The sequence below is a fragment of the Achroia grisella genome, unplaced genomic scaffold (genome assembly GCF_030625045.1).
Source record: "Achroia grisella isolate CSIRO2021 unplaced genomic scaffold, CSIRO_AGI_Agris_v1 utg114, whole genome shotgun sequence".
Taxonomy (NCBI): Eukaryota; Metazoa; Arthropoda; class Insecta; order Lepidoptera; family Pyralidae; genus Achroia; species Achroia grisella.
The window spans coordinates 683,486-971,843 of NW_026712585.1; the positions used below are offsets into that span (position 1 = coordinate 683,486).

Consider the following 288,358-nt stretch of genomic DNA (forward strand, 5'->3'; position numbering starts at 1 on the left):
AAACAAGAAATTTTATCCACTACGGTATTATACGCTATTATGAGGTCAGTAATGTTCTATATTACGTATTTAATTTTATAAATACCTTATTTGATTTTTTATATAAATTCTTAAATAACCAATAATTCATAGATTTTATTTTGTATAAAAAAGTTCATCGTTGCGGAAACTAAACTATAATCCTCCTATTCAGTATTACATTAGAAAATATATACAAAAATATTATAAATACACACACACACACATATTATAAATATACACAAAAATATTATAAAAAATCTAAATGAATATTAACAAAAATATTTTTATTAGTTATTAACTATAATGTGTATATTCGAACGAGCGTTACATTGAAAATGTCTAAATAACTTTTGATACATGCTCAAATACTGTCGTATTTGTAACAGGTAACTGAGATAAAAACAGAGAATGTTACAAATGAAACAGATGTCCTATTGTGTCCTTCTATCATATGTACCTGCGGAAATCTACCTTAATATATAATACCTATTTGTTAAATATAAAAGGTAATATATGTATATAAATATACAAAATATATTTTATTCTTCATATTATAATGATCCTTGTGAAATATTTTTCTTTGAAATGACTTCTCGCTGTCTAACAAAAAAATATTGTAATATTTTATCTTCCTCACACTAAAACTAGCTATCGTAGTTGAAATGCACGATATATATACTTATTAAAGAATAGATTTAATTTTTATATAATTTCCAATGTGTTCTGTCTAGCTAGAATATTATAAGATCGTATGGTATACTTATCTATACCGAACTATTGATTTTGATGCAATAATATTTATTGTATCTGCAAATATATTGATAATGTCAAATAAAAGGATCGTTCTTAAGTTGTAATTAAAATTACGAATGTATAAGACCTATTTTGATCAAAAGAATGTATTTGGAAGCTTCAAAAGAAGAAATTCAAATAAATGTTTGTTCCTAGTGAAGGAAATGTATGCAATCAAAAGAATTTTCTAAGCATAATCTACTATGTATATCTATAGGTACCTATTAATAGGTCGCTACCAGGACACTTTGTAACTACAGATAAGATAATACCTATTACATATTTATAAGTTACCATTCATATTTTACCGTGTGATTAGTCTACGCTAATACACCGGAAGATCTCCTAAATCTATATAAAAACCTATAATTGTGGAGTTTAAATTGATAAATCATTTTAAAAAGATATTGAACGATCTATCAGTGTAAAGTTTGTTCAATTTTATAAGCCATTATTTAATAATTTTATAAGCCATAAATAAGCCATTTTATTTAAAAAATCTGCCACTCTACGCAACATGTATGAATATTCAATATTCTTATTGGGTCTATAATATAACTATCCCCAGGATCGAGAACCGCATCAGCTCTTGGATCCGTCCATTTCTTCAGAAGTAATCATAATTAAAATGTGCCTATTTTGGCCGACGTTACCTATTATTACATAAATAAACCTAACCTTTTTATTCAGTAATTTATTTAAGGCAGTATATAAATAATTTCTACGCTTTTTAATATAAGTATTTTATTTTAAACAATTTCAATGCTAACAATGGTAATTTAAAACATTATTAAACGACCTTTTATTTGACAAATAAACGTAATTCTATAATAATATGTATATGAGTGTAATTTTAAAACACGCCAGAATATTCCCATGTGATTCTGAACAAATTAATGAAATATATTATTGTTACTAAAAATTAACATGTAGTTGTGAAATTGGCGTTGTGTTAATCAGTCATTATAGATAAAGTTGAAATATGATTGTTCGTTATATTTTAAAATTTTAATTGAAATATATTGGTTTGAAAATTCTTTGTTTTATTCATTGTATTCATTAATTCATCATTTTTAGGTAGTAGAGCTCGCTGTGTATGGTACTGTATGGTTACTAGTGGTTGTACATGTACAGCTCGAATGAGCTCTCTCGAGAAATACAAGCCATTCTTTAGAATACCACTGTTAAGTATTATCGCGTTTCGAATGGTATTTACTATCAGGAGTGACTGCGTATTATACTCCAATTGCGAATAAAAAGAACATCTGGAGGTCCGCAAGTTTCTTTGCACCCTACGCTATAAAAAAATGCAATATCTAAAGTAGGTACCCATGTACTACTACTACTACTCCTTCATTTCAACGTCGAACTTAACTCTTAATTATATACAAACTACTATATAAAAAGCATGGACAGGGAATGATTTGAACAAATATCAATTGTTCCGATAATTTTAAAAAGACCGCCTCGGTCCGTGTAGTTACCTGCGGGAGGGGTTGAATGAAAACGTTCCGTTACGCATTATTGAGTATTTTCTCTGACGACCGTTGGAAAAAGAGAGAATAATACGTAGTAATTAGTAGTTAGTGAAAAGTAATCACAGATATGAAATGATTTTTGTACAGTAATGATTGAATTCTATTTTAAGACATTAAATTTTCTAATTACATTTACACCTGACAGATATGGCTGTTTGGTTTGTTGTCTATGCCGGACTTACTAATAACAAAAAGTTGTTTATAAAAAAACTTGATTTGTATTGATTTCTATCGCTGTCTCCCAGATTTCCTTGAAAAAAAATCCCAGTATTTTGACTAACTCCAGAATTTTCGCGTGAACACACTCAAGGTATAAAAAAACATTCTACAGTACTGCGTCTTTTTCGTCCGTATATATTTTCCTACTCTGTTTACCGACCCGTAACGTGCTCATTGAATAAAATTTAAATATCTTGGTGTTTTCAATGATATTATATTGTTTTAGCTCACAATGAGTGCGATAGCAGAGCAAGAGTCCTTGGTTAAGGAAAGTTTATTTCAATTCATCACTGAAAGCATACCTTCGGCAGATTTAAATGTGATTGATGATATAGTCCTGTCTTACGTTATATCTATTTTGGAAGAGGCTTCTCAAGATCCCTGCTTCGATGTAGAAGGTAAGAAACTATATTTGTAATATTATAATTTTGCGTAATATCATAAGTCATGATATATTACGAAGTCAAAGCACTAAAATCATACTAGGGAGTCCATTTTCAAAGTGAGAATGACGTCGCCTTTTTCATAGTATACAATAGCATTTCATAAATTATAGGCTAAGTAATCCTGTTTTGCTCCTATTTATTAAAACACAATTATTGTAATCATAAAAACTAAGAACTACAAACCTACCTATTCTCTTTACAATTCAAAAAGAACACAAAATAAAATAAATAAAGAATATGAAGAATTAGTGTCTTTATTAAACATTTATATTGTTTAAATATACTGCTTAATTTTATTGAAATTGTAATTCAAGTAAATTGTTTTGTCTTCTCTTCTAAGTTGTAATGAAAATTATTACTTACTGTTTTTCCTTTCTATCTGAAGTTTTAAATGAGTTTAAAAAAAAATAAGAATATATAAAATTATGAAAAGGCAGTAAAATCTGAATAAGAAAATGACAATTAGAAAAAATATTGGTTGTCCCAACAATGTACATATATTTGCTTTTTTTCCCTCAATTTGATTTGTTACTTTAGTTTTTTCTACAGTTAAATAATTTAGTAATATTCTAAATCAATAATAATCTTAAAGTACACTAATTACTACTGGTAATCAATTACTTTTGGTATAAAATAGAATAAATATTAGTAACTTATTCTGGGGTATATTATTATTAACTGGTAACTTAATTGATTGATTAGTAACCCGTCCAGCATTTAGCTCTGCACTAGTATATTTACACTTCTGGCTTTTACAGTATGTTTTCAAAATTAGTAGTTATTATTTTTTCTTTATGTTAGCTTTATTAAATGACATTTAAGAATGGGCAAATTGAATACATGCTTTAAGCTCACATGCTACATTTGTTTGGTAGAGCATATAATACTTAAACATTCAAGGGATCAAAACTATATTTAATATTGGACTGATATAAACAATTGTATTTGAAAATTAATCCAATATTGAGAAACTTCATCAATAATTACTTGCTAGTTATTTTATCTTCCTATGCTTCCCATATGATCATTTTTGACAACATAAAAGCAGTATGTTGTTAAATTATATATTTCTTTTTCACAGGTTTCATAGAAATGATGGCAGCATACATCCCCGAGTTTGCCAGCATTGATCCTGGACAAGTATGTTCATGGGTACTAGAACTTGAGGCGAAGTTGTCGTGTAGGCCAGATTCGGACTCTATGTCCAACCATGGTATGTTTAGAATTTTTTTTAATCTTACCATTTTTAATTTAAATAAATATAATAATATCTCAGAACAATTTACACAGCGCCTCTAGTCTATCTAGTTCCAAACTAATCATAGCTTGTGTTATGGGCACTAGACAACTGATGTAAATACATAAATATATTTTTTTTTATATACTTACATAATATACATAGAAACCCCCAGAATGATATATACAATTATATTCTTAAATACAGATGTTTGTGCCATGAAAGGGATCAAACCTGCCACCAAATAAAGTTTTGTGCTAAACCCCTAGACCACTGAGGCTGTTCATCCATGTTATTAAATTTTATCACAGCACTTGCTGTTAAATTAAATTTCACAAATAAAATAAATAACATGAACACATCTGTAATTTTTAATATAATAAGTTATGTGTATTGGATATTTTTTTAATAGAATTCTTACTTATAATTACTCTTATACTAATCTTTATTTATAATAAGATATTGCTTTTGAAAGATGAATCTGCAGGCAGTGACAAGATAAGCATCACCCTGCAGACCTTGAGTGAGATGCTGCCATCTATTGCCAAAAGTAACAGGTAACTACATTATACAATTATTTATATTTTTATTATATACAATATATGATTGGAGAGATTTGCTTGTATTATTGTGTAATAATTGTTTTACACCGCAGTTGTGGCAAACCAGCTACTAAGTGCACACTAGTGAGTTTTTCAAATTGTCTTAATTTTCGAACATCATCATAGAATATAATGATGCTATAGAATATATAGGTTATAAACTGTCAACAGTGTGCTATAGTAAAGTTTTATTTCGTTATGATATAACTTGTTGCATTGTAAGGTCATCAACAAATGCTAAAATTATGCTAGAAGTTATTTTTGTATATCTGTATATTAGTTTTTAAGCGTCTTATGGCTTATAATGTATGATAACTATCAATTATTTCACCTAAAACCATAATAGCTTTAGATTTTTTACTTTATTAGAACAAGTTCTTGCATTAGTTCTTCACTTCACTTCAGTTAGCAACAAGAATGGCTAAAATTAAAATAGGTAGTCTGGCAGACGGCAGACCCCGTCTCACTTGGATGTCTGTTATTAATAGACACTTAAAAACGCCGAATCGACACCCCAGACGACCTAAGACAGACCGTACGTGCGAAGATTGTCCTGATGAGCTGACCCCAAATAAATGGGACTAAAACTAAGCAAAAGAAAGAAGTTATTATTTATTGGGACATTTAGAAAAACTTGTAACGTGTACTCAGGTCCCACTCGAACTCGGAGAGCTCGGAGTCGACTGACGGCGGGCGGCGCCTTCTGGACGGCGACGAGCATGCCGAGCAGTGCCGCGCCCTTCACGAGATGTTTCCAAACACCTGCGCTATGGAGGTACACTAATTCAACACACTAAAGTATCTGATAAAGGTCTTAGGAAATTCATTGAGTGACTCCCACAATATCAATTATAAAAGACATTCTGATGTCATATGTTTTTCATACAGGTTGATTTTTCTTTATGGATTAATATGGAATGGTGCATTTGCTTGATCTTACGGTATATGCTGGTAATACTAGGTACTATAGGAGGTATTTGAGAAGGGGATAGATACAGATCAATTAGCCTATCGTACGAAATTCACCAGGAGATTACCACAATGATTCCCAAAGAGGAAATTAACATTGCTAGCAAAGGTACTACTTGTCTCTATGGTTTACTAGCCCTTTCTGCCCCTCATCAAACGGAAATGATATTTATAACCACGATTTCTGGATTTCCACATAGGGAAACAAGTATGTTGGACTCAGTTTTCCGCATTTATCCACTATGAATTTGTGGTATTGTGTGTGTAGAGCCAGAACAACTAGAGTAGTGAGTCAAGCTTCTATCAGAAGCTGATGTCTTCATTCACTGAGCGCCGTCACTGCTCCGTGGATTCCTGTGCTTTGGGTGGCCACACTGTTACACACTCCAAAATTACGTAAACGGCCAATTACTTGGGCTTATATGGCAAAGCAGCCTTTATAAAGAAGACCACTTTTTTTTAGGAATCCCGCGTTTGATGAAAAAAGTGAATACACGTGATATCCTACAAAACCCTTGTGATATTTTTGTCTAACCTTTCGAATCTCCGTTCCCTCCCGAATTAACGGATGGCCCCTTAACATGTTACGTAATTTATGCCGCTAATGCTGCAGAATACAGTCAGATGTTCTGTATGAACAGATCAAGCACTGTGTGTCCATTGCTCGTGGGGACGTGGAGCGCGCGGCCGCCACACTGCTACACCGCCGCGAGCAGGGGCAGGCGCTGTCGGCCGGCGGGCTGCACTCGGCCGCCCGCCAGCAGCCGGTCTGCGACGACCACGAGCTGAAGAACCGGATCATCGCACGGTCAGTCACTAGCTCCTCCGCCGCGAGCAGGGCAGGACTGTCGGCCGGCGGGCTACTCGGCCGCCCGCCAGCAGCCGGTCTGCGACGACCACGAGCTGAAGAACGGGAACATCGCACGGGCAGTCACTAGCTCCTCCGCCGCGAGCAGGGCAGGCACTGTCGGCCGGCGCTTCGGCCGCCCGCCAGCAGCCGGTCTGCGACGACCACGAGCTGAAGAACCGGATCATCGCACGGTCAGTCACTAGCTCCTCCGCCGCGAGCAGGGCAGGCACTGTCGGCCGGCGGGCTGCACTCGGCCGCCCGCCAGCAGCCGGTCTGCGACGACCACGAGCTGAAGAACCGGATCATCGCACGGTCAGTCACTAGCTCCTCCGCCGCGAGCAGGGCAGGCACTGTCGGCCGGCGGGCTGCACTCGGCCGCCCGCCAGCAGCCGGTCTGCGACGACCACGAGCTGAAGAACCGGATCATCGCACGGTCAGTCACGCTCCCCGCCGCGAGCAGGGCACACTGTCGGCCGGCGGGCTGACTCGGCCGCCCGCCAGCAGCCGGTCTGCGACGACCACGAGCTGAAGAACCGGATCATCGCACGGTCAGTCAGCTCCTCCGCCGCGAGCAAATCTGTTCATCGGCCGCCCGCCAAGCCGGTCTGCGACGACCACGATGAAGAACCGGATCATCGCACGGTCAGTCACTAGCTCCTCCGCCGCGAGCAGGGCAGGCATGTCGGCCGGCGGGCTTCGGCCGCCCGCCAGCAGCCGGTCTGCGACGACCACGAGCTGAAGAACCGGATCATCGCACGGTCAGTGACTAGCTCCTCCGCCGCGAGCAGGGCAGGCGCTGTCGGCCGGCGGGCTGCACTCGGCCGCCCGCCAGCAGCCGGTCTGCGACGACCACGAGCTGAAGAACCGGATCATCGCACGGTCAGTGACTAGCTCCTCCTCCGCGAGTACGGGCAGTCGCCGTCAGCTACCTTCTACTCCGGACCCGTCGTAAATCTACACTAATATTTTGAGATGAAAAAGGCCGAGAAGTAAAATAAAACGGAATGAACGTGATACGACCACAAACATGATCGGAGGAAATTTTGACTCAGTGAAACGGCACTCGGCTAGATCAGTATAAAAATCTTCATGAATGTCAAATAATAAATTAAATTAGGATTTTAATGTTTTTACAGTTATTCGTACGTTGACAAGAATTCGGACACTAAGGAACACAAACCGCTGGCCCCCAAGATCGAGCCTAAGAAGATGGTGCGTTACCGGGACAATAAGATAGTATCGCTCAAGGGCGAGAGGTACACTGAGGTGGGTGAAATAAAACTTTTTTCTCTATTATTTCTATGCATTATTCTTGGAGTTACATAATACTAAAGTGTCTTAGGGTTGGCAATACACACGTGACACCCCTGGTGTTTCTGGCGTCCAAAGTCTACGGTAACTGTTGACCATCAACCGTATGCTTGATTGCCATTTTCGTGTTAATAAAAAATCGTACTACTATGTATAGAAGTAATAGACTTTGAGGATAGAAGAATAGGCTCATGTAGAAGAAGTAAGACACGTCTCGCACAACGCTATTTGCAAACGACTAAAATATTGTTCAAGTATGCTGCGCGTCGGTCGGAAGTAGATTCCGTATATTTTTACCAAGTTCCTTACACGACGCATATCTTATCGTCGCACGCTACAAAAATTGCAAAGGCGTAATTACTTCTGAGCAAGTTTTTAGATGTAAATGCAAGAAGTAGAATAATAATTAAATTCACATTTTAGTAGGCTTAGTACCTGTGGATCATGTCGGGAGTCTCGTAGCTTATGAATAGCGTCGTGTGAGACGCACCAAAGATATTTTGTTTTCATTCATTTATTCCTGATTACTTACCGTACAGATAATAATGTATGCATTAACATATTGGTATGTATACAATTTGTATCATAGTAGAGTTTTAACAAAATAAACGATATATCGCTAATTTATTATGTATTTATAAAGTTCTTAGAATTGTATTTTGTTACAATATTTTCCTTAACATACATACACCTTACACCTTACTTAACAAAAAAAACATGATGTAGCCCGTATATTGTTATAGCTTGAATTTATCCATCGATCCATCCCTCTTCCCATTCAAAACAGATTTAAATTGTTGGCTATATTATACGGCTCGGGCAGAGGTTCGAACCTCTAGACTTTCAACCTTCAGACTAGTCTTATCCATCAGGCAGGATTTGTTAGTCTTCAGCTGCTCCTTGAGTCCTTCTAGGGTTTAGAGTGCCCTCTGCACTCGTCCCCATTTCGTTAACAACAATATGACAAAAAAGTGCGATGTTGATACGTACACTGTGTAAAACACATGACATTACACTGTTAGAGGTAATTCAATTCGAAATACTAAGCGTATTAATTGTACCTAATTGTATTTTGACTACGTACAGTAGGTATTAAAATTAGGGCATACAGTGTGTATGCCCTTATTTTACATTTTTGAAATCATTCGGTATATTAGCCAGTGACTAACACTACTGCTGAAGCGATTAATTATTGCGATTTTGTATTTTACAAATAAATATTTATGCAAACTCAACACCCTGTGCATTTCCGTAAACTGTAATCAATTGATGATCATGTCCACTCACTCGACTCTTGTTGATGTAATCATAACGTTTTGAATTTTATTTTCTAATATATAGGTGCCAAAATCCGGTATCGACGAGGAACATTTGAAGAAACCCAAGAAACAGCACTGCCCTTAACCATTAAACCCACGTCAGTACGGTGTAAAAGCGGAGTTTACCGCTATATCGGTGTCCTTTATAACTTTAGTATTCCTGATATATGTCGGTGTTAGCCCCGCACGCCCCAAAGGCGCTTATAAGCGCGTACTTTCTAAGCAACCTTCTATTGGTAAGTATAATATGCTCTTGTGTAAGCGAAATAACTTTACTTGTAAGCGCGTACTTTCTTCTAAAACTTATTGTAAGCGCGAACTTTTCAATTTCAAATCAATGATTACCATCTATAGGCGCGTCGTAATGAGTTTATTATACACTCATTATGAGCCAGCATTGTCCAGGCGCTCACAAATTTATACGCGCTCATGTGTAATTCATAAGTGCATACTTTTATTTGTTTGTATGTGTCTCAAGTATCTGAATGTGGTTATGGATCTACTGTTAAAGGTACATATAAATCATAGCCGTGTAATATATATATTGCAGGCTAAAAACATCGTGAAACAATCTTCTAGTCAAACATATAGATATATTATTTTGAATCTCTCTATTTCAATTCTATCCTATGTCATATTGACACTTCTTTTTTATGTCATATTGACAGCTAACGTCATTCTGACATTGGCTAAAGTCACGAATTACAACGGTTTGGCTACAAGCCTCACTTTGAATTCTGTGACTTCTACTATTAGCCCCACATTGATACTATTTCTGCGTTCGAAGCCCTTGCGGCGTGCGTTAGTGATTCGTGTATGTAGTGTCTTAGATTTAGAAGCGCGTGATTCGTATAACGTTTATTTTTATCCGCTTTTTACCGTTACTGATTTATTTTGGGTTAAGTTGTCTCGGCGACAGCAACTTAATAACATGGACTGTAGTTATGTTAAGTTTAAATTAATTCGCACCGTATTTATTATTGTTAATAAGTTCACGAGGCAGCTGTGTTCCAGTATTATTTTGTCTGTGGCAACGATTGTGTCGAATGACGTCGTAGGGTCGGAATGTGTTCAATTTAGGGGAATTGTAACAAATTGTGCATGCGTGAGTGGGTGTCAAGCCACAGACAAATGTTTATCTATGACGGATGTCGGGCCGATAAAACGGCGCTCATTGCATCGTCAATCGGACGTTGCGCGTTGTCTTATCACCCCGAATAGTAACCTCGAATTCACTCTAGTTTTAAGTGACAAGATCTGTATAATACCTGTGATTTTTAATTGTTATTATTTTATTATTAATAATGTAATTCCTATTGTAGTTTTATTGTTTTTATACACATCTGTGATTATGATGCCATTGAATTATACGATAGATTATACCCTAAGTGGTTTTTATAATTTTAGTTTAGGATTTTTATTGCCGTTTTTCGTCCGGGTCTTTTTTAATTCCGTTATGTTGGTATTGTGATGTAAATTTCGTTTAGAATTTGATGTGAGTGATTCATATATTTTAATGTAGGTAGTAATTTGAATTGAGCGCTGTCTTTAAGATGGCAGTGAAATTATAGCTCTTTAGAGCGAAATTATACGTTTATTATAAGTAATTTTGTTAATATTTGAGTGAAAGGCGAATTCGGCAATTTTTTAATACTAACATTTCCAATATGGAAATCAAGTCTTGGTTGTGAAAAAAAAAGTTCTAAGTTGAAAATAAAGTATTGGTGGGAAACGATTTCCTGCGATTTGGGGTTTTATACAGTCTGTAATTACTTACAACATAACATAATGTACCTACTCGGTACTTACTCAAATGATTATGTAGCTATGTGGTTGTAGCAGAAACGAAATATCTCCTTTAGAAAGTACGTATACTCTATCCCGAAAAGATAAAAACCATTGCTCCTAAGAATATTCTTCAATTCTTATTCCTCACGGGTCTAGGCAGTAAACTTTGAAAAAGGACGAGCACAATCTTAGCACCTGACAATAGCCCAAAACCTAGCCCATCCCAATAAAAAAACTATGTAGCTACATGTGAATTAATTAAAAACCATACTTTGAAAACCGGCAGCGTACAAACAAAACCGGTTGTATACTTCCAACGCAATGAAATCTAAACTAGATTAGATTTTATTTCATTATCATTTATAGTGTATGAAAATTGTTTTTGTATGTATGAAAACAAGAACTTTATTTCTTGCCCAATTGTGATAGTACGGTTTACGGTTGAAACTTTAATAATTTATGAATTGCGACACGATGTTATAGTAAAACATAGTGTTTCGCAATAATTATAAGGTTTAGGTAAATTGGATGTAAGGTTATGGAGAGAACTGATTGACAAGTGATATATGAACCAATTAGAATATAAATTATATGAATCACTCACATCATATTGTTTATATGAAAATCACATTTTATATGGAATTACATATGGAGTTAAGCATAGTGAAGATTTCTTTCTACGAATGTAGTGGTCTAGTGGCTTACTAGGTTACCACGGCCTGTTATATTCCTATACTCGTGCAAACAAGGTTGTCAACTTAACTAAACAGTATTCATAAAAAAACTAAAGTTGACCCTAATTTTGGTTGTACTTAATAGTTTGGAATATTAATAAAATAATGTTTATTTAATTTGAAACGGATAATTTCTGCTACATTCCAATTTATTAACTAAATAATAAGTCATATAATATTTTAGACTAAGATTAATTATTTTTGCATTACTATAACACATATACATATATGTAGGTTAATATTAATACCATATTTCAATAATACATGTACACGCACGCGAAACAGTTCTGTATAAAATATTATAATGATAAATGTGATTTTCATATAAATACTTATACTCATTTTTTGATAGACTGAATCATGACGATCTCATATGATGAGGAATAGTAATCTTCGTTATTATTTCTACAGCCGACAAGAAATCTAGTTGACCTGAAGCAAAAATCAGTATTATAATTAGGTAACCATAGTATTATATTTTCTTTATAGTTTAAACCAGTGTTTCCCACCCCTTTTTGTGCCATACACATGTAACATACAATAATTGTTCACGTAACGAACTTAAATCGATAAGGACAAAATCGCTAAGAATTGATTTCCCTGTGGAGCGTGGCCAGCACGGGAAAACTGGTTGGGAAACACTGGTTTATACAATATATATATTTACAAAAAATATTTATGTATGTGTTTATATCAGTTGTCTAGTGCTCATAAAACAAGCTGTGCTTACCTTGGGACTAGATGGCACTGTGTGGATTATTATTATTATATACATAAACAGCACTACGGACATCGGAAATGTGTCATTTCCAAGCAAAAAGTAATTATTAATAAATATATTTTATTGTTACATATTTAGCAACTTAAATGGTTATATTTTTATATTTGAAAATCAAATACCATTTATTGAACATATTCAGGACAACAATTTTTGTTGCCGGCTGTATTTTTATCGGCTGGTCCGAATTTTCCAATCTATCTATTTATTTTATCAATCTGTCAACTCGTGTTGTAAATTTGAAATTAACTGAAAAGATGCAGCTTTGCTGCAGTTGGGTAACGTTGGATTTGAAATGTAATCTACATAAAAATAAAGCTCAAAATTCAAAAACAATTCCAACAAAGCAGCTTCTTAACAGGTTAATAATGTATATATCTGTTTTGCTACTTTTGTCGCGTTAGTCTTTTCAGATTTGTTAGCAATATTGCATATATTAGATACTTAAATTACATTGATAACTTTATTACTTTCAAATATTAAATTATTTTAAAATTATCAATAAACCCAGTAGAGTAAATTAAAACACGCCCGAAATCGTTGCTGCGTTCCAAACGAACCCCAATTCAATCCATTTACAACAAATTTTATAACTATTTACAATATATTTTATAAATATATACAAATTATATAACATTTTCTAAAGAATTTATTAAAAATTTACTTGCGCAGAACTGGAATACAAATTAGTTAAGCCTGACGTAAGTACTATCTAAAAAATAAGAAATAAATATATACCTAAATTAACTATAACCTTCAATTTGGTAAGCTAGGTGGTGGTCGCGGGTTCGATTCTCACATGATACAAACATATTTATTGTTTTATACTACCAGTTCTTTAGTACCTATCGTAGAAAGCTTTACTTAATTTGGTACTGGATGTTACATTGTGAAGTGTCCTTAAGATATAATATTTTAATTTAATTTCGATATGTGCTCAAGAAGAATACTAGAGATACATAAAATTTTATTTAATAAATGATGATAAATTGGAAACCGCATGACAAAGGTAGCAAAATAGTGCATTAAATATAAAACAACACGATTATTTATTTGTCATTTAGACTAATTGTTAACTTGTTAATTAGTGTCAAAGTGAATCAAATGATAATGAAATCTAGACTAAATTGTTGGTATCCTCTGTCTACTGAATATTTTTTTCGTTGTTTGAACTAAGGACGTTTTAATTAATTAATTATTATTATTATTATTAAATAGATAGAAAATATTATTATTATATATCCTACTCTTAGTAGTAACTTTATACAAATATAACTTTATACGAGTTAAAGTACTTTGTACAGATTTATTATAAACTTGCAATATTAATTGATATTACTTTTCATGATTATGGTTTAATCAAACAAACCCTCATAATAGTCGCAGGTAATTTTACTGTATCAAATTATTAAAATTGGACTGTATCCTAACACTCGCTATTATTTAAACTTTTGTTGGGTATATGAATGGCAGTTACCAGCTAATTCTTTCGTGTTTTTTTGTAAAATTGTTGTAAAACAAGAATACAACAACAATTGTAATACAATTATTAGTATAGTTCTATAATATATATTAATATTGGGGAATTCTTCAAAACCTCAGAGGGATTTCGTGCAAAATTTATAGAAAATGCAGAACAGTCTTCTGATAACTACGCCACACACAACTACAATGGAAATGATGATGAGTGCAATATTTTTATGCCTTTTATGGCACTATAGAACGTTTATTATACACATACATAGTTTATTTACATGAGTATTTTTAATTTACTTTTTTATTGCATTTGAGTTTGACGGTGTTTAAAAATACCATCAGAATTCTTTTCGATTTTATTTCAATCACTGCTAGTACCATGAAACTGATTTCACTAATATTTGATTCGTTTGGCACTAAATAATTTAGCCAAAATTTTGGTGCTAAATTAGTATTGAAAATGCCAAAAGTGTTAGATAATTGAATGTTGTAACGAATTGACGGTTTACATGCATTTATTGACATTTTTGTTGTATTTAAAATTCTGATATTTTAATGTGGTCTATTGAATAATTATGGCGCTTTTTATTTTAAATAAGTCGAAATTTAATATTATATATTTATTACGTTTGTTATACACTATCCGTGAACAAGGTTTCTTTCTAATTATAAAATGTTCTCTGTATAATACCAGTCTCAGTTATTTCTGACGTGATTTGTAAGTTGTATTATTTATACAAGTATTAATTTATATTAATTGTACTTTAAAGCTGTGTTAATAAGATGCATGATATATTGATTTTCGGAACTCATGACAGGTATCACAGGTGTTTCATGGTAACGTTTGTGGTGCTGTTGTGAGCGACGGTTATCTCTTGTTATCAGTTGGACCATCAGCTTGTTTGCTATTCCAATTGTGTAAAAAAACTGAGATATTCTCAATATTTCTGCAGTCGATTCATTTAACAAATTCAAGTTGATATAATATACAGGGTTTAGGGTATTTTCAAGTTGATATAATAATCAATCGTAAAGGGTATAAGTATAAGAAATTACAGATAATTAAAAAAGATAAGAAATACTTACGTATATTAAGTACACTCCATATAAAAAATTAGTGTGATTGCAGATTAAATATTGAATATCTTAGTTTTGTAAATATAATATTGTCTTATAGGCGAATAATTAATGAAAAATTACAAAATTTGACAATATGAATACTATATACATGTATTATGTAAAATACATTTTATTTTTGACTAAATAAAATCAAAACTATACTTAATCACAATTGTAGTAGAGCTAAAGATACGTAAATACAAGAACTATGATGTTATTTTATTGGATGTACGGAATAGTAAATAAAAGGGTTATAGCAAATATGAAAATTAGATATAAATATACAATTATTTATTCTTAGTAATTAGAAATAAAGAAAAACTTAAAAAGCGCCATAATTATTATTATGTATTTATTTATTGAAATTGTTGAAAACCGCTGTATAGTACATGATCTAAAATAATTAAAGTAAATCATTATGAAAAGGTTTGATTACTGTAATGGGGCGATTAAAAATATACTTGTCATATCGCCAAATATGGCGTATTGAATTTATATGCCTGTTACTATATCACAAATGCTACATCACAAAAATAATTAAATTTTTATTTTAAGTATTGTCAAAAATAATTCATAGCGCTGCCGAATTAAAGAGATAGGTTTGTGTGGCATTATTAAAAAAAATCTGGTGTTGCCAATTAAAAAAAAAGTATTGGTGTTGCAAGTATTATGTAATATCACTGTCTTCGCTGATACGTGCAAATCGAGTGTTTTATTTATAAGCTGAAAAGTATTCTAGTTGCTGATTTGTTTAATGGAACAAAGAATATAGTCACAAATTATTTCAATAAGAAATGTACATTTTACAAAACAAATGTTCAAAAGAATGATATATTTATTGGATTAAGCAAAAGAAATCGCTTTATGCTATTAGTGAATGGAAACAGTTATATAAATAAGAGGTAAAAATTATAAATAACATTATAACAATATGATATAAAAGTAAATAGGTACAACTATTAGAACGTATGTACAAAATGAACCATATCCTGGTATATTTTAAGCACTACATATGACAATCAACGAAACATACTCGCCTATTTATTGTAATCAAATCAATAGCCGTAATTTCATAGCGCATAAAGATACAATTTACAACAGAACCAGTACAAAATGATCTGGCATCAAAATCACAGATTATAAAAACGTTAAAACAAAAAATCGCCGCATTTATTTTCTGACTATTATTATTGTATTAAGAAGTTTTTATTATTATTATTATTAAGTGTAAAATGCGATGAGCGCGCACTTTGATGTCATATCTTCGAGTCTGAACTTGAATAAACATAAGTATTCAATATAATGTTAAATATCCCTTGAATATTGACTTTTATTTCGACCTGTTATGACCTGACCTGACCACTCCTACTACTACTATATATGTAGATATATAGTAGTAGTAGGATATAGACCAAATATCAATTCAAAAAACATATGACGCCAATGTATATTTTTATATAATCATCATCATCATTATTATTATTACATAGTATAAAACAAAGTCGCTGTCGCTGTCTATCCCTATGTATGCATAAATCTTTAAATCTACGCAACGGATTTTGAAGCGGTTTTTTTAAGATAACAGTGATTCTAGAGGAAGATTTATATATATAATATAATACATGTACACCCGTATGGGGCGAGTAGCTAGTTAATTAAACTTACACTTCAATTGTTATTACTTTGGATGAAATGAAGATAATCCATTGAGAGTAACGTACGTCAAATCAGACAGTTCGATCCTAAAAAAAGTGGCGACCATAGGAAAGTAAGGCCGTGTGCTAAACCGCTAGACCATCGAGACCGACATATATTATAGATTTCTATTAAAACATCAATTCGTTTACAAATCGTAATACAAAATGTAAGTAATTAACGAATGTTAACAGTAGAGCACGGTGTTATTAAAGTGTGAATTTGACTCTAAAAATCACTCAATGCACTTACATTATTAGATATTACGCTAACCTTAGTTAAAATAAATTTCTATACCTACGTACTACAATATTACTAGTACTTATTCGGCTCACATAAGGCGTTATATGAGACATTCATCCACGTCCACTCGTGCGACAATTTCCTTGATATTGCCTGAAAATTATGAATATTTAGTTACAATATAAAATTTGTCACTATCTGATACTGATTAATCTATACTGTTTTTTTAATGAGTATAGCGGAATAAAACAGAAAATTAACTAACGGGGTAACGGGGTAATTTGATGAAAATGAAGACAGGTTCGGTAATACACTGGCGAACACATGAATTTAGGGGGAAGGGGATTGTTAGTAATGTGGACTGTTGACCCTATTGCAAGCAATGTACCATGTCGGATTGACCGCCACACGGAGAACCATTGTGATAAATTGTTGGTGAATATGTCATGATAGGCTAACTGACCTGACCTCATGCTCATCTTATCCTCCACTGATGCCCCGCCAATGGATACCGTTAGCGCAGGTGGCTACACCATTCCATTATTATCCATAAAAAACAGATGAATTTACTAAAAATCTACACGGTTTTCAGTGAGGACCACGTGGAGGTCGACCTTAGGGCCACTAGCACTCATTTCTAATAATCAAACAACCAACCTTGTTACTTTGTAATTCGGCTTTAGGCTAAATTTGGATTTAGGTTAACATGGCCTGTTCTAAGAGAACAAAATAAAAGCATACAAAATGAAACATAATATTATTTGATCCTAGTTTTATTTAATAAGGTGATCTCATTCCACTACTGATTTCTTAAAATGTGCAATATCAACGTCATCTTATAGTAATTCGTCAAATAATGTAATAAAAGTCTAAATAAAACTACAATTATTGAATACTAAATTTATTTATAATTTACATATTACATAGAAATAAATAAGTGATCCCAAATAAAAAGTAACTACGTGGGAAAAAATAATAAAACGTCTTGCACACACAAAGTACTTAAACAATTGGATGTAACAGTCACACAAGTTGCATACCTCTGTTATTTTTTTATATAAAAGTCGTAATAATTTTCAGTGTGTACGTTTAATGTGCGTTATACTCCTTTGGCCTATTGAGGAGAAATTACCACTTTTTTAAAATTAAAGAAACCGTTTGTTGTAATGCATGGACTTATCACAAAAACCATTATCATTATTGCCAATTAAGATTATTTTATAGTCAAGAGGCAAACGCACTACATTATATTAATTATTCATATATTTCCTATGTGAATATAGTCTAGTCATAAATTATAAATTCACATTAATCTTTGGTAATAAAATATCTACCACTTTAATGTATTCGTGTGTGCATGACCTAATTATTTACTACTGATTAATATCAACAAAAACAATATTAAATTCGACAAAATGCTTTTGAAGCTAATGTTTGTACAAATTTTACAAGATCTATTAAATATTACTACACTAAGTAATTCATTAATTCTACAAATAATATGGCCAGTATTAAAAATCACTGATATTTTTATAGAAAATAATAGTATATATACATAATATACTAATATAATTATAAAAAAAAGAAAAAAGGTGTGACATTATTGTCTTATAGCAATTTTTTTCAGCTACATTATATTAAAAAATTTATTACTTGGTTTCTTCAATGGTGCTAAATACACTTTCATGTTGGCCCATACAAAATAAATACTGACAACAAAGTTTTTATAACAATGTTTCATTAACTAATTTGGCTTCATGACAATTTGACTGCTTCTAAATAGAAAAACTAGAACAATGACCATTTCTGAGGATATTGTATTAATCTATTGATATAATACAATGTTAATTTTAAATACAATACCATAGCCATCTTAATACAGATGTCAACTATGTTTTTACTTTATAGTGGATTAAAAAAACACCTCATTCAAATGGTTCATAAAAGTGTCATTCACTATACCTATATGTAATACACTCGGCCGCGTGTTTAGCGGCATAACCTAAATATAGATCTACAAACTTTTTTGTAAGAAGTCTCTTTAAGGCGAGTTTAGTACATACAGAATGATCATTACAATTGGTTTTGTGAATAGACAAAATCAGTTTTTTACTTTAATATACAATTGATGTTAAGTTCTCAATTATGTACTCTAGGTATACTGTATAAGATACAAAATCTATTGGCCAATGTTACCGATGATGGCGTTGACAACTTCCGTAGAGGATGCAGAGCCACCAACATCCGGAGTCATGATGCGGTCCTCATTGATGGTCTTGTACACCGCTCGCTTTAGTAGATCAGCATGGAAGAAATGGCCAAGATGGTCCAGCATATCTATAGAGGCGTTAATCATAGCCACTGGGTTAGCGATGTTCTTCCCGGCGATCGCAGTGCCTAAAACCAGTTGATAAATCAATCAATTTAATTTTAGCAGTTTAGTTCGGTAAATTAACAAACATTACTTTTTATTGTATTACTGAGGTAACCAACGTAACTTTATCTGGTTACAAAAGGAATAAATTTTCTGTAAGGTTTTAGTTAATCCTGTTGGTCGTAGCATGATATAATTAATATCATTGCTCAATACATATGTTATCTTTTCAATATAAACTAGTACTTCCTGAGATAAAAGCATGTTTAACAAAACTTTGTACTTTTGGTAAAGATACTTTATATTATATATACATTTGTTCAGTAGATTTAAACCAAGCATTATATGTGATGACCTACAATTATTATATAATAAAGGTGAGAAAAATCAGTATTAGAAATTATATTCTATTACTGCAAAAATATGGTGCTGTTTCGTTTAACAGAGTTCTAAGACAACTGGATATTATATTAAGCCAGGCCTTGACCTTGAATATAGGTGTCACCACATACCTGTGTTTCTGGTGCCGGGTTCGAAGACTGCATAGTGGTCGCCATAGTTCCTGCCGGAGAGGAGGCCAGCGCCGCCCAGCAGTCCACACACCACATTGGATACGATAGACCCATATAAATTTGTCATCAACATCACGTCAAATTGGTGTGGCCTATAAGTAAACTAGTCTTTTATATACATAATTGAAAAATAGCAATAACGTTTTCACCCATTAAGCACGTTTCAATTTTATATAACTAGTCAGAATTTGCAGATACATACTAATTCAGAAAAAATGTAAATATCAAAATTCTTCATTTCTTCTATAAGTATCACAAATAACTTTATCTGTTTAAAAAATATAGTAAATAGTACTAATATATTGAGTAAACCTTTTGTATAATACAAACAGAGAATGACAATTGCTATAATATTCAATACAAAATGTAAAAGAACCAGAAACGCAATGATAACTCCTATTTGATGCAAACTATACTAAATGCATTAATGATATAGCAAGACCGTAATACTGTACATACTTAGCGACCAGCTGCATACAACAGTTGTCGATGATCATATCATTATGTTCGATATCTGGATATTCCTTAGCCATCCGCCGGGACGTCTCTAGGAAAAGACCATCTGAAAGCTTCATTATGTTTGCCTTGTGGACCGTTGTCACCTGTAAGTCAACATCTTAAATTTATTGTTTGATGCAATGTAACCTTTATTTACTTTGAATAGGTTACATTGTTCTTAGGAATAAATATATAAATCCCTATTCAGCTACATTTTGAGCATACAAATTTAGATCAATATTAATATTTTGATAAAATTTATGAAAAAATATATTCATGAATGAATGAATGAATTTCCTACTATCAAGTAAATTATAAGCTTGTTAGCCATTCCAATAAATTAATGTATTGCTGTCCAATTATGTTTGGTATACCAGGCCTGAACAATAAAACTAAAATTTACGCCCAGTATTTTAGACTGAGGCCACATAATTTGCAGAATTACTAACAAACGTCGCCATTATTTGAATCTGTACCATTCCTTTAATTTGACAATAGAATTACTTTTTCTAGATTTGATAATATTGTGCTTAAATATGATAATAATAAGACTTAAATTTATAAAATAGTTATAGGAGACCCTTGGGGTGCACATATATAGCTCACAGGGACAGGCTTCAACTATTCATTTATGAGTACAGTGTGTGATTCATTTATATACTATTATTATATATATAGATTGTATATTACCTTCTTCCTACCATTTCTCTTGGCAAATTCAAACGCGAACCTTGCGACGCGTTCCGAGTTACTCGCCGTCACAACTTTCATGGATTCAATTACTCCATAGACCGATTCGTGTTCCAACATGGCATACTCGCCTTCAGTGTTTTGTCTGTGAAGAAAAAAGTACTAAGTTTTATTTTTTAAATACACTTTGTTAAAAAACTTCCAAAAATTTTAATTTTCCTAAATTATTGTAATGATTTAGGATTCAATTATAACAAAAAGTTTTCACAAGCTGTTTATTATTAACCATCTTAAGGTAATATATCATGTATACATGACTTCATTGAACATCTGATCTCAGTTAACATACATATATTATATATTCTATCTACAAGTCCTGATAAATTTAAATTTATTGTGAGTCAATTGGATGCCTTTTTCTGTAACAAATTTGGAACTGTACACAACATACATTCAGTTCTGATTTATATCCATACCTTAAGGACATACTGTATAATAAAAATAAAATATAATAAATATGATATTATACAAATTTAAAGGAGGCAACAGATTTCATTCAGCCATCAACTTGTTCACTACAATACTGTCATATTTTTATATTATAGATAATGATATTTAAATTAGTTTGTGTTAAGAAAGAATGTAAAGAAAATGTATGTATAATCCTTGTGTCTATATTTACAGAATATAAACAAGATAAAAGTATCTTGTTACTCTTTTCTTTGTTACAAGAGCTATATTTTTTTATCAAATTTGAATATGGAATGGTGCACCCACCTGCAACAGTATAAGTGGGCAGGGCACCAGTGGAAGATGATAAGAAGAACATGACATCAGGTCAGTTAATTTTGACAAATTCATAGAATTGATCATGATGGTTTCCAGGAGAAAATGTGCAAAGGTCAATCTATTATGGTACATTGCTAGCAATGGGTTCAACAGTCCATCATAACAATCCCCCTCCTCCCTTTCAAGATCTACATTGACAGGTAACAAAAAAAATATTTACAGGGTTTTTTCATGGTTGTATATGTCAGGTCAGTTAACCCATCCTAGCAAATTCACCAGGAATTAATAACAGTGGTTTTTGAGAGATATTGTGTGTAGGTCAACACTGACATACACTATTCCTTATTGCTTACAATCCTCTCCACCTGATTTACAGGGCCAATACCATCAGATCCTATTTTTTCAATCAGCTCACCTGATAATTACAACATCAATATCCTTATGTCTAGTTGGAACACCAGGGAAAGACTTGCAATTCAGTACATATGCATACATGTCAAGCTCATTACGAAGAGCTACATTACGTGAAGTCACATATGCTGCCTCACTTTTGGTCTCAATGTTGCCCTGAAAAATATATTAAACAAAGTCATGCCTGCAGCATTAATAAGACTTAAACAAGACTTGCCAGAATAAGATCATTTACGAGTTATGAGTGTTGAATATATTGTTGTTTTTAATATTTATTACATAATACTTTAACACTAATTTCCTTTGATATACATTTTTTATATTCCACATCATCTGTCTATTTTTTGTCAAATACTACTATTTGGAATAAATTTCTAACATTATACAGAAACAAACAATATTTTCCAACATCTGTAAGACTTATATCTTAAGTAAATAAAATAGGGAATTGGTACGTTCAGGTTGACTACCTTTGTTTTCATAGTTGTGATATACATTAATTTGTATCCTCAGACAAGATGAAGTTATTGTGCCTACTGCTTAATACTAACCTAAGAATACTTTTCAAATCATAGTTATAATAAGGTTTAATATGTTTAATTAATTACTAATATTAAGAAAACTTATATTTTTACAGTTCTGTATAAGATGCCTACCTTGAGACCAACACCATTTCTTTTAATTGTCGTAATAGCATATTGGACATCGTCATCATTGTCCATTGTTGGATCAATATCCACTACCTCAAAGTCAACAGGTGCTCCAATGTACCTGTAACCCAAAAGTTCATCTATATACTACACATGCATTGTCATTCTGGAGGACTCGTTGTTATGCCGCTTACTACTATAGTTTCTCTGCCATATTTCACCATTCTACAGAAAAATAGAATACAGAGCAAGCTGCTGTGTGATTAAAATAAAATGAGACAGAGGTATTCAGAAACAACTTTGTATAAAGTTACTCTGCACGGTTCTCATAAACTTCTATTTCTGTGTCATGTAGCATCCGGTAAATCAAAGAGACACATGCAGAAGACTTTAATGTAATTTTTCAGTTGTATGTATATAACAGGTGAACCTTACTTGAAAATGTCTCTGACGTAACCCATACATTCGGGGCCAATGCCTCCACCGGGCAGCATGGTAACAGCGTGACGGCCACCATAGTGAGCCTTTGGGATTAACTTCTGTTTCCTGATCACTGGAGTTTTATGCTGGAGATCAAAGTCTGATAGAGTAGCAGGTGCCGCGGCCGAACTAGCAAATGACGTGCTTCGGAGCTCAGGGAGAACCTTCAATTTAGAGAATAATCTAACAGCCATTATTTATTTTTAATCCGCGACGATTATGGAAATTCTTAAGTTCAGCTGACAGTTGTTAAATAATCACAGGAAGAGGAAAGAAAATTATTTTTAGACTTTCAAAATTTTCTCAGCAGATGGCGTTTGACTGTTTTTATTTTTGGCAACAGTTTTATAGAGATGTTGTTGGTGTATTAGTTGTAAAATAATATTTCCTGTACTATTCAAATAATGAACTATCATGTAATATATATGTTAATTACTCTATTACAAAATTAAAAGGTCTGAAACTCTTAGAAAATTTAAAAATTAGATATGGATATTAATTTTTCTTTTAATAATAAACAATTCAATATTTTGGAATATATTTGTTTCTGGCAACATTTAATTTACAAAAATTGACATTACGCGCTGTTAATGTCAAACTGACAAACTCTGCCGGCCCTGGAGTTTCTTGCACTCGACGAGCGATTGAGAAACGGGCGTCCATTTTGCTTCGCCATATTGAATTTGGTCGGACATCTTTGGACGCCATGTTTAGTCGGACATATTTTATAAACATTTTCGCGTAATATTCAAATATTTTTCAGCCTAAATAACAAACTTTTTTTCACTGAAAACTGTGACATTGATCGTAGTGAATATTGAACAAGAAAATTCTGTGTCTACGTAGCAGTCCATATCAGTCTCCAAAGGGCCGTCCAGCTTTTGTTACAAGATAAATAGAGGTAAATTTATTTCTACCAAAAACATCGTACTTTTTGACACATCGTAACAAGTGTTTTGATTTTTCTATGTAATTACACTTTTTATGTTTTAAATAAAGGCCGATAATTGAAGGTCATGATAAGAGACTTTTGTCTTTGTAATCATTGGCGTGGTCATGTTATATTTATCAAGAAAATCATTAGGGGCAGTGGCTCCGGCCGGTTGCGCCAGTTCGGTCACACCTGCTGCGAACGATAACTGTTTTTAAATACTTCTATGCAGGCCTTCTTGCAGTAAAATGTATTTGATCTCTGCGGGTGGTAACAAAGAATCTGTGCATATCAATTAGCTAGTCCGCAGCAGACGTAATATTACAGCATTGCATAGTATTCAACTATCACCCAATACTCTTCATTTTTATAAACACTTTATTTCTCTTATTATGATTTAATCTTATTATTGTTGTGATTTAAGCAAAATATAACACCTATTAGTTTTTAAAATATCTTGTTAATATGCGGTTTTAGCGGATTATTCTACGTCGTTAATTTATTGATAACAAAATAAAAACTGTTTACGTGCAAGTACCCGTAGGTATTCTATGTTTCTTTTTTATATATAGCACAAGCAAAGAAATTTCGTACGATACAGCCATAATTTTTTTAAGAACCTTCAAACTTTCTGGATGACAGTTCTTGATTTACGTGCATATTTCTCTGTAGATGAATTGACTGCCTACTTATTATTTATTATACTTTATTATAATTGTAGGTAACTTATCCTAACCTAACCGATTTTATCTATCTGAATTATGCCTACTTATTTTAGTAAATTTTATTAGTGTCTAAACCTAAATATTTAAGGGTATTTTAACCTCCTCATCAATATGTCAATTGTTGCTAATGAAGTATCTATATAGCTACTTGTCATACATTATTACTTTTGTAGTGAATTTAAAATATGATACATTGACAGTGTAACACTATATCATCATCAATCAATCAACACTATATTATTCTTAAAACATCCTTATGCTAATTGTTGAAATAAACATTACATTGGAATGAGTACCAATTGATTTCATGTGACCAAAGGTGTGGGGTATTATAAGAGTCTATAACACAAGATAAATCTCATATCATAATAGTTACTAGTTAATAATAAAAATACCTTACTTATAGAAATAATAAACATATTTCATTATACTATATTACTATACTAATATTGGCATATGGATTTATTATTATTTATAAAGTTATCATTATTACGATATAATTGATATTTAAACACTGTTTTATGTTTTTGTTTTCTATAAACAATATTTGCAATGTATATATTATTCCTAGCTATATTATTATTTAAAAAGTTTTATCTCAGTGCATCTAAACGGAGGCCCAATTTGTAAATTAATTTTGCTGGATCCATAATTAGGCATTAATAGCAACTAATTATTTCTAAATTCAATCCTATACCATTATAATATATATTATTGTATATCAATTCTGTTACCAGGTAGGAGGTGGTGTGGTTCAAAATGATGAACCAGGAGATCATGTGCGAGGTGGAGATTGGTACGCACGGCTCCATGGTTGAAATTGATGGCGAGGACCAAGTCGGAGTTAAGGTGAGTTTGCAACTTCAAATTCCATAAATTCCATAATGTTGCAAAATATTTCTTATGAATAAAAAAGTTACAGTAAGTTTTTATTTATAATTGGAATTGCAAACAAGCTAACTGCCTACCTGATAGGATAGTATGTGATAACCATAATCTATTTACATGTACAGCATTATGGATATCACATTATCAGAAGACACACATCATGGCTCACCATTCCTTAGGACTAAGATGTCCTACCTCTTAACCTGTAGTTTTCACTGCCTAATTTTACCCCACAATTCAAATGGAGTTTATAAAACAAGCTGCTTGGCTGCAAAGCTATAATATTTGAGACTGAGATATTATTTTGATTTGATTCAAAATTCAATCCAATTGTTCAGTGTCTGTTCACCACCATATTGTTAGGTACTGACAAAAGAGTATGTACATTTGAGACAAATCACTATCAAGTTTAATCCTATCTATCTTATTATTAATATTATAAATGCAAGAGTTTGTAAGTATGGATGTTACTCTTTCACGCAAAAACTTCTGGATGGATTTTGATGAAACTTTACAGTAATATAGCTTATGCTTCAGAATAATACATAGGCTATATTTTTTATTGAAATTTAACATGGGTGAAACTGCAGGCACATCTAGTAACATTAAAAATAGGATATATATGATTAAAGGATAAACTTAAGAAATATTTAACTAATTTTAACTACTACACTGTTATCTTTTTTTTAATTTGAATAGCTTCCACCAAATAAGGTCGGTGGTTTTGCCACGGTTTTTCTAAAAGTTAAGTTTCATTTGGCTGAGGATGCTTCTACACTGTTTGTAAGACACATTATTCTAGATTTTATATTAATAGGTATCTATAAATCATTATATATATATATACTATATATACTGAATTATATAGCGACTTTTTAGTGAACATATTTTAGGTCATCTACTTTCATAATCTGTTTCCTGTTTGCAAGAAATGTATCTAGAAGTGTCATAATATGATATGGTCTCATTATATCTGTATCTCTTAAATTAGCGGTCAACCAAGGAAAGTGCAAGTCAATTCGCATCTAATTAATTTAATACTGATATTTTTTTAATTATATAAATTTATCAAATTTCTAGATGACCTGGTGAACTTCGTATCACTCATCTTCTTATCAGCAATATATTTTAGTCTTACAAATGCTTTCTATTAAAAGTAATCCAAAGTAGCGATTCCCATACAATATTACTAGTCCATAACCAATTTATCTTAAGGGGGCGGTGCAAGGTTGTATGAAAATATAGCCAATTTTAAAGCTAAGAGCTTGAAACTTATTTGGCTGTTGATTAGATATAAATAAATATGACATTGAAAGTTGCTGCTAACAATTAGTTTTTATCATATTGAACAAAATAAAATATATAATAATAAAATATACTGATATTAATTTTCTAGTACGAAGAGATAGAAGCGGCGCAATACGAGGAGTACATAACTGACGACCAATATGAGGAAGTGGAGGAACAAGTCATCGGTATGCAGCACCTGGAGGAAGGTAAAACACTAGAAATACACAGATGCTCAGATAAATTGTATGAAAATAATATAAACACCGATACTATTATTTGGACTCTATGAGTGGTTTAGCTGTTTCTGAGATTAACGTGTACTGACACTTAGACAAATATCTTAGCCATTACTGTTTTGGGGTCTGCTATCTTGATATAACAATAATAAATATATATATTTAATGAAAACGATTTATGCTGGTGGTGTTCTAGTGGAGGATGATAAGATGACCATGAGGTCAGGTCAGTTAGCCCATTGTGACAAGTTCACCAAGAATTTACCATGATTATTTCCAGCGGGAACCACGTGAAGGTCTACCTGACTTGGTTACACTGCCAACAATGGGCCTATTAGTCCACATTACCAAGTCAGTACATTGTTAGCAATGGGATTGTAAGTCCACATTACTAAGAATACCCTGCCCCCAACATTCTTATATTACTGAGATAGTATTTGCACAAACAAGCTTGCTTTATGAGATGTTTTGGTTGATATCTCATCATTTATGGCAATAAAATTACATGATAGTCTTCCGGAATGACAATGTATGAGTGTTATTAGGGGTGTCACATGATGACGTAATATTGACAGTTATACTTAAGATGAGGTGGGTCGGCCACGTGTTTGCTATTGCAAAGACATAATAACCTTATCTAATTTTAATGACTGCCATCCTGACCATGGACAATACAAGGTAATAGAAAAGTATAACCATTTAAAAATTATGAGCTTATTTATACACGTTTCTTAAAAGCATTCATTTCTATCATAATTCCAATTTGTTTCAGCAAAATAAACATGATTTTCAATTAATAATATTGAATTGATACTATTGTTTGTAATTTTTACTATATGTCAATGTATCAAATTGAACCGATAGAGATGACGAGTGCTCTTGATCAGGAATAAATTAATTAAAATGTTAAAAATTCATGTCACAACATAATTTCATCCACTTTCAAAATGTCGGCGCCTCGCTGACAGATTATAAAATTGCAGTTGGCAGCGAGGAGGTGATACTGCCCTGTATTTCTGGTGAAGAGGTGCTAAACGCCAATGAGAGCCCCTACGATCCTTTATACCAGACCACACCATCTAGCAGCAGGTATGTGTATGTTTGTTTTATAATTAACTAGGAGTGCCCGCGGTTACACCCGCGTTAAATTTCAATAAAAATATATGAGTTACTCTGATGCAGAAGCTATATTAGTATAAAGTTTCATCAAAATCCGTTCAGTAGTTTCTGCGTGAAAGAGTAACAGAAATCTATACTTACAACCTTTCGCGTTTATAACTATTAAGATTTCGAAAGGAGAAAGTTGTGATGTATTTGTTGATAGTATGTTTTTATACATAATTTTTTTTTAAGAAAAATGTAGACCAATACAAGACTAGTCTATATAGATCTGCGTATCATTAGCTTATTGACGCATATACAAAGCTTATATAGTATTTTTTTAATGGATGAATCTGGAATGGTGCTGGTCCCTGCGCTGACGGCCAATTATACCTAAGAGTAATAATATAGAGTGTGAAATACTTTATTTCGTTTAACAATATACCATTTGTTCTAGAAGAGGTCGAGGCAGACCCCGTGCCAACGCTAATATAGCAAATAATATCCACCATCTAATGCCTATTGGTAAGCAGAATTTAAATTGTATTTAGACTGGGAACTTTAGTATTTTTGTAGGGCCGTAAATCATACCAAAGTCAATATCAGTTATTGCACAATAAATTATAAAAATAGATAAAATATAATAATATTAACCCTGGACAATTCACACACCGCTATCTACTCTAAAGCTAAGCAGAGCTTGTGTTATGGGTTACAACTGATATAATCGCGAGCAAAGTCAATGGAATCAGTTATTGCAATTAAATTATGAAAATAGATAAAATATAATAATATTAACCCTTTGAAAGTTCACACACCGCTAACTACTATAAAGCTAAAAATCAGAGCTTGTGTATATTTATTTGCTGATATACGATCTCGAGCAAATATGGAATATAAAACGTGGTAAGATCCGCGTGATTTTGAGTACTTAAGTATAATAAAAATTGTATCTTTTGAAAGTTTAAACTGTTAATTTTAAATTGATACCAAATTCATTAAAATCACACTTTTCTACCTTTAAGTATATGTTGTGCATACAACTTTCCAGGTGAGGTCCCTATGGGTCTAATGGAGGGTGTGAACACGGCGGCACGGGGTACAGCACGCCGGTGGGAACAGAAACAGGTGCAAATAAAAACTATGGAGGGAGAGTTCTCAGTCACCATGTGGGCTACTGGCGAAGATGATGGTATTTATTTCTTTTGTTTCCATTTCCTTTTCTCTTCCTATTATATATGTACTTAAAAAAATATAAGAGCATCATTGCATAGTTATGTTAGTGTAGATATAGATCGGCGTATCATTTGCGTATTGACGCATATACCAAGCTTATGTAGTGTGTTTTTAATGGATGAATATGGAACGGTGCTCGCGCCTGCGCTAACGGCAAGTAAGCCGGCGGGGCACTATTGGAGATAAGCATAACATCAGGTTAGCCCATCGGGCTACCCTAACTACCTTACCCCCACTCGTAACTTAAATCAAAAGGCTAACTCACTGAGTTCAGATCCGGTTGAAAAATCTTTGTAGGTATAAATTTATATATTTGCCTTTCTATGAAGGAAACAGATGTAAATTAATCTAAAGACGACTATTGGCTCGTCCTATAGAATGTGGGCGTGTCAAGTGTTACGTTTACCAATCAACGTCAATTGCTATAGGCTCTGACTACCTATTCCGAGATAATAGACGTGAAGATGTATATACATGTGTTATTCTCAGATGATGCTTCAAATCCTGAGCCTGATCCAGATTACACGGAGTACATGACGGGAAAGAAAAATATATTAGGAAGCGAGACTATGCCAGGTAAACTAACTTTAACTATTAAATTTTTTAGTAATAATAACTACATACATGAAACACAGAAAAATACGGTTCTGAAACATATGAAACATGTCCATACTAATATAATTTGAGTCTACTTGTTAATATAATGATCTCTTGGCATTTTTTTTTTGTATAGTATGATGATGGAAAAATGAAATACACTAACGGGGCACCAGTGGAGACTGATAGAATGAGTATGAAGTTGATCAGCATGGTTAAGTTACCAGAAAAACCAGGTTACAATGATTTCTAGGCTATCTACCTGTCGTGAAATAATTCCCATCTCTCCTCAATCACTGAGCTACTAGACCAATCCTTAAGATTGTTTCACACATGTTCCTGTCCAATTTCAGGTCTAGACTTATCAGATCCCAAGCAGCTGGCGGAGTTTGCCAGACCCGGTCATAAGATACGGTTAAAGAAGCCCTCACCAGAATCATCTGATAGAACTATAGGTATATAACTTTCATTACCACCCTAATGTCGTCATTTCTGTAAACTGGAGTAAATACAATTAGTATACAAATTATTATCTGAAATTGTAAAATTATAATTAAAACACAACTAACTGAAGAACTCATGGAAGAAATAAATTATAAACTAAGAATACTAAATTGAATAGAGTTTCAAGGTTAATTTTTTTTTTAATATTCTAATTAATTTCTAAAAAATTGATTATATTAATTTATCATTTTAATTAATTATTAATAAATAACATCCTAATCCGAAGGTTGAATGGTAGAGATTGCTATGAGTGTTACATTTAGCTTATGTACAATAATACTTTATTTGAATAAAATTATATCTACAATTTCATCATATACGGCCGTGGTTTGAGTCGCAACTGTCAGGAATTATAACCATTTCTTATCTGAAAAGTGCACGTTAAATAAATAATTTTTACATTACTTTTTCGACAGCATGTCCACACAAAGGCTGCTCAAAGATGTTCCGCGACAATTCCGCCATGCGCAAACACTTGCACACACACGGTCCGCGCGTACATGTGTGCGCCGAGTGTGGTCAGTATTCATACCTATATATCTACTAAATGCATTCCATTTTAGTTACTTTGGACAACTCACACTGCGCTGTCTTATTCTGAAACTAAATAAAACTATTATTGTGAGAAATCAGGTAATATAATTTTAAGAAGACCAGCCAGGATGGTATTCCTAGTAGCCACCTCAAGTTCAAGGTGGCTGCCTCTAGAGTTCTGCTAACAAGGTGTTCACAAACAAAAAAGTTATTTTAACTTATTGATTTTCGAATACTAAACATATGAAACCGAGGGCACAGCTAGGTCTAAAAAAATTGAAGTTTTGTTCCGTTTTATTATCTTAAATTTTATTGAAAAATTAATATATATGTGACTTTAAATTTCCAGGTAAAGCATTTGTTGAGAGTTCAAAATTAAAACGGCACCAATTAGTCCACACAGGCGAGAAACCATTCCAGTGTACGTTTGAAGGATGCGGCAAAAGGTTCTCATTAGATTTCAATCTCAGGTAAGACTCATCACTAATATACTTTCATCGATATATTTACTCCCTCTCCTTCCGAATACAAAAAAAAATACAGTAAGTAATTCCTGTTGAGAGTGTGACCTCATATATAGTCTATTTTTCGGCGGGGTAGTGCAGTACTTACTGGATTACCGATTCGTTTAATCGTAAATTTTTATTTTAGAATGTTAGTTTTAAAGCTTAATATGCAATTTATCAAAATTTACAATAAAGTTATTAAAAATTTACGACGCTATTGACTTTGTTTCCATTACTCAAATTTATTAATTATTGTTTTTGCATTATGTAACACAAAAATATATTTAATAATAATAATAATATATTCTTTCTTAAAAAATTTGTTAAACATTTTGTTTTTAAGTTTTTTAAACATTTTATAAGATATACACCACACGAATATCATTTGTTAATATGTCAATATGGTTTTTATTCCAGGACCCATGTGCGTATTCACACTGGGGACCGTCCATATGTCTGTCCGTTCGACGGATGCAACAAGAAATTTGCACAGTCCACTAACCTCAAGTCTCACATACTCACACATGCCAAAGCCAAGTAAGTCTAATATAGTGAGTTCAACCTCTGACTACTTCTGAACTAATAGAGAAAAGAAGGTACTTTTATCCTTCATAAATAAAAAGACATTTTTTTTTACAGTCGAAAATCTTGGAATTCGTATCTGCCAAACAAGTATTTTCCAGACTGTCTAATGTCCTTTTTCTATATTATAATATCTCAATATTTATAATTTTGTAACCACTGTGATGATGTAACACATGTAAATTTATATAACTTTGGTACCATCTAATTTTGTTGCCATATCACCTAATGTCACCGGAATATATTGGATGTGAAAGTAAAATAAATAAATTACATTACGATTAAATTTATTTGGATAGACATTGTTTTTATTGTAATCTATTAGTAAATAAAAAATATATAAGTTTTAAATTTGGGAAATTGTCTATTACAGATCTAGAAGTTCCCTGTCACGCAATAGCGGTAACAATTACGAATCGGCGCGGACGACGCCGCAGTTTGTCCAGCTGGAAATGTCGCCCGACGATTCGAACCCCCAACTCATCTTCTACGCACACGACTGAAGCTCCTAGCGACTCGCCACTCGCCTTACGCCCGTCATATTCGCCATCCGCCTTCTCAAAAACACACTGCGACTGGCGCTGAGGTTGTGACATATTCTGCTGACGTATTGTGTGGTGACGCTCTAATGAAAGTTGTGAATAGTGAAGTGGGACTCGAATAGCAAGACTGTGGAACAGATTTGTAAGACTGGTGATTGTCGGTAACATAGTGGTATACATTGTAGTTTTAGAGTAAAGTGGATGTGACCAAAGTTGGAGTAATTTGGGTGAAATAACTAACGCCATTTTCTTTATTTAGGTTCTTGATTTAAACACAGTTTTTGTATGTTTACAATTCTTTTGCATTCGGCCGATTGGACTGACGTTTGATACGCGCCAGGGGTTACTCAAAACGTATTTTTTATTTTGCTTTTCGTTCCTGTGTTAATAATGTATTTTACATGAATAATATGAAATAATTATAATGTCGCCATCATAGTTATTTTAAGAACTGGTTCTTTTTTTAAAACAAATGTTAATTATTTTTATTGATCTATTCACGATACAGATAATCTTAAATTAGAAATATTACTTCACATTAATAGGGATGCGACAATATTCTTTTTATGATTAGAAATGCCCTAAGAATAAGTAGTTTATTTTTTAATTACTTGTGCTGATGTATTTTATATTTTTTTTTAGAATCGTTAAGTAAATAATATTTATTTACTTGTACGCATATAATAAATGGTCCAGAAGTTGTATATCTATGTAACCAGATTGCATGAATAGAAACGAGTACATATGACCATTACAGGGCGAAGTAATTTTTATATTGAGTCCAGTCGCAAATACCTCATTTTTATACATTATACACATAGTGCTGTAGGTTATAAATATTGGTAGATTCAAAATATCAGTCGGTATATATTTTATGTTGTTATCCATAATAATAGTAATTCAGGTACATACATGCTAGTTCAGATACTGTTAGTTACATGTAGTGTTCCTATGATGTATAGTGCCTATAGTAAAGCCACATAATGATTATTATTCATGATATGGCACCATACCTTCCTAAACAAATTAGGAAATTACTAAATAGGATTGGTGGAAGCCATTAAAATAAAAAAATGGAACTTTAAGGTCTATGGCCGAAATTACATTAAATAGTTTGTGGTCAGACAGACTTCAAATCTTGAAACTAAAAAAGAAATGGTTAATATTCCTAAATACAAGGTTTCAGAACCTGAGATTGTACGCTTGAATAACATGTAAATTTTGTACTATATTTTATAGATATGCCAAAAAATAACAATTGTAATATATAAGTTGATATAATTTTAATCGAGGAGAATGCATACCTATTGTGTAACTAGATGGAAAACTAGTTATGTTGCTCGTGCGGAATTTGAATAAATCAAAACTTTATTAAAAAAAATTAAATACGTTTCAATGTTTTCGCCCATTTATTATGTATCTAATACATAAATATGTTATAATAGATATTGTTTTTTTAACAAAATTGAGCAGTGTGCACTATGTTACACCCATATTTTTATATTGAAAGTGTTAAGCACTCACATAAAATAATAGTTTTAGTTTTCTTGCGCGGCACTCTATATATCTATCAAGGTAATGTACTTGCCCGGAACGGTGCTGTGGCAAAGTACTATGTGTGTGGAGACGTGAATGGTACACTATTCAAGTCTCCACACACGTGAGAAATGGGAGAACTTGGGCCCACAAGATACGCACATGGGTATCCGTATGTTACGTAATATGTAATAATAAAAGTACGCAATGTAAAAAGTTACTTATATATGTATAATAGTGGTACATATTTTGTCAAGATCACACTTGTATACTCGGATTCCGCTACATATGATGAACTTAAAATATTTTAATACGGAAAAGAATAGACACCTATTCTACAAATAATTAACTTTTTTATACTACGATATAAAAATAAATCAAATTTATACGTATCGTGCTATAGAATTTAGTGATATTTACTAAGGGCGAATGAGGCATGGCTCCCCACGGTTGATTACCGATATATTCATTCTATTTCGTATTTTTTAAAACTAAATATACATTCATTATGTATAAACTATATCATTGACATGAAATATATTTTCCGTTCATTATAATGCATTCTCCTTAAGTGCAGACATGGAAAAATTGACCACTAAGTATTTCTAAGTCCTAAGTCATAATATAATTCTATAACAAAAGAACAGCTAAAAGTAAGAATGTAAAAGGAAATGTAAATAAAGTTTCAAAACAGAACTACACATTACTACAGTTACAGCCTAAGAGCTCGTCGACATTTGAGATATTGGTCTTTCTGTTAAACTAGACATATTTTTGTGATGAATAAGCATGCTAAGTATGATTGCCACCATATGTTAATTTATTTTATGTACAATAATATTAAAATTTTATCGACGTAGGTTTGACATTTTAATAAAACTTAGTACATTAATTACTAAGTAGGCATAGGTGGTTAATTTACAAGCCAAGTTACCTGCCAGACAAGTCAATAGACAGAGCTTGTGTACCCTCAATAACTTGCTAATCTTATTCAGCATGCATCATTACTAAAATAATTTGTTTAAAGATCATTATCGCAAGAGGCTCACGATCTTTTAGGTTTTACAGATATGTAAAAGCTGTTCTACAAATAATTTAACTTGGAACAGTCTGCAACACCTGACATGGGTGTTACAGATTGTTTCAGATCTATTTTTAAGATTGTTTAATACCACAAAATGCACTTGTGCATATAAACTTAGTCATTTATCAATAGTTCTCATTTTATTCAATGTTTTCCATGTATGCATTACTAATTTCATTATAAGGCATACTAAGAGATGATTTGGCGATATTGTCGTCGCTGGCATAAAGTTTTGTAATGACTGATGTATATATTATGTTTGTTTATTATTGGAAATTTAGTTGTATTGCATTACTTTATTGAGATCAAATTAGGTGGCCTTTAAATGTGTATTTAAATATATTCTTTATTTAGAAAAAGGTAGTAAATAAGACCACAGCTTATTTATATAATACATCTTTTTAGCAAGAATATATAATGTAATTTAAATTTCAGTCAAATACTTTTTTTAATAATTTAATACTTTATAATTATTACTCTATCAATATGTTTCAATGTTATTTTTAATTCAGTAAGGTATACACGAGCGAGCCATTCCGTCGCAGCATCCGAAAGCATCTGCCCTAATCTGTAATAGCATGACTGTTTCGAAATAGTTTATATATTTATAGTGGAAGATCACAAATTTTGACAGTTACAATATTTTCTTTTTTACCACCGTGCTGGTATTCCAACATTAAATTGGATTATTTTTCAATTATTATTAAAATATTATAAAGTACGTATTTTTTCCCATAGTTGTGAGTAATTATTGATTGGAACATGATCTTTATTTAAAGTTGAATTATTTACTGTGTACATTATATAGTGGTGCAATACATCTGAATAGATTTCTCAATCGAAGTGAAGAGGGACAAATAATAAATTGTAAATATTTATAATAATTGTGTTTAATTTTTTTAACATTTCTAGCCTTCCCTACCTAGAAAACATTCAAGTTACCTAAGTTCCGGAATATTGCTAGTAAACATAGGGCATTATTAGATATTAGAATATATTGCATAATGCAGTATGTGATGCAGACTTTTAAAACAGATTTTTCGATAGTTGCGTACGAGATGGATCTTCGCAGATTACAAACATTAGTAGGTACCTACGTCTGTTATATTATGTATATATTTGAAGGAAACTGTCAGTGTTCTGTTACTCAACTCATATACAAGCTATGCATAGTACTAAATGACTATAGTAAATATTGATGTATAGTCGTATTTTTAATTAGACCAAGGTAACTGACAGTAGCTAATGTCACTTTGTAAAATAATGTTGCCATATTTAAAGTAATAGTGATGCGTTTAGTTCTCGGTCAGATGAATGAACAATGAGTGTGAATAGTTAATCATTTTAAACTACAAAAGAATATTATTTCTATTTTACAATAAAATTTTATAAATGTGCACTGATATAAGTTACTAGTGGTATGTAACTACAATCAGTTTTTTTGACGGCTTATTACGAAGCGCGCGCCTACTAGTGCCAACACCGATCAACGTCGCGAGCGATTTTGTTCGTAATTCGGCTTCTAATCTCTGGTCTGAGAGCACGAATGTTTTTATTTTTGCGCTCACGCTGTTTAGTTATTGTTTTTGTTAAGTTTTTCTTTATGTTGTATTTGTGGTAATTGTTGGGTATATTGTATATTTGTTATATTGTTTCATACAAACAAAATGAATCCTCAACCAAACACGTCGAGCCAAAGCTTGTCTCCAAGAAAGAAAAGACCACGGATTGCTTTAAGCGTTACTGAAAAACTTATGTGACAAAACGTCTACAAACACGTATTTGAGGAGAAAGCTGCTTCACTATTACCTATTGAGGCTCTCGAAAAAAAAGAATGTATTTCGAAAACAGCTGACGTTTTGGGAATTGGTGTGACCTCAGTCTACAATGTATTAAAAGGATACAAAGAAAATGAACAGTTTAAGTCTCCGGAGAAACGTGGACCGAAACACTGTTTCAAAGATAAATTATTGTCAATTTTTCAGACAGATTTATAATTAATGTCACTGAAAGCGACAATGATTTTTTTATCTGATGATGAATAAAAACAAATTTTGTAATAAGCGAAGTTTTTTATTTTTATTACCTACCTATATTATGTTATATTTTATACATCTATAGTTTCAACTACATGATGTATTGTAAATAGGACAGTTTTAAAAGTTTCCTCGCAATTTTTTTCTTTATATTTAAAATACTCGGTATTCAGTAGAGGTAGATACTGTAGGAACATAGTCGTTGAAAACTCGTTAGTATGTATAAAGCACGGCTAAAATTCGAACCCCGTACCCGATATATGCAGTTCGGCACACTAACTATTCACTAGACTAGACAATCGAGGCAATTCCATTAACTCAGGAGTTTTTTCAATTATTCACTTTGTCACAACACTATTTTTATTTCATCAAGTACTGACAACACAGTAAATGTCAGTTGACTTCGTCTAATTAAAAATACGACTATAGTATGATCCTATCCTATTCTCTATAATATACTAAATAAGAATGGACAGATTCATCCACGTCTCCCTAAGAGGATGCAGGTATGGGACCTCGGGGCGAACCCCTTAGCCCCGACATCAACTCCGAGTAAAAAGTTTAATTAAAATAGACTTAACTAAAATATTTAAAGCGTAACAACTTTGACTTCAATAGTGCTATATGTGGGGTTTTTTTACACCAAATATAATGTCTAAGGTACACGCATATTATATATTGACATTGACAACTTTCAGATAGTTGTCAATTTTGACAGTATAGAATAATGCCATATTGATTGTGATATTGATTAAGTGACGTGTAAGGTGTATTCGTCGGCACCCCATAATTTTCTTATTTTCCAAAAGAAAAAGCTCAAAATGAGCTCTTTCAAGCGTGATAAAAAAGAGGAGGAAGATAGCGGTGGCAATCCATACCAAAATCTTGATAAAACGATTGTGTTACAAGAGGCCAGATATTTCAATCAGACTCCAGTAAATCCTCGAAAATGTTGCCTGATCTTGTCGAAAATCCTCTACTTGTTGAATCAAGGAGAGAAATTCACTACACAGGAGGCAACCGAAGGGTTTTTCGCTACAACAAAGCTGTTTCAGTCGAAGGATGTAATGTTGCGCCGTATGGTATATTTATGCATAAAAGAATTAAGTACGTTGGCCCAAGATGTAATCATTGTTACATCTTCTTTAACTAAAGATATGACTGGTAAGGAGGATTTATATAGAGCGGCTGCCATAAGGGCTCTGTGTAGTATAACTGATAGCACTATGTTGCAAGCAATAGAAAGGTATATGAAACAAGCCATTGTTGATAAGAATCCTGCAGTAAGCTCAGCAGCACTTGTGTCGGCTTTGCATTTGTCGTCCACCGCGCCTGATTTAGTTCGTCGATGGGCGAATGAAGCACAGGTTTGTAATTTTTTTGTAATAATACAACAACAAATACACTAGTGACTTTATGTCAGGTCACTTGGCCCAGTTCAGAGTATCTTCCATAAGCTGCGTACTGATTTGTAAAATGTATTATGGCATTGATTATTATGGGGAACAGAGATGTGACTCCTTAGTCCTGAAGAATGTTTACCACTTACCTGAAGTTTGTTTACCATGTTCTGTCAGATTGACAGCCGACTTGTTTGCCTTTCTAGTTTCATAAACAAAATCCAATTGTTTGGCTCAGCTTTAAATTATCAAAGGTATCAAATATTGTATTATAATTGTACAACTTGATAAAACATAAGCTTGATATGTCAATGGCCATAATAAAAAAATATTGTACTCCTGATTTTAAGATCTGCTTTCTAAATCCATAAACAATTTGTCTACAAAAACAAACACAGAATCAGTTTGATTTTTACTATTTCAAAGTATATAATACCATGAATACTTTTGTTTACATAAAGTTACTTAACTCGCCATTGATTCTCACCAACCAGTATCAGCCCAAGGGTATTTCTGTTGTTATTTTTCTTCCCTTTGATTAATACAGAATCCTGTATACTGTAGTATATATCGTTATGATGCTGTAGGAAGTTGATTGGTGATAAAATTTTATGAAATTTATTTTGCCTTATATAATATATTTTTTGTTTGACATTTCTCATTACTATTAGTGCTCCTCCAACCCAACAATCCTTCACTACACCACACATGGTTGACTGGTAGATAATGGCGCAATGTGTTAAGTCTGCCATATGTATACTTTATTTTTGTGCATTGAAGTTAAATAAATAAATAAAATAAAATTAGATGGAACTGAAACACCCACATAATGTCTTTTAACAACATCTATTGTGGTCTAACCTCTTCTATAGATAAACACAACTAATGTGTAAGTATCATACATTATTTGGCAGATGCTATTTAAAATCAGGCTTACAGTTTCAAGTCTTGAATTAATTTTAATATAACTAGTTGATTTGTAATTGACTACAGTAATCATGACTACTTTTTAATCATAAATCAAATTAATAAAGTGATCCAGAAATTAATCAATTAATTAATCTACCAACTCTAGAACTAACTCTTTTCAGATGATACAAAAATAATTTTATTAATCTATAATATATCTGTATTACAAAGATTTTTTTAAATCATAATTACATTACAAAATTTGAAATGTCATTAAAACCAATAAGAAAAATGAACAATGTTTAATATTATACTATTACAATTTTATTATGTACATATAAAAAAATTGTAATAGTATAATATTAAACATTGTTCATTGTTAAAGATCTGTACATATAATAAAATTGAAAAATCATGAGGAATAGAAAACTGTCTTGTTGTTTATCATTCTGTTTGTGAAATTTTCTCAGTTTAAACAAAGGTGGCAAAAATAACCTCCATAAATTAAATTATGGAGCCTTGTATATGTAGATGCTTTACTTATTGTTTGTCTTTTGATCAGCATCACTAGATGGCAATCTAGGATATACATGCATATGAAGTCATATTTCTCTTCCATTCATCCCTGTTCACAGTTGTCTCTTATGTTATGTACTCAAATACATATTTATTTAAATTAGAATCTAGTAATATGGATTTTAAAATGGTTACTTATTGTATTTACATTTATTTACAGGAAGCCATCAGTTCTGACAATCCAATGGTGTCTTACCATGCACTGGGAGTTGTAGCTGGTTCCAGAAAGAATGATAAGTTATCAACTGTGAAACTTGTTACCCGTCTTGCTCGTTCTCCTTTAAAATCTCCATATGCTCTATGCCTACTCATTCGTTTGGCTGCGCAACTTGTAGAAGATGATGATTCAGATGCTTCTCAACCCTACATAGAATTTATTGAATGTTGCCTCCGCCACAAATCTGAAATGGTCATTTATGAAGCAGCTCATGCCATTGTAAACCTTCGCAAGACTGCAAGGGACCTTGCCCCGGCTGTTTCTGTATTACAGCTATTTTGTGGGTCCTCTAAAGCATCTTTAAGACTCGCTGGTGCCAGAACTCTTGCAAGATTGACAGCAAAACATCCTACTGCAGTAGCTGCATGTGCTGTTGACCTGGAAAATTTAATATCAGATCCAAATCGTTCTGTAGCCACTTTAGCAGTTACAACTTTACTAGCAACAGGGGCAGAAAGCTCTGTTGACAGACTTATGAAGCAAATATCGAGTTTTGTGTCTGAGATTTCAGATGAATTCAAGATAGTAGTTGTGAGAGCTATAAGACGTCTTTGCACAAAGTTCCCAAGAAAACATCAATCATTAGCGTCATTTTTAGCCGGCATGCTTCGAGATGAGGGCGGTCTCGAGTATAAAGCAGCTATTGCCGATGCTATAATTGCGTTGGTAGAAGAAAATCCAGATGCTAAGGAGACAGGCTTAGCTCATCTCTGCGAGTTTATTGAAGATTGTGAACACACAGCTTTAGCTGTACGTATTCTGCACTTATTAGGTCGTGAAGGTCCAAAATCTCGTCAACCATCACGGTACATACGTTTTATATACAACAGAGTTATCTTGGAGTCTGGACCAGTTCGTGCTGCCGCGGTTTCCGCCGTTGCCCAGTTTGGTGCTCAGAGACCTGAGTTATTGCCTAACATAAGCGTACTCCTCGCGAGGTGCCAGTTAGACGATGAAGATGAAGTTAGAGACAGGGCTATTTATTTCAGTGCCATCCTAGAAACTGGAGATGAACAATTAATCAATGATTATATTATAAATGTTCCGAAACCAAATCCAGTTTTGCTTGAAAAGGCTCTGAGAGACCACATCGCCACACGGCCTGATGAACCGTTTGATTTAAGTACAGTGCCTACAGAAGAAGAACCAAAAGAAAGTAAGGAACCTATTGCAGAGATTGAAGTGAGGAAACCAGTTCAGGTATCAATGGAAGAGTTGTATTCAGAACAATTGTCAAAGATACCAGGAGTAGAGAGATTGGGACCATTATTCAAAACAAATCAACCAGTTGATTTGACAGAGGCTGAGACAGAATACAGGGTTCGTCTGATTAAGCATGTGTACAGTAGGCACGTTATACTGCAATTTGAATGTGTTAACACACTTAGCGATCAAATACTCGAAGCTGTACATGTAAGGCTGGAATGCCCACCTGATTACGATGTAAAGGCGATTACACCATGTCAAAAGTTGGTATACGACAAACCGGATAGCGTGTTTGTCGTAGTGGAATATCCACCTGGAATTTTTGATACTTTAGCAACATTTGGTGCTAGTTTGGAGTTCACTGTCCATGACTGCGATCCCACAACTGGAATACCCGACCCTGGAGAAGGCTATGCTGATAATTACCCATTAGAAGAGTTCGAAATGGGTTTTGCTGATCAAATCCGTGCTAGAGCTGCTGCAGATGATTGGGACCAAACTTGGGAGCGTGCAGCAAACGCTCATGAGGCTACCGACACCTTTGTATTATCACAACACGATATAAACGAAGCCGCTTTAGCAGTTTGTGAACATCTAAGTCTACCTAAGAATGCTATTATAGGGGAAGCTGTTAAGGAAATCCGTGGTGGCGGTATATTTAGAGGAGGCGCACCGGTATTAGTAAGAGCTCGATTAGCAGGAGGCAGTGCTGGTATTACTATGCAGTTGGCATCCAGGTCCCCTAGAGAGGACGTCGCACAATTGCTTCTTGCGGCAGTAGGTTAAATAAGATTCTGTATGATTTTTATGTCAGTGAAGTCGCTGTTTATAATAAATGCCGAATTGGATTAGCCCTGTTTTTATGGATGTAACATGCAGGGCAACCCGTTATTACTTACTTTATTTTAGATGTGTCACTTAATATTTCATATAATACTTTCAATTGTTTAGACATGGCCTACTGTGGCTAAAGTAGTGATTAATACAAATAATAATATATGTTACTCCACATAAATAAATAAAATAAAAATGGCTTTTATTTCTTGCCCATTTAAGAAAAAATAGTTTTTAATATTATGAAGTAATGTTAGTGTTTAAAATATTCTTTTACTTTATTTTATTGTTTTAATAAATTTGAGTTTTATAAATGATTATATGAATTGAAATTTTTATATATTGAGCATAGTAGTTAATTTACTTTTTATTGTAATATTATTAAACTATGATTAAAGTATAAATATTTTTTATTAATGAATAAATAAGTTTGGAATATATCAATACTATATTAAAAAGTTATGTTTGTAAGGCTGTAGGAGATAATATGGAACTTCTGTACTTATTTTGAAAATTCTTTTAGCTACGTTATTTGTTAGGCTAAATAACATCACGCTACGATTAAAAGGAGCTGACCTATAATAAAGTATGTCGCGAAACATTTTTTCCGTTACATATTAGTAACGGAAAAAAGTTGCACAGATCACAACGACAAACAAAACAACTGTTTCATTTTTTTTTTGTGTTTGTTAGAAGCAGGCTTTTGGTCGATATCTTCAGAGGGAACCAACCGTAGTAGTAGATCTAGGAACGGATGCCCTTTTGTAAATCATTCTCGATTGATTTGCGTGTCATTTTCGCAAATATTAGCGGCAGTGATTAAAATACTTCTCAGCAATTACAAACCATTCCAACAATAAAAATAAATCCGCAAATACGTGAATAATAATATTCAGAAATGTTCTTGACGGGACTTATGTTACGGCGGGCGATATTTGCCTTTTAAAAATATATTTTATTTAATTAAAACAAATGAAATTATTAAAGTACAAAAAGTGTAATTATGTCTAAAGATCGAACAAGACTACTGTAAAAATATAACAATTAATAATTGGTGTTAGGTGCCGATTCGTGGTAATTTGCTGTTCCTGGTAGCGGTGTCAGCTTATTGTGCCACACACAGCAATTTACCAGGCGTTACGCCATGGTAACTCCTCCCTCCTTTAGATAGAACCGCGTCTCGCTGTTCTTCTGCGGGGATGGTCTAGCAATCTGGTCTGCGGCCATCTTCTTCCTTCGGGTAGTTATATATGTAATTAATTTCCAGCTCAAATAGCCTAACCCAAGGAGGTATAGGGCGATGGTAGTCCAACTTGGTTTTAGTGATATGAAAGTCTCATTATTACCCACATCATCTTGTATATAATGCGCTGTTTTTATGAGTTCATGTATATTGTCTAAGGAGATGTCTTCTAGTTGTATTTTTTGAATTTCATTTGTTCTTATTGCCTCCTGCTTTGGTAATGGAATAATGTCTTCAATGGTTACAGTATTGCTATGAGTTTGTAGAGTTTTATTTAAAACTTGCACGTAACACTCGTTGGGGATTGCGATGAGATGTACTCCGTTGAGGGTGTGATACGTTATTTCAGTACCACATGTTGCTTTCAGGACCTCTTGAGTGTTGGTGATAAGAAGCCAGCTACTAGGACTAATATTTTGTAACTTTCCCTTCTTTATCATCATTTTTGCGTATGGACAAGATTCGTGGTTGATTTTATGTTCTATTGTTGCTGTGATACAATCTCCAGCGTCTTGTAAGGATTTCAGTAACAACTGCTTGCAGATGTGTACGTCTTCGGTGATGCTGCGACAATCTTCATCTATGTACGTGTACTCTCCCTTTCCAAGTACTAGGTATTTGGATTTATAATGGTAAGGTTGTCTTTGTTAGGAATAGAATACATATGGATAAGGTCATAGGTAGCTGTTTCTACTGAGGGTATTTCTAAAATGAAATTTAATGATTGTTCTGTACTATAAGCTTTAACCTCTATAGACTTTTCTATTTCGTGGATATTTTCTAGATAGATCGGTGCCACGGGATTGAAGCTATATTTACGTTTCATATCTAACATTTCAATAATTAAGTTTTTAGTATTTATTACACTGGGGTGCATGATACCTATTTGTGCGACTGCCATAGCGTCTTCTAAGATCATTAGCTTATCTAATATTAACTGTAAACTAAAATCTATTTGTATATGAACTTGTAATAAACTAAACTGCCTAAATACTATATTAGAATGCTGCGTTATATTTTGTATAATTAAACTTAACCTATTTTGATTTTTATTTATCTTATCTAATTGATTCGCAAATTCTGCAATATTTGAGCTATTACAATAGATTTTTCTTGTATAGAATGTATTTTATTATTGAGATTAGAAATTTGTTGCTCTATTTTTACTGCATCATCGTAATCTAGATTGCCTGTAACTGTTTTTACTAAAGAACCTAATCCGTTAAAAATTCCGCGTCGTACTCTACTATGGGGTATAATAGCTATTATTTTGCTTTGTATCATTTGTATTTTATACTCTATTTGATCTGTATATGATTTATGCAACTCTCCTGGAATTATCTTATCATCATAAAACTTGGTACTTGCATATAGAGAACTCAGCTTTAATGTAGTTGTATATAAATAACTAATGTTGTAGGCACATACTAAGTTAAAAGTATCTATTTGTCTAAGGACTGACCCCTGCTTTAGCAAAAGTATACCATTAGAGTTATCAATGGGAGTGATTTTCACGGTGGTTGCTGATGTGAGCATGAGGGCTCCGGAGATGATCGTCCTGGAACAAGGTGGGGTCTTCGTAATAACTTAAAATGTACTCTTATAGATTTGGAATTAGGGTGGTTACCTATTATTTCAGCCACATTGTTAGGGTGTAAATGAATAATTTTATATGGGCCTTTAAAAACTGGTTTTGTTTTGTCGTTTCTCGCTGTTTTTGCCACCTGCTTATAAACGGTTTCACCTACCTTCAGACGTATTTCCTCTGCTTCCTGGTTTCGCTTGTTTATTACCTGTTCTTTATTTTTAGACAGATTGGCTGCCACAGACTGCTGCACTGCTTCTGCGTTTGTCCTATGTGTAAGTACAAAGTCTTGGTAAAACTCTTTGTTATAGTAGAGTTCTAATGGGTTTCTAGCCGCTGTATGTCCATAAAGTAATTCGTGTGGAGTATAACCTGTTGTGGAATGAATGGAATTGTTATATGCGATAACTGCATATCTCATAAGTGTTTGTATAGTGTCATCTTTGTTAGTCATGCGTTGAATGCGTATAATTTCGCCGATTGTTGAATGGAATCTTTCTATAGGGGAATTTGAGTTGGGGTTATATGGGGTAGTGAAGTGTATGTCTATATTATGTGATGCACAGATTTCTTTTAATATGTCGTTGTCGAATTTAGTGTCTGAGTCTGTCGTTATCTTTAGGGGCAAACCTAGTATAGCAAATATCTGTAGTAGGCCATCTGCAACGTGTACGCTGCTGGAGGCTTGTAAGGGCACAGCTTGCGCAAACTTCGAGAAATTATCAATGATAGTGAGAAATGTTCCTCCGCCAGTAGAATATAGATCCATAAATAAGTGTTGCATAGGTTTAGTAGGTGTTTCCGTTTTCATCAATGTTGGTCTTAAAGGATTGCGTTCGTATTTACCTTTTAAACAAATGTCACATTTATTTACAAAAGCCTGAATTGATAGGAGCATGTTCGGCCAGTGATAATTTCTACGTAGATGTTTATACGTTTCCTGAATACCGCGATGTATATTTTTACCTTCGTGATATTTTTTTATAAGATTTTGTTGTTCTGTCTTATTTTCTACTAATGTGACACGGGTTGTACACCTAAATAACTTTGGGCCTCTTTCATTAAAGACTGTGGTGTATATTTTTGAAAATTCTAAATAAAGGTTTTCGTCGAGAAAGTAACAGTGAAAAACTCTATCTGCTACAGTATGCTCTTTTAGAAATTTTATTATTTCGCGTTCAGTATTGTTAATTGGTATAAATACATCTTTAATTGTTGTTTTAGAATTTGTGGACCTATCCTCTACTCTATATACAGATCCTGGAGTGGACCTTATGTAGAATTGTTTTTGCTGTCTTTCTATAGCGTCTTCTATAATTGGAATTCCTATATTGTCGTTATCTGGTTGGGTGTGTTTGGTAGATATGAGGTGACCTGGCTCAAATGAAGTTGTACTCATACTATCGGTTGATGTATGTGTTTGTACTGTAGGTGGGTTTATTGTAGGCTGTACATTTAAAGGGTTTACTTGGTTTTCAGGGGGATCAGCTTCAGCAGCTTCAGATTCAAGTTCCCTACGTGCGTTTTCAAATATACGTGGGATAATTTCGTCGTCATCGTTGTCATCGAAATTTACTAACAGGGATTCAATGCTATTATGAAATATTTTTGCTCTGGATAAAGCATCCGCATTAGTGTTCTGTTTACCCTTTTTGTATATAACTTTATAATCATACTCAGCTAATTTTAACCTCCATCTTGTTAATTTTGAATTTGGGTCTTTGAGGGACATCAGCCATGTTAATGGTCGATGATCTGTATAGATAGTAAATTTACGGCCGTATAAATATGGTCGGAAGTATTTTACCGCCCATACTATAGCTAGCAACTCTTTTTCAATAGTTGAATAGCGGGTTTCTGTTTCAGAAAGTGTCCTAGATGCATATGCAATAGGTTTGTCTGAACCTAACGGGCCTTGAGAGAGGACTGCTCCGAGAGCAAAGTCTGATGCGTCTGTGGTAAGTATAAAGTCCTTGTCAAAGTCTGGGAATTGCAAGAGTGGGTCGTTGGTTAGAATTTGTTTACATTTATTAAAAGCATCTATGAACTCAGGTGTATGTGTAACTTTGTGATTTTTTTTTAAACAAATAGTCATAGGCTTTGTTAATTTAGCAAAATCTTTAATGAACTTTCTATAATAACCAACTAAACCGAGGAAAGACTTAATGTCCTTCTGTGTTTTTGGGATAGGGAAATTTAAAACAGCTTTTATTTTATCTTTATTAGGTTTAAGTCCGTCGGCTGTTAGTTCATGTCCTAAGAATTGTACATGTTTCTGTAAAAATTCTGATTTATCGAGTTGAATTTTGAGATTATGAGTTTTTAAACGATCAAATACTTGTTTTAATTTATTCATGTGCTCTTGTAGTGACGTAGAAGCTATTATGACGTCATCTAAATATGTAAAGACGTTATCGAGTCCACGTAAAATATGATCCATTAGTCTCTGGAATGTACTTGGAGCATTTTTGAGACCAAACGGCATTCTTAAAAATTCGAAATGTCCCCTTTCTGTTGAGAATGCTGTTTTCTCAATATCACGAGGGTGCATTTCTACCTGGTGGTACCCACTTGCTAAATCTATTGTACTGAAGTACTGTGCACGTCCTAGTCTATCGAGTATATCGCTAATGTTCGGCAAAGGATATTTGTCTTCAATAATCCTATCATTAAGTCGCCTATAGTCAATGACTAATCGCCACTTGACTTTGCCAGAAGCGTCAGGCTTCTTAGGGACTATGTGAACAGGGCATGACCATGGTGATATACTTTCGCGGATAATGCCTTGTTTCATAAGGTTATCGATTTGGGATTTAATTTCTAATCTTTGTTGTGGGGCTTGTCTATAACTACGTACAAAAATCGGGGTGTCGTCAGTTAATCTTAGTTCGTGTTTAACAACGTGAGTGAAGGTTAAAGGGATGTTTTCGGAATAAAATATATCTCTATACTGATAGCACAATTTAGTTATCTCGCGTTCCTCTTCTTCGTTCATATGGCTAGATCGAATTTTCTTTAAATTTTCACATAGTTCTTTATCAATATTTATATTACTTTGCATTGAATATGAATAATGAATCGGTTTTTCATTTTGCTTATATGGTTGTAATTCGATTGGGGATTTGTTTGTAATAATTTTCTTTTCTGTATTTGAATTAATGATTGATGTTAGGAATGTCCCATTATGAACCTTAACTATCGCCGCGGGAGATACTAAACCGGGTGTCCAACTGTACTCGTCATGGATATACTGTCCGTCTGTGTAGTTACATTTAATTTTAATTATTTTTTGGCACATCGGTTCTAATCGAATATTCTTTTTGGGGTAATCGAAATAAATTGGTATGTCAGTAGTATGGGTGCGAAGTATTTTATTTTTTAAATCGATATTACTCGAGAGTGATTTTAATAGGTCTAATCCAATTAATCCTTTATATTTATTGTCAAACTCGAAAATGAGAAATTTGTGAGTGATGTTCGAGTTAAAGACTGATGGTAGGGGCAAATGAGCGACATATGCATGTTGCGTCACCGCGTGAGCTGTCTTTACCTCGAATGGTTCGTAATCGATGCATTGTTCGAGTTTCGCGTATTGAATGACATCGGGCGATATCATAGAACGTGAGGCGCCAGTATCAATGAGAAACTTTCCATTAAACTCGGGGATTATTATGTACGGGAGATGATCTTTATCTTGGTGGTTTAGTTTTATCAACTCTGGTCGTCTTCGTCCTGAGTTTCGGAAAAATCCTGAGATGTTTCAATTTGTTCTTCTATTAAGTTAGTGTTAGGGTAGTAATTGTTATGCTGTTCGTCATGAGGGGAATAATAATCTAACGGGTTGCAATAATACTGAGGTGTGTCGGACTTACCTTCGTACGGAGTGTAGAATAATTCCTCATATGCATATTGTGGAGGTGTCGGTTTGTTAACCGATCGCATAGTGACGTCAGATGTAAGTTGATTCGGACTTACCTGTTGCTGTGGAACGTTCGGCTGTCTTTGCTGGTTATTGTTACTCCTAAAGTTGCCTGAGTTTTGCTTAAAATTACCGGGGATTGGTCTATTCTTCCAGGGTAATAATGAATTAACTAACTGTTGCCGTTGTTCCGGGCTGAGATTATTTTGTTGAGGTACATATTGATTAAATGGCATTTGTCGTGAAAAATGTGGCTGCGTTGAAAAATTGAATGGTGTACCTACTTGACCATGAAATTGACGTGGAAAATTATTAGGTTTATAATTATCTATTTTTGTAGCTTTTTGCTGTTGGTTTTGGGAATTAAAACTAGAATTATTCTTATAAGTAACTGATTTCGTCTCCTCCTGTCGTGCGGTTACTATTGCAAGTTCCAATGTACCTGGCATCATAATTCTTACGCCTATTGATATATGGAAGTCCAATTGACTGATATATTGCTCAATAGCCATTTTCTCATAGTACGATTTGTCGGTGTGTTGCCCAACCATATACAGAGTATCTAAAAGGTCCCTAATCCTTTTACCGAAGGATTCCGCATCCTCGTTTTTATTCCGACGGATACGTGTGAGCTCTTGCATAACTTGAATCTCGTTCCTAGGTTCTCCTAGACGTGTTAGTAGAACGCGTTTTATATCGGGCCAACTGTTTAATGACTCCTCATAAGCTATCGCGTCAATCGCCGCACCACTAAGGCGACTTTTTATAAGACAAACTATAGCTAGAGAGCCTGCATCCGCTGTTGGGTGGATAAGTCCCATTAAATTATCAACTTCTCTTAAATAAAAGTTTAATCTTTTAGGGTTCCCATCGTATTTGGGCATGAGGTCAGTAATCATCTTATAGTCGGCTGCGAACTCCATTTTAATAATATTTTATATTTATGATAATAACTATACTACTATTAATACGTGTATACACACAGAATTCAATTGATTTTAAATTGACTTGTGAAATCTATAGCGATACGAGCCTATAGACAGATACACATTAAAGTTCACTTATAATTAAATACGAAAGGAAATAGAGCATAGGATGTACTTGGAAAGTAATAGAGTACTCACCAACACAGCATCTTCTGCATCTCCGTTTCGGGTCTCGTCGATCACAGGTCTCCAATTTTCCGGATTCCCGCAAGTCTTCAATATGCCGCCGTTATAGTTCTTATTATGAGATCGCGGATAGTTACGATTAGCACCGTTCACTCTAGTTCTCAACACACGAAGAGTCTATTCGCGCGAGGACTTCTATTTACAAAGTCCTAGAGTGCCGCGATCCTACCGACTGCGCCACTTATGTTACGGCGGGCGATATTTGCCTTTTAAAAATATATTTTATTTAATTAAAACAAATGAAATTATTAAAGTACAAAAAGTGTAATTATGTCTAAAGATCGAACAAGACTACTGTAAAAATATAACAATTAATAATTGGTGTTAGGTGCCGATTCGTGGTAATTTGCTGTTCCTGGTAGCGGTGTCAGCTTATTGTGCCACACACAGCAATTTACCAGGCGTTACGCCATGGTAACTCGGGAAAGGGATGAAAAAATTAGAAAAGGTTGAAAAACACCTTTATTCAAAATAACTTTATAACGGTAAGAAATATGAAAATGTTTTAAAAGTTGTAGAGAAAAAATTGTGTACAAAACAGATCATTTTCATTTTTTCATTATCTTGTGTTGTTTAGCCATAAAAATAAAAAAAACTAGCGGCTGAACGATCTGTAAAAGGGGAAACATGTGATATAGTATAAGTATATGCTTGATGCTGGGATGCGCGTGCTGCATTATATAGGGTTTTTAGTTACTTATTATTATTTTTTTGTTTGTTTTGCGCTGATTTTTATTTTCTACAACTTCTATTTAAAACATTTTTCAAATTTCTTACCGTTATCGAGTTATTTTGAACAAAAGCGTCAACTTAAATCAAAATTTCTTTCTGACTATATTATTCACGTATTTGCTCACTTATTTTTATATATTGCGCCAAAACTGGCCACATCATGGTTTAATTTAAAATTTTACTGGACTACCAACCAACAACTCTCATTTGAAATAGATAAAATCAACAAATAACCATTTAATGTCGGAATTGCGAACCGTCCTACTTAGCTTGTACCTACAACTAGAAAGTAGTTCCTACAAACATTAAACTTATCAATAGTAATCTATTCAAATTGAGGATTGTTAATAACTACGATACGTAATTAAGGACCTGAAACTCGGGAAAGAGAGTAGCTATCTCAATGCCGTGGCATTTGCTTGTATTCTATATTAACGAATAAAACAAACCTTATGTATGATCTTTTAATATCAATGTTATTTGTAACAAACTCAATCAACTTTATAACAAACATAAAGATTTGAAAACGAAAATATAACAAAATAAATGCTTTCATAGCAACTGAAACATAAAGAAATCTTACAGATAATCAACAATATATTAAAAATAAATCTTATATAATACTATAGGAATGTCAAAGAATTTTGTTTGATATAAATTTACTTTTTACTTATCATTAATAAAATATAAAGTTTTTATTATCATTTCGTTGCGTTACGAGATCTGTACCTGTATACATATGTATACAAAAACCTCGACTAATTAACGGAAACGAAAAAATGAAATACCTTAAGTCTTAATAGAAATAACCAGCCTTATAATAAATCCTAATACTGTTTTAAAAAAAATCCACAGATGTTTACAATTATACACATTATATAAATGAGATATTCTAGTACTAATCCTGACATAATGTTACAATGAAAACACATATTTTTTTAAGCATACTCAAACAAATTGTAGTATCTGGTAGTGCGCCGTGATGACGTACTTATTGATAAGTCATCGTCGTCAGTCAACGCAAGCATCATCCTTAAGGCATGCTCCAACATTTGTGCCTGCTCCAAACATTTTACTACGACTTGCCTGAAAAGAACATATATATAAAATTCTCGTGTCACAATATTAGTTACTCCTCCGAAACGGTTTGACCGATTTTTATTAAATTTTACCTAAATATTTAGTAAGTCTGAGAATCGGCTACTATTTATTTTTCATACAAGTGATAAGGGTTGCTTATTTTTTTTAATAAATGTTATGGTTTATATTTTAGAATGTGGCATTAAAAAATACAACCCTAAATTTTCACCCTTTTACCATCAACCCATATTTTTTAATAGCAATTTTAATGTATATTGCAAAACAACGTTTGCGTATTCAGTTAGTTGTATTATACAATATTTAACATATAGTTACAATAGGGAGTCCCAACTCTAAAGTAACGGCCGCAATGTGGGCTAACATTGCTTATTCGTTTTCAATTTCAACTCCACCATGTAATAATCCGGTTGAAATAACGACTTTATGTCAGTTGCTTATGGTATTATATCAATGTGGTTACTCATAGTAGGAGATCTTTATATGTAGTTTATTAGCTGTTAGCGACGGCTTAGTCTGCCTTTATTTTAGTAAAATAGCCTGAGTTCCTCTTTCTGATAAAATCTATATTGAAATTAAATTCATTAAGATCCGTTCATCCGTTCAGACGCGAAAAGGAAACAAATAAATATAAAGATTTATTCATATAAATAATAATAGTATCCTTACACAGCGCCATTTAATCCCAAGCTAAGCAGAGCTTGTGTTATGGGTAATGATGTAAATACAGACACTATACACATAGAAAACACCCAGGCAGATATAAAAAACCATACTCATGAATGAACGCGAGGAAACGAACCCGGGACCATCAGAAGTAAAGCGCTGTGTTAAACCGCCAGTCCACCGAGGACGTCAAATAAATAACTTACTTATATCTCGTCATTCGTTTGTCTGTAGAAGCGTGTGTTCCCGCCTTGATGAGTAGTTCTTTTAGTTCGCTGTCCTCCTTAGATTCTCTTTGAATGATGCTGGAAATAAAACATACTTACAGGTTATCATCCTATTTTTAACTCAGTTTTGGAAATTCAGTACTGTGTACTGTACAGTATTTGTAATGTATGTGTGTGTGTGTGTGTGTCCTACTCTCATCTATTTCAGTCTCCAGGCAGCTTGCTTTAGAAGCTGTTTGGAGGTGTGTTTCAAAGTGGAGATAATGCAGTAAGATTCCTGGATATGAAGATATCGTAGACCTTCAGAATGCCAAATAATGAGTCGTATACAAGCGTCACATGATAACGTGACGTGCATGTATATAGACGACGCCATTTTACCACCAAGTGACCTGTCAGCTTGTTTAACAATTAAATTACATAAAATATCAGCAGCAGATTTTTTTGCCTTATGAAACCTACACAGCAGCCTTAACAGCCTTAAAAAACATTGATCGTATGAAACAGATATCATTGGCTTACCTTTTCAATTTTTCAATGATATTAGCCAACTGACAATGTGTGTGGGAGACCTTGCTGTGGAGTCGCCGCTTCTTTTCGTCTTCTATGATATCATCAAATCTAAATTCATTTATATTGTCATCTCTGTAATGAGTAACTATTATTGTAAAGGAAGCAAGAAATATTATCTTTGAAATGGAAGGATAATCAGAGGGATTGTCATCTGAAAATTATGTAATGTACACAACATATTACATACTAATTTTCCCTACATACGAGGCTTATAACCCAGCTGTCAACTGTCGCTTTGCGCCATATTATTTTTATTAAATAACAGGAGACAACATAGATTAAAAATACTTACATAAACTTATAAATTGACTTCAAAGAACCACTCAGTTCGGTTAGAAATATTTTCAATAATGAATAAGCTTGTATGCTCTCACTCTCAAAACCACTATCATTTGTACCACTATCATCTCTGTTTGTATCAGAATTTCTTAATGGAGATGAACTGTCAATGGTAATATAATTTTCATTTAACAGAATAATAGTATCAGTGTCATTTATTGAATTAATATGATTAAATTCATTATCATTAGTACTATTTATATTAATATCCAAATTTTCATTGCTGAAGTTTCCATCTGTTATGCTAGACAGCGACATAGCTGTAAAATCGGAGGCTTCCAACAAGGATTGTTTCTTCAATTTCTCCTCGTAGACATCTAGTAATCTTATATTTCTTATTACTGTAGGTCCATCATTTTTAGTTGCATTAAAAGTGTTACCGTGTATTGTAAAATTTAAATCATTATCATCATTTCTATTATCACCATTTTTTAAATTTACATTTGAATAATGTAATTTTCTTACTATTTTTGATTCATCAAGTTTAATATAGTCAGCACCAGCTGTATTGTCAATATTTTGTGGAGTTCTAGTTTCCCTGTTGATTACTATTACATCACCCAATTGTCTCGTTTCTTTTGATTCATTTTCGTTTATATGTACTTCGTCTACGTCTGGTTGTATAAGTGATAAAGATTTCATTTTGTCTATTGTCAAATTTTTTAAGTTCCGTCCAAACGTACGCACTATTTTTGTATCAGTATTAACTTTGCAATTATCTTCTACTGGTTTATTGTTTACTTCACTATATTTCCTCCACTGCGGGAAATGCTTCTGTACGTACTCCATTACTTGAGATGGTTTTTTGATAACTGTTATATTGTGAGAGTCAATAAAGTCATAAATTAGAAGGATGAAACAAAGTTACTAACTAGGTCAAAATTGCTTGTAGTTTTTTGTGTGTATATAGTAATTCGGTGAAATTGTATTCTAAGCTACATAATGTTGTTATTTTATAGTCATAAAAATAAGAGAAATAAATTGGGTCTATTTAGATACATGTAGTTACATGAATAGATATTTTTTTACATCTCAGAATATTTCACACAGCGCCATCTAGTTCCAAGAGCAGAGCTTGTGTTATGGGTACCAGATAACTTATATACTTCTTTTCGTAAATATGTATCAAGAAAACACCCAGACCGATACAAACTATCATACTTAAAATGATGATGATACTTATAAATACAAATATAAAAAATAATTGTAATAATAATATTATATTTGCTTAATTTGTTAACTCACAGCCATGTCTAGGTGTTTCAATCTCATCATCCACACTATGGCTGGGTATAGAATACCGTACTAGGTCTTTCTCGTCTACCAGTGGTACTGGATTTTTAATGCTTCGAATCATATTTATAAGCTGTTGTTCTGCTTCTATAAGCGCTTCGCAATCTGGTCGGAACACCTGAAATACATTAACAAACAAAAAGTGCATAAAAAATTATATTTCACTTACTGGATTGGACTAATATGGAAGTAAACTTAATTGAGGATGAAATATATAACTAAAAATTGGTTAAGATATTCTTTTACATGTAATTGGAAGCTAAATAAACATGGTACGTGGTAACCATCCCCTATATACATGAACTATGGATACAGGTCATCATCTGACGTCCGTAGTACACCGTTGATATTCTAGAGGACTATGACGTCATGGCACCGTATTCTGCAATTACATTGCTTTATCTCATGTTTCAACCGAAACACATTACACGGAAGGTCTTTTATTTCGGAGTACCCTAATGCTGTTGGCCGCAGCTGGCCTTTACAGCCCCAACTCGCGGAAGGACTTTGGACCGGCTGAGGCCAACACGCGCCTGACCGTTACCACTTTAGTCTGAGGGCATCGCTAGGGGTTCGAACCTCGGCTCAGGCCATCGTAATTTCGATCCCCGTTTGAATTGGACGAGGGATCGATCAGAGGGGGCGGACGGACTCAGTGGTCTAGCGATTTAGCACACCGCTCACCGCTTTTCGGATGTTCATTGGCACTGCTGTTGCGTTGATACTATACATACCTGTAAGTTCCGTAGCAATATCACAGAACATCCTACAATTCTCATGAAATAATTGGGTTTCTTATGAGATTCCAATTTACCTGAAATATTTAATAAAAAAATCATACACACGAATGGTATTTTAACCTAATTGTTTTGGTCTACTATCAATACAGCGCTTGCGTTAACGGCATACGCTCGCTAGTACAAAAAGCTTATGACTTTTAATTAGCGCGTTTTTACAAATTCGGTCTACAAATTTGTAAGTGATAAATTTACCTTTCTCACAAGAATTATGTAACAATATTAATAATTTGTCCACAATCTCTGTAATCTCACTGTTCTTGTATATTTCTTTGAGAGAAACAGTTGCTTCTTGTACAGTCCATGGGGGCCTTAGTGGTAGTGTATTTGACTCCTGGAAATTATGTAAATAATACTAATAAAATAAATACTAGTCTATTAAATACTAATATTTCAAAACAAGATAAACCGCAGAAAAGAAAATAAGAAGAGTGATTTTTCTTTCTACTGTTACACTGTAGCGCAGTCAAGGAGAAAAAGACGTGTGCAAACACAATAATCCACGCATTATCTTTATATTACTTAATACGTGAAACAAAAACTTTGTATCCTTTGTTACGAAAATTGTGAAGGGGTATAAAATTTCGCACACTTATAATTATAGAGGAGTGCAAAAAGCTAATATAAAATTATGAATAAAAATATGTACATTAAACACTCTACCATATTTGACCCACACACACATAGAAGTCTTTGACAATAGACCTTAATAATGTTAAAATATAATAAATTAACTATGGTCCAATTTGACCATTGGGAGAGACTACTAGTTCTTATTATTATTACATTTATCAGAATTAGCTTCCCTTTAGGTACAACGTTTAGAAAATATTTATTTATCACCTTTCTGATTAACTAATTTTGCATATTTAAGAAAAAAATTTATATGCATTATATAAATATTTTTCAATTATAATTTATTTATTCATTTGGCACAACATCTTAAAATAACCTGTAATGATTTTGACGTAATATGTTTTTTACCTGCAATATAATAGCTAATGCATCTTCCATGACTTGTGAATATGAGCAAAACCATTCTTCAATTTTGGACTTGATTGTATGTTTAATTACTTTATTTATCACATCAAATCTCTTCAATTTGTCGTCTAAAGAAATTGTAGTGTCAGTCAGTTGACTTTCGTCTAATACTGGCAGGGTTTGATATTCATTTTCTGTTTTAATATGTAACATATTTTGCCTTTCATCCATATGTGGATGTTGAAATTCGGAATTATTTGTTTTTATTTCATAAGATTGTTCATTCATTTCAACATCCCCATTCAATAAGTGCGGTACATTATTAAGTATTTGTTTAGTGTCTTGATCGTTATTGGATATATTTTGATTTAGAATATTGGACTTTAATTGATCTGGCATGTGTTGTTTATCTATACTTTCACTACGAGGGATCAACAAATTTATACTATCTTGAGGTTCATTTTCGATCTTTTTATCCACACTGTAAGGAAAATTATTATCGTGTTCATCAGTTTCTATATTTTTTCTAATTATTTTTTGTAAGTCCGTGTCAACATTAGCAACAGTAATGGACAAGGTACCTTCATGATCGACTGAGAGATTTTTGTTTTGTACGGATACATTTGTAAAATGTGTATTTGTTAATTGGTCAACATTTATTAGGGACGTATTAGTATTAGTATCCGCCATATTTTCCATTGTTTGCACTCGAGCCTTTTCAAATAACGGGTTTCTTGCAACGTCAACAGTGAAATCGATTTCCTTGCTCAATAGAAAGGGGTCCAGTTGATCTGCTCTTTGCAGGAATAGATTTTCATTACTATTACTTACAGTAACTACAATTTTTTGATCTTTAAACGCCACTTCCGGTTTAAGGCCACTTTTGATTTCATATAATTTATAGCAATGTATCAATACAGATTTTGCTTTATTATATAATTTTGCATCATTAGTTATTAATATCTGAAAATATGAAAAATAACATATGAGAGGGTCAACCTATATCTAGAGCAAACAATTGAGAAGGCTCTTTTTATTAACAGATGTATACATGTAATAATAAAACTTTATTTATTTCTCCTCACAAACATGGATGGATACATGAACAAATACATATCGCGTTTTTGGATAATATCATGCAAAATAACTACGATTAATTGATATAAGTACATGATTTATTTCTATGTAGCTAATGTAGTAATGAAACAGTTGTTACTCGAGTTGTACGGAATGCACTAATGGTAGCCCGGTGCAAATAGACAAAGATACGATGAGAATGAAGTCAGTTCATCTCATCATGGCGAATTCACGAAACGTGAGAATATAAATGTGTTATCCGACTACAAAAAGGAAGAGGTTCTTGTTTCTCATTATTTACACGAAAACAAATGGTAAGTCTACATACCACATGATAATTTCGTTCAGACGTCTTGAGGCAACAATACACAATGCGGTCTAATGCAGACATGTTTCTAGCTGCATCCGTGTTTTCTACATCCTGAACTGTGGAGGAAAAAGACAAAGAAAAGGTAGAATAGAAATAATCTTTATTCAAGCACGTTTGAACAGTCATGTTATTGTTGGAAAGCAGCGTCTCACAGTACAATTTAGTAATATGGACATTTTATTTTTAGTGGATCCCCACAAGTTGCATCTTTATACAAACGGAACTTACTAGCTGCTAGGTTGCTGTTTTGTTAGCGTCCAGAGTACATAGTTATGATTTTTAAGTGGGTAAGAGTCCCAAATACCCCCTCATCACAGCTGGCGACGCCAGAGTGGTGACGAAGGGGAGGGTGCACGGTGTTTCGAAGATTTTTCCATACGATTAAAGTAAAGAAAAAATGTGGTTGCTGGTTTGAAAAACTTGATATGGCACGACGAATTTATGAAAATTATTATTGAGGGAAAAATATAAAAAAGGGGGAGGGGATAACCAAGGCGCAGTACACCAAATTAAAGATAAGTAGAGTTGTATCAGCATTTAAAGAGCATGATGGAAGATCGTGTAAAGAGCTCCATAGACAAGAGTGGGGCTCTTTAATTAGGAATAAATAGTTTTAAAAAACTTACCGACGAGATATGCGGGCGGCCTGTCCAGCCTGCGGACGAGGTGGCGCGCTAGCATCATTCTTCGCTCATTCTCATTAACATGATTGCGACTTGCTGACAACACTGCCTCCATCACGCTCCGAGGGACCAGCAGACGACAGCTCGAATCTACAAAGATAGTTAAAAATAATAATAAATATATAAACAAAATTCAGACAGCGCCATTTAGCGCCTCAAAATTAAGCAGAGCCTGTGCTAAACTGCTAACACAGTTAACATTTTGTATATATAAAACAACACCGTGACCAAAAAAAAACACATTGTGCAGGCATTAAACCCGCGACTAGCATAGGACAAATAAGCTTGCGGTTCACCTGATGGTAAGTGATACCCACCCATGAGCACTCGCAACACCAGGGAAATTGTAAGAGTGTTGCCGGCCAAGGAGAACAGAGAAGGAACAAGCCCATTTCTTGAAGGTTTTAATATCTTATTTGTTGAGAAATTTCACATTGCTGGAAGGAACTTTTATTATTTAATAGGCAATTACTGGCACCTATATTTTTATTAAGTACATAAATTTGACGTAGCAAAGTGTACGAAACGCTGCAACAACGTTGTATTTAAATGAGTTTATAAAACCTGATATCTACCAGTCGGCACCCCCTACGAACACGCGCCCGGATGCGGCTACACCCTTAGAACCCCCGGCTAGAGACGGCCCTGATACAGGCATTCAAGACAAATAAGAATCTAAGTTGATGTACTAATTACCCAATTTAACAAAACTCTCCATAAACGCTAATTCTTCCAACAATATTTCCGTGTCAACTACGATGTACCAAATGTCCGTTCTTAGAGATGATGACGCTAGATCTCTTAAGATATTGAGAGTATTCTGCTCTTCTTTGTAAGTCTGAAAAAAATATTTTTGTAGAAATATTACAAATGAAATAGGATATATTTTTGGGTACCACAATTAAAAACAGGTAATTTTATGCTCATATACATCGACTGTACATCAATAAAATATAACATTTTTACGAGAATTGCGCGAACGGTGAAGTACAGAATTTCGTATTCCTATATTATATAAAGAAGCATATCAATAGCATTCTCTACTAATAATACTTTTTTATATATATAATGAAAAATGCTAATATTTTATTAAAAATATACATAAAAAAGACATTAAATCAATAGATAAAAAACATTACACACGATATCACGTATCTGACACACACACACGCATACTCTTTTGTTTTATTGCCTACGAGACAACCACAGCCTGTGATTATAGATGTATACTTCTAAGTCTATAGTCTTTGACAATAGAACCTTAATAATGTTCACATTTGTAATTTAAATTAATTATGGTAGAATTTTGATCACTAGTATTGAGGCTACCAATAGTACCTATACATTAATATATGAATTACAACGCATCACTACTTCATACTTACATCGTCGACATCACCCGCACAGTCAACATAATAAAGTTCTTCTAAATTGATGACTTCATTCCGACTCCCCAAGTCGAAACTTACTTTTTTCTTTCCAATTCCTTTTGACTTTTCCTCTAAAACAAAACCTTTAGTATTGTTATATATACAAATATATTTTTTTTAATGGTCGATTATTGAATGGTGCTCATGCATTCGCTAACGATTTACGCTGGCGAAGCACCAGTGGAGGATGATGGCCTAACTGACCTGACCTCATACTCATGAGGTCAGATCAATTAGCCCATCATGGTAAATTCACTACAAATTTATCATGATGATTTCCAGGGGGTACCGCGTGGAGGTCAACCTGACACATACCTGACACAACGGTACATTGCTAGCAATAAGATTCATTAGTTCACTTAACCTCCCTCTCCCATACTCACATTATAAATCGCGAAAGTGCTACTATCTGTCTGTTTTTTACCATTTGATGACTAAGTGTAGTAAGTAGTAACTTATCTTAACCAAAAATGGCGTGAAGATAGATAAACAAAGTAAACTAGTATAAAATGACATATATTTATTAATGAGATTATGGTTATAAAATTTTCATTATAATTAAGACTATTGTGGTTTAGTGTTTTAATACACCAACTGCCACAAAGAGGTGTGAGTTTGATTTAGACCTATATTTACAGAAAAATAAAATTGTACTTCAAGAAAGGCTCTAAAATGAAACAATCTTTCGAATTTGTAATGAAATACATACATACCATCTACATTATTGGGCAAATTGTCCACATTAACAGTTTTATTTTTTTTTGCCACAAGCAGAAATCGCAGATCAGCATTTTCTAAACCATTCACCTTAAAATCTTTGTTCTCAATATCATTCTCAACTTTATCACTTTGTCTTAAATTTAACATTTTCGTATCTGATTTTGATGTATCTTTGTTCCTACACAATTGATATTCACCATCCCCTGTTTCTAAATCAGATTGACTGCTGCTTTTAGGATTAACTTCAAACTGTGACACTAATGCTGATTTATAATTAGTTGTTTGGACTGGCAATTCACTTAAGTTTTTATTATCTATTATTATTTTATTTTTATAATTAAAAATTATATGGGGCGGTTTAAAGTTATTGAACCTCTTACACAGGGGAATGTCACAAGCATCTACATGGAGTTGTGAAAAGTTTTCTGTTATAAATGTTTGAGTATTTTTATCTGTTGTTTGTTTTTTTGGTGTATTGGCCGCAAGCATTGAAGTAGAAATTGGGATTGGAGTCCATAGAATATTTTGTATATGTGGACCAGCATCTGTAATATACTTGGGGAATACAACTTGGGCAAACACAGGGGATGGTTGTGTTATGGTTTCTGGATTTTGAGGGGGATATTGGTAGTTTATGTAATTTACATGAGAATTGGAGGGTATTTGGTTATCTACTACTGGAGTCTTTGGGTCTGGATAACTGTGGGAATTATCTGGCATATTTTCTGTACTGTACTCTCTTCTTTCATTTGTGACAGTTTTTTTCTGAAAAGAAATATTTAACATAAAGTATCATGATGTCATTTTGATTATAAATTTCTAATAGATTTTCTTAGGGATATCATTTAACTGCCAAACTGCCATGCTCAAAAACATTGTATTTGACTCTTGAAAAAATAAATTCAAATAATTAATATCTCAAAATTAAAAATTATATCTTTTTTATGACCAGCAAATAAACAATTCCTTTTTCACAGCAACAGTTGCCCATCAGATGGTATACAGGTACCATAGCTTATAAATATATGAAACACAAAGAGTATCACATGCATCTTACTGTCTCTTAAGAAACCTCATACATAGTCTCTAGGGAAAACCTCAGCATTTAGTTAATTTCACAACCTGAGACTATATGGAAGGAAGATATTCTCAAACCAGCATGTTACCACTAAGATTCCAGAATATGAGAGTGAAATCCCTGTCCATGGTGAGTGGTGCGATTGTAGGAGGAAGCCATTACAACAGTCTAGACCATCCTGTATTTTTATATGAGACCAAAGAATCTCTTACCATAAGGTAAATGTATAAATATCAGTCATTAGAGTACAGTCAGTAAGAGCAAAATTAACATAAAATTTTATTTTATGCAATAGAATTACTATCCTTGGATATTAATTAATTCACAAACAGGGCTGGACGCCTGAAAAATCATTCTATTTTAACAGAATAAAATATATCTCTCAAATCAAATAGAAAGACCGTAAAACGTTAATTCAAACGTTTTAAACAAACTTCTATTTAAAGTTTATAGATTCGTAGATAAATATAATCGTACTGTTTATATACAGTGAAATTTTTTTTAATCACAATATATATACATACTTACATCAGCATCGTTTAAACTCCATGCGGTGTCCCCATTAGTTACATTAAAATAATAAAATTTGCCTGGAAAACTTTTCGAGGGACACAGAATCCAACCATTATTATCTTTTTTATTGGTATTCATTGTGTTATATTACAACGACTATAAGTTATTTATGCTACATGTTTTCTTAGAAACTGTGCTCCCACTGTATCACAGTCAACAAAAAGAAACTTGATAACTTTTGTAAACAAGTCTAAACATTTTGCTGACACCCGCGAAAACACAAATATAATTTTTTATTAAGCTTTTTTTTCTTATCGTACCTGAGTTGCCAACTTTAGTATTTTTTGACTCATCTCATAGTCGTCGTAGTAATATTATTGGTACATAAGAAAACATTTAATGAAAAGCAAACAAAGTTGCCGGTAACAGCTAGTTGTGTGTGTTTTATATGTTAAAAATGGTAAATATAAAAAAAATATTAATGGAAATACATCACCAAAACCTTCGTCAATAAATTGTTTTTTTTATTTTTTTATGACTTTCGATTCGGTAGATGTTAATTCCTAAAAGTGAATAAATATCATATTGCGATGTTACAGATAGATGGACAAACGATTAGACAAACTGAATGGTCGCTGAACAAGAATTTTAAGATATTTCCTTTTTTCTGTTTAATTAAGAATTCAGAAAAGAATAATTTTTGTTCATGCGATTTTCTTAAACTAAGTAAGATCTAGGATTGTGATGTTAAGATAATTTTGAAATGTTATTAGGAATGTAACACCTATTAGGAATAAAGGGCAATGAAACAATAGTATATTTACAAAACATTTTTTTTTATAAAATATTAAAAGATAGTATCTTAAAGCTAAAAATGAGCAAGTTAGATATTATAGGAACGATCACAGCTACGTACTACCACCCACATTATCTCATAATTATTACATCATAATAATACCATGCCGTACCAAAACTGTTATTAAACCATTGTACCTAGAAATGAGGTAAGTATTATACTTTATATCAAATAAAAACTTAATTATAAAATATTTATACATTATTATAAGAATATTTTGAATATTTCAGTCAATATTTGAATAAGAATGGGTAATTTAATAAAATACCTATTTACAGGGAAGCCATTCGTATAGATACTAGATTAAAATAAAATTATGCCAATACAATTATAAGATTTTTCACTTCTTGGTACGGGATAGAAACTTTCAGGGCTGGCAACCCTGCCTACCTGTATACGTAACGTACTCCACTCAGTATATGACCCGCGAGCCAGGAACGTATAGAGGTGGTCAATTTCATCATAGTTTGGGTTATGAAGCCTAGTTAATTGAGGATGGCTTCAGGAAAAGCATCCTTGCAAGTATGTAAATTTTTACATAAGACAATAATTGTGGTTCAAAAATCAATTCAGTTGATATATATATAGTTGAAACTATTAATTAAAGATGAAAAATAATCAGTTGGCTGTAACGTGGTGTACTATACTTTAGTATATACTATACCTTAGCTTTATATACCTACAAGATCCGACTTTCACTAGGCTTCAAAATACAACACCCATAATAACTATCTTAGAAGTTATCGACCGCGAGGAAAGAATTGACGATAAAGCCTCTGGCTCGGGGACTAGCAGCATGATACAAATGACAGACAGTTTATTTACACTAAAAATAAAATGTTAGCGTATTACTTAGTAGGTGTAGGTACATTGTTTTTGGTTTGAGCATATCGTCACAAAGGTATGAACTTATTTTTAGAGAGAACTGATATTTCTGGCAAAATAATATTAATATGAAAGTAATATAATTGAATAAATACAGACCTCCATAAGTTCATACACCACATCTAAGACTGTTAATATACCTTAAGTTAGTTAGGCTGGTAACATACACTAGATTAGTTGTCAAGTTGCTGAAGCCGTATAGTTGGATGCAACCGAATGCAACGTACTGCTATTTAGGATGGGCGGTGTGGCAACCAAATGTGCCTATTTGTCGTATTGCATTTGGGCAACATGACTACTAGCTGAATATATGTTACCAGCTCGAAATATATTTTAGCCCTTGTACTGTTTCAACAAAATAGCTAATAATATCGTGCACAAATTAGATAAAAACATCTAATAAATAAATTGCATTTGATTAAAATTTAATTTAATGTAAATACTATTAGCTAAATATACGTATGGAACACTATATTTCGAATCTTGAGTTCTGAATATATGTTAAAAGTTTGTCTCAAAAAAAATATCAATCTACTATAGAAACAAAGAATAGGCGTGTTAGGTATTTATGTTCACGCCATAATTTCTTGAGGGCTCAATTATTTAACACTATTACAAACAATTAATAATGGTAGTTAACTTTTGAATTTTGTTGATGCAAACTTAAATGAAGGGATCACAGTTGCAACTGCCAGAATTACTTTATTCTTCTTTCTTTCTTCAATATGTATTAATTCGTATAAGGGTATGAAGCCTCAAGTATTATTAATTATTAAGTAGCAATCTTTGATGTAGGTTTTAAGTCACTTTTTTTGTTATTTTTTTACCCGTTCAGGAAGTAATTGTAGCCAAGAAGAATTGGCAAGAAATATTAAGCATTAATTTGTAATTTCACAAATACATTTTAACTAATAATTTGACACTCACATATGCACACCTACCTTACTTTGCATCAATGATGGCAAACAACCAATTTTAATTTAAATCACAATTGGCAGAAAAGATTGTTTAAGGACGATATGTACCAAATAACTTAGTTTACCATGTGGAAATGAAAGTGACAAAATAGGTAAATACACGAAGGCGATTGGATTGTTATTAATATATTAAATTTTTTGTTGCTTTATTTAGGGCAATTCTGACTCATTATTCAAGATAAATAATCTTTTTAATATTGATTATAGACTATGAAATAGATAATAGTAGTTTTAGACTTCGTACAGCTTACATAAGCTATAGGCTGCGTTAAGGGTGGAATTTTTTATTATATTTTTACAATAATTAAAAATAGATTAGAATTGAGTGTAATTCTAGTTTGACTACCTAAAGTGAAAAAATAGTAGTATTTTATATAATAACTACTAGTTAACTTTCTCAGAACCAAACACAATGTCATTATTTTTAATAGACAATATATTTATTTTTTAAATTTAATCTATAATAATAATGGGCCCCATACTTTTAATTTTTAATTAATATTCAGTCTTTACTTTTTTAGGTAATGTACAATAAAATATAACTTATAAATCGAAGTGATTTAACTAAAGTTTTTTTATAAAGGCCTCTTTCTCATAAGCGAACACTTTGTTGTTTGTAAGTGTTTCTGTGTTTTTGCTCTTAAAATGTAACAGGGAATTCAACATTTCGCTTTGTACTTGATAGTTATAAATATTTTTGGTTATAAAGTAACAGCCCAGAAGTAATAATAATGTTAGGAGTACATAAGATAAAGGAGGTAGGATAACAACTATGAAGTAAATTGTCCATTGTATATTTGACGGCAATCCTTCTTGATTCTGAAACAGAAATAATAAAATCTTTTAATAAAAAAAAGCTCTTAATACAACTGTATTCGAAAAATGAATATTTTTATGTTTTGTGTGTGATTTTGATAAATTAATTTATTAATAATATTGAAGCTACCTTGCTTGTTAAAATTAATTGTAATAATAATGATCGTGAGTTGCATTTTAATATGGGGCTGTAGTATCCGGGGATAATTTATAAACTATTACCGCTCCATTGAATTAGAATCGCAGGACCATTTCACTATCGAGAAAATAACTGTTCCTGCAATGTCATTCCAACGTTAAAGGCACCTAACGTAGGTAGTCAAGGGATGCATTCACCATAGCCATTTGGCAATGCCTCCGACTGGGGAGATGGAAGGAATTATTTGTAATGAGGACTAGTGTACCTCCAAGCGATGACAACAATAGACTGGTTAACCTGACTTCATCCTCATTCTACTACATCCTCCACTGATGCTCCGCCAGAGTTAATTGTTAGCGCAGACGACGGGCGTACCTACATTCTATATAGATTAATAATTAACTACTCCTAATTAGGCGAAGGTAGGAAGATCGCTAGTAATATGGATTAATAACCGGGTGCACCACTCCATTACCATTCATTCATTCATTATAGAAAAAAACTATTCCGTTTTACCCCGTCCAGAACCATCCTACACAAGTCAACTAAAATTATTAGGTATACAATAATTAAACTTACATATTCCGCCCAAAACAATGGCAGTACCAGATTAGAAAACTTAGAGTAGGGAGAGTTGAAACGGGATATATCGTGGACTCGCAGGTTGCTCTGCATCCTCGCTACAGACCGGAAAGGGGTGCCAGTTAACTGGAAATGGATAATTAAATAATATTAACGCTTTATGAAACAAAAATTAAAATTGCATTCGTAAACATTTTAACGCTAAAAATAAGAGAAGTAAGAGGTAAGTATGGCTAATAAGTATTGTAAATTCCAGATATAAGACTGGTAAATAGATGTATTAATTAAAGAGGGACAGTACATGATAAATAGATGTATTAATTAAAGAGAGACAGTACAATATCTCTATCTCACGCTAAGCAGCTTGCTTTGCAATTTATGCTGTTTTGCGATGTGACGTATAAGATACAAACAATATTAAAATACAGTAGACAGGTATAACAACTTAGTCATTAGGAATGGCAACGCATGAGAGGTATCACTAGTCTTTCAATAAGTTTTCTGAAGTTTGTAGTGATGTTTACTTAATAAAGGTAACGGTTACCGTTTTTTAATAGATAACTTTTATTGTTAGCTTGAAAAATTTTAAGTTTATCTTGTTGGCTACAGCTGGCCTTTACAGCTTCACCGAACGATAGGGAGTGAGAGATGAGTGCAGATGGATACGACTTTAGTCTGAGGGCATTGTTAGGGTTTCTCGAATCTCGGCTTAGGGCGTCGTGATTTCGATCTATGTTTGAATTGGACGGGGGATCAATCGAAGGGGTTGTAGTAGCATGTATAATAATGTATATTATAAGAAGATTTAATAAATGGTCGATATTATATAAATTTCACTCACAGGTTCCACGACTATATAAGAGTTGTGCTTATATCTATTTGGTTGAAGTCCTGTCACGTATTGGTCTCTCGGTGGTCTCCCTGTGTAGAAGTGTGGGTACGAGACTACCATTGGAAAATCTAAAAATAAATAAATGAACATTTAAAAAAGTTCTGTGTCTGTTTTTTTTTTATGGATGATTATTATTATTATTATTGGGTCGTCCGCTGGTCCTAACTGGACCGCTGGGTACGGGCCCCGAGCTTGCGCTCCTTGCCCGGGCATTCTGCTGGGGTGAACCACCCCAGCGTCGTTCTTTTACCAGCCGACCTGCCGGCCGGCCGGAGGGCGGCTGCTTCTCAGCAGCCGCCTGTGGGCGTTGTGTGGCAGGAATCATTATGTCGCTCGCCGAGCCGGCTTAACGCCGCCACGTCACGTAAATGACGTGATCACTCGGTGGAGAGTAGGTCGCGCGGGAGCGCGCGAGTGGCGTCCGGTGGGCGCGCGTGGAGGGGGGCGAGGTCGCGCAGGTGCGCTTCGCGCCCGCTGTCCGCGCAGGTGCGCTTCGCGCCCGCTGTCCGCGCGCGAGAACATCGCGCGCGTCAACCGGACGACGAACTGCTCCACCGATGGGACCTTGAGGTCGCGGGCGATCACGTCATTACGGACGTACCGTCCGGCATTTGTGCACAGACGGAGGGCGGCGTTCTGTTGGACCTGCAGTCTCCGCCGCTGTGAGGCCGAGCACAGTGCGTACCATGCGGGGGCGGCATATGTGAGCCGCGAACGAATGTAGGTCTTATAAATGCCTACTTTCGTCCGCAGCTGCAGCCTGGATTGTAAGACCGGTCGCAGCATAGCGCGCGCGGCCTTGGCTTGGGTGACAGCCCGGTCCACCTGCGGCGTCATACGCAGCGACCGGTCGATTTCTACCCCTAGGTAACGCACTGTGCGTTCCCACTGTATGGGCTGGCCTCTCAGTAAGAGGGGCGGCGGGCATTTGCACCCGGGGCGGGTAAGCAGCGCCACCGTTTTACCCACGTTAACGGTGGTACGCCACTTGTCCAGCCACTCGGGGAGCAGGTCCAACAGCCGCTGCATTTTGCGAGCGGCTGCGTAGGCTCGGCGAGACGACGTAAGGAAGGCACTGTCGTCGGCGAAAAGAGCGAGGACGACATCCCTCTCTCCCTCTCGGAGCTCATCCCTCAAGGTGGGGATGTCGTCTGTGTACGTCGTGTAGAGCGCTGGCGAAATGCAGCTGCCCTGCGGGACTCCGGCGGCGATTGGGCGTGTGGTAGAGTCACAGTTCTCGACCGAAACGTAGAAGCTCCGGCCCGAGAGGAACGAGTCCACTACTCGCACGTATGCTGACGGCGTGTTGGTGTCGAGCAGCTTTGACACCAAACCGTCGTGCCACACACGGTCGAACGCCTTCTCTATGTCGAGAAATACGCCGACCGTGTAGTGGCCGCGGTTGTGCTCGACAGCCATGTGGTGGAGCACGCGCGTCAGCTGCAAAGTCGTCGAGTGTCCGCCTCTGAAACCGAACTGCTCGTCGCGAGGCGACAGAGTCGGTCTCAGGCGGCGGAGCAGGAGGCGCTCGAACGACTTTGCTACGTGCGAGAGCAGAGTGATGGGCCGGTAGCTTGCCGGCAGGCGCTTGTCCTTACCGGGTTTCGGGAGGACTATGACTCTACCCAACTTCCAGTTGGTAGGGAAGTGGCCGGTCCGGAGTATGCCGTTGTAGAGCCTCGCTAGACACGCTAGGGCTCTACGGGGCAGCTGTGCGAGCGCTGCGGTGCTGATCCCGTCCGCTCCGGGCGCTTTGCGCTTCGGTAGGCGGCTGACGAGCCGCCTTACCTCGCCGGGCGAGACGAAGCTCACCTCGGTAACGTCCGGCGACGGAGCGGTACGGAATTCACATACGCGACGTACGACTCGCTCGTGGTGCTCGACGACAGTGCTGGGTGCGTCGGCGGCGATTGGATTGGCCGTGAATTGCCCCTCCAAGTGCTGTGCCAGGATTTCTGCCCGGTCTTGGGCTGCGTAACGACGTCTGCCCGTCTCGTCAAGCAACGGGCAGACGGGGGTTCGTGCATTGGTGAGCTGTCGATTGAGTTTGTGCAGGTCGGTATCGTGTTCGCCGGCCCGGGATATGACACCCTCCCAGGCGGCTCCACGCCAATCCCGCACTCCCTCCGACAGCTCTGCAGCCAGGCAGTTGAGCTCACGCTTGACCCGCGGGCAGCGGGTTCGGGCCCATAGGCGACGGAGGTTCTTTTTCCGGGCGAGTTTTTCGCGCAGATGGTGTGGCAATTCCTCTCGACGGCGAGAAGCCACGTTTATTGTGGTAGTTGCCGCCTCCACTGCGGTGCGAATTCGCTCCGTTATGAGTGTGGAGGCGGCTTCGACACCCGCTGACGATGATAGTTCGCCGTCGAGGTGTAGATGCTCCAATTCTGCGCGAAAAACACGCCAATCCATCCGCCGCCTCGACGGTCTCGTCGGTGTGGTGGTGATGGAGAGGTCAAGCGTGGCTAGAACTGGGAGGTGCTGTGTGTCTAGATCATACAGCACCTCCAGTAAGACCGGGCAAGGCACAGCCTGCACTAGGGCAATGTCCAGAACGTCTGGGCTATGTGTGGGATTTGAGGGTACGTGTGTTGGGTGCGCTGGGCCCAACACCTCGTACCCGTGGATCTGCGAATCCTGGAGGAGTCTTCGACCTATCGGCGAGCACAGACGGGAACCCCAAGCCGTGTGCTTCGCGTTTAGGTCGCCCATAAGCAGGGTGGGACTCCTCCCATCCAGAACGTTCCGGACATCGGAGGGGCTGAATTCCAGTCCCGGGGGACGGTAAGCTGCCAGGACCTTCAGTTCCGCGCCGTTGACGTTGATGTTGACTCCTATGGAGCGCATGACGCGGAACTCGGGGCGCTCTAACTCCACGTGGACTACGTCTCGACGGACAAGTACCGCCGTACCGCGGTACGCAATGCCCGCCGGTGACGTTTCGTCGCGTCTATACACGTGGTAGTTAGGCACCCTCAACGTCTCCTTTTCTGTGAGCTTCGTTTCACCCAGGAGTATGATGTGCACATCCTGGGTGCGAGCTAGGAGACGGAGGTCCTGGACTTTATCCTTTATTCCCCCGGGGTTCCAGTACACAATGCGCAGGCTAGTACCCGCCATTTGTGTACTGTTGGATTTTGGCCAATCCATTTAATGCCGCCGACTTTGTGTCCGCGCCAGCCGCGAGCGTAGTTAGCAGCTCCGTCAACAGGCTAATAAGCATGTTCAGTGCTCTGTCGACGGGCGCTTGTGTGAAGGGCGCGGGCGCGGCGTGTGCCGAACGCGGCGCGGGGTATGAGGGAGGCGCGGGAGGTGCGTGTCTTACGTCCGCCAAAAGCGGCTTGAAAGCCACTCTCGGCACATTGTGTGCCGGTGGCGCCGCCTGGCGGCTACGTGGCGCTGCACGCGGGCCCTGATTTTGGACGGCATGCATGGGAAGGGAGGGGGGTGCGGTGTACGCAAATATTGGGGTGGGATCAGGTAGGAAGGGGATTGGGGTTGATGCCGTCACGGGCTCATCTCCGCGCCTCTTCTTGCCGCGTCTTCGGCGGCGGCGCTTTTTAGTTGCACCGGCGTCGGCGCCTCGTTGCGTCGGTTCGTTAGCCGGCGCCATTAGGTTGGCGCCAGCGGTTTCCTCGACCGTTATTACGGGAGGGGGAGCCTGGGCGACGTATGTACGAGGCGCCGCGGTGGGATTGTTGCGCCGCCGTTGCTGCGCCGTGGGCGCCGTCGACGTCGCAGTGGGGACGGGGGGACGGGGTTTGATTCCCCTCTGCCGGGCCTCTCTTTTATAAACCGGGCACTTCCGGTCGTTGGCGGTGTGTGACTTTGCGCAGTTGGCACAGGTCGGCTTTTGGTCACGCGGCCTGTCGCAGTTCGCCGCCGGGTGCTCCCCACCGCAGCGAACGCATTTTACAGGCCGGTGACAATTGGCCGATGCATGGCCGAATGCCTGGCATCTGTGGCATTGTGGCAGCACCGATGCCGGCTTCCACGCCTCAACCACGACGCCCCGCATGTACAGGAGCTCATCAGTCGCGTACAAGCGTGTGAGCTCGTCCCTGTCCATGGGGTCGAGTTGGGCATGGAAAATGCAGCCGGGGCGGCCGCGACGCGCGGGTATGCCCCGCACTAGCCGCACTCCGAACCCCTTCTCCTGCAGTGCCTCCGCAATCTTTTCATTGGGCGTGTCGGCTGGGAGTCCCCTTATCGCCACCTTGGTGGGCAGTTCGGAGGCCAGACTATAAAAGTACCAACTTATTGTTGGGTCCTTTTCGCTGGCCTCTATCAAATACCTTTGGACGGCACGGAATTCTTCGTCCGTCCTAGGCAGGAATCTGACCCCCGTGCCATAGGGTCTTGCGTTGGGTGCCTCCCCCAGTACGCGCCTGAGCTGGTCGAAGTGGCGCGTCCAGATAGGGAGGCGTTCTACCACTATGGGGGGGTATTTGCCTCGCCCTGTGGCGGGTTCTACGCCCGTATCGGCGACCTTACCCTGTGAGGGCATTTGCGGGGCTGGAGCCGTGGTGGCGGGGGTTGGGGTGGCGGGGCCTGCCACTACTGCCGCAAAGGACGGCGGGGTTCGTCGTCGCGGCGAGGGGACGGGGGGGAGCATCGGCTCGGGCGATTGTGGCACCGATTCGAGTGCCGCATATGACGTGGCATCATACTCGCCCCTATCTAGCGTATAGGAGCGAGGTAGCGGCGAGGGCACACGCGAGGGTGCTGGCGAAGGCTCAGGCGAGGTCGCAGGCGACGCATGTACGTCGCCGTAAAAACGCCTGTCTTCCCCTTCCTCCTCGCTCCCGCTATCCGGCGGGGGGGAGGGTGAGCGCGGAGGGGGTGAGGGCTTTCGCCGCACGGTACCCGACTGGGACGGTAGGGGTTGGTAGCCCTTGTCCACAAGCCGGATTCTCGGCGTCGGCGGCACCTTCACTAGGTCAAGGTCGCGGGGGGGGACTCCTCTACGTCCCTCCGTTTGTCGCCTCTAGCGGGCGAGGTCGGCGACGGCGGTGCGCGTCTTTTAGATGGGCCAGGTTGCGCGCATCTTTCCCCTCTGCCTGGTTCCCGGTCGGCGGCATCATTGCCGCTTCCCGCGAGGGCAGAGGGGGTGCCCTTGGATGCCGGGCGAGCGTGGAAGGTCCCCAGCTCAGTGGCGGGGACCAGCTTGGTCGGGTTCCTCAGATCCCGACGCACAACAGTTCGGGGAGCTCCCCTGTCAGGAGGTTTCCTGGGGGCTTTGCCCCTTTGCGACATCACGACACGAACGGGTGATGTACTAGGAAAGGGGACTGGAGGGGTGGAAGAGGGTGGTGTGGGGGCTGGAACCCCACGACGAACCTACCGAAAGGTAGGGAATTCCGCCCTGAAAGGGCAGGTGGTCACACTGTAAGACAGTCGCAAGTGGATTGCAGCAACGAATTTGCGTCAACAAATTCGGTCTACAATCCTAGCGCGTTCTCTCGCTAGACAAAGTACACTTTGTGTAGCTGGATTACGCACTGTATCGCTCTCAACAATTTGCGCAAGTGGGCACCAGTTGCGGGGCTCACTCTGGAGACTCGACGGCGAACCGGAGTCTCACAGAGGATCACACGACCAACGGTAAACTCAGCAAGCAACAAATTGGAAAGCTTATGGATGATATTAGAATGGTGCACCTGCCTACGCTAACGGTTTACGCTGGCGAGGCACCAGTGCAGGATGATAAGATGGATATGAGGTTAGGTCGTCGTTAACCCATTGTAGCATATTCACCAAGAATTTACCACGATGGTTTCCAAGGGGAACCGCGTGGAGGTCAACCTGACATAGTTGCTAGCATTGGGTTTATTAGTTCAGATTACTAACAATCTCCGTCCCCCGAGCTGAATCTGATTAGTATTTCGTATTTTATAATAATCAGAACAGATTTTTCAATAATTACCTGATTCAAGAACTTTTGTTTTCGTTCCCATTAGGTTCATTATTCAACGAGTTGGTTCTGTATTTATTCTTTTAACTCTAATGAATTACTTGATAGTTTGTATTTACACATTTCAACTTAAAAATATGAACTTACAACTAAGTTACAACAAGAACAACACGCAAGTTTATTGTTTTTCTTGTGATGAGACAGCTTTCCGAATAAGCGGTAGATTAAAAAAATAAGTAAGGACTACTTAAAAGTACTAAAATGTAAGTTTATTTGAATAAAGTTTCTAATAAAAATACAGGTTGTGTATATTTTCACAAGAAACAAAAAGATATAATTTTTCTTGCTAATATATTAATACTGAGCTATAATATCAACTTACTGAAATAACACTTGGAGCCGTCGCTCAGTCCTGGTGGTAGCGATGGCTCAGTGTCGTAACAATCAGTTCCGTTGGTGATTCTCTCGAACACAATCTCGGACAGATTGTATCTATACACGGGTACGTTATCTACCAGCATTTCACCTGAAAGATATATTTTTGTATATAATTAATATATATTAAAATATAATTAAAAATGTATCCCCTGAATAAAGAAATGTTTAACGGCGTCAGTGGTCTAGCAGTTTACACGACCTTACTTCCGATGAACGCGAGATCGATTCCAAATATTTGTATTCATGAGTATAAGTGTTGGTATCGGTCTGGGTGTTTTCTGTGTATAATTAGTAGGTATGTATTTGCAAAAAAATATGTATTTGTATCAATTGTATACTTATACAAACTCTGCGTGAATTGTCTTGAGATATCAACTTTCAAATAAAAAAAATCGTATCCATATCATAATTGATTAATTGGTTTAAGAGCTACGATGCTACAGCAAATACACAGACAATTCACACACGGTTAACACAGAATTAACATTTGCTTAGAATCAGCTTATGTACTCGAAGCTTAGCTTCAGTTTAAAAAAATCCACAAGGAACAAACATTCTCATATGTCTTTAATCTTATTATGTACTTTGAGTATATGTTATTGTAATTATTCATCAATTAAAGATTGCTATTGTATTGCTATGATCATAATATCATAAGACAAAATTACTATAATTATATCGATCATTTAAAAAAAAAATATTATGCTAAGTTCTTTATAAAAGCTATTCAAGCAGAGTTGTCGGTCCTAAGCGGTTATCCTATCATAAACTATTATCCTAAGCATAAAAAATATTTCAAAGCATTAATAGAACTAGAACAGAACCAAATAAAAATAATAACTAAATCAGTGAGGTAACGCAATCTTCTTGTAAAAACTTCTATACATATTATAAACCATAAATTAGCGCTTAATATAACAAGTAGTAGATGCTGCATAAAGTAAAACAAAACCAGTTCGTTAAACTTATTGATGGTTTATGGACATATTAATATAATGGTGACATCACTTAGTATGTTATCCAATGATTAAGATGAGTCTAATGAAGTTTACTTATCACTACGTTTTTAAAGTAGGTAGTACGCGTTACGCTAAAAATCGGGATCATTGATTAAAAAACAATAACCTCTTTCTTTGACAGTCACTGGAATTTTTTATAATATTTTTTGCATTAATATTAATATGAGATACAATGAAAAATAAAACAAAAGATTGAAGAATAAAGCAGGTATAAAAGGCGTCGCTAACGCAATCTCTTCCAGACAACCTTAGGAAAGAGAGTAAGATAGCATATGAGTGGAAGTGGAGTATAAGTTGACAACAAAAAAAAAACGGCAAACAAAATGGTCATCGCTTTCACTCATGTGCTGATGGTAAGGGAGAACATCCTCTTTAGACGTTTGTGGCGCTGGCGCCGGCATGATACCGACTTCCGTGTTTCATGCGTTGTCATTTCGGAGGACTAAGATATTATGGCTCCGTATCCTGTAATTTACTGCCGACAGAAACTCTACTTACAAAATAAGCTGCTTGGCAGCTAAATAGATGAGCTACAAAATTGAAAATATTTAAAAGTCTATATCTAATAAAATCTTGTATGCTCTTGTAGTGGGGTACACCATGGGTCCGGCCCAAAGCCATATAAAAGTTTGCTTGTGTGTGAAATATACAAAAATACCTACATGTTTTTGTACTTAGTAGATACGGTTTAAGATACTATTACTTACCTAATATTCTCTCCTTTTCCCTTTAATTTCGCAATGTAATAGAATATTGTATTATTATTATGTTGAGTATTTTATATTATTTTCCAATCATCTAATATTAGATATACTCACGATCAAAATAAAGAGGCATTAATTTGCACACGGTTTTTCTCCAATAAAGCACGACGTCTTTCTTTGTAAGATGTTGCCTATACATAACACCTTCGGATGAACCAAAAATTCTATCTGGACACTCCTAGGAACAGAAAAAAATTGATTTAACAGTATAACTTCCCGTCTGTTTTCTAGATAGAGTAGTCAGAAATAATATCTATTGTCGACATCTTGTTTTTTTATGGATGATAATGATGCGCCTGCCTGCGCTAAGGGTTTACGTTGGCGGGACATAAGTGGTGGATGATTGGCAAATGGCAATTTACCACGATAGTTTCCAGGGGAAATGTCGTGGAAGTCAACCTGACATAGCAATGATTATTATGGAGGTAGGGAATTCTTAGTAAGGTAATTCCATAATTAACTAACTAACTAATTCCATAATTTCCAAAATATCTCAGTCCATATAGTCAATTTTAGATAATACTAATGACATTTTTAATTGTCAATAATTCTTTTATAGAAATAGAAATTTGTTTTGTTTTATATAATATTCAAAAATGTATATTATTTTTGTCTTTAAAGCATTGTCTAAGAATTACAATGACATTACCAGCAAGAATTGACTTTAAGTCTTACTTGTATTTTTTTTAAATAAACCAAGAATGCACAGTTATACATGGCCACGTGTTCTCTTATCCTTCCAGCTCCCATTTCCGGGTGCTGCTAGGGTATATAGGAACACACAATACGGAAAACTAACGGCCACCTTGGTGTAAAATATGAATTTACTTACGTTAGGATCATAACTGGGTAACTGTGGTTCTCCTCGAAATCTGTCTATTTGGAAAAACTCCTCGTGGCTCCATTGCTGACCAATTTTGACTGTAACCTCGTCTGTGAAGTCAGCGTAAATCTAAAAAAATATAGTATTATTATATAATATTATATTATCTGTGACATTATAAAACTTTTATGCCATTAGCGCTTGAACTAATAGTGTTATTATTAGTAACTCATTACAATCAGTTGGTTTAGATGGATAAATTAAAGTTATCTATAGACGACCTTCGTGAATTGACACCCCCGCTATTTTCATTTTCATTGAGAGTAAATTGTACATCGTTACTTGAATTCGCGACATTTTCTAAACCAACAATCAAGTCACGACACTCCTAATTGGAACAAATTACAATACTTACTCTAGCTAGCATTCCCATGTTATTAACAGGAACTAAGCCCGGAGCCATATTCTTAGAGGTGTCCAAAATAGGCTCTCTGTAATCCCATAAATATTCATAGACAGTCTTCTTCAAAAAGAACTTGCTACCATGCGTGGTGACCATCAAACGGAAGGCGGTCAGTACAAAGTAATTCGCGCTGTGCAGATACGAAGACATGCCCTGTAATTAAAAACTATTATTTTATGCTATCACGCGAATTTTATACAATTACATAGCATTTTAGTGCTGGTAATTACAAACATCTAAGTTGCAGTTATTTAGATAGGAACATTTTATGTTTATTTTTGTGCAATTCGAATATACATATATGTACATGATCAGCTCTACGGACATCCCATTTCATGTGACATCCGAGATAACACTCATGCGTTGTTATTCTAGAGGGCTAAGATGATATATCTACTATCCTGTAATTTCACTGTCTAATCTGCGTGCACCCTGCAATCGAATAACAGCTTACTTTACAAGCTGCTTGACTGCTCAAATAAATGAGACTTATTTTGAGGCACCTATGAAGATTAGGGACTTTTTACAGACCACCTCTGTTAAGTTATTAGATTATTCTATGAAATAACTGCAACATTGTATTGCCAGAGTTTCTCACAGAAACTTTAGAATTACAGGTTAGAATAGAAATATGCAGGCCAGCTAGCCCAATTCACACATTATATTTTTTTCCTATGGCGTCAAAATCTTAGTATGAATTAATTAGTTTGTTTTATTTATTATTAGGTACCTGGATATAAACATATAAAGAAAACCATATTCTATTCCACAGACTAACTGAGAACAATGTAATAATAATGTATAAATATTTATATATAATATAATACTTATTCAATGATAAATAAACAAGTGGTTCTACCTAACAATTCAATGCAAGTTCACAACGACCTCATTATCGGCGGACCAAGACCAAACACTTTTGCACCTCAAATAATTTTCATCGTTTGCATAATGGACGCTAATCGTCACTTCACTCAACATAGGGTTAACATCTATTGCATTTTACCATCCTTTTCAGAGCTTAACACTATATTGACATTGAATTTGGTAACATTTAAAGAGAATGACGGAAGATTGTAATAAATATGCAAGAGTTAGCATATTAGGCATGACCTCCACCAACGAGAAAACAGCTCTAGATTTTTTTAAATTTCTCAGTTTGTACTATACTATACTATACGCACTAAGTATAAGTATATACCTTTTGTATGTATTAAAGCATGTTGCGTAATTTAAAAGATATAGGCGAACAGATCGGCGGCGACTATGTATTATCTAAAGACAAAAATGGGACTTTACAATGTCGTCTGTAAAACGTGGTCATTTCTGTCATACATAAATCCACAGATAAGCAGTTTGCTTTGTAAGATAAATTTGCTCTTGAATTGCATATGGATATGGCAGTGGAATTACAGGATACGGAGATATGGCTCCCTAATCGTGGAATGAGAGGTACACCGAACGTCACATGATGATGAGATATCTCATGTGGTGTTGTTCAAGTATATACGAGACGAATGTCACTTTCCATAAAGTGGGCCGTCACCTTCCTGTTTTACTCTTTAAGTTACCAATACTCAATAAATATGGAAATGTAAAAGTACAAGTGGATTTTTGCTATTGTGTTAATGAAGGTTTCGAAGGATGGCAATAGAGTTCATTTTCCATTTTGTGTAATAAATTAATGTGTAGAGTTATAGGTATATTGCAAAAACAAATTTGTGTAAGACCTTGTCATGCAGATGGTGAAAACCGTAATATTTGACAATATAACAGTAAATGAATGAATAAATATAAATAGTAATTATTAGAATACAATACGTTATTTAAGAAACATTATTACTAGTTATTATTTTAAAAAAATTTAAATAAGATACCAACATTAGTATTTATCTGTAAGACTTTTGTCACTTTTGTGATTTTAGCAATAAAGATTTTAAGAAAGAATTTTTAGTCTGTAGTCTGTATATTACGTAAATTTAATTTATTTTTAAGTGAGAGATCTTTAACTTTCACGTTCACAAAGGGTGGTTTTTTTCCTCAAAAATTAATGACCACTGGAATAACTATATATAAAAAACCAGCCGCTCTTTCCGAGTTTTCATTTCGGTGTTTTCAGCGGCATATTACAACGGAGTTTTCCTTGAAAGAAATTTTAGGGGCACGCTGAAATGTTTCCTTTTTTGGAATACCATACGCGTAAAATTAGTATTTTGTACATGGTAGAAACTTAAAGAAATTGACAGCTATATATTAGAAAGTGGTAAACGTAAGCTATACCTAATCAATAAAAGGATCATAAGTAATACAAGTGTATTTAGTATTATTTAGGTAGTAGTAGTAATATTTACTACCGCGCATAGAACCTTGGTTCTATGGGCGGTAGTATTCCTTCCTATGCTATGGTTCTTGCGTTGCTATATAGGTAGGTACTTCGTAATACAAAATGATTCTACAAAAAATGGCAACCCTACCTTTAAGCTGTTACTTACATACTAAGTATTTTATAGCAATTACTTAAATTGTCAATCCTTGACACGGTCTTGTAAATAATTATGTGGGCCTATGTTATTATTTTAATATGTAATTGTGGGTGTGTTCCGGTTATTGTGAAGAGACATTAAAAAGAGATGTTTCTTGTTTTTTTTTATTAGGATTTTGTACGTTTGGTATTGCGACCACAGACCATTGAAGATTTCCTATGTAGGTTTATTAGGCGGTTTTAGTATAGTTTTATCATTGGTACGGCCACTTGGACGGTCAACAGTCCGTGTCGCTAGTTGTCTAGTCTCTGTACAATTATTATTTTAAACTGAATGACTTTTATGCCGTTTAGATAAAATTTAAGATTCCATAAAGAATAAGAAAATAATTTAATAATAAATTAATTCATGCATATAATTTGTATGTAGTTAAATTACACTTATAATAGATAATTAATGATTTAAATTTCTCTAAAAAAATAATAGTAAGAAGCTTCATCGTCGAATATGCAGTAAATACGAGAAAATAATGAGGGTAAAGGATTGCTAGTAATGAACCCCAAAGCTAACAATGTATGTAATGTCAGGTTGACCTCCACGATTTACCCTAGAAACTATCATGTTAAATTCGTAGTGAATTTCCTACGATGGACTAACTGACCTGACCTTATATATACTCATCTTATATATATATACTCATCTTATCATCCTCAACTGGCGCCTTGCCAGCGTGTACAGGTGCACTTTTCCAAAACCAAAGAATAATAGATATCTTTTTTTAATTCCTAAATACTAAAAAAATTAAAATACCTTCTGTTTTGTTTTACTTTCTTCCTTCTTTAATCTAATATCTTTCTATAATATTTTTCAATGTACATATATTGCTTTTAATTTGGGTACAATATTATAAAAAAATACCCTAAAGCGACAGGTACACTTACCAATAATGCCAAGTTTGGTACATATAAAGTTGCATTGAGGTCAACTGTGTTTTCGTTGGGTAGATAGATGGGGTACCGCTTTGCCGTATACGTCATTGTACTATTTTCATTAAACACTATATTTGAATGTAACAGCTTCTCTCTGAAAATAACAATAACAATTTAAAATTGTGTTCCACAATAACGATAACTCACGCAGAGCCATCTAGTCCCAATCTAAGTTAAGCTTAAACTATGAGGACTAAACAATTGATAGTTGATATTATATAACAGAATAATTAAAGACATTTTTTGTAAATGTATAATAAAGTAATTACAATCAATCCTCATCATACTCATAATTAGTTTTTATAACAACTTGCAAACAGTTTAGTACAACCTATTTGTAAATGAACATACAGTTTGTGGTAAAACCTATACTAAAACGCTATGTATACATAAATTTTATTTAAAGGTAGGTAAAGTATATCTATTAGTACGTAACCTGTTTGTTTAATAATCATTATAAAAGATTGTATAGGCGTGAAAAATCATACATGTAAATATAAAAAATTATAATGACTGCAAAAACAAGGAAGTGAACCGAAAACTATTGAATGTACCTTAAACCATAAGTATTAATTTAGTATTAACATATCTATCTACAACCGAACGAACTCTATTCTTATGAAAAAGTGTTTTTTACGTAATTGAAATGACAAATAAGCTGACGGCTTACATGATCGTAAGTTGTAACCGTATTCTATCACCTAATGATAAGTGGCAACCGTCTCCTAAATCTACAAATACACGAATAGTACTTCGCTATCACGTTATCACGTAACACCAACTATTGGAACTTACGAGTGATATAACTCATACGTTGTCATTCCGGAGGTTTTTTTTATTATCCAAATTGATTTGGGGGTTTTTCTTACTAAAGATGTCAACACCATTATATCGAACCTGATTATCACAACTCTTGAGGTTTAAAATATAATTCTGTAATTTCACTGCTTTATATTAACGATCAATCAATAAAACTTAGAAATCAAGCTGCTTGGAGGCTGAAATAGGTAAACATACCTAGGTACGCAAACGTAATTTTATAGTCTACATCGATGAACGATTGTAGCTATTGTTATAACATCTAATATATAAAATTCTCGTGTCAGTGTGTTTAACAAAATTCCTTTGAAACAGCTTGACAGACTCTTATGTAATTTTATGTGATAAAGGTCAGTACATAAACTATTTTTTTCATTTTTTAGACAATTATTTTTTATTCTACATTTTCATCCTACCACATCAGTCCTATAATTGATATGGCGAAATAACGTAGACAACAACTAGAACTCATTTTTGGGTAAGGTCCAAGATGCTAACACCTACACAGAAGTCTTTTCTTCTCTAGTTTTAAGATATAAACGTGTTGGCAATTAGCTGTAAGTTTATATTGTATAAATATGTAAATAAACGTTTGCCGTGTCAACTAGTATAGATATGATGATAAATAAGTCAAGCGGGGTAGAGTAAAATGAAGATAGGCAGAACGTAATCCGGAAGACACGAGTATGTTCAGATACAGCTGACCTTAAACGTGCACGATTTACTTTTAATCTCTTTACAATGTGAAACATAGATGACGTAACACATTTTTTTTAATATGGACACGTAAATTTAATTGAGACGGGGAGGCCTATGTCCGACGATGAAGATGATGATGCTTAATAGCCGATTACTCACAATTACTTGTCATGATTAGTTACGGGATAAATAGTGATAGATTTTTTTAGATACCTTAGATTTTTTATGTGTAAAATATTTTTTTACCAATTCACACAACGCTATATAGTCCCAAGGTAAGTGGAGCTAGACAACTGATAGAAATACTTAGAATGTTTTTTAATGCATACATTATATATAATGAAAACATCTAGACCGATACAAACAATCATAGTCAAATGTTTATACCGTGCGAGGAATCGCACCTGCGACCATCGGAAGTAAAGCCGCGCGGCGTATCGTTAGACCACCGAGGCCATCAAATTAGCTGATAAGCCTTGTGCTCACCGCCTCTTGAACAGGCTCTATCTGGCCGAGGGTTTGACAACCCTATTGTAATAAGAAATTAATACAACAGAAGAAAAATAAATAAAAAAAGCAGAGCTTGTACTATATGTATAGATTTTTTTTTATAAAGACATAGAAAACAGCCAAATACAAACAATCATACTCAGGAATGCAAATGTTACCGTGCGAGGAATCGAAGCGGCGGTGTGCTAAAACGCTAGACCATCTAGTCCGTCAAACAAATATACAGTTTGTTGTCTGTGGTTGCATGATCTTTTTGTTCTTAACCGACGTCATAAAATTGTATGGTCGTATAATAACGTATTTCCATACCAATTTGCGTATGACGATAGAGCATAAAATCTGCAGGGTATATCCCCATTGACCTAGAATTCTTTAAAATTCAAATCAAGAGTAGGGAAAACTGATGAGTATGCATGTACTTATAGAGGTAAAAAGTAAAGTCATATATGTAACGTGACGTATTTTGGTATTTTACCGAGATAGACATAATACAATATCTTATGTGTTTGTTATGTATATATATATACATATATGATGATATAAATGAAATATAGTTTTATTATGAATAAGCCAGGCCAAGTCCAAAAATGACAAGTATCTAATATTTCACTGAGTAATTTGCTCCCTACAACCGACACTCAGCTTACAGTCTACCTGTCACTTTTTTTTATTCTACAATGGAGGCAAACAAGTATGCGACCTATCTGATGGTAAGCGGGTACCATATTCTATGGATACCTATGATCCTATGATACCATAGCCTATGGATACCTACCTGTAACACCGAGGTTTCACGTGCGCGCTGCCGACGTTTAAGAAACCTTACATAGGCTGTTCTACTGATAAATTTCGTGCAGAGTATAAAGAACAGTATGTACAATCTTCTGTCTCGCTCTATACTTTGAAACAGAATTCTGTAGTTCCAGTCACACCATAGTTACTAAACCTAATGTACTTACAAATATACTATGGGTCCGATTTCTTCCATGTTTATTTTTTCATCTAAGCCTGACATGAATCGATCGTGGTTGGTCACATTGAATACATAAACGCGGAGCTTCACTTCATCCGGAGGGTCTGCCCACCACTCGAATGGGGGGAAGCCTGCAACAATTTATTTATTTGAATAGTATGCATTTTCGATTATAATGCCTTATTCAGTGATAACATAGTTTCTAGAAGGACGCTTTATATAAAGTTATAGTTATAAAGCACTATGAGATTTCCGTTCATCTCTATAGGCGACGGTTACTATTTTGTATTAGATGGACTGGAGTTTCTTTGGCATTCTAGATACGTTAGAAAAAAATAATATAATAAGGTAGGTATATGAAGTCTAATTATGACTACACATAACTGTATTTTGTTGTGAACTTGAAGTTGTATTTTGTATAAGTGAGATCCTGAGTATGACGGAACATATTTTGTAATATCTACACTTAGAGATAGGATACATATACTCGTATTTGGAGATACTTGCCTGGTCTCATATTTAATTTTTCTTTCAGTACGAAATCCAATGGCTTAAATATAAATCCACCAATGGAGATGAAGAGTAGTAACACACCCCATACGCACTGCGCCACAGTATCTGCAACAAAACTAACTATTACCACAAATTGGGCTGTGAAGGGAATTATTAGTAATGAGGATTGATGACTCTATTGCTAGCAATGTACAATGTCAGCTTGACCTCCTCGCGGTTCCGTTTGGAAACCATCGTGATAAATTCCTGCTGAATTTACCACGATAGGCTAACAGACCTGACCTCATGCTCATCCTAACATCCTCCACTGGAGTTAGTGAAGGCGGGTGAACCATACCATTATCATCTATTAAAAGAAAACACTTTTTTTTTTTTGTAGTTGCTAATCAATGTCAAGGAGATGGCTTGTGGGATGATAAATCAATGTAGTCGAAATATGAGAATCACTGTACTCATTATTTATGCCAGCAGACTATGCAGTATCAGACTAGCACGCATTGCGATTAATGTGGTCTTTGTCAAAAATGATAGTAACTGGCAACAAAATAAAAAAATCTATAGGTGAGATTGTTTTAGACCACGCGTGTATATTTTTATAATAAGAATATCTGCAGTCATTACCGTTTTAATTAATAAAAAACAATAACAAAGTTATTTTATCAAGATTTCACAGCGTTCTTTACCAAAGGCCGCATGATGTCATCGTATTCTGAGAAAGCCCTCAACATCTTTCCATTGTTGCATCTCGTATACAACAAGTTTATCTATAATTATTTATAATTACACTAAAATGTTGTTTTTCTATAAAATTCTATTTACTAATATTGTATGATTGTATGATAATTTTCAAACACCGCTAATTGCCGACCTATTTGTCTCTACCATTGTGAAAACAGCAAGATCAAAGGCGGAGTCTATGACAACTGTCATGAACTACAGGTCAAAGAAACCACATGTGATTTATCCGTGATTACATATTGTAAAATCAGTAATTAAACGCTATAAAATATACATACACCTATATAAAACGGATGTTATTGTTGTATCATTGTACTTATTTTGTATCAGTATAACTATGTATTTTATCATTCTGATTATTAGTATAATAAACAAACTAAATAACCCCTAATAAAAACTAGTGAGCATCAAACAGGTCTTCTAGTCAGAGTATAACTAATTAATAATTACTCTATAAAAATCTTTATTTATTCAGAACTAGCTACCCACATAAACCTTCCTCTTGAATCATTCTATCTATTGCTAAAGACGCATTAAAATCCGTTGCGTAGATCAAAGCGAACAGACGGCGGAAGCGACTTTATTCTATACTATGTAAAGATTAATAGTTTTGTATTTTTATTTAGGTACTATTTTAGGTAGGTAGTGTAGACTTAAGAATTCCTTGTATTTGTAGACACGGACAAATTCATTAGAACAATCAGCTACAGTTTCAATGGATAATAATCAATAATTAACACCTGACTTCGAACCTTGGTTATTATAGATAATCCAGAACCTTCTAATAATATTTCACAACAAACAAAACTGTTATTGATTTTGTTGACATTGTCTAAAAATTAACATACTATTTATCTATATGTCTAGATATTATAAATGAGTCTGTCTGTCTGTTGTTACCTTTACCACAGATAACATTATTACATACCTTTACAAACGTAAACGGCTGCACAGGTCCTAATTAAATTTGACATGAAAATAGATTGTACCAGGAAGAAGAACATAGACTATTCTTTATCTACATAAAGCAGACTAAGTGCCGGGAAACAGTATAAAATATATGTCCTTGTATATGGGGCTACCTAATTTTCATCTAAGTCTGGACATCTTGAAATAAAATCGTAAATCATGCACTATAATAATATTGTAAACGAGCTGTCTGTACATTTTTTTATTTTATTTAAACATGCATGCTGATGCTCAGAAGTATTTGAAAACAAGAAAAAGTAGAGGAGTTTTATTACTATTAAAATTCGAGATTCCATATTTTATTTATATTATTATGTATACGAAAATGCTGGGTATTCATATTTGTCATAAAATAATTTCTAATTACAATTTTAAAATGTACAAAACTTTTTATTTATCACAAACAATTATATACTATTACTTACAATATAAAAACTATTTTTCAAACATATGTAATTTAGTTTAAGTTTTGTCTGCATTGATAGATTAGGTACATACTCGTACATTACTCCTACCACTAATCTGTTTACACTTGAAAACTCCATGGATTTAACGGGACTGATAAATTCTACACTTTAAATAGTCTATCATTTCCAGAAAATTAAATAATTCACATACTCTTACTTAATTATTAATTTCATAATATGTATTTAAACAAATACTAATAATGGCACCTATCATTTATTTCTTTAAATAATTCTATTCACCAAATAAAAGTTGTTTTAAAATATGGCAAAAAAGACAATGCTATTGTTCTAACAAAAAAGAATGCTTTTATTCTCAAACAGTCAATATACTACTTATCTCTATGTAAACCTTAACAATTATCGAGTCATACTCTAAAATAGATGAAAACTAAATTATAAATATACTAACTACCCGCCCCGGCTTGGCACGGGTGTACATGTATTACTTGTGTTATTATAGTTAAATTATCGTCCGGCAAATTTGTATAGATACAAATTTATATATCTATACATATATGTACATATATGAATTTTTAGATTTAATTAAATAATATAATTTGGAAATGTCTCGCTTTCTTCTTTATTTTAGTATTTAATGTATTATATTTTTTTTTGCAAAAAATACAAGTGTACAGACTTTATGACCTTTATATTACACATGGACTCATCTACATTACAATCAGGGGAGACTTTTGACTTATTAATTCTTCATTTTATCGTATAATCAATATTCATCTAACGATCTATATAACGTTGCGTAGACGCAAACGATATCTCAATAGCGAGGTATGTACTTGTAATTCACGGTGCATGTATTGTGACCTCCAATATGTTGAACGCGGACGTGTGGACGTATGTTTATTTATCATAGATGCGGCATGATGTAATTGTGCGTAATTGTTATTTATTCAAAAACTATAAGGGTTTGTCGCCTATATAAATACCTCATATTCGGTATACAGTCGGTTTTTTGTCCTTAGCTATGAGAAGTGACAAAAAAAAGTGTATTATTTAACATCTGCGACCGAAGTGTCAAAGCCGAAAATTTATAATCTGTGGTGATTATCAAGAACCTATTATTGCGTCAATAGAATCAATATATTTTTTGTATGAATTTGTGTAATAATTTTTATTTCAGCGCGGCATATTTCCAGGCACAATGCATTGCATAGATTCATGTTGAGTAGTTTGTTCGCGTATGCAAGCCCGTCTTAATTGCAATAAAATAATTAATGTGTGAAACTGATAATTTTGCATTAAGCACAGTTTGTTAAATATTAGTTAAATATAAGTTTTATTCAATTCTTGAAAAACGTAGTATGAACTATTTTCTCAACCAAATATATATCGTCTTTTTTTTAAATATATTTAATGTGTTATATACTAAATGTAAATAATATATACAACTATTGTTACATTAACATATTAGAGTAACATTGGAGTAATCTTGTATTTCTGAACTAATGATAAAAAAAATATGAAAACTCTACATCATCATCATCATCATCATGTTACATGTTATATTTTAAATGTAATAAAATTATCGGAGTTTGTTGAAGATCTTCTATGTGGGTTCCTCGTCTTATCTATTTCAGCTATCAAGCTGCTTATTTAGAAGAGTTAGTAGCATATTACACCTAGTACAATACTGGATTATTCCAAAATCACAAACTTTGTAAAATCTATTGAAATGTATTAGACGTAAAGTCTAAAAGAAAGTAGAAAAGAAATGTACCTATCTAAGTATTTATATCGGTTATCACACAAGCTCTGCTTACGCTGTGACTAGATGGCGCTGTGTGAATTGTTCACGAATATTATTATTATTATAATCGGATGGTTCATCGGCTTGCTTGATATTTCAGTTATATAAAAAAGCACTATCAATGAATTTTTATCATATGTCTTATCAATATTTTAAACGTAAAAGTTTGTGAGCATGAATGGATAGATTTTTCTTACTTTATAGTAGTATAGCTTGTACGTCAGAATAACATAGAGGCTATAAATTTCGTGCGGTTGAAACCGCGAGCACAGCTGTTATTCATGATAGCGAAAATAATTATTATATTAAACTTTGACCTTTCATTTCTACAGCAGCCTACTTCGGACGGTAATGGAAGATCTGCCACAGAAATACCCACACCATCCGAAGCGGCGAAGGGCGTAAACACCAACGCCAAACCCGCCAGAGGCAGCTTTCCCCAGCCAAAGGGGACCTCGCAGACGAGGATCCCCAGTTTAGAGGACGGAAAGATCGCGGCAGTATATTATTATTCCAATCGCAACCCAAAGGGACGCCCACGTCCCACAGGGAAGGCGAAAGGTTTGCTAACACGCCCACACGCAAGAAATGTATCAGAGCCAACATTGTCCAGGTCAACTTACATCATGCTATGGCGGTAATTAGCGGTCATAGAAAACCTCTTCCGCAAAAACGACTTGGACCTTACTCTGATACAAGAGCCATGGCTCAACAAAGCCACGCCTTTAGGCCTCAATGCCTCAGGTAATATTCTTTTTAATACCACTGGCACTAAACCTAGAGCATGCATTCTTTTTAATAAGAAACTAGATTTTCTGACTGTTCCAGAACTATGTACAGATGACCTAGTGACATTCGTCAATTTGGATGCACAGAATAAAAGTATGGTCTGCTCTGCATACCTATTTTTGATGAAAACAACAATATATCAAAACCCGACAACCGGCCTACAGCCTGTGGTGGAATACGCCCGTAAGCACGACGAACTCCTCGTGGGCTGCGATGCAAACGCCCATCACACAAACTGGGGAAGCTCTGACATCAACACCAGAGGTAAGTCACTTGATGATTTTATACTAACCAACTGTCTTATTATACAGTGTTCGTCACTGCCACAAGACAAGAGGTACTAGATATAATACTCGCGACCGACAAACTGGCCGAATATATCACTCATTGGCATGTCAGCAATGAGAACTCCATGTCTGATCACAAGCACATCAGATTCACAATTGAGGCTGCAACAGACTCAAACCCCATACTCTAAGAAACCCAAAGGCTACAGATTGGCCTAAATACAGAGACAGTCTTACAAGCCTAATTGCGGACCTTCCGAAGAGTATCAAATCTCCTCTAGAACTAGAACTCGCTGTGGACATACTTCTAAATGGCATAATAAGTGCCTACCAGAACAACTGTCCCATCAAAACCAAAACCGCCAAATGTAAAACACCCTGGTGGAATAAGAGTCTAGAAAAGCTGAGGAAGAAAACTCGCAAATTATCCAACAGGACCTTTCGAATGGGCCCAATATAGTAAAGCCCAAACGGAATACTACTGCGAAATTAGGATAGCCAAAAGAGCATCATGGCGTGCTTTCTGCGAGGAGATAACTCAGACTCCCCAAGGATCCAGATTACACAAAAGCTTGGCCAAATAATATATTTTGAAAAGGTCCAATGGTACCTACGACATCAGAGGAAGAAACTCTACAGCTGCTATCTACAACCCACTTCCCTGGTTCGGTTCATATCTTAGATAGGAGAACCCTAATAGCTCATATCTACAAAAGCCCAATAATTAATTAGGATTTTTACCAAAACAAATTATATGGGCTATAAAATCTTTCAAATATAAATCATCGGGAGAAGATGGAATTTTAATTTATTTATATAAGGGCTTGACATCCTATCTCCCTATCTGGTAAGAATATATAGAGAGCTTTGCCTATTATAGAACCATTAACGAAGGTCAAAGTTACCTACGTACCGAAAATCGAAGAGACTATCGCAGCCAAAGTCTCACAGACCTATAAGCCTAAACCTTTCATAATAAAAACCATGGAAAAGGTTCTGGACCAACACATTAGAGCTACAATCCTCGAAAATGCTCCCCTGCACAGGAATCAACATGCCTACCGCAAGGGACATTCCACAGAGACCGCCTTGCTCGAACTCACCGACAAGGTCGAGAAGGCCTTTGAGGACAAACAAATAGCTCTATGTGCATTTCTCGATATTGAGGGTGCTTTTGATAACACGCCCATAGAGACCATCTCACAGGGACTCATCCGCAAGAAAGTGGATGAAACCACCACTCAATGGAACAAAGCAATGCTCTCAAATCGAACCATTAAAACTACTCTTCACAACAGTACGTTAGAAATCCGACCTACCAAAGGATGCCCTCAAGGAGGCGTTTTATCGCCACTGCTGTGGCTACTAACGGTAGACCAGCTCTTAGATGTTATGACCAAAAACCAATTTGAGGTACAAGGCTACGCAGACGATTTAGTAGTCATGGTCAGAGGGTTCTGTGCAACAACAATATCAGACCGCATCCAAAGAGCACTAAACATCATAGTTAAATGGTGTAAGGAAAATGAATTATCAGTAAATCCTGATAAAACAGTAATTGTTCCGTTTACAAAAAGGAAGAAACTTGACAAACTTGTCATGCCTGAAGTAAATGGAAGAATATTAGAGTTAAAGAAGTCAAGTACCTGGGCGTAACCTTCGACCAAAAACTGACATGGAACACACACATAGACAACATAACTCAAAAGGCGAAAACATCCCTAGGAATAAGCCGACGGGTAGCGGGGCCCAGATGGGGAATCAACCCCAAAATTTTGGCTTTACACAGCAGTGGTGAGACCGCTTACCACCTATGCCTGCGCAATCTGGTGGAGGAAAACCCTCCAATCCACAGCTGCCACCAAGCTAAACAGCCTACAGAGAATTGCTTGTCTGATTACGCATTATTGGACTTGACGCCCCTTCCTTTATTTATACAGGAAAAGGCGAAAGCCAATATACTCAGAATAAGTTCCCAAAGGAGGATATCTTGGCATTCCCTGGCCATAAAAACTATACAAGACTCGATTATGAGTGATCCTATTCTGGGAATGCCTGAAGACAACATGGCACCAGAGTGTAACTTTGTACAATATTATCGAAATATCTGGAAGAGACGAATGGCAAAATAACCATACACCGACTCACTCAGAGCATGACCTAGTCTGGTTTACAGACGGGTCCAAAATAGGAGATGATGTAGGATGTGGAATATGTGGTGTAAAACCCAAAATCTGCAACTATATAGGCTTAGGAAAATACGCCTCAATCTTTCAGGCAGAGACTTACGCCTTAATTAGATGTCTGGAAGTAATCCTAAGCCTCAACTACATCAATCAGAACATATACATTTATTCGGACAGTCAAGCTGCTCTACTAGCACTTAACTCGTAAGAAATCCGTTCTAAACTTATTAGAAACTGTATCCTGCTACTAAATGAAGTAGGAAGCAGAAATAATATTATACTGAGATGGGTCCCCGGGCATTCAAATATTGAAGGCAATGAGAATGCCGACCATCTGGCAAAGTTAGGGGCAAAAACCGTCCAACTGGGCCCCGAACCTTTCTGTGGTGTGCCTCGATGCCTAAAACTGGGACATCTCAAATTAATAACCAAACGAGAAGCACTGAATCACTGGCAAGAAATGCCAGGATTAATACATTCAAAAGACCTAATATCGGGCTTCTCGACCAAATACTCCAATAGATTACTGCTATTGAGTAAAAACAACATATGCATGATGACTAGGGCCCTCACAGGACACTGCAAATTGAACAAGCATATGGCTAAGCTAGGCCTATGCACGTCAAGTATCTGCAGATTCTGCCAAACTGAAGAGGAAACGCCGCTTCACATCCTATGTGGTTGTAGCCCACTCATGCATAAACGAAATATCTCCTTTGGAAAGTTTACACTCTTTCCCGAGGAGATAAAAACGATCGCTCCTAAGAATATCCTTCAATTCTTGTCCCTGACGGGTCTAGGTAGCGAACTCTGAAAAGGGCGAGCACAATAGATCTATGTAGGTCGCAGTGCTACAGGTGCTACACATCTGACAATAGCCCAAACAACCCAATAAAAAAAATAAAAAAATTATTTCTATAAATAGGAAAATTGTATAAATATTATTAATTACATATTAGTTCAAGTGCGGATCAATAACTTATATCATTATTTCCTGTGTCGTTAACTTACTATTGATAACAGGGGTAGAATTTCTCATAAAATGTATACAATTTTCATGACTTATCTAATTTATGATAATTAATAATACAAATAAACAATGTATCATATCCGGCTTCATCCTCATGACTTTGTAACTATGGATCATGGATTATAACCTCACTTTATAGGTACATACAAGTACCTGATTGCACTAAGAATGAGTGCATAGCGGTTTCTATGTTGATTATCGCATGCCTCTTACTTCTTATTGTGTAATTATTTATAAAAAAACATCTATTCATAAGAGCAACACACATGTTTCTTGCTCATTCTTCTTGTGATGAATCTGCGTTCCGAATGAGTATGGTAGAATAAAAAATATGACTATTCAAAACTGCTTGTATTCAATTTATTTGCAATTTTAAAGATTATTTTTATTTCTATTAATTTAATATAACCCATCAATGAAACGACTGTCTTAGGGTGTAAAGTCGATTATGCAGTATAAATACTATTATAGTGTTTGTTCCAACCCCATAGGGGAGGGGGGGGGAAGAATTGTAATGGGTCCGTTGGTAAAGTAGCGTCAGATCTGACTTCACGAACTACACGAACTTTTTAATTATGACAATTAGAAATATTAAAAAATCCTAAGTACTATAATCATAAGTAAATAACTCTTCTCCTTTTTCTCTCGCTTCAATCTGCTTTCAGTTTCATTTTTAATTATTTTTTTACCTTCAGTAGAAGTATCTACTAATAGGTACAGTTAAAATTTCCAACTTGCCAAAATATATTTTGCAGGATACCCCGGTATTCGTTTCGCTCTTTTTATTAATATTATATAACATTAATGAATATATAAAAATGTAATATATTGATAAAAGTGCATTAAATTATTATTATAATTTTTATAAATAATATCTTCTCTAAATGTACAATGTAGCTTGGAAATCTAGAAAACTAAACTTTTTATTTTCTAGTAATATTGTTAAAGTAGGTCACATTTATTTTTACAATTACTGTGAAATATAGCACACAGAATAGCATGTAAATATTATTCAATAAAGAGCCGAATTTTAAGTTGGCAAAAGATAAGGTTACGGTAAAGCATTTTGTTTTGTCCACTGAAGGTAGCACTGATCTGATATGATGACTGTCCGTTCCCCTGTCAGGGAAATAGGAACATGGTAAGTGTTGTATTCAGCCAGAGGTTTTATCAAATAGGTATTTATGTTGTGAATTGTGAGTTGTGAATTGATAGTTGACAATGCCTCTGACTACCCCATTTGAATTAAAGGTCATGATGGTATATCATATCATGACTAGATACCAACAAATCGAGAACCTCGTTTTTTTAATTTTGGGAGTACAATGAAAATAACATATTGAAATTTCAACAGTTTTCATTATTCGTTTTTAATTGTACCTGCACATTATACAAAAGGAACCGGTAATCTGTCATCAAATTGTTCATCATACGGTAACAAAATCGAAATATCGGAAACTCATAAATATTATTATGGTAAATATCCCTTCTATATAATCTGTAGAAAATACTGCATTTTTTTCGTGATATAGGCAATTACAAACAATTAAGTCAATATGCCATATCCAAATCAATATATTGAAACATTATCATGTTTTAATATATTACTACATTAATGTGTGTCCACGTTAAAATACATACATATTTAATTTAAGCGACCTTCCGTAAAGAATATGCCGCTGTAATAAATATTCTTATGTTATTTAATAACAGGTTTTTTGAATGTGTCCAAGGAGCATGATGACCTCAACCTATATTCGTAGAAGATTCTATACTTTGCCTTTTTTAAACATTTTATTTTACAAATAGTCATAGTTACACATATTTGTTCATAACTAGCTGTCCTGGCTTCGCATGGGTGTACATGTATAATACATATAAACATTCCTCTTTAATCACTTTATCTATTGCTAAAAACTGCATAGTTTAAAAGATCTAAGCGAACAGACAGCGGAAGCGACTTCATTTTATACTATGTAAAGATACTTAAGTATAATAGTGTTTGAACAAATTAAAAAAAATATTGGTCTAAACTGTATTATTTTTAATTAAGAAACCATAACATTAATTTCTTTTTATATATAGAAACGACGCTAATGTCTTTTAAATCTACCTGCAAATTATTATATGGTCTCTTCTTCTTTTTCTCTCGCATTAATCAAGTTTTAGTCCATAGGTAGAGTTAAAATTAAATGCTAACTAAAATATATTCTACATTATTCCTAGAGCGGTATTCGAATCGCTCTTTTTATTAATGTTATAATTAATATTATAAACGCGAGTGTGTGAGTATGGATGGATGATGTTACTCTTACACGAAAAAACTACTGCACGGATTTTCTGAAATTTTACTGTAATAGCATCATATCAGGATAACATATAGGGTATAAATTTCATGCGGGTGAAACCGCGTTCACAGCTAAATTAATTAATGTATTTTTTTGATAAAAAATTTCGTGAAATTATCTTTATAATCTATATATTATATATATTTATAGCTTTTTTACGTTTAAAATTAAATTATTACTAATTCGTATTACAAATATATTTTTATTTACTAAAAATATGCCCGTTTTGTAAAATGTTTCCAATATTTTGTTCGTATTTCAAAATAGTATTCTTTTTAATAAGGTTAGTCATTATTGTAATACTACGCGTTGATTGTAATATATAGGTACGAGTAAATATAATTATTGTTATGTCATACTCTAATAATAACAGTTAAAATATGTTAATTAATGCAAGCAAAACCCGTTATTTAGTTTTATTTTCGTAACGAAGTTGTTTTGCACGTTTTTGTCGATATTTTTTTCAAATAATATTTCCTAGTTTTTTTCTTTAATTGCACTAACGCAATATTAATAGCAAATAACGGGTTTTATATATTTAGGGTTTCGAAAACATATAACGGACCCTTTATTTTAATTTTATTCATCTGTTACAAATTAAACCTTCAACTTATCAATTTCTTATATGTATTACAAATTTATACTTCAACATAGTTTTAAACTGTGCTAGTTTGAGTTATTTGGTTTACTTTCTTAGCACTAGGAATGCTAAATAGAAGCATGAAATACAAAGCGTAGATTTCTACTCTTGACGTAAAGTTGGCATGACTCCTCCGATGGATTCACCCCCATTCAAATGGGGGAAATTACGACTACCTGAGTCGAGGTTGGAACCCCTAGCGGTGCTCTCAGACTAAAATCGCATTCGTTGGGCGGGAGTTGACCTTCAGCCACTCTACAAGTCCTTCCGCGGGTTTAGCCTGCCAGCTGTACTATCGTCCAGTGAAGTTGTAATTGCCAGCTGCGGTCAACAACATTAGAGTAGTCCGAAAAAAAGTAGGCATGAAAAAATTATTCTCTTTTTATTTCCAAAGTTTGTGATTTGAAAAACCTTAAATAATTGCATTCGATAAACTTATGTGTAAATATTACAAATTGACAAAAATATTTAATTTTCAAAATCAGTCTTAAAAAATTCCACAATCAATTTTGCCCTTGCTGTTGTAGTGTTACTGTCACTATTAGTCTAAACAAAGAAAAAAAAAGGTATCAATCACATCTAGTACCTGTTTCTAAGTGTAGTGCCTGGTGTAGCATTCAAATAAAATCTGTTTATACTATTTGTCCGGAGGCCTCGGTGTATGAGTCCGGTTCGTACTTTCCAGTTTTATTTATATCTTTTTTCAATTCAGATTTGTTGTCTAATGGGAGTGTGCCACTTATGTCAATTATAATTATCATATCCTGAACTTCATTGCTTATTTTGGTAGAGGGCATTCCATTTATTACGTCATACGAATTTCATTATTACCCTCCCCACATCCTTATAATGATTTTTTTAAAGTTTTTTGTTAACAGATGAAATTTCTTATTTTAATAGTTATATATATTCGATCTAAGTTAAAATTTGTGTCGTCACGAAATTTAAAACCTCACACACTCTTGTCACTCAAAGTCACACTTTGTTGACCCCCTCCCCATCCCTTAACATGTGACGTAATTTATGATACATTTAGCCTAGGTTTATAATATTGTAATTTCGTGTAAAAACGCGGTCACGTTTGATATCGTTAGTTTGTGACGTCATTGTCTAGATATTTTGTCAGCAACAAGATGTGATAAGTCAGTTCGGTGGTTGACACTAGTTGGCTGAATGATAGAGGTGAACCCGTTAGGTCATATGGTCCTCAAATTGACACACATATAGGCAGGTGATGATGTTTTTGTTTAAAAGGGCGGATTACTGAAATATATCATTTTAGTTTTTTCAAAATATCATTTTCAAATAATCTCAAATCAAATATGACGATACTTTCATACAACATTTCATCTCCCTTTTTTCGCATTAAAAAGTAATGTCTATTGTCATGATTTAGATTATCTGTATACCAAATTTAATTTTTTAAAACGATTCTGTAGTTTTGTCGTGAAACCGCGACGGACTGACAGACAGAAAGACAGTTACTTTTATTTTTAATTTATAATATTAGTAAAGATTTGTAATTCATGACTTGTTTTTGATATCTCTCAGAGTCGTCAAAGTGCACTATTGTTGCAGGCGTGTTAGTTGCTCATTTACCACCTTTAATGTTTATTGAGACTACTTAAATATGTAAATAGGCAATTTAAAATGTCCTCAGCAATACGAAAGGAACCATAAAACATTGTTTCCCCCAATAAGGAAACATTAGTAAATGACTAGTATATAAACAATGACGTACTCCATCGTCAGTTTATGACGTGTCATGTGTGGTATAAAGTAGCCATTTTTTTTCTGGACCTAAAGGACTAGGTATCTAAAATCTTAAATAATACGATATTTCTGTATATCACGAGGGATCGAATAAACTTTACTGAATTTTTGTTATAATCCGTTTTATTTTGAATTAAATTTGGTGCTATTTATTAGCACTTTCCAAAGCCTTAGCGTTTTTCGCATCGTTTCTCATAGGTTTTCAATAAATACGGGACTAGCCCTGTCATGTTTGCCATCACTGCCCTGACATTGAAAATTATGTAAGAATTATTGGATGTTCTACGAAATAGGAGTTGGTTAGCAATGTAATCGGTTACCGAACCACAGATTATAAATTATAACGGGACTTGACCTGTCTTGCCTTAACATTGAAAATTATGTAAGAAATAATGGGCGTTCTATGAAATACGAGATGGTTAGCAACGGTAGTCGGTTACTGAACCACAGATTGTTTTTATATATGTTTTTAATTCCCACCAAAAATGTTGCTAAGCGTTCATTGTAGAATAAGATGCAAATTAGACTATCAATCTAGTCAGATGCTACGTAATGATTTTGTATGCATGCAGCGTACGCATTACCTATTGTAGGGTTGGCTAGGTCATACATTGTCAGCTGGCTGTTATTATTGACTGATCTAGGTAGATTCCTTTGTTGAACAACAGATAAAAAATATTTAAACTCTTATACACAATGCAACACTGACTATTCTCGAGGAGCTTAAATTCTTATCCGTAAAACTTATATGGTCATCAATAGAGTTGTTTTAAACAAAAAAACTCGCTTGCAATACAGCAAATAAGAAATTGCAAATTTTACGCGCGATTTTTTTTACATGCACGTATTTCATTCTGCGACTTACCCCTAATCTTTACATAGTATAAAATGATCGATTCACTTAGATGGTTTGAACTACGCAACGTATTTTATTACAGTTTATAACAAGATATAGAGTGATTCAAGATGAAGGTTTATATGTGTATGGTAGCTAGTATATTACGTATTTTATAAAGAAAACTGCATGAAACTACGCATTACTTAAAAGAAAGTAATATATGAGGAGGCACTGATACTAACAAATAACTGGTATTGCATATCAGTCCCATTGGAATTTTTCATTTTGCGATACAAAACGCAAATAAGAGCGTGTTCTCATCATAGTGTTTAATTAATTGTCGAATAATTATTATTATAAAGAGAAGTGACAATCAAGCTGGCTTCTCACCAAAAGTGGCAATCATCTCCTTTATACATAAACAGCACCACGAGTATCATACTATGATGTCAGGTATTTTTATCAGGAGTTTAGGATTCAGATATCATGCCGTCTGCAATCCTGTAATTTACCTGTCATATCTCACCTTGGAACCGAAATATAACTTATAAAATAAGCTCCTTGACGCTTACAATATATATATTAGCACTTTATATAGATAGTAGCACATTATATAGATAGTAGCACCAACGCAGACAAGTTTGACAAGGTCGGTAATAACAAAAAGCACTTACTGCAACAAATAGATTTCCTATTTCCTTTCAAAGATTTCGGATTATCTTCACAAGTCACAGGGCAATGGTCAGCCAGGGAGCATTTGACTTCTAAACAGGGCTCTTCAATCTTTCCTTCGATCAAGCTGTTTAGTGAATCAGACGCGCTCTGACGTTCGTCAGCACCTCTTGTCGATGATGTTGACGACATAGATTCATCTGTGTCTATTGTAGGCGAGGTTCGTTCAGCAAACATGATTTCTTTGGTATAATCTATGGATAAAAAAATAATTATTAGTGTAAAGAAAAGAGGTATATGAACTTTTATTATTTGTATACAACAGATAATGTTAGTTATCTGATATGAATAATAAACAAAATTAGGGTTGCTATACATTTTTAACTAAATTCAACATGTCCTGTATACACTGAATTTCGTGGTTTACACATATCATATGACTGTTACTCTAAGAGAGGATGAGCTTAGAGTAACAAATCAAAATAAAAAAGTGGCTTACTACATCTCTGTGTTTTTTCGTTTATAGTAAACTTTAGTCACTTTACACTGCCGAAATACATGACATTCAGAGACAGCGTATATAATAAGAATATAATTATGCCAAGGCCTGTTTGATGCGTATCTATTAATTTCTGAATATTGAAGCGTCAATACAATAGTTTATTGTTATATGTATTCAAAGTGGGTCACAAATTTATTTCCTGTCTGCAGCGCCCACTGATTCACTATCCCGAAACAATTTTCTGGTCGATACAGTAATATATCATGATTATATAAATTGAATTCTCTGTGCTCTTACAGGGAATTCTTATATATAATCACTGGACTTCTCTCTAGAAGTCTAGTCAAGAAAACAGCTATGCGTGAGATAAAGTAATAAAAGAAAAGAATTAGTATAAAAATAAAGGTCTAGTGATTCTCCTTACTCTATACCTGAGCGTAAAAATAAAGTAATATTTATACATTAAATAATCATAATTTTTTATCTACTTAAATGAAATTGCAACATTCAACCGTGGCCTATATACATGAACAGCACTGCAGACATCACGGTATCATGTGACATCTGTGATACCATTCATGCATTGCTATTTCAGAGGACTAAGATGTAACGCATAACCATATCCTGTAATTTCACTGCCTTACTTTTCAACCAACATACAGCTGCAAAACAAGCTGCTTGGCGGCTAAAATAGTAACAAATAAGACTTGGAGACTGAGGTACGAACTCAGACGACTTTCCATAAAGCAACCTCGCTCAGTCATTCGCTGTGAGTCGCACATGATCATCATCTGCTTTTTATTTTACAGACTTAGGTGGTATGGACATATTCTGCGTAAACCTGAAAACCACATTGTGAGAAAGTGCCTTTCCATGACTACATCAAAAAGGGGACGAGGCAGGCCACCAACTACCTGGTTGACAAATGTCCATAGGGACATGAAGGAGTTGGGCCTGTCAAATGACGATGCTTACCAGCGAAATGTATGGCGCCCCAGGATTAGAAAAGCCGACCCCGAGTAACGGGAAGAGGCGAGGATAAAGAAGAAGATTAACAACATATTACACCTACCCCAAATCCCTTCATTTGGGGTAGGTGTAATATGTTTTTCTCTTCTGCTACTAAAATATCAATATCACATAATATTTAGATATTTATTAATTGTTTGTCCTAAATAACTGATTGACCTGGGTTCGTTAGCAATTGTTCTTGCTTATCGTTCATTTGTTTAAATTGAACGGGGTGATAGTGGCCTAAATTAGCTTAGAATGTCGCGACTCGAGATAGAAACGCGCGCACCTAGAAACTAGGGCTACCAGTGAATTGTCATTGCATCATAGGACAATTCGTTATGAGATTAAATCTGGATATCATTGTAAATTGAAACTTTTTAAATATTAATTTGTATGATGCAGGACAAATTACGTGCTAGAAACTAGAATTGCCAGTATCTGTAAGCTTATAAACTAAAGCTAACTAAAAAAATAGTTTTTATCGTAAATTAAAACAATTTTTAAAATTTTAACGTAACTTTTATATTAAAAAAGATGAAATTACATACATTTTTCTTGTATTAATAGAATATTCACATTGTTATTTGAACACAGTATTATTCCAAAGAGTTATTGATTTATACTATACTTGCTATATCCCAAATGCCACTTTGGAGATTTCTATATTTTAATCAATTTTTGAAATCGTTCAATATTTTGTATCTAACAAATGAGTATACAAACAAAAAATCAAGTTGTTCTTCTTTTTAAAGATAACCGTTTGATTTAGTGAGCAATGGTTCTTACTCATCGTTCATTTGTTTATATTAAACAAGGTGGTGACAGGCCTAAATTAGTTTAGAATGTCGAGGTCGAAGTAATATCGTCCGTTGTTGAATTATTTAAAAAAAAACTCAGATTTTTTTTTATTTATCTTAATTAATTAATTAATCTTAGCAACAAATCTTTACAAATATGTGTTTCGATATATAAATTTAAGGACTGTGAGTTATTTAAACAAGTAGGGAAATGTGATATTTGAAAAAAATAACGCGTACTTAACTATAGCAGAATGGAACCCAACACCCTTACCAATTTGTTATAACACTAAAGTTATTTTTCATTCATTTAAACTTGAAACTATTAGTCATTGGCTTAAATCTAAACATAATTTATCTCCATGTTAGTTTTTTTACTAACTTGACTTGTATGCCAAGCTGTCCATTTATTTCAAATGGATGAACTGTAACCGTCGCTTATATTAAGCAGCAGCACGGTCGCAGTAAAAAATTACATATTTATGAATCTTCACAAACATTATATCTATAATAACGAGAACGAAACCATATGACGAAGCTTGTCTTATACATCTAGGCACTTGTGTCAGAATAATATGCGTACCTTTATGCTACAGATTAAAAATGTAAAACAGCTAGGTCAAGAAACTTGAACGGTTAGTACTCAATCTAGTTACGTAAGGCCCCGTCGCTAGTGTAAATAGTACGAACAGTGCTGCTATGTATACTGTAGTATTGTTTGGTTTCTTCCAGCCGGTAAATGTACTCAAGAAAGCAAATTCGATCCATAGACAATAGAGTAGTCATCTTGCTATTTTTCGTATTTTTGAATTGTGCACAAATTAGTTATTATTTTTACCGCCAAGTTCTTATCTAAAAAATAAAAACTAGAAAATGACTAATGGCAACACAAATCGCCGGAGCCAAAAGAGGAGAAAAAAAAGTTATTATCTATGTTTTGGTTGAAGGGTGAGATATGGCAGTGAAATAGCAGAATAATGTAGGGTTCGCCATCCCTAATTTAAAAAAAATCAGTCCTAAAAGTTCAAAAAATAAGGACTATCCAGTTTAAAAACAGAACGCAGTAATAGTGTTGTAATAGTTATATTAATATGTAGTCAATTTTAAGTAATTAATATAATCAGGTTTATAGTAAAAAAATATTAAAATCGCGCATATTTTAAAATCCCGGACCCAGCCCAATAATTATTTAGGGCTTCCCAAAACACTTCAAAAACTAGGAGAAGTCCTGGGAAAACAGGACGGTTGGCACCTCTCGGGCAAATGTATCATGACATATTAGTCCTCTTGAATGGCAATATATGCAAAATACAAAGGACATAATGTGATATCTGTAGTGTTGTTCATATATATTTGCGACCTTTGCCATATGCCATCAGGTGGGCAGTCAACCTAAATAAAATGAACTTACTGACATTGTAAATGTATTATTCAGTTTACCCTTGACAGTGTTTTAAAAGAACGGCACAAAAGTTGATTGAATTGAATTTGATATTGAGAGAAAAGTGTTCTGACCTAATAGTACTTTATTACTTAAACACTAAAAGTCGTGAGGTCGAATATATTCAACTTTAAATATATATTCTGTAACAATTTATATTTATGGAAAGGTCAATAACAAACTAAATTAATTCTATAGAAAATAGCAGACTCACGCTCTGTCACAATTTCTTTTATATAGGCTATAATTAAATAATATGTGAGTGTCTTTACAAAAATATACTTATTATTTTGTTTAAATGTATCCTTGTTTCGGAGATGGAAGCAAAAATATGCAACACAGTTTTTTATAAACTAATGTAGTTGTTTACGATCCAAGCATGTCATTATTATATTTTTTATGAGTATAAATAAATGTTTTCATTCTTTAATTATAATTCTATAATGGAATGGTGCATCTGCCTGCGTTAACGTTATAAGATGGCCAGTGGATAGGATGCACATATAATCGTCGTGGATTTAACCATGATGGTTACCAGGAGGGACAGCGTAGTAGACAACCTGACATGGTACATTGTCAGCAATAGGACCAGTGATTCCTAATAATAATTAATGTGAAAAATGTTTTATTAATGTCTTCTACTTGGCAATTACAATATTCCTTGTCTGTTAGATTCAAATAGTCAAACAGAATTGACTAGATAAGTTTGAAACATCTAGTTTTGCATATATATAAACAAAAAATTAAATGTCTAACAGAAAAGTTTATGTTACATTAGGCTCGTTTACAAAAATAAATAATTCTTAGAGCATTGTATGTATAGGTATCCGATCTATTAGACTTCGCTACGTAGACTATTTATTAGATAAACGTCTTCGCTACCGCCGCCATCTGAATTAGTTACGTTTAACTTTACTAGCAATTATATACCTTCATCATTATCCCACATTATCCAATATAGACGGCGACCACAACACACTGGATACTTATTTGGAATTTAGGTGGCATGGAGCGACTCTACCGCGCTCTTTTGGAGTAAAAAAAGTAAAAGTTTGAGACTAGATGGGCTGTGCACCTAGTTTCTTTTTCATGAATGATAATGGAAATAGTGCACCGGCCTGTGTCAACCGTTACGCTGACAGAGTACTAGTGGAGGATAATAAGATGAACATGAGGTCAGGTCAGTTAGATCATTAAAATAATTTCACCAGAAATTTATCACGATGGTTTTCAACCGCGTGGAGGCTAACCTGGCTTAGAACACTGCTATCAACGGGGTTATTTGTGCACATTACTGACAATCCCTACCCCCACTGTATACCTAATTATAAACAGGAATTGCGGGCGCGGTGAGTGTGATGACTATTCTTTAACGTTTTGGGGTAAAATTAAAAACAGTCATTCTTTCAGTTGTGTGGAGTTCTAGGTCCCAATATATATGTAGCCACCACAACTACTGGCTGTGCCGCACCACAAATAACGTAATATTAGCCGCACGGAGCCACCAACTTACGCGGCCAAGCACCACTCACAAAAGCATTGTGAACGTTAAATAATACAGCGCAGCTATATTTTCTTGTTCTCTGAATACTGGTAGAATAAAATAACTATTTCTAATAAGGTATAAGTAATTACAAAAATATATTTAAGTTACTACTACTAGCTATTGTATTAGGTTATAATATGTATAACAGTTGTAATAGTATGGTTAACTTTTTCTTTAAGCAATATTTTAGAAAAGAAAGTATTAGTTTCACTTAAAGAATTAATTGGGACAAAACCTCTTTCTGCAAGCAATATGCATCATAAGAATAAGCAATAGTTAGGAAAAACAGAAAAAATGCAACAATTTGAGGTAGGATTGCGTTTTCCATTGATATTGTATGTAAATAATGATCGTGTAAATTTTTAAAAAGTTAGGTGTCAACACTTTCGAAATTTTTAGTAATCATTTGCATTTTAAATTTGGTTTGGGTGATAATGAGCTGAAATCTATTTTTTTATGTAACTGGAATAACAATGAAGCTGGTCACCTGATGAAAGTCACAACCATCACCAATATATACATGAACAACGTCATTTGCGATCGATGAATTAGATCAAATCAGACCAAAAATTATTTATTGAAGTCGAACATTTTAGGCGCTTATAAACGTCAAGCTTTTTTTTTGCTTCGCTTTTGAAAGGCAAAGGGAACCGCGCCCATACAGCCATGTCTTCATATTATTGACTTTTTTAATAGTCTTATATATTTTTTTAAATGTCTCTTGTTGAGATGCGAAAAATGTTCTTGAATTTGTATTAATACTAGCTGACGGGTAAACGTCATTTTGCCATATAAATTAATATCACTACATTAAAAAGTAGGGGTTGATGGTAGGCGAAAATTATTGATTGTATGTATATTTTAATGCCGAGTTAGAAAAAAAAATAAAACAAAAAAGTTTTGGGTGGACCATCCTTGTCACTTAGGAGTAAGAAAAATAGTTTACGTCCTATTATATCAAACCTATCAATCTAATCCGCAAATACACACAAAATTTTATAAGAATCGGTAAAGCCATTTCATAGGAGTTTTATTACAAATTCTGTGACACAAGAAATTTTCTCCATCGTCCAATTCTTAGATTCAATTGTTGCTAAGAGAAGAACTGACAAAAAACTTGATTGAGTTTATTTTTTTTAAAAGCCAGTTTGTTAACGTTGTTTACTTATTCGGATGTGTATGTCTAACAATAAATTAAAAACCCGTGCATGAACTACTATTGCCATGCGCGTTTCTCATGTACCTAAGTAATCAAAGGTTGTATCATATATGTAAATAATTAAATAGCTCTAAATGTGAGCCATACAATGGAGTTTGTAACTGCAACTCTCAATTAGTTGGTATAAAACTGCAAATATATCGATTTTAATATGTTACAATTAAGTTATTTTAACGATCTACGTTACGTAATTAAACCCAGATAGCCCATATTTTTTTACAGAGTACATTATTATGAAATCTGGCTTTCTTTATCACCTTCAGTCAGATATCCCGAGGTCGGTTTGTTCAGATCACACAGGCGAAGTCGGCGCTAAAAACTTGTTATTTGTATAAAATAATATGCGACCACGCGCGCATGACCGTGCTAAGACCCCAAACGTACCGAATACAGTGTGTATGTTCTGTGGTTTTTCTCAAGGTTCCCTCTCACTTGACGATTCAAAACAAGATGCCATTTAATATTATACATTGATCCTGACTGTTATATAATATGCTATTCTACTCTTATATAATTTACTCGATGACTTCAGTTTAATGATATTTTAGCAATTGTACAAGTAGCTATTTACGCCTAATTATAAAATTTATGTGGATACTTTAACAGTATAACTTCCATACACATAAATACATGCTCAATTAAATGAAGAATGGTGGATGAAGACATCTTACTGCTTGATTTCTCATGTACCTAATAGCTTATAAACAGCTTGCGTATTCGGAATTTTTCCTTTTCAATAAGAAGAAATCTTCGAAATTTCCATAAAATAAGCCATGGTTTGGGCGTGCAGAAATACTTAATTATCGGATGACAGGTTGAAGCAAATATACTAAGCGAAAATTAATTAATGGTCCAGGCTAACGCACTATGAACACGGTCATGTCTTGTCTGATTTAATCTTATGGTGTGTTTATCCCAATCCTAATATTTGATCCTAATAAATTAGTGCTAGTTGGTGTTCATACGTTTCGACTTAGCGTCGTGGTGGGCCGGGTCATTCGGCTCCCTAAAATATGGTCAAGCGCAGTGATGGCTGGCTCATCCGTCATACTCGTGAACGAGTGCTGCTTGTAGGGACTGGTCTGCTCTTATCACTAGACTGATTTAATCTTATTGTGTTTTTATATTTGAGCCTAAATAAATTAGTGCTGGTTGGTAGTTTGTATTCATACGTTTCGACTTGTAAAATGTGAACTCACAAGGATTGTTTAAAAGAGCAACACACAAGTTTCTTGCTTATTCTTCTTGTGATGAGACAGCTTTCCGAATAAGCGGTAGATTTAAAAAAATGTTGACTATTAAAAAGTGCTTAAATTAAGTTTATTTGAATAAATGATTTTCCATTCTATTCTATTCTATTCTACTTAAAAATGTAAAGTAACAACGAATATTATTTGAAAGAGTAACACCCACACGATCGTTCTTCTTGTGATGAGGCTGCTTTCCGAATGAGCAATAGATTAAAGAACGATAACTGTGACTATTCAAAAGCGCTTAAATGAAATTTATTTGTATAAAGGATTTCTATTCTATTTTATTCTTGTTCGATGAAAGAGTTATCTCCGAAAAATCCGACATGAAGCGAATTATGAATTTGAATGAAGGTAGAGAAGAAACTGGCTTTAGTTAGATAGATAGATTTTAACCATCGTTTGTCGCAAATTCACAATTCATTTCTTAAATCGTAATTAGTTTTTAACATGAGAATAAGTTTTCAGCACTTTCTGTATTAGATGCTTGCGCGTGAAACGATATTATCAAAATAATATTTTATTATGATTTCGCGTCGTCATCTAACAATTTTTTTACCGTTTCATCTATTTAGAGTATTTCTGAACTGATACGTAAACACCTACTAACCCACCAGCATATTTAAAATTGACACCAGGGTATGTCGTTAACCCTAAATTGAGTAATTGTATTGTTATCTTCAATGATCTTGAATAAGTAATGAGTTAGTTTCTAAAGCCACCTTATGACCTCTGAATTTCTGAAATTATTTAAAAAATATTATTAAATTACTACACTACATATATTTCATTGTAATAAGTACAATTAGAGGAAACTAGGTACTTGATTTTTTCAATAGGTACCCAAACCATTGTAATATGGACAAAGGTATGAGAATATTGAAATCTTCATAAAATATGGATATTTATTTCGTTTTGTCTATTTACTTATTTCCATTGTGTTCGAATGGATTTGATTACAATTATTGAATATAAAGTTTAGAAGCTCTGAGAAATTATTTATAAGTATACAAACTTTAGCTCTATTTTTCTTTTGTGTATTAATTATAAAAGTCGTAGTCTTAGTCGAGATTCTACTACTACTAAATGGAACTATTTTGATATAAATTGATTTTTTAATGTTTCAGTTTTATTACTGGTAAGAGAGTAGCCATAACAGAGATAGCTCAATACATCTTAACTGGAAATTATTGTGCTTAATTCCTGGATAATGTCATGATGGACGGCATTGTGTGGCCAGGGTTATTATTATTATATTTATAAAATTTAGGTTTAAATTATTGCTGTTATCTATTAAAATGTTAAGTCTGTGGCTAATTTTATAACATAAATAATTCCTTACTTTCAGCGCTTGTATATGCTCTACTTTCTTTTTTATTCTGATTCCATTCCTGGTCTATTAACAATTATCTTGAAAACAAACTTATCTAAATTGCAAGGGGTCGGATATTGCTCCAATGGACCGATATAATGCTTCTCTCGGTTGGAGGGTTGTAGCCGGTCAAGTTTCCGAGTATGCTCGTACTATACATCACTGTCTTATTTTTCGGATATGTGTATAGATCCCAAACCTTCTAATTCTTTTTTGTAGGAGGCGACGTGATAATTGCTGTGTGTCCACGCTTTTTAACATTGCTTTTGTCATTTATGTACTCGTGAGCAGAACATATTCAAAGGAGAACCGAATTATTCTCATCAGTTACCCCATCTTGTGAATAAAAACAAAAATCAATAATATTTAAAGAACACAATGCCACTACTACCGCACCTCACCAGCTAACTAACTGAATGCAATAAAACACTTATTTTGTAATATACTGATAAGTCTCATGGTGGCGCGTCGCACGATGATAACTGTAAATATATATGCTTGCATACGGTTATAATACAGACACTCCACTTTTATATATATTTATAAATTATAGTATTTTCTATTTTCGATAATATTGAAAAAAGTGGACGTGAACTAATTAATATAACTGATATATGTATGTGAATATATATGTATATGTGTACATATATATGAAGATATCCGCAAAAACCAGCGCCGTGTCATCACGTCACTGCATATGTTATTGCATTGCATTTTTGATATATTAGTAGGTATATATATACACTAGTTCTCCAATTGTTTGATAATATTTTTTTTGTTTCTTATTATTGCTTTACTATACCTAATAAACGGCTTGACTGATTTTTATGATATTTTATATGCGTATTCAGTAGGTCTAAATGATTCAAATGGTCTACCTCTAACATTTTTTTTATCTTTCTTATATTCTATTTTTTAACCTCAGCCGCTACAATTTTTTACTTTCATCTTGTGTTACAATTATTATTTAGGAAACATACATATGTATCTAAATTAGTCACAAGCTTATTTATTATGGGATATTCTTTTACATGTTCCAACATATAAAAGAATACCCCATAGTAAAATCTAGCCTACTGGTTCCTAAACTTTTTTCAGCTTTATACGGACTAATAAAAAATTAAGATTGTTCATGGACCCCTTTATAAAATTATTTTTTTGCGTCATTTTGCGATATGTCCTTTGCGCTAACCCATATTCTTTACTGTACATTTTTGACTTTACAAATGAAGTAACAAAAAGAGTGAACTATACGTTGTAGAAGTGTGAGCGAGAGGGTTATCAGCAAAATCTCTCTATAGCCTGTTTAAAGACCTTGGCCTGCCCAGAACTGCAGTAAGTTCTACACTAAAGCGAGTGTCTACAGCTGCATTACGAGATATATAGTAGATTTGGCTGAGCAGAGAGAGTAGTGAAGGTAAGTGTTGAAATGTACGTCGCAAAAACAACCCATTAAACCTACACCCCTCGTGTCATGAGTCCCTGGATAGACCTAAAGAAGTTTAAAACTAATAAAGAATTAGCAATAGGATTTGAAGATCTGTAAACACCAAATTAAAATTCATATTCGTTAATTGTATATGCAATTGAGAAATCTATGTATCAACATGTTTAAAAAAATTGTCACAAGAATAACAAGATTAAAATGTGAATGGATTTCTTTCGAATCGGGTGATATACGTCCCGTTTCAAATATGTATATAGATTAATTATAGTCATTAGAAAACAGATGGTTGAGACCATTATTACATAAAAAAAAATATATATATATAATTCATTTTAAATCGGTTGTTAATTATTCAACGCCATCTATTGTTAGGTAAAAGTAATAGTTCCACATAAAATATACAAGAACTTGTTATCGGAACATCATATATTTTGTAATTTAATTTTATAAATCATAATTAGAATATTGTAATATTACTTAACTAAAATAATTATTTGAATTTACATTTAATTATCTACAACGACATCTATCAATGAGTAGTCTTTAGATGTAAAAACAATCGTTTTGACAGAACGAATAAAATTAAAAAATATGGGTGCCGATATAAGAAATAATATACAGATTTATTATTCCATCTTAGTATAATGAAGAAACTGAAAATGCTTTGGAATTCTATTAGTGATTAATTCGAATGTTTTGTTACTTTCTAATATGATGTACAACACCATCTATTGACATATAGTGGAATATAGTACTTGTTCAAATTATAATTTATATTAAAAAAAAAACTAACAAAACATTGCAATCATAATTATATACCTAAAGTTCGTTAACTTTTTAATAAAAATGTCCTCTAGATTTGAAATTCATTTGCGTGTCAAATAAATTATAATCTCTTCTATTGACACCTATTGACGAAAAATTTATGGCGAAATAACATTACACGCTATCGTTATAAGTGTCCTGATAAATGAGCAGAGAGCTAAAACCGTTTTATTAATTTCCTTTATATAGAATATAGATTATGTTAATAAATAAAGACAATATAAAAAGAGACAAGTATTTCAGTATTTTTCAAAATTATTGTAATCAGATATGACGTGGATATCAGTTTTAACTTTCGAAATAACAGAATTATATAGCTATATTTTGGATACCTATAATTATTTAGATATATCAGAAATATAATATTTTCTTATGTGTGGTCTAAACAGACTGTTGGTATAAAATAAAAATACACGTGTTTCAGGACGTTGACGGTGGAAATGAAAATGTGAAGAATGCGCTATTTTTTACATTGGCTACTGAACATTTTATACTTACACTTAAATCTCAGTAATTATGTAAGTGACACAACTAACTAACTTAGGAGATAAATTCATTAATTCCTTATAGAAAATGATAATTATAATAATTTGTATAGCAATTTTGAACGTAATCCGCAAAGTGATGATTTCGAGTTATCCATCCACCATCTCGTTTGTAAAGAAAATGCTATTATTTATATTGGACTAATTAGATATTACGTATAATATATACTCTGTTAAATATGCAATTTTTCTTTTTAAAATGAAGAGTACATCAAATATAAACTTAGTAGTAGGTTCACAGTATAGTAAGTTCACCCAGAATATAATAGGAATATATAATATATATGTATGTATACGTCGAAATACGTGACAAATAATTAACACAACCTCTAAAATGTTAAGTTGTGAAAATTACATAAAAATTCCATGATTTTTTACTTAGGTTAACTATTAAATTAGGTATATTTTTATATTATATTTATTTTTATATTAGGTACATATATATATATATATTTATTTTTCAAGAGTTTACTGTTTGTCTATTTGGTCAAACAAAATGTCACTTTTAATTCATGTTTAATTTCAGTTGTCATAACGTGTTAATTTTTCTTATATAAATATTATAATATTAAGTAGCTAATATTTAAATACATAGGAATCTAAATAAAAGCATGTGATAAAAATAAACTTACCTAATTACTTATATAAAATTAACAAAGGAACCTTTACCTAATATATAAAAAAAACTGCACAAGACCCGAAGTTATTACTCAGAGATACTTTTAAATAAAAATATTTTATTTTATATTTAAGATACATAAATAAGAGCACGTAACTTTACGGAAGAAATAAGTTTTAAAACTGCACTCGTGTTTCTCGACGAAACTGATAATTTTTTTTAATTCGTAAACGTTCGAAGTTTGAAACCCGCGCGTTAGCGCGTCTTACTGGCGCGCACGTTTAGTTGCGAAATGAATAAGAAGCATTCATCTGCCAGTCTAGTCTTTAACCGATTAATTATTAACTACACGACATTCCTTGACCGTAGGGCCGTACGTTAGACTAAGTAACTACAGCATTTTTTAATATTCCGGTTAGAAAGGTCGGTTTCAGTGTTAATTAGTTAATTGTTAAGTGCATTAGAAATAATTACCTGCTAAATGCAAATAATTTACGGTAATAAACAATAATGGTCACATCAATTGTTTACATCTAGGTATTAAACTATTATAATATTACCAGAGAGTTGGGATTTTTAGTGAGTGAGTCCTCCCCGTCAATTATAACGGTATATTCGTGGTAAATTCGCCACGGACTGATTTTACCTGCCTTAATTCACATTTTACCTCCTTTCACTGATAGCTTATAGCGTTAGCGCAATCTGAAGGATAATTGAATTTTATTGTCCTTCATAATTATAAGTACCTGACGTCCTGATGGATGGAAATGCTTATAGACAGGATTATGACCATCTAACACGTTTCTACCGCGAAACAGGTTGCTAGCTGGTTCCAGTTTGAAGGGTGACAGTTATGCTAGAATAGTTACTGAGCCCGAGAAATAACTCTCCTGGCTACGGAAATTGCAACATACATAGAATACCAAGCACTTCAAGCATTAGTAGGTTTTTTGTTATACATATGAAGTAATATTATAAAATTAATATGATATATTGAAATTGCCTGTGTGGTCACGGCACTAACGACGGTAATTTGACACCGTAGCGCCGATACAGAAGCCAGAAGTCTCTTTCATGAAATTGGGGAGCATGTTGGTGATAACCCGGGCTACAAACGCCTTGAAACTCGTGTTGTGACTCGAAGCCAGATGCGTCACCCTCAATGTCTTGGTCCGTATACTCGTATAATCGACAATGTCCTGCTCCTTAGTGGACTTTATTTTACCAGTATTATCTAATAGATTTTATTCAACCGTCTGTATTAACAGAGCACATGCATGCACACTATCACAAAGAAACAGTGCAGAAAATTAAAAAGAAATTAAAACTTCGTACAAACTAAAAATTAATTGTTTATCGGATTTCTATTTTATTCCCTAATGATTTTTTTAATATTCATATATTCTATAGGATTTTGATTTAATATACGCTTAACGACTAACTTGTAGGCACAGATAACATAACATTTTGTAGATATAGATACCTTTTTGTAATGTGAAAAAATACTTTTAGTAGGTAGTTAGTTCCACAATCTAAGTGTAGGCAGGAAAACCCTCTGAAACAGCATTATCCGAGACCATTTAGGCTCTAGGTTGTGACGATGAATTCCATGTCAATGGCAAGCGGAACGATGGTAAAAAGTAGCCGTAGGCATCATGTCGACATGTTATCAAATAGTACCTATATATTATATCTAATTAGGTAGGTTGAGATATGTAACTATAACCAACCCCGCCGGAATTGTCAGAACGTCAACGCGACCCCACGACTGCGGCAATGGCCGCTCAAATCTAAAAATGACTAACAATCACACATACGGGGAGGGGATATAGTCCTTGGGTTTTCCATGTGTTAACTGGCCCAAGCACATTGGCTAAAGAAATTTGCAGAGGAGACATTTTTTGTAGGTAGCTTTTAGAGTATTTTTTATTGTTTTTGTTATGCGTGACAGTCGCAACAAAGGCACCATATTAGTGACATACGGGCAAAAAACATTCTTTTATTACCTGTACCTGCTCTAGAGTAGTGTAATTTTTTACAGAGGTTGGTATATACCTACTTGAGAGCGTCTACTGGAAAGGTTCACAGTATATGTGTGTGGTTTTGATGGAATAAATATAATACTTAGATATATAAAACACCCAGATCGATAAAAACAACCACACTCATGAATACAAATGTTTGAACCGTGCGAGGAATCGAACCCGCGACCATCGGAAGTAAAGCGGTGTGCTAAACCGCTAGACCACTGAGGCCGTCATGGAAGTTTGTTGTTACTCTTCCTCGAAAAACTCTATGAAAAATATTTTAATAAAAATTTTACAATAATGTAGTATCTTATATATCAGGATAATAAAAAGGCTATGATATTGTGTATAAAGATATTGTGTGAATTGTGCAAAATATAAATACAAGTAGAAAAAATTGTGAGAGCTATTCTGGCTTGCGTCTGTTACGCCTTCACAACTAAACCGCAGAACCAATTTTGACTAACTTTGGTATAAAAATGGATAGGTCCTTTGAGAAGAAAATAAGCTACTCAAAGTACGCATCCTGCGTAGACGAAGTCGCAGATAGCAGCCAATTTCTAAATAATTTAGTTCTAGCACACATAACATAATATTACAGTTCTAGGGTAGATAATGCTTTTGACTGCCTACTTATTAAATCCATATAATATTTTTTTAATTTATATTATCTGTGATGTAATTGAAGCTACAAACAAGCTGCCAGCCAACCTGAACGTATGTAACCGCATCAATAATATTAATAGCAATTGAAATATTTAATATGCCTGAAACATACCCTAATGTTTTTTTTTTTTTTGTGTATGATAATGGAATGGTGCACCCACCTGCGCTAACGGTTTACGCTGGCGGGGCACCAGTGGAGGATGATAAGATGAGCATGAGGTCAGGTCAGTTAGCCCATCGTGACAAATTTACCAAGAATTCATCACGATGGTTTCCAGGGAGAACCACGTGGAGGTCGACCTAACATGGTACATTGCTAGCAATGGGAGTTACCAGTTCCCATTGCTAACAATCCCCTTCGCCCCCATACCCTAATGTATGTTCTGTTATTTGAAGCATGTGTAGATATTTATTTCTTAATATGTAAGATTTTTTTTGATATGTTTCCCATAATATTAGGTTAATAGCCTCTCTTAGTTTGAACTTAATATTTACAAAAGCAAGGAAAAGAAAAAATATAAAATAATATTAAATTTGGCTAAACAGTTTCATACCGTGACGACGGTTTTATAAACAGTAATCCCGCCTCAGTCAGGAGTCAAGTGTTAATGTCATTTTGAGAAATTTGTTACTTCCATTTTTGACAGTAAATTTATCATCTATCTGTCAATGTACATCTATGAATGAGTACCGAACCGAGAATTTTTATTTTGTCAAATATTTTATTACAGCGCCCTCTGAAATTCAAATCTGACAACTAACATTTAATAATCAATGTTTAGTACATTTATTAATTTTACAAAGATTTATTAATTTGATTAGAATTTTAAAATCTCACAACTACCTTCCGAAACATACCAATGAAAGTTTTGTCTCGAGAGATAGGCGATTTACAATTTTCCGTCATAAATAAAAAAAAAAATTATCTTTATTAATAGCCAAAAAAATATATAAAAAATTTATTACCGCTAAGAGTAAATTACAGTGACGAGAAATGCCAAAGAAAAATGACGACATATATCGACACTTCAAGTACTATGGTTTTTGTTTGTAGATTCTTAATATAGATGGCATCGTTTATTTTCGTAATCATAACTGACCGTTCTGTGGTGCCTTCTACTCTGTGGTGCTTACTGTCCATCTACCATAAAGAGAATAGTGATATCATTCCTCAACAAAAAAATGTTAATTTTAATACTTTAATCAAAACAATAATATGTGATAATGGCAGACCGCCTCCGACAAATTGCCCAACGTTTAAAGGATAAAGTCCATGTGACACAAATAAAAATTAACAGCAGGGAAAAAGTGGACGATCTAATAACTAGGTACACCCCGGGTTCTAAAGTCACGGAGATCGCAGAGAAGTTTAAACATGAAGCTATCACAAAAAGGGTTCAGGAATTGGTGTCAAAGTATGAAAAATTCACGGGGGTTGAAGAGATAATGGCTTTACAAAATACAGTTGTCGAAGCACAGGTAATTACTACGTAACATTGAACTGTAAGTCATTTTTTTGTAGCATTTGATATAATGTCCAGAAACGGGTATATTTTGACCACTTCAATATTTACGATTATTAACATTTACATGTTGCATTAGACATTTTAATACATAATTGCGTAAAACATTTGTAACTATTCATGTCCTCTTATCTTGACCTTTTAAGTGATAATATATATACATATATTTATAGCAATATTAACTATGGTACTACTATGTCTGGACGCAGTGACTGTATATTGAAATATAGTGCATATTCCTATACTAATAGAATTAATGATATTTTTTTAGTTCAATTATTATTAATTTCAAAAACATTCCTTGTTTTTATTTCTCTGTCTGTCTGTGAGCAGCCTATTAGCTTTCATCAGATTATGATTACAATATAATTGTAACACCGTAACATACATTAATGTGGTCCACTGTGTAAGTAATTGTAGCTGCCTCTGGAGAATGTATCTGTACACAAATGTAGCAACTCACTTCAACTCACTATATGTAATCTCAAAAGTTAAAATGTTAAATTTTTTAAAACTTCACTTGTAAATACACAGGTAATCAGATAAATGAATCTAAAAAATCTCAGTGATACTTACATAATTACAGAAGGGAATTTTTTTAATTTAAAAGTTTATTATTAAGGTTAGTTTAATTAGTGATGTATTTTTTATTGCTCAATATTATAATAATATTAGTAGCAGATAGATTATAATTATTACAGCAGTCATAGTATTCAGTAGGACATAGAAGTGACTTCCATCCCCTCTCTTTCTCTTTGAGGCATGTCTGATTCATAAGAATAATTTCTGTTTTAAGGAACGGTTCATGACAGCACAGGAACGGAGACGAGAACTGGGCCGCGAGTTAGCAAATATTGAAGGGCGCTTGAAGGAACTCCACGCTGAAATGCAGAATACAATGAAAGGTGATGATAAGTACTTACATCTGTGCACTGAGGAACACAAGGTTATTTGAATATATATATTTTTAAAAAACATTGTACTTTGTCACAGTAATATTTTTTAAGGACTCTAACCATTTTTAATTATTGCCAGTAAATACTTATTGTGACAAGGAACATATGTGTATACTCATGACTGTATTAGGATATACAGATTTGTAAGTGGGTAAGAATATCTTATATGAATAAATGCTTTTGGCCTTAACAAGAATTACATCTTTAAATATTTGTCATACAAAGCTCTAAGCATTATAAATGTTTTAAATGGCTAAAATAAATCAGTACCTATAATGAGTCACATCCTTTCAAATCCAGGTTTAACTTCTTTACATATAATAAACCTTGTATAACTATGACAAGTCCAAAACTATTAAGGTTACATATAAAAATGGCTGGAAGAAGTACAATGAAATTTAAGCTATATTTAATATGTACATGAAAACATACCAAAAGAAAAAGAAAGAAGTAAATTGTTTTTGTGAACTATGTAATGTGTAATTGGATGGTGGGGAAAAAAATACTTGATTTTCATGTGGCTAAAATGTACTATATTAAAAAAATATTAATAATAATAAACTATATTGAAAATTATTAATTATTTTAATAATTAATTCAATAAATTAGGAGATGGCACTAACTAACTGGTATAAATGCTTTATTTATTGTTGTCATCTGATTACAACAAGGGATGCATTACAGAAATGTACTTGCCATGAAGTCACAACTAGTGAATAATATTTTACTTGCATTTTCTAACATACATATGCTTCCTTTACAGTTAATTATCCAAGAGAGAGCCCTTCGTACTCAATTTTCTGATGCGGAACGTGAGGAGCGTGAATTATTCGCCACTATGTCCGCCGCCGTCAAACTGGGCCACGAGAGGGAGAGGGCGCATGCCGAGCGGAACAAGTATTGGTATATAGTCGCATCCATATTTGGTAAGTTTAATAAAAATGTACAGTAATCTATATATATTAAGTAACTGATCTATGCAACTTTTCAGCATAAGTAATAAACAAAATAAGGAAGTGTCAATTAATATAGTTTAGTAGGACAAAACCATTCTGATCTACAAATGGGCTCTACAAATGTACAGTGCAGAAATTCTTAAGTAAATAATAGTATAAATAATGTACACATTGAATTTCTTGCTATTTCCTCTTAAATTATGTGTAATCAATGTACCCTTTTCGTTAAACTCGCGTATTTATATTAGATTGACTTCCAATAGGCACAGTGTTGGGTATAGCAGGGTCAACAATCAACAACCACTTGAAAATGGCGGAGTTCCGTGACATGATGGAGCAGCAGATGGCCCGTAGCGCCAGCGTGCTGTACACGATAGCTGGTGGCAGTGGCAGCACAGCCAGTAGAGCTGACATAGCTGACGCTATGAAGACGGAGTTTGCTTATCAGGTATATATAAATTACATTTCTTAGGACCACTAACATACAATTAACATGTGTGAGACCACAGGCATTCAAATTGACTACCATTAGAAGATTGTAATGGTAGTAAGTTTACACAGTGAATATTTCTGGTTTCAAGTTTGCAAATTATAGCAGAGTTAAACAAAATAATATAAATCCATTAAGAAGTAAAATGGACTTCTGCAAAACAACATCTAATTCTATAAATTTTTCTGAGGACTACAAATGAGACGTATCTAAGACATGGAAGGTTATCATAATCATACATTTCCAAATACTCATATCATGTTTTTAATTTTACAACCAATAATTTACAACAAGGAGGGACCCTTTTGTGTCATTTTATTCTCTTTTATTGTAAAATGTAATTTAATATCAAATTTATGGTTTCCTTATTTATTATGTTTCATTTAAAATAGCAACTTTAATTTTGTAGGATCAACTTGCAGAAAATCTTAAAGTTATGCAAGAAAATATAGACAATCTAGTCAACAAGCAGACTTCCTTGATCGGTAAGTATCTATACTTATAATCAAAATTTATGGTTATTTAGGATCTCGCCTAAGCGTGTGTCTCTATAGTCATCTCGTCAGAGTTAATTTGAGGGCAAAATATATTATTTCAGTATAAATTTTAGTGTTAATTTTTTTATACATAATTATATTTATTGGAGATGCGAGATTTTGAGCTATGACATATTTACCCGATTCTATGTTCTTAAAATTACAGTGTACACTACTAGAGCATCTATTTAACAAGCATGCTGCTTGAATTTAATTAGTGTAATATTTTGTATTGTTAGCGGTAATTACTAGTGAACTCGTAACTACTGAATTATACACATGTATGTGTTGTGTCATTGAATTTGTATGAAACTTCGTCATTGAATTTGTATCTGGCGCTTCTAACTAGAATTAATTGTATTTCTTATCTAAAAAATTTGGTTTTGTTTTCTGAACATGACATTGTAAGCCTAATACATATATTTTACCTGCATATAATACCCCTATATATACTCGTATAAACTAGTTAATTTCGTCCAGTGAAGCTGTAAAGGCCAGATATGACAAAACAGCTATAAGAATAGTTCGAAATTAAAACTACTTATTATATTTTTTATCATTATTATTGTAATTGTATGTATTTTTACAACAATTTTCAGAACATGTACACCGACAGGAGCGCGTTATTGAAACCCAAATGCGTGATATAAAACGATTGATAGTCACCGCATCACAGTCCAGTGCTAAATCTGATGCTGAACTAGCTAAAGCTTTGTCTGTGGTCCACCAAGATTTAGATGAGGCAGATAAGGACAAAGATGACACCAAGAAGAGAATAGCAGTAGACCCGAATCAAATTTTAACCGGAGTTGGAGTTATAATTTGTATTGCTATCATATTCGGAAATATTATAGGCAGGGTCAGTTGATTACGGAAATTCCATTGTGTCCCTGTTATTTTTTTATATGGCAAGTTAAATCATTTACTTATAATATTTTGAAAATAGCGATAAATTATTTATTTCGCCTTTATAAAATAGGCTTCATGATTGTAATCTAAAGGGCCAGTTAATAAATGTGATTTTATATGTAAATAACATATTTAATAAGATTCAAAACGTCTAACTTTTGTTGTACCTATATTGTTACTACTCGCCTTACCTTATTACAAAGTTGTAATGATTTTTATACCCATATTCTTTTAATTTTGTAATATATATTTAGTAATTTACTCGGGAAAGTAATGACTGATACATTCTTAATTTATATTTTAATTCAGGGTACAGAACTTAAAAATTTATGGCTTATTGATTTGAACATTTTATGGTTCATTATTTTTTAAGTAAGTGATTTGTTTGCATGCCAGTAATAAATAAAATTGCAAGGAATAACTTAATTTATCTCTAAATAGTAGCAGAAATTAATGAATATTTTATATCTTTATGATTATGTAATTGTTCAGATTGTACAGTGTGGAGTAAAAGAACCTTTTAAAAAAACTTAGTAAAAGAAATTGTAAAAATATTACGAAAGCTACATAGCTATTAATTTTGCTACCATGTTATTATTCAACAACATGTCTTTACCTTTTTACTAAAATCCGAGGCGTAAATTGTATGCTGTTCGTCTGCATAGTATGTAGTAACCGTTTTTTTACAATATAATCTTTAGAATACATATTTTCTATTTATGATGACAACAATAAATAATCAATCTCACAATAATTTATATTCAGATTACCCCAATCAAAAATGAAAATACAAAAGCGGCTTTTATTTTTGTAATCTTTTTAGATTACAAAAATAAAAGCAAAATAAAATTGTTTGTTTTGCCGCTGTATACGAAAAATATCAAACAATTGCATAATCGAAGATATCAAGATCGAACTGTGAATTCATACCTACCATTATGTTGTAGTTAACATTTTTGGTTTAGGATAATGTCAACATGGAAAAACGTTTTGATGCATTAACTGTATAGGGAAAACTATTGTTTGTGAATTTCTTACTGTATATATATAATATTAGTAAATATTTTAATGTGTCAGTTACAAATGTGTGATTATTGGGTGCACAGCATGGCTGATATACATAATCCACTATTTAATGACGTCAAACGTTAGAATAGTTTATAAATGTAAATAGATGTTGTTTATGAATTGTTTTATTGTTTGCTATCCACATTTAACACATGATAACCTACCTAAGATTTGAAAATGTATCCGGCTACAGCAGAAAAAATATATTTATGATTAAATAGAGTGACAAATATTGACCCATGGTTTTCCACACGCTGTCCTGCAGGGTGAAAGCTGTCTCATCTTCAGACAACATTCTTCCGCCAACTGCCTGGCATGTGCGGAAATATTTACAATTATTTGTCCTACTCGGAATTCTTTTTGTAATTTTTCACTAAATTACAAAAAGCCCCGACTTTTTTTTCACATAAATCTTTAAACTACATGCGTCCATATCTTAAAATGCAATTAATTTATAGTGTTGCTACGGATGCAGTTTGTAACGGTGGAGGCTTGGCATTGTCCCGACGGTATGCCATGGCACAATGCCATCGCTGACAAACAAATAATAATAATAATGCTTTATTTGTACAACCACAACATTACAAAATTAAAAAGGAGAGTACATAATAGTTGAAGTTCATTAGCTAGGTAATGAAAAGAAAATGAATTCTGAAGTACAGCAGTAGAAGTAGTGTTTCTTTACGAGTTTACGACATTACTTTCAAATGTATCAACCAGGGGGAGGGAGGATGGTACTGTGAATTTTTCTTTTTGCTAACAATGTATTATGTTAGGTTGACCTCCACGCGGTTCCCCCTGGATAAATTCTTGGCGAATTTGATACGATGCGCAAACTTACCAAACCTCATGCTTATCTTATCATCCACTGGTGCTCTACCAGCGTGAACCATTAGCGCAGGAGGGTGCACCATTCCAGTAACATATATAAAAAAACGTATCCACCAGATCATCGATAGTTAACAATATGCCTAACTTTCTTATCTGATATTATAACAATGAAGGTATAATAATACTGTCATAAAGATATTATGAGTTATTCTGATAATTTTGAATATAGCCAAAGGAGAGCAATAGTGTTTATAAAAGATAGCGTCTGACAGTTTTTATATCTTCATACATCTTGGCATTTTTCGTTTTATTACGAAATTATTTTTCAATAATTTAGTAATTGCACGTGTACTATAACATTATTTAAATTTGGCGTTAATGCCTGTTACCCAGAGCCGTAAATACAATTCCTAACACTGACATTGACATTGGTGTCTGATTGATCTGTGGATAAGTCTTGTCTGATTTGTAATAGGAAAAAATCCCGAAAAATTTATTATCGATTTGTGATAAAAATATCTTTGTATATTTGCATTGAAAGTTTATTAGTGTTCTGTGACTGAACCAAATAAATTGCAGTTAAGTTTTTAGTGGAGACATATTTGACTAAGGAATTAAAACCCGTCAATAAAAAAAATTCGTTACTACATTCAATAATACTAGATCACAACATGCAAGAAGGCAAGTTCAAAACCGTTAATTATATTATTCGACGCGATGCAACTTTCCATTGTTTTGATATTTCTTAAACTTTTAGATTTAGAAGTCACGGGGATATCGCGCAGCGGGCGCGTTAGAAAAAAGAGTTCAAAGTTGATGGACTTCGAGTCACCCGACGACATTGAGTCCAGATACCGGAGACAGACGCCTGTGAAGTCTTTTATGGCGTTGAGACAGGAGGAGACACCGCAGTTTCAACCCGAACCTTCTGTTCCACCGAAACCAGCAGAGGACACTGGCACCGCGTCGGGAAGCGAAAGTGATTACTATGAAAACAATGGAGAGAATGCTGATAGGTTAGAATTGCAAAATAATCCATTCCCTACCTGAAGCCACAATGGTATTCTGTAATATTGATCAATTACTTTTTTTTTCTTATGCATAATTATGATGGTATCCAAGATCCATAATCCTGCATAGTAAATTCACCACTAATTTATTATGATGGTATCCAGGGAGATCCATGTGGAGGTCAACCTGAGATGGTACATTGCTCGCAATGGGGTTATTAGTACACATTAATAACTATCCCCTACCCTCCTATATCAATCACTAGCTGACCCCACAGACATACTGTATTAACCTTTCCAATATCCCATGCAACCTTCTTAATTTTTCCTCATATAAACCTTATAATAACAATTACAATATAATAGAATTAGCAAAATTTATCCAGTCATTCACATGTTATGCTGTGACCAAAAGAAATAGGCATTCATTTATATATATAGATTTTCCTTTACACCTAGTCTGTTAATAAATTAAGAGAGTATGGAGGCGATATATCTTAGTTCTCCAGAATATGAATTAATTGTAAAAACAATACCATAAACATTATATGTTAAATCACTTTTCATGTAGTTGCCATTACAATTGAGTGAATTTAACTTAAGTTTATCATCCTCTGGTTTCTCATTGAATACAATTAACATAGGCTGGAATACCATTCCATCATCATCATGTTATTTAAGGATGTAACATGAATTATGATGTGACATCCTTATTTTGTTTTTATGTCTTTAAAATGAGTGAGTCAAGATTAATCCTTTGTTAGAATATTAATTGTGTTGATTTTTAGTATGGAATCAGATAGTTCAGCATCTGAAGAAGGATCCACTCGTACTCCTGCCAATTCTTTGTACATGATGGAGAAAAGTACCAAGAAAAAACTGATTGTGAAGGATGGCAGGGTGGTCGGCAGAGCAAAGGCTCAACGGAAGGACAAAGGTGCCATGAAATTATAATCTATACTAATATTACAAAGAGAAAAGTTTAATTTATTGTTGGTTTGTTTATTTTTATGAATAAACTCAAATATATTTAATGTGACAAACTTTAGATACAATAATAATATTAATAATAACCCTGGACAATTCACACACGGCCATTTAGTGCCAAGCTAAGCAATGCTTGTGTTATGGGTACTAGTACTTCATTTTTTTAATTTAACATGCTACAGACACCTAAAATGATAAAAACAATCATACTATGAATACAAATGGTTGCACTGTCATATCAAATCATAGGAAAATCAGAACCCTAGAACATTGGAAGTAAATCAGTGTGCTAAACCACTAAACCACTGAAGCTGTCAACATATATAACATATAAATTTACACATGGGATTAACATAATCTAGATGTACTAAAGACTCAATAAAATTTAAAAGTAAAGAAACACATTTTATTTTTTGAAAACATTCTCAAGTAAATTTTATTTGCAGGAAAAACTCGCATCACTGCATACATGATGTGGGCGAAGGAAACACGTAATGAACTACTACGCAAGCATCCTGATATGGATTTCTCTGCTATATCTAAAAGATTAGGAGAAATGTGGGCTAATGTCAGTATTAACAAAGATATTTTAAACAATTATACTTATTCTTTATATTCACTTATTATTATTGATCATTCAATTACTTAAATAATAAATGAAATATATAATCCATATATAAGTAGTGTACATCTGTAAAAAAAGGTTTAAACTGTGTTTAAGGAAATCCTTTCATTGTACAGGTGACATACAGTGAGCGTTATCTGTGGCGTCGCAAGGCGAAACGATTCGCGATACAAAAAGAACAGCAAGGCAACCAAACCAGCAAAATAATATCCAACCCCAGTGAGTATACCGAATATAATGTAATGTGGACTCTATTCTTCGCAATTAGCTCTCATTTGGGCTGTTGAGCTTATTACGAATATTGATGTAACTATTACAATCTGCATTAAAAAAAAAAATATAACTATTACAATTTGCATTTCAAAAATAATAATAATATAAATAAATATGTTGTCGTTCTCCATCAATCTAAGTTCTTGATTGTGTGAACTGTTTTCATTATTTTATTAATTCACTACAAATTAAACAATAACTGACTGTTTTTGCCGATTATAGATTGAAATATTTTCCTAAATTACACAAAATAGCAAAAATTAAAAATGACAAATCATAAGTCAATTTTAAAATATTTTTTTCACGTAAGACATTTTATGCAACTTGTGTACATTAAATTTATTTTATAATTTATTTAATATGAATAAATATTATTTTAATTCCAATTAAAGCCTCAGTGGAAGAAGAATATAATCATAAAAAAAACTGATTTGATTAACCACTATTTGTATGATGACGTGATACAGTAATGATATATAATAAACAAATTGTATTGAATTTTACACACCTCTCAGAAAGTCGAAAATTTCAATTTCCAAGGAGTACGGACGATTCCAAATGTAGTATATACAACAACAAATTGTACGTAGTATGTATTTGGAAAATAAAGTATTATTATTATTAAATAATTTAATTTATGTCAAAACCAATCAGGCGTCCGTCCGCCATCGAACCAGGGTCCCGGTCGCCCGCCGTCCAACCGCGCCCAGCCAAAGCAGTCGCCGACCACGCCACCACAACAAGCCCTTGTCGTGAGTATATCTTAGCCAAATAGGCGGTGTGTCATCAACAGTATTGGATTGTGGGTAGTGGGTTTAACCAGTGGGGATCAATGGCATAGTAGCCATTTTTAGTTCGAAAAACGGATTTAGATGGCGTCATTGGTATCGAATGGAATTCAACATTGTTTTGTAATCGTTTAAAACCCAAAACTATGTTTTTAAAAAGGTTTAATCTATTTTTAAAAAGTCATATATAGATGTTAAAATGAAATAATGCGTTTTGAAAAGTAATTTTCATATATTTACTCATTTTGTTGTTGCCCTGTATTTGTTTACAATTTAATCATTGCTAATTGGGGCTTATTGTTTCCAAAATACTTTCATAGATGGCGCTGTTTTCATTTGTATCACCGTATTTTAAATGTTTATTTTATATTTTCAAATAATAAGTACTTACTATATTATTATGATAAATTAAACATAAAAAAAGTTTAAGTAAATATAAAACAGCTAAACAAGAAAACCATATTATTCCAGTAATACTTATTTAGAAAGTGTTGCCATATTAAAAATAAATGCATAGATTTATCGATTTTTTCGAATAATCGATAACAGGATATTACAACGCATTATTCGATGGTACTTTTAATTAGTCTTTGCAAACAGTAAAATTTCATCATTTTGTATTATACTCTTATTTGGAACGAATTGCAATGCATAATTTTTACTTGACGACGGCAAAATAGAGAGATTTTGACAGGTATGCAAGTACTATATATTTATCTGTTCGCTCATAACTTCGAAACTTGAAGAGGGAAATATTAATTAGATTGATCTGATCCAAGTGTACTCTATTATATCAACCTCCACGCGGTCACCCTGGTAATTATAGCAATTAATGACATTAGTGACATTGTTCTTCTATTAAAAAAATAAATACCTACTTATTGTAATTTAATGAATGAGAATTGAATGTGGTATAGAGTATATAAGGTCAGCTATACCTTTATGAAACCTCAATAAACAAGTGTTATATGGTATCTAAATTACTGACATTGATAGCTAAATATGAGGATCCTCGAATTTTTAAAAATACTCATAAGAAACTTTACAAATACTCGAATTTTGCTTTTGTAGAAGGATATTTTCAACCTTACTAAATTGTACAAGGTTTTGAAACGATAATCATTCATAATACTATGATATATTACTGATCCTAGTACCTACTATTCATGATAATTAGTTTTTTAATATCTCCATTCAAGGGTAGGTTATTAATAATTTATATTATTAGATTTCATCACAAATAAAAATATCGATTTAAAATCGTAGGTTGGTCCATATTTTTTTATTATATCGAAATGACAACGAGTACTGGCAACATAAATGAAATGTTAAAAATATAAAATATAGGAATAAAAGAATAGGATAAACGACTTTAAGTCAAATGCTTAAAACATATTTTCACTAGCATTGGATTTTTTCTCTTTTTTCATCATTTAAGTTAAGTAGGTACTTCAACTTTTGAATTGTCCCTGTTCAGAGTTCATTGAACTTCTTATTTTTTTGTCAAACTCAATAATTTAAATGTGTCTAAGGACTACTACAAATATTTAGTAAACTATCGTGTCTTTGAGGATTATCTCATACCAGGTATAACTATAAGTTGTTAAAAACTTGCATATGTATGCGTGTGTATCTTTCATATTAAAATATAATAAACATAGGTACTTGGTGACCGCTTTAATGTGGTATTATTATGTTTTTATTATTGGTATGAATGTAACTTCAAAAAACTAACACTGATTTTATAATTTTTGATTGATTGAGAATATACTGAAAATTATTAATCAAAATAAAGTACTAAACAGTAGTATTACTTTTTTATTAGAACTGAATGAATATGATGTATGAATAATATGTTTATTGTGCTAATAAGGTTACAGTTTAGTTACTTTCATGTAAATTCATTCATGTAAGTTCATGAAAATGTAACATGGTATATGATATTGTTTTCAGATTTTCCTGACATCAACAACTTAATACTGAACAAAGTTTAAACAAATAAGAGATGATATTCTAAATCTCCTAGTCATTCAGATGAAGATAAATAACATTTTTACTGTAAAGAACAGGAGTTCAAAAGAATAAGAAATATATATATATATATATATATATATGAACATTTTACTGTATAAAATAATAATGCAAGTAAAAATAAGAGAAAAAAGCAGAAGAAAAATCTGTAAATTATTAATCACAATGCAATTAATAATATAATTAAATAAGTAAGAAAGCAACGGACTAGTGATGAGAAGAAATTTCAAGTAATTATATTATGTGTAACCGACTGCAAATAAGTTTATGATTTAAGCTCATGATTATTATTATATTGCTTCATCAACAAATCCAGGAATATTTTGTGTACCAGGAATTAATTATGAAATGATTTTGATGAAATATTATGTCTTGATATTGATTTATTTGGAATATAATATAAAAATAACAGAAGTGTTTGAAGTTTTAGTGGTATAACAGACAAGCAGTGAAAGAAATATTATTGTAAATTATTAACAATTGTTTATTCTGTGATTAATAAATTATTTAAAAGTGTTTTATTACCTGAAATGAAAATGTTATGATCTTCAAGTGTTGTGTTCATGCAATGTTAGTTTCACCTCATTCGATTTAAAATGTCAGGAATTATTTACTACATAATGATTTTGTATTAGATGGTAATCATATATGTATATTTTTTAATGCAATGTGTATAATAATTCCCATTTACATCAAGAAACTTTGTGTAAATCTATATTTCTCTGTCTATAGACAAAGTCTAAGTCGTGGAATACTAATAAGAAACTAAATCTGGAGACTGTAGTATATCACAGCATCCCAGAACCTTGTATTTAAGTCATATAAGGACTTAGTACCTACCTAATACTTGCTACTTTTTTAATCAATTAATTAATTTGATCTCAATCATCATGATGAACAATGATGATAATGTTGAGAATGCTGCCAATGATGAATTTTATGGTGGTCATAAATAAATACCACCGTCACTATCGTCAACAGTCATTATTGATCTCATCATCATCACCGTTACCCTCCTTCATCCATATTGTCAAAAGTTACTACCTACTATTATTAACTGAAATGGTAAATAAGCTGACGATCCATCCAACCACGACGCTATCCGACGTACATACATACACATATATTATTAAACAGCATTACGTCATCATGTCGTGCCCGCTATATCCCGCATACGTTATCATTCCGGAGAACATAGATGTTATGTCCAAATATCCTGTAATTTCGCAGCTTAATTTCAACTGAATAACAACTTACATAAATACCAAAAAACTAGCAGTAAAGGCGTAGTTTGTAGATATCGAAGGTTCTACAAATAGGTATATCAAAATAAGTACCTACATGTCATTAGCACCGATGTAGTATCCCTGAAAGAACCTACATATAACAGATTGATGGTTTGCAGATATTATTTTCAGTTTTACAAATTGCCAGTTTACCATAATTAACTACATATTGAGAAATAATTATATACTGAAAATTATATGAGGTACCCATATGCACATCAATTGATTATAGCTAAAATCTATCACTATCACATAACAATTTAAATAAAAAAAACCGTATTAAAATCGGGCTATTCGTTAAGGAGCTATTGCTCCTTAACCGATAGCCCGATTTTAGTGCAGACGCGTTACGACAGATCTTCGTCGGGAGAAAAAAAGTAGGTATGAAAAAAGTAACTGTAACATAGTACATAGATACATAGGTACATTAGCCGTGTCTGTAGAGTGTCAGAGAACAATATTATACCTACATTGAATTTTCGATTGTACCCAATCAGGAATTCGATACAGTTATATATCTATTATGTACGTATCTTTGCAAAACAGATGTCATGTAGACCGAATTCTCTGCCATCTATTTTCATGCTTTATTACTAATCACCCACTAGTAATCCAAACTGCTTCAGATATAGCGACATCTAGCGCCTACGGCGGCGAAATAAAATAGCCCGAAGAATAGCCCGAGTTAGGAAGGAACCATTTTCTTGTATGGGATGGGGTATCTGTATATAATATTATATTATCTGTGGTTTAACTGACCAAAGGATATGTTACGTAGTCAATGCTGAATATAAAAATTATCCAGTAGTAAAAATGCAGTTTGAAAATTAAAACTAAGCTTTTTTGTGGTACTAGACAAATTTAATGTTGTGAAATTTCGTTAATAAAAGACAATATATCTGTATATAAGTAGTTCAAATAGAATTGATTGCACAAAATACTATCATAATGACTGTTATCCCAGATGGGGGTAGTCAGGACTTTGTCATTACTGGATGCCATGATGATTTTCTTTCCTGTTGTCCTTGCTTTGACATGAAAGAATACTTGAACCCAACTTGGCCAGATACGAATCTAACACCGTCTCAGATTAAATTTGAGTCATTGTGAAGAATCAGTCATAAATACAACCAGATACAACAGTTTATCGGCGTCGGTTAGATTCAAACTCACGACCTACTAGAGTCTAGCCAGGATGCTCTTAGTTATCCTAGGCCACTTATGAAGGAATATAAAAGAGATGTTAGAACATGGTTGGTGTTTATTTCAGCCGGCTGCAGCTGTTGGAGCAGCCGGCGGCGCCGGCATGTACCGCGTGACGGGGTGCGGCGCTGTAGAGGTGGCCGCCCACCTGAGACTGCTCGGGGAGAGCCTCGCCATCATCGGGGAGCGGCTCAAGGAGCACGAGGTTTGTATTTGTCAAGTATCCGCACAAATTCATCACATGTTAAACATGATGGTTTCATGTGGATATGTTTTTACGTTTGTAAGCTAGTGGGGTATGTGCATAAAGTTAGACCAGTCAGACTAACAATGCGAATTTACTAGGAATTAAACATAGTTTCTAGAGGTACCCACATACAGGTTTATACTCACTTACAGTCGCTTTAAAAAGTTCTCCAGGGAAGTGAATTAGTCCATCATAGAAAAGTCTCCATGTATAACACATGGTTTCTGGGAGGAATTGTGTGGTGGTCTATTTGATAGTAGAATATATTACTAGCGTTGAGAGCGATGTTCAATAATCTTAGTATATGATCATCGATGGGCAACCTTTTTCATCACTTTAAATTTTAACATTTTTTGGCGGGCCGCCCATAATGTGTATTACATTATGGGCGGCCCCTATTAATAATAAACACTATAAAAATATATATAAATTAAAAAAAGTAAAGATTTCTTATACCAATTTTAATGCAAACGTTAAAAAAAAATTATTGCATGTTTGAACATGAAGCATAGTCACAAAAAAATGTTTTGGTTTAGTATGAAAGTCCATTATATTATAAGTAATTTTAAATCAATATAGGTATTGATAGGATAATATATATTAAAAATAAATTCAATTGTAGAAATGCTTGGCGGGTCGCTTAAACATGTTTAACGGGCCGCGTGTTATATCATCCCTAAATAGCCTATTTCCTAGTTTTTTTTTATATTGAATTCATTCATAATTTGATATAGGGTCAGATCGCGGTATCGGGCTCGGTGTCTGTGCTGTTGGACACGTTGCTATGTTCACTGGCGCCACTGCTTGGGGTCGCACGAGCAGTTCCCGAGATCGCGCCTCCGCCGCGTCTACTCCAAGACACGCTCCACAACATCGCCTACATCATGCCCGGACTTTGAGGTTCTCGCTTACGAATAAGTGACGCGTATTCCTAAAAATATCACCTTTTATTTAGGTAGTCGTCTCCAATTGGTTGGTTGCAAAGTTGCAAGACGCAAGACGCTGTTGGTTGTAACAACTCGTACGACACCAGCTGTGTTAGATCTATGATCACTATATTGTCTTTTATACAGGATTAGTCAGTAAAGTTATGTTAAGCTTCTAGCATAGTAATATATGCCTAATAAGTAATTGATCCCACATAGTATTATATCTGAAATCACTGATTTCTTTAATTTTATTTTAAAACATAAACAAACATATTTATTACAATGAATTGACAACCCTATAAAATGATACACAATGTAGTGTATGACTATGTATACTAATGTAACAGACTCGACCTAATACTCACGAAGTTATATATGAATACGCGGAAAATAGTTGTTTAGGTACTTCGTAGTTTTTATATATTATTTAGATTAAAAATCTCTAAGATTTATTTAGGTAAAAAGATAAAAAAACCAATATGGACTACCTACATTATTGACTACAATAAGAAGCAATTTTATATGATGTACAATCTCTTGATTTAATGTCATCAAGACCAAATGTATTACTAGAAATTTAGTGATTACTTGCTCAGTAAGACTATTGCTATTGTATAATTAAAATTAATATTTGTAACATTAGTACATTAAATACTATTCGTACTATGTAAACTATGATATAATAAACATATTCTTCTTCATAAAATATGGATTTTATTTTTAATTTTGATATACATCAAGAGTGACCTTTTACATTATTATTATTATACTCACAGTCAGACTGGGCGTTAGGGTTACTTATAAAAATATGTTCACGTTCATAAGTAACAGGTGATAGCTAATAAATTACTTCAAGCAAGTAATTCAAGACAGTGTCTTAATTTTTAAAAAATATTCTTATTTGCAGCTACTCTTATACATATATTAGTAAATTTGATTTATGGTACACAAAAAAAACTTATTTATCCATATTTATTTACTCACTAGTACTGTATTTACATATTTCAAACTATACACTATATATCCAGTCATTGCACAGACAACTAGTGCATAAAGGTGCTCAAATGCAGTCTTCAATCGTCTTCGTATCAGATGGACGCGTACGCCTTGATCTTAACTTCACTTACTTGCTATACAGATTTAATAAAACTGAATTAATTTAAATTGTTCGGGTCAATAGACTATATTTCCGTAATCAAAAGCTATAAAGATTGAACATAATCGTTTCTAAAAAAAACTAAATTATTTTTATTTACGGACGAGAATATAGTTCACTTATCGACTTTTAAAATGTATTATACATATACGTATCATAAATACAATCAGTATAAAGACATAAATACAATAACAGCTTGATGGAAACACGATATGAAATTTAAAATATTTCTATAACTATTACACTATTTAACGAAGTATAAAAATGCAATCATGGACAAGAAGATTCAAAGGCAACATATTATTTATGTGCATTGGATTATATACCCCAACTGTAGGCCAAATTCCCTAATTCTCTGTCCTATATCTCGTGTGATACACATAATAGCCGTCAGGTATACCATATATACGTATATACCACGTATGTATAGCTGTCATGCCATCAATTTCCCTAAGAACGTCCGCCGGAACGTTAGTTGCATTTAGGCAACCTTATAACTCACTGATTGTGTAACTGTTTCAGGTTATTTTTTTTAACACTGTGACTCGAATATCAGCAGCCTAAAATAGGCTTGTTGCCGTTTGAAGTTTCTGTAACACACTTTCGTTCGGCTTTTGAGGGTTTCTACAATTAAAACAGTTATCAATCCTCATTATTTTGCGACCATTTTCAAATTATAGTAAAGATTTTTGGCGATTAACTACTTACAGATATTGGTAGTAATAACTTATTAACATTCCCATATATGAGAAATGGTAGTTCTTCAGTTCAATACTTAAAATTATACATTTTATAAATTCGGTACTTATATTAATAAGAAAATTAAGTAAACAAATATTTCGAGTTAGCTTATAAAATATTACGCTATGTTTTAAGTGTTTGTAAAGCATTTGAAAGTGTGTTGTAAACCGTACTAATAACTCAAATCTATTTAAAACGAGAAACATCGTCAAGCTATTTCAAAATAAAGTACGAATAGATTGTATTCTAGCAGTCAAAATTATTCATAATAGGCAGCGGATAAAAATATAATTGGCGGGCAATATCTAAATTCCTATCTCTGATTAACACATACGGACATTTAATTTATAACAATCGTCCTCTACAGTTGGGCGCCCCGCAGTAACAATAGAGCACCTTCCCGGGAACCGAACCCACGTCGTAGTTGTAGTTCCAGGTGAGCTCGGTGCCTGCGCGGATGTGGGAGAGAGCGAAGAACGCAACCCACGGGAACCGAGGATCGTGCGTGTCCACGAATACATTTTGGACAAACACATTGGGGGTGCAGGAGTGCTGCAAAAAAAATATATATGTAGTCTATTTAGACTAGAGCTATTTAGCTGACCCGGCAAACTTCGTATTGCTATATAAATTGGAGTACTAATATCGCGGTTTAAAAACAGGGGTTTGATGGTAGATGGGTGAACATTTTGGGTTGTATAAATTTTTTTTCATGATCAATCATAAAAAATAAAACAAATATTTTTGGGGTGGACAATCTTAGAACTTATGAATTGGGGTATGAGAAATAGTTTACGTTCCATTCTCAGACCTACTGAATATACACAAAAAAATCATAAGAATCGGTGTAACTATTTCAGGATATTTTTTTTAACGCTGTGACTCGATTTTTTTTTACATTAAAGGAAGAATATGCACTTCGCAGCAGTTAAAGTATAATGGACTACATTTTGCAGACTATCCTTCGTAAGAAGTTAAGGTACAGATAGATAATAAAATACTCACATTGAGATATCTGCCAATGTTGCCTTGAACCTTTGCGTCCATGATATAACACGCCTCATCTTCACCGAACAGTGTACGTACAGACCTAATTATTTAAATACAATTAAAATATTTTTATAAACACATCCCGTTACAATACATAACCCGTACTATAGACAACGGCGAGGCCTGACCCCTTAAGGATCTCATGTCCAATTTAAACGGGGATCGAAATTACGACAGTCTAAGCCTCAGACTAATCGTATCTGTCAGGCGGGAGTTGGCACTCAGCCGCTCCATAAGTTCTTCCACGGATTTGGAGTGCCATTAGCACTCGCCCCCATCATCCGCTGAAACTGTCGGCCAACACGGCCGCTGCTGGCCTTTAGAGTAGTCTGAAAAATAAAACAGAGAGGTTAGGTACCTCACTGTTTTATTTTTCGGACCCTTGCCTCGGTCTAACGTACTTTATCTGCCAAGTAGATTTAAACTTGTATGAGATAATGCAGTGATATTACCTACATGCTTCGGAGACAAGACATCCTAGTCTTCCAGAATGGAAACGAAAGCATTATATCACAAGCGTCACATGATAATCTGTCACCATCAGTGGGCTAATTATGTAACACGATATGAAATTGTTTCTGTTGAAGTTGTGATGCAATATGAAATCATTTCAATTTAAAAAATGCGATCAAGTAAGGTCGAATGACCGCAACATAAATCATTTCTATCGATAAAACACTACTATGAAGTTGCAGCGGAATATTGTTAATCCGACCAATTTAAAAAGTCAGTACATTAGATAGCTTATACCTTTAGAGGGATACATTTTAATTTATTGGGTTGTTACACTAGTTGGTTGATTTGAAACAATTTTTATTGCGTTCAAAAATTACAAAATATACTGCAGCGTTCACTTGTTCTTTTATTTTAATTTTATTAATAGACATTTAATAAAATAAAATAAAGAAAGTCTATTCTATTCTAATGAAAAAATAAGGTTAATAATTTTGAATATAAAAGCATATTTTATACAAACTATTTATAATCATTAATAATATTAATCTAACCTACAAATTAAATTTTCTTTTCTGCTATAGATACCTAGATAAGTACGTAGGTATCCATATAAATTTAAAATGATATGGGCACATCTTTTTAAATTTGTACATAATTGTAAAAACTTTAAACAAATAAATTTATTTACTTTAAACAAATCACAGAGCATCATAAACGTTGTATTCCGTTCACAGAGCACCGTATTCATTGAAATAGTTTTTTAATTATATTAATATCATAATCAACCCTAATTTTATATTAAACATTTACTCTAGTTAATACAACATTCTATGTGATTTGGGACGAAAATAAAATATCGAATTGGCAACACTGAATGTCGTGTTGTGAGTCGTGACAATTTTCCCATTTTAATAAATTTAAAACCTTTTCACGACTTTCTACGTAATATTTAATATAATAAAAATATATGTAATACTGAAAATTACCAAAACAAGATAAATAATGCTGCTAATGCTGATATTTTAAAGATTGTAACCAAAAGAAACACCTTCTAAATTGTTTCTCATAATGTAAAAACCGTTTCAATTCCACGCTGTCATTTCGGCAAAATAGCGATTACGTGACGTTGCAACGAGGTTACTAAATCGACATTCGATAGAAATAATTTTTATCGATATGTAAAGTTGCGTTTACGTTGCAATGCTAGTTGACAGCGTCAAATGGCGTCTATATGATCGCATTATTGACAGATGACGTCATTTTCACTACGTTACATACGAAAATCGTTGCGAACGAAGTTACATAATTAGCCCACAGGTGAATCTAAGATTGTTCGCCTTTTTAATTATGTAAAAACAAAAGTTATATTACTATAAACGAACTCAGAAAAGAAGACCTTCTGACGCGGCTTCTAACAACATTAAATAAAACTTAAACTCACCTATATTTAGGCACAAATTCATTTGATTTCATTCCCGCCTGTGCCATAAAGCTGGAGGGTTCCCGAACTGTTAACAATATTACCAACAATTATTACCAAATACTAAGGTGGGATTGGATAGGTTGATACATAAAGCGGAATGTTGCGTGAAAAGAAAAGATATATATGTGTTCAAGAGAGAGAGAGAGAGAGAGAGAGAGAGAGAAAGAGAAAGCGAGAGCGAAAAATAAAAGAAGGTATTTTATGTTAAAATGTATAATATATTTACATAAGCTATTGCTCAAATTTATGCATGCTATCTACATATATGATATCTCCATATTTAGTAATTATTTTCAATAAATGTATTTCTGACGGTGTTTTTCCCAATTTAATGAAACATAGCAAAATAACTCCACTCTTTAAGTCAGGAGAAAAAACTGTGGTAGGTAATTATAGGCCTATATCTATCTTACCAGTATTGAGTAAAGTGTTTGAAAAAATTATGCTCAATCAAATGCTACAACACTTTAAAGTAAATAAACTGCTTCACAGTCGACAATTTGGTTTCACGGCCGGTAAATCAACTACTGATGCCGGTGTAGCTCTCATTAAATATATATTTGATTCTTGGGAGAGGTCTCAGGATGCAGTCGGTGTATTTTGCGATCTTTCAAAAGCATTTGATTGCGTTGAACATGAAACACTTTTGCTCAAACTTGAACATTACGGTATTAGATATGAAGCACAAAGCATGATGAAATCCTATCTAAATAATAGAATGCAAGTTGTCGAAATAAATGGTGTAAAGTCTGAAGGAACTAGTATTAAAATGGGTGTTCCTCAGGGCTCTATTTTAGGTCCTTTCTTATTTTTAGTTTACATAAATGATCTTCCTTATATGGTAGAAAAGATAGCTGACATAGTTCTGTTTGCTGATGATACTTCATTAGTATTCAAAGTCAATCGACATATTGATGATTTGGACGAAGTAAACGGTGCTCTTTCTTATGTTTTAAAATGGTTTACGGCTAATAATATGTTACTAAATGCAAATAAAACTAAATGTATCAAATTTACTCTCCCCAATGTAAGGCCGGTAGATTCAAAAATCATGTTGGACAATAAACCTATTAATTTTGTGGATGATACTGTATTTCTAGGTATCACATTAGATTCCAAGTTGCAATGGGGTGCCCATATTACTAAATTAGCGAGTCGACTTAGTTCTGCCGCTTATGCGGTAAGAAGAATTAGACAATTAACAGACGTGGCAACGGCTAAACTTGTGTACTTTAGCTATTTCCATAGCATTATGTCGTATGATATTTTGTTATGGGGCAAAGCAGCTGATATAAATACAATATTTATTTTACAAAAGAGGGCCATTCGCTCCATTTATAGCATGGGTTCCAGGGAGTCTTTGCGAGAGTGCTTTAAGGAATCAAATATCCTCACCGTTGCTTCTCAATATATTTATGAAAACATCATGTATGCCAGGAAGAATATAGACAGTTTCAAAAGAGTTAGTGATTGCACTAATAAAAGCTTACGTAACAATAACAAACTGATTTTACCTAAATGTCGTTTGGCTAAAGTTAGTAATTCGTTTTATGGCAATTGCGTAAGGTTTTACAATAAAATACCAGAGTCTGTTATAAATCTGCCAGAAAAAAGATTTAAATGTCAAATAAAACACTTCCTTTGCAAAAAAGCTTACTATAAAATTGAAGAATTCGTTAACGATAATAATGTTTTTGTAGAAAAATTTTAAATACATAGCACTGACAATATTATCTGATTACACTAATAATGAGTGCGTAGCGATTTCTATGTTGATTGTCGCATGCCTCTTACTTGTTACACTGTAATTATTTATATAAAAAAACATCTATCAAAAAGAGCAACACACAAGTTTCTTGCTCATTCTTCTTGTGATGAATCTGCATTCCGAATGAGTGGTAGAATCAAAATATGACTATTCAAAAGTGCTTGTAATGAGTTTATTTGAATAAAGATTATTTCTATTTCTATTTCTATTTCCATTAGTTTATTTATAAAAAAATAAATAGCAAATGCTTTATTTTGTCGTTTGATTATCGTTTGTAGATTTCATATAAATGCATACAAAGTTACGGGCAATACTAGTTTTAGAATCAATTTCTTACCTTCCTCATCATCGCTAATAGTAATACAGTCGTCTTCGGCGTTCTTGTCCTTCTCCTTCTCTGCTTTCTCCTTCTCCGCTTTCTCCTTCTCTATTTGTTCTGCTTTAACTTTATCCTTCTTCTCCTTGTTACGTATACGTAGACGCTTACTGTCGGTTAATAAGTCATTATAAAGCCGTTATCGTTATATATATATCATATCATTCATTGTAATACCGTATATCAGATGTGTCAAGCGGATTGTGTATTTATGTAATAGGAGAACATCACCGCATATAATACAATAATTCGCAAGATGATCAATAAATTCATGGTAATATCAATAACGATTTTCCTATATAAATGCAAATAATTATCCAATGAATTACTTGATCAACATGCTATCAAATTGTGAAAATCTGTGCAATAAAAGATAATTCATATTTTTTTGTGGGATAAACACAAAAAAAATATCCTGCAAGACAAATAGTAATAGTACGTGATAAATACGTGATATAAATCTTTCGATTAACAAAGGTGGCAATATCGAGTGAAAATCTTCAACTCACTATTGCGGTTAAAAAACATAGCAGAGTAGCTCGTTTTAAAAGATATTGGTTTAAAGAACAAATATCATCATAGTGTATTTTGTTGTCCGGTCTATGTCTGTCTGATACTATTGAGGTCTATAGGCGATAATTACAATATTCCCTCAGCTAGGCCGTTACATGGTTTGCCATTCCAATGATAATAAAAAATACACAAAACAAAATAAAAACAACAGTTTTGTTCCGTTAATAAAATATCATAATGACAGCCGATTCCAATTTCACAACGCTATTACTAGCTATCGGTCTAAACTAATATTATAGGATGGTCACTGAATCTACCGATTTTTAAAATTCTTTTAGAGTTGTATAGCCCCTTTTTCGGGAAAGACTATAGATTATAAAACATCAAGCTATTATTCATTGGATCGTAGCTGCAATGTATACATAATAGCAAAACGGGCGAAATGACTTGGGTCAGTCAGTTTGTAATAAAAACTTCAATTACTTGAATTCCTGAAGGCCCAGTCCTATGTGTCCCGGTTCAAAGTCATCATCCTCTTGTCTTTCCTTCTTCTGGCTCTCCTCGTCCGAGCTGGACGACGGCTCGTCATCATCGTCATCATCCTGAGCACCAGCCTAACAACATAACATAAGATTTTCACGTCACATAATAAAAATAATAATATCTCAGGACAATTCACACAGCGCTATTCCCAAGGTAAGCAGATCTTATGCAGTACCAACTACATTAGATAACTGTTATAAATACATTTTTAAATATAAATATACAAAATACAACAAACATAAATGAAGATGATTGACAGCCTTGCTGAGTCGATTTAGCACACGGCAGGATTCAATGCTCATGAAAAAATATTCAAATACTTGTATTCATGAGTATTATTTGTTTGTGTTGCTCTGGGTGTTCTCTATATTACGTAGGTTCTTTGGCTGAACAGATCTTAATAGATATTGACGTAAAACTAGATTGGATTCAGGGACCGATTTAAGCTAATTTTTACACGATTCACGCTGGTAAAACTCTGGTATATAGTTAGTAATTAATCATTACTTTGTCAAGTTTCTTGTCTGCCTCTGGGATATCATCTTCGTAGCCCTCCTTCATCTGTTCCACCACTTCGATGTAGTCAAGCTCCGCCAGATATTCGTCACCTTCGTTCAAACCGTCCTGAAAGATACATATGTTCAGTCTTCAGGTAACTTGTTTAAAAAGAGAGGTTGGGGGGCACAAGTGGAACATCATCTTCAGGGATCTTTTTGTCGTTTTTTACCTACTACTTTTTTTTTTCTACCCAAAGGTTGACGGGAAGAGATTGCTTTAGACCGCCTTCTGTACATTAATATCTCTTGACAGTGTGAATCTTGTGTAAGTTGGTTGCTGTAATGTGTTTATAAATAAATAAATTGTGTAGAAGTTCAGGTATCCTTCTGTAATTTTTTCGGTACCCAAAAGTTATCTGGAAAGATTGCGATAAGGTCAATTTAATTCTTGTGTATGATGTTTGATGCAGTAAAGAGTATACAAATATTTAATAAATTGTGTCGAATAATGACAGACGGAAGGAGAGGAGGAGAGGTGGGAACACCCTATCCCCAAGTGTTGAAAATCAGGAGCCACTTACTAAGTTGGCGGTTGCGTCAGTTAGTAGGTTACCAGCGTACACGCAGAGGAAGGCGCCTTTAGGTACATCGTTCAGAGCCCGAATACCCCAGCCACGATTGAGGGTCTTGAACACCTGTACAACACAATTTGAGATCTTGTTACACAAAAAAGCAATACAAAATTTCGAAAATAATATGTTTACGATGTCATATAAAAATGTAATTCTCATTTCAATATGATAATGATTTTATTTTCTCAATATCTAATTAAGACTAAATAAATAAACTAGTAGCACAGTGGTCGAATTTAGAACATAATTAATTTAACATTCAGTAAGACTATAGACAAATTATATTAAAGACATTAATCTATTCTCATTTTGACTACAGACTTTAACAATAAACAAAAGAGCGTATGAGTGTGTGTGTGTGTAAAATACATGATAGAGTGTGTAATGTGTAATGATTATAATAAACTTTTTAATTTTACTGGGTTTTGTAAAAACAGGTTTCAATTGACAAATGTCGATAGGACGGGTTACTACATTATCTGATGAACTCTCAAATTAAAGACCTTTATTAGTAGAATAAAATAAAAACATGAATGACCTGTAATTTCAACTGCAATGGATGTTGAGCGACGCGATTCAAACACGTCTGTTTGCATTTACATCTGAAAAAGTACAAAAGATGTTAAGACTTATTGGTAAATAAAGCATGAAAATCTATCATTCAGTTTAAAAATATATATTATTTTTGTTTACAACAAAATATGCTAAACATTTGAATAGTCATATACCTTTTTTATTTTACCGCTAATTCGGACAGCAGACTCATGACAAGAAGAATAAGAAACTTACGTGTTGCTCTTTTAAATAAATGTTATTCAGCATTATATAACTTACTAACTTACTCGCCCCGGCTTCGCCCGTGTGTACATGTATTATACATATAAACCTTTCTCTAGAATCACTCTATCTATTAAAAAAACCGCTTCAAACTCCGTTGCGTAGTTTTAAAGATTTAAGCATACATAGGGCGGACAGACAGCGATTGCGACTTTGTTTTATACTATGCAATGATAGTGCCATCTAATTTATGAATGTATAGGTTTATAATATTTATACTGTTGCAGTTTAAAGTACCTTCATTAGACTAATGTAATTGTATTTATGTATCTGCATCCCCTATCATAAATGGCTACATATGTAGAATATCAAGTAAGTTTATTAAATAGTTATTAGTAGATTTAAAAAAGTAAGTAAAGTAAGTTGTAATATAATTTGTATAACTGTCATAAATTTAGCATATAAGTAATTTATTGTATTATATACGGCCGCGCACACAGGCCGGTAAAGCATTCATGCCTTTTAGTACACAGTCACTTAATTTTAATTGTAAGTCATTGTTCTTTTTAATAATTAATAAATAATAAATATGGAAACATGATGTCTAAGGACTCTGTGCCGACTTGTAATGATTTTTTCGTTATTGTTTAGTTATTTACCACTAGGTTATTTAGTTATTGGTAAAATATTTACCTGGAGTTACATTCATATATACCCGAAGGTAGAGGTTCCGGAAGTCGTTTATACGCGTAGCCTACGTTGGGTCCGTCCAGGCCGATGGTCCGCGCGCCCTCTAGCGTCATCTTCCAGCAACCACATCTGGATTTGTCCTGTGTTGAAATTTTTATTTAACTAGCGAACTCATCCAATCGACTGTACACATGTATGTGGGATTGGATAGGTTGATGCATGAAGTGAAAGGGTTTATTTTTTCGTTTCTTTCTCTCTCACACACATCTATATTTACGTTAGTTGCGGCCTATAAATTAATGACATTGTGTAAAAATTAATAAATATATGATTATTATTATTATATCTATAGAGAGAAAGAAAGCAAGCGGGGAAAATAAAACGCAGGGACTACAATGTAAAACAATAGAATAGGATGGGGATATAAACGGAAGTTTGACAAACAGAAGTAACAGCTATTATTTGCTCGTACAAAATCCCATATGATAACCATAGACAATTCACACAGCGTCATCTCGTCCCAAGGTAAGCAGAGCTTGTTATGGATACTGGACAGCTGATGTAAATATTGATTTTTTTGGCATATACATGTAGAAAACACCAAGATCTATGCAAACAATCATACTAATGAGTACATGTGAATTAAAAAATTATGTATTTATGTAGTTGTCTAGTGCCATAACACAAGCTCTACGTAGCTTTGGACTAGATGGCGCTGCGATTTATCCTTGGTTATTATTATTACATAAATGCTGTATTATTACATAAAATACCAATGATGACAGAAAGATTATTATTATGATTCTTTACAAAAATATATACTATATAATAAAAATCCTTTTATATCTTACAAATTACAAATAAGAGAAATTTAAATTTTACAATGATTTTGTTTCTTTTCAAACATATATCACTCCGTGACAAATACCTGACAATCGTCTGTGCAGTCACATCCGCACAAGAACTCTGGGTCCAAGTTGAGTGGAACCCCAGCTGTGGGGACGCGCTCCGTGTTGTACGAACAGAACTCCGGTAACGAGTCGTCATAGTAGTTCACGCATGGTACCGGAACGTTTTCTTTCCCATGGGACAAATCCTGCGTAGAATTGAATAGATACATCATTTATGAGGACAGTTTATAAGCTTATTTAATAGCAACGAAGTTTAAGTGTGTGAACGCTATAGACACTATGGTAAATGGGAACATACCTTCTTGCCAACCAAACACTTGTTGAGCACGAACTCGGCGAGACAGTGCGTATTTGGTGCAAAATCGAACAGATCTACGGGCAGGTCGGAACCAACTCGGGACAAATATCCATGTAGCTCGCGCATTCCGCGCAAACGTCGACCGCACGGTGCGCGGTACATCACTTCCTTCTGGCCCTTATAACGCACTATCTGTCTGTTAACGGACGTGGAGATCGAACGTCATTAATGGATCCACCTAACTTACTAATAGGATTTTTTAATTGATATCATCAATTAAAAAGGTAGGTATGTAGGGTGCAAAGATCGAGGATGGATCGAAAAAAATGTATTATGTATGTATGAAAAAAAAAGGTATTTATGTATATCAGTTGTCTATTACCCATAACAGATCTGCTTAGCTTGGTACTAGATGACGCTATGAATTGACCAGGGTTATTATTATTATTATTAATTTACTAATGTCATAAATATAAAATAGATAAATTATTTTAAGAGTGGTGGTAGTAAAAATAGGAATATGTAAGATCTTACCTCTCCCAGCCGCTGAGTAGCGGCCTGGCCAGTGGATTGTATGTCCTCAGCTCCTTCAGAGCCAGGACATCAGTTCTTTTACACTTCGGACCGCAGACGTGGGGCACCATTTTGTACGGTTTGACCGCATTCTTTGGCGTGTAATACTGAAAAATTATATCATAATATTATTATCTTATATATAAAATTTTCATGTCACAATGTTAGTTACCATACTTCTCCCAAACGGCTTGATCGATTTTTATGAAATTTTATATGCAAATTCAGTAGGTCTGAGAATCGACTGTCTATTTTTCATACCCCTAAGTGGTAAGTTGTTGTCCACCCCTAACATTTAAAAAAAAAATCAATTGGCATTATAAATGCAAAATTTTCACGCTTCTGCCATCAATCCCTATTTTTTAATAGCGATTTTAATTTATATGGCAGAACCACCTTTGTGCGGTCAGCTAGTATAATAATATGAGAAGCCAGTATCACGGATTGGATTTTCTTTCTTGTCTTAAGGAATATGACATGAAAGGAGAATACAGGTGAATAATACGTACTACAACTCTGCTGGTGACGCTGTCGAGGTTGGTGGGTATGGCGGGCGGCGCCACCACCGCCTGACAAGCGACAGTGGTCGACTTCTTAGCAACAGCTCGCTGCCGACGTATCTCCTAATTGATTAATAATTTCAAATAAATTCACATTAAATAAATAGCTAATTTGTTTGTATATATTAAGAGTGTGATATAAATCAAACTTATGACCTCTTCTCATGAAACTTTTAATTGCAATAATTGTATTTAAAAATTACATTGTGGTTTAGTATCCACCCTTTTGCTTGTGCTTCTTATTGGTTGTTATTGGGATGTCGTTATCAACGCAACCCTTTGGCGTCAACCAGTTACATGTTGCGAATAGTGCCTGTGGTCTTGAGCTTTATAGTGCTCTTTAATTAACAATAAATATATATTTGCGGCGTGGGTGGTCTAGCGGTTTAGCATACCGCTTAACGTTCAATTGTTGCGGGTTCGATACCTTGGACGGTGTAAATTTATGTATTCATGAATATGTTTGTTTGCATCGATCGGGTTGTTTTATACTTATATCATGTATATGTATTTATAAATTAGAAGTATCTAAGTGTTTATATCAGTTGCCTAGTACGCATAACACAAGCTCTGCTTACCGTGGGACTAAATAACGCTGTGTTAATTGTTCTGGATTATTTATTTAATTATTATTATAGGTATTATTTATATAGTAATAATTACCCACCTCTTGTGTTTGTGTTTGTGTTTGCGTGTTCTCCGTCGCTTTATTTTCATCGGACCGCGTGTATTCCACATATGGCATATTTGACTGTAACGATAATTTATTTAATTAGGTTTTATGAATATGGAGGTTATATATCATTAATGACTTGCCCTGGCTTTACCAGGGTGCTCATGACTTTGTGAGTTCTATATATATTTATATATCATATGTATTTCGTTTATGTCTCTTTAGAATCATGATGTACTTTTAAACAATGAAAGAATTTCTCAAATAAGTGTTCCTAAGTTTTCTTTACTGATTACAAAAGTCTTTTTTCAGTAATATTAGTATAGATTATATACATACTTTTAAAACATTATTCAAAAGAAATTGTGTAATACTTTGTAAACATTGTAAGTTAATAAAATCTGTAAAAGGCAAAGTAATTAAATAAATAAAAAAAACATAACATAATTACTCATTTTTTTGGCAACAATTATTATTTATAAAAAAAATTAAAATAAATTTTATAATATTATATACTTTATATACATTGCAAGTTACATTACAATTTGTAAGAGGGAAAGTATATAATAATTAAAAAAAAATACTCAATGACCATACATGTTTTAACAGTAAATAATATGATACATAGCACTATTGACCTTCAACTGTTTATTGCGCGGCATAGGGCGAGCCCGATGCCGCTCGGCTGCTTGTAGTTCTAAGTATAAGGGCGCTAGACGAGTTGACCCTCGGTATATCCATTCGGTGCGGTTGTCCTCCTCAAAATGGACTTGTACCAGCGAAGCATCCACCTTTATTACACGAGAGGTCCACCACCTACCTATTTTATATAATAAAACATACTAATATTAGAGAAAAGAATTGTTAGTAATGTGGATAAATAACAATTGCTAAATCAAATCAGATTGATTTCGACGTGGTTCCCCCTGGTGACAAATCTTTTAAATTTCTGGTGAATTTGCCACGATGGGCTAAGTGACTCGACCTCATACTCATCTTATCATCTTCCACTGGTGCCCCGACAGCGTATACCGTTGGTGCAGGCGAGTACAACATTCCATTATCAGCCATTATATACAAATATTATATATTTTTATTATGTAATTAGTATGGCAATACATAAAAAACAATTACTATTTTTCCAATAACCACTTTTTTAGTTTTAGAATTGTTCTTAAATTAAAATAAAATTACTTGACATCAGAAATATAATACTTGAAGTTGGGTTACCGTTCCACTCCGTCTTGAGGCTCTGTCCAGCGTGCAGCCTCACCATTGGCCGCTCGGGGTACGCGGTGAGGTACTGGCGAACGAAATCACGTGAAAACTGGTGCACCTCCTCCCATACTAGTGGCGACGCTTCGCAGACCAACCGCGCGTCTGCGTGCCGCACGTATTGTGCGTATCCATCATCGAAGAACACTAGGTACCTGTTCCAACAAACAAAAACAATTCAATACCATAGATAACGATAGGAGTTTTTTTATGTAACAGGACTGTATAAATATGCCAGGCATATTTAATTACATAAAAAAATAACTACCCTCTCTGGGATGACAGTTGCTATATATATATAGGTGTTTAATGCGTAATAACGTTTATAAATTGCAAAGTGTGCCGTCTGCCTGTCTGTCTGTTTCTTACCTTTACGCAGCTAAACGACTCATATTTTAATGAGTTTAATTGGAGCACGAGGACATACATAACCTAGAATTTATTTCATGAAAGCAGACATAGTTGCTTGTAACAGTGTGTTACAGGACTTAGTACAATATTCTAACAGTGCGAGTACCACAGATACAAAAGGTCGCAGTGCGACAGGTTTCCTTAATATAATATAATCTCCTAAATAAGAAAAAAACAGTCACCTGTAACTGTTGACTGGATTTGGTATTTCAGCAACTACACCAGAGTAGAAGGAGTCCTTCTTCCTTTCGTTGCTGGTGTCTTTGAACAACGCTATCACTCTGGTACCTGAAATACGTCCGTCAAATAAAATCTGATTTGATTTGATAGGTTCGAGACTTGGTAGTTTACTATCAGATTACAACCACAAAAGCTATGGTTTTAAATCTCGGTGATATAAAAATTCCTGCGATTTGAGGCGAACTTCTTAGCATTCCAGGAGTTAGTTGAAACACATATGGAGTGCTATAGTATATGCGATATATAGCATATATATATACCTACACAGTAGCAATTTCAATGAGATATACATTCCTCCTCTTCATATATACCTACACAGTAGTAAGTCGTAAGAGATACGATATATCGAGATTGTAGTACAATTCCTCACACATATATACACTGTATATATATATATATATATATATATATATAAATAAAATTGGAGTGTCTGTTTGTAATATTGAAATAACCGTTTTTTACTACATGCATATGAATATAAATAAGGTATATACACCAAAATATCATTTTTTACAATTTTTGTCTGTCTGTCGGTCTGTTTGTTCCGGCTAATCTCTGAAATGGCTGGACCGATTTTGACGGGACTTTTTTTGGCAGGTAGCTGATGTAATAAGGAGTAACTTAGGCTACTTTTATTTTCGAAAAATAATGTTAAATTCCACGCGGACAAAGTCGCGGGAACAGCTAGTAATAAATAAAACTAGGAAACAACACATGAGAATAAAACAAATAAGCCACATGGTTGTCGTCACAAAAAATTAAAAATATTATTTCTTCATAATATATATATATACTGACCAATAGTGAGCCTACAGTCGGCCGGCTCGCAGTACGCGAGACACCGCGCCGGCGTACTCCTGCTAATGTTCTTCGTACGGTTCTCGAACCTCACGCGGCATATTGTGAACTGGTGCTGCGGTCACAGATTATTACAGTTTTATTTGTGGTAAATATTACTAGAGAGACTACAAAATAGGGTTTTTCAAGAAGAGTATATTAACGTTTCTTAAGGGTCGGCAACGCGCACGTGGCACCCCTGCTGTTTCAGATTTCCTTAGGCTACGGTAACCGTTCACCATCCGATGGGCTGTATGCTTGTTTGCCACCATCGTGATATAAAAGAAATATTTGTGGTGATAGTGATATAGTAAAGATTCGTGGTAATTTTGGATTTAAATTGAATTTCACTATTCATTAATGTACTTTGGAAGAGTTGTCTACAACATTAGTTCCTAGCGAACCGCACTGGCTCCGAACGGGTTAAATTATTATAAAGAATGCATAGAAATGCCATTTTTGTAATAAGATGTTGTCTTTATTGCTCTCTGATACTGCTATATGTGAAATAAAATTTCAAATTGGTTAAGTATTTTCAGTTTATCCATTACAAACAGAAAATAATTATATAATTCTACCATCTGCAAGTACTTAATTCCAAAATCTGATCACGTGCGTGTATTGGTTTACTTTATATTAATACTGGTTGTGTCTGTGCTTTCCTGTGCCTGTGAATTTTATACAGAAAAGTACATCTAAATAACACCTATGTGAAAGAGTAACAAACATCCATCCACAACTTCCGCGTTAATAATATTAGTATAAACATGAACAAGGCATCAGTAAGTTCGTAATTCACATCATCTCACTCTGAACTCACCATATTGGTCCTCGGTTGACATTCAGTGATCTTGGCAAGCGACCAGGATCCGAACACGTTACGTATTGCGTACACACTCATACCGACACGCAGTGGCGCCCGTGTGCACTCGCCCGGTGGAGGAAGGTCCGACGGTGCGGCTTCTGCCGATAACTTCACTACGGATATATCTTTCTGTGAACATATAATGTGAAGTTTATGACAAATAATCTTTACACATATGCTTTTTTACATAGAAAATAATGTGCATGTAAATATAGACAAACAGAACAAGACAGTCTGCACGCGCCGTTAGGTCGCGCATTGCCAAGTTCCTCAATCGTGAGTGCTTTTTTAAATAATTAATTATCATTGCAAAATGGCGGACTTTTGACTATGGAGCAAAAACATTATAGACCTATTGTTATTAATTTATAAATCTTAATAAAATCTTGAATATATCTAGTTCTATTTATCTATGGATATTATTAATTAATAGATTAAGTACATAGTAAACATAAAGTAAAATTATTATATTGATATACATGTAATTATCAGCGCATAATACTATGTAATAACTTTATATACATACACACAAATAACAAATACTCACATCATCGTCGATCTTAGATGAGTCCAAAGCTGTAGTCTTTGTTTCCTAAAATAAAAAATATATTTAAAACACAAAGTCAATGTTTAATATACTATTAAATATATAATATTAGTATAATAAACTATGGAATACGAATTTATACCTGCTTGTTTAAAAACACATTCCTTGGTTAGTAGTTTAGAATATTTTTAGCAGTTTAACTACTGAAGAGAAATTAAATGTTTTAAACTACACAATGACAGGAAACCAGATATAATTAAAAGTTTATATCATAGATACGCTATTTACTAAAAATATCAATAAATACTCCTTTATACGAATAAGTGAGTGTGATTAAATATATAACTATAATAACACAAGCTTTGATTACATTGGGATAGATGGCGCTGTTAATGTTCAAATCGTACATAATTATAATAATAATTATTAATTCTTTCTAAACAAATTTACAACTATAGAATACCAGTGGCTTGTCAGAGGTGATAGCAGGAACGGTAGCGGTCGCGGTGGTAGCGGTCAGGGTGGTAGCATCGAGTGGTGCATAGCCGAGCGGAATAGCTGGCCGTTTGCTGGTCGACTCGCTTGCGTTTGACAAACGACGTTTCTGACGATTCTATGATAAAGAATATCTATTTCCTTAGATAATTTTAATGCACTTATTGACGACCTCGGTGGTCTAGCGCTTTAGCACACCGCTTTACTTTCAATGGTCGCGGGTTGAATTTCTCGCACGGTTCAAACATATTTATTCATGAGTATGATCGTTTGTATCGGTCTGGGTGTTTTCTATGTATGTATTTACAAAAAAATCTAAGTATTTATATGTTGTCTAGTATATGTCCATAACAAAAGCTCTGCTTACTGTGGAACTAGATGGAGCTGTGTTAATTATAAATAGTAATTGGATGAAAATGTGTCAAGGTGTCAAGTCTGCCGTGTTCACCTTTGTTTATTACACAGTACATTAAAATTTTATAATCTGACATGAACGTCGAATCTTGACATGATATCATGGTGCTGTTCATTTAAACATAGGCAATGGTTGCCAGTAACATTTAGGTGGATAATCAGCTTGTTTAGCATTCTAATTTCATAAACTTTAACCATATTACAAGAGCAATATCTTGTAAATTTTATTTTATTAATTTAATGTAATGATTTACAAATTACACTTACATCTGCTACAGCCGCGTTATTTTCTGATAATGCCTGTTCAGTCGTTGTATACTGAAAACAAATATTGATTTTATTTTTATAATAAATTACTAAAAGACATACGTGGTGACGCAACATTTCACGTGCCTACATATCGTAATGTACATATTCTTGAATTCAACAACTACCGCCGCCTCTTGTATTATTTTTTGTTTTGATATTGGTGTTTCCTTCATCGGAAAGGATCAGAAATATAAATTAAAACACAAAATTTTATTATGTCGGTGAGATTTGAACTCACAACCTTTTTGGGTGTAATTATGAATGGCGCCCAAGAATTATTTACCCTGAATTACAACGACACTATTTATAAGTTATTAAATAGTATATCAGGTCTACCCTGAGTTCTAAAATAAATAAAAATTTTGACTTAGCCAACTATAAAAATAGTTTGACTCTACTGAAGTTATTAGTAGTTAGTATTCACAAATATTTATACTTAAAAATGTAGTTGTTCAACATTTCCTTAAAACAACAGGCAAGTTCTCCCTCCCAAGTGGCAAAAAAATTAAAGGATGGATTAAAACGACCATCTTATCATCAGGTGAGGCGTCAGCCTGTTTGCTATGCTAATTACATAAAAAAAGGAATTATCCTGTCAACTTACCACGTTGTTGAGCGTGTCGATTATTACCAGAGGGGGTAATACGTGCCGTTTAGGTTCAAAGGTAACGTACAGATCACTGCGGAGCTTGTCCGTCGCCCGCTGGCACTCGTTCAGTAATGTGTCAATCTCTTTGCCCTCCTCTGTACAGTCACAGATTATACAAATGCTTTAGTACTAATTATTGAATGTATAATTCTACGTTTTATAGGTAAAGAAATAATCTAGGGCGTGTTGCCTAAACCCAAACAATATAGTGTATTGTGGTTTCCTTAAATACTGCCTTAATTAGTACCGCGATGAATTACAAATAAAAAATATGTTATTAATTTATTATGTATAGTATTTTAAACATTGATTATAATTGAATTAATAATAACTGAAAACAATTCACATTTTTCTTATATAAAAAATACAATAGATAAATAAACGTTGTCTATTGCATCTCAGAAATTACTGATGTGTATAAATAATATACTTTTTAATCTTTTTTCTTTTTTATTAATACATGACTTGCCTTCTAACAAGCTTAGTTGTTTGTTGAGGTCATCCTCTGTTTTGGAGAGCCGCTGGTCCATCTTGTACTTCTTCCATGTTTCATTTATTATATCAGCCAACTGCTCTTCTAATAACCTACGCAAAGAATAACTCCAATATCAAGACCAAATAAAACAATAACTGCCTTTACACGTACGCTCTTTCACGAGCAAATTGCATTTTACAAAGGAAACAATGTTCATGTAAATGTGGACAAAGACTGAACACAGAAAAAAGTTAAATGCAATCTCACACGATTGCGCGCGCTGGTATTATTTTATAATAACTCTAAATTTAAAGAAGATTGCAAATGTGTTTTTATTAAAAAATTAAAGTACTCACTTAGCACCTGCCTCTCCAATGGTCTCCTTCGGTTCATCCGAGGTATCTGCTTCATCCTCAGACTCCGAATCGGATATCTCGACCAACTCCTGTGACAACTTGCTCATATCCAACTCAAGGAGAGGAGTGAAATCTTTGATGCCGTTGATAAGGTTCTGGAGAGATATATAAATAATTCGTTTGTTACAAATTACATACCATTACAAATACATTTATTATCAAAATAAATAACCGAGGTATACTTGGTACATAAAAAAGCAAAATTTTCTATATGTTTGTTGATTTTTTACCAGCTGTACAATGTGTTGATTGAGGCTAAACGACCAGCGCTCCAGATATGAAATCGCTATTACACCATCCAGTACTATACTGATCATTGACATATTGAACAATGATCTGCCTTTTTTAGATATTTATATATTTAACAATACCTCATGACTAATATCATGAGGTATTGTTAAATATCGGTATAGTAGTGAACGCGACATTTGACTTTAAATTTTTACCATATATGATTGCTTTACGTAACTTCAACATATCTGATGGCAAGGAATTAGACCAGCTCTCAGCCAGCACCGGCCCACGTAGTAGCAACGGACCTCCCAAATTAAAATGAACTTTATCTCCTACAGTATACGAACCTGTGTTCTCTTTGTGACAGCATCAGCACAAATCTGGCATACGGTTGCCTTTCGTTTACGCGACGCGTCGTAGTAGGCCACAACGGCCGCATCCGCTTGAAAGTAGGCTACCCCAGGAGTATTTTTGCAGGAGTAATTAATACATCTATTGTTTTCGCGCGCTTTCTCTATTTCCACAGCTGTCAGCTCCTTTGGTGATTCTGGACGCGGTACTTGGGGTATTTCTGTGAATACTATACTCGTATATATGAAAGTTTTCTATAAAATACATATATTAGTATGTTTATTATGTTATCGACGACTACTAGGTACTAGCATAATTTAGATTACACTATTCACCTTACGGATGTAAAGTATAAGTCAAGGATGGCGCACAATATACGTATAAAAAGCTAGTAAGAAAAACTCGAAATATTTATGAAAATTTAATTAAAATTCACTGAGGCTAATATTATATATTACTACTATTATGTATTGACATATATTGATTTGCAAATAATTAAAAAATTACTTTGCGTAAGTAAATAGAAATATTTTATATAAATTATACTATTTAAAATTTATATATAAACTTTTTTGATACCTTTTGGCGCTGTGGCAGTCGCATCTTCCTCGTCTGAGTCTAAGCTGAATATTTCAAGACCCAATTTCGGTACGCTTGCATCATCTACAGGCTGCTGTGTATAAAATATATTTAAGTTATGAAATAAATGTGACAGACAGAACAATTTAATATTTTATTATTAAGGGTTCGCTAAAGAACCGGTACTTGATTAAGTACCAATTTCATTGGTATTATTGAAATAAAAAGTTCTGGGATTATGTATCAACTATTTGGAATAATCTGCAAATGTGCCAAATAAGTTCGTAGTGTAGAGATTTATGATTGGCTGATATTCTGATAGTTGCGGTTCTGTTATTTGATTCCCATATACCATATGGGATAAGAATTTGTAGAAATTTACACCATTATTTTGTAGTACATTCGACATTATTTATAAAAAAAAAAATATGTAAGTATCTCTATTTATTATTTAGTACACAGAGTATTTATTTAGTAGCACCGGTAGAGATCGATCAACTATGTTTCTAAACCATTCAGGACCCATTAAAATTTTCATTCAAATCGGTTCAGATTAGGACGAGTTACGTGACAAACGCACGTACTGAAGAATTTCTATGAGTATATGCCACTTGTAGCTTACCTGTGTTTCTGGTATAACCAATGTGGACTCGGCTGGAGTGCTAGCCGTTTTAATAGTCACTTCGTCCGTATTCAACCTAGCCTATTCAAATAAAAGAAAACATAAATTAGGAAATGTTAATGGAGGATTATGATATTGTATCATATTGGGGTATTATATACATCCCTGGAGAACGCCATCTAGTCCCAAGGTAAGCAAAGCTTAAATGTTAGTATGTATAAAACTGCGACCATTGGAAGTAAGGCTGTGTGCTACTAAGACCTAGACTGGGGGGAAAGGTGATTGTTAGTAATGTGGACTGATGACCCCATTGCTAGCAATGTATCAGGATGACCTCCATGCGGTTCCCCCTGGAACCACTACCATTCTGATAAATTCCTAGTGAATTTGTCACGATGGGCTAACTCATCTCATGTTCATCTTATTATCCACCACTGGTGCCCCGCCAGTGTAAACCGTTAGCGCAGGCGGGGGCACCATTCCATTATCATCCATAAAAAAAAAAAAGACCTAGACTGATGCCCTTTTACATAATATAGGATAATAATATCGTGTTATGTTTAAGTATATCAGGTACCATATACCCACAACACAAGATCTGCTTAACTTGGCACTAAATGGCACTGTCTGAATTGTTAAGGGATTTTATTATTATTCTGTCCTAAAATATCAATATATTCTTACTGGTTTCATAGGAGGTGGTTTCGGTAATCCGCTGATTACAAGCTCCCCTTGTTTGCTGACGATTTCGGAGGTATCTCCGCCCGATGTGCACATGACTTCAACATCTTTTGGTATGTTCACACTTATCACTTCATCTGTAGGACTTGGCTGTGGCACTTCCACCTTTGGTTTTATTTCCTTCTCAACTTCTTGTACATCTAAAATTTTATTGATAAATTTTAATTAGGAACCTGGGGCTTATTTATGTAACATAGTCTATGTAACAGATAAAAATCTGAACTGAGACTATATGAACTCCATAAAATTTATAAATTAAGTTGTAATGTTAGCAATTGAAACATACATAATTGCAAACTGCTACTACTCATATCATATTGTAAACTCACCATCATCAGAGCTTTCCTCCAAATCAACAATATTTAGGATGTTCTTCTGTTGAGAGATCATGAGCTTCGATTTAGTTGGTGATTGTTTGTTCTTGTCCACATCTGTCTCCATTTTGTTATCTAACATCAATAATAACTGTATTGACACACAATAAATAATAGAACAGCAGATTTCTGTCTTCATTAAAATATATATATACATATTACTAGTTTAATTTTCTACCTAATCCACAACATAAGGATCAATATTACAGTAATAGTACAACAGATTTTTTTCCGGTTTCATCTAACGCTGTTGGCCGGAGCTGGCCTTTACAGCTTCACCAGACGATAGGGGGCGAGTGCAGATAACACTCCAAACCCGCGGAAGAACTTATGGGGCGGCTATAGGTCCCGCCTGACGGATACGACATTAGTTTGGGGGCGCTAAGTATTCGAACCTCGGCTCGGGCCGTCGTAATTTAGATCCTCTATGGAATTGGATGGGCGATACATCAAAAGGGATTACCCCAGAATCGTCGCTGTCGTACATAATAACGGAGATAAATAAAACAAAATAATAAAATTAACCTGTTGACAACGTCGACTCTGATATATTTATGCTTTGCGTGGTTTCAGCTACGGCATCATCACAAACACTTGGTGTATCCTCTGATTCTACATTTTTTGGTGACTCAGATTTTAATGGTTCAACCTGTAAGAGAAAATAGGGACACGCAGTTTCATAAAACATGTATGTCTTGCTTAAATACTGAAATAATGTATAACACTCCTTTAAAAAATAGTCCAAATTTAGTATTTTGGAACAAATTCATGGTAATTTTTACTTAATTGAGTATCTCTTGTTTTAAATATATCTCATATATAGTTGAGTTTCTTGCCAGTTCTTCTCAATTAAAGAAGTATGAAACTGAACTGGACAGTATGGAAAAAAATTAATACAAAAAATTGGATGTTCATAAGCAGCTAAAATGTCCTCCATATATGCTAATGTAAAAGAGTGACACCCAAGTCCCCATATAATTTAAGCCCATATTTTGCATAGTGGTCTAGAGTAAAATTATTGGTTGGTGGTTGGTAAGTGCCCGTTCTGGGGGCCTTTGCCTACTCGAGATATAGTGAAGTCAGTTGTGAAGCCCTACAATGTAAGTATACCATATGAGAACCGAGATTTTAATGGCATTAGAATTGACAAAGCTTTATCCTGGTTTTTTAGTTTGTCTAGGTTGTCAGCTGTACAAATAACATAATAGTGGTTGCCTAATGTGGAAATTTAACTTGAGGTGTATAAACACATTTGATTGAGAATACATACTTACCATTTCTGGTTTTGCTGCTTCATCTGGCTCTGGTAAAGCATTGTCTGTTGTCTCTATATTATCATCTGCCATATTTACCTCTGTGCTCATGTCAACCTGAAATTATTACATAGTTAAATTATAAACACTGGACAGGTGATAAAGAAGGGTGCACCTCTGTATGAAGTAAAAGTTAGTCAGATATCTATTAAATAATTTTTTATGGGTTCATATTTTTTCCATTCCATCCCTCTATCTATCTTCACTAGTCAGAGAGGCAAAACTTGTTCCTATAACTAGATACCTTATATTATTGTTATAGTAAAATAATCAATAGCCTCAGTGGTCTAGCAGTTTAGTACACAGCTTTCCTTTTTCTGTTCACAAGTATGATTGTTATTATTAGTCTGGAAGTTTTCTATGTATGTTATGTATGGGTTTATATGAAAATGTATCTAAATAAATATAAATGGTGCAGTACCCATAACACAAGCCTTTTTAGCTTGGGACTAGATAGCGCTGCATATGTGTGTCTAACTTTAGACATAACTATAGCATAAAACCACACTTACATCTGCACATTGTACTTCATCAATGTCCATGTCTTTATCAATACTTGCATCATTAGTCATAGCATAGTCAAACTCTTCATTCTTCACCTCTGGTGATTCTTGTTCTTTCTCATCGTTATCCTTTGTCTCAGCTTCTGAATATTGTGGGTTTGAATCCTCGGAGTGATCAGCTGTCATTTGGTTACTACTTTCTGTAAAAGTATAATAAAATTAATACTATTTACAATAATAATCCTGCGAGGTGAGGTGTGCTTTGTAAATGGACATTGGTAGTAAATCATTGTTTTTACTTTTATATCCATACAGAGTTGTTAAATTTCATCAATACTAATACTGGCTCCAGGCATTGGGCTTGTTTTTTGCCTACTTTATAAGGAATTTGATTTAAAGATAGATACATAATGAAACCTATCAAATGTTTAAAACATCTAACTCACCATCATCTGGATCAAAGTCCTCATCATCTTCTCCATCTTCATCTTCATCAGCTTCTTCATCATCTTCTATAACTCTTGATGACTCAGCTAGCAATCCTAAACTATCTGTAACATCTGTTACCACTACCATCTTATCTAATGCTGATTGTTGATTTTGTGCATCTATACTTAATTGTACCTCAGAAGATGTTGAAGGTTCAACTGGGTTTACTTGATCTATATTTGACTGATTATCATCAATGGAAGGTGGCACTTGCAGATCAATGTTGATAACTGGTTTATCTTCAGTTTTTAATTTATTGTTTGTGCCTAATTCTTTATCTAAAGTAGGTTTACTTGAGGCCTCTATTTGTTGTTCATTTACATCCAATGTTTCATCAATAACAGATATTTTCATATCTTGAGAAGCAGATACATCTTTCAAAACTGATTGTTCATCTGATAGTAGTGCTTCTAACTTATCTTTACTGATATTTTCATTTGAGCCTGGGTTTATTTCATTTTGTTTATTTCCAGTTACTAACTCCAAATTATTTTTATTTATTTCCGTGTTAGAGTCTTGTAAGCCACTTGTATTCTCTTTCTGTATTGTTTCCATATTAATTTCTATTTTTGATGTGTCTTTTGATGTTATTTGTTTTACATAGCTATAAATATTTTCTATATTTTCATCATCAAGAATCATATTTGACTTCTCTTCTACAGGATTGCTATCAAACTTGGTACTACATGGTGATACACTGGATAAATTACTTTGTGATACAACATCAGTATTGTCCATATTATCTCTCAACTCTTGAATTGGAATATCCATATTAGAGGATTCTTTAATTTCACTATTTATAATTGTCTGTTTTTGTTCAGTTGACTTTATAGTAATTTCAAGTTTATCATGACAGTCATCAGTATCTTTAAGAGTGTTTTCTAAAACTGTACCAATATTAGTAACATTCATATTATCAGCTCCAGTTTCAGAAGTTTGAATATCCAAATTTTCTTTAGAGCAAATTGTTTCTGTATTATTTATATCACATAGCTTCTCCTCTTCTGTAGAGTCAGTTGGTATGTTGTTCAAACTATTAAAAGTTGTACCTAATGTATTATTTTTACTATTCTTCTCTACATTTTCATCTAAGTTTTTTAAATCTTTTTCATGATTTCCTTCAACTGTGCTTTTACTTTCAGTAACTTCTTGTTGTACTTCACTTTGTATTGTATGAAATGTATCTAATGTATCTTCAATAGGTGTATCATTAAGAAGAGCTTCCTCATCTTCCTCATCATCATCCCATCTCAATTGTATATTGTAACCATTAAGGTCATCATCATCATCATCCGTTATCAGATCTAAGTTAAGTTTATTTTCATCAGTTTCAATAGTTTGAGATAAATCTTCATATATCTGACTATACAGGTTTGGAATATTTTTATTGGTTGTATCTGTTGACTCTGTAAGTTTTTCATCCTGGTTAAGGTCATTTATTTCTTTGTTTACAGATGAATCCTCTTTGTTTTCAATCAACAGCTCAGTTTCATGAGGTTCCATACTCAAGTTGTCAAGTCTAAAACATTTAAATTTTAAATATATGTTTTTTTCTTTTTGTGTTCTGCTATTAATGCGAGGTATTAAAGCGAGGAAATCAAACACTGAATAAACAAGTATGTATTAATACAAATTTGAAATATGATCAGAAGCGTTATACTAGGATATGATATACCGACAAATATACATTAAATTATATAAAATAAATATATATTATAATTTAATATTAAAACTATACATTGGAAGAATATCTATAAGTATATAAATAAAAAATATACAAAATTATTGAACGCTCCTGTACTTACAAAATAATCTGGAGTTGACAAAAGTGTTAATTAAATACACAAAATAAGACGTCGATATAACTATTTCAGCTCAGCGCTTATTATTTTAATCATGATTAATAAATATCAAAATATTTTTATTTGATAATAAGGGTACATAATTATTGAAAACAATCAAAACATAGTGGACAAATGAAATAGAAATAACAAGATTTAAGAATAGACTGATATCACAATAACAACCACTTTGTAGTCTGTGCTCCAGGGATGACTTTGAAAGTTTACATTATATTTTTGTACATTTGTGTAATTGGAAACATGCATAAATAAAGGAAATTTTGTAAATAGTTTTGAAGAGTTATAGTAATAAGTTTCACATATTAGTCTACTCTAAACTCTTCGATTTTTTAATTGGTTATGATATTCTCTTACCTGTGGTTCTATTGTCAGGATATGGTCTTATTACAAAGCCGTAAAATCATTACCTAAAATAATATATCAATGTCAACTGTCTTCATTTGATAAACCATTGCATTTTTAATCTGAATAATCTGTGATTGTGTGTATTGTGTCAAATACTGTCAATTGTCAATAATTATTATGAATGATTTCTATATACCTAAAATAAAAATGCAAATTGTAATACATAACTAATATTTATGCTTAATATAAATCCACTAATCTCTGAAATAGTTGTTTAAAACATTTGCGTAGATATATATTCGGTGTCAGTCTTATATATTTTTTTACTTCTATTCAACACTCGTCGTTTTGTTAAAATATTTTTTTTATTTCATTTCAACGTCTTTTATAGTGTCAATAAATAATTATGCTTGTGTAATGTGCATTTGTTGATTGCGCAAGTAATTATCATTCTTAGCACTAATTAACATTAGATACGAAATCTGATTTCTAAATAGTACGTCACAATTGATCTGTAATATTCTTTTGCTAAAATGAATGTAAACAGTATTTTAAATCCACGTGTGATGGTTGGAGCCGCTATTGTGGGCATTGTTGGTGCCGCCGGCGTGTTTATATATGAGCAAATGTATGCTGAAAAGAGGAGGGCTATGTTAGGTTAGTATATTTATAAGTATATTATTTTATAATATGGGTGCACAGTGCACTTCTTCCACACCACATTTCCTGTAATGTAATTATATTATGGCCTTCTCTATTAAATACTATTATATATATAATACTAAACAATAATATTTTATTTCCATTTTTATATGTCAGTGGTAATTGGAATGTAACTACATATATTTTATTGTTTTGAGATAATCCTGAATAACTACTGATCAGCAGGGATGTTATGGATATGAAATTTCGGATATGGATAGGTTTCGGATATAGGAATGATTATTATACTGGATGTGGATATGAAATTATTTCGGATCATCCAGTAGTTAATAATAAATTTAGATAATTTCGGTTACGGATATTAATTTTATCAGGAATTTCAAGAGTAAAATACAAATAGCTAATAAAATGGTTACATAATGTAATTAGTAGTTTAGGCTCCGCCTCTATCCAATATTATCGAATACCTTTATTTCTTATTTACAGACTTATTCATTTTTATATATCTATATATAAATCTTGAAGATATATAGTTTATTGATTGCATGAATGAACCCCTTATAATAATTAATAATAATGAATTGTTTATTTTTACAGTGAGTGAAGTAGCAAGACTAGACAAACAAGTGGCATCTATGAGAACAGAATTAGAAGCACTCAGAGAGCTACAAAAAGAAAGGTAAATGTATTAAACAATTTTACTGATGTAGACTTTCCTACAAAGCTCTCATTTACCTTTATTTCAGCTGCCAAGCAGCTTATAAGCTGATATTGTTGGTGGCTAAGATAAGGTAGTAAAATTACAAGATGCACATATTGTTTGGTTTTACCATAGATATCAAATATATATAGATAATAATATAATGTCAGTGATGCTGATGTACATAGACATAGACAATGGTTACCACTTCTCATTAGATGTACCTTATTTGATATTCCTGTTACAAAAATAAATGTGAACTTGCTAGGCAACTCACCATAGACATCTATGTGAGATGACTAAAACACCATCATATCCTGGAGCTAGAAGACCGGAAGTGGCTCTAGGCTGCATATGAGTAGAAGCTTCCAGTGGGAAGCCACTGTACATGACAGCATCACAGAATGGATTCACTCTTAATTATATAAGAAATATGGACTGAGAATAAAAAAAAAGTTTTTCTGTTACTTAGCCAGCTTCGTAGGTTGAAACAAAAGAAGAATGTCCATAGACGAGAAAAGAAAGCGAAGGTTGTTCCCAGTGGAGATGCTATAGACGGACATGAGCAAAGTTATGCATCAGATTCGGAATATTTCACCGACTATCAATCTGTACTAGGTATGTATTGAATACTTTGACAATACTGAGATTTTAAAAAATCCCTCTTCACCAAACAATCTATTGCCAATATTATTTTTTATTATTATATTACTTTGACTACAAACATGGGCAAGTGTCTCAATCTTTAAGAGAACAACAACATCCTCCTATGAATCTAGGAGTACATTATTACTTTGTTTAATTTGTTTGCAGACAAAGTGGTAGTACCTAATATGTAGTAACACATATTAGGTACTACCACTTTGTCTGCAGTCTCTTCTATAGTGTCACTTATATAAATATAATATATAGTTAGAATGTTTCCCTAGTATTATTTTATTTAAATGAAACAAAATAATTTTACACAAATTTTTTCTCATTTCACGTAAATAGGTCTTTATTAAGATACTAATACAGTTAATTTATCCCCAATATCTACTAAAACAGCTTTTAAAATTAATTCACACCACTTCCTGCCAACATCCGCCAGGAGCAGATCCGAGGAGTTAGCCAGACATTTCAGCAATTACACTAACTTATGAGATGTCTGCAATAGCAAGAATCCTCAAATAGTATATATTTTCATGTACCATTCATGTCACCCTAAACTTTAAATAAATAAATAACTCTGACTCTCAGGAACTGATGGTGAAATGGACAGTGAAGAGTTCTATGACGTGCACACCGACGAGGATGATGATACCCTGAGGGAGTCTATACGAAACGGGACTATATCTCCAGATCTAGATGAGGTAAGTGTATAATTCTATATAGTTTTTTTTTATTATTAACAGTACAAAAATGGTGTGAATTTAAATAGATATATAAGAAAAGCCCTTTTGCTATGGTTACGCAATTCCAGAACATGTCCATTACCATCTCTATGAACTACCTGCTGAAGTTTTCTCACGAGCATGGGGTTTTTCAATAAGGTTTCTTAAATGTCGGCAACGCGCACGGGACACCTGGTGTTTCAGGCGGCCATAGGCTACGGTAACCGTTTAGCAATAAAAAGTTAATAAATTTCATTGTTTAAATGTTTTAGTAATTGTAGCAATTCAATAAATGTAAATTTAAATGTAAACAAGAAACAACATTATCAATAAGGAATGATTTAGCTGTACCAGAAGAGTACCATGCCTGTTCAGATGGGACGTATGCCTGTTTGCCACCTACGTGGTATAAAAAAAATGATATAGATGTGATTACACTTAAGAGTAAATGTGCCACTAACCAAGTTGACATACATACAATCATTTAAATATACTCTATCTCTTTAGTGTACTCTCAATATCCATACCATTGTACTGTTATTTTAAAATTATTCAAAGCTCTTCTTGTCTTCTTGCTTGTTCTATTGTAAAACTGTATTTTGAGCCATTATGCGTCACTCTTTTATTTTTGAATACTTTGAAAAGGCTCAGTTCATTGTCTATGGACCGGAATATGTTTCCAGAGTAGACCATCACTCAAGCAGGAACAAGTTTTGGGGAATTAATGAATCATATTATTTATTATTTCGCGGATGTGTTAGTTTATACATATCAGATATATACCGCACATGAATTTAATAGTGTAGAATACCATGACAATAAACACTACGGTATTTTTTCTATATTATTCTAAATTTTAATTTTGTTACAGGATACTCCAACACCAAGTACAATTCCAAAATCACCATCAAACACTAACACACATGTATAGTGAGCACAAAATATTGAGGTTAGTTCATCTATTTATTACTTACTAGCTGTACCCGCGATTTCGTGTGGAATTTAACTTTATTTTTCTAAAATAAAAGTTAGTTACCGCTTATTACCTGCCAAAAAAAGTCCCATCAAAATCGGTGCAGCCATTTCAGAGATTAGCCGGAACAAACAGACAGACAGACAGAGATATAAAAATTGTAAAAAATGTTCTTTTGTTGTATGTACCGTATTTATATTCATATGCATGTAGTAAAAAACGGTTATTTCAATATTACAAACAGACACTGTAATTTTATTTATATGTATAGATTATAAAGTAATTAACATGATGGCAACTTTGATGAGGTACCAGACACAAATTTACCAACATCAATGAGTAAAGGATACGCGGATTTAGCTGTAGTATTCAAACTAATAATTTATGTTTACAATGAAAGCCAACGAGCTTGTATTACACTTTCACACCTTACCATTTTCACCAGCCATTAAATTTGCCATATCTTCTTAGGACAAAAGAATTACAGTTCTGGCATACAGTCTACTACTTGTACTACTCGTTGTAATACATGGTTAAAATTAGGTAGTTTATATAATTGTCATAAGTAGGTATTTGTATTAGTATTATACTTTTTGTAACATGATCAACCGTTGTCGGCCAATTAACGCGTTCCGAGCAAGAAGTGTTTCAAATATTACACTCTTCCATAGATTCCCATAGGTGCATTAAGCTCGCCCCGCCACTTCGTTGATGCTTATTTGAGCTACTTGACAACTTATCGACTGTATATTAGCAGCTTTAGTCAGTCAGTTAGTTATTAATAGACACACAAGCTTTAGTTGAAATAAAATTAATGAATTAGATTATACTTCATGTACTGTAATGTTTAAACAACGTTTATTCCTTTCCATTTCTATTATACACGTTTTCTTTATTCACAGATAAATCATTATAGAAGTGAATTAGTCGGGAATAGAACTGTGTTCCACTATAGCATTAGTTAGTGTTGGTAAAATGTATTTTTAAGGAATGCACATAATGATGAGTCCAACGGCAAAATTATAAATATGTACAGAAGTTGTATATTTGTTTAGTAGTTGAATAAACTTGAAACTATAAAATGGAATTATTATAATGTTTTAGAGGATCAAATGAACATGATTCGTAGTTTTGAACGATTTGTTGAAATAAGAACATGTTAATGTATAAATAATGTTCTGTTTTTTTATACTTGACACTTATTCGCAACCATGACTTGTGTTTTTAATAAAGAAGTACTACAATTAAAATGTATGCCTGATAATTATATTGTATATTATTCTATATATGAAATAATACTCTAATAAGTTTTTCAATAACATTTCTAATAGGATTATTCACAATTGATTAGTCTTCAATATTATAACCAAAATATATTTGTGACAAATAGACTTCCTATTCGTTGAATATATCAAATGTAGAAAAACAGAATTTACATGTGAATGAATTATGAAAAATATTTCAGAATGAAGGATCACTTTACTAAAATACCACAAATAACAGTGGTATCCCAAACTATTAAAAATATCTTACAAATACTTACTCATTCGCATTATTTTAATGCATAATTGTTTAAAAGTTCTGAGTGCTGTGTTAAGTATTTTAAATATTCTCGAATAAATAATTTTTATAAATATTACATAAATAATTTACTATAATTATTTTAATAATGAATTCTTAATATCATACATCATTCCAATGTTAATGAAAAATTATAGATGTTATACAAATCATTGTGATGATATTACGAGCTTGATTTTTTTTATTATTGATTTGAATTTTACACTTGACAATTTAAAAATAATATGTTTCAAACATAAATGACATAATATTATGTTATAAATAATAGAAATGAAGTGAGAAGGAATGGTAATTGTTATCATGAATGATATTACTAAAATTGTATGGTGCTGAATTACAAAATTACAAGTCCATTCGATATATTGGACAACATTAATTCCGAACTTGTATATAATCTACTAAATCTATATATTGGTAATATAATATAATAATAATCTATTTGTAATGATTTCTTGCTAAAACGTTTCAAATACAATTCAAATTAATTTTACATGAGCTTATGAAACAAAAAGTAACTAAGTATAGTTGCCTTAAAAGTCTCAAACTTGGTATCTTGTCACAAAAACAATTTATTGGTAATATATAAAAATGTATGGAATTATCCACAATGTTAATGTGACAAAGTACTTAAAGAATTTACATGTACCTTACATTGTATATACCTATTCTACAGATAATTTCACGTCAAAATTAGGTATTACTTCTATTCTTAGCTATGAGTGAACATAATTTGACATTTTAAGGCAAACCATTCAGACCCCTATTTATTGGACTTTAAACTTCTTTAAAGTATAGTTATTATAGCTATATAACCTTTCAATATTATAAATGTATAATAACCGCGTTGTAAATTAATAATTTTATACTTAATGTAATATGAATTAAATGTAATATTTTAGTGCAAAGATGTAACCATTTCATTTTTCGTTCATTTGTACACTATGTTTTGCTTGGCATTTGTAAGTTATATTCTATCTCCGTTAGTGCCATGAGCCAGATTAAGTAACTCTGGGTTATTTTTATTTTATAAGATTCGTTATTGGTTTAAATTTTCAACGCTTGTAAAATATACCTATAATATTCTTTTATAAGGTTGTCATACTTGGTTTAGATTTTCCATACTTTTGAAATATACCAGCTTTTGTAAGGTCATATGGGTCAAAAGTACATGCTACCTGAGAGAATATGCACCTACAAATGTTTGTTCTATCACTAATGCAACATATATGATAATATTTAAAAAAATAACTTCCACATGTTATTTGTAACTAATATATGTGTATATTTTTAAGTGATATAATCAAGGATTGAATGTTAAATAAAATTGTGGATAGAACTGTATATGACAACCTTATTACTAGTATGGTATTGCCTTCTACACTCTTAATTGCTAAATATCAACCAAAGATATTATTACATTGTATGTGCAGACAGCAGAAGAATTGATTAATACTTTTAGATAATAATTTTATAATATTTCATATATTGTTCCGATTTCGGAATTACTTATTTCAGGTTTTAAAAATAGACTAAAACTTAATACTTGTTCAAAATATGTATACACTAATGTATATATTAACATGCATTGGTGGGATAGCATTACTAGAGCCATAATTAAATAAATATGATAAAAGGTCATAAATATGAATAAATACTGAATTTATGCGATGATTTATGTATTCGAGTATTGATAATTTTAAAAATATTTAATTAAAAAACTACAACAATGAACATTCTGCCTTGACTTTATGCTACGATTCGAATCTGCATTTAGTGATCTAGGCTTAGTGTATTCCCAGTTATAGCATAGAAATAATACTATTTATGATGTTGTTCTATTGAAATGACCTGTTGAACATAATTTTGAATTTCTGACTGTGCCAATCAATTTTTGTTGCTGACTGTACTTGTCTATTACTTGTCAATGTGGTATTATGATGCCATTGTTTATCGAGATAAATATATAATTGGAACATGTTATTGTAACAAAGTACTATTTCACACATGATTCTATGTGGTGGACTATTTATGTAGCAACTTCTATTATTTTAGTTTAGTCTCTCTTTATTTGAGCCATTATCTCGACTGAATATAATTGTAGGGTATAGTTATAGGGGATGGGTTCTTTTAGAGGGAAAATGTTATATTTAGTTTTAGTGTGTTACACAAGGAATATTTTGAAGGTGTAGTGTTTATCATAGTAAACAAGTTTGTTGTATATTTGTAATAATGATAAATTAATAATTGTAATGGGTATATGGCATGAAAAACCTTAAAACTAGTGATGACATTTGTTTATATTACATCCCATAGAACATCTTATTTATACAATATTTTTTACATTTTGAAAAACTACTTAACGACAACAAATCCGCGCACAATAGCTAATATTATAATTAGTTTAATTAATTATTATAAATATATTCATGAATTGTATGAAACTGGGTAATCTCCATAAAAACTATTGTTTTGTGACTTTAGAAATACATCAGACAATATATTTATAATTGATTATTATAAATTGTTTAGTATTGTTATGAAATATTTTTGTGTATAATTGCCAACCTTAAGAGGTTTTTTATATATCTCTCGCTTCGTACAATTTAACATTCCAATAATTAAAGAACAAAATTTTTACTGGTTTAAAAATAACGCATAGAGATTGCAACTACATTGAACGTGAACGCAACTGTACACCATAGCTATACTGTATTGTGCATTTATTAATTAAAATTATCAGAATGCAATTGAATGTTAAAAACATTTAAAAAATAAATTACATATTTATTTTTACAATTACACTTTCCATTAATTAAATGTAGACAACATTTAGTTAATGTAATGATATCATTTCCGAAAGAAAGTGATGCTACGTGTAGTGTAGTGATATGGGTTTCGCTAAAATTGTACTTAATCAATAGTAGAATTTTATATACACTATATAAATGCCTTACTCGTATATAAATATAACAAACTATTATCTTCCAGTAGATATTACATGTAAGTTTTTGGTAAATTAATTCTCACTCCACAATTTTGATGACTGGTTTAAATACCAATATAATATAATAGAAGCTAAATAATGCGAAAATTTTGAAATATATTCGAGTGAATATCGTACTTCAATAATCACTCAAAATTGATTCTTGAAAGTTTCGCTTCCAGTGATTTCGTTTAACCGTGACTTGGAAAGGACCAGGTTTAATATAAAATATAGGTCTTGACTGTACTAAGGTAAAATATTTCATTTTTAATATTATTAATCTCTTTATTCAGCGTCAAAATCGTGGAGTTTTTATTTTGCACTATATTATATATATATATCTGGTGTACATGCATTAAATTTAATACATAAAAACGGGAAGTTCTGTATGCTCCCAGGAAAAAAAACTTTGACATTTACTTATACCGCCAGTTGACGGACTTTCTCACTTAGTAATTAATTTTATTTTAAATTCCTCTATTTCTAGTTTTGTGACATGTATTAAATATAGTAGTCAATCTTTAAAGCAAGGTTAATATGCTCAAACAATAGTAAGAACTTACTATTTCTATTGCTCATTAAATAAATAATAGGAAGTCACATTTCGACTACAGACTAAAAATTAGCATTGATACACAAACTGTAACTATGTTCGTAGAAGATACATTGTTCCTGAGTGCTGAGGCTGTGGTTTAAATGTGATAATAAAAATCAAATAGTGACTCCATTGAGTATATGAATATAGTCTACATGAAAATCCTTAAGAGTCCTTTAATACTGTATTCAGATATATTCTAATTGTACAAAATATATCTTTACTGAGTATAAGCTACTGCCCGTGTAGAATTAAAAACTATGCCATTGGCGTTGTAAACATATTCTAAAAAAATTTGTTCCGGTCTCTATATATTTTACTGTTCTCTTTATTTTTGTTTTGAGGGCAAGAGTTTCTTGTCTGGCATAAGACTTAATCTTACATACCAATATTGAAAATTATATTCTACTGTTTTCTAAAGTTCTATCTGCAGCTATTTTAAAATAAAAACTTCATAATTGTAATATTTAAAACATAAATAACTGCCTATTTCATATGCAGTATTAAGACCATAGAGAAAGTACGTAAATAAATTGTTAATGTAACACAGATCCCCGGCGATGCTTTTACCTTGTATAGATGTATTCGGTACCAGGTGTAACTTATAAACACTTGACCTCTAAACAATATTATTTTAATATTATAACTGTACACTTGTAATTGTCGAAAGACCTACGAAAATATTGTCCAATACTCTTCGGAGTTTTAAACTGTAGTTGTTACTAGTCAGTGAAGTGTTATGATTGTTAATATTTTAGTGTTGGAGTATACTTTAATATAAGCATCAAAGAACTCATTTGGTTGCTTAGAACCATAACGAAAGCAATGGCATTAGTTATCTCAACCGACAACTTTATAAAAAAGCAAGTAATCACTAAGTTTAGGACTATCGATGATACCATCATGATAAAGGTGTACAGATAATATTAATTAAGCGCTCATTTAACTAGTCTAATTGGCGCGTAATTTGTTGGGGACACAAATATTGAACTGTAGTTTTTTTATTGTTGTTAATAGCTGTATGGGTTACAATTGGTATTTATTTTGTTATGAAATAAAAAGGAACTTTTATGTAAATCTCTTTTATTTATCTTTCTTTTCATTAATATATCCCGAAAGAACACGTTAACAAAAAATAACAACGTACGTGGAAAACTATGGATTGAAGATGATAGATAAATAAATAAAACAAGAATCAGTTTTGTATTGTTTTATTAAATACATCAAATAGTTATTTTTTCACAATATAATAATATTCTTTTCAATATTAAATTTTCTTAAAAAATAGTAATACTGAGAAATATAAGGACTCGATTTGTTGCATGTCAAAAACGTATCAAAAACAATAGGGTTGATATTAAAATGGAAATTCTGTAAGAATCAGTTTTATATCATATGTATTTTTATATTTTAACCCGCGACGAAAAACCGGAGGCATTGTATGTACAATCTCTATCTGTTTCTGTAGCTCTGTATTTGAATGCTAACGTAATCGCGATGGTTCTTATATATAATTTATACAGATTTGTTCTAAATTATTTTCTAGTTGACAAAAAATATCACTTACTTTTTAAGTCGGTATTTTTTTTATTTAATTGTATATTTTTCGATCTGTAACAGTATAAGTTAACTATTTTTTTATTTGTAGCTAATTAATTAGATGCCAATCTTTCATCTGACATTGACATGCATCATGCGAGAGTTATCATCCCCTTATTTATAAAAACACCAAACGTTTAATAAACCTATTTTAGCTGTTTTGTTCTTCACTAAATCTTATTTTTAATCTATGCATGTAAAATAATACATACATAATATACACAAACACATTACACACAAAACATCAATACAAACAGTTGTAATGCTACATATGTTTGTATCGAATGCCTGAGGTAGTTTGCCAAATCACTATACCGTAGAGGTATTTAAGATCTCTCCTCTAAATTTGGAAGAATCTAACAAAACCATATAATAGTTAACATACGTTTGAAGATTTTAGTTTTATGAAAAAGGGGTGTATACCCGATGACTTTATTTGCCGCGCAGAAAAATTATACCCGTAAAGGCATGTAAAGGCGATTCAATTAATATTGTAAGTTTTTACCGGATTTATTCAGCTACAGGCGCTATTTAATTAATAAATAATTCTAAGAACTTTTTTTAATGATTATTCTTGATACCTTTGTGTTTTTTGTGTATGTGTTGCCGTATTCGCAATAACAAAAATGTTACATATTATGTATATATACATAACGTAAAGGGTAAGACTGCTCCATTATTATATTATTAATTTTCTTCAAACGGAAAAAAGTCATCTGGCAGGTATACATGTAAATTCTAATACGTATAAAATTATATAACAATTTTTCAGATCGTTCAGAACGGGGTCATCCATAAATGAAGTCGCACGTTCAGGAAAAGGTGGTAGGGGAGTGGGAGGAGGGGGTTAAAAAGTGCGACATAGTGAATGAAATGAGTTAAACGCAAAGTCACAATAAAAACTTATTAAAAAAATTGGACATTAAAATAAATTCGGAACTGACATTTGTTTGTTAATATCGTTATTTCTAGGTATGTAACAGTAAAACGTGACAAGGAGAGGAGGGGAAAGGGAAACTATCAAAATCAAGCGACATCATTCATGAATGGCCCCCAATATAGCTACGCTTTGATACAAAGTCTATTACTTGCACTAAAAAAAGTACTCCCCGGCCAAAACTGTAAGATACTATTACGCAGAGAACCAACAAAAGAGCTCCAGGTACTTTCAATTTACCGAAACTCTTTAATACAGAGCTTAAACTTAAGGAGGAGGTCAAGTACTTGGGAGTCATACTAGACAGCAAACTTCTCTGGAATAAACACCTTGATCACAAAATTAACAAAAGCACAATTGCATTCTATCAATGCAGGAAAATGCTTGGTAATAAATGGGGTGTCTCCCCGAAAATAACTCTCTGGCTATACACATCAGTAATAAGACCAATGCTGGTATATGGGGCCTTGGTTTGGTGGACAAGGTCGAAACTTACGACCACAGTCAACAAACTAAGATCTTTCCAAAGACTTGCATGCTCCTCAGTTACTGGATGTATGAAAACAACCCCAACAATGGCAATGGAAATAGCCCTTAACATTACACCCCTTGACCTATACATACAGCAAGAAGCAGCTATAGCTGCCACAAGATTATACCATCTTGGTCTATGGGGCAAAACCATTACAGTTCTCACACAACCATCCTGAACCAAGCAATCGAATATGAACCTTTGATTGCCGCTCCGTGTGACAGAACTCAAGCATACCACTCGTTTAACAGGAAATACCAAATACAACTGAAGGAGGAGGAAAGGGACCAATCTGCAGTAAATGAACTACGCATCTACACAGATGGCTCCAAAACACAGAACGGTTCAGGAGCTGGGGCACATTCCCTTGACCTCAACATGAACATATCTATACCGCTCGGCAAACACAGTTCGATCTTTCAGTGCGAATGTGTTGCCCTGACCGAGGCAGCAAAAGCTGTATACAGGTTAGGGGTCAACAATTTCAACATTAAATTCATATCGGACAGTGCAGCCGTGCTTAAAGCACTACAGAACAGAAAATCCAACAACAAACTAATAATCGAGTGCCACATCGCCCTGGAAAAAATTGCAACGCATAACGGAGTAATTATCCAGTGGATAAAGGGGCACAGCGGATCATATGGCAATGACGCCGCGGACGAACTAGCGAGAGTAGGATCCGGTATGGTGGTTGCAGGCCCCCTCCCGCTCATGCCAATACCATTCTCGCAATTTCGCACCTGGATTCGCCAGAGATCCACCGAAATACAAAACCAAAGATGGAACCTAACCACTGATTGCAAACAATCTAAAGTGGCAATTCCAAAAACGAACCATCGGTTAACAACACGTCTACTTAATCTAGATAGACAAAACCTCAAAATAATATTGTTCCTTAAACAAACACTTATACAAAATTGATGCTACAGACAGCCCCCTCTGTCGGGGCTGCTTTGAATGAAGAAACGGCGGCTCACGTAATCCTGGAGCACGGCAGTGGCCCAACAACGAAAACAAATCCTCGGAACGGTGAGGTCGCTCCGTGAAGCCTGCGAAGACACTAGGAGTCTTCTGCGCTTTTGGGAGGAGCTTGGCTGGCTACGTTAGTAGTCTGGCTCTACACGCACAACGGCCCGAATGTGAGGCTAATTGCGGAGAATGGAGTCTAACATACCATACCATACCATATTACGCAGAGATGACAAAAACAATATGGGTAAGATTTTGCATTGATTCATTAACAAAAAAATAACCATGCCCTTTTAAATGTTTTCATAGTTAATTAATTTAGTTCCTTACAGAATATTTTTGGTTTTGGCCGAGGCAACAATAAGCTCACCATTTGTTACACCTTTCACTGTACCCATATGTTTAGTTCAATATTTAGTATGGATAGGAAGTATACAATTCATAATACACCTATAATTTGAATTTATATATTATATTATAGATAATGTTACGTATATTATATATATATGCCATTTTATGTGTTCTCAATATACCAGCAGCACGAATGAAAATAAAAAGTAAAAAAGCAAATACAATTAAAAATTTAAATAATGACCATTTACATTTAAATATATTTTTTACTAAAATTTATCTAAATAAATAACCAACCATATGGGTACATTCCGTATCCGTCTCTGAACCGTAAACACGAATGAGACAAAACATAATTAAGTATAGAATATAAATAGACAAAATTTATGTTAGTGCCCAATTTAGGCCATAGTACATTCAGATCTATATTTTTTACATTTTTTGTATTTTCACTCAAAAAAAATATAAGCATTATAAATTTTTATTTTCACTTAAAAACGTAGCGTTCGCGATAAGTCGTCAAGGCAATTCATATTGTTGCAATAAGGTTTATTATTGGGATCTATTTCATGTTGTACTAGCTTACTCGCGCAACTTCCGTCTTTTTTAGGCATTGTATTTATAATGAAAAACAAAACCTAAACAAAAGTCAGTTCTATCTGCTAGAACTTGAATAGAAATTTTAGTAATAAGATCGCTTTTTGCTTATACTATTTAGTTACGTAAAAACGGCTAACCATGTTTTTTTTCGAATTTTATTTGAGGCTTTTTAGCGTATCAAGCCAATCTGGATTGCCCACAATTCCTATCGCGAACGACATACGAGTACACATATAACTGGCTAATTTTATTACTAATTTAATTTTATAACTACAACATCTATGGTGCATAAAAGCAGCCTTCACGTGTGAGGTATACTTGAAAACCTACATTACGTTTCATTCATACAAAAATCCTTTGCATACTATTTACAGAGGAGACAATGTATATGTACTATATCTATGCCAGTCTATAAACCTATACTAGACCGTGGTTATTATAAAATAGATACATATCTACTGAGATTTTAAAATAAGCAATTCTCAAGTATTCATATTATAAAATAAATAAACAACAACTTTATGGCGTAATATCTCCTCATGTAAATTAAGTCTATGTTACTGGCAATATATATAATTCAGGTATTCTATATAAAACTTGGGTGAAGCATAAATTGACTATTATGTTAGGGTCCATTCATTACCATGCTATTAATAGTATCTGTAGCGGATGAAAGGGCTACCGCAGTTCCAGGGTTTAGTGCGCAGAGTGGAATATACTAGGGAGTTTGGTTTCGAAATAATCCCAAAGTATCCATCTTATTCAATGATTCCCCTTCTAAAACAGTATTGTATAAAATACTTGAATTACACTTATTGCCGGTAACATATCCAATAATCTCGACTTACTTCCAATTACATTCGTTTGCGGCATTTAATTTACACTTATATCTCTAGTAAATAAATTATAAAAAGCACATAAAATACCCTTAAATATTAGTAGCACTTGCAGAAAATAACTAACAATTCATATTAAAATTTACAAAACATTAAAATTATTTCAATACAACTGGACAGACTACGAATACGTAAAAATACAACTCTAAATTAATTTGTACTAACAATTTGTGTATATAATATAATAGTAGGCAATTCCATTCACAAACCGACACATTAATTTTGCAATTTTAGTAAATAATCACAAAATTAACACTACAAAATTAGTGCTGTTATAATTTGTAGTAATAATAAAAATAAATAAATATATCTCTAAATTTAAGTGTGATGTGATCGTATTGCTATTAAGGGGGTATCCGTAAATTCTGTCACATGTAGAGGAGTTAGAGGACAGGTGCTCATCAAAACAGGACATCATGTGACAAAGGGTTGGAAAGGTCGTAAATTTGATGACGTCACATTTAAAAATCTAATATAACGAAATATTAACACGCGTGATTTGAACTATTAAAGATATATTACTAGATTTATCTTCAAACATGAGGTTTAAATTATTTTATTTTTTTACTGCTCACTAGTGTATAATTGCAAAATATGTAATCACCAGTGATTGGAGTAGGTAGAGCTATTTAGGATCATTGACAACATTGATGTTAATAGGATAACCATTAAAAGACCACCTTATTTTTCTACTTAAAAAACAATTTTCAGGAGATTCGGGGAATATCCATATTCTTCTATCATGTGGCAAGTACATAAAATAGCTCTACCTACTCCAATCAGCGGTGATCTCACATTAAATAGGGTTGTCTTATGAATGTGGCCATCTGTGACAAAGACAAAGAAGGAGGAAGGGGGGGGGGGATAAAAGTAAAATAATTCGTGTGGCTTAATCTAAGGATAGCCCCTACTGTGCTGGAAATTTTCGAAGTGATTTACTTCATGAAGACAATTTTATCATACAGATGATAGAAATAAAGTTTTAACAAACAATTCGACGGCTTCTTGGAGTTGCTTTATATTCTGTAATATGAAGCAAGTCTCTCCAAAAAGTTCCAGCAGCTCTGTATAAATATTACTTCACGCTTATAGCGACTAAAGACTAATTGTTAACTAACATTATTTAATTATTACTAGTTACTCAGGCGACCCAGCATACCGTACGTTTAGTAATAAATAAAGTGCATTAATTCAAAAATTTTAAATTATGATATCGACTTAAAAGTTTTAACTTTAAAGTTGTTTTTACAAAATTTAATATTTTGAGTTAATAGCAAATTATTATTAAGTGTGTCACACTCTTATGATTAATTCCATGTAAATGTATTACCAGTAAATGCATACTTTTACGTGGTACAGAATCTTTAGACTCCAGGGCATTTACTACCCTTAATTAATGAAGAATGTTAATAGACACCGTTCAGATGCTTCATCACAGGCCTTATTATTGGAACTTTGAATTGTATATTTAGAAATATAGTGTGATTTTTGTCTTCTATTTTTCGTAGATATTTTGCTGTTTTATTATATTTTACTTTTATAATTCACTATATTTATTTACACTATATTTGAAGGTGCCATATTTTTAAACTCAAGTAGAATATACGTACCATATACACTGAGAGAGGAATCATTAAATTCAAACTATTCTGCAAAAACTTATAATGACTTTCTATCTGAACGGTGTCTATCCATGACATTGATCGATTTTATATAATTTATTTATTCATACTAAATTAGTATTCTCTCACTATCGATTAGATATATTCGTTATTTTCTCACTATCGATAACATAGTTTCCTATCACATCACCTCACTATTATTTATGAAATATTAAGCAGTGTTAATCGATGATAATATTAATATTTAAGTAAATATTAAAACTATTTTCCTTATCTCTAACTTACGAGTATTAGGGAAATTATAGCTTTATTATAATTAAATATATCTCTGCTAACACTGATGTGTTCCCTTTTAAGATAGGTTGATGTCACAGTAAGGGCGATGTAATGTAAATAAAGAAAATAACATTAGTACAATAGTCCATCGGTTTATAGCGTGTTCACCGCCAAATCTCGAGTCTGAAACAACATATATTGTGTACAGTAAATGTTTTACCTATTTGTTTTTTTAATTAGTGGTAAGGATGTCAGCCTACGTCAATGGTATAAGTTGGCGGAACACCTGTGGAGGATGATTAATTGGGCAGGAAGTCAAGTCAAGCAACCCATCGTGGCGATTTCAACACGTACTTTTCATTGCAATGAGGACATTCGTCCCCCTTTACTAATCATTTAATCTAAATAAAATGTACCAGTTTAGATTCTTGACAGTTCTTAACTGCAATAGTGATATATACGGTAATTCTAATGGTTCTCATGGTAAAATATTTTATTACATCCTTCCAGTAGTTTTGTAGCCGATTCAATGCACACACACAATCAAATCTTTCCTCTTTATATAATAGTATAGATGAATAAAAATAAGAATGCCAATACAATGCAGATCAATAAAGAAAGCAAATAAAAATACATTACTAAAAATTATTAATAATAGAAATAAAAAATGCTACAAATTAAAATATACCGCGTACTCACTTTATGTTTTCGCTAAGTGTCCGGCCCTGTACAGTACAGTGTCGGTTGTCGATGCACACCTAAACAACACATATTTTCTCTCAAGTTATTTCATACAGATGTAAACATATCTTCACACCTATTATCTAAGATGAAGTAGTCAGAGGCATTGTCAATTGCCGACGTCGTGTTGAACACAACAATTGAACGCATTTGACTTACCTACATTTCGTTAGGTATATTTGAATCCAACTGACTCATAGTCAGTTGGATTCAAATCACTCAAGTAGTCATTTAGAAATATTTATTGAAACATAGTTTTCTTGATTTGGAACTATCACCACAATTAAGACACGTAGTTCTGTAAACTCGACGCACTTATATTCAATTTAAATATTTCAAAGTTTAATTAGACCTGAATATACCCCATAATGCGGTTATATACCCTCCAATCTTACAAATATTAATTTGTGAGTATGAATGTTTGTTATTCTTTCACGCAAAAACTATTGAACGGATTTTGATGTAACATTACAGTAATATAGCTTATACATCATAATAACATATAGATTATAATTTAAAAAGGTATTATGTTAATTAGTCGAAATATAATGATAAATATCAAGTAAGTGTGAAGCAGTCGAAGTCGGGCGGGTCAGGTAGTATATGGACCGGTTATGTTTACCGTAGCGGTGCGTGTCGGCGTCGAGGGTGTGCGCGTGCACGTGGGGCGCGAGGGGGGCGAGCGGCGCCAGGGGGGGCGCGTCGGGGTCGGGAGGGGGCGCGCGCGCCAGGGGCTCGTCGCCGCCCGGCAGGCACGTCTCCACCATCGCCTCCAGGCAGTTCACGAACAGCTCGCTGCTCTCCGCCGTGCACTGATTCTGTACGCAACACTACATTTGTACGCACTGCCAGATTCACCGCTAGCTCCGTTAAGAGAATTATATTAGTCATACAATACACAAAATATCTTATATATAAAATTCTCGAGTCACAAAGTTAGTTACCATACTCCTTCGAAACGCCTTGATCGATTTTTATAAAATTATATATGCATTTTCAGTAGGTTTGAGAATAGGCTACTATCTATTTTAGTGGTATGCCCCTAAGTGATAAGGGTCGTCCACCCCTTTATTTTTTGGGACATATTTTTTTTACTTGTGGCATTTAAAATTCATATTACCCTAATTTTCGCCATTCTATCACTAACCCCTATTTATAATAGCGATTTTAATTTATATGGCTTAACAACTATTTAATAATATAATATTTCTGGTCAATTCACACAATGCCATCTAATTCCAAACTAATCAGAGCTTGTGTTATGGGCACTAGTAAGCCGCTTGACGGATTAGGCGAGACTGTGGTACTCATTCAGATGATTTGTCATAAACTCTACCTTGGTAACAAAATAAGTATTTACACTCATATTGAGATTGTAGGGGGTTATTACTGGATCTACTAAACTAATTTTGAAAACTCTCTTATTGCTGAATAGTCCATTTATCCAGGAAGGTAATAGGCCATATACCATCACGCTACGATCAAAAGAAGCAGAGGAGTAATGAAAAATGTTGCAAAAACGGAGGAAATGTGACGCAGACGAAGTTGTGCAGATCAGTTATGTTATAGTAGTAAGTATAAAGAAATAAGTATTTACCTTAGTGAAGGGTCCAGCAAACCTCCAAAGTCCCCCAAAACCACAGCTTTGCATGTAGTGAAGCTGTTGCTGGCTCGGGTCTTCAGATGCTATCATGTTCTATTATACAATTACAGAATTGAAATTATAAATAACAAATATTATTAAACATATTTACCAAAAGAGTTGCAGAATGTAAATAATGACCTTAAACCCCGCCTTAATGACCTTAATAGACCCCTACCTACCGACTTATATATACCCTATTCCCTATTTGTTACATAAAGGTATTCAGGTAGTATAAAGGTATTTTTGGTTGTATAAAGGTTTCTAAATGGTTTGCAACGCTCACCCTTCGTGCTTCAAGCATATAGAACCTACACTATTTATCATAAAATGGATATATGCTTGTTTCAGCATTGTTGTATAAAAGATATAAACAAATATGATTTCTGGTGTTTCCTTACTTTGTCACGAGTATATACAAATCTAACGAGTATAACTAATTCTTCATAATTGTGAACCGGTGCTGCTTGTTGGGACTAATTTGCTTTGCACAATATAACTGAGTTTGTCATCAGTATTTCGTATTTCCGAAAAATCAATCAGAAATACTAAATGTTACTGTTATATGTCAGATTGAACATTGACAACGGAAGCGCCTAGACTAATACAAACAATCGTACTCATGAATACAAATGTTTGCACCGTGCGTGGAATCGAAGACGCGACCATCGGAAGTAAAGCGGTGTGTAAACCGCTAGACCACCGTCAAATGAATGAAACTTTGGTATATTTATTTATATCTATTTCATACCTGTATGATACTTTGTACAGCGCTAAGTATGACCTGGTCGTGACAGTGCATTAGTACATGGTTGATCTTCATATCGAGTAGACTGTGACTGTAAGACAAAGAAAAAAATATTAGGCAGATATCATAAAATAATATAAATATAATTATTAATATCTATAAAATATGATAATTCTAAATGATGATATATCTGAATCGCTCCTATTTAAAAAAAAAAAAAAGGCGAACCTACTGTAAATTAATTTCATGCAGTCTAATATCTAGAATTTACGTGCGTTCAGTTAATAAATATTATAATTGTTTACTTACATCACTGGGAATACTTTGGCGAATACAACGGATCCCTCCGCTAAGTACTGGTACAGGATTCTTATCTCGTTTTCGTCTAAAAGATATAAGAGTACATAATTATATATACAATAATATACAAAAATAAAGTAATATGTAATGGCAGATAATTATATAATTTCCATGTTCTACATCTAATTTAAAATCAAAATAATTTATTGGTTTAGATTTAAAAGTCCAGTCCCTGAATCAATATAACAATCTATATTCGAGAGGGAGTGATTAAAATAGCGACCAATCAAATAATACTGACTGATCGAATCGAGGTCGAAATTACGACCTGAGCCACCAACCCCTGATTCCAACCCCTGGCAGTACCATAAGTCGAATACGTAAGGCTGGAGTTGGTCTTCAGCCGCTTCATAAGTCCTTCCGCGGGTTTGGAGTGCCATCTATACTCGTCCGATGAAGCTGTAAAGGCCAGCTGCGACCAACAGGATTAGTATTGCGAAAAAACTACATTCAGTCCATCGTTTCTAAGAAAATGGACTAATAATAAGTGGATAAAAATCAGTTTATTCATCTCAGATGTCTATTTTGTTACAAATTCAAATAATTAATTAACGTATCTATTAAATGTTAGGAGTAGATTCAGTAGATATATAGACTCACCAGTGGTATACTTGACAAGCGTGGCGAGCACGGTAAGCACCAAAGCTTGTGTGGTGGAGTCGGACAGCACCGACGGGTCTAGTAGACTGTTACTGTCCGGAGAGCTCGTGTCCTTGTCTGTTGACGCTTGCTGTGTAATAATGTCTTTTGAACATTGTTGGATCGGTAGAGTCTATTAGTTTTTTTGTAAGTTTTACTTATTCAAATAAAATATTCTGTTTGTTTCATTTTAATAGTCAGACGTATATTATATATTGTATTAATTGATGTCAATCATGTATTTTGCTCAGCTCTGTACGTATAACTACTGTTAGCGTGGATAGCAACGTTACCAGCGTGCCCGTTTAAAATAGATTTCAGTGACAACGCCATCTAGTTTCTAAGTGAGATAATAATCACAATATATTTTTAATTCACACTTATTATTATACTTACTTAATTATTAACATGATTTGTTGTTATGAAAGTGAAGAAAATATATAAGTAGTAAAGATTAAATCTAATCATCAATTATGATATAAAATGTATATTCTAGAAGTTTGCGATGTTGTTTACCTACCTATTGTTTTTATATACCAAGATATTTTGTGCACCCTTCAGTTCGGTTTCAACGTACCAAGTGTGAAGTACTTACATATAAATAAAAAAAGAAGTTTATACTATGCGTGTTTCGTTTGCTGCCGCCTCGTAACATTACATAAACGATATGCTACAAACCTTAGTGGACGTATCCGGGTAGTCACTGTCGCCCGACTTCGTGGAGGGCGGTCGCTCGTTTGCATCGTCCGTGCTGATTGGTGAGATCCGGCCATCATCTTCGACAATCTGATAATATCATAATATTTAATAAGTTTCTTTGATTTCTAGGTATTAATCATCATCATCACTTATTATTAATCTGCTATGTATGTAACTATTTAATTTGTTAATAAACCGTGCTTCAGTGGTTCAGTCTTTCAGTAATAAAACAGCTTCTAGACACTGCAGTCGATTACGTTACGTTACCTTCCCGTACCTACCCGTAGATATAACACTGGCGACGAGGATGGGATGGCCGTAGATATAACATACTCATTACGTGATTGTTATTAAAGTTATTACTAGATATTTTGTTATGTTTGAATAATAGCAATTTACTTATTTGTTGCTTTTGATTTATAAATATCGTGATAATAGTATATAATGAAAACACAGATTTCATTCGCCGGTTAACCGCATCTATGACTGCTTTGTCACCAATCGAAGAACAGCAACACACTATTCTGTCTCTCGACCGTATAATTTGAAGCTTCAAAGTTCTCGACGAAGTAGGTCATATACCTAAACTCTAGAGGGACGTGTACACGCACACTCCTAAAAAGATGACACATGTAGAAAGTACTTATATCCTGCTACAGTATACTTACATCCAGTCCGCTATCAGTGTCACCGGCCAACTCTGCCCTGGCTGCTTCTCCTGTAGCCCCGTGTTGCATGCTATGCGCACGACCCTCGCTATCCTGTATCATTACAATTACATTGAGGCATTCAGTATATAAATTGGTGTCATTGAAGATTTATGGGGCTAGGCGAGACCTTTTTTATATTAATATTGTTGTTCAAATTAATACAGACGCCATTTAATATACCATAAACATACTATTTATTAAATGCATACAACTAAATAATACAAATAATAAACTTTTACTATTTATATTAAAGATAATAAATATAATATAACAAAATAAAAGCCTTTTTATATGAATAATAATAACCAGATACATTTTCAATGAAAAATGAATTATTATTAGAAGATTAAAACAATAAAGATCTCGCCAGTATAATGGTTCAGTAGTGAGGGGATAAAATAGAAAATTTGGTAACGGAATCGGCATCAAGACACTTACAAGCATCTATTTATTAGCTTTTATTTTCAGTTATTTCATTTTACCGTCTAGTAACTAATATTGTAAGCGTTTTTTTGTGTGGGCGTTTGTTTGTTACTGTGTAGGTATATTGAATTCATCTATAGGCTACACACACTCGAGTGTCATAAACTGAAAATTATTCTTAGAAAATTGCATATAGTACATTACTAACTAAAAAAGTGTTAAGTGGGGTTATTGTGTAAATTTCATCTTTATTCCTCAGTGCGCAAGGCACAGTTTCATATAATTGCGTGTTCCGTGTGCATAGTGCATGTTTGCAGTGTTTCAAACAAATTTATTCGTTGGAAATTTAATATATTGTTTATACAAGCTAAAACAGTTATTATTCATTTACCAATAATGTACAAAATTAAATGTATATATTGTAAAATACTTCTTTTGATTAAATAATAACTATTTTAGCATTAAACTAAGAGGGTATATCGGTCTGTTAAACCATGCAGGTTTTAAGGGTCAACTCTATGTCCAACGGGGTTTCTAAGGATCAAACATTATCATTACTACCTATATCGATATACAGATAAAATAAATTCTACGTTGACACCATTATTATTATATAAATAAAAAAATGTTTAGTGGCTATACGCATTGTGTTAATTTAATATAGATTTTTTGTTATTCGAAATCTAAATTTATATCTTCAATAGATGTTTTATGTTTTATGCAGTTTAGCGATTTTCTATAACAAAGTACATCAGCTTTCCAATGTAAAATATGTATGTTTAAACAAATATTTCATATAGCATTTCAGTTAGTTATCTTTGGATTCGTTGGTTGCTGATCTAGGCACTGTATGTCATTAAAAATATACAAATCAAGCCAATAGCTAGATCAATTCAGAAACTGAGTAACTTTTTATTACTCAATGGTTTTATATAATTTGTTCAATTACGCTACCGTTAACATGTGCGATACCACAAATATTCAGTGCGAAATACAAACTGCTTAACGCGTGCTGCGACATAACGGTCGGGGTTTGTTCTCTAGTGGGGAAGGTTGTAACGCTTCCGGTAGTACCGCTACCGGAAGCGTTACAACCGTTCATGTTTCCACCCTGAATGTTTGTGGTCTTACACATGCTGGTAGTAGTGGAATTAAACAAAATAATACAAATATATTAAGTAGTGAAATGGACTTCCACAAAATAATCAATTTCATTCAGAAACATAGTGGAAATCAGATTTTTTCTTGAGGAATTCATACTAATGTAAATTATATACTAGAATGAATTAGTTACAGTTTGTAGTATTAGTTAGTACTAGTTACAGTTTGTATTATCACTTTAATAATATTTATATATTTCTACACTTTGCTTCATTGGGACTTTTTAGTTGTTCAATATCATTAAATATAAGACCATCAATTGTTTTGATATACCCTTCACGTATAACTCTGTACAATTCCTTTTCTTATTATTTTAAATAACAACCATCATTTCAACAATCAATAATTACCCTTGGCGGTCCGATGGTGTCTTTTGATGTAGGAACAGAAAAAGATCTTTGGGTTTTGAAAAGCATTCTAGCTGATGTCTATAATTTTAAGCAATGCATAAGCGAACGTTTCATTCAAGTTATAACCGGTATGGTTATCAACATGAACAAGTTCGTTATTTATTTACGAAATATATTCGTTGAGAAAAGTTTTTTATTTTAATAATATATAGATAGAGTGCCATATTATCAAGAATACAAACATAAGAGACAACAGTTATTCATAAACAAAAGAATACACAGTGCCAATAAAGTTTGTAAAAGTTAAAGACATTTGGAATGAAGATAAACAAATTAACAAAAAAACAACGTTAAATAACAACAACGAATATAAACGTAAACAGCAGCGGGGTGACACGAACGTTATTCAATGCATACAAACGATATCAATGAACCAAGTCCAAACAAGTTGCGTGAAAAAACACATGTGATATAGTAGAATGGTTATAATTTGTGTCCTATAGATACTGGAAGATAAGAGATTATATAGTCTTATAATTATGGCGGATGGAATTTAAATTTAGAATATTAAGAAAAATAGAATATAATACGGTTATATGAATAATGAATAAGTAAATTAAAAGAATATAACATTTGATAAAAAGTACAATATTGCAGGACTACCAAGCTTCAAAAATAATGTATTATTAAAAATTAATAAGAATAAAACTGGTCACATCTATAAAAATTTAGAAATATAATGCTCCAATTTATATTTATGAAATTTTCTCTCAAGTATATTAATTATATAAAAAGTAGCTGATCCGCGCAATTATTCATTCAATTATTCCTCATTGCATCACACTTACCCAATTTACATAATATCTTTTTCAATTATAGCCTGTGTTATTCTGATGTATAAGATATAATTAATATATATTCGAGACATCCATCCATACTCAAAAACTTTGGCCACTATAATATTAGTAATCATAAATTTATAGGTTTCAAATTCAATTCATTCAGACACAAACACACCGTGTAATACATAACATAAATAGACTAGAACCAACGGAAAGAGCCAGTAGGTAGAATAAACATGGCACGTTTAAATAATTAAATTTAATATACATGCGGCAACCACTATCTATGTATATCTGTAATTATATTATGTCCCCTGACCACTAAAAAAATATGAAATTCCACCCGCCATATACAGGATTTACGACAAATTTCCGCGACCTCGAAGCTAAATAATAAAATCTCAGTTATTTAATGTATAATGCAGATTTAGTCAAAATAATTTAATCATATAGAGCCTGCTACTTATGTACGTTATATCATCTACTTCAGTTGAGAAGAACTGGCAAAATACTCATCTGATACATTTTTATGTGTTTTTAGTTTTACTTTAATCTGTCTTCTAAAGAATGAAGTTGTTCAAACTTAATATCTTAATTATTTATAGAAGAATAAGATCATATAAGCAATGTTAATTGATTTCTTATATTAGAGAAAATACAAATTATATATTAATCGACTATACTTTACACATATTTGCCATATTGACCTGTTGTAGTAGCGCCCTTATTAGTTCATTCGTAGGACGTTTTGAGACATAACAAAAAAAATGTTTTATATTAACATTGTTTTCATGAAATTCACTATTATAACTATTTCAGAGGATAGCAGAAATTTCCCTGTAATCCTGTAGAAAAATAGTATGGAAACATATTAACTAATTACAAACTAACTATAAACGATGACAATGATCAGAAGACAGGACCATGGATGACACGATTCCTCAATCTTACAGAAGCTTATTGTAAATTTGTTGCTAAGAAGCCAATTCTTAGGTCTGCGTGGGAAAGGTAGGAAATTCATTAGATTTTTTATTAAATTTTCATTATTTTATAGCAAGGTGTTTGCCATCAAACGGCCCGTCTGATTGGGAATGGTTACTATTAACGAATAAAATATCGGGAGTAATACGTGCGATTTGCCTAATAAAACCTTATCTTCTTTAAAACCTCCATGCTGTAGTTTCTAAAGACGACCACATTATTCAAATTTAATTCACAATACAAAAGGTAACTAATAGTACATTGGGCGGATATTTTATACTATAGGGAACGGCAAAGGAGTATTTTATCTAGAATGAGAAAGGTTTAACAACTGCTGATATACAAATACCTACATTAAGATACATTCTATCTTAACTTTCGTCATTACGATAGATGAAACAAAAACTCATTATTGGTAACGCTTAACTTAATTAAATACATATAACTATCTCATGCATTGGCTCATTTTGATATACAAATACATATATTAGATGTATATTATTGCTTGCCTTCATTCGGATAAAAAATTTCCAAGAGATTAATTTGAATGCACAATTTGAAAACAAAAATGAAGATAATCTGAGTATCATACGTCATATCAATCCCACCAGATGTTTTAGCAAGATTTGAGTTTTTCACGGTTATATCGGCGAAGCCTATATCTATCTATCAGCCTAGCCATACAATTTTTTTATGTAATTGGAAACAGGTCAGTTTATTTGTTATTCCATTTACATAAAAAAAATAAATAGTTTATAAAAAAACATATCCACCGATATGTATATATAATCTTAGAGAGAATTTATACTTATTGTGGGTCTTTTCAAATTTGTGATCGTCCTAGAACTTTCCCACTGCAGACTTACAACTTAAATATCGCCATTCCTTTGCCTGGAGACAAGTGGCCAACCTTTCTATTTCTACTAGTAACGCTTTAGCATAAATATTTAGCTATTTGGATCTTATTCAATCTTAAATAATACATTAAAAACAATTAAACCATTTCGTGACACAATCAAATTTAACAAAGTTAATAAGATTAGTGAAAAAATTTCATACATAACCACTCGATAAAGCTGCCTTTTTTAAATTGTAATCAATGAGATACAGTCTGAACAAGAACTAAACATCGTTTGGCATCTCATACTTCCAGACAATTAGTTTGAGTAATCAAACGGGTACAGAAGGGTAATTAAATTCAATATTAAACTAAATTCCGTTTTTTTATGTATCACTATAATAGAGAGAGAGAGTGAGAGAGAGAGAGAGAGAGAGAGAGAGAGAGAGAGAGAGAGAGAGAGAGAGAGAGAGATAGAGAGAGAGATAGAGAAACAGAGAGCGTATTCGTAATAAGGAAAGTAAACTCTCAAACCACCGGAATTCCGGAAAGTAATTCTTTCAATATTTGAAAAGTACATTGTTCAAGACAAAATATATTATGTCAATTTATAATACACATAAAACTCACAAACTAATAAGTACTCAAGTGAAGCGATGGCGTACCATTAGTACGTTCATACAATACCGGTAAATTTAAATTACACTAAAGCGGTCGTATAGAAAGAGGAAAGTTACATAATAAATTGCATCTTGTCTAGGCCTACATGACTAAACATTGACAACTGATCACATTGCATTGGTAGATATATATTTTAAGGTATATATTTAATGTATATTTCTAACAATATATTAATAGGCGTTACCTGATGCGGCATATTGATTAGATGGGGGCTGTGACCTCCACTGTTGGATAGCTGTAGTGTAGGCGATTTACCTAAGAAAAAGTAAGGAAGGGAAAATTAGGAAACTTAATATACACATTTACATACAAGCTCCTTTTAGTTTGATTTTATATGACGTCATTTGAAATGGCAACGCAGGACTGATGTCACAGTTGTCACATGATAACGTGATGCCCGTAGTGATTTTCATGTAGAGGACGGTTACCGTTTACCATTAGATGAGCCACAAGCCAGAGCGGACTGGTAGGTTCTGATACGTCATAAGTTCCGTAGTCATCTTATTTATGCACAAGATATGGTTTGGTCAAGTACGTCCCAAGACTTCCATTTGGTATCACAAATGTCACATGCTAATGTGATGCCTACCACCATTATATGGCCCATAAGCTTGTTTGGCATTCCTATCATATATTATAAAAAAAAAAATAGTTTCCGGAGTCGAGTGATTCTGCCGTATCTTACCTCCGTGTGCAGAGGTTATGGCCGCTTGGTCGAGTACGTCCCAAGACTTTTGCCGACGACTTTGGCAAACTGAATGAGCCGATGACGGCTGGATCATTATTGATGACTGGAAATTAACATTATATACATATATATATAACTAGCTCATCCCGAAAACATTATTTTGCCATATAAATTCAAATTGCTATTTTAAAATAGAGGTTGATGGTAGAGGGATGAAAATATATATATATGAGTATGAAGGGTGAAAATATAATGTATAGTAAATATGTCTGTATTTTTTAATGCCGAATCATAAAAACAAACACGGCAACATGACAATTTCATATATTACACATACATGACACCCCTGGTGTTTCAGGCATAGGCTATGGTAACCGCGTACCATCAGATAGGCCGTACGCTTGTTTGCCATTATCATAGTTAAAAAAGTATTGAACTCTTATAAACAAACGACGTGTTGATTTGAACGGTGTGCTAACTACCTGATGATGTTCAGCAGTAGGACAGTAATGGTCACAGTTGTCGGGTAGCCACTTGGGCAGCGAGTGCTTCACGTGGCATCGCGACCGGACTTCTTCACTCACGCACACCAGAGCTGAATATAAATATCGTTTTAAATAAAGTTATACAGAAATTTAATAATAATGACAATCATAGACAATTTACACAGCGCTATCTAGTTTCAAGGTATACAGAGCCTGGGTTATGGGTACTAGACAATTTTGACTTAACATGACTTGATTTTATTTGAGCACAAAAATTACAGTTAAATATAATAATTCTAAATTTACTGGTGTGTAAGAGAAATAGATGTAATCGACAAAGAAGAAAAGACATTTTCTCCTTTCCCGTTTTTCTCCTTTGGTCTATTTCTCTCTTACACTTTATACTTCTCACTTTAGGGCACTTATAATGTCCTTGGTGTAAATAAGCGATGATTATAATTTTCAATCAGTTGGACCTGCCAGCATGTTTGGCAAAAAATAGAAAACCAATTTTAATGATAGGATATTGAAGTTGATTTTCAAATGCGTTGATATCACGAAGCCTGAGTTATGCGACGTAGTTCAAGTATCGGTGAGATAAACCAACTTTAATGTTAAGTACTTAAAGACCATTTTCGAATGCACTGATGAATTAAGAATATTAAAGTTGATTTTCAAATGTTTTGATATAACGGAGCACGAGTTAACCAACTTTAATGCTACGAATTTAAAGTCGACTTTCGAATACAGTGTGTAATTAGAGATGTATGTGGTACCGGTGAGATAAGCGACGGTGTCCCTGGAGAGCTGGAACTTGTCCCGGTGGGGAGCGGCGACGGCGAGCAGCGCGGCCAGCACGCGGCACGTGCGCGACACGGTGGCCGCCTGCGGGTGACGGTAGCCCTTGATCAGGTGCCCCACCAGCGCGAAGTGGAAGTTCGACCGGAAGCTGCGCCACGACCCAGGGACATTACCGTACTGGATTACATATCAGCTGCCTTAACTCTAACGTTACTTCTAAAAACGACTTTAAAATTTAGGTTATAAAGTCGAATTACGAAAAATTTTTAATTGGATGTTATTACATTTTATTATTAAGCATGCGAATATACAAGAGATTTTTGGAAATCGTGACTATCATAATTGGTTAGAAAATGTATATCGAGTAATATCCAGAAAGAGGTATTAGCAAAATAAAGTCATATACATCCATACTTTATTATTATATATTCAAATATATATGTTCATTTCTTACGTTTTCAAAACTAAACGGCTGCACGGATCTTAATGGCATGGACATGAATACAAATTATATAACACATGTATTTGTTTTAAGATAAAATATCATATGTATAAAACATATGTATGTTTATATATATGATATATATATACTCGTATATGCTATATTTTATCTTAAAAAGAATCTGGAAGGAGCTGAAAAGTTAACATTATTTCTCATTAATATATCTAAAAATGCATTTAAGTGTGATAATGAATATATAATAATTTGGGCAAATGAAGTCGCAGGTAACAGTTAGAAACTATAATAACAGTTTAGTGATGTGAACATTATCGATTATCGTAAATCTAAATACTTATATATTACCTTACCTCAATCCTACTGCATGATCCAACTGTTTGAAATGCCACTCCAACGGTTCCCGAGTTTCCATCATCACTTGCTCTATGGTCTGCAAATATATGTGTATATTTAAACAGTATGATATTGAGACAAAAAATAGGATTCCTATATGTAGCTAGTAATCTTACTACATTAATATTATAAACGCGAAATTTTGTGAGTATGGATGGATAGTAGAGGCTATAATTTTAAAGATATTATGTAAATTAGACGAAATATAACGACATGTAGATGAAGTTGCGTGGGTCAGCGTGGTTTGGGAGTGTCGATTGATACATGGATGTCTGTTACTCTTTCCCGCAAAAACGATGGAATGGATTTTAATGAAAGTTTACAATAATATAGCTGAACAGAATAACAAATAAGTGGCACACCCACGAGAAATTACAACTTTTGGTGAAACTGCGGGCACAACAGTACTAGACAATCATGTAGTATTACTAGTAATTTTGAAGTGTTGCTAATTAGCAATACCAATATTGTATTGTCAAGTGACACTGAACCCCACTAACCTTGTGATCAAATTGTCCCTGCGAGTCGAGTGTGTGCAGATTCTGTTCCATTAACGCAAGTCCGGCCGCATATAATGTAGGCTCATCTAACTGCAGAACTGACAATGACACCCAGAACAATGCTTTGTGGATTGGAGATTCCTGCAAATTATTTTTTCTTACTGTTATTTGACTACTAAACAAAACGAAAACAACACATTACACATTTCTTTAATATTTATGAGTTACATGAACGTCTTTATGATAACATTATAGGGATAGTTCGCAAATGTAAAACTTGATTAGAAAAAAAATGTCTACTACTGTTTAATGTATCAATAATCCGATTTTATTTTTTACAGCAATTATTTGAAAATTTTAATTATAAAACAGCAAGTAATGAACACTTAATATATATTTTTGAATGGTATCGATTTGGGGATCGTTAAAAAAAGCGCCCCTTAAAAATACCCTGCTCGCTTTTTACGGTTTCTAATATCACAAAGATTCTAAAATATATATATTATAAGAAGCTTATGGAGAATCATGTACAGTTCAATTTTTATAAAGTTATGTTCCATACGTACTGAGATAAAAAATATCTTGTTCAGGGATATGAAACTATTTGTTAAGTTGTTCTAGAGGAAGAACCACAAAAAAAATTCGTTCAATACACGCTGGTGTAGATTTCACATGCTTAACCGGGCAGATCCTATAAATCGCAAGCGCTTACCGGATGCAAAAGTGGCTGTAATCGCGTGAGACACATAATCAATGCTTCCAGAAGTGCGAGGTCGTTGAACGACTCCAATGCTTTGACCAGTATCCGCAGAAGTTGTTTCATATCATCATCTGTTACATTCTTACCTAAAAAAACAGATATTAGGTTTATTACAATGCTGACAATTAACCAACACTAATTTACATTTCTAATATTTTATGCGTTTCTTGTTAAGTATATATAGATAGTTGCTACAGAATTATATAGTATTAATAAACTAACTTATGCAGCCAAAGACGATGAGTGCCCGTGGTTGAAGTGCTGGGTTAAAGCAAAATGCAAAGCTCTTTGCCAGGGACGTCCTGTAAACAAAAAAATGTTCATAGCAACAATAGAACTTTATAGATATGAATAAATTTTTATAGATTTTCATTCCAATAAGTTAATAGAAAATTTCCTTCATTCTGCAATTTAATCAGTGAAAAAGTATAACTAACCAGGTGCAGAGCCAGTCGCACTGCGGTATGTCGCGCATGCAGGCCTCCATGATCTCCAGCAGCGCGTCGGTGATGGTCTCCAGCGACTGGAGCGGCAGGCGCTCGCGGTCGGTGTGGGTGGCGAGGGGCGCGGGCGTGGCGGGGGGCGCGGGCGCGGCGGCGGCGGCGGAGGCGGGGGGCGCCAGCGCCGCCCCCAGCCCCAGCGAGCCCACGCCGCTGCCCGACGACGACTCCGTGCACGCAGTGTACGAGTGCTCCGAGTACCTGCTGACCACTGCACTCTCTCCGTTACGGAGCACGACATTGTTATCCTTATTGCCGATTTACAATTATTCTGTAGTTTCGCAAATAACGGTGACATCTCTGAACCGATACGAGAAACTTTAGTTCGTCTTGCAGAGACGCTACACGTCACGGGCGTTCTCGAGACGAAAGAAAACTATGTTGCGTAGTAAAAATGGGCTAATGGCCGTTTTCGACCTACCATCATACCCTAAAGTATACTATTTATGCATTTACTAAAGAAACCAAACTATTGTATACATAATACAATAGTTTAGAAAATCTCTAAATAGGATACATAGCAAATAATACAAATAAGTGAATTCATTTTTATATATTCTTCTTCCGATATTTGAGAACCACTCCACTCGTATAGATGGAATATTGTTCTATTAAATTTGTTATAAAATTATATTTGCCTTTAAAGTTGGTTTTATTTCCAGTTCTACTTATATAATACTGATATATTCTCTACGTTCTCATAGTAATTTCTGACTGCACCCTAAAGATGAAATGGAGGGAAACATTTTATATCAACTCACCAATCACTCGTGTGTCGGTTGTAAACGCTTCTGAAAGCGGTCACAGCAGCCGATTTCACTTTGGAGATGCCAAACATCTGATAGAACTTGGGTAGAGCAAACTCATCTAAAGATAACATAAGCACTCGTTGCGTTTCCTCTGCAATAAATATTCAATATTGAATTAAGAAGACGTGATCAAACTTATTAAGGTGAACTTTTAAAATAAATGGGTAAACTTTTTAAATAAATGGTGGCAAAATGAGTAAATAAGTTGTAACTAAAGAGAAAATAGCGTGTCGTGATTCAGGTTCGTGAGGTTTGATAAATTGTTATCATCATCCAATGATGATTATCATTAGATGATCACCATGACTGAGTGTCTAACTAAGTGAGTGATGCAAAACGGTCGGTGATCGGAGAAGCTGAGCATGTTGTAAATGTTGATTTGAGCTTTGGAAGATGACATTATTTTAACCGTGTGAATGAATATGTGAGTGGAGACTGATCGAAAGGTCAATGTAAATGATACACAATCACAGTCACATCGAATGAATAAAAGGACACTAACTGTAAAGGCTAAGCGTGTTATAAGTGCAGGGCAGTGTTCTTCATATGTCTTGTCAGTTTCAAACATAGACACCAAAGATATGCGAGAGATTGAGGAAATGAATGGAACCCTGACAAGAAGAACCAGTCGTGATTCAAGTGCAGGTCAAGTCAATGATTTTTACAACAAGTACGAGAATGGCAGCGCATGACTGAATGAATGAGAGAGTGAATGATCGGAGACTAACCGGAGAAGCTGGGCGTGTTACAGGTGCAGAGCGAGTGTATAATGTTGATGACAAGTCCGTGTGTAGCGGCACGCATGGACACCGTGCCCGAGCACACGAGGAACGTGACCGTGTGGAACAGGTAGGGCAGGTGCCGCGCCACGTCCAGGCAGTTGTTGAATGACAGCATCAACTACAAATGTCAGTCATATGCTTACAAATTTTAAAAAAGTAAACGCCTATACAATTGGCGTAGTCGAGCTAACTGTAATTTCATAACTATACTAATATTGGAAAAATCTTACGCTTACTAATATTATAAACACGAAAGTTTGTGAGTATGAAGGGATGGATGGATATTTGTTACTCTATCACGCAAATACAACGGAACCGATACATTAGAATATAAGGCTCTGTAGGAGATCGTGTGCAACAGAGATTTCACTATTAAAACTAACTTTTTATTAGAAGTAAGTCCAGATATTTCCCTATCTATTTAGAATTTATGCAATATTCTCTACCTGTAATTTCAAGTTTCTTTATTTTCGTCGTTATTTTCATTACTTACCAAATATCTAGCCAGTATGGCTATATCGTCCCACATCATATGCTGTTCCAACATTGCTGTTGGCGAGTGACAAGTTTTATCTACCACCTGTAATACATAATATTTATAAATAATATATGAATGTTAATGAATGATAGTTATTATTAACCCCTTACAGGTATATAATATACAACGTTTTACTAACAAATTAAGATAGACCTTCACTAATCAATTTTAACCCTTATGGCGATAGTCACCTTAATAGATTAGTGCAATAAGTTCATAATAAATAACATTATTTTAATGTTGTATTCATACAATATTTTTATTTGTACAGTTATTTTATTTATAATCCCAGTGCTATTTTACTACGTTAGTAAAGTGACAAATGGTTTTATCTTTTTATGAATGATTAAAAAGTTAACATATTTACCGGAAGCATATGGTTTTATAATATCTTACATATAAGGTAAAGGAATTTGGAATTTTGGATATGTGCTGGCCAATTAGTTTGTTCCAATTAAAAATTAAAAAAAAGATCTAAAATAAAATTGGGCAAAATTATAAAATTGTGTGATGCAAAAATAAACATAAAATAAAAGCGAAAACTCACAGTGGCCGGGGTAACAGGACCCAGGATATTATTGGGCAGTTTGGATAGGGCCTGTTGGAGAACAAACACATACAATTTACCTCGCCTGTATATAGGAAATTTACTTCATTTATTCATTCGTTTTTATGTCCTAGTTGAATTTACCTTGCAATCCAATTAATTATCGTTTTTTTTAAGAAATGGAGATTTAGTACAACATTTTTTATATACATGGATATCACTGTCTAATAAAGTTATGGCCCACCTTCACTATACATAAGCAGCACCAGACAAGACAATCTATACTGTAATGTACATGATATTTCCTATTCGTTCTCATTCTTCAACGACTGATGGGCTATACCTGTGTACCTTGTAATTTTGCGGCTGTATCTACAATTTCCATGTCTAATTAGAGGCAGAGGTAATGTATACAGACAACTTTAAACTTACTTAACTATATATATTTTATCAAATTTAGTGTTATTTCGAAGACCATTTCATTAATAGATTTATATCATTTTAATCAGGCGTAGTTTGGTCACCAAACATTTAACAGTAGGCTCTCAAGCTATATCCAGTGCGTCATTCAGAGGCGAAACACGTGTCGCAATATAGATCGCGTGTAGATTCAATAACGGTTGAAATTTAATAACCAGAAAGAAGATCGTAACGATTTCAGTAACAGTCGTTAAGTTTCTGCACTGAATTATTTGTGGTCTCACGCATGTTAATGGTAGCGCAATTTAACAAAATAATATAAATCTATTAGGTGATACACAATTTTGATACATAGTCCATTCCTGCTTATTGTATTACAAGAAGTATAATCAACATAGTGTGCTTTTACTATAGTTTTGATAATATAAATGCGTATATTAATATTCACTATTGTATTCAAATGAAATCAAAAAATAATTTATTACTGTAGGACATTTTAACCGCTTATGAACGTCAAGTTCTTTGTATTTTAATTTTGTCCCTACCATCCAGTTCAGTATACATATTCAAATGACAAGAACTGGCAAGAAACTCGATTGAATTTCTTGTTTTTATTTATACAGTTATTTATTAAATTACATTGCATATCTAATTGTTTATGTCTAACAAATGAAAATTTGAAGAGTTTATTTGTCAGATGATAAGGTAGTGACTTACCCTGCACATCCGTCCTATTACTTTCTTGGAGACAAGCTGCACATTAGCAGAGGCGAGGGCCACAGCGGTATCCGCCATGATCTCAATCATGGGTGATCCCAGACCTTTGAATTAAAAATTCCAATTCATCGTCATGAATTTTCAGAACTACTCATATTATTTGGTATCGACTGAGCATGAAGCAACAGAAAAGTATTTTCGGAGGTTTAATGCAATAAAAAAAAAAACTTTATTTTCTAATTAAAAGAAATAATAATATTTATTTCACGTCAGCTTTCAATAAAAAAATAAACATGTACATCATAGTAGGCACATTTGTTTAAGAGTTAGGTTGCCATAGACAGACACGTAGACATTTCAAACTACAACATTCCTCGTTTTTAGTCGTTGATTACAAAAATGGCATACCAGAATTGACACTCCTCTGGATGAAACTGTCGAGGACCATGTCGATCAGCTCGGGCACCTGTCCTATAGAGCCCCAGATCTTGGCCTGCACTGATGGATACATCTCAGTCTCCTCTATTGTTAACGTGATGAGTTTCTCCAATATCTGCGCCACTTGCTTCTGGCGTCGAGACTCGTCTGATGGTTTGCAGAATCTGACAAGCCAAAAATGGTTAAGTAATTTGACGAGAACAAACAGTGAGTGAGTTAGTATAAAATATAAACCATAAATACACACTTATACCTATATTAATCAATAACCCTTAGTTGCACTTTATTTAATAAACCTTTTAATATTTTGAAATATTAAAAGGTTTATTTTTACCATCTTTTAACATCTTGAATATGATAAAATATCTTCAATAAACTGACTGTCAAAAAGAAACTAAAACTGTCGAAAGAATATAGATTTTTTTTTAAATGCTTACCTGACTAAATTGGCTAGCCACGGTGTCATGTACTCCAGACATAAATGTTTTAACTCTATTGTTGATCCTCTAAAGCCCTGAAAAAAAAACTTCACTATTAAAAAAAAATATATATATATATAAAATTTGATTTTAATTACGTAAAGCAGATTTATTAGTGTCCCACTATTAGGATACGCAGGATAATAGCAATTATAATTGAAATATTTTTTTATTTAATTGGTAACCAATTTGACGTCCACCTGATGGTGAGTAATAACCCTTACCATCCAATAACCCTTGCCATTCAGAAACACCAACATACCATGGCTGCATATACTGCAATTTCACGACTTATCTACCACCGAAACAGATTACGATGCAAACAACTTAGAATCTACTTAGAAAAATAAGTACGTATTATCCTTATGTACATATATGTGTGTGTGTGTACATGTAGTATATATAATAGTATGATAATAATCAAACAATTGATACCTGTATACATTCCTCAAGGAACTCTAGCGTGAGATGGGGTTCGTTGTGCGCCAGCTTCTCACTAACAGACTTGATAAATATAGTGTTGTTGGATGGTATGCATAATCCTAGAATTCAAACAAACAGTGATCCAGATTATCTGTGTTTTATTTTAGAAATTTTATATATTTAATATTATGCGATGTTTTTTTTGTGAAGCACTTTTAAGCAAAGTGTTCTCTCTTTACTTATTTTTCAGTATGCGATAGTTTAATTATTATGATTTTCAGACAGACAGAACATTAATAAGAGGATATTACACTTTCATCCCTATGGTAGTAAGTAACATGTTTTATATTACCCGCACAATCTGGAGGATATATATGTCTAGGATAACTATTGTTAACTTATACAATATACAATACATCCATACTTATTACTTATTATTTTAACAGCGAAAGTGTGCCTGCCTGTTCGTATGTTAGCGTTTGACAACTAAACTACTAAACCGGTGGATATTAATGAAAGAACACATATTGTAACAGTTAGTTATTTTATGAACTTCAACTTTTTTACAAGTGTAGAATAATAGTAACTATTTTGATTATAACATGTTTAAAAAACGTTTCACGTATGAATACTTAAGACAAGCATACTGTGTCGATATCAGAAAACGTCTAATTACTTAATTGTGTTCATGAGTAAACACCTCTATAATACTGCATTTTACGTTATTTATACTGACCCGATGTTTCCAATAACTGGCCCTCAATCTTCAAGTGGAATGTGGCAGTGAGCGCGCATAGTTGGTTGTACGCTGCCGTCCTTAGATTCGGGTCACAAGACCCCAGATTTAAAAGCGCCATATTGAGTAGCGTTCCCGGTACGTCTTTGGGTCTAATCTTCTGATGAACTGTTACCGAATCCTGCATACGATTAGAATAGTGTAATTTTACACAATTAGGATAGATGCTATTGTACATAGCATTGTTACAAAATAAATATTTTAGTTAATATTGATTAAAGAAACTAAGATAAGAAACATATTATCGTTAACGAATTTAATTTATATACCTAACAATGTATTGCAATATTATAAAATGTTAAAGAGAGCGTCATTTGTTATGAAGGAAATAAACTACGGTATAAGTGATCCAATTTAATAATTATTTCATTGTTTCTAAGGTACATTATTCCATAATATCATCATGTTAATCTTTACATTGTGTAAAACAAAGTAGCTCCAGCTGGCTGTACGCTTTGATCTTTTAAATTCGCAACGTATGTTAATGTTTTTTTTTTTTTCAGAAATAGGTAGAGTAATTGAAGAGAAAGGTTTATAATACATGTTATCCGTGCAAAGCTAGGGTGGGAAGCTAGTACACATATATACCAAACTTACAAAGTAATGAACAAATTATGATGCTGTAATACTAACCGGTTGACTGAGCTCCCATCGGTTGCGTATATGTATAATAGACTGCACTATGTTGTCGCAATCATTGTGGATGAAGCTGAGTGGGGTCGACTCGTTGATTATAGACAAAGAGAACTGATTGTCATCCACTAAGCACACCTATAGAAACATTACACAATAATTAGTTAATTCAGTAGACATATATTCCCTTATTCATAGAAAATAAAATTCCCACAAATCAATTTATTTTAGTGCAGTATTTTTTCCTTTCTTTCAAATGTAGAAAATTGTTGCTAAAACAAGGATAACATAGGCAATATGTAAAATACATTTGTGAGCTATGGAGGTTCTATTAATAAGTGGGAATAAGTATAACATGCAGTGCTGCGAAACTAATTTTACTTATAGTGGGCTTACATTATGAAGTACAGACCTGACAACCCGTGTCGACGACGCCATTCGATTGACGTATATCTAGAGAGGTATCAAATCTGAACTTGATTTATCAAGTGAGTGAACCCACTCTTATTGCTACTCAGCCGATAGCATATGAGCTATAAAAACGTCATAAGTCAGTCTAGACCTCCCATAATTTATTATGAATATTAAATGACAAACAAAATTGATTAGAGTACATTTCAATATTAATCACCTCATCAATTTCTGAAGCGTAATAAACATCATTGAGCAGCACTGGTAGGCCTAACACTTTCGTCTTCTCAACTGATGTTATTTGAAGAGCTGTAGGCCCTACCTGTAATTATTAAATATATATTTATAAAGGCAAAAATCTTATAGCAAAATTAATAAATCGACTAACAGTTCTCTATAAAATAGATAATTATTTAAAAGTATTTGGTGATTTTGAGGAGTCTTTTATCATTGCATGATTATTTTTTATTGTTAATATTTCAATAATAAAAACCTAAGAGAGCAAAATAAAGGTATAAAAAAGAAAAGAACATAAAGGAGTATTCGCCTGAAAACCCGAGGGGGGTTTTCAGGCGAAAAGTATTTGAAGTTTCTGGTTAGATTCATTAGTGTAGGAACGATCCAAAGAAGCCTTATATCACCTTTTAAACAAAGTACATTACATTAATACAATTTATAATAACCATTAGGTACCTTAATAGCAACTTTTGTATCTTTATGTGACAATTTCAACGCATTATTGAACACTTTCAAATCCTCCTCTAATGCTAGGGTTGCGCCTGGTAACTTCTGCTGTTCACTCTCCACATACTCACTGAGACGGCTGTGGTTATCTATAAATACTAGTTTGCGGTTACCCTAAAAATAAACATGTGGTAAGATTGGCATGCCATTTAAGTAGCATTAGAGAAAAAGATTGCACGACATGTAATTTGAATCTGAACTTGTTTCTTGCATATATCATATCACATTAGGTAATTATTGCTATTCGTAATACACACTTTGTTTTAGTTGCAACCCTCGTAAACGTAAATAATAATTTTTGTAAAAATTGTTTCTTTAATTAAATTACCTTAACGTTTATATCAGTTCTTATTAAGGAAATTTATTTTAACTTGTTGCCTACTGCTTACTAGATGTTGTTGTAGATGTCTAGGGTTCATAATAGAACTAATTTAACCCTTTAGAAGATCTTGGCTGAGAGAAAATGATTGATAAAATTAGGTTATGACTTAGGGAATACTAATGCGCTGACTTTCCGGAGGACTAAGATGTCATCATGCCATATCGAAACAAAGCAAGCTAATTGGGGACAGGTATAAGTGACACTGAGTTTCATGCGTTTGCATGACGTGCACGTTTGCATAATGCACGAAAATCTACCTACTGGCTAGAACTACCTACCCTCAGAGGCGCAAGAATTGCCTCATGGAATTTAGTGTACTCCCGAACCCAACTGTTGCAGTTGTAGATGTAGCACGCGTGAATATTTATATACGCCACTTCTGGTAGCACCGTGAACCATTTCTGTAGGAAGTCAGTCCTGTAGAAACAAATTTAATGTCAAATTTTAAAACTTTTTTCCATAAAAAGAAAAGATAAAAAAAGGTATGCTGGAAGATATTTTTTGACGAGTTAATATCGCCCGTATTTTTATAATAATACGTTTGTTATTTCCATTGTATATAGTATACCATAGTGAAGCATAAATTTAACATAATGGTCTATCACTATATGACGGCAAATGGTAAACGTCGCCCGTACATGCATATGGACAACAAAGACATCGCGGATGTACTTGGTACCCCATATGCGTTGCGTTTCGAAGAACTAAGGCGTTTGAATCTTTGGTAATTATATGGTCAAGTAGTCAAATCTAGAAGGTTCAGTAGACCTTGAGAATAAATCCTCGACATTCTTCTTCTCATAATATAAAACTAACCTGAACCTGTTATCAGAGTTGGTGTGCGTGAAGTCAACGATCAGCTCGAATGGTTGTTGGCAGAACGGTTTAAGCGTCAGTATGACATGGTAGATTAGCAGATCTGCATTCACTTCGCCGATTCTGAGAAAAAATATGTCTATAACAGTATGTTGCGGGTGAATAATACGATGTTGTTGGTCGAGACGATGTATATAACAGATGATAATAAACTGACAATATGTACATAAATAGGTGACTGTGTCCCATACAGTACTCACAAATAATGTAATTTTATCATATAGAATTAATTATAGTAGAAATTATAATTCATGTATTTACAATTAAACACTTTTTTTATGGTATGATTCAATTAATAATTTTGTATTATATACGTGTTTGCTTGCATATAAACTTGATTGAAAAAATGTAAAATTTTAAATAGGCATGTAACCACTTGTCCTTTGATATGGGTCAATTGTAAACTTTTTAGCTCTATTTTAATTTTGCTACTAGCTTGTAGATCTAGCCCAAGCTGGTTATAAACACTGATGTAAGTAATAACCCTGATATAAAGATATATCCGTCTGTAAAAGATTGCATTATTATTTATACTTAATATTTTTTTTTGTTGGTGTTGTACTTATATATATAAATAAAAAACATAAATTATTAACATCTGTATATAAATCATCCACTCTCATACATTATATTCTCAAATCTGTCATAACTATATCTACCTTATTTTCATATATTAACTTTAATATTATCTATCAACTCACTTATATCTTCTAGATATGAAATAGAACACTGGGTTCCCGATCTTGCTGGTGCCGGCTTGGTAGAAGATGTTCAAACTCTTGATACTCTTGAACTCTTCCTTCTCGTGCATGTTGTGTTTTACTATGAACTCCTCGAAGTTGGTTGATGACATGTCTATTGAAGACCAGCGAGCGTATGAGGAGAACAAGAGGCCTGAAGTACTGTAACAAATGTTTTTTATTCATACATCTTTACATAGTATCAAATGACGTCGCTTCCGCTCTCTGTTCGCAACAACAAACAACGCATCGGATTTTAATTTAGTTTTTAGTAATAGCTAATGATTCAAGAGAAAGTGTCTATGTTTAATACATTTACTACGAGTATATGTAATTAACTATTGTATTCCATTTTATTCTAATTTTAAAGTATTACTCAAATTATATTGTTGAATATATAATATTATATGTAATTTATCTTTATTTAAAGTAATCTATATACTCATCAATTTATATTATAGTACCACTAATATGGAAGTGTAACTTCAGTTCTAGGATTTATTAAGGTATACAACATTGAATTATACTCTTATATGAGTTTATAATTTGAAGAACTTACGATTCCACGGGTTTGTGTTCCGGTGGTCCCAGATACGCTAGCAGCGTCGCCATCTTGCAAAAATAAGATGTATACAAATGATTATATTTTTCACAGTGAATATTTTCCATGATTAGATGTGCCGAAAATTCATTTATCCTTATGCTATGAAAAAAGCAACTATATGAAAAATACCTTATCGAAAGGTCGTCGACCGACGGCTTTGTGGTCTCGACTACATGAGAGGTAGTCCCCGATTCGTTCCTGATGGTTCCAAAGGAGACGGTGCAGGGCAACCACGTTAGCGTCGCTGATGAAGGATAAGTTGTGGGAAGTCTGATCTACACTCTCGCAGTCTGACGCGATCTGGATGAAGAATCTGTAATAGATGAATTTGATTTACTCTGTTATATAATCAAATGTGGTCAAGCAATATATTTTCTTTACATTTCTATCATTATCGTCATTGAAGTGAATTAGGTTTGTACTAAAATAAAACATATGAAAAATGTTGCGTTAAAAAAAATGTTACATTACGATATTCCACGAATTAAAACAATTTTAAATTGTTTTATTGTATTTAAGAATTGTTAAAAACAGTTATTAAAAATGATATTTAAAAAAATAACATGTTATTTTCTTGTTTATATTAATATATTTTACATACTTCTCTGCTTTTCTACTTTCCCTTCCATCGTTGATACTCTTAGAGCTAGTTTTATATTTTTTGTCAGGTCACATTTTTTGTCTAATACTAGCAATTCAATACAGGTATTGATACTTTGCATTCGAACGAATTCAATAGTTAATTGTAAAACTGTAATGAAAGCTTAGTAATCAGGTTTCATATAAAAATAAATATTGAATTCTCTATTTTTGTTTATATTAAATTTAATACCAATCACAATCAAAATGGTGGCCAGAACAGCTCCTGAAGTGGAACATCAGGTTTTGGCTTTTTAAGTATTAAGTGGTCATACTCTCGAATAATAAAACACTTTAAAGGTCTGAAAATCAAATTGCTTAACAGTACCATAACTGAGATCAAGAAGAGAAGTGAAAATGTTAACCAAATCAAGCCAAAGGGTAAACCGCCGGGTCGTAAACCATCACTAACGGAACGCCAATTCAAACAACTGGAAACTATGGTTAATAACCCAAACCCTCCGACACAACAAGCGATGGCCGATATCTTGAAAGTGAAGAGACATGTTGTGAGGTATCAAATAGACAAAAAACTTAATAAAAAATTGGCCCAAAAACCGAAAGTACAAGCATTGAGTCCGGGTTCGGTGCAAAAGAGATACTGCCGTTCTTGGCCTATGTATATGAAATTGAGATGTAATCGTTGGAAAAAGTTCATCACTACTGATGAAGCATGGTTTTACCTTGCTAACCGTAATCGTCAAACACGTGTCCAGTACAAATCCAGAGGACAAACTCGCAAAGACCTAGACGTATACCAACAACAGTCACCATCAACAATGTTATGGTATGGTTGGGCATTTCGGCAAATGGCTGTACTTCTCTCAGATTTGTGACACCCGGTGCAAAGATCAATACAGACTACTACATAAAGAAGATCTTAAAGCCATTTATTCGACACGATATACCAAAGTTGTACCCAAATAAGGACTGTGTCTTCCATCAAGACTCAGCCCCAAGTCATATGTCAAAAAAGACCCAAAAGTTCCTTAAGACAAGCAGAATTACTTTCATTCCATCTCATCAATGGCTACCAAACAGTCCTGATTGTGCTCCTATGGACTACTTTTGTTGGGGATATCTGAAGAGGCGAATGAACAAGCGAAAAGTGAAGACAATATTGTCGCTTAAAAAGACTTTACGGGAAGAGGTCAAGAAAATCCCACAAATAATGATCAACCGAGCTTTAAAGGCATGGCCAAGAAGATGCCGTATGATCTACTATAATAAAGGCTTTCATATTGAAAAACATAATTAAAATTTATTTTAAAGTAATAAAGTTATTTAACTTTGAATTCGTTCGAATGCAAAGTATCAATGCCTGTAGATACAACTATTATAAATACAAAGGTTAAAATATTCAAATTATAGATATTCCATATATATCTACATAAATATGGTTATAAATATGGTATATATAACGTACTTGCGACCGGATTCGAAGTGAGCTCTCAGAAAGTCGTTGAAAGGTAGCATATGTTGTTCTTTTGAGAACTCTACGTGGTTCGCAATATTTTGTAGTATTTTCGACATCAGCATCAAACCTCGCTTCACTTGAGCCGGTACGGGACGGGACACTATGCCCATTTCTTGTGGTGATACTATTGAAACAAATATAGATATTTAAAACACGCAGACAAGATGAGTCACTTAGTAGTCATAAGCTAGAATACTGTAAAGTATTATCAAAATCCGTTCACTAATTTTTGCGTGAATAAATGAAAAAAACATCCATCTGTTCATCCATACCCACAAACTTTCGCGTTTATACATGTTTACGACGACAAGCAAATGAGAATATATGTAAATCTGAATTTGCATGTATTTATATGAGCAAAACAGCCTGATGGTGTCATACAGCATTTTCATAAAATATGCTGTATATACGACACATTCTAAAACTTTGACATTTCACCAAATCAGCGTAGTTCAGTGTCATAAATTCTAGTCGCCAGGCAGCTTGCTTTATACGCTGTGTTCCGGTAGAAAGGACACCCGGATAAGACTATGAAGTTACAAGATAGAAGGTATGTCTTAGTCATCAGGAATGGCAACGGACGATATCACACAATCATGTGATGTCCATGGTGCTATTCACATATATAGGCGACGGTTCCTACTTACCATCAGTTGAGCCGTCAGCTTGTTTGCCATGTCAATTACATAAAAAAAAACAGAAACCATGCTTTATAAATATTTCAGAACATATTTTTAAACTAGGATAATACAAAACGGTGTTGCATGAAAACCTGTTTAGACATATACACAAATCCATACTATGCGTATCTGCATGTACACGCACTCATACAGAATTCACACATATTGCGCCTGCAGCTCACCTATTGCGGGGTTGATGAACCGCAGGAAGAGGACGGTGCCAACAGCTCCCACGCTGGTCTGTGGGAACTGCGCGAACCTCTTGCTCAGCACCTGAACACCACATTATCGTTGACGTAACCATTTGAAAGAAGAGTAATATAGCGGTATTACTTGAATCATATTAATGGCCCCTATATAGGTAAATTTTACCCGTTAGTTACCTTTTTTTTCATTTATAATTTTTTAGTATTTTAATATTATATCCATATTCAGTAGGACTGAGAATCGACTACTATATATTTTTCATGAGTATCCTTAGTGGTTGTCCACCCCTAACGTTTATTTTTAGTTTTTGAACAACACTTTATTTTTTTTATAATTTGGCATCAAAAAATATATACAAGCCTAAATTTACACCTTTCTACCATCAACCCCTATTTTTTAATAGCAATTTTAATTTAAGTCAAAACAATGTTTGCGTGGTCAGCTAGTATTATATTAATTAAAAAATAGGACCATTAATAGGGGCACAAATACGGGTAACTGACTTCAAATATAAAACGACGAATAGATCATAAGAAAAGTTTTTATTATGATATACCTGCATTTTTATAAAAAGTATCTTTTTCTTTATGCGATGGTATTAAAATTTAATTCATACACATTTAATGTTATGTTCACAAAAATTAGTCTTAACTGACCTGGTAGAGACAGTGGCACATGCTGCGAAGCTGTGGGGGAAACTTGTCAGCTGAGTTGACGATCCTATCGAACACCTCCTTTGTGAGATCAATCAGATTCGACCGGTTCACCTCGATATCTTGGTTTGGGTCCAATCTGTAAATAAACAATGTCATTCACCCATCACCTGTTTCCATTTTATTTGTTTTGACACTATAGAATTAGTGTTCCATTAATCAGAACAATTAACTCGGTGGTCTAGCGGTTTAGCACACCGCTTTGCTTCCGATGGTAGCGGATGCGATTACTTCAACGGTGGAAACATTTATATTTATGAGAATGATTGTTTGTATCGGTCTGGGTGTTATATATATTATATATGTATTTAAAAAAAAAATATCTACGTGTATCGGCGTTCTGGGTGTTTTCTACGTACGTATGTAACAAAATGTGTATGTGTACTAAGTATTTATGCCGCGTAAATGTCGCGATGAACGCAAAATGTGGCATTCTCACATTTCATGGGGTATATTTGAATTCAACGTCGAAGGAGGCTAGTTTATTATGAATTTATCTATCTAGTTAGTCAGAATTATATAAACTACATATACAAAATTGACAATTTTGTATCGTGGATCAGATTTTAACTCCTGACTTATATCTAAAAAGGCATAGGCCACAACTCTCTAAATAGATATTTGTATCTATGTCATAAAATGTATGTAACCAAACCTGGCTGGATCTACTTCGAAGCTTAACTCAGGCTGCCCTTCAGCCTGGTCCAGTAAAGAGGAAATGAGCGGTTCCAGCAGTGCCTGAAGATATCCATAGCCATATATCTTGAAGCAGAACGCCATTATCTTGCTGCCCAGTGAGTTCCCACGAAATAGCGTCTGCATGCAGTCTGATACCTAGACAATCGAAAAAACATCATCATCATCATCATGACCAGTGCACAGTAGTCCTCTGCTGGACATATGTCTCTCCCAAGGCACGCCACTGGGCACGATGTTCAACCCTTCTATACTAGTTATTACCTGCAACCCTAGTATACCTATAACCTACTACATATAGTAAATAGTATGTCGTCTGGAAAGAAGATGAGTGTGATTTGGCGCGGGAGGCCAGCGCAATCGTCAGGGATTACATTTTACTATTTATTGTGGTCATTATATCGCGCGTGATTGCGAACATACTTTATGTCATTTGACTTTTTTTTTTATTCCACAGATTTTATTTTCCAAATACCTACTTAAGATTTACAAATTATCAATTCCATAGTCAGATGTTCGGCATTTTACAACGACAATTAATAATTACAAAGAGGCGCGCAGTATCCGTTCTCTTCATCATGTAGATGATATACTCACAAATAATCTGTATTATATATTATTTGTAATTAAGTTTATATGTATGTCCTAAGACACAAATAAATATTCTTTTCTATCTATCTCATTCTTTCATGCGTGAAACAGCGTATGTGCACAGGCAGCTAAAGTCTCTTTTAGTACGTATAAAATAAAGCGTGTATGCTCACCTCCACCTCGCGATAGAAGATGTTCCACAATAATGGCGCCAGCAGATGTTTGGCATCGAACAGCGTGACGAATACGCGAGCGAGCTCGTCCATCTGAGACGTGCTCACAACGTTTGCTAGTGCCATCGCAATAGGCAGCTCGCCCTGGTCAATAGTAGCTAATTTTAATAATATTATAAACGCTAAATATATTTATTAAAGTTTGTGACTATGAATGGACGCATGCATGGTTGGACGTTTGTTACTATTTCACACAAAAACTACGGCATCGATTTTGATGAAACTTTACAGTAATATACCTTATATGTCAAAATAACACATAGACTATAAATTTCAAGCATATGTAACTGCGGAGACCGCTAATTTAAAAGTACGTCCTTATACGCTTGTAGTGGACACTTGACACTTGTAAACATATACCGAAAATAAAAAAATTTCTCTAGTTTAAGTAAAATTAAAAATAATTCTTACAAATTAAATAAGACAACAACTAGAATAATTCAAATGAATATAAATGTTTGTATTGTGGGGTAATCGAAACCGCGACAATCGGAAGTAAGGTGGAGTGTTAAACCACTACTCCGCCAGTTTGCGGGTTCTACATGCATACCTACATCTTGTATGTATGTCTACGGAACCCGCAAATAATATATGGACTAGCAATTTTCTAGAATTGACTAGAAATACATTTTGTACCTACACAATAAATATAAATATTATATTTATACACACATATTATAAGAATTTTTTTTCTGTAAATGATTCTGTACATATTTTTTACCTTATCAGATATCATGGTGACCAACTGCACAAGCTGTTCAAATCGATCGGCTAGGACAGTCTCCGCTAGTGTGTCGAATTCGGTTCCCTGTTGCAGGATCTTGGTTAGAACTTCCATGAAGGCCGCGCGTGTTTGGAGGTCTCTGTGGTAGCCCAGGTCTGGGGGAAGTATGGAATTAAGTCAGTGCTATAATAATTAGGTATCAATTTAACTCACTAATTAAAAACCGAGAAATGTTTCTAATTATTTATATCAGTTATCGATACGATAACGTTGTGTGAATTGTCCAGGGATATTAAAAAAATAAGTACACGCGCTACTGCAAAGACTAGATTGTAATGGTTAAATTTTATTGCCAAATATTTGTTGATTCCTATATCCGACATCTATTTTATTAATCATACTATATATCTACAATAAAACGTAAAATAACAATTAGATTAGCTACGCTAACAAAAATGGAATTCCATTGTGGAATCACCTTCCAACTTTATTTGTGTATAAATTTTCTTGCAGGGTGGTGGACTGCCATTCATCCAAATGATCAGGATGATTAATTGATGGTATTTTAAATATTTATAGTAACGTGTAGAACTGTAGACAATTTATCAGTATCATAATTTACCAATGCTGTGCATGAGTCCGGAGTCGATGTTCGCGCTGAGTAAATTGGACATAGCCTGTATGGTCGCGTTGCGCAGCGTCTCCAGTCGTCCTGGACCCTCGGCCAGTTCCACCTCGTTGCAGTCGTTTAGCAGGTTCATAAACAGCGTGAAGTATCTGCAGACAAGGAACAATGTCGTATCCACTATTAGATATATGTGCGCCTGTTTTAACTTGATTATATATTTATAATATACAAGCCGTCCCGGCAAACGGCCAGGATAGCTACAGTATTAGTACAAACTTAAGGAATAGTTGACTCTTGGCCTCCATTAGGTCGCCCCTATCAGATTCTTCGGGCTGCAGAGGTAATCCCTTGAGAAGAGCCGCCACCGCCTCCATACAAGCTTGGTCTAGTTCTCGACAACACACCAGATACCTGCAAGAAAAAATCCATAAAAACCATATTATCACTTATATTAAACAATAGGGTTTCTTAAAATAATTAAATTATAGAATTTAAGCTTTCAAATACAATTGCTTAAATTGGTAGTCTTTGTACAATATCGTTTGGGTGGGCCCAAAGTCCACCTAATAATTAATATGATAAATAAGACTAAAGTAGGCTATACACAGCAGATATGCTATTATTCCGGATTTAATAGACTTCTATTATCCTACCTGGTGATAGAGGATGCGTCAGCTCGAAGTGGAGGTGCTATTTGGTGGCTGGTGCCTAGTACCCAGTCCGTCACATACTCTACCATCTTGTTGCGAAATTTCATTTCCTGTAATATAAATAATAATATATCTCAGGACAATTCACACACGCGCTATCTAGTCCGAAGCTAAGGAGAGCCTAGACGAAATACATATTGTTATAAATACATAAATCATATAAATAAAAAACATCTAGACTGATACAAAACAGTCATATTCATGAATACAAATGTTTGTGCCATGCAAGGAATAGAACTTATGACGGTAGCAAGTAAGGTGGTGTGCTAAACCATTATACATGTATGTAAAACCGCATTTTATATGACATGTTTCGTTTGCATTCAGTGTGGACGATTTAAATTTAACTAACTCTCACTCACGTACACTCACGTACCTGTCTAAAGGCGAGATCGTCACGCCTTCTCATCATGGCTTCAACCACCTGACACAGTTTGGTTTTTATATGCACCGACAGTACCGTCATGTCGAGGTGGCGAACGTATCTGTAATAAACATTTGTTTTTTAAATGATTAAAGTCATTGACATCTAGTTCTAAGATTGTGTTATGGGTACTAGACAACTGACATAAATACATAGAATTTTTTGTGCAAATGTTCGTACCGTGCGAGGAATCGAACCCGCGACCATAAAAAGTAAAGTGGTGTGCTAAACAGCTGACCACTGATGCCGTCAAAATCGATATATTTGCATACTCATGGTTAAAAAGCGGACTTTTGTTATTCTATGATTTTCTGCACATCAATAGGCTAGTTATTTTTAACGTAGAAAGTTTTTCATAAAGTGCAATCTCCATTTTCGATCTCTTTGTTTTCTGTTAGAAGAGGTTGGATGCAATTGTGAGATCCTCCAATAATAAAAGGATACAAATCTAGTTTATCCACCGTTCTCAAATTAACACTGTGATTGAAGCAAATTCTTTTTAATACCAATGGAAGTAGAGTACAATATTCATAAACAAGCAATGATATATCAATGCATCGCTTCCACTTCCAAAACAGTTATAGAACATACCTTACTATAGCAAGCATAAGTCCTTCTATGGATGTTGTACTCAGGTGCTCTGTGGGTTGTCCACTCTTCTTGTTATCTAATATACTCTTCATAATGAATATTGTGTGTTCCACAAACTGTGTGTTGATATCTGTTAACATTACCTGTTGACAAAGTAAACTTATAAGTAATCTCCAAAATGCGTACCTAGGTAAATATTTTTATTTTTATTGCAGGGTCTGGGCTATTTCTTGGTACTAAGAACTTGTAGCACTGCAACCTACATAGATCTATTGTGATGAATTTATTATAAATTATACAACGCAAAATGAATAAATAAATAAAATATAATACTAGCTGTCCCGGAAAACGTTATTTTGCCATATAAATTAATAACGCTATAAAATAGTGGTTTGTAATAGAAGGGTGAAAATTTAGGGTAGTATGCACAAAAAATAAAAAAAATAATGTTAGGGGTGGACAATCCTTATCACTTAGGGGTATAAAAAATAGATAGTAGCCGATTCTCAGACCTACTGAATATGCATATAAAATTTCATAAAAATCGATCAAGCCGTTTGGGAAGAGTATGGTAACTAACATTGTGACACGAGAATTTTATATATAAGATTATTATCTTACCTGCTGTTGCTGGTCGAAAAACTTATCAATTATTGCTTTGATTTGGTCAAAGAGTATCGGGTAGAGAGCAGGAGACATCTCGTGGCCAACAAGTTCTTTGACATGAGTCTGTATCTGCTGGCCGAAGCGTTCGTTGCTACACAGCAGTAACCTTAAAAGCTGGCCGATGAACCTGATGATTTATTTTAACAATTTCATAGTTTTTAGTATAGTCATGTAATGTGAAGTGATGAGGAATGGTCAAATAAGCTTGAACCCGAACGTAAAAGAGATAAAGGACGTCCTCCAGCTACCTGATGGAGCAGCATGAGTAGTCTTATCGCAATGGAAAAAATGCCCGACTTGACTATTTAGTACAGATTCCTGGTGCCGCAAAATTAAGAGAGCCGACCCCATATAATATAGAATAGTGCTAAGAAGAAGAAAAAAAAAAAGAGTGTTTATTATATAGGTTCGAACTTATTTATCTTTCTCGATTGGATCGTAAAACTGTGTAACAAAATAAATAATCTTTATTTAAAGAAAAGTTTTTTAAGTCCATCATTACCTTTTTACAATGTGATACAATTTGATTAGTTCATGATATATTCCAGTAACTCTTGATGGATTTATATTATTTTGTTTAATTCCTCTACAATTAGCAACTACAAATATTCGGTGTGGAAACTTGACTAGCGTTACGACCTTCTCAAGTTGCGAACAAATTCCGACCGTAATTTATTTTCGAACAAAATTATATTTTATTCCATATCAGTAAGGAACAATTTTATACGTAAAGCTACAAACTTAGTTATCTGTAATGAAGTATACTTACTGTGTAACAGGACAGTATTGTACTTCTTGTGAACTGTTTGCCAACACATTATATTTACGTGAATCTGTAACAAAATAATACATTGAAAAATAATTATTTATAGAAATTGTATATTAAAATATATATGTGGAAAGTCATATGCCTAATTTTAAATTGTTTCTCGAGGAGATCAACTATTTTAGTACATATATCATGTCATGCCACTTATAATACGATCTTTTGAAGATTTTTCCACACGATTAAAAGAGTTGTGGTTCAAAATTCCTTATTTAGGTAACACGAATTGGTTTGTGGTTATGAGGTTAGAGGGGAGGAGGAAGGGAGAGGTGGAGACGGGTCTCACCATGTGCGTGCAAGTGTGGCCACACGGGCGGCGGCCGCCGCTGCAAGCAAACACCGCCCAGCGCGCACAGGAACGATGTGATGTTCGCCCACTCCTGAATCTGCATCTGTACATAATCACATGCCAAATTCATCTAAAGTCCTTTAAACTAACATTTAAGGCAATAAAGGTCATCGGTAAAAGAATACTTTAAGCGATAAGGCCGTTTTTGCTTACCAGATTGATACATAGTGTACTATGTAATACACTTTCATTATTGCATCAGTAAAATATATAAAGAGAAAAAACAATACAATATAGATGGTGGTTTTGTTGCTATAGCTAGAGAGGTAATAAGTGGTCGTGATGTGTGAGGAGTCTTATATTTTTTGTAAGCCATGTGACATCTTCACTAAAACGGAATGTTTAACATTAGATACGTTTTATCGCAAAATTTGTACCGTATATTCTTGCTATCTAGTCCCACGGTAGAACTTGTGTTATGGGTACTAGACAACTGATATAAATACTTTTTTGCACAAACATACACAATATACATAGTAAACACCCAGACCGATACAAACGATTATACTCATGAACAAACGTTTCCACCGTACTAGGAATCGAACCTACAGCCTTCGGAAGTAAAGCGGTGTACTTAGCCTTTAGGCCTCCGAAGTCAAAAGGTCGCTATATACCTAATATTCTCTTATGGATGCCAAGGATTAAATGTACTGACCTCAAAGTCGTGCTCACTGCTAGTATGATGGGAGACTCTGCGCTTAGCGACTGCTCTGTGTAGCGCCTCCATCTGACATTCGTCCATTTTGTCCCCTTGTCCTTTCGGATATTTCTGCAGTAGCTTGCACAGTGAGTCCCTAAAAAAGACATATTTTGGATGAAATACTCTAAGTACCATTAATTAATACAAATATACCGAAGGAAATATGGCCATGTGAAGTTGATGAGTTATCTATATAATTTTCGTTAAGTATAATAAAACTGCACAACAATATATGCGTCCCACTCTCACAAAAATATATTACGCTACTTATACATAATTATATATGCTGCATCATGACACACCACATACACACAGATGTAGCTCTCAAAATTTAGTTATCACTCACCAACATCGGAACGTCTCTTCCCAAACAGGTTGTACGCCGTTCACACAGTGTTCAATCTTCCTTAGTAATGCCATAATACGCTTTTGTAACGCTGCCGAACCTATGAAACATAAATTTATAATATGGTCACAGATCAAAATTGACTCCATAAGTATTTCTGTTTCCATAAGCTGTGTTCCTGTTTTAAGATATGGTAATTAAATTACTGATTACAGAAGTAGTAGGGGCCACAAAGTAAGTTATACATTCATGGGGAGGGAAATTGTGTAGTAGATACCAATGACAACGAAATGCCTTTTAATTAAATAACCCCCGGCTTGAAATTGAAGATTATCTGAGGACAATTCACACGGCACTATCTAGTCACAAGTTAAGCAGTGCTTGTGTTATGGGTACTATACAACTCATAGAAATACATAGATACATTTTTTAACACACAGACTTATACAGCAACCATAGACATATAAATTTGCGCCGAAAGAGGACTCGAACCCGCGACCATCGGAAGTTAGGCGTTGTGCTAAGTTACTAGACCACCTAGGCAGTCATCAATACGTTTACTTCATCACTACTTACTGTGTATATTTTTATAAAAGCAACCTCTGCCCACATCCTGGCTGGCTGCTTGTAAATATAAAATTAATTGTAAGTTACTTTAACTACGAGTACATAAAATATAATTATAGATATCTATATTTCCCTTAGATATTACATATATAATATGTAATTTATATTTGAAGGAAACAGTTACCACTAACTAATCATTGAAGATTCATTGAAATTATTTTGACAGCCAGAAGTAACTATAGGAGAATAAGTAACAAATATAAAAACAAATAAATTTGTTGAGTCAAATAGATAACTAAGCATTATAAATTATTTAAAGTAAGTTATTAGATTAAATAGTGTTGTTGTAATAACATGATAGAATTAAAAAACTTATGTTATATAGCTATGAAAGTTATAAAAATATATTAAATATTGCAAAACAGTAGCCCATGTTCAGTTTCGCCATCGAAATTCGGTAATAACAAAGTAATTTAACTAACCAGTTGTGAGTACGGTGGATGTGTGTGCGATTTCTTGGAATACCGCGTAATTGGGCAAGAGACACTGGGTAGTGATCTCGTCGGAGCCACAGCGGATATCCGCCTCCTGGCATAGCAGCGCAAAGCACGACATAGCCACGAGAACTACGTCCGTGTCGATGGACCACAAGCACATGAAGAACACCACCTGAATTATTAAAATGCATAATGTTACTCGGTTGTTATTACAAATTATAAATTTTTAGTATTTTCTAAAATATATTATTCATTCATATCTATCATATTATGACATTCATATCTTTACATAGTATAAAACAAAGTAGCGCCACTCTCTGTTCGGTTATATCTTTTAAATTACGCAACAGATTTTAATGCAGTTTTGGGAATGGATACAGTGATTATAGAGGAAGGTTTATATGTATGATACATGAGTGTTATTTTACAGAATTGTTAATAGTACAGAACAAGTCGAGAAATTCAATAATTTGTAATGCATCCGTGTAAAGCTGAAATGAGTCGCTAGTATTATTGTTATATAAATAATTAATATCTAACGTATGTTTAAATGATTGTTGATTATAGCAATTTAGCATTTTATTTATTTAAATTATAAATTTGGGATTATAAAAACTAAATCTTATCATTTAAATATTCGATTATAGTATATATTTTATTTAATAGTAATATACATTACAATATTTGTATTTATATTTTTACGTTTATATTTTCTTGCATTTTCTTCATCATTTATTATATTTCCACCGCTTATAATTGTCGTATGGTGAATTGAAGTTAAATAAATATGAATATAGTATTGATACCTCTAGCTTGATATGGGCCTGTTTACATATTGGTATCTGCGAGCCAACATTGGCGTATTCCTTGTGCTTAGCGAGGAACTCGTTCCGACAGGTCAGTATGTCGCGTAGCCAGCGAAGCACCTCGCGGTAGTTGCAGATCTGACGCTGGATCAACTTCTGGCTGATGTTGTACAGCACCTGCGAGCTGGACCAACGGATACATCATTCGTAACCATCCGTCTTACTAATATTATATACGCGAAAGTTTCTGAGTATGGATGCATGTATATTTGTTTGTTATTAGCACAGGAGACAAACGAGCTTGCGGTTCACCTGATGGTAAGTGATTACCGCCAGCCTTAAATACCATTACGGGTAGGTGATTCCACAAAATGGTCGTGGAAAACGTGCATACGTTGTTACTCATTCACGCAAAAACAACTCAACTTATATTCTTTATAGTAATGTAAGGTAATTCGAAATAAATGTAAGATCACTCCTAGGAGAGTTCTTAACTAGAAGTTCGTGACTCCACCCTCTGTTATAACAATGACACTTCTCCCCCCCCCCCCACTCCACCTCTCCTATAAGTTTTACGTAATTTATGGCTATCCAGCACAAACTCTGTCATTTATAATGCCAATATGATTGTTGTACGACACAATATAAAAACTCACCTAATGTCCCAGAATGTGTTTAGAGGCGCTTCTGGATTCCACATATGTACTCTATCAGGCCTGTGTAACGCCAGTAATGCGTCCATCGCCTCTTGAGAGATTTCTCCCATGCCTGTCTGATGCACTAGTGATACTAGACCGTTGATGAGTTCAGTGGTTGATGATTGTATTTCTACACCAGAGCGACCGGGATTCTGTAGATTATTAGCAATGATATTTAAGTATTTTTAATTCAAATAAATACATAATGCCATGCGAGGGCAAAGTCAAGATGATAATCGTGGTGTTGTAATAAATATGTTATTTGGGTTATGAATCCTGAGATTTATATTTGCTCAAAATAATCTAAAAAAAAAGTACTTTTAGCTTAGCAAGAAGTTGGTTCCCCAATTTAGGTTCTTAATTGGTATACAGAGTATGCTAATATTTGAACCAGATAGATATGTCTGGTAATCCTGTGGCATTAAAAAAAAACTGATTAACTTTTCAGTGATGGTAAACATTATAAACTCATTAAAAACCCGTGAGATTGTGGTAGATTCGTCCATTGCTACATTTTTTTCTAGTCTAGGGAAATTAATTAGGAAATAAATTTAGAGGAACAGCAAAACAAAATCAATGACACAGACTAATCAACAGTTGTAGTTGAGAGGATGTATTCTTTTTAGATAATTTACCTTACTGGTAACATACAAGAATATGGCGCCTCTCATCTTAAATGAGTACCATACTCTATAGAGGGCAGAAATACTATGGATGTCAAGTAAAATAGAATATGAGTATTATCAGTGAACTTACACTTAACATCAGCATAGGGTCGGCATGTATCAGTTTCACCATAGACAATAAGAGATTTCTGTAGGCCGGCATCTCTTCAGATTTGTTGAACTTCGATTGAACTTCCTTTGACTTCAGTGAGAGGGATATCATTCGAAGAGGAGTATGTACTATGTAGCCCTGAAAATTATCACATTGTTTGTATTTATATATACTATGAATAGTTGTGGCGTTTAAAGAAATTTAAGATTTAATTTCGTGAAAAGGCAAAATAAAAAGAGAACATTTTTTTGTTTGTTATATTTAATTAATTCTCTCTCTCTCAGTTGATTTTTCACCAAGTCTCCGGTAATAGGAAATATTGATATCAAACGAAAATAATCAGATATGTGGCATTAAGCCAACCTGTCCTACAATGGATTAAAATTTTAGTATAGAAAATATATGGTACTATATATACCTGAGTTGCCTTGTTCAAAGTGTCCGTAAACATGGCTCTGAGTTCAGCTGCTCTTGGGTATAACAATTCGATTTGCGGCCACCATGGCAATCTAGGTTGTTTTATAATCCTAAAATATAACAATAACATGTACAGTCCCAATAGTCAATGCATCATAAAGAATGTATCTTGTAAAATTAGCCACAGTTATTATAACTATAAAGAATTAAGATATGTCTAATTTGACAATGACAGGAAGGTTCTGGAATAGTCAAATCGATCAGAGATCGAAATTAAGAAAGCCTGAGCAGACATTAGAACCCCTAGGGGTGCCCTTATACTAAAGAACTAAAATCGTATGCGTCAGGCAGGAGTTGGCCTTCAGCCGCTTTATAAGTGTTTACGCGGGTTTGGAGTGCCGGAGTGCAGAAAAAGCCGGCATTAGAATAGTTGAAAAAAAAAGGAAAAATTCGATACAGATAAATTGAAAAAATATCCTACATAGAACTGATTTTGACCCGCGACCAATTGAAGTAAAGCGGTGATAAATCGCTGTATCCCCGAGCCCGTAAAGTTTACGACTATATGAATTGTGTCAATTCGCAAGGGTTATTATTATTATTATTTATATAAATACTCACCTTAATAGCGAATTCACAATAACATAATGATAGGATATGTGCGTGTTGAGATTCAAACACACTTTGAGTGCGTCATTGTTATGTGGCATTATTCTGAACAGTGATACGAAGCAGTCTGTCATGAGGTCTAGTTCTGAATAGCCAGAGATGAGGTTACCCCGTATATACGACTTCGAAGGGTTGAACAGGAGCGACTGAAAAATAAAAAGATTATTCAAAATAATTATACATAAAACAAAACATGGCTGTATATTAAAGCCTTTGGACAATAGGGCTTGAATAAATAATAATGATTTGCTAAGTCTATAAGTGGCCAAAAGTCCTATATAATAAAATGATTGGACTTTGATATAAAAATAATTCTCGCTTATGATACATTAGTTACAACGGTCAGTAAAAAAAAATGTTATAAAAACGTTTTTCCACGTTTGAATAGGGATTTCAGTGTTATTTTCCAGCAAACTCGAACTCCGGCTGCACTATTCTTAAATAATAATATACATGGCAAAATCACCATTCCTCCAGTGTCAAAAAAACTACTACTAACCTTGAGATCGTTTATGACCGACTTGACGAGAACAAAGGTAACATTTCCCGAATCAGCAATGTTCAGATATGTGGACGCCTTACAGAGTTTCACACAAGTCACAACTGCCGCTTCTGTCATTTGTTTCGAATTATTCTGTGGACCTACATTAAAAGAATAAAAAACAATTATTTATAAATGATGTTAATTTACTTTTACTATATTTATTAATGGTTATTATTGCACTATCGCGATGTAGTTTTTTTTAATACTACATAGGTGGCAAACAAGCATACAAACCATTTGATAGTAAACGGTTACCATAGCCTATGGACTTTTGAAATACAAAGGGTGTCAAGTGCGCGTTGCAGAGCCTTAAGAAACCTTAATACACCCTTCTTGAAATACCCCATGCTGTAGTCTCGAAAAGACCTCGATAGGTATTTCATTTCAACAATCAAATTGTACGCGGGTGGAAGCTGCTCTGAAACCTCACTATCCGAGACCACATAGGTTCCAGGGTGTTGGGATGAATTCCCTGTTGATTGTGAGCAGTGCGATAGTAAAAGGTAGCCATGACTTTAAAGTAGTGAGTGATTAATGTAGATTTAATTAGAGAAATACTCACTCAGTCCTCTTTTGACTGAATCAATGAAGTGTTTTTTCTTTGTGTGTCGCGGACTACAAGGTGCACCACTGTCAGCATTCACTATTTCTTCTAGAACTTTCTGCAAATATAAGATATAATTATTGACAAAAAAAAAAGGAGAAGCAGAAGGCTTATCCTCGGACGTCTATAAACTATGGTAACTATCAGACATTTACCATCAGGTGGGTCACATGCTTGTTTGTCACCATTGTCAATAGATTATAGTGGTAATTGGAGATGCAAGATGAATAAGCAATTGTGAACAGTGGGAAGAATTATAAGTCTCTTAACATTTTTAAAATAATTTACAGCTTTTGGTCAGCTTTTTATTGCAGTTTATGACTACTATTATCAGATGAGCCACATATGGCTCATCTGTTAATAGTAGTAATGTAGTTAATGTAATGTGCTAACTACATAAGAAAATGTAGACATTTATGTATATATTATATGTTCAGTGTTATTGATTTTTATATCCATCATACTAACAGGGTTCAGAACTAGAAGCATAATCTGCAAAGGCCACATGGCGACTCGTGACTTCTTGTTGTCTGAGAAACTATCTTGCAGTATGTCGAAGAGTGTATCACAGCATTTACTCAACTCTTCATTAGGCCGACATTGCACTTCTGCAAATTCCTGTAGACCAAATATGTGTTAATTAATATGTATATATAGATAGATACATTTGTTACCATAAATAGGATGAGCACAGTAGATGTTTGTAGGTCGCAATGTTACATATGTAATTCCCTAGAAATAGAACAAAAAACTGTAATAAAAAATACCAGTTAGAGTTAAATATAAATAAAAACTAAATTCAATTAATATGCTGGTAACAGCATTTACTTCATTTATTTGTAATATAACACACAGTACACTTACAATACGCAAGTACAATATTTCAATAAATTCAAAATTTCTTACTTGGGGGTAAGTGTCCATCCAGTTCCAAATAGCTTTCTCCAGCGACGTAACTAACACAATAGGCGCCGTTTTCCTTAGTAGTTTAAATTTTTGTATGGATTCTGTAAAGAAAATCATAATTTTCATATTTACAAATTAAAGGCAATTTGACTTAGTAGATACAAATGTTCAATCAAAAGTTTGTGTACTAGATATTGGAAATACGTATAAAGGTGATATGTACCAAGTGTACACAAAATCTTACTACGAAATAATACCTCCGATAAAATCTTTGCCATCATGTGTGACCACAAACTTTGGTTCAAAAAAGAAACATCCATTTCAATGTTGACGAGACAAATACTGTTTGTATTGATTAAAAATTGTACTGTATTGTTAAATAAACAGATTCTCCTTTTATAAGTCTGTTAAAATATATAACTGTTACTATGTGGTATTACAATTTTGAATATTTCTATACAATTTCTGACCTGTAAGAAGCCGTATAAGCCTCAATATATCGACATTTATATGTTGAATGAGTTCTATATCTGTATAATCGGGGTTTTCTTCTGAGCTAGACGATAGTTCCTGTAAAGAGAGAGAGTGAAGATAAATTTTAATTTGTTAAGAAATTCTTTTAATATTAATATTCAGTGTATTTTTCTATTTGGTAATAAAAAATATAAATCAAATTTCTACATTTGTCACCTTACTGTCTCTACTGCTACCCAGTGCCGGATTTATATTTTTTATGAGAATAGGCCACTTCCCCCGCTGCCTACCCACACTTCTAAAATAATCATTTTCTCTATTCTATTCTATTCTGAAATCGAGTGACCTTCCTCCCTCTGAAATCTGCCGCCCTTAGGCCGCTGCCTATATGGCCTATTTATAAATTCACAACTGCTGCTACCATTAATATCCTATTATAAATTTATTATATTTTTACAACATATTTACAAGACATTGCCTAATAATGACTACTTTACATTTAAGTAAGCACCTATCCCTAGATAGATATATATGTAGGTCGCTGTGCTACAGGTGCTACAAACATCTGACAATAGCCCAAACAATCCAATAAAAAAAAATATCCCTAGATTATGTTATACATATAATTACTTAAGTTCCCGTAGCTAAACAAAATAATACTGAAATAGAATAGTGACATATAATTCTATAACTATGTCATGCTGTCACACATAATAATAGTGTGCTTGGTTGCGCTCACAAAAATGACAAAATTAAAATTACTATAATAATAATAATATCTTAGTACAATTCCACAGCGTCATCTAGTCCCAAGCTAAGCAGAGCTTTTGTTATGGGTACTAGACTACTGTTATAAATACATATAGATATGTACATTTTTTTAGTAAATACATACATTATATACCATAAACAAATGTAAATTACCTGTAACCTGGCACTGATTCTGTTGAAGACAGCATTGAAGAAATTGAGACTGAGAGCAAAGAGCACTTTACTAGACAACTGCCTTAGTAGTGTATTGTTCACCACACTCTCATTGCGCATGTCTGGAAGGCAAAAAGAAAAACATTGCTAATTTTTATGTGGAATGGTAAACAAGCTGACATGCCCACCTGATGGTAAGCGATAACTATATACATGAATAGCACTATGGATATCATGGTATCATAATATAACAAGAATGTGACACCCATTATAGCAATCATGTGTTGGCATTCCAGAATACTAAGATGTTATGCTTCTTATCCTGTAATTTCACTGCACAATCTAACCTTACAACCAGCTTAAAAAGCAAGCTACTTAGTGGCCAATATATATAGGTGAAACTGGGGTACCTCAGTACCTGACAGAGATGACTTTTTATGGTCTCTTTTTTATGACATAGATGACTTTTTAAGATCAATAATAGGCAAATGACAGATAGTAGTCAGAATAATAACCCACTAGTCAAAGGTACTCTTAAGGCTTCTTGTACGTACCAATAAATTGGCAGACTTCCCTCAGCAATATTTTAACATTCATCGCTTCATCATACTTTGTAGTATCCTTTGGCTGTGAACTGAGACAAATCTCAAGGGTATCTAGGACAATCACTAAGCTGTCATGATAGGTCTTCTCTGACTCGCGGTTTACTGTTGTTGATACTGTAGGTTGGTACTGAAATGTTTTTAAATTACTATTAATTTTTTTTACTTCCTTGGAGTTGGTATATATTTTTAGAGAAAGACAAGTTAGGTATTTTTAGTCTTGCTACAGGAGTAATCTTATCACAAACAAATCATCATCAAGTATACAAGTAAATCTAACAAATCTTTATAACATATGTTTACCCAGTCAAATATAAACACTGCAAAAACTTCTGAAGTTCAAAAATTTGAAGAATATGTAGGAAATTTAATGTTATTCAGTTTTACCTGCTCATTAACACGCTGTAATATTTTTGTAAGGCCTGCTATGACCAATGAGAACCTGTGTCGGCTAATTTGTACAAGGCAAGCTTTGCACTGCTCCTCATTGATTCTTGAGTGTAGATTCTGTGCTCCAGTCTTGTATGGTAGCTGCCAAAAATTAACAGATACAATAGTCAATCTCACTCTAAATTATTGCACATACATAGTAAATATAATATTTTTTAAATAGGGAATTTGAGAAACCCTAAAATAATTAAATAAAAAATAAAGAACAGCTTTGACATAGTATGTATGTATAAAGTAATATGACAAATAGATTAAAAGTAAACAAAAAATAATAAATTTATCAAAAAATTAAAAATGGTAAAAATATTTATAAGTCTTATTGAATTAAGGGTTGAAACAAGAATGTCCTAAGAGTCACAGCATAGTATAGTTACTTGTCCAGTTCTATTTCATAATTATTTATCTACAGCAAGGTTTCCTATTGTAGGTAAGCCTGGTGAAACATATCACAAATATTAATAAGGCTTCACATTGCAAACTTTATAAATATCTTCCTCTACATTCATTGATTTCTACATTTTCGATGCTGTATTGATCCAATATTTGGGAATATCAGTCTTTTTTAAATATAATAAATAAGCACTATACTAATTATTCATTTACCTTTGGGAGATAAGGGAATAATGAGGGGTACCCACCACCTCCTTTCTCTTATACCCTTTAAGTTATAAAATAATTAAATTCGTAACTTTAAGTTGAAGTAATAAAATACTTTATTAGATAATAATTGACCTTATATTCTTTAAAAAAAAGTAGGATATATGTAGATACTCAAATAAGATGGAGTGTGAGGAAGGGGAAACAGCATACTGGGTTGTTGGAACCAGTTCTTTACCGTTCTTTTCCTTAAAATATCAGCGGATATATGAAAAAATAATGTTAATGATACAGATCATTAAAAACATTTTTTAAGATTCCTTAATGAAGGTATCGTATAAGTTTTCTGTATAGAATAGAAATTAATACATAGTTAGTCATTATTATGGATTACATGAATTGATATGAATTTCTATAAATGTATAAAAAATATAAATTTGTTTACATTTTGCGACTTTGTAATACCGTAAAAGGGTGGGACGTTATAACAAAATAAATATAAGTAAGATCATACCTGTTCTTCAAATCGGGCTATGAGGGAATTTGCCCATTCACCGGGCTTCTGTGTACCCATTTTGACTTAAATAATATTATTTTAAAGGTAAATATTTTATAAACAAATATTAATACACTGTACCCTTTTTACATTTCGCTTCAAATAAAAACTACCATTTCTAAATAATAATCAATAATCTACCACTAGTGTTTTATTTAAAGTCATAAACTAAGATACTATAAAAGTAAAAAAAATAGGTTCTTAATATAAATAAATACATGTAATGGTATTTTCCAAGACTAATAAATAAAAATCAGGCGGTTACTATATAATTTTCATATTGAAGTACATTATTTAAAACCAATTAGTGGCAACACGGTAGCAGAAGTGTCAAAATAATCAATAATAATACTGCGTTCAAGAAAATTTAATTTAATTTTTATTGCAACGAATTGTAAATTATTAGACTAAATTAAGGAAGTTGGTTCAGAATTCCATAGTCTCATTAAGATTTAATTTTACGATACGCGAGAAAGTGCGTAAGAGTCAAAGATTAGAAATAGTAAGTAAGCCTAATATATACTATATTTTTAATTAATTCATAAATATATGTGATGTCGACATAGCTAAAAGCGAAGACTAGAAATAATCATTTAAATCAGGGGAAAAATAAACTGAATTGTTACAACACTAACCTAGAATTGTCAATGTCAAAATTTGGCATTGCCAAGTAATTTTGATATTTCTAATTTCATTCCGTTTCCTTATTGCTTTTGTTGTTTGATATTTGTAATACAAATTATTATTAATATTGTTAATTACATTGTTTGTAACAACAAGTAAATTGAAATAAATAAACTTAATTTACTGTTTTAATACTTTTTTCGACGTAATCAAAATGATGGTGAGTATTATCTTTTATGTAGTTCTCTAATTTAAAAAATATTACGCTCTTCCTTACGAAGGGGGCGTCTCCAAACTAACACTATCAAATAAAACACTGTTATTAAGTCTATTGTATTTTTTATCTAAAGAGAATATATGTCACCTGTTCAATTATGCCTTCTGCGTAATTTTTCAAGTTTGTTTTATCTACTTCCATAAGAAAACACTTTATGACGTGTAAGTTTTAATAACTGTTAAATAGTTAATGTATTAATCCTAATAGTTTCTCCTTTTTTCTTGCGGTTTTACTAATATACTTTATTTTGTATTTTTGATTGTTTGTACAAACTGTCCCTTAGTTTTACATATAAAAACTTTAAAATTTATAATAATAATCCATGTGGAGAAGGAATGAAGCAATAAATGATAGCATACTGATGTTAATTAATTGTAGGAGTTTTTATAAATAACATTATTATGTTTTTTTTTAATTCTGTTTTTAGGACTGTGTAGAAGACTCCAGCCATGATCCCCTTTCAGTACCACCCTCACAGTCACTATCTGTGGGTGACTCAGTGCAAGATAAAAAGAAGCCCAATGAATATAATACAAATATATCACTCCTAGATAACAGTTTGTTGGTATGTAATCATCTATACATTTATTTGACAGCCTCTGTAGTTTAGCGGTTAAGCAAACCGGTTTACCTCAGATGGTTGTGGGTTTGATTCCTTGTAGGATGTAAACATTTGTATTCATGAGTGATGATTGTTTGTATCAGTCTGTGTGTTTTCTATGTAAATTATATATATATTTATAAAAGAATATATGACTATATCAGTTGTACTAGACTACTGTTATAAATACTAAGTATTTATATGTTGTCTAGTACAATTGATATAAATACTCAGTATTTCCATAATACAAGCTTTGCTTACCATGAAACTAGATGGTGCTGTGTTAATTGTACAGGCATTTATTTTTTTATTATTTTTGAACCATATTTTAAAATGGTTTTGATGGCATTTTTTTTTATTTGTATTTTATAAAAGTTGTACTTGTGGGTACTTATAAAAATCCAATGGTTTCCTCTTAGGTTATTGTCATGTTTGCCCAATGTGAATTTATAATACACATTGTATATTTAAATTAAATATCATATTTATTATATATTATTTTAAAGTAGTTATTAGTTTAACAAATTGAAATATATTTTTCAATGTATTGTACAGTGAAATACACTTCAATTTGTTAAACTAAAGACACACTTAATATAAACAATTCTTAAGTCATTCTGATATGCTACTATAAAACATAAGTTTATAGGCACAGATAGCATAATATTGTTATCTATACTAACATATACAGGTAAGATTTGTTATTTTGTATGTTTGTAATGGAAAACTCAAAATGTGTTTGAGTCATTTGAAAACTCCTTATTCCTATAGATAGCCACATTATCAACAGGTTTTATAGGCTATATTTTGTACAAACAGCACTGTGGGGTACAACTAGTGGGTAACATAGATAAAATGTAATGATTTTATCATTAATAAAAAATTGCTGAGTATTATAGTACTAAATATACTTAGACATAAATATTAAATATGTAAAAATGTAATTCACAAAACCAAAAAATGGTTTTGCACATTTCAGAAGCATGTCATCCAACAGTCATAAAAATATATGTTTTATATAAAGGTGTAAAATATAATAAATCATTACAGGTAGACATCTCAGATGCGCTCAGTGAAAAGGAGAAGGTGAAGTTCACAGTGCACACAAAGACAACCCTACCAGAGTTTCACAAGTCTGAGTTCATTGTGGTTCGTCAACATGAAGAGTTTGTATGGCTGCATGACAGATATGAAGAGAATGAGGAGTATGCAGGATACATTGTGAGTATTACGTTTTATTCATTTCTACTGATGTAGACTTAATAGACTAGTTATTTTTAAATTTTAAAGTCCATTTGAAAATAATGATAGTGATAGCAAGCAAGAGGAAACTTTTAGGAGTCGTCAAGGGGGAAGACATGTTATATTTTGTACTTGAGAATATGTGGATAATATTCAGTCTGGTTTTTGTTAGGTGTTAAAATTTAGAGTCCTCTGACATGTACCTTAACTATATTAATAAGATTTCTTCAAAGTTGTCTGTGTAGGTATCTTTTTAATCATCTGACTTCCGTAAGATGTGTTGAAAGATAGGGTAGTGAAGGAAATCACTGCATGAATGAAGCAATGGGCGCCACATAATGACGTGATGGAGGCCATGCTATTCATGTTTATATTTGATGTTTAACGCTTACCTTCAGATGAACTGGAAGCTTGTTTGTTTTCCCAGTTACTTAAAAAAAGCATCTCAGTCTCATAGAGCAATATTGTTATTGTTCCTTGTAGATTCCACCACCACCTCCTCGACCTGACTTTGATGCGTCCCGCGAGAAACTGCAGCGTCTCGGTGAAGGGGAGGGAGCTCTCACTCGCGAGGAGTTCACCAAGATGAAAGAGGAACTTGAGGAGTTAGTGGAATTTATTTATTTATGTCTTACTATAAGAAGAGGTACACAATTCTTAGTATTCCATGAATTCACCATGCGAGAACTGGGTTTATCACTTGGCAGGGAGACAAACTTCAGAGCAGATCCCGATACCTGTGACACAGAAAAGGGCCAACAATAATTCAAATTTTGTTGATACAAAAGAAATACGCCTTACAAACCACCTCATTAATTCCAGATAGGAAGGTGCCTACCACCATCCTATCTCAAATTAGTCTCCCAATCCTCCTCCTCCTTCTCCTCCCAATTGTCCCCTGCCACATTGGGTACAAATAACCGAGCTGAATGTGGACATTTCAACTGTTGCCTTGACGTTCACAGTTAATATATCTGATGTGCATATCTATTTTCTTTGCTTAGAGATTGCTTTTAGCAATAAGACCGCCTTATATTAAATATATATGTGTTCTTTAATAGTATCTTATTTATGTCTTTTCGTTACTGCATGTTAGAAATAAAGTATATTCTATCTATCTATTTTCTTAATATGTCCATTTCATATAATTATAGTGAGTATTTGGCGACCTTCAAGAAAACCGTAGCAATGCACGAAGTGTTCCTTCAGCGATTGGCAGCTCATCCGGTCTTCCGTACCGACTCTCATTTGAGGGTGTTCCTAGAGTACGAACCCGATTTATGTGCTAAACCGCGTGGCAAAATGCAACTTATTGGTGGACTTGTACGTATTATTTTTGGTATCATTTGTGGAGAAAAATAAATATATATATTATTATTATCTGTATGATAGTAGCCATGTTTGTAATATTCTTAATATTCTTCTTTGGAATATTTGATTAAGTAACAGATTCTAAACTGTAACCAGTGTGTATGTGGGTTCATTGTTATTAATGTTTTATGTGCACCATTAATATAATTCTTGAAAACTGTTTCATATATCTTTTTTGTTGTCTATGATTTTTATAAAAACTATATATTTCAACTATAAACTATTTATTTATAGTTGAAATGGCAAACTATACTAGCGGATGATCAGCATAGTAACTGGTAACCGTCACCTATATACATGAACAGCACTACGGACCACCTTATTATATAACACCCGTTACACCACCCATTCCACAAGACTAAGATGTGCCTTATCCTGTAATTTCACTTTCTAATCTGCACCAAGGCAGGCAGGCAGGCATCCAGGCAGACGACTTTTTGCATAGTATTTCAATCGGTTTAGTGAATAAATATCCTTTTTTGCAGATGCGATCAATGACAACAACAACAGACGAGATATACTTAGGAGCCACTGTTCGTGACGTGAACGACTTCTTCGAACAGGAAACTGCTTTCTTACAAGAGTACTACTCGCACCTGAAAGAGGCAGTCGCGAAGGTTGACCGGATGACGTCCAAACATAAAGGTAAGTGTGTTTAACATCGCACATTTATTTATTTAGAAACTCTTTGTTACGCCCGATATATATTATAAGAAACATAACGGAACAAGATGAATTACCTTGACAATAGGTAGCGGTTTAACACACCGTTTTACTTCCGATGGTTGCAGGTTCGATTCTTCGCAAGGTACATTGTATTCATAATAATGTGAATGTATATTATTATTCTATGATTTCGTGTTAATTTTGAACATTTCCGCCAGGTATATTACTTATTCAATTTTAATATTTTTAGATTATTTCAAATAGGACTCAGACTATTTTTCTATACCGTAAAGAATATAACGCAATATAAGATTGTTTAAGTTTAGCATTGTATAACCCGCCAATAGAAAATAATGAATCTGTTAATTATACACTTTCAGCATCAGCACCTTATATTTATTCATTGGTTCTCACATGGTACATGATAGTTGTCATTAATCAAAAGAATATAAGGTGTGTAGCCCCAGTGTGGGACCCCATAGGGGGCATCGCAATTACATTTGTATAACTACATTACATTACAATACAATTGTTACGGACTGTATTAAGGCTGGTTAAAAATGAGACACGTTCCTAGGTGAGGTAAAATAGGTGTAATCAGCTCGCTAGCAAAAATATAAAGACAATATAGCATAAGAAAACAAACGGTATATAAAAACAGAACGTCAAAATATAAAATTCAAATATATATAAAAAACATAAAAACTATCAAAAAGGTTGCCATCGGCAACAACAATAATTGCAACTAAGTTACATTACAATAATTAGTTGAAGATCACAATGAAATATCAGTAATTTATACAATTTTAATACATGTATGAATTATATGTATATCATGTCGATTTAACGGGTTATATAAACAAGGTAATGGTCAGTGAATGACGATATGTGTATTGTCCTGAGACATTATTATGGTATTATTTATTATTATGAGTATAAATTTGATTGTGTACAACAGAAGTGGCAGATGCACATATAAAGCTATCGTCGTGCTTGACCCAGCTCGCGTCGCGAGAGCAGCCTCCCACCGAGAGATTCCTCACGCGCGCCGCAGACACTTTCGACAAATGTCGGGTGAGACACTATCTATTCTATTTCTTATATTTTCTGGCTGTGTAGTACATCGATTTATATCCGTTGGTCGTGGGTAGTAGGATAGTAATAATCTGGGTATTTTCCATATGTCTATTTTTTAATAGATGATAATGGAATGTTGTTCCATCTGGCAGGGCACCAGTGGAGGATGATAAGATGAACATGAGGTCAAATCAGTTTACCGAAACAAATGTTACAAACAAGCTTCATAGCGATTAATAAGTGCAACTGATAATGCCACGCAAACGACTGAAGTCTATGTCATGTCTATACATAGGTACATCGACTTCAGTCGTTTGCGTGGACTTTATTAGTAAACATTTATCTGCATTTTTCCATTTTAGTTGTTTAATTGTCTGTTTTATATCGATTGCAGAAAATCGAAGGTCGCATGGCAGCAGATCAGGACTTAAAGCTGGCGGACACGTTGCGTTATTACATGCGCGATGCTCACGCTGCCAAGGCTGTGCTTGTTAGAAGGCTCCGGTAAGATACCTTTTTCTGTCTCTTCTTTAAAACATTCGTCTATTTATTATAAAGGATTTTATTAAAATTCCTGAGTCGCTTTAATTTAACCTATCTTTAAAATCGGCTGTGGTTGAAAATGTTAATACACCAATCACAAGCATTGTATGATTCTGGATAAATAGATAAAATGCGTGTGTAAAATAAATATAAAATATGGATACACGAAGTAGAAGTAATGTTAGTCATATATTCTTCCAGATGTCTGGCGGCTTACGAAGCGGCTAATAGGAATCTCGAGAAAGCTAGAGCAAAGAACAAAGATGTCCATGCTGTAAGTGTCAATATTTTACATAGAAGTTACAAAAATGGCCTTTATTTAATTTGGCTGGTATTTAAATATAGGCCTAGTGGTCGTTTTCGTCTATAAGATGTACCTTGTTACATAGAAAACACAGGTAATCTAAAAAAAAACAGTCTTATTACGCGATTTGTCTGTGACCGTCGATAACTAGTATTAGGCGTAATATTAAAATAAGTGTAAGAATGAGGTAGGTAATAGTGAATAAGACGTTTGGTAGAATATATGTGTGTGAGTGAGATAGAACGAAGGATTAATGAAGATGATTGAGGAGGCGATGACGACGAAGTATGTTACGATTAAGGCGTTTTTTAGTTAGAGTAAAATATAAAAAATTGTTAGGTATTTAGAAAAATATATGTAACGCGTATTTCCTTACTTCACATATTCATTATTCACACATATTATAATAACCGTTAAAATAATTCTAATTAATTGGTTCTATAAAAAGAAACAATTTGTAATTTGAAATCTTGGGTTTTTAACCATTGTTATTCTAATAATGCAATTACTTTTATATTTAGGAAAATTAATATTCAGTACATTGATAAAATAAGATTGGGTCAACTTACGATCGGTTTCTAAAAAAACAATTCTTTAAAAACCATCTTTGGGGTTTTTTTTTATGACGTCCCGGCTTTTGTCCGGTTTTTAGACCTGTACCTAAACCTATATTTTTTTCAGTAATAAAGTATTCATTTATTTTTTTGTTTCGTGTGTACTATAATTACTGAGTCAAAACTAAATCTGAATAGTGTATAAATGATTATAAATTCGTATTTTTTTAATTGGTCATAATTTTGGGAACCGATTTAACTATATTATAATTCTTGACATATTCATGATGTTTTGGTTTTTAAAATGCTGTATTCAACGTAATATTTTTAGTTGATGGTATTTGACTCTTTTAAATTTTAGTCGATATTAATCTAGGTTTTATTAGAAATGCTACTAACTAGTACGCCCTTTATCATAATATATATAAAATCTGTTGCCGGTAAGCACGTAATCTAACTAATGTTTGTTTCTATACGTTGTAATGTTCACGAACACGATTTGGTTTTATGTCTACACCCAGCCATTGGAGGTACAAGAGGTATGCACGCTTTATCTTTGGTTTGATTGCCAGCGATTAGCGAATTTCAAAATCATATACAGGATTAGACGTAAAGAGACTATTATGCTTCTTCCAAACCGGTCGTTCAGATTTATGAACATTTTCATTGGCTTTCGTTGCATCTCTTTTACAACTCAATCTGTATATAATCTTCTTGAAATATTACCTATGATATATTTTATACTGTATTTGATTTAATAACAGCTAGTTTTTTTAATGATAATATATTACATGCGCTGGTTGTCAAATTAAGATTTTATGTAAAGCTTATTGTTAATGTGGGAAACTGGACACGAGTAATCACAATAAATGTTGTTTTAATACACCCTTTATATCATATAATAAATGCATTATTATATGTCTTAAAGCTATATAGACTACAGTAAGTACAGTTGCCACCAAAATACATATTCACGGCAAGTATTTTGTTGGAAACTTCTGTAATATTTAAGTCAGTAAGTGATGTACAAGCATATATGTTTAGGTTTCATAATATTTGTTAATGCTTAAATGTTTCAAACATGCTTCATTTATGTACATAATATTAATAAAAATATATTCTAGTAGTAACATGGGGTATTATGGATGATGCTGTTTACTTTTGTTAGCGACTGTTATTGCTTTTTTTACGTAACTGTAATCAAGCTGGCGGCCCACCCTTTGGTAAGTGGTAACTGTCATCCACACACAGGAACGGTAGCACTTTCCATCAATACGTAGTAAACCAAGTCAAGTCGTATAAAAATAATCGTATATTTTTTTGCGGCAGGCTGAACAAGCGCAAGCCGAAGCGTGCGCTCGATTCGAGCAGCTATCCGCCCGCGCTCGTGAGGAACTCATTGATTTCCGCACACGTCGCGTTGCCGCTTTCCGCAAAAGGTGAGACACAATCTTTACTTTATTATAGTTACTACTAGCTGACTCGCCCAACTTCGTCTGTATTCTGATGTATAAGATATAGTTTCATCAATCCGTTCAGTAGGTTTTGCGTGAAAAAGTAACAAACATCCATTCATACTCAAACTTTCGCGTTTCTAATATTAGTAAGATTGAACAACTCACTTGGAATTTCCCTGCTGTTGCGGGCTGTCATGGAAGGCAGTAATCATTCGCTAGTTTTAAAAATAATACTGTGTTTTTCTAGTTGTAAAAGATTAAGAACCAAGTTTCTTTTTAGTTGTTCGCAGATAGAAACTGACGGTAGATTAGACACATCATTCTGTAATAGCCTTACATAAAAAAAGATATTTTGATTTAATTTGATCTAATCTTAATAAATACTCACAATAGGCTCATTTGCCCCCTGTATTCTAAAAAAAAAAAAGATTAAAACATGTGTTGATTAATGTAATTTGTTTACAGTTTAATCGACTTGGCGGAACTAGAGATCAAACATGCGCGATCACAGCAGGAACTGTTTCGGAAGTCGCTACAGATCCTAAAGGAAAGCGTGTGAGTTAGTAATACAGATGTAGGATTAAACCATCAAAGGGGAATTTAGTAATGTAGTTGTCGATGGCAATGGGTGAATATTGATTAACAATGATTGATACAACCATTGGCTATTTTAAATGATAAATATAATACAGGATTAGTCGTAAAGGTTATAACAAAACGCAAGGTCAGTGATAATATTTATAATATTAAACGATTGTATCAAAGTGGCGACAGTGGAATTAAAATAATGTTATAAACTTATACAAAATATGCACAGTTACATGATCAATTTAATATGCAAAATTATAAATTTATTTTATAATTACCACTTTGATTCTTATTAAAGTTTTTCAATTTTATAAATATTCTACATGATTTCTAGTTTGGTGTTTCCTGTACGCTTAACCCTGTATGACGTTATTCCATTCTATGTAAGCAAGAGATTAATCATTAAGAAGTATTATTTCATCTATCCCTTAAATATAGAGGATCTGTTCTTTTATAACAATAATTTGTATGAGAAAGTAAGATTGCATAGGGTTCCTTAGTCTAAAGGAAAAAGGAAGGAAGTTTGTCAAAAAGCTAACCACGGAAAAAGTGGATATGCTCTATTATAACAGTAATTTGTATGAGAAAAGTGTTTAGTTCTGTAGTCTAAAGGAGAAAGGAAGGATGTTAGTCAAAAAGGAACTCACAATCTTTCCATGGTAATTTTATTAAAACATCAATAAAATGTCTCGAGTTTTATACAAATCTAATTGCTTGTTGCTTTAAAAAAAATCGTTTGTAGATTTAGAATTTTTTATGAATAACCATCCATTTAGTTGTGATAAATGTTACTAAATTGAATTGAATAATTCATCCCTCCATCATTTTAATCCGACAAGAACAAATAAATAAATACAAGGATTAAAAATCGGGAGCCGATTATTCATACTTTACTTATAACATGAACTCCCAAATATAAAACATTTGAATTCATACTATCACAAACCTATTTGAGTTTATTACAATTGTTGCAACTTGGAAAAATATAACCCAAATCTTAATAAAAAAAATTACGAACATTATATTGGACGTATCTACGTTTAATAATAAAAGGATGGTACTCGTTAGTAAACGATTTCTTAATACATACATCCTCACATTATAATCGTTTTAGGTGTAGCGCAGATGTATTTATTCTTGAAATGAATGAGACTTTCAATTCAGTAGATGACCCTACTGAATTATTTTAGCCATTTGCGATGTAAATATTAACTTCTTTACTCATACCAGTTAAAATTTCTTTCAAATCAAATATTATTGTTTTCCATTCTGTATCATAAAAACATATTGCAGTGTTTTTTGTGATTATTTTTTCAAATAATATCAAAGATAAAAGAAGAAGGATTAAAGATGGGGTATATTTACAATTTTACTGGCATCTTTTAAAAAAATAATCATGCTGTAATATTCCTCGTTGCACTAGAAAATTGGTGATGTCGACCGTTTTCTACGTTAGAAAGATTGTCGAGTTTGTAGTAAGCAGTCATAGCTAAGTCACTCTTTATGCCTTCATATATATGGGTGTATGTAAGCCGATATAATTGTAGATAACGATCCTTACAAACGAGATAAGCTACTAATAAATCCACAAAAGTCCCTATTACATTATAAGTGTACTAATGTTTATTGTAATGTTTAATGGAATTGACGCAAATTACCACAAAATAAAAAATAAATGTTTTAATACTTTTTTATCTACACTAATATTATTACGTTGTCTGCAAGATATTGTTTGTAGTGATAAAACGACCTTGCATAATGCAATTGTATTAACTACTTATTTATTGTTGTAGTATTTTTTGTGCAATAATTACTATCTAGAAATGTTATATAAAAACGTTTGTACTGAATGATTTAAAAGTGTGTGGAACTTCTATCTATTAAGGGTTAAAATTTTCAAAAATAAAAGGATAATATTTCATACACAATCTGTAAGTAATCTCCTGACTGACGCATTCAACTATCATGTTAACGAATAGGCGCCGTAACTTTGTATGAAAAGTATAAGCCAAATTTATCAGGTATTTTAGGTCTATATTCGAAGGCATATTAAAAATATTGTTGCGATTGAGTTGCTTAACTGCTTTTATACAAATTTCTTTGAAGTATTGTTACAACGTCTTATATAAACAAATTTCTTTAAGAGATATTGTATTAAAAAGTAGCCAGGTAATGTTTTAAAATGTAGCCAATTTGGCTAACGTACGATGAGATTGGATATAGTTTAAAATTGTGTATTTCATTTTAAAACTTTTCATAATTATTTACAATGGTAGATATTATAACGCATTAGATATACCATATGGGAATGGAGTTTATCTGTGACCAGGGTGCTTGAATCAGATTCAAAATATCGGGTGCTCACATCACAGTAAATCTTCATTGCATAGCCTTTATCCCATTATTTGGGATCTGCGCAGTATATTATCTTCTATTGATTCTTATTGGAACCTACTCTTCGTTTATGCATATTATCTTTCACACAATCTATCCATCGGTTTCAGGGTCGTCCTCTCCCTAAATTTGTAACAGACTGCTGCTTTTAGCCTTTTTATATTCCACTATTTTTTCTTGGGCATTACGCATTCTGATGACAGGTATATTAACTGTTTTTCTTTGAGGATACTAGATATATATTCCTTAAGGCTGCACACCAAATGCCCATCATGAAACCTTCGGCTGATTAGTGGTGTATCCGATATATATGTACGTCGTCTTAATACTTCAACAGTAACGTAAATGTTAAATAAAATTTCTTTTATAAACATGAAAAGCACGTCTTGTCGTAGGCAAGGGTGACGGTATAGTAAATGTCCAATTATAAATGTGTACCAAACATTTAATCTTAATGCATTATCAGTAAACTATTTGTGTCTCTGTCATGTCTCTTAGCACTAAGTTTTTTGAACAATTAACTATAACTGCAGTACTTGTACATATAAGAATTATTACAGGTTATTTTATATCACATTATCATTTATTTTGTAAGCATCGAAAGTGGACCAAAACTGAAATATTTGTTATGTTTCGTAATATTAATAAAGTATTTGTTAAATTTAGTATCTTTTTTCATGTATATCTAATTACACAAAAAATACTTTTAGACGTGACATCCTGAAAAAATATGGCGCAGATTTCATTAGATATTGCAGAAATATGTAGAGAGAATAAATGTAACTGTATTCCTATGCTTTCTGTAGTATATATTTTAATTTTATAGTATCACATCACAGGATCGACTTATTTCTACTTACCTTATCTTAATTATGCTTCCTAAGATCCAAATATTACAGATAGAACATATTATTTTTTGATAAAATCATACATTCCATATTAGAGATGTTTAGGTTCAAATGGAAAGCTGATTGTAGAGTCAACTCTCTGAATTTTAATCTAAAACTTATTTTAAGTCGAAAATATATAAGACGTATAATCCAATGTTCAAATTGTTTTTTTATTAGATGCACATAAATATGGAATTACTGAAATATCTAGTAACATATGGACAGTGTATCTAGTCTTAGATATATAAATAATAGATAACTGATTCTCGTCAGAATGTCAACTGTAAATGATATATGGCTTTCAGTACCTAAATTTTTCAGATATTACGAAACAAGTAAATATTGTTTTAAACTTCTCATTTGTTGTTTTTTATGTTTGTTTTTTATATTAATTGTTTCATTGGTTTTTTATTCGCAACTAAATATGTATACATACATATATATTAGCACTAGTTGTATAAATTTATTAAGCATATAAGTATATAAAATACATATATAGTGTAATTAAAGATATTGAATAACAATAAAAAATTCATAGTATTTATATAATTAAGTAAATTCCCAGGGTGGTGGTGGGAATAAACATTTAACCGACTACCAAATAAAGGTCGGTCGTGTCACATTTAGTAATATATCGATCAATCTGAAAGACGTTCCCTAAGGAAACGTTTCGATGTTCTGTAATTTATGGATAGCCCTTAAATTATGTCACACATTAAGGAGGTAGGGAGGGATTCAACAAAGTTTAACATTGTATAATAAGGAGTGGATGGGGCTTAAATTTGTTGATGTCATATTTTAAAATGTATTATGATACTAAATTTAAAATATTAACGAAAACCTTAAAAATAGTTTTCTACTTTGTCTACATAAGCATAAGGTTTAAAATGTTCTATTGGCGAGTTTACAGTCTAGTGTAAAATTGCAAGTGTGACAATAACGGAGTGTCAAAAATCATAAAATTCGTATGACGTCATTTATAGAGGGCTCATAAGGAACATATCTTTAGGGAAAGTTATTTCAGCTTTATAAATGCGAGATTTCTGTTTGTTACAATATTTTATATATCTATAATTGTACACCTTAAAAACTTCAGTGCCCCAGTGATAATAAAATTATTAACTCGGTGAAGAGTATTAGTGCTATTTATTTGGTGTTATATTGAAGCACTTGTTTTGGCTATGCAATTGATTAATGTTGTAATTATTTCTAATGTATTAAGGTGTTTCCAATAGGAAAGTAATGTCTATATTTAGCTATATTATGGCTGTAAAATAACGTGAGCGGAAGTTGTTTTTAAATGTTTATACTGTAAGAAAATATATTATTATATAATTCATAGATAAATGTGTTTATATTTCTATTGCCCTTAAATTTCCGGTTTAACCATGGTTTTATTAACTCATATCTTCAAATAGCATAAAGCTTAGATTTCATCATTTCCAGCGTGTACTTTGTTATTTTTATTATATACATAATGTATTGTATTATGATAATAAAAAAATATTACACAAATATTGTTTTATGTTTCGTTTATACGATAAATTATGAAAACAAGCAATTTGAATTCACATAGGTACAGTATACATTTTTAATATAAATATGTATACTACTGTACTACATAGTTCAATTATCTAATTTGTTTTTGCAATGCAATATTTAAATATGTTAATGCGAGGAACAGAGGTAACTGCAGTACTGCTAACTGTTGCAAAAACCGCCATTTTTTAGAAAATCATTGATATTTGCTACTTCCAATTTATTTAATGTAAACAATGCTTTTTATTTAAATGTTTATTTTATAATGCAATCTTTACCAATACTCAGGTTTAATTGTTTTGGATTTTGGAACAAATATATTAACTTTTATAAGGTTGCGTTTCTATGATGACTGCGCACTTTTTGATGTTACTTTTAAGTGGATTATCATAAGGAAGGTTAAATCTGTGCTTATCACTTTCACAAGATAATTAATAAGCTGATAGTATGCATGCTACGTCTATATACAAAACTTACAGATAACAGAACTTAGCATCTGTATTGTCTTGTAAATAGATGGTGTGGACATGGTTTTATAGACGCGTTGCTATAGCAACTGAATATTCACAACAAGTCCTTAATACAAAACACGATCCTGGGTCTTCTTCAGCAAGAAAAGTAATTACCATTTAAAATTAATACTTGGTTTATTATGGACTACTATTTATACCAAATTGAGAAAAAAACAGTGTTAGCCAATATGTACTTAATGGAGTAAAAATGGGTAAGTGTTTTTTAAATGAAATTAATGCGTGTTAAATAAAAACGCACTGTAATTAATATATAATGAGTTGGAAACTTTTGCGTTTTAGATCTAAAACCATTATGTACATAATTGTCTATGTATAATGTTCATGTTTATGCATATAAAATGATAAAAAGAAGGTGGCTAATATTCAGTTGAATTTTAATTTTTGCACGTATATTTAAAACGTCAATGTATACCATGGATATTTCGATGAGTACCTACGTAAGGTGAAAACTGTTCAAACAGGTCCCTGAAATACAATTCATAGAATGCAATTTCTTTAATATTTGCTTTGTAATTACAATACTAGATGTGTTGTAAAAAAGGCAAGTAAAAGTAAATATTTCAGTTGAGTATAGTTAGTATGGAACCTAATACACATTTCTTGTTTATTTAGGTTCCTTCTCATCATATCTTCATTATTCCGGTTCATCCACTCTAGAGCAGGAAAGATTCATTATAGAAGTTTAGTTACCGCATTTATATATGAAGAGTCGGTACTTATGAAGTCAAATAAATATTCGAGTACCTACCATCCAATTACCATTTTTGTAGGTCAAGGAAATGCGTCATTAGGGTCCGAGTTTCAAAGCTTTACCTACTTTACCGCGGTGCTGTGTTGACCGAAATTTTGTCGGCTGATTTGTTGATAATAACCTGAATTATTGTGGAAGGTTCTATAATATATACAACATTATTACACAAATAGAAACTCAATTTTAATTTCCTTTCTTAGAGCACATTTTAAATGCCAACTTATCTCTATCTACATATATTTGATTTTAACGTTACATTGACCGGTGGCAAGTCTATTGTCACCACACCATCACATTACCAGCATCGCCTCTCGGATTAGTTTGTAATGTTGGTTCATGAATATATTTTCTTTTTTTTCCAGAGTCTTCAATGTTATCTGGAACATAAATCAATATGTTCCCTCGGTTGACAGGGTGTTGTTTGATCCTGTGCATATTGGAATCGTTGCTAGGGAGCGCCAGGTGCAAATGGGTTGAGGGTAATCTCAACACTAAGGAGGTAATGAACTAAATACTTGTATAAATACATGTTTATCTTTAAATCCTTAATAAAAAGTTTTAAGACATCAGGCAGTACCTACCTACTGTTATATAGGCTAGCGACCCTTCCCGGCATCGCACAGATGTATTACAAATCTTTGAATTTCTCGGCTTGATATATATATATATATATATACTATAACACGCATGTATTATACATAAAAACCTTCCTGATGAACAACTCTGTCTATTGAAGAAACTGCATTAAAAGTCTTTGCAAAATTTAAAGGATATAAGCGAACAGACAGCTTTACTGCATCTGCAAAACAGACTTTGTTTTATACTATGTAATGATCAACTGCTACTACAATAATGAGATAGTGGGGGTATGAGGACCGTTGAAATAAAATATAAATATAGAAGGAACTTGTCATAAATCATATAACTATAATATGGCTGTTTATATGCTGATGCTAATCATCGTTAGTTGTCGGTGTTTCCATCACCGGAGAAATAATCAGAAAGAAAAATTTACATATGTAAGTACTCGACATGCATCGGCTACATAGATTTGAACACACTACTTTTCGATCTACGTCGGGGTAGTAAGTAAATGCGATTTGACAAAAGGAAATACGATTACTTACTACGAGTACAATTCGAAAGTGTTGCCCATATTAGTTTATTTCAATAAAGCTTTCCTTTAATTATTTTTACCGCTTTACTTCCGATGTTCGCGAGTTCGATTCCTCGCATTGTGTAATTTATATTCATGAGTATGATTAGAAGAATTAAAGAATCTAAGAAAAACAAATCTAAGTCAATACTTAGATTTTTTTGTCAATGATATCAGTTGTCTAGTACCCACAATATAAGCTCTGCTTATCATGGGACTAGGTGGCTCTGTGTTAATTGTCCAGGGTTATATTTATTTCTGTTTTAAAACTGTATAATGGATCTACAATTTCAGAATTGGGCTTTCCTATCGCGCTTTTGTTTCCTGTCACTAGATGGCCAATTCGAATATCTGATAGAGTATGATAAAGACATGGGTATACCCAACCTTTTGTTATATTATGACGATGACAGCCAGTGGCCTGCAGTCTACCACAGTACCAAGGTAGGACTTTCATTTACATTTGGGTGGATGGAGATTATTAGTAATGAGTATTGAGTCCTTGACACCTAGCAGAAAGGTCTAAGGTTAATCTTAGTTGATTCATCATGATGGGTTAAATATACTGAATTCATCTTTGACTGGCGCCCTCCAGCGTATACTGTTAGCCCAGGTGTATATAGCTATTTCATTTAGATATATCATATATATCCGTTTCCAGACAGCATCAGTTACATTTTCATTATAATAATTAGATTAAAACAAGTTTTATGAGCCTGCATGTGATTATGTTTATAGTCTGAGGTGGAACTGGTGGTGGAAAGTTACCATATATACCTATTTAAAAATGACATTAGGTTTTGAACTATAGTCGCTCACACACGACTAATTATTATCACCATCATATGGTTTTATCAACTGTTGTGTTTGTTATACATGTGCTTTAGATTTTAATCCAAGAAACTCGTATAACTTGAGAATGACTCACTGTGAGTAAATTCAATCTGTTTTTGATAGATTAATGTGTAAAGGCTGTGTTTAGTTTGTGTTTTATATAGTCAGTATAGAATTGTATTTTTTATAATTATATTCATTTCCAGACATGCAGAGAACGAGAGGCGGTTCTCAATAAAGCTGGTCAGAATCAAATGATAAAACTATCGTACTGGTACCCGGACACTGAGTTTTCTGGTTGCATCATCAGAAAAGCCAATAAAGAATTACCTGCTGAAAAAAGGTACAATTTTAAATTTTATTATTAAAATACTTTAGCATGTAACTGTATGCAGTTTTTGTGTAATGGTAGATATATTTTAAAGAGCCTTTGCGTTTTTTATAAACTAATGAGATTATGGTAAATTAGAACACGGCTTGCCTGATGGTAAGCTGAGCAGAATACGCGTAAGAAATTCTTATTGTGAGATTTTTGGCAATATACTAATATATAAACTGAAGAGTTTGTTTGTTTGGTTGAACATGTCTCTCAATATATAATAATCTCAGAAAATACTGTTTCGAATATAAACACTATTTTAATGCTGGATAGTCCATTTATCAAGGACGATGATACATAACATCATACTATACTCAATGGAAACGGAACATAAAAAAAATGTTCCAAAATAGTAGAAGTGTGACGCAGACGAAATGGCACGATTCAACTAGTAGTTACCTACCTAATAAATAAAATAATAATTACTATATTATTGTGTACAATAGCACAACAGTAACAGCGTCAACGACTCCCTCATTACCAACAATAAAGAACTCGACAACAAAAAGGAAAAATGGCACAAAAATAGAACATCCTTTAGATCCAGCTTATTACGATCAGTTCCTAAAAACTACCACTCCAAAAACAAAAGCTACTAACAATGATGGAAATTTTACTACCTGGTTCGAAATACTACCAACTGACGAGTTAAATTTTACAACGGTGTTGCCAGAAGAAGATCTTTGGGAGAGTGTTGGGACGAACAGAAGTGATAGTCAATTTGAAAATTTGAAAGATGTAGAAATATTGTTCGATAACCGTAGTAATGCTAAAGTAAGTCTATTTCAATTATATTGTTTACCGTAATTAGCTCCATTAAATGTAACTAATCATAGGCCCTTTAGCGGGTAGATAGAGAGAATCTGTTACTCTGCGCAGCGCGTCGTAGTCTTGTTTTAGGCTGCCATGAGGTCTACACCTCCTTAAAGATTATGAGAAGGAATTTCGCCGAGACCAAACACTTTCTGTAAATTAACATTTCTAACTTTCTGGTGAAAAAACTACAACAAACTATTATATATTAATATGAGACTGTACGGCAGGCTTCGGTATATAGTTTACCACAATGGGCTAACCTACCTTACTTCATGTTCATCGTATCATCCTCCAGTGGTGTCCTGCCAGCGTTAGCGCAGGCGATCGATTACCATACGATAAAAAAAAGCTCTCTATAGTAATAACTAGACGCTCCGGCTTCGCTCAGGTGTACATATAAACCTTCCTCTTGAATTACTATCTACTACAGACAGACGAAGAACGAAAAGACACCGGAAGTAACTTCATTTTATACTATGTAAAATCTAGGAGGGTAGACGTCAGACTGTCGGTCGGCCAATAAATATAAAGCCAAAACCATACCTTTTCATAATAGGATTGCAAATTAGCTATCGTAATTAAGTACTTCAAATTTTACAGCATAAAATAAAGCGGTCTACATTTGAACTATATGAACATTACCACCGACGGCGTCTTGCGTCGAATCAAGCTTATACTAACAGTAAGAGGAATGAAAATAATAAAAATGACAATATGGAGAGAATTGTTGTATCGTGCCATAACTCTAGACGGTTCCGATCTGCTAGAGAGAGATGGTGGTTTATAGCAATCAGCAATTGTGACAGTTCTAAGGTAAACCTTATTTTGTTTGGCATAGTTTTGTATATTCCAGTGAGATTAGTATTTCACTAATGTATTGTAATAAGCTTCACTGAAAATTTAGCCTTTATATCAATAGATTTACAAAGAGAAAAATTATACCAGTTCAAAAAACCATTCAAAGTAGTACCTATCAAACTATAACTTAATTTTAAAACAACAATAGGAAACATAAAACAACAACAACAAAGGAACTACTATAAATATATGAAATATGAATTAATAAATATAAGTAGTAAATATTTATTTAAATATATTCACATGCTTTCAGGGTTTGGATGTGCGATATAAATTTCTAATGACAAATGGCCCCGATGGTGATTTTTGGCATGAACACTTTTCTGCTGACGAGTTTTGTAAGTTTAGAACATTCTTAATATGACCATATGATTTTTTTCCACTAAATACTCAACATTAATTGTGAAACAGGAATTTAATTTGCACAACAACAGTTATTGTTAATTTTAAAAATAATCGTTAGAATCTGTTCAGAATTGGTTATGCCTAGAAAATACGCTTTTGAGAATCTTCTCAAAATGACTTTCACGCTATTCGTACTGCCAATCAGGCTGCTGCAGATCGTATTAATATATTTTTTTTAAGGTCATCAAAGTCCCATTATAACTATCTATTTTAAAGTCGCCAAAGTGCCATTATGACTATACTTTTTGATATTTTTAACAATCAATATGGAATCATATAATACTGATCGCAATCAGGTTTTCTTTTATAAATTTATCTTTAATTGACGGCCTCGGTGGTTTAGTAGTTAAGCACACCGTTTTACTTCTTGTGCTCGCGGGTTGGATACCTTGCACGTTTGTTTGTATCGATTTAGATGTTTCTAGATATGTATTTACAAAATAAAAAAATATTTATATGTATTGTATTTACAAAATAAAAAAGTATTTATATCATATATACAAGCTCAGCTACCATAGGACTAGATGACTTTGTGCGAATTGTCCATGGATATTATTATTATTATTTATAATACTTTTTTTGCAGACGTACTCCCAGTGTTGCTAGCGTACACGTTTGCATACGTCATAGTGATGATCGCAGTAGTGATGTGCAGCGTTGAGCTCAAGTCTCGTCACCTTCTACATTCCACATACAAACTCTTCCTAATATCCATAGTGGCCCAACACATAGGGGTGGTCATGCAGAGTTTAGCGTATATACGGTACGCTGTTAACGGTGTTGGTAGCGTCAACGCAAAAGTTATTGGTATGTACAAAAATTTGCGTAAAAATGTACTAGGACATTTATTAGGAACGTAATGTCCTTCATATGTGACTTTGATTTAAAAAAAAATCTGGTTGGTGTCAAGGGTCGACAGCGTGGAGGTTGATAATGGGGTTACTTTTCAACATAACATATTATTATTATTATTATATTATTAATCGCATTACCATATTATAAATGAAACCATTGTCAACAAATCATATTATGATTCCGTATCTGAGATCTCCTTCCAATTATATATCTACTTGTATTGGCCTAAATATATTTTTGAATAATTATTTGCATATACTCGGCAAATATATATTAAAGATTCATATATAAGTAGTATACGCCTAATCATCAGCGCCATCTAGGCTTAATCTAATTAAGCCTAAATGGCGCTGTGTTGTGTTGTTAGGAGTTAAAAAAAACTTAATTCCAATCCGTAACAGTGTTATTGAGTAACAAAATAAACTCTTATCTTTCAGGCCAATTTTTCTGCGGTGTGTCAGAAACCACGTTTCTGCTGTTAGTCATTCTGATGGCTAAAGGATACACGATCACGCGGGGTCGGCTCAAAGTGGGGTTCACTGTTAAATTGACGATATTCATGTGCTGTTATATAGTCACATATATTGTCCTGTTTGTGTACCAGGCTAAAGTTAGTAAATATTTTTGTTTTTGTATAATTTTAATAATATTATAAACGCAGAAGTTAGTGACTGTGACTTTCACGCTAAAACTACGGAATGAACTTTTCGCTCAACATGCAGGGGCGTGACTGCTCTCTCCCTTTCATTCACCCAGATTTAAATCAATTTTTTCGGTCTAACACTCGGTGACGATGCTCTCCGTCACCTAGCCACTTAGTTGTATATATCTTGTGTACTGTCCGCAGGCTTTCGACCCTGGCGAGGTTTTGTATCTATACGAGAGTCCGGCAGGGTACGGGCTGATTGTGTTGCGAATACTTGCATGGTGTGTTTTTGCTTATTCCACTTTCTTCACTGTCAAAAAATATCCAGAGAAGGTAATGTTTTACATGTTCTTTACTTGTAAATATATTTCTAGTTTAAATGTGGGCTTATAATAACCAATAATAATATTTTATCTGTATTCAAATATTTTTTAGTACAAATCAGGTCTAAGAAAAATAAAACTCTATTTGACATATCAATCTTAGTATATAATATTGTATTATCCATTACGGGCACTTATATTAAATAAGTATTGAAGATATCATAAGACCTAGTCGACTTATTCATTTCTGAATTTTTTTTTTAATTCCAGAATATGTTTTACTGTCCGTTCTTCATTTGTGGCACTATCTGGTTTCACGCTGGGGCACTGTTCATACTCACAGCTAACTCATACATAGGTAAGGTATATACATTCACGGTTATAGTTTTGAACATTTAAAATATTTTCTCTGCTATATACAGCTTTTTCCCGTAATTAACAGAAAGTTTTCCATTAAACATCATATCACAAAATTTAGTTAATTTCACTTGTTTAGGCTGCTAAAGTAGCTGCTTTACTGGATTGCTAAAGTAGTGGTGCCAAATATTTTTTTTTATATTTTCAACTCGCTCTTCAGAAGTTTCGACGATATTATGAGTGCCGCATACACTCAATAAAAATTTGGATAAATATTTTACAGACAAATGGGTGAGAGAGAGCGTAGTGACGGCCGTCTTACTCTTCATCACATTTAGTGGACACATCATGTTTTTGGTATGTACATATAGATATTTTTATATTGATAAATATTTTGTTTATTGTTTTACATTTGACTTGGTTGTTATTTCCACATGAAATATATATTTGATATTGATGTGTTAGACGGGTTCGGGCGCTCTATACACGGCTCTAAAATCAGAGGGAATATTGAATCATCGGTACCGACGAAGGTCAACGGACACATTATGTCAAAATGGCTTCGATTACCCTACACATGAGGCTATCTAGGAAGCAACAGAAGTCCTCTCATCGTTGCTATGATATGGCACCTGAGTTTAGGGTCGTGTATAAACCGTTTAACCAGAGGATTTCCCAGAAAAAACTGACAGACATACTTTTGCAATTATAATCTATAGATTTCTATGTAGGTACATAATAAATATCTTCTAAACGCTACTTATTACGATTTTCAGCTACTGACGTTACCTGTATTTGCCAATAAGAATTTCCCGTACCATGTCCGTACCACACAAATAGGAGTTATGGAGGTAAATATATAAAACCATAAAAATATTTATTGGGATGGAAACATCCGCTTGAAGTAACGGTATAAGCTGACGAGGCGCCACTGAAAGATAATAGGATGAGGATCAAGCCAGGTCAACTAAATAGATATATGGTATCTAGATCTACATGATAGTACACATTCCTAGTAATGGAGCCCCTTGTTCCTGCTAACAAATCTCGTCTCCAACTGCACCAATATTATTTATTCTACAGCCTTTTGTTGATTTGTACTCCTGTCTTCACTCCTTTATCCAATGTAGGTCTGGAAGAGATTGAGTGGTAAGTCGACGTATGTTTAAAAACACTTCTGGTGAAATAAAGTATGTACACAATAATTCTACATTTTAGATGACCGGCAACGCAGCCTTAGACAGTTTTGGTCATAATGCATACCATCCCAGCAACGGAACCGCGCAGACTGTAATCATTCCGTTGACTAGGTGAGTACATACCCAGAACTTGATTATTTCGCATATCCTCTTGGGCGGAATTCTCTATATGTACTTTACAAGTAGAAATATTGTTAGAAAATCATATATACTTTTAGGAACATTTCCTTTTTTAATTGACTTAAAAAAGAAGGAGATTCTTTATGCAATTGGCATGGCAGAGAAGCTGAAGGTTTATCTGATGGTAAGTGATAACCGTCGCCTATGTGCATGAACAGTACCACGGACATCTTATTATCATATGATACCACGACGTCGTCATTCTGATGGACTAAGATGACATGCCTTAACAATTTCACCTTTCGACTGATGCATAAAAATGTAACACTGAGGTACCTTCGCAAATTTAGAAAACTGACCACGGTAAAAACTAGTTTTCTGCTCTTTTTGTTAAAATGAATATGATACCGATTTATTGCATGTAATTCGAAGTGACGAGCAATATGTGGTCAAAAAATCCTTACGACTATCGGAACGTAAATGAGGTAGAGGACGTTCTCCAGCTACCTAGAAGACAAACCATGTGTAATTTATCGCTATGGAAAAATTGCCCGATGCGACAACCCAGGACATATTGTCCTGGGTTGTCGCAAAATTAGGAGAACCAACCCCATATAAAGTAAGACAGTGCTAAGAAAAAGAATAAGCAATAGGACGCCTATAAGTATCATATTAGAGAACAGAATCAGATGCATTTGCCGTTAAGATAAATGTAACAATCCGCTTCAGATACTAATTACATATTATTTGTTTATCGACAGACGTACAGAAGAACTAATTGGGAATATGTATAATCAGTACATGGCTTCAGCTCCGCCGCTTTCACTCGAACACCAGACACCGAAATTAAACGGAATACCGAAACGAATCGACGACTCGTTGTCACCGAAAAACCGACTTGTTCAACAAGACAGCACTGACACTAATACTTCTGAAGATATAAATCCAGTGTTAAATGAGAATAGAGAAGTCTTTACAGTTGAAAATCAAATGAGGAAGATTGATACTGTATTGCCACAAGAAAACAGATTAAAGACTGTATTGCCACATGAAAGCGTCAATTTGCCGTCTGTGTTGCCATACGAGAATGGTATTCCATTAGTATTGCCATATGAAAACGGCGTGAAATTACCAAATTCGGGGATTGAGTCTAGGAATGATTTACCCAGTGTGTTGAGATCTAGAAGGAATATTCTAGAACCTATTAAAAGGGAGGAAGCGCCGGTGCCTTCGTGGTCATTAGCAAAAGGACCTTGTGTGATTTCCATGCAAAAGAAAGCAAAGCCTGTAGATAATGAAGGTAGGTATATATTTCATTAATGGATGCATGCATTTGTCAAACATTCAAAACCGATTAGCTGTTTATATTAACTGTACATACATATTAATTCATACAATACATTTACAATTACGTCGCCTTCTCCACAACAAACAAAGGTTTTGGGTGTCGTGTGTATTTCTGACTGACTCTGCGGTAAAAGACCCATATCAAACTGGACAAAAATGGGCTTTGCTACGTTGAATTCAAAGCTGTGTATGTACAGTGTTGCATACAACACAATATCCACAGTTGATAATGCCTAATTTACACAAAATTACACATTTATGAATTCTTATTAATTTTATACCAATATTTACAGAACCACCTAACTCTCCCAATGGAAGTATATCAATACCGAACGGAAAGAAAGTGCCGCCAGTGAGAAACGGCCTACCAAGTTCGGGTGAAATTTCTACTATACACGAAGGGCATGTGCAATCTTACCAGAACACTGTCAGCAAAGCTACCATAGATCTGTTTAGTGTTGCTAGTAATAAGGAATAATGTTTAACAGTAGTAGATTTTAAGTCCTAATCAAGAATGTAGGCTAATGTTTACATATTTGTAAACAAACTATATTTATATGAATTACAAGCGACAATTAGATATGAGGCGTGAAAATAGATAAAACAGTTAATAACGAACGAGGCTCCATAGGTAGCCTTACATAGTCCTCGGAATGGATCACTCTGAACAAAATAAATGAGTAGTAACGGTGTGGTAGAGGCGAGGTTTATAATAAAGTGTCTGATACACGTATGTGATAAGTGATACAAATTTATATCAAATATCAAAATCCTGTCAAAACCTCCCGCGCAAATCTCGAGTGGTTTTGACAGGATTACAGAGTTGATGGGAGTTTTACAAAACTTACAAGTACCTACTACAATACAAGTACAATGTTTGGCTATTTAATATTATTATATCTTTCTAAATAGATTTGAATCAATCAATCAAAATTGTGACTAAAACATTTTGTGAAATTTATGTACGAGTCCGAAAGAAAAAATGGTCTGTGATTTTATGCCATTGTTAAGGATTACTTATAAATTCTACCAGTTTATACATTTTTCTATAAAACAAAACCTGTGGAAGGAGTACAAACGTTTTTATTTTTAAATGTCAAATAATTGGAGCATAGGACATAATTTTATGTAATAATAAGAATAAATAATGATACACACAAGAGACGGAACGCAGACATAATTTGCAACCATAATAGAAAATTAAAAGATAAATCAATCCATTTAATCAATTATATAGAATAATCTCAAACTTATATGCAAATAATACTCATATGATAGTCGATATTTAAAGTGTGTGATATTTTTAATATTAGTTTTAAAAGAATAAAGTTCATTACTCATTATTTGTCGTTTATATTTTTTTAATATGTATTTGTATGGAGCAAATGTGTTTCCTTTAGAAATGAGTAAGGTAATTTAATCTTATATACTAAACTGATACGATATTGAAGTATTTTATTGTCACACACTATTTGACTTGTCAAATTTTTGTTACTTATTTGATTTTTTTTATAAAATATTTTTATCCAAAATAATTTGATTTTATAACATCTCGATTTACTTATTCAGGTAATTTACAGACTTATTTTAGTCAATAAATAGATAGCTTTGTAAGCCGTGTTTCGGTTGAAATAGTGTAGTGCAATTATAGGGCATGGGGTCTAGACATCTTAGTCGCGCGGAGTTACGTGTGAGGGGTACCACAGCTGTCACAAGATGATTTGATGTCTATGGGGTTACTCATGTATATAGAAGACAACTACCACTAACAATCAGGTTCACCGTCAGGTACTTTACCATTACAGTTACATAAAAAACAATACTATTTAATAGCGGGACATTATTTTCTTCACTTACCTCTTGCCCATTGCTCTTGGACTTGTAGAAAAAAGGAAAAATAGAATTGCTTTGTATAGCACATACTCGACCAATATGCGAGACCAATGTGCAATTATGGGAGAAATAACAGGCTGTCTACGTTTGAAAAGGAAAAAAAAATCAATTAATTTTCAACTTTTATTCTGCGTTATAACTTACAAGTCTTTATCTCAAGTAACAACTTAGAAAAAAATAGAGATTACATTTTGTGTAGACCGTAATTACTTGCATATTTTGTTATGCTATGCATTTATGACTGCAAAAACATACATGCTAAAGTACTTTGATGCCAGAGTAAATAACATCTCCTAATTGTATCACGTACCATTTTAGCCATAAAGTGGCAACACTGAGAATGCTAAAAAAAATAATCATTCGCAATTACTATATGGAAATATTAAATAATTGATAAATAAGAAGTGCTATTACATTATTAGGTATACCTAGTATATTTTTGTTAGAAATAGAAAATATGGACATTATTATTGAAAAAGAAATTTAATGAAACACAACTCACATATAACACAGTTCTGTGCTAACCAATACAGACCGTTGCAAGTCGGCAATGTCTTATAAAATAAACTAAATAACTTACTTTATTAATTACATAAACATAGTTTTATTTAGAGAACTATTGATATGCTGCACTTTGTTAGTCTTGATTTACTTTATTTTATAATAATATTTCAGGACAATTTCCACAACGCCATCCAGTCCTATTCTAAGCAGGAGCTGTGTTATGAGGACTGACTACGTATATAAATACATAGATACATTTGTTTTATAATTACATACATGGTATACATAGAAAAAACAATTATACTCATCGAATCGAACCCGCGACCTTTGGTAGTATGGGGGTGTACTAAACTGCTAGACTATCGAGAGCACCTAAATTTTATATTAGATGACCTGTGCAACTTCATCTGTGGTCACATTTTCCAGCTCTATTCCTATTTGACGTGGCGTGACATTATAAATAAATTTTATCAGCACAGGAGATTACCCTGACCATCCAAACTCACAATATTTAACTTCTTTATGATATTTGTATATATTTCTAGATATTGTCCACAAAAAGAAACACACTTTAGTAGAAATGTAGATTTTGTTTTATAAATATACTTTTCACTAAGGTGGTCAAGTTGGTTTACTCTATACTGTCTGTTTGTAACAAAGTGCAGCATACCGAAGTTCAATAAAGAGTACATTGTGACATTTAATCCCACTTCTTAAACTCCAACCCGTCAGGTGGTTTCACTTCTACCTTGTCTTTAGCCACTTGCTTCCAGTTTGTGCTGAGTACAGTACCACCTGATTCCACCTGCCAGAAAAAGATGTCTGCAATGCATTATATTTACGTGAATTATTTTTTAGGATCTCTGTTGTCTGGACATATCACCAAACAATTATTATTTTCCGAGACGCATCACTATTGCTTGAAATAATTTAAACATTTCCAAGAGTTAATTAAATTATAAGAAGTTGAATGATAAGTCACGGGATCTTACCACGTTTTATTTTTGTACAGTCAAACTTAACAATAGTATATGAGAGTATTTATATTTTCTGTACAAGTAGTTCACTGCACTTCAAATTAAGAACCTAGACTTGTGTTGCCTACTATAGCTTTTTTTATTATAATCCGTTATATTTACACTTAAAACTGCTACTTTTAGAATTTCACAGGCTCTCTCAGCTGGCGTAGTATATTTTCGTAAATACATGGCTAGTTCCAACGAGACATGGAACCGTTGACAACCAGCCAACTAGCCAAGACAGAGTATTTGAACAGACAATTTCAATTTTCAATATTACTTACAAAACTTTTATTCATCGCTCGTCGGACCTCATCGGAGCCTTCTCCATATATTTTTTGAAAGAGAGCATTCAGTGCGGCTTCACCTTCCGGTTTCTCTTCTTCCTCCTAGAAATTATTTTTTTTTTGTAATATTGGAGACACAAAGTTCTGAATCATATTTATTAATGTGTTTACAATATCACTGTGAGTACATACCATTTTTTTGATGTCTTTTTCTATTTTGTCCCAATCTTTTTTATATATTTTAGGAGGCTGTTGAGGTCCAGAGGCATCTACAATAGCTAAAATAAAAAAGATGAACTGCTAAACTAAAAATGAAAACTAAACTAAAAGCTACAGAAATGAAAATTCCTGTAGTTTTTAGTATTGAGAACAGAATTACGAAATAAAGAGTTATTCTACCAAAGAGAGTCAATTAGTACTAATTTTCAGTAGTAGTAAGGAGCTACAATGTTTGTAAAATACCAAAAGTGTCAAAGTATATTTTGTGGTGAGTATAAGTCAAATAAAAAAATCGACAAATTAATAACCACCCATCTAATGTAATAGAAAGCCTGTGAATATGAACATCATGGTATAAAAATGTAGATCAAATCCAACCTGGGGGGAGATTAACAGTTATGGAGATAGTATTCCTAAACCATCATGGCCGTCATGGTTAACTTCATTCTCATCTTCTCTACTAGTATATTTAAGTAGCATGTACAACAAAGTATTCCTAATTCATTTATTTATTTGTTTGGATTGGATTGTTAGTAATGTGGACTGTTGACCCCATTGCTAGATATGTACATACATATGTACATGCAATGTCAGATCAACCTCCACACAGTTCTACTGGAAACCATGATAAATTCTTGCTGAATTTGTTATAATGAGGTAACTGCTATGACCTCAGGTTCATCTTATCAACTTCCACTGCTCCACCAGCATATACCGTTAGCACAAGCAGGTGCATCAATCCATTATAATTTATATAAAAAAATCATTTAATTGTATCATTCAAATTTATATTACTGATTACCTTGGGGTATAGTTTTAATTTTTTCCTCAGACCCCTCTCCTTCAAGTACAGTCCACCGTAACCCCTCCTTCTTGCGCAGCTTCACTTCAATCTTAGAGGGTGTCACCAAATGAGTACACATGGATGGGACTATTTCATGTGCTAACTCTATTTCTAAACTATACTCATTGTCTGAGTCTGGGATTGAACTTGATACTGATAACTGGAATGTACAATGATATTTTAAGTTTGTGTGCTTATAGGCAGATTTTTTTTTTACTGGATTAGCAAATAATTCTATTGTCCATAAGTCACAACTAATACATATATATGGTATAGTACAATGGACATCATAATATGTCTCTTGTTCTATACAACCAACATAAAATCAAAAGTCATGAAATCTGTCCATCTTATGGGAAAATTTAGGATATAATTTTCTTGAGACTCCCTTATATTATTATAAAAGAGTATAAAATAAAAATATGCTTGTAAAACCAACAACCAAAAGCTTCAAGCTGTATTGATCAAACAAAGAGGTTGCTATCCAATGAAACAAGAATGTTGTTTACATTAATCATTATTATGGATATATAAGTTTACATATATGTATAACTATACTTACACTTTTATCACTATAGTGAACCTTAACTTTGTCTTTGGGTGCATTTTTGATCAAAATAGTGATCACTACTTGTGCCTCAGTCTGGTACCAATCATGTTTGATTTTAGGTTTCACTGGCTAGAAATAAAATTTATTTTAAATAAAAACTTTAAACAACAGAAACATAAAACAAACAACAGAAATAAAACTTATGATTTAATCATACAATAAAATTCAACAGTACTGGAGATATGGTTCTGTTTCTCCTGTGTTTAAAAAACCAATTTACAATAAGACAATATTTATTCCCTTTTAACCATTACATAGTATAAAATTAAGTTGCTTCTGCTGTCTATTCACTTAGATCTTTTAAACGACACAACAGATTTTAATGCAGTTTTCAGCAATAGATAGAGTGATTTAAGGAGAAATTTGATATGTACAATACATTTCATCCCTGTGAAGCCGGAGCGGTAGTCAGTAAATAATAAAAGTATATCATTGCTTTCATACTATGCTAAGAAACAATTGACTATGGTGGATATTGAGATTAATATCTTATTAATGTGATATGGAACATTATTACATGAGAATGCAACTTACACAACAATATCATTATTAGAAAAGTCATTTATAAAATATAAACAAAAGAAATGATTTCAAAGAACCTATGTGAAATTGATAAAAACTCATTCATCATAAAAGTTAATATTCATTTTTGTGTCCTTTCATTTTACAACGAAAGTAAGGTTTTTCATGTTCTAGTAACTTCTAACTTTCCAGGCTACAAGAATTGGTTAGAATCTAAAAATAGAGAAACAATAGAAACTTTACCTCCGATGGTGCTGTATCCTTCGTTTCAGACATTGTATATGTTCTTACTTCTTGGCACGTATTTAATTATATTTCTTCCTCAGGTAGAATTAATATAACATTTTATTTTTAATATAAACAAAAAATGAAAGTCAGATTCAAATTTAAATCACAGATATATAAGCTCTCTGTGCAGTTCTGTCATGCACTCTGTGTTTCACAGCTTTTTTTTTTGGTTCAGTTATTCTCTTTTTGGGGAAAGGCAAAAGGACTCAGCCCATACAGCCAATGTTTCACAGCTGTAATGAATTTGTCAATGTCAAAAGTTGTGTCAAAAAGTTAAATTTTCTTTTCGTCTCACTTTTTATTATCAAACAAAGTTGATAACATTGATAGTAGGTTGTATTTAATTCAAATTATTAATTATTCTTACATTTTCATGTTTGTAGGATGCGGGTGAGTTTTAATTGTAAAAGCTATTATATATATATATGTATAATTCTGTTTTTATATGTAATGTATGCAATGTGTTACTATTTTCAATGTTTATAATATTAATTTTATCTTATCGTGAATTATTATTTATTATTCTTAAGTCTAATAATAATATAAGATGTCAGTAATGTTATATTTACTCACTGATAATGAAAGAAAAATCTTTATATTGAGAAACTTGCCACGCCGGGTCACTCAGGATTTAACTAATAAATCATTATAAAACTTTCCGACCCGCTCTCTTTTCTCAAAATATCCTATTCCCCTCTACTTGATCTCCTAATTCTCCCCTCTATTAAATATAAGCAATCACTATTATTACAAGTTAATTATATTTTTTCTCATTGTACTAAGGTTTTAACAATCCCTTATAATAAATATAAAGGATTGTTAATAATGTGGACTATTGACCCCATTGGTATCAATGTACAGTGTCAGATTAACCTCCATACTGTTCCCTCTGGAAACCATTGTGATAAGTTCCTGGGAACTTGTTATGATAAGCTAATTGATCTGACCTTGTGCTCACCTTATTTTCCTGCACTAGTGCCCCACCAGCGTTTATGTTAGCAGGTGAACCATTCCATTATCAACCATTACAAAATAAAACTATACATATATACAAGGGAGATTGCTAGTAATGGTGAAAAGTAACACCTTTGCTAGCAATGTATCATGACCGGTCAACCTCCACATTGCCCCATCTAAAAACTATTGTGGTTGGTGAATCATTCTGGTCAATTTTTATTATGGACTAAGCAATCTGACTTCATATTTGTCTTATCCTCCACTGCTCAGTGCACTATTGTGACTGTGTATCCCAGAGAATTGTCTAGAAATATAACATTGATATTTATTATGTAACCATATATTTTGTTTGTTACAGTATAGCAATATTCTGTTATTAAGAAACATATACAAAATTGAACTTGTGAGAAGATTAAGCAATAATATGGATAGCACAAAGAGAGTAGCTATATGTCAGATGACATCTGTGGCAGATAAGTCCACTAATTTGCAAGTGGTCAGTCAATTAATTAGTGATGCAGCCAAAGAAAAAGTACAGGTATACAAGTTCTTATAGTTACCAATCACTACTAATAAGTTATCTATTTATACCAATTTATTCAAGCTTAGTATGTTTACAGTAATAAACACTAAGTGGGAATGAATTGGTGAGTACTCAGATTGAGAAATGACAAGTCCCTTGATTGAGTAACTTCAAAACAAATCAAGGTATTTGTTGCGAAGAAATACAACAATGAACAATTTATAGTTTAAAAAATTTATAAAATATTATTCTTCTATTTTTTTTGCAAATACATATTTTAACTACTTATAAAGTCCAGTGAATGCATCCAGGAGGCATGTATATTCCAATGCAAAACAATTCCCCTGGAAAAATGAAAATGAAATTCACCAAATTTCCATACCTAAGCATAAAAATTAAAAAATAATGTGATATTGTAATTGTATTACAGATGCTATTTTTCCCAGAAGCCTGTGATTACATATGTGATAACAAGAAAGATGTGATAGGACAAGCAGAGCCAATACTGACAGGCAGTATAGTAAACAGATACAGAGAGTTGGCTGCTGAACATAATGTGTGGTTATCTATGGGTGGAGTACATGAGAAGGTTGGTAGTCTATGGATAAAACTCTCCTAGAAGTTGGCTTAACCCTCCAAATAGTTTGTTCATGATAGTGTTTCCAATATATATATTGATGACACATATTTTCGTGAGTTAATTTTGGGCAAGTACTCTCATTTTACCAATTTTTTCCGTGATACAGTTATACATGCATTCTTCCAACACAAAGTGTGAGAAATTAGACTTTAATTAAATATGATTGAAATACTATTAAATTAAATATGATTGAAATACTATTCAATTGGTTGCTCACTGTCAATTGTATATTTAAAGTGTTCATATGTAGAAAAAAGTATAAGAAGGAAATTATATTTTAAGTATTCAAGGGTAGATTTTATTTAAACTCATGCTCATCTTATCATCCTCCACTAGTACCCTACCAGCATAAACCATTAGCGCAGGCGGGTGCACCATTCCATTATCATCCATAAGAGAAAATATTTTGTTTGCTTTGTACCAAAATGTGTACTCAAACAATTTGATAGGTGCCATTTTTTACCGCTGAGAATAGGTATATATGTATATATATTTTTATTAAAAAATTCAAAATATCATTTTGAATTTTTAGGATGAATTATTTTTTGAATTAATTTTTAGGATGAATCAGAACCTACAAAAATGTTCAATACACATGTGATAATAGATGACAAAGGTGATATAGTTCAGACATACAGAAAACTCCATCTCTTTGATGTAGAAATACCTGAAAAGAATGTAAGACTGAAGGAAAGTGACTTTTCAAATGCTGGTAAACATATTGTGACCCCAGTCGAGACCCCTGTGGGAAGAATAGGTAGTGTTTTTTATAATATACTAATAATACAAACAGGAAAGACATTATTTTTGTTTAAATTGTATATGTCATAGAAAAACAGATCAGGTACATTCTACTATATGTATATACTATAACATATATAATTAATTCATTCTGTGTAATTTATTTATTTATATTAAATATAGTATTTATGTTTATTTTGAATATATTTTGAAAATATATTCATATAATATAGAATAAGCTCGCCTTTACAATAAAACATGTACATTATTGTACAACTGGCTGTACCCGCGACTTCGTCTGTGTGGAATTTAACATTATTTTTCTAAAATAAGAGTAGCCTAAGTTACTCCTTATTACATCAGCTACCTGCTAATAAAAGTCCCGTCAAAATCGGTCCAACCATTTCAGAGATTAGTCGGAACAAACAGACGGATATACAAAAATTATAAAAAATGGTTATTTCAATATTACAAACAGTAACTCCAATTTTATTTATATGTATAGATAAAGAATAAAAAAATATATTCAAGTATCTTTTTATTAGTAAAAAATAAAATAGAATAGAATAGAAAATCAGTTATTCAAATAAACTTAATTTAAGCACTTTTGAATAGTCATAACATTTTATTATCTACCGCTCGTTCGGAAAGCTGTCACATCACAAGAAGAACTAGCTAGAAACTTGTGTGTTGCTCTTTTAAATAATCCTTGTAAGTTTACTTTTACAAGTCGAAACGTGTGAATACAAACTACCAACCAGCACTAATTTTAAGAGTTTATAACATTCCATGATACAAGCTCTGCTTAGCTTGGGGCTAGATGGCGCTGTATAAATTTTCCAGGGATACTATTATTATCATTATTTTATATATTCCCATTTTACGGAAATAATACGCTCAAACACGCGGCCCTTAGCAAAGCGTGGATGAGTTAAAAAGTCATATGAGGATGATGAAAGTGATGATGAAAGAAATTTCCTTACAATACGGCATGTATTAAGAATGACAGCTTTTTGTAATAGTTCCATTGTAGTATGTGTGTTTGCTAAGACTTCTTTATAATTATTATTAATGTTTGATACTCTTTACCGAAATGTGTTGTCATAAAATACTTTTTAAACATTACAGGCATGGCAATTTGTTACGACATGCGATTTCCTGAGCTCAGTACGTCATTGAGCATAATGGGAGCTGAAATACTCACCTTTCCTTCAGCCTTCACACAGGCGACGGGTGCAGCTCATTGGCATGTATTACTCAGGTATACTAACTTATATGGATAGGAATGTAAATATACTTGTATTATTATATAATCAAATGATTTAATAAAATTTATTATCAAAATATCTTTATTCATTACTTACTTGCTTATTACAGTTAATTAAAAAATATATAGTCATAGGCTTTATACGAGTACAAGTAATTGTAATTAGCAACGATATATCGAAATGTATCAAATTATGGCCAACATATTTTTGCATGTTGGCCAATGGCTTGTGTGAATAGATTGTAGTAATTGTTCTTGACAATCAATAAAAATGGACATCAATGTAACAATAAAAAACTCTGTCTAAATTGTGCGTCATTACATTTACTAATAGAATTATTTTTACTAAAATGCATTTCTATCATTCTATTTACAATTTATAAAGTTTCTCTCGTGTTGATGCCATATTTTTGTCATGATTGAGAGTAAATATTTTCGTACACCAAACAGAAATATTAATTTTAATTTGTATTGTTTCTATGTATACTTAATATGTATTTCTAAACGTAATAGATCGAGAGCCATAGAGAATCAGTGCTACGTCATTGCAGCGGCTCAAACGGGCGAGCATAATGCTAAGCGGCGCTCGTACGGGCACGGGATATGTATAGACCCGTGGGGAGAGGTGTTGGTCGATTGCGGAGAGACCTCACCAACTTATAAAATTGCTGAGATATCGCCCCGCAAGTTATCGGACGTTCGAAGGAACATGCCTGTGTTTCAGCATAGAAGGTATTTGTTTAATACTAAAATGAAGTATTAAATACTAATAATAATAAAATTAAATACTGTAACGGGGGAATACGTTATTTATTATGAAATTGTATGTATTACAATAAAACTTAACAAGAAACAGTATTATAATGATGTCACTGGATCACTCATCGCCTTACTACTATAGTCTGTTAGTCGCGAACTTTCTGGAAACGCTAGAGGCACTCTCCTATTGGTTACCGCGCGACGCGCATGCGCTGTACATTTAGATGAGTCTCACGGCGTAGGAACTTACTATACATAGGTATCTCGTTGTTACAATACTAAAGTAAGACATAATTGTGAAACCAGTAAAATGTTTCAAATATTGTCAACATAGTTTGTTTTAATTTTTATAAATAATTAATTTGTGACTGCCATAAACAGTTGTATACAATTGCCTATTTTATGTAACTGGAAAGCTAATAGAATTTATGAATAAATTTAATATTGGATAATGCAGGTTGCATTATCCAATATTTAATTTATTCATAAAATTTCAGGCGACTAATAAAACTACATATAACTCGCTAACTTATGTAACTTTGTCTGTTACATTTTCCCCGTTTTTACAACATTTTACATCGCAACTCTGCTATACTAATAAGGTCACGCTAAGACTAATAGGGTCTTAGCATGACCATAGGGTCATGCTAGTAGTAGTAGAATGTGTGAATCGTTATTGTTAAGCAGCATGTTATATGTGTAGTCCTATATATATTTTTAAACTGCAACACAGCAACGTCGAGGTTTCGGACGGCTAGAGACAAAATATTTCGTATCAACTGTAATAATTTTCAATAATTAAAAAACTAGCCAGGATTTCTTTAATTAAAAACTCAGATTTTTTAAAACAATCAAGATGAAAAAGCGCTAAAGTTATCGTTGTATCCTTGTTGTCTACAGACGTGACGTCTACTCTTTGTACACTCTAAGCCTCCGCAAAAACCTCTTACCGGCGCACGATGAAACACCGAGGACTACTGAGAAACCAACCGACTGCACCACAGACGAGGAGTGTAATGTGTTTGGCCACGTCCGAGTTCCGGACAGCTGTGTTTTCTTCAAGTCCAAATTGACATATGCATTTGTTAATTTGAGGTAAGTGTCATTACACGTCGGCAACTAAGAGATAGCGTGTGGATTGTGTTCTTTTCTAAGACTTAATTGTCCAGTTCCATTGTCTTCCTTTAAAGAACTTTTAGTTTTTTAATGGATGATAATAGAAAGGTGCAACTGCCTGCGCTAACGGTATTTTTTGGAGTGGCATCAGTAGAGGATGATAAATGAACCTGAGGTCAGGTCAGTTAGCCATCATGACAAATTCACCAGTAATTTGTCACAAAGGTTTTCAGGGGGAAGTTGTGGGGTCAGCCTGACATGGTACATTGCTAGCAATGAGCTGATCAAATCCACATTACTAATAATCCTCTTTCGCCCTGCTAAATACGAGTTATTGCCCTGTGTCGGCATTTTTGTGTAGCAACGATTAAACTTGAATAAGATCAGTGCTTTTTTAAAATAAATTACCTGGGAAAAGACCAAATGTACGATACCATCTATTATGAAAATTAAATTATGTCAGTTAGTTTATTGTTACAGATGCGTGATACCCGGCCACGTGCTGGTGGCCCCCATACGCATGGCAGAGAGGAACAAAGATCTGACCGATGAAGAGGCAGAAGACTTTTATCGGACGGTCAGAATCGTACAGAAGGTAACACAATACGAAATATTGCTTCGATTTTTATAAATACATATATAAAATTGTTCCCTGCTCGGAAACCTGCAGCCTGCTGTTACTGTTCGGAATTTTTAACTGGAAATTCTCAATGCGAATTGCAATCTTAAGTATTTGATATATGTATACGTACATACAGAACTTTAGGATGACGGCCTCGGTGGTCTAGCGGTTTAGCACACCGCTTTAGTTCCGATAGTTGCGAGTTCGAGTCCTCGCACACTACAAACATTTGTATTGATGAGTATGATTGTTTGAATCGGTTTGCGTGTTTTCCATATATGTTTTGTATGTTTTACAAAAAAAAAAAAAATCTGTATGTATTTATATCAGTTGTCTAGTACCCATAACACACAACAACAAAGAACAAAGAACAAAGATAAGGGTTACGTCTATATTTTTTAATTTTGAGTAAATACATTTTATTTTTTTTAGTTAATGGAGAAGGTACACGATACTGACTCATGTACTGTGACCATTCAAGACGGCCCTGATGCTGGACAAACAGTTAAGGTAGTTATAGTAGGCAAAGATTTCGCTTATAGATTTGTCTATATAGTTTCTATGGTTAATACCTCATATAAATTTTATTTTAGCATCTCCACTGCCACATAATGCCGAGAAAGAAAGGAGATTTTATAGAAAACGATCTTATATATTTGGAATTGGCGAAGCATGATCAGTGAGTATATAGCATTCAATGTTTTTTTTAATAAATACTTTTATATGTTGCTGGTACTGTGCGGGTTGAACTATTGGCCAAATTAGAGTGTATATATTATATGCACCCATATTTTCAGCAATATCATAATCTAAAATTTGTAAAAGAGCTATTATTATTATTTTAAAACCGTTGTTATTTCTGTTTTGGATAGTTAAATATATATTTTTACTACTAATAAAATATATGTAAATGGCCACATTTCACTTCCTGTTTTGTTCTACCTGCTATGTCTTAACATAGTTTGTTTATATTTCAGGTTCAAAAAAGGTCATCCAGCGAAACCACCAAGAAGTATAGAAGAAATGAGGGCAGAAGCAGAATTGTTGAGGAGCGAATTGGATAAAATGCTCAAATAAGAGAAAGTACTCAGTAGAAGATATTGTATATATGTATAGTAAGAAGAACATAAACGCTCAGGTTTTAATAACTACTTTATTTAATTAAGCACATAACTGCGATAGCACCTTCTTCAAACTAGAATGATCGGTACAATTTTTATATCAGCAAAATTATTTTTGTTTCTTTTATACGTAGGAATTGTGCTTTCTTATTCATTTTTATTATATTTCATTACAAATACTAAAAAGTCTAACAAAAAATTAATCTTATATATAAAATTCTCGTGTCACAGTTTTCGTTCCCATACTCCTCCGAAACGGCTTGACCGATTCTCATGAAATTTTGTGAGCGTATTGAGTAGGTCTGAGAATCCGCCAACATCTATTTTTCATCCCCCTAAATGTTAGGGGTAGTCCACCCCTAAATTTTTTATTTTTATTTTAAGGCAAAACAACGTTTGCCGGGACAGCTAGTAAATTAGTAGATTTTTTTTATTTAGAAGGACCAAAATATTGAAGGAGTATATGTTTAAACGTTGTGTAGTACATTAATTCAATTTATAATTCAATAAATATTATATAATCCTTTTGCCTATCATGGGTCTAATAACTTTCAACAACATATTTTTGCTTATTGGGTTATTCGACTAGAAGGACCAAAATATTTAAGGAGTATATGTTTAAACGTTGTGTAGATACATAATATGGATAAAATGTGGAAGTTTTTAAGCAATACAGGGATAAACAGGTTGGCTAAATGTAATTGAATTGGGATTAAATCGGAAACGCGTCGAGCGGATGACCTATTCGATGTAATGACCTCTTATGACTTAACGTCTGTTATATTACTTATTTAGGTTTCTATTTTTTTGTTGCATTTTATAACAGGCATCAAAAAAGGAGAAGGTTATTATTTTTATTAGAATTATCTTCATTTTTTAAACATATATAGCAATCGGACATATGTAGGTTCGATCGCTGTATACCTTTTTGACAGCTTACGATTTGATATCGATTCGGTCGGTGGCGTTAAAAAAATATTATTTCTAAACGTTGATATTATTGTGTAGTTCATGTATATAGATCATAATTTCATAATACTCCACAAAAAAGATATTATGCATATGTTAAATGATCATTGCAATGTTTTGGCTGCCATGAAGAGTTTTTATGCGAATTTTATTTTTAAACCAAAGGAGAATTGCTGGAAGAAACTTATATTTGTGAAATATAAATTGTATAATTTTATAAATACAATCATGTACAGTTAAGTCTTAGAGGTATATATAAATATAATATAAGATGTATAATTGTTATTATTTGAATAAAAATGAAACAAATTAAATATCTATCTTTTATTTCTTTATTTATTTCTCACAACTTAATATTATTATATAACAATATTTGGCTATATTATATATACGTTATGGACTAACATATATAGAAAATAGTAAAACATAATCTATTAATATAGACCTTGTGTGTATATACTATGGCAATCTGCGACGGTAACGGTGGTACACAACTTTAAATGTAATTGGAATGGAAATAAGCAGTTGCATGTTTCGATCTGACGGTAAGTGGTAACCATCCTTTAAACACTATACGCCTCTTTAGGTTTATAAATCGCACTTGACGAAAAAATTAATACACGTGATATTGTACTATACTCCCCTCTCCCCTTGTAATATTTCGTGATTTCCGCCGATCGGTGATCCGCCTTTTCGAGCCTCAAATGATTTTTTTTTATTAATAATGGGATTGCGCTTGGTCTTACCTCATCTGATGGTAAATGATGGCAAGACCTAGGATGTAGCGCCCTTACCCAGATTAATGGATTACCCCAAAGTCTATTTCATTGTATTCATGGTATAAGTTAGAAATCATCCAGTTTTATATTAATTCTGTTAGTGTATACGTCTATCATATTATTTTTTCTAGTTGAAAATAAAATCAAATCGTGACATGTTTTATTTATTTCGCCGAGTGTGAAGTATTTCTTTATTAGATTCAATATCGCAGTTTTTATGTTACTTTCCGTAGTCATGAAATGTTTACAGCTAAGGCATTGTTTATGTCAGGGTACAGGTGATTTCATTACCGAAAAATCGAACCTTAACACAGTACCTTTTACACCGTGGATCTAAACATACTTAAACATGAAATATATAAATATTACACATACACATTTACTATATTTAGTGGTAGACGTATTTGACGTGAATTCAGCCTCGGTGGTCTAGTGGTTTAGCACACCGCTTTACTATCCGATGGTCGTGGGTTTGATTCCTCGCACGGTACAAACATTTGTATTCATAAGTATGATTGTTTGTATCGGTCTGTGTGTTTTCTATGTATAATATGTATTTATTTACAAAAAAAATGTATCCATGTATTTATATCAGTTGTCTAGTACCATAACACAAGCTCTGCTTAGCTTGGGACTAGATGGCGCTGTATGAAATGTCCTGAGATATAAAAAAAATTACATATTTCAAAGGAATGCTATGGAATTTATCTTATTTTTAACAAATTTTATTACGTGTATACAATACCTACATTTATTAAGGGTTATATTTGGAGTTTTGAATCTACAATTCAATAATACAGAGAAGGAAGGAATATTTTAATAAAACCACAGATAACATAACATTATAAAACTACAAACGGAACACACAGTGCAGTTGAAAAATTAAGCAGAGGTTGTATCTATTATGAGTAACTACTAGACAATTTAGGTATATATAAAAGTTTTCTGTGAGTACATACTTACCTAATATAAATAGAAACAATACGAACGAACGAACAGACATACTCATTTATACAATATTATTAAAGTAGGTAGATTCAATATGTTATTTTTAGTACCTACCCTCTGTTCTTTGACATTACAAGCAAAAGCAAAAGTCAAATGTACAACAAACATGGCACGCTAGAGAAGAAGAATGACCATCGGAACAAATACAAGGTAAAGCAATAACACTCAGTTTATACATATAGTATTTCTAACTAATAATAATAACAAATCATCATCATCATCATCATCGCAGCCCGGAAGACGTCCACTGCTGGTCATAGGCCTCCCCCAAAGATCTCCACGACGATGGGTCCTGCGTTGTATATAACAAATACTAATACTATAATTTGCATTGTCCGAAGATTGAGCTCGCGACTAACGGAAGTTGAGGCAGTGAGCTAAACTGCAATACAACAAAGTCCTCGAGGATATCAAACACTTGTAAAGTATGCCGTTTTAGCTATGCCAGTACAAAACGCATTTATACTGGTTATACCTATATTTTTATGATTATAGATTTGGCATTACTAAATATAGCTACTCTATTTTGTTATCTGTAGGCACTATAGTCTTATCTATTATTATATCTGCAGCGCTGTTTGACTCATCGTTTTATTAAAAAGTTTATTCTGCCAGCCTTGTGGGTCAGCCATCGCATTATCCAGCAGCGATTAGTTAATTCGAACAGCGAACAGTTAATTTAGGCTTTTTTCTTTTTGATCTCATTCGAAAGGTGATAGCGAGACGATCAATACAATAAAACTTTTTACAAGAATACGGCTTTTAAAAGTATCATTTGAATTCGAATAGTAAATAAAGCGTCTAATAATTAGTAAATGGGACGGGATTGTAAGTAATGGTGAATAGTGGCTTTATTGCTAATACTACGCCAGTTATCCAAGCGGTCCCCATTGGAAATCATCGTAATCAATTCCTTTTCAACGACATCAGTTCCTGGTAATTCGTGACAATGAGCGGCCTGAACTGACTTCATGTTCGCTTTATCATTCCCCACTGGTGCCCCGCCAGTGTATATCAATAGCGTAGATGGGTGCAACATTCCATGTTACGATCCGCGATTAATTAGGAGACTACCATACTAGAGCTCTATTTTATAAGTAGTAGAGACCGGGTTCCCACGGATACATTACAAATCTTTGAATTCCTCGGCTTGTTGCATGCTATAACACGCATGTATTAAATATATAAACCTTCCTCTTGAATCTCTCTATCTATTGCTGAAACTGCATTAAAATCCGTTGGGTAATTTAAAAGATATAAGCGAATAGGCAGCAACAGCGTCTTTGTTTTATACTATGTAAAGAAGTATATAGGTTATAATTAAATTAACCATTATAAATGTAGATACATATAGATACGTGTACCAACTCACGCACCTACATACAATTCGGTAAATGAGGTGAAAGGAACAAATTTCGTTATAGCAATTGAATTTGCAGCGAAAAGGTCGCGTCTATCACATTACATGAGATACTAGGTGAGAACTGCGGCGATCGATATTTACGTAATGTGGGTACTTTACAAATTTGATTTAGGACACATCCGCAACATTCCAATTCGAGTATAAAATTTATAGTACACATTTCGTCATAAATTACCTACTAAGATCTTTTTTTATTTTGGAAAATGGACGTTTTAAAGTATCTATAGCTACCTACTAGGTTCCCAAAATGTAACTTAGTACTAGTATTAGGAATGCGTATACTAGCTTAGAGTTTAGGATTATTTAGATCTATAAATAATTGGGTAAAATTACCTCATAATGTCATATATGTGCTAGTATATAGTGCTAGCATAGATATATAGTGCTAGGAGAGCACGAGTCTCCTATCGATCTATCTTATTAATGTAATGAAATTACCTATTCAATAGCAAAATACTTAAGGTACATTTTGTACTAAATCGTTCTTCTTGGGCGTGTCAGCTATTTCAGTCGCCAAGAAGATTGCTTTGAAAGATGTGTTTCAGAAGAGGTAAGTAAAGCAGTAACATTACATTGAGGCATGACATCTTAGTCTTTCGTAATGGCAACGCTTTTTTTCGGACTACTCTAAAATCTTGGCTGCAGACAACTGGCCTTTATAGCTTCACCAGACGATAGAGTGCGAGTATCCAAACTCGCGGAATGTTTTAAGGAGCGGCTGAAGGCCAACTCATGCTTGACGGATACGACTTTAGATACGACTGAGGGTACCGCTAGGAGTTCGAGCCTCGGCTCAGACCGTCGTAATTTCGATCCCCATTTGAATTGGATGGGGGATCGATCTGAGGGGGTGGCAACGCATGAGCGACAGACATGAGTCACAGTGGCTGATGACGTAAAATTCATTATGCTGTTCATGTATATAGGTGAGTGTGACCACTTCCCTTCCTTCTTTCCTTCCTGAGCCTTCAGCTTATTTGTCAATCCATTTAGATACTATATATAAAAAACTTGTTGTCTGCTGTCTGTTGTACAGTGTACCACTGTAACTAAGCAATTATACAATCAAAAGGAGTTAATATTGTATTCATTATAGTCTATTTCTGTGCCAAGTTTCATTTACCCTTTATTATTGGTTATTATATTAATATCTAATAATTAAGTTATGGAATCAGTTTCAAACCAGAAATTTATTTAAGCAAAATCTTTGTTTCAAATTACGGTACAAGTAGGTAATGGGTAGCTTTCTATACGTACATGTATATGATTAGAAGATAGGTACCCTCAATCTTATTAGTAGGGGTAGCTGCCCCGAATAATTGGGAAATAGCCATGAATGCCAAGCCCAAAACAATGGCTTCACAAATCGATACCCTATACGAACTATTAATAAATAATTATAAGCACAGCGTCATGAAGGTTCCCGAAATATAGGTCCTTGTTCCACTGACATGTATTTGAGGAATAAAAAGAGCGCGTCGTGCTTTAGTAGTTAGTACGTTCATAATACTATATAACGTGCACCTACCAGTTGTCTAAGTAAGTATTAAGTTCAAATTCGGCTGAATTAAAAAAATTACCATAGTCATTACTCATTATATCATCGATATACATATCAATGTAGGTATGTTAACTGACACATATTATAATAAAAAATTACATAGCATAACACTGATTTTCAGCGAGGCTGAATGTACTATATGAAAGAAATCTGAACCTAAAAATTAGAAAATAAATAAATAACATTGTTTAACTTTCATTCCCTATCCCATATCAATGAAGGTTAGAGAGATATCTTATTCAATTCAGTTTAGATCTAACTACGCCCTTATCCACATAAATCACTTTTTTAATATTCTTATAATTTCTGCTAATTACATTCCAAAACATTGGTGGGATAATGTGTATAGATCGAAAACATACTAATTCCACTAACTGTTCTATTTTTTTAATGACTACGATGGATAACCCTTCCTTAAGCATACCCATTAAATGCCACTCGTCAATCAGAATCAGTCGAGTAATTTATTTGACGCCACCTTTTCAATACAAGAAGTATCAAGAAAGAACGAAAAAATAAAACAAAATATAGATAAATCCTATTATTCATGTCTATATATGAATAAATATCTTTAATAAAAATTTTTTATTACCTATTATACAATAATATTACAAAATTATTTAAAAAGAAGCTGACAGTCTGAAGTCCTCGTCCGTCAGGTAGTAGCTGGTCTTCAATAGCCGTATAAGTCCTTCGTGGGTTGGGAGTGCCCTCTGCACATGCCCCCTTGTTCCGTGAAGCTGTAAATGCCAGCTACGGATAAAAAAATTACATAAGAGGTACATACAAAATATACGTAGGTACGGTTTTATGTCGATTTAATTTTCTACAGCCATTTAGCTGCCAATAAGAAGGAGCAGTCAATACTTTTTAATTTTATTTTTTATTTTTTTTGTAGTGTTGAGAAGGGCGAAATGAGTTGCCCTAATAAACGAGTAGGGTCCTGACCTACACCATTTACAGGGCAGGTCTATGTACGTAGCCGGAATCGCTACAAAATGCTAACGTAACTCCGTGGCTCTGGCATCAGCTTCTCCTAGGTACACCATGTGTTTTTTTTGGTAAGAATTCCAAACACCCCCCTCGCTGTCACAACGGCGTGGGGCTATCTTTATCAAGATTAAACGTTAAAAATCACAAAAAGAGCGACACGCAAGTTTATAGTTCGTTCTTTTTGTGATGAGCCTGCTTTCCGATTGAGCGCTAGAATAAAAAAAATATGGCTACTCATAAGTTTATTCGAATAAAGATTCCTTCTATTTCAAAAAGTTACGTAGAATGCTCGTAAAACTGCAGCACTTTCACCGAGAAACAAAATTGAAATGTATTTTGTACTTTTTATACTGAATTGAACATGTGATTGCGAAGTTTGTATGAGCGCTTTAAAAATAGTTTCAAACTTTGCAAACGAAGTCCAAGTATTGCATTTCTAAAATGCAGACAACAAAGGTCTTAAAATAAGTAATGTCCAATTTACAAGTAACCCGTATCTACTAATATTATGTTAAGCGTGAATCCGGTCATGCTATTATAAATTTGACCTGTCTGTGATTCCGTGTGCCTGTCTGTGGCATCGGAACTCTACAAAAAATCTAATGCGGTTTTTGTTTTTTTTTGAAGACAAGCTAAGTTTCTTGTCAGTTTTTCCCATCTTGAAATCATTCTGAACTGACGGTAGATTTGACTTATCATAATAATCTTTAATAGACCTACATAAATAAAGACATTTTGTATTTTAAATTTGGAAAGCGTAGTATTAATTTGTTATACCTATAAAGAAATTATTTTTACAGAGATGTAAAAGTACCATCACGATGTTTTATTTACCGCCACAATTTGAAATTATAATCTATACAAATTACAAAGATGATTTTATGTACAGTTTCTTTGAGTTGTTTTATTCGAAGATTATTTGAAAAATAAAAGTGTATATTTATTAAAACTAGAACACAGTATACAAACTATGATTATGGGCAATAAAACGAAGTTCCTATATTGACATGTCTATACAAAGTGTCCTACTGATTACAAAGTAAAAGCTATTTGATGCAATTATTTTGTATACAGGAGTGGCAACGATTAAAAGTAATAAATGGCACCCCTATTTTAATGGGTGAGCGCAACTATAATCTCTAGCTATCTTATGTCGATCGAATTTATAGTGGCTGTGGATATTTACAGATAAAGATTTCTTTTTAATTAGGTATATTGTATTTCTACTACAATGTTTTTACCGCGGTAGATTTTGTATCTATAAAGTTGTTTAAAACCTCTATTCTACATTTTCAGTCGCCAAGCAACTTTATAAGTTTTGTTTTGGTTAAAGAGTGAGCAGCAGTGAAAATACTTGATACGGATATATGGTAAATTTATACTCAAAATTGAAACTAAAAAAACACTAAATGGATATTTTTTGTACAATTCCGCTACAATTAGCATGTGACAAAGATTGTTCGGAAATTTGACTACCATTACCACCTTCTTTAATAGTGATCAAACTCCGACCGTTATTGAGTTTACACCTATACTGCGACACGTGTTTCGTCGTTGAACGACGCATCATCAGACTCCAGCGATCAAAGCGCGAGTCACGGTTTTATCGTCGGACAGACCACATTAAACTTCCAAGCTATATCCAAACTGTATTTAACGCCTGTCTTGTATTACAAAACCTCAAAACCTTCTTCAGAAACGGCGTGACCGATGCCTATAAAATTTTATATGTATATTCCGTAGGTCTAGAATAAGACGTAAACTATTTTTCACTATATTTCTACTATATTTTTTTTATATTTGGATAATTTTTTTATTTCTCATAATTGTGATTCGACATTAAAATACAATGCATAATTTTTACCCTTCTACCGTACTATTATTTTTCAATAGCGATATTACTTTATATGGCAAAACAACGTTTGCCGGATCAGCTAGTATATATAGACATAAATGTATATCCTTGAATTATATTGCAAATATACCAACATTTCAATATCTGTGCCGGGCGATAGCGTTCGGAATGTATAATGCGCTGACTGATCATATCAATCCAAGGCTTGCATCGCTGATATCAAACAGAATGCAAAATATGCATCAAATATTGCATATTGAACATCAGTCATAGGTATCAATCAGATCATAGAAATATCTCTCAATAAAATATAGTTCGCCTCTTTATATTTTTCTATAGTATTCGAGAATTGATTTTCTTTGTTTCTCTGTTTTTTTAAAAGGTTTTTAAAACGTACATTTCTAACAAACAAAGTAGATATAGGGTACATTTGCACTGTGATAATGAATAATTTTATTGCGTTAAGAAATAAGAATACTATAGAATAGGCTTGTCTGTTATAAAGGGTAAAACCCAATCTTTGGATAACCTCTAGAGAAAACTTTGACATTATCTTGGAGGTTACGCGGAAGAAAACTCTGAATGTGCACTGTAAGCGACCATTAAGATTCTATAGCGCGATCCGACTCCAAAAAAAATTGGTTTTTTGATTGGGTGAATAGATGATCTATATACATATTATAAAACAAAGCCCCCCCCACCGCGTCTGTCTATTTGTCCCTGGTGATATCAAATATTTTTTTGGATTTTCATGTGAGTTCATCCATTCACTCTAACAGAGATACTCAGGCAGATTTATGTGTATAATTTGTTCAAATATTGAGTAAATTCTTTGAAATATCTGTATCAATCCAGAGCAGATCGGTGGTTTACAAATTAACTCTTAGAATGCTTTGTACAGGTTAGTTACAATACAAGTTTTTATAGGAAGATCTAAATAATAGTTATCATTTCAACTCATTAATAAAACTAATAGTATTAAAGATAGGATCAAGTCATTAATTAATTATTTCGAAGCGTATAATAGTAAAATAAAAATATCTACGAAACGCATATCCGAAAGCAGTATCCTGAAAAGCCTTCACGCAGTAACCAGTAACGTTTCAGTGTTTACTGAAAGCGGTCGCGCACAACCTTTATCCTGAAACGCGCCATATTCGAAATTCAAAAGTTGAAAAGTATGTAAAAGTGTTTGTGTTTTGTTTATTACAATATTTCTTAAAGAGTGTTGTGTTCTTTGAGTGAGTGAAATTATTTGGTGTATACTATTTTTTTTTATTAAGGATTTGTGTGAATTCATGGCTGATTAACTGAAGGCTTCAGATATAAGGTACGGTGCCTTTGTCATATCTATTTTTAGGGGTTTAACGGATTAGCTAATAAAATGTTGGGCTATAAACGATGTGCATAATACTTATTAACACTTTCTGGAAGCAATGTAAATATTTATGTAGGTATTTTATATAAAACTACAATGACTATGTCTTATAGAAAATATATGTTAACTATATATAAATACAATGTCTATAAATGTATTTTTTCCTCAATTAGATGTTTTAGATAATAATAAGAGCAGTCGTTGGCCTAAAAATCAAATTGTTGGTAATCTGATTGATTTTTATAATCCGAATCATAGCCTTTTTTATTTTTAAGCTGTTTAATTGTTGCTTAATTATACGTGATAAACCTTGCAAATTATAAAAAAAAATTGACTTCTCAATTTCTCATTTACTACAAATATATAAGCTGATGGACGACATAAGAATATATGTAATATGTAAGCTTTATAGTTATATCTTATTTCTGGCCTGATATCTATATGTGTTTCTTAATTTATAACTATGATTTTGCAGTATATTTATTATTATATTGTTTCTTTTGTTGCTATTATTTCCAAATGTAGATCTGTGATAATGTTATATTATATTTAAGTTAGATAGATAAGTTAATTTACTACTAGATAGTAGAAAAATCGATGACACTTCCGTGACAACTTTCAACGTGCCTCCCTTGTGGCATGGTGATGTCATTGCATCTCTTCATTTATATATACTGTAGTTTATATATATATCTAACTAGCATCCCTTTCAGGCTACATACAGGTAATCTCTATTTTATTTTTACACGGTACAGAACTAAGTCGCCGTCGCTGTCTGTTAGCTTGTATCTTTAGAATTACGCAACAGATTTTAATGCAGTTCTCAGTAATAGATAAAGTGATTAAAGATAAAGATGTAATACATGCATATTATATAGAAAAGCCGAGAACTTCAAATATTTGCAATGCAATTTAGTTTTTAATAGTGGTTTTTGAGTTTATACAGTAGGTACTAGCAGTGCCCGCAGTTTCACGTGCGCGCGCGATATTTATAACTTATTACTATATAATTATATACGTTATTCTGATATTCTCATAATAAAACATATTCAGTAGTTTTTGCGTGATAGAGTAACAAACATCCATCCATCCTTCCGCGTTTTGGTAAGACAAACAAAAATGGAATCTTAATAATAATAATAATCTCAGGACAATTCACACAGCGCCATCTAGATCCAAGTTAAGCCAGCTAAAGCTTGTGTTATGGGTACTAGACAACTGATACAAATATATAGATTTTTTTTTGTAAATAAACACATATTATACATAGAAAACCCAGACCGATACAAACAATCATACTCATGAATACAAATGTTTGTGCCGTGCGAGGAATCGAACCCGCGACCATCGAACGTAAAGCGGTGTGCTAGACTGCTAGACCACCGAGGTCGTCAAAATCTTGGTTACATAAGTTTAGAATTTAGATGTACTATATGGGAACGTGCAGTTTGGCGCTTAAAATAGACATAGTTAATAGAGACAAAGCTCATATTTAAGCCGCCAAGCAGCTCGCTTTGTTAGCTATCTTTAGTTGGAATGAAGACAGTGAAATTAGAGGATAATTAGCTTAGCCTCAGGAATGTCTACCACGAATGTCACAAGATGACGTGAAGTTAGTGCTGTTACCACTTACCATCAGGTGAGCTAACAGCTTCTTTACTATTGAAATTATAAAAAAAAACTTCTTAACTGTAGGCAGTGATGAAAACTTAATCACTGTATGACAATAGAATAGTAATAACTGCTACAAGAAATAGATATAAATCAATTAGAAACGTCATAATTTGAATCTAGAAATAATAAATGATAGCCTCGATAGTCTAGCGGATTAGCAAAGCGCTTCGGATGGTTGCGGGTTCGATTCCTCGCACGGTACATTTGTATTCATGAGTTTGATTGTTAGTATTGTTCTGGGTGTTTTCTAGATATATTATGTCTGTATTTAATCAAATATAATAAGTACATCTATTACTTGTCTAGTAACTATAACAAAAGCTCTTCTTATCTTAGGATTAGATGGCGCTGAGTGGATTGTCAGGAGATAAAAAATTGGTTAAAGATTTTATGTATTTATTTATATATATGAATGCTTGAGTGTAGCCTATCTACATACAATAAAATTATATTGTATTCTACACCCACCCTAAAGATCCATTCTGAACAGTTATGAAAGATTTGGGTTGAGTAGTTTTGGGTCGGAGATTACCTCCTACATACAAACTTTAACTATTTATAATATTGCTTCATATACATCTAAATATACAGAATGACATATTTAGTAGTTTTATTTAAATTTATATTCTTAATTTTAATATTTACTTAGTCAAAATAAACCATTGAAGACTTAAATCTTAATTAATTATAATTGTATTTTGCACTTCGTACCAATAGAAGGGCAAATTTCTATATCCAACTTCGCATCAATATCTTAAAGAGAGAGAAGTTTCTATGAAAAAAGGCTCTTGCTTCACTAAATTTTGATATGTATTTTTATTCTTATAATGGAGATTTTCAATTCGTCTATATTTTTTAAAAGCTTTAAATGGATTTTAACGAATCTTATTTAATCAAAATTATTATTATGCGTTTGATTATATAAACTGTGAAATTTAGTTTAATTGTTAATTGGTATTTTACAAATATAATGAAATTTTGTATGATTGTTTGTAACAAAGACGATAGATGTCACATAGGCTACTTTTGTTTCGTTCAAGAAAATCTCTCCGATGGATAACCTGTCCCATTTAAATGGGGATAGAAATTAAGACGACTTGAGCCAAGCCGCCTAGGACGGAATTAAGGAAACACAGGGTTGTCCAGGACCTGTATTATCCTATTTGCCTCACCAGCTGATACCACAGGAAAGGCAAGCCAATACGTGTGGAGCCAGATCGGCTGCAGAAACCTGCCGCATACTTTGGGTTGAACCCTAATAGCGCCTGACGGAGGTTTCGTTCCGGGTTTAATTTCAGAGTTTTCCTTCTCTTCGATGAGTTGCAGCACAATGTTTAGAGGCCCATCTCCCCTGTAGCAAAGCGTACATAAAAGATGGAAACGCTCGCTAGTGGACTTTAGTCGCCTTTTACGACACCCTAGTCCGTTGTTGAGGTTAGTGCTATTCTGAAGCCGGACACTACACGGACAATATATATATATTGAGCCAAGGTTCGAATCCTTAGCCGCGCTTGCAGACTAAACTCATATCTGTTAGGCGGTTGTAGGCCTTAAGTTGTTGACAGTCGCTCCATGTTAAATGGCGTTGGAGTTCCCTCGCCCACCATTTTCTTGTCTTAACAGTCTAGGAATACAAAAAAAGTTCAATTAGGAAATGTTAGTTGTAAGAACGAATTGCGGGCAGAAGCTAGCTTTAAATTATCATAAATGAATCCTACGAGATATGTCCCGCGCACTCCTATCACTTCTATCATTAGCCCGTAATACAGGCTTTTGTCCTGTTCTATTTTCTATTGTTTGAATATACCGTTTCAAGTGGGGACTGTCGAGTTTCGGGGGGTGTGCAGCCAAGGACGAAAGTAGGGATGAGGGATGAACAATATTAGAAAAACATCGATGTATCCTTGATGTCAAATAGAGATGATCGAAAATATCGATGTTTCGTTTTGATCAATTCTGGTTTCTTGTTGATCAAAGAGATAATATTGATATTTTTCGACTAAACATCGATAATCGATCATCCCTATATGTAAATGTTACATTATTGTATTCATATTTAACTCGGGATAATAATAAACATTCTATTAAAAGTTATATAGGGTTAACAACCAAAATTGTAGAACCGAACCCTTAGTGTACAATTTTGACCGTTCATTTTGTATTTACACCACTATGTTTCAGAAACTAATAATACTTTAATAGGTTCGAAATTCAGAATAGTTTCTGAGAGTTTGGTCTAATTTTATTGGAAACTAATATTTACTAAGACATATTTTCTCTCTCTTGTTTGCAAGAATTTTTGAACTTTTAAATTACTAGGTACTTATGCCTATCTTTTTTTTTTATAGTAATAATAACAATAACCGATGAGTTTAACCACTGGACCACCGTAGCAACGTTTGAAAAAAAATGCATGAAGAGAAATAAACTAACATTACATTACAGGCAAATCTAAACATTACTTTTTTTACTTTAAATTATAAAACCCTTTACAAACATTCTTCTACTTTATCACATTAATAATTTGCTCAAATTTCAATAACTGAGTAAATAATCACTACGTTTATATCTCACCTATATAGTTGTTGTTTATAATAACTTGGACAGGCAAAGAGCATGGCCCATACAGCCTACTTATAAATTCAGATAGAAATAGAAATGAAACATGATACAAATCAATTGACAATTTAAATTGACGTATATCACGACAAACTGACAAACGAGTAGGTAATAAGCAAGAATAAGTGCAATTTAAAAGTTTATTATAGATTTAGATTAAATTCAACGAAGCCTCGGATTTAGTCTAACCATACCATTTACCAACCGTAACATTTATGAAGATATTGAAAATATGGTGGCGTTTATATTGTTTTTATTTTGTGTAATATTTAATATTGTGTTGAATAAATAAATATTTACTATAATTGTTAATAGATTTTGAGAGTTCCTTTTGCAATCTGCTGTAGAATCTTTGCGTAGAATCCAGAGATTGCAGACTGATCGAATGTGCCTTTATGACTTTTCAAGATTTCAGAATTCAGGTGCCCAAAAATGATTACCAAAACATTGGTAAGATAAAGTACCTATATTTTATCAATATGTATTATATTCATAAGTATCTTTATATATAATAAAATTGTACAAACATCATAACCAGAGCGATGTATAAAGCAGCTTTGAAACATCAGAAGGTTTTAAGATGTGAGAGTAACAATGACGACAATTGAAGATTTTGTTTCATAGATAAACAGACTTCACACGTAACAAAATTTATACAGTACCAACCTGGGCGACGATTAAATAGATTAAAGGAAGCAGATCAAAATCGAATCATCAACATATTTTGAGTTACGGATACACGTAGGCACACCCACACATATGTATGTGCACACTCGCGTGCACAAGCATACATATGTGTGTGCACCGCAGAACACAGGAATGCGTATATTCCTTTTATTGAAGTTAGTTGAATAGTAACCTTGATTATATAAATTAGATCTTTTGCGTACAGACCAAAAGAAAAAACATCATCTGTACTTGCTAATTGAAGCATAAAAATACTGAATAACCGTCCAATTATTTCACCGAATGGCTTCTGATTACGGAATTATTCTAGTAACTTCTAGACTCGTCATTTTGCGCTTCGTTATTCTATTTTTTGTTATCCGATTGCCAAAACAAAAAGGGTAATATTTGTTTATTTGTTATATCGTACAATAACATTTTGTATAAAAGCACACAATGGTCTATAAAAATAAATTTGTACAATAGCGGACTTATACCATGAGAGGGATTTCTTCCAGTGAACGGTTGAATGACAGAGGAATTTGAAGTGGTGGGAACAAAGGTTTATAAATGTTATAAACAAGAAGTAAAAGTGTAATGGGAGATAATAAATAATACAAAACAAATATAACACTATCATACTATGTAAAGACATACGTGGAGCATTAAAACATAATGACCATAAAATACAAAATTCAAAATATCTTTATTCATGTATATGATTATACATATTCTATTACAGACTCTTATGATCTCTCAAATCTACCGTCAGTGCGGAATGATTTCGAGATGAGAAGAACTAACAAGAAACTCAGCTCGTATTTTAAAAAAAATAAATGTTATACATATTTACAATAATACAGATTCATTTATGTTGAAATTTGGGAGAATAGAGTGGCCATAGCATATGCTATTGCAAAAAAACAAAAATCTAACCAGTGTTCGTAACCTGAACAGACCAGTCCTTGTGGGGGCAGCACCCGTTCACGAGTTTGACGGATAAATACAATGAGTAAATGCCGGTATTTTTCGATAAAAATATGGCATTTATTAATTTAAAAATGTTCTCAGTATTCGTTGTTGTCACATATTCGTTGTTGTTATATAATTGCTATTTATATTGATTGATATATTGGCATTGGATTAATTGACTATTCGATTATTATGATTTCTATTGAATGCCTGAATGGTTTTTATATTGTACATCTCTACGCGAACAAAAGTTGCTTTTAAAAAATTATCTTTTTAAAGTATTCTTAAATTTTTTTGTAAAATTTCGAATGATAAATTTCAAATACAATTTAGAAAGTGATATCAAATAAACATTGTTACTAAATGTGATGATATATATACTTAAAGCCCTGAGGAGTCAAATAAATGTGACTATTTCCATTTAGTGAGTGCTTAAGTGATATTTTTCACGATAAGATGTTTGTTTATCTTTAGGTACGTTCCATTGGAACAGAGTATAGTATCGTATATGTACGAGTAGGTGTAGGTACTTCGTTACGTAATTAAGGTTCACCGCTCTCCACTAAATCTCTCTTAATTGTTGCGGGTGTATCTTAAATAGAGGATCTAATAGTTTGTACAATATTATATTCAATATGTTACGAAATTTCTTAGGGCGATTCACGGCCTAATTTAATTCTATAATCTTGAATTTATTATATGCTAGATGTGCCCGCGGTTTCACTTATGTTACTCTGATAAATGATGTATAAGCTATATTACTGCAAAGTTTCATCAAAATCCGTTCAGTAGTTTTTCCGTGAAAGAGTAAGAAACGTCTATACATACTCACAAACTTTCGCGTTTATAATAAGTTAATAATAATAGAATAGTGCATTCGACTGCGCTAACGTAACGCTGGTGGGGCATTAGGCGATGATAAGATGAGCCTGAGATCATGTAAGTTAGTCTATCGTACCAAATTCAACAGGAATTAACCAGGATTTTAGGTTTATAGACAGGACCACGCATACTATTACCGAGACCAGTAGGTCAGGCGGTTAGGTATAGGATTTTATTTTGATTTAAGAAAAGGAAAATGTTCTCTTACAAGGAAATTTGGGCTTTATATAGAGAGTAGTAACCCGCCATTGTATCGCACGGGTTTATAGTCTACGTGATAGAGGTAGCATAATTCTTAGTCATTTGATGTGTTAGACATTATGTTAGCAGTGGCATGTTACATTTTAGGCACTATGCTCTAAAACTGTATGTTATTAGCATGTCTTTAAATATAATGCCCATAATAAAACAAACATATAAATTCCTTAAAGAATCTGTAAGTTATAGAGAAATTTGTATCAGAATCCGTTACTCCGTTGAGAATACTATTTGTAAAGCAAAACAGATAGATGAAAATAGTCACTTTGCTTTATACTAGTAGAGGTTCTGAGAATACATTCGAATCTATTTAATTTGATACAAGTAGAAATATACTATATACTTATTATATATATATTTTAATAGATATAACAATAATTTATTATGCGACGTGAAACTCTATTACGTTTTTGCTATAAATCCTTACTTTGTGGGTATCGCGTAGATATTTCATGGCAGTTATTAAATTGGATAAAGGGATTTCGTTGTTGTCACTAGTTAGTAACATACGGAATTTCTTGGTTTCTTAATGTTTTCAAAAATATTAGTTATCTACGTAAAAAGCAATTATATACCAGTAATTTTTTTTTGTAAACTATAACATAAACACTTAATTTTAAGTGAAATTTACCATAATAGATTAGTGATAACCACACGCAAATCGATTAAACCGTTTATGATGTTGGTGCACACAAAGTGACAAAAATCTAACAATAATTGTCTTTGTTTTATAATATTGGTTCTATTTTGTTGATCGCAATAATAGTTTTTCTAATATACCTCTGTGTATATACCATGTACAGACAGTTACATTTTTATAAGTATAGATCAGATAGATATCTAATGAGAAAGTTATGGAGCAGTTTGCTAAGACAAAACAATGCCAGTTATATCGTGAACTGACTGTCAAATTAAACATCACTTTTATTGAGAAATGCATTAAAATATCTTCAAGTTAGCTTATTTTTCTGTGGTTTTTTTTGGCAAACTTCTAACTACATACTTGATGGTAAATAGCAATCATTACTTATATAAAAAGAAAACCACTATGGACATCACATTATCATGTGCCACCCGTAGTACCGGTTCTCATGCGTTAACTTCCGGAGGATTATGATACCTTCATACCTTGTAATTTCACTGCCATATCTTACCCTTCCATCGAAACACAGTTTTCAATGCTTATTACTAAACTTTCGTTAAAAGAGTTTTAACAGTAACAGTAATATTTTTTTGGTAACTAAAGGAATTTCCCTCTCTTGAGTTTCAACTAGGTTGCACTATCGTTGGTTGATTTACCATAAAAGTATTAATACTAAAACCTGTTTAAATATATTAATACAGTTACATATTAACTGTTTGTCGCTTGAAATTAGTGATACTGAGGTACAAGGTAGATAACTATACAAAGATATATTCAGAACATATTTCATAAACCATGGATCGGTACAGACATTCGCAAATTTGAGCCGTGATTAGGACACGGGTTCGATCTGATGGAATAACCTTATATGGTAAAGTATAGCAACTATCACGTTTATCACTAATACACAAACCAATAGAAAATTACTCGTATATTGTATATCATCAATTATTATTAACTTATTACATTCACGGATGAAGTTTGTATAAGGCATAATATGCTATATTTCCACAAGTTCATTCGATTAACTAATTTTAGGGTTCTCCTTGGGGATGGAAATTAGGGGTATAGTAACTTGGAGTTTATCATGTGACCTTTACTAGCCGTCTTTATTCATGAGATGTAGCGCCCTCTATCTATATACACTATAGTATTAAATAATTATACTCTTATTCCTTGTTATTTACATGTTACTGTTGTAATTTCCATTTCTATGTTTATTTAGTGTTAATTACAAACTTTCGCACCTCCTTCGGGCAGCTACTGAAAATCAATGTTTTACTCGTTGAGCAATTTAATTCCTGAGTAGCAATACATTCGTATGCTACAGGAGCATATGATTTGTTTATACGTAAAATTAGGAAAAATCACGGGATTTTACTATTACGTCTTACTTATTTGCATTGAGTTCCCAATATTTCAGACACATTTCAGGCAACAACCTGAAATGTGTCTCAGTTGATATGAATAAATATTTTATCTGTCTATAACTGTTACTAATAAAATCTGTAATGAAACAGATTAATTAAATTACAGGCATAACAAATTAATTCTTATAGTAGGTAAAGTTACATTTCTACATAAAAATAATAAAATAGACATAGACAACTAATACAGCATTATCTAGTCCAAAACTAAATAGAGCATGTAGTGTGAATACTAGACAAATGATAGACACACTCGAATAAGCTTTTATAACTGTATTCAGCCTATTGCAAATAAACATACTACTACAAATATTGTGCTGGGATCGAACCTGAGATCATCGGAAAGTCAGCACAGAACTGCGAGACCACTGACATCATCAAGACAAACCTTTGATATGGAACTGTAAAAAGTTTTATCACCCATTTAGATGATGATTGAGGAAAAGTACACGATAACTTAGGCTTCTATATCAGCTCAAATTTAATATCGAAATGTATTACTGCTTATCAAATTTATCAGCTTTTTCCACAATATCTATGGTGTTTATGTGTTCAGTTAATGAAAAGCACCTTGGTTTTCATCAGGTTATCTTATCTCTACGCATTTATCTCAATATGCAATGCGATGCAGACTTATTTTGGATAATATACTAGTGACATGGCATTAGTGATTTGAAGAGGACTAGGCAGGGGTGTGTGTACCCAGTTTTTGACCATGGAGGATATGTTAGATTTACTTCTAGCTATCTCACTTATCAGCAGCATTATCATGTGTGTTATGTTCTGTTATAGCTGGGCTAACCGGTCAATATGGTAGTTATTTTATGTATAATTTACCTCTCTCCTATTCTCAAATACCCTTAAATTTGACCTAGGACAGAAGTTCTATGATGTCTCTTCTACAACTAGGAGATAAATTCGACGACCTCGGTGGTCTAATGTGGCACACCGCTTTACGTCTGATGGTCGGGGGTTCGATTCCTCGCACGGCACAAACATTTGTATTCATGAGTATGATTATTTGTGACGGTCTGGGTGTTTTCTATATATAATATGTATGTATTTACGAAAAAAAAATATATGTATTTGTATCAGTTGTCTAGTACCCATACCACAAGCTTTAGCTAGCTTAACTTGGGTCTAGATGGCGCTGTGTGAATTGTCTTGAGATTACTATACATTATTATTCAAATTAAAAAAATTCAAATTCAAATTCGATTCGATGAAGTAGTTAAAGCGTGAAAGTGTAACAAAGAAACTCGGTATTGAGTTTATAATTTTGGACTAATTTGGCCCAGGACAGTCTAATTAACCTGTGAAATAAATTGAGCCAAGCATTGTCTTAAGTCATTTGAATCGACCGGCTGACTAGACTATTCATCTGTCGGTAACCCTTTGAAAGTATTTCTGAAAGTTTAAATTATCGTGTGTTTTCTTTTGATTAAATTAATAAATTTAGAAACTTTTGGGTTTGAATCAATCTTATTTAAGATTGTAATTTTGTTATTTTAATTGGATTCTCAGTACAATTTGTAACGAATATATTTAGGGACATTGTATTTTTCGAACTATTCTAATGCTGTTAGCCGCAGTTGGCTTTTACAGCTTCACCGAGCGAAAATAGAGGGAAGTGTAAGAGCATTCCAAACTCGCGGAAGGACTTATGGACTTTATGAAGGTGAACTTCTACCTGATATTGTTCATACAAAATATATGTATGTGGTAATAAAATAGTAACGTATACTAGCAGTTGGGACCCTAACATATCACAATGTAAGTAAATGGACAAGATTATGAATTTCGCTTACATATTGTATGTATGATGCTTATTTTCGTAATGATAATACAGATGTTTATAGTTACTAAATACATAAATGTGCTGTATCTTTGTTGTGTTTCATCACTTTATTCGTTTGTTAGGCTCATGTTTCTTTATTTTTATTTAATATATATCTATAGGTAGGTCGAGGACTTGTTATTTATAATATTACTATGCTCTTATAAAATATATTCTATATCAGACAAACCTAAACGTAAATCATCTCAACTCAAAATCTATAAGCAACATTTTCTTTTAACTTTTGCGTACCTCACTTTTGATGTTTCTTTGTTTTTTGATAACTTTGTAAACTTTTCGTTACATATTAAAATTGTTTATCTTGCCACCATTACGTTGGAGAGTCTTATTTATTTTTCTTCTATCTTATGGTACCTATTATGGAAGATTAAAAATCTTCATGGTAATATTTCTTAAAATAATCATCTTTAAAAACCTACAAACTTTTGCACACCGTTTTATTTCCGATGGTCGCGGGTTCTATTTTCTCACGAGGCAAATATTTATAGCTATGATTACTGACTTTATCACCAGGGGTATAAAAAATAACCTACAACCTTTTCAACCTAATATATTTATAACAAAAACTCTGACGCGAGAATTTTATATATTATATAACATTAATATAAGTACTCTGTATTAAAATTTACGCATCAAAAGATTTATAAATAAATAGATATAAATACCAATGCAACGATCACCTTGGTACATTAACATATTTTTATTATCTAAGCTAGAAGGTAGTGCCAATTTTTTTTTTGAGTACTTAGTTTCCTTGACATTATAGACAAAAAGTAATATTGTTGTATTGCAACTGCGTGCGAATTTTTACTATGAAATATTAAAATCATACTTAGAATCAGTGTACTTACTTATTCCTAATATTATATGCTAGTGTCTTTGTATCTGTTTCTGTTTCTAGGACGCTAGTACATGTTTGTGAGCTTCTATAGCTCATCATCGTACATAAAATCAGTGTATACGCTTCTACTTAATTTGCAATTTCACTAAATATTATAAAGAGTTGAGAATTGTTTTTTTTTCTAGTAATGTATACCACAAAACCACTCATTTAATCTTTGTATAGGTTAGAATAGCAGGTAATAGGAGTGGTTTTATAGTATACATCCTAGAGAAAAATGACGATTCTCAACTCTCTATAATATTTAGAGAAATTGTAAATTTATATAATATAGAATAAAACCATTAGGGATGTAGGCTGTAATTCCAAGCCAAGAAGTTTAGTTAAGTTCATACTAATATTGCAAATAGTATAGTGTTTATATTTTTCACCGAATCTTAATACGAATAGTTTTATCATAAATAAAGGTCTGTACTTCTCTCGACGTTTAGACTAGGTTATACTAGCCGTAGTTAGGAGCAGACTGAGCTCCGGTTAACAATAAGTGATGTACATTAAACACGAAAGTTTAAAAATACCTAACACTATAGTGGGGTAGTATATAGTCTGTTTTCTTTTCACGACCAAATAGAAGAACCGATTTAATGAAATAAATCATATTTATAAGCGTATAAGCGTGAACATGAGGACAGACAAGCTATTTTGTGTCGTAAAAATCTGTTGACGTTGCGGTAATGTCTAGTAACTATTATATACAATAAAACAAAAATAATAGCAAAGAATTTGTTATAACTTACTTCGAGTAATAATTTTCTCCAAAAGATTTGAAATCGACTTCTGTAAATTCAATAAGGCGAACCGTCATTCACGGTGTAAAAAATACGTATAAAAACTAAAAGAATTCGAATATCGCATCGGAGCGTGACCAAATTTTTTAAGAGTCGATTCTCCTAATAGGTTTCGAATTAGTGTCTCGCTTTATCCATTTATAATGCAAAGAGACATTTGCTGAATTTTATCTGAATTTAACGTGGCGTCTTATGTATATATACATATAAAAAGTATGGCCACATAATGGATTTCTTTTATACATATAAATATATAATATAATATATTATTTCTTTAATTAACAACTAAAAACAAAAGGCTGAAGCATTTTGACTTAGTGGTGTCCTACACGAGTTAACATTGAAAGATAGCGTGTTCATATCTGGCAGAAAAAAAAAACTTTTTGTTCATTTATATTTCACTGGTGAATGAAACATTGTCGCCTTCTGCCACGTTGAATTCATATATACTTAGTGAAATGTGGTCATATCAAAAGATATTGTTTCATAAAATAAGATAAAGATTCAATGAGTTCCATTAAATATAAATTTAAAATTGTACCCGTCGATTTGACGGCCTCGGTGGTCTAGTGATTTAGCATACCACCTTACTTCCGATGGTCGCGGGTTCGATTCCTCGCACGGTACAAACATTCGAATTCATAACTATGTATAATTGTTAGTATTGGTCTGGGTGTTTTCTATATATCTATATATATTACGTATGTATTGACAAAAAGTCGAGACAATTAGTTGAGATACAAAACAATATAGAATATAAAGAAATAATGATTTAATTCAACTAAAACGCTAGTCAGCTAAAGGTGTCAAAATGTTACAATATGAGTAGACAACAATAGAAAAACAAATTACATATAGTATCAAAGAGGTTGTTTAAAGCACACGCTGTGAGAATTGTACTGAAATATTATTATAATCGATGACTAAAACTCAATAATTTCAGAATAGTCTAGTGATATCTATGATCTAATACTATACATATTAAAATAAGATTTTTAAATTCGAGGTCGAGAATACACATAGACAATGTCAATGCATAAAACAAGCCAATTAATGTTCTCAAAACGTTTACGATTCCACATTGGCTCTGGGTCTCAGCCGCAAAATGGAAAACTTCAATTGAAATAATTTTCAATAGAAACTTTCGACAAATATCTACCCAATTCATAGGATTGAACCCTCAATACCTAAGTTTTGAATTGATGATTTAAATGGATGTCTGCACTTGAATGGGTCGGCTATTTGAGGTCTAATTAAGGACAAGATATGTAAATACCTTTCAATTCATCATGACGTTTATTAATTATATTAAATGGAAAGATATTGCCTCCAGATTGAATTGACTGTAAATCAATCACAATTATCTATTGATTGAATAACAATTGATGCACAAAAAGTTATTGAAGCACTTGTATTTTATATTTATATTTTAACATCTTGACAGTTTTATACATTGAAAAACCGTTCGGTAGTAATGGGTGCGATAATTAATAATGATGAGTATAATTATTTAAACAGCCTCGGTGTTCTAACGGTTTAGTACACAGCCTTACTTCCAACGGCCGCGGATTCGATTTCGAAATTTTGTATACATGAGTATGATTGTTTGTATCGATCTGGTTAATTTTTATGTATATTATGTATATATATATATATATCAGTTGTCTAAGTACCTGTTGTTGTCTGTCAAAATTCTTTATTATACTGGTTTCGGTATAAAAAATAAATAATAAAATTCTTAAGAAAATACAATGTACATATGATGTATAAAACCCATAAGACTAACTCTACTTAACTATTGATTGGGTGACGTGTGAATTCTCTAGGGGTTCTTATTATATTATTTACAAAATAATGTATCTGTGTACTTATATCAATTGTCCATTACCTATAACACAACCTCTGCTTAGCTTGGGACTAGATGGCGCTGTGTGTAGTGTCTAAAAAACTATATATATACATATTATTATTAGAAAGGATTGGATTTCCCCATACAACACTGTTGGTTCGCTAATGGTTTACGCTCGTCGGGAATTGGGGCTGGATGGGTATGGGGTGATGTAATATGGAATGGCTTACCCGTTCCGTAAATAAATTACTAGGAGTAGGTCAGGTATATGAAAGGGATGGTTGTTGGAAAATGTTTGAGGATAATATTATTTATCTACGAAATTAACAAAATGTATTTAGTACTGGCTGTGCCGCGACCGCGTGTAACCTTGTAATAGTAATAAAGAAAAAAGATTTAATAGTCTGTTAATCCAGAAAAAAATAAGAAAAAAGTTTCATCGTTCTAGCTTCAAAAATGACGAATTAGGGTAAAATTTTTACAAACTTTTGATGTCATATTTATTTATATTTAATCAACAGCCTAAAAATAAGTTTTAAGCTTTTAGCTTTACAAATGTACCGTACCGTTCCGTACAACCCTTTATCTTCCCTTTCAAACCCTTACAACTCTATTTCACATTAAAAAGTAGCCTATGTTCTTTCTCAGGGTCTAGACTATCTGTGTGCTAAATTTTATTTAAATCGGTTCAGTAGTTTTGGCGTGAAAGCGCGACAGAGAGACACAGAGTTACTTTCGCATTTATAATATTAAGTAAGGATTTATAACACAAATTTTATTCAGCAATTTGTTGAGACAAAGGACTTTTAGGTTTATTTTATTATCTAGGTGGAATTTATACAAAATTGTTATTGTGGTCATCTTTGATTCTGTCTTTATACAGATTGCTTTGTGAATATTTATTTATGTAGACGACTGTTTCCAATTACTACTTAAGAACTATCAATTGTTTATAATTTATTATTTATTCTTTACTAGCTATCCGCCCAGGCTTCGCACGGGTGCACATGTATTATAGATATAAACCTTTATCTTGGATCACTCTATCTATTACTAAAGACTACAATAAAATCCATTGTGTAGTTTAGAAGATATATGCGAAGAGACAGCGTAAGCGACTTCATTTTATACTATGTTGAGATTGTTCTTGTAAAGTAGTTTAATTGACGATGTTCATGCCATTCTCTACAAGCTATTTCAATTAGATAACAATATTCTGACTAGTACCTATTGTAAACCAACTAAATCAACCCTACAGATAGCGTTAGATTTGCCTCTTGCTACGTTGGAATCAAATGATGTACTCGGGTAAAGTGTCGAGTTACTACCTTCATTGCAACGTTAACAACCGTCCAATGCCACAGACTTTCTATTTATTATACACAAAATAGAATAGAATAGAAATATTTTTTATTAAAATATAAGCACTTTTGCACTGAATTTTTTTTTTACCACTCACTCGTTGTTAAATTGTACATATGAGGATACTCTCACACAATATATTGTTTTTATTACTTTAAGCGGTATCTTTGATAATTGTTTGTCAATTTTGATTATTCTGACGGTCTCGGTGGTCTAGGGGTTTAGCACACCGGCTTACGTCCGGTAGTCATGGTTTAGTATCCTGGCACAGTAAAAAATATTTCTATTCATAAGTATGACTTTTTGTTGTGGTCTGGGTGTCTCTCATGAATATTAGGTGTCAATTTACAAAAAAAAAACACATTCTAGTATTTATATCAGTTCCTTAACCATAACACATAACTGCTTAACTTGGGGCTATATGACGTTTTGAGAATTTTCGTGGGCTATTATTATTATTGTTGCAATTCATAAAGTTTAATTTGATAATGGCCCATACTATATTTACTACGTACTTTTGTAACCTTTTACAAATAAATACAACGTTTCAATTTACAAAGTCTTAAAGATCAATATAAAAGTCGACTTT

At 33.3% G+C, this 288,358-nt stretch overlaps 15 protein-coding genes across 21 annotated transcripts; 9 read left to right on the plus strand and 6 right to left on the minus strand.

Annotated features, from left to right (window-relative positions):
- The first annotated feature begins 2,576 nt into the window (after nt 1-2,576).
- Nucleotides 2,577-10,988, plus strand: LOC131850913 (CUE domain-containing protein 2). Of its 2 annotated transcripts, XM_059201320.1 has the most exons (8): nt 2,577-2,661; nt 2,797-2,968; nt 4,098-4,229; nt 4,729-4,810; nt 5,507-5,630; nt 6,466-6,632; nt 7,811-7,940; nt 9,327-10,988. In XM_059201320.1, exons 2-8 carry the CDS (start codon nt 2,803-2,805, stop codon nt 9,387-9,389), a joined length of 864 nt encoding a protein of 287 aa, XP_059057303.1. In that variant the 5' UTR covers nt 2,577-2,661; nt 2,797-2,802; the 3' UTR covers nt 9,390-10,988. The 2 variants fall into 2 exon arrangements, with proteins under 2 accessions (XP_059057303.1, XP_059057296.1); XM_059201313.1 differs by lacking the exons at nt 2,577-2,661; nt 2,797-2,968; nt 4,098-4,229; ... (1 more) ...; nt 5,507-5,630; nt 6,466-6,632 and adding an exon at nt 7,463-7,553.
- Nucleotides 10,989-18,032: 7,044 nt separating this feature from the next.
- Nucleotides 18,033-23,899, minus strand: LOC131850942 (isocitrate dehydrogenase [NAD] subunit gamma, mitochondrial). The gene is made up of 7 exons (XM_059201362.1): nt 23,557-23,899; nt 23,128-23,242; nt 22,476-22,627; nt 21,272-21,416; nt 20,543-20,685; nt 20,024-20,175; nt 18,033-19,534 (listed from the first exon to the last, which is right to left on the minus strand). Exons 1-7 carry the CDS (start codon nt 23,793-23,795, stop codon nt 19,317-19,319), a joined length of 1,164 nt encoding a protein of 387 aa, XP_059057345.1. The 5' UTR covers nt 23,796-23,899; the 3' UTR covers nt 18,033-19,316.
- Nucleotides 23,900-24,069: 170 nt separating this feature from the next.
- Nucleotides 24,070-36,489, plus strand: LOC131850921 (transcriptional repressor protein YY1-like). 3 transcript variants are annotated; one of them, XM_059201334.1, is made up of 12 exons: nt 24,070-24,502; nt 25,995-26,106; nt 27,542-27,641; nt 28,640-28,760; nt 29,230-29,297; nt 29,824-29,964; nt 30,498-30,584; nt 30,959-31,060; nt 31,526-31,627; nt 31,993-32,113; nt 32,567-32,686; nt 33,105-36,489. In XM_059201334.1, the coding sequence occupies exons 2-12, from the start codon at nt 26,017-26,019 to the stop codon at nt 33,232-33,234; spliced, it is 1,182 nt and encodes a 393-aa protein (XP_059057317.1). In that variant the 5' UTR covers nt 24,070-24,502; nt 25,995-26,016; the 3' UTR covers nt 33,235-36,489. The 3 variants fall into 3 exon arrangements, with proteins under 3 accessions (XP_059057317.1, XP_059057325.1, XP_059057334.1); XM_059201342.1 differs by having other exon boundaries at nt 29,233-29,297; XM_059201351.1 differs by having other exon boundaries at nt 28,655-28,760.
- Nucleotides 36,490-38,680: 2,191 nt separating this feature from the next.
- On the plus strand, nt 38,681-43,337 carry LOC131850406 (coatomer subunit gamma-2). Its single transcript, XM_059200621.1, has 2 exons — nt 38,681-39,296; nt 40,975-43,337. The coding sequence occupies exons 1-2, from the start codon at nt 38,751-38,753 to the stop codon at nt 43,021-43,023; spliced, it is 2,595 nt and encodes an 864-aa protein (XP_059056604.1). The 5' UTR covers nt 38,681-38,750; the 3' UTR covers nt 43,024-43,337.
- A 9,323-nt stretch (nt 43,338-52,660) lies between these two features.
- On the minus strand, nt 52,661-63,799 carry LOC131850461 (uncharacterized). Its single transcript, XM_059200686.1, has 14 exons — nt 63,583-63,799; nt 61,970-62,741; nt 61,212-61,327; nt 60,523-60,664; nt 59,770-59,916; nt 59,102-59,199; nt 57,700-58,659; nt 56,911-57,049; nt 56,653-56,732; nt 55,871-56,036; nt 54,579-55,437; nt 54,236-54,358; nt 53,693-53,791; nt 52,661-52,808 (listed from the first exon to the last, which is right to left on the minus strand). The coding sequence occupies exons 1-14, from the start codon at nt 63,703-63,705 to the stop codon at nt 52,661-52,663; spliced, it is 3,972 nt and encodes a 1,323-aa protein (XP_059056669.1). The 5' UTR covers nt 63,706-63,799.
- A 635-nt stretch (nt 63,800-64,434) lies between these two features.
- LOC131850846 (scavenger receptor class B member 1-like) lies at nt 64,435-112,362 on the minus strand. Of its 3 annotated transcripts, none has more exons than XM_059201240.1 (12): nt 112,251-112,362; nt 99,626-99,877; nt 85,116-85,226; nt 84,595-84,739; nt 81,560-81,701; nt 78,088-78,288; nt 77,682-77,801; nt 76,904-77,027; nt 75,011-75,154; nt 68,664-68,782; nt 67,820-67,948; nt 64,435-67,104 (listed from the first exon to the last, which is right to left on the minus strand). In XM_059201240.1, exons 2-12 carry the CDS (start codon nt 99,858-99,860, stop codon nt 66,850-66,852), a joined length of 1,725 nt encoding a protein of 574 aa, XP_059057223.1. In that variant the 5' UTR covers nt 99,861-99,877; nt 112,251-112,362; the 3' UTR covers nt 64,435-66,849. The 3 variants fall into 3 exon arrangements, with proteins under 3 accessions (XP_059057223.1, XP_059057207.1, XP_059057215.1); XM_059201224.1 differs by having other exon boundaries at nt 112,214-112,362; XM_059201232.1 differs by lacking the exon at nt 112,251-112,362 and adding an exon at nt 105,411-105,482.
- A 3,652-nt stretch (nt 112,363-116,014) lies between these two features.
- Nucleotides 116,015-120,933, plus strand: LOC131850693 (mitochondrial potassium channel-like). The gene is made up of 6 exons (XM_059201013.1): nt 116,015-116,372; nt 117,213-117,362; nt 118,136-118,298; nt 118,592-118,776; nt 119,228-119,303; nt 119,954-120,933. Exons 1-6 carry the CDS (start codon nt 116,118-116,120, stop codon nt 120,220-120,222), a joined length of 1,098 nt encoding a protein of 365 aa, XP_059056996.1. The 5' UTR covers nt 116,015-116,117; the 3' UTR covers nt 120,223-120,933.
- Nucleotides 120,934-122,607: 1,674 nt separating this feature from the next.
- LOC131850370 (HMG box-containing protein 4) lies at nt 122,608-131,602 on the plus strand. Of its 2 annotated transcripts, none has more exons than XM_059200590.1 (8): nt 122,608-122,843; nt 122,920-123,178; nt 123,961-124,109; nt 124,606-124,727; nt 124,901-125,003; nt 125,712-125,809; nt 130,433-130,570; nt 131,347-131,602. In XM_059200590.1, exons 1-8 carry the CDS (start codon nt 122,834-122,836, stop codon nt 131,509-131,511), a joined length of 1,044 nt encoding a protein of 347 aa, XP_059056573.1. In that variant the 5' UTR covers nt 122,608-122,833; the 3' UTR covers nt 131,512-131,602. The 2 variants fall into 2 exon arrangements, with proteins under 2 accessions (XP_059056573.1, XP_059056576.1); XM_059200593.1 differs by having other exon boundaries at nt 122,926-123,178.
- Nucleotides 131,603-132,511: 909 nt separating this feature from the next.
- LOC131850517 (histone-lysine N-methyltransferase SETDB1-B) lies at nt 132,512-158,880 on the minus strand. Its single transcript, XM_059200769.1, has 34 exons — nt 157,335-158,880; nt 156,898-157,088; nt 156,347-156,442; nt 155,598-155,721; nt 155,028-155,147; nt 154,642-154,838; nt 153,958-154,038; nt 153,336-153,429; nt 152,753-152,976; nt 152,112-152,266; nt 151,750-151,865; nt 151,236-151,375; nt 150,590-150,640; nt 149,877-150,026; nt 149,414-149,458; nt 148,822-148,995; nt 147,963-148,077; nt 147,107-147,212; nt 146,469-146,668; nt 145,877-146,058; nt 145,233-145,316; nt 144,515-144,628; nt 143,967-144,112; nt 143,433-143,628; nt 143,152-143,319; nt 142,227-142,363; nt 141,295-141,358; nt 140,706-140,819; nt 140,135-140,251; nt 139,568-139,698; nt 138,533-138,681; nt 136,386-136,452; nt 134,444-134,528; nt 132,512-133,990 (listed from the first exon to the last, which is right to left on the minus strand). Exons 1-34 carry the CDS (start codon nt 158,878-158,880, stop codon nt 133,784-133,786), a joined length of 5,886 nt encoding a protein of 1,961 aa, XP_059056752.1. The 3' UTR covers nt 132,512-133,783.
- Nucleotides 158,881-159,844: 964 nt separating this feature from the next.
- On the plus strand, nt 159,845-164,829 carry LOC131850826 (uncharacterized). The gene is made up of 6 exons (XM_059201194.1): nt 159,845-160,241; nt 160,845-160,926; nt 161,420-161,565; nt 162,187-162,299; nt 163,192-163,269; nt 164,196-164,829. Exons 1-5 carry the CDS (start codon nt 160,118-160,120, stop codon nt 163,249-163,251), a joined length of 525 nt encoding a protein of 174 aa, XP_059057177.1. The 5' UTR covers nt 159,845-160,117; the 3' UTR covers nt 163,252-163,269; nt 164,196-164,829.
- Nucleotides 164,830-175,907: 11,078 nt separating this feature from the next.
- On the minus strand, nt 175,908-223,284 carry LOC131850965 (neurofibromin). The gene is made up of 68 exons (XM_059201386.1): nt 223,225-223,284; nt 222,051-222,194; nt 221,616-221,793; nt 221,062-221,183; nt 220,134-220,233; nt 219,664-219,764; nt 219,226-219,375; nt 218,716-218,815; nt 218,109-218,251; nt 217,562-217,755; nt 216,942-217,050; nt 216,503-216,661; nt 215,705-215,898; nt 215,049-215,232; nt 214,228-214,414; nt 213,755-213,802; nt 213,179-213,278; nt 212,788-212,926; nt 212,070-212,175; nt 211,727-211,790; nt 210,913-211,084; nt 210,292-210,434; nt 209,653-209,761; nt 209,220-209,326; nt 208,843-208,977; nt 208,561-208,715; nt 207,936-208,093; nt 207,155-207,298; nt 206,350-206,528; nt 205,638-205,773; nt 204,957-205,047; nt 204,044-204,218; nt 202,108-202,291; nt 201,934-201,986; nt 201,336-201,536; nt 200,575-200,697; nt 200,037-200,175; nt 199,326-199,490; nt 198,853-198,954; nt 198,222-198,359; nt 197,529-197,709; nt 196,805-196,911; nt 196,328-196,404; nt 195,861-196,054; nt 195,453-195,556; nt 194,316-194,366; nt 193,724-193,810; nt 193,177-193,348; nt 192,401-192,539; nt 191,577-191,840; nt 191,362-191,441; nt 191,092-191,225; nt 190,380-190,520; nt 189,837-189,916; nt 189,002-189,174; nt 188,223-188,335; nt 187,738-187,843; nt 187,237-187,307; nt 183,711-183,788; nt 181,735-181,827; nt 181,046-181,153; nt 180,329-180,458; nt 179,678-179,753; nt 179,372-179,459; nt 178,576-178,674; nt 177,601-177,796; nt 176,937-176,995; nt 175,908-176,420 (listed from the first exon to the last, which is right to left on the minus strand). Exons 1-67 carry the CDS (start codon nt 223,282-223,284, stop codon nt 176,949-176,951), a joined length of 8,580 nt encoding a protein of 2,859 aa, XP_059057369.1. The 3' UTR covers nt 175,908-176,420; nt 176,937-176,948.
- Nucleotides 223,285-223,977: 693 nt separating this feature from the next.
- Nucleotides 223,978-232,662, plus strand: LOC131850658 (sorting nexin-32). Its single transcript, XM_059200962.1, has 11 exons — nt 223,978-224,110; nt 224,595-224,732; nt 225,819-225,989; nt 226,494-226,615; nt 227,165-227,333; nt 227,867-228,026; nt 229,006-229,121; nt 229,519-229,628; nt 229,869-229,941; nt 231,855-231,964; nt 232,448-232,662. The coding sequence occupies exons 1-11, from the start codon at nt 224,105-224,107 to the stop codon at nt 232,539-232,541; spliced, it is 1,269 nt and encodes a 422-aa protein (XP_059056945.1). The 5' UTR covers nt 223,978-224,104; the 3' UTR covers nt 232,542-232,662.
- Nucleotides 232,663-238,012: 5,350 nt separating this feature from the next.
- Nucleotides 238,013-248,512, plus strand: LOC131850647 (transmembrane protein 145-like). Its single transcript, XM_059200951.1, has 16 exons — nt 238,013-238,117; nt 239,040-239,176; nt 240,128-240,277; nt 240,874-241,010; nt 241,493-241,820; nt 242,463-242,675; nt 242,974-243,058; nt 243,711-243,932; nt 244,418-244,590; nt 244,828-244,959; nt 245,220-245,307; nt 245,590-245,663; nt 246,083-246,157; nt 246,525-246,616; nt 247,387-247,925; nt 248,266-248,512. Exons 2-16 carry the CDS (start codon nt 239,072-239,074, stop codon nt 248,448-248,450), a joined length of 2,598 nt encoding a protein of 865 aa, XP_059056934.1. The 5' UTR covers nt 238,013-238,117; nt 239,040-239,071; the 3' UTR covers nt 248,451-248,512.
- Nucleotides 248,513-250,525: 2,013 nt separating this feature from the next.
- On the minus strand, nt 250,526-254,301 carry LOC131850679 (protein SGT1 homolog). The gene is made up of 6 exons (XM_059200986.1): nt 254,114-254,301; nt 253,301-253,417; nt 252,697-252,898; nt 251,868-251,953; nt 251,673-251,777; nt 250,526-251,174 (listed from the first exon to the last, which is right to left on the minus strand). Exons 1-6 carry the CDS (start codon nt 254,144-254,146, stop codon nt 251,070-251,072), a joined length of 648 nt encoding a protein of 215 aa, XP_059056969.1. The 5' UTR covers nt 254,147-254,301; the 3' UTR covers nt 250,526-251,069.
- Nucleotides 254,302-254,477: 176 nt separating this feature from the next.
- On the plus strand, nt 254,478-262,319 carry LOC131850685 (nitrilase and fragile histidine triad fusion protein NitFhit). Its single transcript, XM_059201001.1, has 11 exons — nt 254,478-254,548; nt 255,474-255,653; nt 256,069-256,227; nt 256,840-257,035; nt 258,148-258,280; nt 258,800-259,018; nt 259,946-260,140; nt 260,642-260,756; nt 261,216-261,293; nt 261,377-261,462; nt 261,761-262,319. The coding sequence occupies exons 1-11, from the start codon at nt 254,543-254,545 to the stop codon at nt 261,858-261,860; spliced, it is 1,467 nt and encodes a 488-aa protein (XP_059056984.1). The 5' UTR covers nt 254,478-254,542; the 3' UTR covers nt 261,861-262,319.
- The last annotated feature ends 26,039 nt before the right edge of the window (nt 262,320-288,358 follow it).

Bases quoted from the DNA above. Each gene is read 5' to 3' on its own strand.
- LOC131850913 (XM_059201313.1), top strand. From the start codon at position 9,552: ATGCTCTTGTGTAAGCGAAATAACTTTACTTGTAAGCGCGTACTTTCT.
- LOC131850942 (XM_059201362.1), bottom strand. From the start codon at position 23,795: ATGGCTGTTAGATTATTCTCTAAATTGAAGGTTCTCCCTGAGCTCCGA. The intron at 22,628-23,127 runs GTAGGCATCTTA...TATATTTTTCAG, and splicing joins GAAATGGTGTTGGTCTCAAG to GGCAACATTGAGACCAAAAG. The intron at 21,417-22,475 runs GTGAGCTGATTG...TTTTCTTCACAG, and splicing joins ATTGATGTTGTAATTATCAG to ACAAAACACTGAAGGCGAGT.
- LOC131850921 (XM_059201334.1), top strand. From the start codon at position 26,017: ATGATGAACCAGGAGATCATGTGCGAGGTGGAGATTGGTACGCACGGC. The intron at 26,107-27,541 runs GTGAGTTTGCAA...TTAATTTTCTAG, and splicing joins AGGACCAAGTCGGAGTTAAG to TACGAAGAGATAGAAGCGGC. The intron at 30,585-30,958 runs GTAAACTAACTT...GTCCAATTTCAG, and splicing joins AGGAAGCGAGACTATGCCAG to GTCTAGACTTATCAGATCCC.
- LOC131850406 (XM_059200621.1), top strand. From the start codon at position 38,751: ATGAGCTCTTTCAAGCGTGATAAAAAAGAGGAGGAAGATAGCGGTGGC. The intron at 39,297-40,974 runs GTTTGTAATTTT...ATTTATTTACAG, and splicing joins GATGGGCGAATGAAGCACAG to GAAGCCATCAGTTCTGACAA.
- LOC131850461 (XM_059200686.1), bottom strand. From the start codon at position 63,705: ATGAATACCAATAAAAAAGATAATAATGGTTGGATTCTGTGTCCCTCG. The intron at 62,742-63,582 runs GTAAGTATGTAT...ATTTCTTTTCAG, and splicing joins GGAGTTTAAACGATGCTGAT to AAAAAAACTGTCACAAATGA. The intron at 57,050-57,699 runs GTAAAAAACATA...CATAATTTCCAG, and splicing joins CATTAGCTATTATATTGCAG to GAGTCAAATACACTACCACT.
- LOC131850846 (XM_059201240.1), bottom strand. From the start codon at position 99,860: ATGTTTGCTGAACGAACCTCGCCTACAATAGACACAGATGAATCTATG. The intron at 85,227-99,625 runs GTAAGTGCTTTT...GTTTTGTTGCAG, and splicing joins TAGGAAATCTATTTGTTGCA to ATACTGTGGCGCAGTGCGTA. The intron at 84,740-85,115 runs GCAAGTATCTCC...AAATTGTTGCAG, and splicing joins AAAATTAAATATGAGACCAG to GCTTCCCCCCATTCGAGTGG.
- LOC131850693 (XM_059201013.1), top strand. From the start codon at position 116,118: ATGGCAGACCGCCTCCGACAAATTGCCCAACGTTTAAAGGATAAAGTC. The intron at 116,373-117,212 runs GTAATTACTACG...TTCTGTTTTAAG, and splicing joins ATACAGTTGTCGAAGCACAG to GAACGGTTCATGACAGCACA. The intron at 118,299-118,591 runs GTAAGTTTAATA...GACTTCCAATAG, and splicing joins TATAGTCGCATCCATATTTG to GCACAGTGTTGGGTATAGCA.
- LOC131850370 (XM_059200590.1), top strand. The intron at 123,179-123,960 runs GTTAGAATTGCA...GTTGATTTTTAG, and splicing joins AATGGAGAGAATGCTGATAG to TATGGAATCAGATAGTTCAG. The intron at 125,810-130,432 runs GTGAGTATATCT...TGTTTATTTCAG, and splicing joins CACCACAACAAGCCCTTGTC to CCGGCTGCAGCTGTTGGAGC.
- LOC131850517 (XM_059200769.1), bottom strand. From the start codon at position 158,880: ATGGAACCTCATGAAACTGAGCTGTTGATTGAAAACAAAGAGGATTCA. The intron at 149,459-149,876 runs GTATTCTATAGT...TTTTTATTTTAG, and splicing joins TCACCTCTGACAAGCCACTG to GAAACAAAGACTACAGCTTT. The intron at 144,113-144,514 runs GTACGTATTATT...ATAATTTTTCAG, and splicing joins GCGTCACCAGCAGAGTTGTA to TATTACACGCCAAAGAATGC.
- LOC131850826 (XM_059201194.1), top strand. From the start codon at position 160,118: ATGAATGTAAACAGTATTTTAAATCCACGTGTGATGGTTGGAGCCGCT. The intron at 161,566-162,186 runs GTATGTATTGAA...TCTGACTCTCAG, and splicing joins CGACTATCAATCTGTACTAG to GAACTGATGGTGAAATGGAC. The intron at 162,300-163,191 runs GTAAGTGTATAA...ATTTTGTTACAG, and splicing joins TATCTCCAGATCTAGATGAG to GATACTCCAACACCAAGTAC.
- LOC131850965 (XM_059201386.1), bottom strand. From the start codon at position 223,284: ATGGGTACACAGAAGCCCGGTGAATGGGCAAATTCCCTCATAGCCCGA. The intron at 219,765-220,133 runs GTCAGAAATTGT...TTTTCTTTACAG, and splicing joins GCTTATACGGCTTCTTACAG to AATCCATACAAAAATTTAAA. The intron at 177,797-178,575 runs GTAAATACTTAT...TGTTGCGTACAG, and splicing joins TTGCTGGACCCTTCACTAAG to AATCAGTGCACGGCGGAGAG.
- LOC131850658 (XM_059200962.1), top strand. The intron at 224,733-225,818 runs GTATGTAATCAT...AAATCATTACAG, and splicing joins TCCTAGATAACAGTTTGTTG to GTAGACATCTCAGATGCGCT. The intron at 228,027-229,005 runs GTAAGTGTGTTT...TGTGTACAACAG, and splicing joins GATGACGTCCAAACATAAAG to AAGTGGCAGATGCACATATA.
- LOC131850647 (XM_059200951.1), top strand. From the start codon at position 239,072: ATGTTCCCTCGGTTGACAGGGTGTTGTTTGATCCTGTGCATATTGGAA. The intron at 242,676-242,973 runs GTAAACCTTATT...ACATGCTTTCAG, and splicing joins GCAATTGTGACAGTTCTAAG to GGTTTGGATGTGCGATATAA. The intron at 245,308-245,589 runs GTAAGGTATATA...AATATTTTACAG, and splicing joins CACAGCTAACTCATACATAG to ACAAATGGGTGAGAGAGAGC.
- LOC131850679 (XM_059200986.1), bottom strand. From the start codon at position 254,146: ATGTCTGAAACGAAGGATACAGCACCATCGGAG. The intron at 251,954-252,696 runs GTAATCAGTAAT...TTTTTATTTTAG, and splicing joins AATTAAAACTATACCCCAAG to CTATTGTAGATGCCTCTGGA. The intron at 251,175-251,672 runs GTAAGTAATATT...TTTTTCTGGCAG, and splicing joins GAGCGATGAATAAAAGTTTT to GTGGAATCAGGTGGTACTGT.
- LOC131850685 (XM_059201001.1), top strand. The intron at 256,228-256,839 runs GTTGGTAGTCTA...ATTAATTTTTAG, and splicing joins TGGGTGGAGTACATGAGAAG to GATGAATCAGAACCTACAAA. The intron at 259,019-259,945 runs GTATTTGTTTAA...TGTTGTCTACAG, and splicing joins CCTGTGTTTCAGCATAGAAG to ACGTGACGTCTACTCTTTGT.